The sequence below is a fragment of the Tachyglossus aculeatus genome, chromosome 4 (genome assembly GCF_015852505.1).
Source record: "Tachyglossus aculeatus isolate mTacAcu1 chromosome 4, mTacAcu1.pri, whole genome shotgun sequence".
Lineage (NCBI taxonomy): Eukaryota > Metazoa > Chordata > Mammalia > Monotremata > Tachyglossidae > Tachyglossus > Tachyglossus aculeatus.
Genome location: NC_052069.1, coordinates 36,622,044 through 36,910,401, shown reverse-complemented (window position 1 = coordinate 36,910,401; position 288,358 = coordinate 36,622,044). Strand labels below are relative to the sequence as shown.

Below are 288,358 nucleotides of genomic sequence, written 5' to 3'. Positions count from 1 at the left end.
CCTGTCCCACAGGGCGCTCACAGCCTACCTTGGAAGAATTTAATCCTCATTTTACAGATGAGGAGACAGACACAGAAAAGTTAAAAGACTTGCCCAATATCACAGAGCAGATACCCAGCCAGGTCCTCGGATTCTCAGGCCCAAGCTCTCTTCGTTGGGACAAATCTTTCCCAAAGGAACTTTTTGGAAGAATTGGGCTTCCTCAGAGAGCTTGAAAGTCCCATGTGGTGGGTAGCGCTGGAAGAAGTCTTCTAAAATACGGGATACGTGTCAAGGGCTCAGCCCAGTTATAACAGGGTTGTGGGATACGAGTTAGGGCTCAGCTACCTATATACCTTTGGAAACCAATGCCAACTCTGATTTGCAAGTACCTACAGCCCACATGAAGGAATCCTGACATCTAACATCTTAAGCAGCGTGGCTCAGTGGAACGAGCCCGGGCTTTGGAGTCAGAGGCCATGGGTTCAAATCCCGGCTCCGCCAATTATCAGCTGTGTGACTTTGGGCAAGTCAAAGACTTTGGGGAAGATCCTCCTTCCTCTCCCCCTCCTCCCCGTCCCCATTCCCCCCGCCTTACCTCCTTCCCCTTCCCACAGCACCTGTATATATGTATATATGTTTGTACAGATTTATTACTCTATTTATTTATTTTACTTGTAAATATTTATTCTATTTATTTTATTTTGTTAATATGTTTTGTTTTGTTGTCTGTCTCCCCCTTCTAGACTGTGAGCCCGCTGTTGGGTAAGGACCATCTCTATATGTTGCCAACTTGTACTGCCCAAGCGCTTAGTCCAGTGCTCTGCACACAGTAAGCGCTCAATAAATACGATTGATTGAATGAATGAATGACAGTCACTTCACTTCTCTGTGCCTCAGTTACCTCATCTGTGAAATGGGGATTAAGACTGTGAGCCCCCCATGGGACATCCTGATCACCTTGTAACCTCCCCAGCGCTTAGAACAGTGCTTTGCACACAGTAAGCACTTAATAAATGCCATTATTATTATTACTATCACCCAGATCTAACTAGAGAACAAAAGCGCAGTCTATTTCTTTCTATCCCTGCCTCCAGTCTTGGAGAAGGAGGTGCGAGGCTAGTACTAACAGACCGTTTTAAATGAGCGGTGTTGAGCGCTATTTATGAACCTTATTTTGATATAACTTCTCTCTGTAAAGTAAAATTGCCTTCTGTTTGGGAATATCCAGCACCTACGGTGTATTTTCGCTTGGAAGCATCAGCTCCCATTACCGTTTAACAGCTTTCCTCCAGAGCTTTAGTTTCAGGGCACTTTTAAACAGAAGTTACAAGAGAAAGAAATTAACTAGAAGCCACCCTCCCGTTACTTATTTCCCCCTTTCACCAGCCCGTCAAGATCCTAGGCTGTATCTTCAGGACGGCTTCTGCGGTGAAGAGCAATACCTGAATCTCACCATTATTAGGTAGCATCATTTTGGAAAAGGAAATTCAGCTCTCTCACTCTCTCTCCATCATTTCATGTTTGTTCGTGTACGAATCACTAGTCTGCATTTGGAGGATATTATGCTACGGTGCAGATCTGAAATCTGAGATACTTCTTGAAAAGAATTATGCAAACATATGATTACTTTTAAGACAAGGTCACCAGAGAAGTTTAAAAGTCCCTGAATAGAATTAGAAATAGACCACAATCCACAAAAAAGCCTAATATTGCATCAGGATTCAGAAATCTCACATTATCTCATATCTCATAAAATGAATACATACAATTAAGTTGTTAAACTAAACTACTCAGTTTCTTTCTGAATCTCGGATTTTGTTTGTTCCCCCAAGGCACAGCTGACGTTTCCCTGGAGAGTTAAAAAGGGGATTTTTCTCTCAAAGAAAAAAAACAACAACCCACAGGAACCCTCCCCCGCCCTCCTCCTCCGGCCTTATGAACTGGGCAATTGAGGCCAAGTCTGTGTTTGCTTTCTATGTTATGTTTTAGTATGCAAGATGCAAAACTGAAATCCCTAACCGTCTTTGTTCCCGAGGAACCGCACGCATGCACATTTTAAGCATTTTTGAGTCTGAGGCAGTCTCAGAACTGGGACTTCCAGGAAGGCAAAACCAAGAGTGGAACTAGTCTAGAGCCCCAGGCGACACACCCGCGTGGGGCCGAGTCTTCGGGTAGATATCCCGGAGGCCTTCCCACCAAAACCCCAAGCCCCTATATATCAACGACAGGTTTAACTCCGGACCCCGGGATGCACTTACTTTTTGACATCGACAGAGCCATTTTCCTTGTTTTCCATGTCAACAGATAGCATGGGGAGGCTGCAGGTTTCTTTTACTTCAGCAACTAATCGATAAGGGAAAAAGGCTTGAATTTAATGCTTAGCAAGTGAGAAAGAACATCATACATTCTGTAGCAGAAACATAATGTTCTGGCATTAAAACAGCTTCGCACTGGATTACACAAGTTTATTAAGTCTCCATTTCCCTCGGAAACTGAAGAGATATGATTAAACCTAAGCGAGTGAGGAAAACCAATTATCCGCCTTCCATCTGTACGGTGCTCCCCGCTTTGACGGCGAACAATTATAAATTCAATTTGACCCCGGTCAAACCAAGCGCTGAGCTTCCTCTGGTTCCCAAGCTCTCCGTTAAGACCCAGTAACTCAGAAAGGAAGGGAAGAAGGAAAAAAGCATCAGAGGTGCCTCTTCGCTTCCCTCCCCACACTCCAGCCCTGTGCGCTGACGATATTTTCACTTCTTGCAGTTGATTTATTTTTCCCCCAATTCATCCCACGTTTAGTGAAGGCACTTTTGCCAGTGAACATGCCTCACTTCATCGGTACCTGAGGTGCCTGGTTGTGAGACTGCCAGGCTGTGGCAGATCAGAAATGCCCAGAAAAATGACAGAGAGCCCTCGGCGGAGAGAAGGTAGCTAAAGCCATCCGGAAGGCTTATTCGTATAATGCGGTCTATTTTATTTAAAGAACTGGAGCTTGGGAAAACGCGAGAAAGTGGCTGACAAAAAAAAAAAATCCTCCACTGTTGATAGCGATGAACAGGGCGGATAAAAAAAAAAATACTAAATAAGAACTGAAAGAAACTACACCCAGGAAGTGCTCGTTCCTCTACGGTTTAAGAGACACATTTAATACATTTACTCCCCAAATCACTTGGCACTTCTTACTGTTTCTCCAAAGGGATTATTGTAACACGAGCAAGTGTCTCATTGACAGTGTTCACAAGATGTGATCACTAATGCTGTGGAACAAAGCTGAACAAATAATTCTGATGTGCTTGCCTTTTTTTCCCCAGTGCACACACTCACACGAACACACGCTAAAACTTCCAGTTGCTAAACGACTCCGATTACTGTGCTAGAAATATATTTAACAACCCGAATAAAAATCTGTACACAGACACACACACACACATCAATAAAAAGAAGACATTGAGCTAGTATCGCTGCTCTACCGAAGCCAGAAGGATGATTTCATTTGGAAACTGTTTCACATTCACCATTTTATAAGCATCTCGGAAAGAAGAAAAAAAAAAGAATCACTCACAATGCTACTCTGCAACATCCCACTACATTGTCATTTTTCTGAAAAAGTCCAAAGGAAACCTACCTATAAGCAACTAAACGTATCATTTTTTAAAAAGCTTATCAAGACCAGCGAAAGAAACCCCCAATGTTTTCTTTCATAAAGTAGGCTGGCAAAGGAATTCAATAAGGAGGTACAATTTGACACAGTGAAATAAGATCAGGCTGGCTCACAGCCAACATGACGTTAGGAATCACACACAAGCTGCACCAACTGCCTTCTGTTTCATGGCTGACTTTTTAAAGATACAGTGTGCTACCCGTTCACTTTCGCACACTACCTTCAGCACAGTTATGTGAAGCGGTGGATCGCAGGTCTCACAACTGCACAGTTATTTTGGCACCCGATCGCCAAACCGAAAAAACCAACAAAATACTGTAAACCAGAATGAAGCTCATCATCTTGTCTCCCATTCTTACATAACTCCTGCCTTACACGTGTGTTTGCTGTTATTTAGGGGACTGAATAAGGTGTTTCATATTATTTTTAGTACAGTGCTCTGCACATAGTAAGCGCTCAATAAATACGATTGATGATATTATTTTTACCTCTGAAGAGAAAGGGAAGAGTCTATATTTTGGGGTGACCATCACTCACACAAATACACTGACATTTCCCCCTTTCTGCTAAGACTGGTTACTCTTGGGGGCATCCCTGGCGATCTCCGTTGGAATAGGGAACCGCCAAGTAGCAAATCCATTTATCAATCAATCAATCGATCGTATTTATTGAGCGCTTACTGGGTGCAGAGCACTGTACTAAGCGCTTGGGAAGTACAAGCTGGCAACATATAGAGACAGCACCTACCCACCAGTGGGCTCACAGTCTAGAAGGGGGAGAATCATGTGAATTATGTGATCATCGGGCCCGAAAGTAGCATGTTTCCCAGTAGTTGGAAAATTCACGACTACCGCCTAAGAACGTCCCAACTCCTTAGCTTTTTTTCTTCTCCATGCAGCAGCTAGAAAACTAAAGCTTCTACAAAATGGAAACTTTTCATTCCCCTTCCTTCCTCTCCCCCTCGCCCCCCTCTCCATCCCCCCCATCTTACCTCCTTCCCTTCCCCACAGCACCTGTATATATGTATATATGTTTGTACATATTTATTACTCTATTTACTTATTTATTTTACTTGTACATATCTATTCTATTTATTTTATTTTGTTAGTATGTTTGATTTTGTTCTCTGTCTCCCCCTTTTAGACTGTGAGCCCACTGTTGGGTAGGGGCTGTCTCTATGTGTTGCCAACTTGTACTTCCCAAGCGCTTAGTACAGTGCTCTGCACACAGTAAGCGCTCAATAAATACGATTGATTGATTGATTCAGGGCGGTGTAATCCACCAGTCCACCTGCTTCATCACTTCACATGCCCATGCTCCCTGGTTATGCTCACAGTTGGGAATCCCAAGTAGCTGTTCCTCCACTGAAACCCCACTAACCTTCCTTGAACCTCTGGGATTCTTTTACTTCCCAAGCGCTTAGTACAGTGCTCTGCACACAGTAAGCGCTCAATAAATACGATTGATTGATTGATTGATTTTACTCAGGAGAATAACAAAGCTGTTGGAGATGCCCTACTCCTTGTGGTTGCTCCAGAAGAAATGTCCCCCAATCCCCAGGGGTTTGGGAGTAAAACAGTGACAACAGGAACTGACTTTCTTTCCCCAGGCGCGCTCTAGGGGCTAGATGACTTGGTATCTGAATTTCTGGTTGTTTAATAATAATAACGGCATTTATTAAGTGCTTACTATGTGCATTCATTCATTCAATCGTATTTATTGAGCGCTTACTGTGTGCAGAGCACTGTACTAAGCGCTTGGGAAGTACAAGTTGGCAACATATAGAGACGGTCCCTACCCAACATTGGGCTCACAGTCTAGTTCTATGCGCTGGGGAGGCTTCCCCAGGTGCTCTCTAAGGGCTAGATGACTTGGTATCTGAATTTCTGGTTGTATGATAATAATAATAATAATAATAATAATAATAATAATAATAATAATAATAAAGAAGCAGAATGGCACAGTGGAAAGAGCTCAGGCTTTGGAGTCTGAGGTCATGGGTTCAAATCCCGGCTCCGCCAATTGTCATCTGGGTGATTTGGGGCAAGTCACTTCACTTCTCTGGGCCTCGGTTACCGCATCTGTAAAATGGGGATTAAGACTGTGAGCCCCCCCGCCATGGGACAACCTGATCACCTTGTAACCTCCCCAGCGCTCAGTACAGTGCTTTGCAGAGAAGCAGCGTGGCTCAGTGGAAAGAGCCCGGGTTTGGGAGTCAGAGGTCATGGGTTCAATTCCCAGCTCCGCCAATTGTCAGCTGTGGGACTTTGGGCAAGTCACTTCACTTCTCTGGGCCTCAGTTCCCTTGTCTGTAAAATGGGGATTAAGACTGTAAGCCCCCCCATGGGACAAACTGATCACCTTGTAACCTCTCCAGCGCTTAGTACAGTGCTTTGCAGAGAAGCAGCATGGCTCAGTGGAAAGAGCCCGGGTTTGGGAGTCAAGAGGTCATGGGTTCAATTCCCGGCTCCGCTGTGGGACTTTGGGCAAGTCACTTCACTTCTCTGTGCCTCAGTTCCCTCGTCTGTAAAATGGGGATTAAGATTGTGAGCCCCACATGGGACAACCTGATCACGTTGTATCCTCCCCAGCGCTTAGAATCAATCAATCGTATTTATTGAGCGCTTACTGTGTTCAGAGCACTGTACTAAGCGCTTGGAAAGTACAAGTTGGCAACATATAGGGACAGTCCCTACCCAACAGTGGGCTCACAGTCTAGAACAGTGCCTTGAACATAGTAAGCGCTTAACAAATACCAAAATTGTTATTATTAGTAAGCGCTTAATAAATGCCATAATAATAATAATGATGGCATTTATTAAGCGCTTACTATGTGCAAAGCACTGTTCTAAGCGCTGGGGAGGTTGTTTCATTGTTTCTGTCCTTCAGATTTCCCGGATGAGTCACTGGAGAACCTGCTTCTGGGAGGAACTACCATCGAGTAGGTCCTCGGCTTCTTCTCCAGTCACAATTCCACATTTACGCTCCCGCTTCCTCTACTGGGCTGAGGTTCTTTCACCATTCTGGAGGGAAAAATTTGACTTTATTGTGGGGCAGCAGAACCTGACTGCGCCCGGCGTTGGGTAGGGACTGTCTCTGTTGCCCATTTGTATTTCCCTGCGGGTGCCGTGCTGCTTTTACTATTCTTCTCCACCATGGCCAAAGGTCACCAAACCGGCCCATAACTGGAGCTCAAATCATAACACCATAAAGTGGAGAAGCGGCGTGGTCTGGGGGGTTAGAGCCCGGACCCGGGAATCGGAAAGACCTGGGTTCTAATCCCAGCTCTGCCATTTAATAATAATAATAATATTATTAATAATAATAATAATAATAATAATAATAATAATTTTGGTATTTGTTCATTCATTCAGTCGTATTTATGAGCACTTACTGTGTGCAAGGCACCGTACTAAGCCCTTGGAAAGTACAAGTTCATTCATTCATTCAACGTGCAAAGCACCGTTCGAAGCGCTGGGGAGGATACAAGGTGATCAGGTTGTCCCATGGGGGGGCTCACAGTCTTCATCCCCATTTTCCAGATGAGGGACCTGAGGCCCAGAGAAGTGAAGTGACTTGCCCAAAGTCACACAGCTGACAGTTGGCGGAGCCGGGATTTGAACCCATGACCTCTGACTCCCAAGCCCGGGCTCTTTCCACTGAGCCACGCTGCTTCTCTGTCTGCCGGGCGACCTCGGGCAAGTCGCTTCACTTCTCTGGGCCTCGGTTGCCTCATCTGTAAAATGGGGATTAAGACTGTGAGCCCCATGCGGGAGAGGGACCGTGTCCAACCTGACTAAATTTGTATCTACCCCAGCGCTCAGTACAGTGCCCGGACACGTAGTCGATGCCTAACTCATACCAATAAGACAAAAATAAAAACACCACCAAACTACATTCCCTTAGGGAAGCAGCGTGGCTCAGTGGAAAGAGCCCGGGCTTTGGAGTCAGAGGTCATGGGTTCAAATCCCGGCTCCGCCAATTGTCAGCGGTGTGACTTTGGGGAAGTCGCTTCACTTCTCTGGGCCTCAGTTACTTCATCTGTAAAACGGGGATTAAGACGGTGAGCCCCCCGTGGGACAACCTGATCACCTTGTAACCTCTCCAGCGCTTAGAACAGTGCTTTGCCCATAGTAAGCGCTTAATAAATGCCATTATTATTATTATTCCCAGTTTGGTATGTACTACCCGCTGACCGCTGCTCATGTTTGGTATCCTGTCTGACTCCATTGAATCCACTTCAGCGCTTAGCACAGCGCTTGTTAAATCGAGTAAAAACACCACCTATGATTTTAAAGGAAAAATAAAAAAACTTCATCGCATCTTGCCTGTGGCGTGAAAAAGGTTGTCGGTTGGAAGAAGCGACGCACAGGGTAGTGGGTTTCAGACAGCCAGAGACCCCGCTCTGGGTTGGAGCAAGGAAGGAGGTGCCCGGGGAGGGAAATTGGGGGGTCCCGTTTCGTTGGGTTTCTAAGTTTGTTAACGAACTGACATTTGCAGATGGAAATCTCCGCCGACTGGTCCTGGCTGGACGCTCCGTCCTTCCTCTGAGCGGGCCGGCGCCGTCCATTCCCTCCTGGGCCTTCGTATCCAATCTGGGGTAACACAAAAGAGGTTGGAAGTGAGGCCCCCCCTCTTGATGGGGCTGCTGGGTGGGCTGAGCGCTCATTGTGTTGGCCCTCCAGTCTGCCCCCTCACCTGCCTGCCCACCTCCACCTTCCCAGGGCCCTCCAGGCCCCACTTGGGAGTCTGCCCCCGGGACCCCCACCGAGGGGCGGAGGGGGGGCGGGAGAAGCCTGGGGGGTGGGAAGGGGGGTGCCCTGATTGAGGTGGGGGGGAGTCTGGGGGGAAGGGGGGGGCCCTGACGGGAAGGGGAGATGGGGAGGGCCTGATGGGAGGGGAGAGGAAGGGGGAGGGGGTGACTCTGATGAGGGGGGGAGTTTGGGGGGAGGGGGTGGCCCTGATGGGAGGGGGTGACTCTGATGGGGGGGAAGTTTGGGGGGAGGGGGTGGCCCTGATGGGGGGGCAGGGAGGAGGGGGCGGCCCTGGTTGGGGGGGGAAAGACAGGGAGGAGGGGGTGGCCCTGATGGGGAGGAAGGGCACAGGTGGGGTGGACCTGATTTCGGGGGTGGGGGGGAAACAGGGAGGAGGGGGTGGCCCTGATGGGGAGGAGAGGCAGAGGGTGGCCTGATGGGGAGGGGAGCCTGGGGGGGGAGGGGGTGGCCCTGTTTGGGGGGGGGGAGACAGGGAGGAGGGGCAGAGGGGAGGGGGTGGACCTGATTGGGGGGGGGGGGAGGAGGGGGTGGCCCTGATGGGGAGGGGAGACAGTTGGTGGCCCTGATGGGGAGGGGAGTCTGGGGGGAGGGGGTGGCCCTAGATTGGGGGGGGAGACAGGGAGGAGGGGGTGGCCCTGATGGGGAGGGGAGTCTGGGGGGAGGGGGGGCTCTGATGGGGAGGAGGGGCGGGGGGGGGCCCTGATTGGGGGGGGGAGACAGGGAGGAGGGGGGCCCTGATGGGGAGGAAAGTCTGGGGGGAACGGGGGGGCCCTGATGGGAGAGGAGGGGCAGAGGGGAGGGGGTGGACCTGAATGGGGGGGGGGGGGAAGTCTGGGGGGAAGGGGGGGGCCCTGATGGGAGAGGAGAGCAGAGGAGAGGCAGCGGGGAGGGGGGGACTCTGATTGGGGGGGGTCTGGGGGGAGGGGGGCCTTGATGGGAGGAGGGGGTTGATGGGGGAGGAAGCCTGGGGGGAGGTGGGGGGGCGGGGGTCCCTAAGCCGGGGGGAAAAAAGTCCGGAGGAAACTTCCCGGAAAAGGGGAAAGATACAGACCGGCCGCCCCCGCCCAGCAGGACCCAAGGCGGCCAATCGGGGCGGGGCCGGGGAGCCGGGGGGCCAATGGGGACGGGCCCGGGGAGCCGGGGGGCCAATCGGGACCCGGGGGCCAGGGAGCCGGGGGGCGGGGCCCGAACGAGCCCCCCTGTCCCCCGGTGGTCGACAAGTAGGTGGTTGGGGGGCGCTGGGTGGGCGATGCTGATTGGCTGGAGCCGTTAGCCGGGGCGGATTGGGCGGTGCTGATTGGCCGGAGCCTTTGGGCGGGGCGGATTCGGCGGTGTGGTGCTGATTGGCTGGAGCCCTTGGGCGGGGCGGATTGGGCGGTACTGATTGGCTGGAGCCGCTGGGCGGGGCGGACTGGGCGGTGCTGATTGGCTGGAGCCGCTGGGCGGGCGGTGCCCGGAGGAGGAGCTTTGAACCGAGTGAAAAGTGAAAGTTCAAAAAAGTCAAGTTCAAACTCGAACTAAACCCTATATGGAGAGGGGCTTGAAAGTTATTATTGTAATAATAATATATTCATATTATATTATTATATATGATATATTGTATTGTGATATAATATTTATTATTATATATTATATAATGATATATGTTATTATTGTATTATGTTAATAATAATACTGATATTTGTTAAGCGCTTACTGTGTGCCAAGCTCTATTATTCCTCTCCCCCTCCTCCCCATAATAAAAATAATAATAATAATTTTGGTATTTGTTAAGCACTTACTATGTGCCAAGCTCTATTATTCCTCTCCCCCTCCTCCCCATAATAATAATAATAATAATTTTGGTATTTGTTAAGCGCTTACTATGTGCAAAGCACTGTTCTAAGCGCTGGGGAGGATACAAAGTGACCAGGTTGTCTCCCCATCCCTCCGCCTTACCTCCTTCCCCTCCCTACAGCACCTGTATCTATGTTTAGATGTTTGTAAGCGCTTAGTACAGTGCTCTGCACACAGTAAGCGCTCAATAAATACGACTGATTGATTGATTGTAATCTATTACTCTATTTCATTTACTTGTGCATATTTATTCTATTCACTTTATTTTGTTAATATGTTTTATTGTCTGTCTCCCCCTTCTAGACTGCGAGCCCGCTGTTGGGTAGGGACCGTCTCTAGATGTTGCCAACTTGGACTTCCCAAGCGCTTAGTACAGTGCTCTGCACACAGTAAGCGCTCAATAAATACGACTGAATGAATGTTCTAAGCGCTGGGGTAGATTCAAGAGAAGCAGCGTGGCTCAGTGGAAAGAGCCCGGGCTTGGGAGTCAGGGGTCATGGGTTCTAATCCCGACTGTGCCACTTGTCAGCTGGGTGACTTTGGGCAAGTCACTTCACTTCTCTGGGCCTCAGTTCCCTCAGCTGGAAAATGGGGATTAAGACTGTGAGCCCCCCGTGAGACAACCTGATCACCTTGTAAACCTTGTAGAAGTTTTAGGTTTCAAGTGGAGAAGTCATAAATCAACCTGCCCCTTGTGATCTGTATCAAAGGTGGCTCTAGAGCTAATATTTAGTAACCGATAAATCGCAAGAAGATTGAGTCTGCATGGGCAAGATATTTATTTCAGGTGAGTTTTCCCTTTTGAAAATTCCATTACGAACATTTCTACCTCTGGCCTGGAATGCCCTCCCTCCTCACATCTGCCAAATTAGCAGACTTCCTCCCTTCAAAGCCCTACTGAGAGCTCACCTCCTCCAGGAGGCCTTCCCACACTGAGCCCCCCTTTTCCTCTGCTCCTCCTCCCCTTCCCATCGCTCCGACTCCCCCTCTCCGCTCTATCCCTCTCCCTGCATCATGGCTCAAGGGAAGCAGCATGGCTCAGTGGAAAGAGCCCAGGCTTTGGAGTCAGAGGTCATGGGTTCAAATCCCGGCTCCGCCACGTGTCAGCTGTGTGACTTTGGGCAAGTCACTTCACTTCTCTGGGCCTTAGTTACCTCATCTGTAAAATGGGGCTGAAGACTGTGAGCCCCCCGTGGGACAACCTGATCACCTTGTAACCTCCCCAGCGCTTAGAACAGTGCTTTGCACATAGTGAGCGCTTAATAAATGCCATCATCATCATCATCATCATGTAACCTCCCCAGCTATTAGAACAGTGCTTTGCACATAGTAAGCGCTTAATAAATGCTATCATTATTATTATTATTATTATTATTATTAAAGAGTCCGGGCTTTGGAGTCAGAGGTCATGGGTTCAAATCCCAGCTCCGCCACTTGTCAGCTGTGTGACTTTGGGCAAGTCACTTCACTTCTCTGGGCCTTAGTTACCTCATCTGTAAAATGGGGATTAAGACAGTGAGCCCCCCGTGGGACAACCTGATCACCTTGTAACCTCCCCAGCTCTTAGAACAGTGCTTTGCACATGGTAAGCGCTTAATAAATGCCATCATCATCATCATGTAACCTCCCCAGCTATTAGAACAGTGCTTTGCACATAGTAAGCACATAATAAATGCTATTATTATTATTATTATTATTAAAGAGCCCGGGCTTTGGAGTCAGAGGTCATGGGTTCAATTTTATCTATTTATATTGATGCTATTGATGCCTGCCTACTTGTTCTGTTTTGTCATCCATCTCCCCACTTCTAGACTCTGAGCCCGTTGTTAGGTAGGGATTATCTCTGTTGTCGAATGGTACTTCCAAGCGTTTACTACAGTGCTCTGCACACAGTGCTCAATAAATAATAATGATAATGGCATTTGTTAAGCACTTACTGTGTGCAAATCACTGTTCTAAGCGCTGAAATATGATTAAATTAAATTAAATACTAAATTAAATAATTTAAATTAAAGTTCAATAAAAATTTAAATTAAATTTAAATTAATTAAATTAAATACGATGAATGAATGAAAATGTACGGGGCAACATTAAGCATATCTGTGCCCATTATGCATCTGTGCCCTCGCAACCCCTGTACAGATAGCCTTACATACTAAATCTTCAAGCACTAACTCAGATATGTATCCACTTCTGTAGCTCTGATCTGTGAACTGTCTTTCTCTCCCTCAAGAGTGTAATCTCCTTGAAGGCCGGGATCATATCCACCAATCTATTATATTCGACTAACACAGCACCTGTATATATGTATATATGTTTGTACGTATTTATTACTCTATTTCATTTGTACATATTTATTCTATTTATTTTATTTTGTTAATTTGTTTTGTTCTCTGTCTCCCCCTTCTAGACTGTGAGCCCACTGTTGGGTAGGGACCGTCTCTATATGTTGCCAACTTGTACTTCCCAAGCGCTTAGTACAGTGCTCTGCACACAGTAAGTGCTCAATAAATACGATTGATTGATTGACGAACTGCATAGTACCATGCTCTGCTTAAAGTAGGTGCTCAGTGACTAATAATAATAATGATGACTTATTAAGCGCTTACTATGTGCAAAGCACTTTTCTAAGCGCTGGGGAGGTTACAAGGTGATCAGGTTGTCCCAGGGGGGCTCACAGTCTTAATCCCCATTTTACAGATGAGAGAACTGAGGCCCAGAGAAGTGAAATGGCTTACCCAAAGTCACCCAGCTGACAATTGGTGGAGCCAGGATTTGAACCCATGACCTCTGACTCCAAAGCCCACTTTCCACTGAGCCACGATGATCGATTGGTTGATTCGGGATGCCAGCGTCTCCACCTTATTTTCAGAAAGCATTTCCGTTTTTGACAGCCCTCCTTTTTCAATCCTTCTATCTCTACTGGCCGCATCCACCCAAAAAGCTGAGGGCGTTGACTGAATGGAGAAAATTCCAACCACAACCATCTCCAACTGAAGAAGGTCTCTGGATAGAGATGGAATCATCAATTGGAAATGATCTCCAATGGGAGAAAATTTCCAATCAGGCTAATAGGGTTTCTTTTCACAGCGTCTCTATCAAATTGGGCTCATCTCGGCTGTGTGACTTTGGGCAAGTCACTTCACTTCTCTGGGCCTCAGTGACCTCATCTGTAAAATGGGGATTAAGCTGTGAGCCCCACATGGGACAACCTGATCACCTTGTAAGCTCCCCAGTGCTTAGAACAGTGCTTTGCACATAGTAAGCGCTTAACAAATGCCATCATTATTATTATTATTATTATTATCTCTGTTGGTGGTATTTGGAAGCTGACTGTGACCCAGTGGAATAATAATAATAATTTTGATATTTGTTAAGTGCTTACTATGTGCTAAGCACTGTTCTGAGCGCTGGGGGAGATACAAGGTAATCAATCAATCAATCAATCGTATTTATTGAGCGCTTACTGTGGGCAGAGCACTGTACTAAGCGCTTGGGAAGGACAAGTTGGCAACATATAGAGACAGTCCCTACCCAACAGTGGGCTCACAGTCTGTCCCACATGGGGCTCACGGTCTTAATCCCCATTTTCCAGATGAGGTAACTGAGGCCCAGAGAAGTGAAGTGACTTGCCCAAAGTCACACAGCAGATAAGTGGTGGAGCTGGGATTAGAACATACTTATTTTGTACATATTTATTCTATTTTATTTTATTCTGTTAATATGTTTTGTTTTGTTCTCTGTCTCCCCCTTCTAGACTGTGAGCCCGCTGTTGGGTAGGGACCGTCTCTATATGTTGCCAACTTGTACTTCCCCAGCGCTTAGTACAGTGCTCTGCACACAGTAAGCGCTCAATAAATACGAGTGTACGATTAGAACCCATGACCTCTGACTCCCAAGCCTGGGCTCTTTCCACTGAGCCACGAAATCCTGGGTTCAGAAAGAGAAGCTAGATGGAACCTACCTAGTAATCAGGGTGAGCCCCTTTTAGACTGTGAGCCCACTGTTGGGTAGGGACTGTCTCTATATGTTGCCAACTTGTACTTCCCAAGCGCTTAGTACAGTGCTCTGCACACAGTAAGCGCTCAATAAATACGATTGATTGATTGATTGATTGAGGCAGGTGGGGTGGTAGAATGAGGAAGGAGGATGAAGAGAAGCAGCATGGCTCAGTGAAAAGAGCCCAGGCTTGGGAGTCAGAGGTCATGGGTTTGAATCCCGGCTCTGCCGCTTGTCTGCTGTGTGACTTTGGGCAAGTCACTTCACTTCTCTGTGCCTCAGTTACCTTATCTGTAAAATGGGGATGAAGACTGTGAGCCCCACGTGGGACAACCTGATTACTTTGTATCTCCTCCAGCGCTTAGAACAGTGCTTGGCACATAGTAAGCGCTTAACAAATACCAACATAAAAAAAGAGGTTACAAGCTCCCATAGGCGACTGCTATCAACTGGGCAGATTCTCAATCAATCAATCAACAGTATTTACTGAGTCCTAACTGTGTGCAGAACACTATACTTATCTTACCTCATCTGTAAAATGTTGATTAAGATTGTGAGCCCGCTGTGGGACAACCTGATCACCTTGTAACCTCCCCAGCACTTAGAACAGTGCTTTGCACATACTAAGCGCTTAATAAATGCCATTATTATTATTATTATTATTATTATTTTGGTAGACCACAGTACAAGGTTGGAAGACAGGTTCCCTTTCCACAAGGAACTTACAGTCTAGAGGGGGAGACGGTCATTAAAATAAATTACAATTTGGGGATACGGCGGAGTTTAAGGCTAAGGACATAAGTGTTGTGAGGCTGGAATTGGAGTAAATATCAAAGTGTCCAGCAGATCATCATCAATCGTATTTATTGAGCGCTTACTATGTGCAGAGCACTGTACTAAGCGCTTGGGAAGTACAAATGTCAAATACGGTGGGGAAAAGACGGTTAGTGAGGGAAGGCCCCTTCGGGGACACGGGATTTTCAGAGAGCGTTGAAGCTGGGGTGAGTTGTGATCTGTCAGATATGAAGGGGAAGGGAGTTCACAGGCCAGAGGCAGATTGTGAGCGAGAAAGAGGAGATCAAAGCGCGTCGAGTTGGTTGGCTTTAGAAGGCAGAGTAAATAAGATCAGTTGGGACCCAGTGGGGACACCGTCTCTTGCTCTGTTTTGAGCCCTTCACTGCCGAATAGCACAGAAAGTACAAGGTGTCCACCCTCTGAAATAGTAAAGTTGACTGTCAAGTCGGCTGTGGTTTTCACTCACACCCGTGGGACCCCTGAACACTTTAAACCTGTCATTAGTTTCATTCCATGCAGAAAATAATAATAATAATAATAATAATGGCATTTATTAAGTGCTTACTATGTGCAAAGCACTGTTCTAAGCGCTGGGGGGATACAAGGTGATCAGGTTGGCCCACATGGGGTTCACAGTTTTAAGCCCCATTTTGCAGATGAGGTAACTGAGGCCCGGAGAAGTGAAGTGACTCGCCCAAAGTCACACAGCTGACAAGTGGTGGAGCCAGGATTAGAACCCATGACCTCTGGCTCCCAAGCCCGTGCTCTTTCCACTGAGGTTATAGTCTCTTGTCAGAGGCACAGTTCGAAGGCTGTGGCTCTCCGTTTGGGATATTCGTCGCGCTGAATATCGTACAATTCCAGAGAAGCAGTGTGGCCTAATGGATACAGCACGGGCCCACGGGTCAGAAGGATCTGGGTTCTAATGCCGGCTATGCCACTTTTATTTATTTTTTTTAATGGTATTTTTTAAGTGCTTACTATGTGTCAGGCTTTGTACTAAGCACTGGGTAGGTCCAAGGTAATCAGGTTGAACTGTGTCCACCCTGTCTGCTCTGTTGATCATCATTATTATTATTATTATTATTATTATTATTCTTTAGCCTCCTGAAGCCAACTCTAGCTCTGCTCTGTTTATTATTATTATTATTATTATTATTCTTTAGCCTCCTGAAGCCAACTCTAGCTGTGGGCAGTGTTTATTCATTCTGTATGTTGAGCAGGCACTGGCCCATTGTGTAGCATACATACACACACACACACACACAAGCCCTGCAGTGAAGCAGTGTGGCTCAGTGGAAAGAGCGCGGACTTTGGAGTTAGAGGTCATGGGTTCAAATCCCAGCTCCACCAGTTGTCAGCTGCGTGACTTTAGGCAAGTCACTTAATAATAATAATAATAATAATAATAATAATAATAGTATTTGTTAAGCGCTTACTATGTGCCAAGCACTGTTCTAAGCACTGGGATCAGGTGATCAGGTTGTCCCACGTGGGGCTCACAGTCTTAATCCCCCTTTTACAGATGAGGTAACTGAGGCCCAGAGAAGTGAAGTGATTTGCCCAAAGTCACCCAGCTGACAAGTGGCAGAGCCGGGATTTGAACCCATGACCTCTGGCTCCCAAGCCAGGTAATTTCTCTGGGCCTCAGTTCCCTCATCTGTAAAATGGGGATTAAGACTGTGAGCCCCACGTGGGACAACCGGATCACTTCGTAACCTCCCCAGTGTTTAGAACAGTGCTTTGCACATAGTAAGCACTTAATAAATGCCATCATTCATTCATTCATTCATTCAATCGTATTTATTGAGCGCTTACTGTGTGCAGAGCACTGTACTAAGCGCTTGGGAAGTACAAGTTGGCAACACATAAAGACGGTCCCTACCCAACAGTGGGTACACAGTCTAGTTCTATGCACTGGGAAGGCTTCCCCAGGCGCTAAGAGCTAGATGACTTGGTATCCGAATTTCTGGTTGTTTAATAATAATAATAATAATAATAATAATAATAATGATAAAGAAGCAGAATGGCTCAGTGGAAAGAGCTCGGGCTTTGGAGTCCGAGGTCATGGGTTCAAATTCCGACTCCGCCAATTGTCAGCTGGGTGATTTGGGGCAAGTCACTTCACTTCTCTGGGCCTCGGTTACCGCATCTGTAAAATGGGGATTAAGACTGTGAGCCCCCCCCGCCATGGGACAACCTGATCACCTTGTAACCTCCCCAGCGCTTAGTACAGTGCTTTGCAGAGAAGCAGCGTGGCTCAGTGGAAAGAGCCCGGGTTTGGGAGTCAGAGGTCATGGGTTCAATTCCCGGCTCCGCCAATTGTCAGCTTTGGGACCTTGGGCAAGTCACTTCACTTCTCTGGGCCTCAGTTCCCTCATTATTAGTGGATAAATCCTGGGCCCAGGAGTCTGAAGGATTCCAGTTCTAGTCCCACCTCTGACACTTGCCTGCTGTTGTAACCCTGGGCAAGTCATTTTACTTTTCTGTTCCTCAGTTACCTCCTCTGTAAAATGATTAAGACTGTGAGCCCCATGTGGGACAGGTCTTACCTGATTTATCTTCGTGGCTCAGTGGAAAGAGCCCAGGCTTTGGAGTCAGAGGTCATGGGTTCAAATCCCGGCTCCGCCACCTGTCAGCTGTGTGACTTTGGGCAAGACACTTAACTTCTCTGGGCCTCAGTTACCTCATCTGCAAAATGGGGATTAAGACTGTGAGCCCCCTGTGGCACAACCTGATCACCTTGTAACCTCCCCAGCGCTTAGAACAGTGCTTTGCACATAGTAAGCGCTTAATAAATGCCATCATTATTATTATTATTATTATTATTATCTACACCAGCACTTAGAACAATGCTTGCCACATAGTGAACGCTTAACAAATACCATAAAAAAGTGATCCTTCAGTGAAATACATTACAGTTTAGCATGATCCCAAAGCAAACCTTTCATATGGCAATGTAGCGGCAGTCCACTGGATAGAAACAGAAAAATATTACCTAGAAGGATGCAATTAAGCTGTTCTTTTAGTAGAGCCAAGTATTGAAGCCGCAAGCAGCTTAAGTCTAGTTGTTAATTTATATGAGCCAAAGGGCCTGGCTCAGATGAGCAGCAAGTCAATGTAAGGGCAGCTATGATTTTATACATATGTGTGTCTACATTTAATTATTACATTCATAAACCTTTAGTATTGGTACATATTTACATTACATTTACTCTATTTGATCATCGAGTTGAATGATACCAGCCATATTTACACTTCATTTAGCAGTCTTTCACATAAAACTCTATTTTCATGAATTTAAGAGCAAGGGCAGGGGTTTAGTTCTTAACCCTCTCCCTGGAAGGAGATTCCACAATCTCCCTCCGGACCCTATTGCAAGGTTTAAATTTTTTTTTTTATTTTTAGGTGGTATTTGTTAAGCACTTACTATGTGTCAGGCACTGTTCTAAGCACTGGGGTAGATACAAGGTAATCAGGTTGGACACAGTCCCGGTCCCATATGGGGCTCACAGTCTTAATCCCCATTTTACAGATGAGGGAACTGAGGACCAGAGAAGGGAAGTGACTTGCCCAAGGTCACACAGCAGACAAGTGGCAGAGCCGGGATTAGAACGCAGGTCCTTCTGACCCCCCCGGGCCCGTGCTGTATCCACTAGGAAACACCACCTTTTCAAATACATACATTCATTTTTTCGCCCGGCTTAAATCTTTCTTACTACAATTTCAGCAAATTTCCCATTCATTCATTCATTCAATTGTATTTATTGAGCGCTTACTGTGTGCAGAGCACTGTACTAAGTGCTTGGGAAGTCCAAGTTGGCAACATATAGAGACAGTACCTACCCAACAACGGGCTCCCAGTCTAGAAGGGGGAGACAGACAACAAAACATGTGGACAGGTGTCAAGGCATCAGAATAAATAGAAGTAAAGCTGTATGCACATCATAACAAAATAAATAGAATAATAAATATGTACAAGTAAAATAAACAGAGTAATAAGTAAAATAGGGTAATAAGTAAAATAAATAGAGTAATAGTAAAAAAGAGTAATAAGTAAAATAGGGTAATAAGTAAAATAAATGGAGTAATAGTAAAATAAATAGAGTAATAGTAAAATAACCTGTCCATAATGAAGGTGGAGAAGACCTGGTCTTACTGTCTCAGAAGATTGTGAGCACCTGTATATATGTATATATGTTTGTACATATTTATTACTCTATTTATTTATTTATTTATTTTACTTGTACATATCTATTCTATTTATTTTATTTTGTTAGTATGTTTGGTTTTGTTCTCTGTCTCCCCCTTTTAGACTGTGAGCCCACTGTTGGGTAGGGACTGTCTCTATATGTTGCCGATTTGTACTTCCCAAGCGCTTAGTACGGTGCTCTGCACATAGTAAGCGCTCAATAAATACGATTGATGATGATGATGATGATGATGAAAAGCTGTCAGGAAAACACAGGCCCTGGGTTCTAATCCTGGCTCTTCCACTTGTCTGTTCTGCGACCTTGGGAAAGTCACTTAACTTTACTGTGCCTCAGTTGCCTGATTTATAAGATGGGGATTAAGACTGTGAGCCCCAGGGGGGATATGGACGGTGTCCAATTTTATTAGCTTTTATGTACCCTAGCGCTTAGTACAGTGCCTCGCACATAGTAAGAGAAGCAGCGTGGCTCAGTGGAAAGAGCCCGGGCTTTGGAGTCAAAGGTCATGGGTTCAAATCCCGGCACTGCCGCTTGTCAGCTGTGTGACTTTGGGCAAGTCACTTCACTTCTCTGGGCCTCAGTTACCTCATCTGGAAAATGGGGATTAAGATTGTGAGCCCCACATGGGATGACCTAATCACACTGTATCCTCCCCAGCGCTTAGAACAGTGCTTTGCACATAGTAAGCGCTTAACAAATACCAAAATTATTATTATTATTATTATTAACTGCCTTACAAATATCCAGTGCTTAGAACAGTGCTTGGCACATAGTAAGCACTTAAATGCCATCATGATCTTTATTATTACCATTAAAAAAACCCCTCCTCACACTATAGTTAGCAGGGGATGATCTTTACAGGTGCAGAGTCACTATCACCCTCATTATCCCTGTCATTTTCATAAGTTGTAGCATAAAACTCTATTTTCATGAATTTAAGAGCAAGAGCAGGGGTTTAGTTCTCTATCCAAGCACTGTCCACGACCCTGAGAATTCCTGAAGAAGAAGCATCGTAAGGTCCGGCCCTTCAGAAGCTTACAACTTAACACAGAAGACAGGCAAACACAGAGCCGTGTCCATTCAATGGGTCAAAAGTGTAACAGCAGAAATACCCATTTTACAGATGAGGTAACAAGCACAGAGAGGTTGCCCAAAGTCACACAGCTGACAGATGGCGGAGCCGGAATTCGAACCCATGACCTCTGACTCCCAAGCCCGGGCTCTTTCCACTGAGTCACGCTGCTTCCCTGTGTTGATCTCTCTTGAGTCTCATGAATCAAATTGGAACAGTAATATAAATAGTGCTTTGTTTTTTCCAAATACGAATTGAAAGGCAAAAATCAGAACTAAACTGAACTGTGTCCGAAGAATTAGTTCACGCTAGGTGCTGTTAACATGTCGACTTAGTGTTGTATTACATTTTCAGAAAAATTGTTTTAAAGTATTTTTTTCATTAAACTCCGTTTTGTAGATAGTATGATGCTTCTGATGTTTTATGTTTTTAAAGATTTGTCCTAAATCTGCTTTAGAGGCATATCAAAAATTCAAGTACGTGGGGTGTCTGGGGGAATAATTTTGGGGTTAAAGAGGAGAAATTGGGAAGGCATGTTGTGTGGGGGTATTCATTCATTCAATCGTATTTACTGAGTGCTTACTGTGTGCAGAGCACTGGACTAAGCGCTTGGGAAGTACAAGTTGGCAACATATAGAGACGGTCCCTACCCAACAGCGGGCTTGCAGTCTAGAAGGGGGAGACAGACAATGAAACAAAACATGTAGACAGGTGTCAAAGTCATCAGAACAAATAGAATTAAAGCTAGATGCACATCATTAACAAAATGAATAGAATAGTAAATATGTACAAGTAAAATAGAGTAATAAATCTGTACAAACATAGATACAGGTGCTGTGAGGAGGTTAGCGACGGCAGAGGAGCGGAGGGTGCGGGCTGGGCTGGAGAAGGAGAGAAGGGAGGTGAGGGAGGAAGGGGGGTAGTTTGGTACTGGATCATTTGAGCATTGTTTGACCTCCCTTAATTAAGTCAGGCATCTCTTGCCACATTTTTAGGAGTTCAAAATACGATTAGCACTTGTCTACCGAGTCTGGAGGAAAAAAAAAGGAGATAATGATGAGAGTTCATAGTTCTTTGACTCCCAATAGATAAGTCACTGCACTAGAGCTTTTTGCTTGCTCTTTAGAGCCTTACCATGAAAACTAAGTGAAGAAATTAGACCTTTTAATATGTTCATTGGATCCAAGTTGTATGACATGATTATCAATTGTGTGGCACCACTTGCTGAGAAATTATCTTTATAAAAAGGAATAAGCTAATAAATTTTACTCATAATAATAATAATAATTTAATAATTTATTAAGCGCTTACTATGTGCAAAGCACTGTTCTAGACTGTGAGCCCGCTGTTGGGTAGGGACTGTCTCTATGTGTTGCCGACTTGTACTTCCCAAGTGCTTAGTACAGTGCTCTGCACACAGTAAGCGCTCAATAAATATAATTGATTGATTGATTGATTGTTCTAAGCGCTGGGGAGGTAACAAGGTGATCAGGTTGTCCCATTGGGGGCTCACAGTCTTCATCTTCATTTTACGGATGAGGTAACTGAGGCCCAGAGAAGTGAAGTGACTTGCCCAAAGTCACACAGCTGACAAGTGGCGGAGGCGGGATTTGAACCCACGACCTCTGTCTCCAAAGCCTGTGCTCTTTCCACTGAGCCATGCTGCTTCTCTAATAATGTCACGGTATTAAGCACTTTCTGTGTGACAAGCACTGTGCTAAGGACCGTGATAGGTACGATCAACTGAAGCTGACGTAACTGTTTCGGAGAAGTTATGGTGAACACAAGCCGCCATATTTCCCATTTTTGAATTCAGGTAGTGGGTGGCGAGACTGCATCAGTCACTCATTCAGTGGTAGTACAGTGCTCCACACACAGTTAAGCGCTCAATAAATAGCACTGATGAAACAGCCTGACCTAGTGGAAGGAGCCCGGTCCTGGGAATCAGAGGGCTGGGTTCGAATCCTGCCTCTTCCAGTTGCTTGCTGTGAGACTGAGCTCCTTATCTTCCCTCCCAAACCCTGTCCTCTCCCTGACTTTCCCATCACTGTGGACGGCACTACCATCCTTCCCGTCTCACAAGCCCGCAACCTTGGTGTTATCCTTCTAGACTGTGAGCCCGTTGTTGGGTAGGGACCGTCTCTATATGTTGCCGATTTGTACTTCCCAAGCGCCTAGTACAGTGTTCTGCACACAGTAAGCGCTCAATAAATACGATTGAATGAATGAATGAAAGAATACGAGAAAAAGCTTACAAAGAAATCCTAAAGGGGGAATGACTTATTTGCAGGGGGGGGCGACTCCATGCTGTAGTTGGGCCTTTGGAAGAGCTATGAGGGAGCAGAGGGATAAGGCTTGGCAAAAAGGAGAGGGAAGGGAATTCCAGAGAGGGGAATGGCTTGTGTGATGGCTTGGTGGAGGGAGAGTTCATTCATTCATTCAATCGTATTTATTGAGCGCTTACTGTGTGCAGAGCACTGTACTGAGCGCTTGGGAAGTACAAGTTGAGAGGGAAAGGACATTTCTTTGGACCAAGAAGGGGGTGTGAGTGGGAATGTACGTAGAGGAAGACAGCTAGGAATTGGGGAGATGATAGGTCATGGAAACCCCTGGCCGAGAGTTTTAATTTGACGCCCAGTGTAACAGTTTTGAGTTTCCGTTTTCAGGAAGGGATGATTGTGACGCAGTCCCTGTCCCAACATGGGGCTCACAGTCTTAATACAGATGAGGAAACTGAGGCATAGAGTTTATGCCTCATAGACTATCATAGAATTATGATATTCTAGAGATAAAGATAATATCTTTATTATCATCTTTAGAGATACAGATGATATTCTTGATAGAGATAATATCATAGAATATTATGATATTATGCTTTGAATTACTTTTAATAAAGATAAAACAGCAATTTAATTCATCCGTTCAATGGTATTTATTGAGCGCTTACTGTGTGCAGGCTCACTGTGTGAAGTGACTCGCCCTAGGTCACAAGCAGACAAGTGGCGGAGCGGGAATTAGATCCCAAGCTCTTCTGACTCCCAGGCATTGTTTATTCAATCAATCAATCAATCAATTGTAATTATTGAGCGCTTACTGTGTGCAGAGCACTGTACTAAGCGCTTGGGAAGTACAAGTTGGCAACATATATATTGTTATATTGCACTCTCCCAAGTGCTTAGTACAGTGGTCCACACACAATAAGCACTCAATAAATACCACTGACGGACTACTAACAATGAATGGATCCGGAAGGAAATCCTCCGCACAGTTTGCGATCCCCAAACGGATAACCAAAGAAGTTGTTCAACTGGGGAAGCAATTTCATTTAGAAATGGGTAACGCAGGTGTCCAATACTTCACGGCAACGCATTCAGAGGAACCGTACCAAGAGGACCTCGTCGCATTTTGACAATTGGCTACATCATCGCAGTCGTATTTCTTAAGTGCTTCCTGTGTGCACAGCACTGTACTAAGCGCTTGGGAGAGTATAATATAACGAGAGTTGGTTGACACGTTCCCTGCCCACGATTAGTTCCGTGTTTTCCACCAGCAGCTAAAATCTTGGGATTAAGTTTTGCGAAGTGTTCAAGAAACAAAATGAATTTATAAATATCAATGAAGAATACCGTAACGGGGCAAGGAATTAAAAGACTCGAAGAGGTGTTTTCCCAAAAGAGTTAGCCTGCTACAAGTTGCTTTAAGGAAAGAAGGCTGCCATAGAACTAAATTAGATCAATTCTTCACTAAAACTGAATCCATCAATTCATTCATTCAGTCAGTCATATTTATTGAGCGTTTACTGTGTGCACAGCACTGTACTAAACGCTTGGGAAGAACAAGTTGGCAACATATAGAGACGGTCCCTACCCAACAGCGGGCTCACAGTCTAGTCAGTCTAATGGTATAGTAGCTTTTATTCAGTGCAAATCCCTATACTAAATCACTAAATCTGTATTAAACCACCACCCCAATCAGAAGAAGTCTCAACTGCTGCCACTTCTTGCAGAGACTCACAATCATATTAGAACACCCCATTTATTTAATATTATGATATCATGCTTTGAACTACTTTTAATAAAGATAAAACAGTAATTTAATTCATTCATTCAATCGTATTTATTGAGCGCTTATTGTGTGCAGAGCACTGTATTAAGCGCTTGGAAAGTACAATTCAGCAACAAATAGAGACAATCCCTGCCCACAACGGGCTCACAGTCTAGTCAGTCTAATGGTATAATAGCTTTTATTCAGTGCAAATCCCTATACTAAATCAGCGCTTAGAACAGTGCTTTGCACATAGTAAGCGCTTAATAAATGCCATAAAAAAATCACTAAATCTGTATTAAACCACTACCCCAGTCAGCAGAACAAGTCTCAACTGCTGCCATTTCTTGCAGAGACTCACAATCATATTAGAACACCCCATTTATTTAATATTGTGATATTATGCTTTGAATTACTTTTAATAAAGATAAAACAGTAATTTAATTCTTTCATTCAATCGTATTTATTGAGCGCTTACTGTGTGCAGAGCACTGTATTAAGTGCTTGGAAAGTACAATTCAGCAACAAATAGAGACAATCCCTGCCCAAAACAGGCTCACAGTCTAGTCAATCTAATGGTATAATAGCTTTTATTCAGTCCAAATCCCTATACTAAATCACTAAATCTGTATTAAACCATTACCTCAGTCAGCAGAACAAGTCTCAACTGCTGCCACTTCTTGCAGACTCACAATCATATTAGAACACCCCATTTATTTAATATTATGATATTATACTTTGAATTACTTTTAATAAAGATAAAACAGTAATTTAATTCATTCATTCAATCGTATTTATTGAGCGCTTACTGTGTGCAGAGCACTGTATTAAGCGCTTGGAAAGTACAATTCAGCAACAAATAGAGACAATCCCTGCCCACAACGGGCTCACAGTCTAGTCAATCTAATGGTATAGTAGATTTTATTGAGTGCAAATCCCTATACTAGATCAGTGCTTACAACAATGCTTTGCACATAGTAAGCGCTTAATAAATGCCATCAAAAAAAATCACTAAATCTGTATTAAACCACTACCCCAGTCAGCAGAACAAGTCTCAACTGCTGCCATTTCTTGCAGAGACTCACAATCATATTACAACACCCCATTTATTTAATATTATGATATTATGCTTTGAATTACTTTTAATAAAGATAAAACAGTAATTTAATTCACTCATTTAATCATATTTATTGAGTGCTTACTGTGTGAAGAGCACTGTATTAAGCACTTGGAAAGTACAATTCAGCAACAAATAGAGACAATCCCTGCCCACAACGGGCTCACAGTCTAGTCAGTCTAATAGTATAGTAGCTTTTATTCAGTGCAAATCCCTATACTAAATCAGCGCTTAGAACAGTGCTTTGCACATAGAAAGCGCTTAATAAATGCCATCAAAAAAAATCACTAAATCTGTATTAAACCACTACCCCAGTCAGCAGAACAAGTCTCAACTGCTGCCACTTCTTGCAGAGACTCACAATCATATTAGAACACCCCATTTATTTAATATTGTGATATTATGCTTTGAATTACTTTTAATAAAGATAAAACAGTAATTTAATTCTTTCATTCAATCGTATTTATTGAGCGCTTACTGTGTGCAGAGCACTGTATTAAGCGCTTGGAAAGTACAATTCAGCAACAAATAGAGACAATCCCTGCCCACAGCGGGCTCACAGTCTAGAAGAGGGGAGACAGACATTAAGACAAGTAAACAGGAAAATTTAATGACATTTATCATCACAGTACATAGGAAGTAAAGGAATTTCGGGAATGGATCTTAAGTTATAATTTTAGGGGACAATATCTCATTATGAATTGAATATTATAAATTATGCATTTATATTAATGTCTGTCTCCCCTTCTAGATGATAAGCTTGTTGTGGCAGGGAACATGTCTTCCAATTCTGTTGTACTGTACTTCCCAAGTGCTTAGCGCAATGCTCTGCACACAGTAAGCGCTCAATAAATACCATTGATTGATGATTGATTCATTGATTCAGAGAAGCAGCGTGGCTCAGTGGAAGGAGCCCGGGCTTTGGAGTCAGAGGTTATGGATTCAAATCCCAGCTCCGCCACTTGTCAGCTGTGTGACTTTGGGCAAGTCACTTCACTTCTCTGGGCCTCAGTTCCCTCATCTGTAAAATGGGGATGAAGACTGTGAGCCCACCGTGGGACAAACTGATCACCTTGTAACCTCCCCAGCACTTAGAACAGTGCTTTGCACATAGTAAGCACTTAATAAATGCCATTATTATTATTATTATTATTATTATTCATTCATTCAATAGCATTTATTGAGCGCTTACTGCGTGCAGAGTACTGCCCTTGGAAAGTACAATTAAGCAACAAAGAGAGACAAGCCCTACCAAACAACGGGCTCAGAGGCTAGAATCATCATCATTATCAATTGTATTTATTGAGCGCTTACTGGGTGCAGAGCACTGTACTAAGCGCTTGGGAAGTACAAGTTGGCAACATATAGAGACAGTCCCTACCCAACAGTGGGCTCACAGTCTAAAATACAACCACATTTTCAAGAAACATAATCCAGTGTTTTGTGAGCACCTTCAGAGTGTTGAATATTGTAACGAGATGTTTTCTGGTGAGTTTACAACCTTGAATTTGATAGACAGCTCAGGGGGCGAAACCAGGGGTTCATTCATTCATTCAATCGTATTTATTGAGCGCAGAGCACTGTACTAAGCGCTTGGGAAGTCCAAGTTGGCAACATCTAGAGACGGTCCCAACCCAACAGTGGGCTCACAGTCTAGAAGGGGGAGACAGAGAACAAAACAAACCATATTAACAAAAGAAAATAATGCAGCGATCAATTCAGCAGTGGTACTTGCTGAGTGTTGACGTTCTGCAGAGCACTGTACTAAGTGCTTGAGTTGGTAGGCATGGTTCCCCTATCTATAAGTAGCTGACAACCTAGAAGGGGAGACAGGCATTAATATAAATAAATGACTTACAGACTGAGAGCTCAAGGCCCTACTGAGAGCTCACCTCCTCCAAGAGGCCTTCCCAGACTGAGCCCCTTCCTTCCTCTCCCCCTCATCCCCTTCTCCATCCCCCCATCTTACCTCCTTCCCTTCCCCACAGCACCTGTATATATGGATATATGTTTGTATATATTTATTACTCTATTTATTTTACTTGTACATATCTATTCTATTTATTTTATTTTGTTAGTATGTTTGGTTTTGTTCTCTGTCTCCCCCTTTTAGACTGTGAGCCCACTGTTGGGTAGGGACTGTCTCTATATGTTGCCAACTTGTACTTCCCAAGCGCTTAGTCCAGTGCTCTGCACACAGTAAGCGCTCAATAAATACGTTGATTGATTGATTGATTGTCAATTGATGGATTGATCTAGCACTAAAAGGGTACAGATTCAGTAACCAGGTAACACAGAAGGGAGAAAGAGAGCTTGAATTTAGGTATCCATGCGCAATTAGAGCAACCATCTTTTAATGAAACATCCCTGGATCATGATTCACCGGTGTCATTTGGGAAAGTCCCTGCTGGATTTGAAGCATTTCCTGTGAAGGCTCCGTTTGCTGGGCTTCTGCATTAAATAATAATAATAATAATAACAATGATGGTATTTGTTAAGCGCTTACTATGTGCAAAGCACTGTTCTAAGCGCTGGGGAAGATACAAGGTTATCAGGTTGTCCCACATGGGGCTCACAGTCTTAGTCCCCATTTTACAGATGAGGGAACTGAGGCCCAGAGAAGTGAAGTGACTTGCCCAGAGTCACACAGCTGACAAGTGGCAGAGCTGGGATTCGAACCCATGACCTCTGACTCCAAAGCCCGTGATCTTTCCACTAAGCCACAGCTGCTTCTCAAAGCAAGAAAAGCGTCGACCGTTCATTTTCCTTGTCAACAAGGATCTCCTTCCTCTCCGGATCCAGGTGGCTCGTTTGACGGAGCCGAGGGGGAAGTTTCACCGCAGCAACATTTCCAGCCGGGAGAGGATTAGGGGAGAGGAAGGGGTGGGATTTGTATAGGAATTGAAACTAGTCGCTTCTGCCAGTTTGAATCTTATTACGGTGCTATATTGTACTTTCCCAAACAGTATAGTGCTCTGCACAAAGTAAGCACTCAGTAAATACCTTTGATTGACTGATTGATTGATTGACGGATTTGAAAATGTATTTTCTGTCTGCCAGCTCCCCTGATCGGGTCGGAGCTAACAACACTGTGCCAATGAAGGTTTGTCACTGGAGAGTTGACATTCAGTCAACCATCATCATCATCATCAATCATATTTATTGAGCGCTTACTATGTGCAGAGCACTGTACTAAGCGCTTGGGAAGTACAAACTGGCAACATATAGGGACAGTCCCTACCCAATCGATTAACAGTATTTATCAAGTTCTTACTCTGTGCGGAGGACTACACTAAGCGCTTGGGAGAGTAGAGTTATGCACAATCCTTACCCTCAAAGAGCTTAAAAATCTAGACGAGGACCACGCTTAGTACAGTGCTCTGCACACAGTAAGCGCTCAATAAATACGATTGAATAAATGAAATTCAGTCACCAGTGCCCCTGCCTGCAGAATATTCTTCTAGGGTCTGTGGGGAGCCACAAAGGAACAACATTAGTAATGGCGTGTTTTTGTTAAGCATTTTCTATATGCCAAGCACTGTACTAAGTGATGGGAGAGACACGAGATAATCAGGTCAGACGCAGTCCTTGTCGTCCCGTGGGTCTCACGGTCTGAGGAGGGAGACCAAATAATTAATCCCCAATTCAGAGGAGGACACTGAAGCACAGGAAAGGTCAGTCACTTGCCTAAGGTCACACAGCAGACAGCAGGAGGAGTCAGGATTAGAACTCACGTCCTGTGTCTCTCAGGCCCGTGTTCTTTCCACTAGGTCACACTCCTTCTCTAAAACCTGGTTTTTAGAGTTTGGGGGCTCCCAGACTGAGCCCCCTCTTTCCTCTCCTCCTCCCCACCCCCCCCACCTTACCTCCTTCCCCTCCCCACAGCACCTGTATATATAATAATAATAATAATAATGGCATTTATTAAGCGCTTACTATGTGCAAAGCACTGTTCTAAGCGCTGGGGAGGTTACAAAGTGATCAGGTTGTCCCACGGGGGGGCTCACAGTCTCAAACCCCATTTTCCAGACGAGGTACCTGAGGCCCAGAGAAGTGAAGTGACTCGGCCAAAGTCACCCAGCTGATAACTCTATTTATTTTACTTGTACATATTTACTATTCGATTAATTTTGTTCATGATGTGCATCTAGCTTTACTTCTATTTATTCCGATGACTTGACACCCGTCCACATGCTTTCTTTTCTTATCTGTCTCCCCCTTCTAGACTGTGAGCCCGTTGTTGGGTAGGGACCATCTCTATATGTTGCCAACTTGTACTTTCCAAGCGCTTAGTACAGTGCTCTGCACACAGTAAGCGCTCAACAAATACGATTGATGATGATGATGATGATGATGAACAAATACCATTGAATGAATGAATGGCTCTGCCCTCTAGGAGTTTAAAGCCTAATGGTGGAAACAGGACCGCTTCACATATATGCTAGAGAAAGCCACACAGCACTTATGCATCTATCTTTAATTTTATTTACCTGTATTGACGTCTGTCTGCCCACCTCTAGACTGTGAGCTTGTTGTGGACAGGGATGGTCACTCTTTACGGTTGTATTGTACTTTTCCAAGTGCTTAGTACAGTGCCCTGCTCACAGTAAGTGCTTAATAAATACAATTGAATGAATGAACGAAAACACTTGTCTCTGCTGCTGGCTGCATATAGTGTTTTGTATATGTTTGTGTGTTCATTTCTCAGAATCCTAAGTGCTTAGTACAGTGCTCTGTACATAGTAAGTGTTCAGTAAATACCATTAACTGATTGATTGATCCCAAGTAAATCAAACAATGTCACATTGCAAAAAAAAAAAAAAAAAAAGAAACACAGCACAGAAGGAAACCGGGCTTCAGAATTCTAACCACAATACCTGATTTTCCTGTCCTAATAATTATGCCGTGGCTCTTTCCTGCCCCACTTTTGGGTCCTGCATCTATTCATTGCTAATATAAAAGAATTCTAAACAAAATGATCAAATGTCGTCAAAAGAATCCAGAAGCTGCACTAGTCTGCATGAACATCTAACCCCCTTCTACAGAAAAGTGTGTACCCATAGATGTGCATTTAGCTTTAATTCTGTTTGTTCTGACGACTTTGACACCTGTCTACGTGTTTTATTTTGTTGTCCGTCTCCCCCTTCTAGAGAGACTGTCTCTATACGTTGCCAACTTGTACTTCCCAAGCGCTTAATATAGTGCTCTGCACACAGTAAGTGCTCAATAAATACAATTGAATGAATGAATAGTAATAATCATAATAATGATCCGTCTCCCCCTTCTAGACTGTGAGCCCGTTGTTGGGTAGGAACCGTCTCTATACGTTGCCAACTTGAACTGCCCAAGCGCTTAGTACAGTGCTCTGCACACAGTAAGTGCTCAATGAATACGATTGAATGAATGAATAGTAATAATCATAATAATGGTTTTTGTTAAGCACTTACTATATGCCAGACACTGTAGTAAGCGCTGGGGTGGCTACAGAAAATCAAGTTGGACACTGTCCCTGTAGGGCTCACAGTCTCAAGCAGGGGCACATAGTAAGCGCTTAACAAATACTATCATCATCAACACAGTCTCAATCAGAAGCAGTAACCATGCAAATAACAAAGCAATATACTTTCCAACTTTCCACAGATGCCCTCAGGAATTAAAAAGAATGCTAATATGCACCAATTATCTACATCTTCTTGAAGTCCACAGTATTTCTTTCATTCATTCATTCATTCAATTGTATTTATTGAGCGCTTACTGTGTGCAGATCACTGTACTAAGCACTTGGGAAGTACAAGTTGGCAACATATAGAGATGGTCCCTACCCAACAACAGGCTCACAGTCTAGAAGGGGGATAATAATGTTGGCACTTGTTAAGTGCTTACTATGTGCAAAGCACTGTTCTAAGCACTGGGAGGGATACGAGGTGATCAGGTTGTCCCATGGGAGGCTCACAGTCTTCATCCCTATTTTACAGATGAGATACCTGGGGCCTGGAGAAGTTAATGATGGTATTTGTTAAGCGCTTACTATGTGCAAAGCACTGTTCTAAGCGCTGGGGAGGTTACAAGGTGATCAGGTTGTCCCTCGGGGAGCTCACAGTTTTAATCCCCATTTTACAGATGAGGGAACTGAGGCCCAGAGAAGTGAAGCGACTTGCCCAAGGTCACACAGCTGACAAGTGGCAGAGCCGGGATTAGAACCCACCACCTCTGACTCCCAAGCCCGGGCTCTTTCCACTGAGCCCCGCTTCCTTACAAATGAATTTGTAATTCATTATTATTATGACTACGATGACTATCTTTTTAAAGTGCTTACTATAAGCCCAGCCCTGTTCTAATAATAATGGCATTTATTAAGTGCTTACTATGTGCAAAGCACTGTTCTAAGCGCTGGGGAGGTTACAAGGTGATCAGGTTGTCCCTCGGGGGGCTCACGGTCTTACTCCCCATTTTCCAGATGAGGGAACTGAGGCCCAGAGAAGTGAAGCGATTTGCCCGAAGTCACACAGATGACAACTGGCGGAGCCGGGGCTTGAACCCACTCCCAAGCCTGGGCTCTTTCCACTGAGCCACGCCGCTTCTCTAAGCACTGGAGTCGAATCCAGTTGCCCTGGCGAAGGTCAGCGTGGTTTTCCCATTTCTTTCAGGATCCCGCAGGGGCGTGCCGGAGTGGAGGAAGTAGAGTGGGACAATGGCCAAGGTCCGGAGGTTGGGCAGGCCCAGAATTGGGGAGGGACAGGCCTGGGGGACGAGCGACTTCCTTATTCAGCGCTTAGAACAGTGCTTTGCACATAATAAGCGCTTAATAAATGCCATTATTATTATTATTATGTCCTTTCCGCCTTTCGGGAGCGTCCAATGCGGGCCAGAGCAGATGGCGGGAAGCCTGAAAGTCCATTTTCGCTGGGTGCTCAACGACAACGTAAAATCGAGAAGGAGAAAGGCAGCGTGGCCCAGGACTGGAAAACTGCTTAGATGAGAGGATAGTGACTCCATCCATCCATTCATTCATTCATCAATCATATTTAAATCATATTTATTGAGCGCTTACTGTGTGCAGAGTACGGTACTAAGCGCTTGGGAAGTACAAATCGGCAACATGTTATTGAGCGCTTACTGTGTGCAGAGTACGGTACTAAGTGCTTGGGAAGTACAAATCGGCAACATATAGAGACGGTCCCTACCCAACAACGGGCTCACAGTCTAGAAGGGGGAGAGAGACAACGTATTGTACATATTTACTATTCTATTTATTTTGTTAATGATGTGTAGCTTTATTTTTATTTATTCTGGTGACTTGACACCTGTCCACATGTTTTGTTTTGTTGTCCGTCTCCCCCTTCTAGACGGTGAGCCCGTTGTTGAGTAGGGACCATCTCTATATGTTGCCAACTTGTACTTCCCAAGCGCTTAGTACAGTGCTCTGCACACAGTAAGCGCTCAATAAATACGATTGAATGAATGAATGAAAAACAAAACTAGTAGAATATATCTACCGATTCTGCTATATCAGCGCTTAGAACAGTGCTTTGCACATAGTAAGTGCTTAACAAACACCATCATTATTATTGTGTTGTACTCTCCCAAGTGCTTAGCACAGTCTTCTGCAGGGCAGTGAGATTGACTGATCGATAGTTTAGGCGAGACAATGAGCGCTTGCATTCATTGATTAAGAACGGCTAACAACATTCGTTCATTCAATCGCATTTACTGAGCGCTTACTGTGTGCAGAGCACTGTACTAAGCGCTTGTTGGCAACATACAGAGACGGTCCCTACCCAACAGCGGGCTCACAGTCTAGAAGGGGGAGACAGACAACAAAACAAATCATATTAACAAAATAAAATAAAAACAACACAAGGGCAGAATCTGCAATCCAGCTTGATGGACTGATGGCCTCAGCGAGGCCATGCTGCTTCTCATGCACAGATCTGTTATTTATTTATATTATTCATTCATTCATTCAATCGTATTTATTGAGCGCTTACTGTGTGCAGAGCACTGTACTAAGCGCTTGGAAAGTCCAAGTTGGGAACATATAGAGATGGTCCCTACCCAAGAGTGGGCTCACAGTCAAGAAGGGGGAGACAGAAAACTAAAACAAAACATATTAACAAAATAAAATAAATAGAATAAATATGTACAAGGATATTATTATTATTACTACTAATGCATCTGCTAATTCTGTAGTATTGTACTCTCCCAAGTGCTTAGTACAGTGCTCTGCACATAGTAAGTGCTCAATAAATACAACTGATCGGACACAATCCCCGTTCAAGGAGCTCGCAGCCTGGCAAGGAGACAGATATTTAAATAAATTCCATGTAGGGGACGTGAGGAATATGAGGATATTAAAGATCTGTGGGAGTGGGTAGAGTCATTCATTCATTCATTCATTTATTCGTATTTATTGAGCGCTTACTGTGTGCAGAACACTGTACTAAGTGTTTGGGAAGTACCAGTTGGCAACATAGAGAGACGGTCCCTACCCAACAGAGGGCTCACAGTCTAGAAGGGGGAGACAGACAACAAAACAAAACATATGAACAAAATGAAATAAATAGAATAAGTATGTACAAGGATATTATTATTATTACTACTAATGCATCTGCTAATTCTGTAGTATTGTACTCTCCCAAGTGCTTAGTACAGTGCTCTGCACATAGTAAGTGCTCAATAAATACAACTGATCGGACACAATCCCCGTTCAAGGAGCTCGCAGCCTGGCAAGGAGACAGATATTTAAATAAATTACATGTAGGGGAAGTGAGGAATATGAGGATATTAAAGATCTGTGGGAGTGGGTAGAGTAATTCATTCATTCATTCATTCATATTTATTGAGCGCTTACTGTGTGCAGAGCACTGTACTTATAGTTCTAAGCGCTGGGGAGGTTACAAGGTGATCAGGTTGTCCCACATGGGGCTCACAGTCTTAATCCCCATTTTACAGATGAGGTAACTGAGGTACAGAGAAGTTAAGTGACTTGCCCAAAGTCACACAGCTGGTAATTGGCGGAGCCAGGATTTGAACCCATGACCTCTGACTCCAAAGCCCGTGCTCTTTCCACTGAGCCACGCTGCTTCCCGAGCTCAATATTTATTGAGCGCTTACTGTGTGCAGAGCACTGGACTAAGCGCTTGGGAAGTACCAGTTGGCAACATAGAGAGACGGTCCCTACCCAACAGCGGGCTCACAGTCTAGAAGAGGGAGACGGACAACAAAACAAAACATATTAACAAAATAAAATGAATAGAATAAATATGTACTAGGATATTATTATTATTACTACTAATGCATCTGCTAATTCTGTAGTATTGGACTCTCCCAAGTGCTTAGTACAGTGCTCTGTACTCAGTAAATCAGCAGTGCCAGACTGAGCCCCTTCCTTCCTCTCCCCCTCGTCCCCTCCTCCATTCCCCCCATTTTACCTCCTTCCCTTCCCCACAGCACCTGTTTATATGTATATATGTTTGTACATATTTGTTACTCTATTTATTTATTTATTTTACTTGTACATATCTATTCTATTTATTTTATTTTGTTAGTATGTTTGGTTTTGTTCTCTGTCTCCCCCTTTTAGACTGTGAGCCCGCTGTTGGGTAGGGACTGTCTCTATATGTTGCCAACTTGTACTTCCCAAGCGCTTAGTACAGTGCTCTGCACACAGTAAGCGCTCAATACGATCGATGATGATGAAGTGCCACTGAGGCAGCTAAAAGGCGGTCGCTTTGAATGGCGAGGGGAGAAGGAGGCTGCAGAGACAGGCCTCAGTGGTCTCCGCCGCCGCCTGAGGAATGAGCGTGGACCGGAGCCGCAGAAAACGTCAACTATTCCAACGTGGGATCGTCTGCACGGACCGGAGCCGCAGAAAACGTCAATTATTCCAACGTGGGATCGTCTGCACGGACTTGGTGAAACCGTCGGGTGGGTAGCGACGTTGGTTGTAGTGAGCGCCCGTGTGCGTTATGTGTCCCTCCCCTGCAGCTCGACTGGGAATCAAGTTGAGCTTTCCACAATATACGGTGTGGTGGTTGGGTTTTGCACTTGGAACTGGTCACAGAGTACCCGCTTTAGGAAATTCCCGGTTGGTACATTTGATTCGGGGCCTGGGGCTCGTGACAAGTAGGTTGGCGTTAGAGGAGCTGAGTGTGGTTGTGGTAGAAAATCAGAGGTGAGGTAGGAGCGGACGAGGGGATGGAGTGTTTTAAATAATAATAATAATAATAATAATGATGGCATTTATTAAGCGCTTACTAGGTGCAAAGCACCGTTCTAAGTGCTGGGGAGGTCTAGAAGGGGGGAGGTCCCCCTTCTAGACTGTGAGCCCACTGTTGGGTAGGGACCGTCTCTAGATGTTGCCAACTTGGACTTCCCAAGTGCTTAGTACAGTGCTCTGCACACAGTAAGCGCTCAATAAATACAATTGATTGATTACTCCATTTATTTTACTTGTACATATTTACTATTGTATTTATTTTATTTTATTAATATGTTTCGTTTTGTTGTCTGTCTCCCCATTTTAGACTGTGAGCCCACTGTTGGTTAGGGACCGTCTCTATATGTTGCCAACTTGGACTTCCCAAGCGCTTAGTACAGCGCTCTGCACACAGTAGGCGTTCAATAAATACGATTGATTGATTGATTACAAGATGATCAGGTTGTCCCACGGGGGGCTCACAGTCTTAATCCCCATTTTACAGATGAGGGGACTGAGGCACAGAGCAGTTAAGTGACTCGCCCAAAGTCACCCAGCTGACAACTGGCGGAGCCAGCATTTGAACCCTGTATATATGTATATATGTTTGTACATATTTATTACTCTTTTTATTTATTTATTTTACTTGTACATATCTATTCTATTTATTTTATTTTGTTAATATGTTTGGTTTTGTTTTCTGTCTCCCCCTTCTAGACTGTGAGCCCACTGTTGGGTAGGGACCGTCTCTATATGTTGCCAACTTGGACTTCCCAAGCTCTTAGTACAGTGCTCTGCACACAGTAAGCGCTCAATAAATACGATTGATTGATTGATTGATTGATTGATTGATTACAAGAGGATAAGGTTGTCTCATGGTGGGCTCAGTCTTAATCCCCATTTTACAGATGAGGGGACTGAGGCACAGAGCAGTTAAGTGACTCGCCCAAAGTCACCCAGCTGACAATTGGCGGAGCTGGCATTTGAACCCTGTATATATGTATGTACATATTTATTACTCTATTTATTTATTTTACTTGTACATATCTATTTATTTTATTTTGTTAATATGTTTTGTTTTGTTTTTTTCTCTGTCTCCCCCTTCTAGACTGTGAGCCCACTGTTGGGTAGGGACTGTCTCTATACGTTGCCAACTTGTACTTCCCAAGCGCTTAGTACAGTGCTCTGCACACAGTAAATGCTCTATATGTTTGTACATATTTATTACTCTATTTATTTATTTATTTATTTTACTTGTACATATCTATTCTATTTATTTTATTTTGTTAGTATGTTTGGTTTTGTTCTCTGTCTCCCTCTTTTAGACTGTGAGCCCACTGTTGGGTAGGGACTGTCTCTATATGTTGCCAACTTCCCAAGCGCTTAGTACAGTGCTCTGCACACAGTAAGCGCTCAATAAATACGATTGATTGATTGATTGATTGAACCCATGACCTCTGACTCCAAAGCCCGGGCTCTTTCTACTAAGCCGCGCTGCTTCCGCTGATTATTTAAAGATAATCAGGTTGGACAGAGTCCACGTCCAAATGGGGTTCGCAGTCTTAGATGCCATTTTACTAAGCGCTTAGTACAGTGCTCTGCACACAGTAAGCACTCAATAAATACGATTGATTGATGATTGATGAACTGTGGCCCAGGCCTGAGCCGTGCCGTCCACCAATCCTGACCCCGGGTCTACTGGCCGCAGCCGCTGAGCCACGAGGCTTTCAAATCCTGGGCTTCACGTACACGGTCTCAACTGAAAACCCAGTTAGAGCTTTTATAAGGTCGTTCCTGGGGCTCCCTTCGAGAGGACTCTAGGGAAGGGCGGGGTGGGGGAAGAAGCCAGGAGTTCCTTGAACGTGGATTTGTTACCAAGGATCAAACTTTTCCCTGGGTCCTTAGGGAAATTCTGTCTACCGACTTTCTATTCCATGATGCAACCTGGCCTGCCACAGCTCATCGTTCTGTGCTGAGGTTTCCCCCTTCTAGACTGTGAGCCCACTGTTGGATAGGGACTGTCTCTATATGTTGCCAACTTGGACTTCCCAAGCGCTTAGTACAGTGCTCTGCACACAGTAAGCGCTCAATAAATACGATTGATTGATTGATTTTACAGATGAGGTAACTGAGGCCCTGAGAAGTGACTTGCCTAAGGTCGCACGACAGACAAATGACAGAGCTGGGAATAGAACCTAACTCGCAGGCCCCTGCTGTTCCCACTAGATCACACTGCTTTCCCTAGGAGTGAGCCCATTGTTGGGGAGGGACTGTCTCTATATGTTGCCCACTTGGACTTCCTGAGCGCTTAGTACAGTGCTCTGCACACAGTAAGCGCTCAATAAATACGATTGATTGATTGATTTTACTTGAGTGCAGAAATTACTCAAGAAATAACTGTCAAGTCCTGTTACATTTTCTTTCCTAACTGGGCAGGGCGGAGGCAGAGGGGAGTGTTAATCAGGCAACCTTTCCGGCCTGAGGAAACACAGTCACTCAATCCGCGACCCGCAGGTCCCCCGTTAGCCCGATTCCCAGTGACTACTGAGTCCGTGACTTTGGGCAAGTCACTCAACTTCTCTGTGCCTCAGTTACCTCATCTGTAAAATGAGGATTAAGACTGTGAGCCCGCCGTGGGACAACCTGGTCACCTTGTAACCTCCTCAGCGCTCAGAACAGTGCTTTGCACATAGCAAGCGCTTAATAAATGCAGAAGCACCGTGGCTCAGTGGAAAGAGCCTGGGCTTTGGAGTCAGAGGTCATGGGTTCAAATCCCGGCTCTGCCACTTGTCAGCTGTGTGACTTTGGGTAAGTAACTTCACTTCTCTGTGCCTCAGTTCCCTCATCTGTAAAATGAGGATTAAGACTGTGTGCCCCCCATGGGATAACCTGATCACCTTGTAACCTCCCCAGCGCTTAGAACAGTGCTTTGCACATAGCAAGCGCTTAATAAATGCAGAAGCACCGTGGCTCAGTGGAAAGAGCCTGGGCTTTGGAGTCAGAGGTCATGGGTTCAAATCCCAGCTCTGCCATTTGTCAGCTGTGTGACCTTGGGCAAGCCACTTAACTTCTCTGGGCCTCAGTTACCTCATCTGCAAAATGGGGATTAAGACTGTGAGCTCCCTGTGGTACAACCTGATCACCTTGTGTTCCCCCCAGCACTTAGAACAGTGCTTTGCACATAGTAAGTGCTTAACAAATACCATCATTATTATTATTCTCTGTGCCTCAGTTACCTCATCTGTCAAATGAGGATTAAGACTGTGAGCCCCCTTTGGGACAACCTGGTCACCTTGTAACCTCCCCAGCGCTTAGAATAGTGCTTTCCACATAGCAAGCGCTTAATAAATGCTGTCATTATTATTATTATTATTCTCTGGGCCTCAGTTACCACATCTGTAAAATGAGGATTAAGACTGTGAGCCCCCTTTGGGACAACCTGGTCACCTTGAAACCTCCCCAGCGCTTAGAATAGTGCTTTGCACGTAGCAAGCGCTTAATAAATGCTGTCATTATTATTATTATTCTCTGGGCCTCAGTTACCTCATCTGTCAAATGAGGATTAAGACTGTGAGCCCCCTTTGGGACAACCTGGTCACCTTGAAACCTCCCCAGCGCTTAGAATAGTGCTTTGCACATAGCAAGCGCTTAATAAATGCTGTCATTATTATTATTATTATTATTTGGGTTGAGAAACAATCTTTCTTGAGCACCTACTGCATGCAAGAGCACTGTACGAAGCTCTTGGGAGAGTACAATGTAACAGATTTGGTAGACATGCTTCCAGCCCACAGGGAGCTTACAGTCTAGAGGGGGAGACACACGTTAAGATAAACTGGGGCCTAAGTCCCCTCTCAGGGTCACACCTGGAGAGTTTCCAGTCCTCTTCCAGTCTTTTCTACAGGAGGGAGAGTCAAGCAGAGGCATTCCCACTCCAATCCCAGCTTGGGAAATGGCTAGACAATGGAAGGCAACCTGCTACAAGTCAAAACTCACCTGTGGGCAGCAGCGACAGGGGAGAGTCGAGGGCGGAGACACAAGTTGACTGCGCAGAAGGAGGCGGTGGCCAACCATTTCGGGATTTTTACCAAGAAAACTCTATGGATAAACTACCGGAATGATTGCAGACGGAGCGCGGGGCATTCCGTGGCGTTGCTGTGGATTGGAAACGACTCGACGGCATACGACAAAAAGGACCTCAGTGCTGTGGGGCTAAGGGTGGGGGGAATAAAGGGTACAGATAATAATAATAGTCATAAGGATGGCATTTGTTAAGCGCTTACGGCGTGCGAAGCACTGTTCTAAGCGCTGGGGGGATACAAGGGGATCAGGTTGTCCCACGTGGGGCTCACAGTCTTAATCCCCATTTTACAGATGAGGTAACATTCATTCATTCATTCATTCAATCAATCGTATTTATTGAGCGCTTACTGTGTGCAGAGCACTGGACTAAGCGCTTGGGAAGTCCAAGTTGGCAACATCTAGAGACGGTCCCTACCCAACAGCGGGCTCGCAGTCTAGAAGGAGGAGACAGAGAACAAAACTTATGAACAAAATTAACTAAATAGAATGAATACGTACAAATAAAATAGAGTAATAAATACGTACGAACATATATACATATATACAGGTGCTGCGGGGAAAAAAAAATATTAACAAAATAAAATAAATAGAATAAATATGTACAAATAAAATAGAGTAATAAATACATATGAACATATATATATAAATATATATATAGATATGTACAAATAAAATAGAGTCATAAATACATATGAACATATATATATAAATATATAAATATGTACAAATAAAATATAGAGTAATAAATACATATGAACTCAGTTACCTCATCTGTAGAGTGGGGATTAAAGACTGTGAGCCCCCCGTGAGACAACCTGATCACCTTGTAACCTCCCCAGTGCTTAGAACAGTGCTTTGCATATAGTAAGCGCTTAATAAATGCCATTAGTATTATTATTATATGAACATATATATATATATATGTACAGGTGCTGTGGGGAGGGGAAGGAGGTAAGGCGGGGGGGATGGGGATGGGGAGGAGGGGATGGGGATGGGGCTAACAGGCTCAGAGAAGTTGTGACTTGCCCAATGTCACACAGCAGACATGTGGCGGAGCCAGGATTCGAACCCAAAGCCTGTGCTCTTTCCACTGAGCCACGCTGCTTCTCACATACAAATCTATGTGAAAGGGCGATACAGAAGGGAGAGGGAGTAGAGGAAGGAAGGGCTTAGGTGCGGAAGGCCTCTTGGAGATGTAGTTTCAATAAGGTAAGGAGCAGGATACGTCCCTGGCTTTAAAAAATCTCAGGGTCTTAAATTTCTTTGGGAAACTTTTGCCCTGTTCAGACAAGACAACCGGGTAATTAATCGCTCACATCCTACCTTTCTCCTGGGGTCCTCACCTTGTTTTCCAGAGGAAAACAGCTTCACCGAGCCAACTTACTGGTTGGAGGGTTCTTGTTGGGGGGCTAAACTGGGAAAATCGCACCAGGGGCTCTGACATCCCTTTTTCGTTAGTAGCATTTTAGAGAAGCAGCGTGGCTCAGTGGAAAGAGCCCGGGCTTGGGAGTCAGAGGTCATGGGTTCAAATCCCGGCTCCGCCGCTTGTCAGCTGTGTGACTTTGGGCAAGTCAATTCACTTCTCGGGGTCTCAGTTCCCTCATCTGGAAAACGGGGATTAAGACTGTGAGCCCCACGTGGGACAACCTGATCACCTTGTATTTTCCCCAACGCATAGAACAGTGCTTTGCACATAGGAAGTGCTTAACAAATAATAATAATAATAATTTTAGAGTTTGAACCCAAACTTTAAGGCTTTTGTTGTTCCCATGGCAAACCTGAGGCTCATCCAATCCATTACCAAACCTGCCGGTCTCACCTTCACAACATTGCCAGAGAAGCAGCGTGGCTACAGAGGCAGTGTGTCTTAGTGGAAAGAGCCCAGGTTTGGGAGTCAGAGGTCGTGGGTTCTAATCCCGACTCTGCCACTTAACAACTATATGACTTCGGGCAAGTCACTTAACTTCTCCGTGCCTCAGTTACCTCATCTGTGAAATGGGGACTAAAACTGTAAGCCCCACATGGGATAACCTGATTACCTTGTATCAACCCCGGCTTTGCACATAGTAAGCGCTTAACAAACACCATAATTATTATTATCACCACCAAGATCCACCCTTTCCTCTCCATCCAAACCGCTACCTTGTTAATACGATCACTCATCCTATCTCGACTGGATTACTGCCTCAGCCTTCTAGACTGTGAGCCCGCTGTTGGGTAGGGACTGTCTCTATATGTTGCCAACTTGTACTTCCCAAGCGCTTAGCACAGTGCTCTGCACATAGTAAGCGCTCAATAAATACGAATGATGATGATGATAGGGACCGTCTCTATATGTTGCCAACTTGGACTTCCCAAGCGCTTAGTACAGTGCTCTGCACACAGTAAGTGCTCAATAAATACGATTGAATGAATGAATGAATCAGCCTCCCTTCTGATCTCCCATCCTCCTGTCTCTCTCCACTTCAGTCTATACTTAACTCTGCTGCCGGGATTATCTTTCTACAGAAACACTCTGGGCATGTCACCCCTCTGCTCCAAAGTCTCCAGTGTTTGCCTACTATCAACCTTCGCATGAAACAAAACTCCTCTTGGCTTCAAAGCTCTCCATCCCCTCGCCCCCTCCTACCTCACCTCCCTTCTCTCCTTCTCCAGCCCAGCCCGCACCCTCCGCTCCTCTGCCACCGCTAACCCCCTCACTGGGCCTCGTTCTCGCCTGTCCTGGAATGCCCTCCTTCCTCAAATCCGCCAACCACACTTTCCCCCCTTCAAAGCCCTACTGAAGGCTCACCTCCTCCAAGAAGCCTTCCCAGACTAAGCCCCCCTTTCCCTCAGCTCTCCCCTCCCCATCAGACTGTAAGCCTGTCATCTAGACTGTAAGCCCATTGTTGGGTAGGGACCGTCTCTATAGGTTGCCGACTTGTTCTTCCTAAGTGCTTAGTACAGTGCTCTGCACACAGTAAGTGTTCAATAATACGATCCCTCTGCTGTACCCTACTCCCCGTCCCACAGCACTTGTGTGTATATGTACATATTTCTTATTCTATTAATTTTATTAATCAATCAATCGTATTGAGCGCTTACTGTGTGCAGAGCACTGTACTAAGCGCTTGGGAAGTACAAGTTGGCAACATTAATGATGTGCATATATCTATAATTCTATTTATTTTGATGCTATTCATGCCTTTCTACTTGCTTTGTTTTGATGTCTGTTTCCCCCCTTCTCGACTGTGAGCCCGCTGTTGGGAATGGATTGATGTGCATATATCTATAATTCTATTTATTTTTGATGCTATTCATGCCTTTCTACTTGTTTTGTTTTGATGTCTGTTCCCCCCTACTAGACTGTGAGCCCATTGTTTTTTTTTTTGATGGCATTTATTAAGTGCTAACTATGTGCAAAGCACTGTTCTAAGCGCTGAGGAGGTTACAAGGTGATCAGGTTGTCCCTCAGGGTGCTCACAGTCTTAATCCCCATTTTACAGATGAGGTAACTGAGGCACAGAGAAGTTAAGTGACTTGCCCAAAATCACACAGCTGACAGTTGGCGGGGCTGGGGTTTGAACCCATGACCTTTGACTCCAAAGCCCGGGCTCTTTCCACTGAGCCACGCTGCTTCTCTATGTCGGGTATGGATTGTCTCTATCTGTTGCTGAACTGTACTTTCCAAGGGCTTACTACAGCGCTTTGCACACAGTAAGCGCTCAAAAAATACGACTGAATGAATGAACTAACCATTTCTTTTTGCAATGGTGTTTACTATGGGCCAGGCACTGTACTAAGCGCTGGTGTCGATACAAGTTAATCAGGCTGGACACAGTCCATGTCCCACACAGGACTCACAGCGTAAATCCCCATTTTAAAGGTGAGGAAACTGAGGCACAGACATGTTAAGCGACTTGCCCAAGGTCAGACTAGCGGTGGCGCTGGAACTAGAATCCGGGTCCTCTGATTCTAAAAAGCCAGTGCGTTTTCCACTAAGCCACGTGGTTTGGGGGGTGACTGAGCCCCTATTTGAAAGTAGAAAGAAACCGTTGGTCCGTCGCATGGGTTTGGAGAGACGGGAAGCTGGGCATTTGACGTCACATTTGGCAGTTGCTTAAACACACGGAAATATCTCCAAAATGTCACCACGTCACCCAAGGACAGAAATGTCCAGTTTCCTAAGGGTAAATTCAACTCCAAAAGCAGTTGGTATAGCGGATTAAAGTCCAAAAAGGCCTCAAGGTCATCATCATCATCCAGAAACTAACAAACCTTAAAAAAAATCCACATTCAGCTCATCAAAGTTGGTACTACACTATGGTAAGCACCAGACTGCAACAGTGGAAAGAGAATTCTAGACTACTGCAAATCAGCGATGTGGGCATCGAAATAGGCAAAGCAGTGAAGTTTCATTAAAAAAAATTTTTTTTTGAACAAAGGGCAACCGTTCATGAATTGCATTTATGTGTGTGTAATTGGACAAGAATGCCACAATGCCTAGTTTAATGGGCACTGCAGTGCTCCGCCAGTTTCCAAGGGTGGGAATGGAATTTCCGATAGTTTTCCACATTTCCAGCTACATCTCCATCAGTAAGGGCCGGAGCATTGACCGGGAGTGGTCTTTCTCGTCTGAATCGTTTCCAAATGAAATCAACGCTGCCTTAGTTCTGGGTACCGGGGTGATACACAAGTACACAATTCCTACAGAACTCCAGAAAAGGGCTAATCTTTTTTAGCACATTCAGCTCGGCATCCTTGAGCATCTCAAAAGAAAAAAAAAAAGAAACGAACTAGGCATCCAACATCTACGAGTCCGTGTTTGTACAAAACCAAGTGTCCCTAAGTTGATTTGAGGATCCACTAAATCTCTTCACTCAAATATATTATAAATCGTACTGAACGATTACAAAGAAAAACTATTTCACACTTACCCTGTAGTTAAAAAGAAATCCCCTCTAGACTGTAAGCTCCCTGTGGGCAGCTAACATGTCTTAGCAACTGCATTATATTGTACTCTCCCAAGTGCTTAGTACAGTGCTCTGCACACAGTAAGCACTCAGTAAATACCATTGATTGGATTCACGAAATCAATTTTAGCCAAATGGAAATCAGGAGCGATGGCATTCTTCAGAGGAAATGTGAATACGTGGACTCGAGATGACATGGGGTGAATTCATTCATTCATTCATTCATTCATTCACTCAATCGTATTTATTGAGCGCTTACTGTGTGCAGAGCACTGTACTAAGCGCTTGGGAAGTACAAGTTGAATGAAGAATTGTGGTGGGTGAATTACTGAAGGCTCACCTCCTCCAAGAGGCCTTTCCCATTGCCAGCTGTGTGACTTTGGGCAAGTCACTTCACTTCTCCGGGCCTCCGTTCCCTCATCTGTAAAATGGGGATGAAGACTGTGAGCCCCCCGTGGGACAACCTGATCACCGTGTAACCTCCCCAGAGCTTAGAACAGTGCTTTGCACACAGTAAGCGCTTAATAAATGCTATTATTATTATTATTATTACTTAGTAGAACTGGGAAGCAGGGGCAGTTGGAAAGAAGAGGCCCCAGAAGAGCTTTTGGGGAAAGAAAACGGTGAGCTGGCAGGAGAAGCTAGATGAGTTCTGGCCTGGACCTTGCTCCATGACCACATCAAGGATACCCCTGGCCTTTCTGCTGATCCTTTTTGCTGATATTTCCGTCCTTTGGGGAGAAGAGACGGCCAGGGTAGTTGTTGACTGATCAAGAAGCTCTTGGCCTACAGGAAGGATTTCTGTCATACCATCCTTTGGTATACTAATGTGGTAACAGTAATAAAGTTCAAAGCAGATTGGGTATCAGCCTGCACCCGGAAATCTTACCGGTAACACAACTGCACAACAAAAGACTCCTTAAGTGTTCGTCGAGGGCAGGACGGGGTATTTTGCACAGACACAACCAAACACAAACACTCTCACCCGCCCCCACCCCCCCGACCCCTTTCACTGAAAGTAACTTTTTACGTCGAAAGGACAAATCTATCTCTATTGACTTGTACCCTAGTAATAGTAATAATGATCATCATCATCAATCGTATTTATTGAGTGCTTACTATGTGCAGAGCACTGTACTAAGCGCTTGGGAAGTACAAATTGGCAACATATAATGATGGCATTTGTTAAGCGCTTACTAGGAGCAAAGCACTGTTCTAAGCGCTGGGGAGGCTCCAAGGCGATCAGGTTGTCCCACGGGGGGTCACAGTCTTCATCCCCATTTTACAGATGAGGGAACTGAGGCTCAGAGAAGTGAAGTGACTTGACCAAGGTCACCCAGCAGACATGTGGGGGAGCAGGATTAGAATCCATGACCTCTGACTCCCAAGCCCGTGCTCTTTTCACTGAGCCTAGACTGAGTCTTTCCACTGAGTCTTCTAGACTGTGAGCCCGCTGTTGGGTAGGGACCGTCTCTATATGTTGCCAACTTGTACTTCCCAAGCACTTAGTACAGTGCTCAGCACACAGAAAGCGCTCAATAAATATGACAATGAATGAATGAATGAACTGAGCCACGCTGCTTCTCTAACTAGACTAACAGACAGCTGCAGAACAGGGATTCATGTCTCCGACAAAAGAAGAACGGTCATATTCTCTCCCCAAATTTGAGACCGCGACACGGGATTTGATCCTAGCCTGTCACTGACTCCTTAAGATTTCATTTGGAAAAAGTCTATCATCAATAAACCGCATATATCCCGGCTACCATCCAACAAGTGGACCAGGCTCCCCGTAAGCATGGAAAACCCCATGAAATTAAAATCATTTGCTATCCAGAGAACTGAAGAAAGGATCTTGTTTACCTGTCCCGCTGAAAGAAACTTCAGGGATGCACTAAATGCACAACTACTGGAAACAATGTCCAAACCAGTGAACAACGCTAGGAAATCAGATCAGGCTGTCTGGATTTGCAAGAAACACGAGACCGGGCGCCTGTGTTATCACCTCTGCTCTCCTCGCACGCCTGTGTTGTAGGGAGCAGGATCAAAAACAAAGGCAGGGACCGCAGTGGTTATATAAATTTACTTTATAGGCAAAGGATGAAAGTCTACCACATCGTTATACATGGGAGATTCAACTGCTAAGAGACCTTGAAATATCCCGATCAATAAATGAAAGCAAACATACTACTGTTTTGTTTTGTTTTAAAAAAAGAGATTAGGCAAATCAAAAACAACCAAACACAGCGTAATTCATCTATATTTAATTCCAGAAAACTCCATTCACAGTACCATAATACAATGCTTATACCATACTTAGGTAAGGAGCCTAAATAGTCTCTAGGAAATATATGATTACAGCGTATCTATAATACAACTTCAAAGGCAAACGTTTTTCTCCAAGAAAGTTAAAAAAAAATACAAAAAAAAAAAAAACCGAACCAAAAACAAATCCACTCCATGCCAGAATCCTATTGGATCAAGTTTAGTGATCGCTACGACATTTTCAAAAGGAAGCTATGCGATTCTAATTATTTTCTGCAAAGTGGTCACCAAGGCATCGATGCCTGTCTCCAGTAAGGAAGCATCAGCCTTGGATGGCACCGGCTCATCACAAAGGAGTGAGGACTGCTTAGGTTTGTTCTGGATGTGGAAAGAACCGGACCAGCTGATCCTTGAGGTTTTTTCCATCTCTATTAGTTGAAACCTTCTTGGCTATCTTGGCATACGCGGAGCGCTGAACATCACAATCTACAGTCCTCCAACCAGCAGTTGGGAAATGACTTAAACACGAATAAGGGAAATTAAGAGGTCACTGTACCAAAGTAACCCATCCACTCCCTTCCCCTAGTCCTCTGCTAACTTTCGCAAGTTACATCTCCGCCTCTGGTACTACTACAGTCTTGCGTGCCTTGTGAAACGGCATTATTGTGACAGGTTTCTGCGTCTGGAAATGAGATTTCTAGGATGTGGAATTTATTAAATGTAAGTAGACTGCATGCTCTTTGTGGGCAAGGATTATCTCTACCGATTCCCCTGCACTGTCGTCTCCCAAGTGCTCAGACCGTGCTGCGCACACGGCAAGCCATCGGCAACGACCATCGATAGACCAACTTCGTTTTCGATGGCCAAATCGCACGGATGGAACGTGTCCCAAAGGTATTTACTGAACGCAGTTTCTCTCGGTTATTAAAACCGCACTCGCTCGCAGTCTCCTCTTATTGCACTGTATTAGGGAACTTACATATCGTCACGAGTTACACTTTTATCTGACGCTAACATCTTTCCAAATAAAAGTTCCAAAACGGTTGATGTGACAGAAAAAGCCATCTGCTTTATGATATACAGTGCCTGATGCTGGGGAAGGAACATTTAGGTAAAATTTTAAGAGCAGACATTAATGCAAATGCTGTTTCAGAAACATCTTCTGTTTCTGCTGCTTCAAGCATCTTGTCCCTCAACGATGTCAAATCGAAAAAACCCTATTGGGCAGAGGGTGATGCAGTGAAAAACGTCACTTTGCGTTAAATTCTAATTCGGGGGCCCGCTTCTTATTTAATGTCATACCAATGTTCTCGGCTAAAACTGTGGGTGAAATCCTCAATGCTGTATTTCCTAAAAGTACCATTACTTCAAAAAGAAATTATACCTCTAGCCAAATTTTTTTTAAAAAATTCAACGCTGCTAGGACGTTGGAGCTGAATATTTCATATCTGAAAGTCCACTGCTTATCTTTTAAACAGTAACATAAAATGGGGTGGTTGAAAGGCCCTCGCAAACCTATTTCATTCTCATCTCGGACACCCAAATTTACCATCACCTTTCTGAAGCGGAGCCCCATGTGGGACAGGGACTGTGTCCATCCCGATTTGCTTGCATCCATCCCAGCGCTTAGTACAGTGCCTGGCACATAGTAAGCGCTTAACAAATACCATCATCATCATTACGATTCAGCGAGATGGGGTGAATTTCACTGAACAATCCTATCTGACCCACTTATCAAATGAAAGGGGCAACTGCTTTGAAGCTAAAATCATAACAGAATCAAACAGTGATCTCCAGCATTTATTAAAATATTTTAGGTTCATAAATGACGACAGAGTTACTATAGAATTTATCGCATACAGCTAGCCATACAACAGCATGTCCTTGGTCTAAATGAAATACAAAATATTTTAACGTTTTCATACAAATAATTTTTTAAAATTTATTAATGTGACAATATATCTTTGTTACATAAAATTTGCTACAGCAAAGTATCTTATGCTTTCTCTTGCACATATGTAAGTACGGACGGACAGCGACTGAAATCAGTGTCGGCCCCTAAATGACATTGTTGTGCAAAAACGCTTGACAACCGAAAGACATACAGAATGTTGGATAGTACATCTCAGACGGCTTGTAAAATGTCTACAAAGACAAAGGAGTGTCACACGGATTAAAAGGAAGTCATGTCAGCTGGCAACCTGCACGGGCCGGCAAACAAAGAAAATGGCTACAGAACGATACAGATCGGTTTAATAAAAACAACTCCTCCCTGTTTGAGTGTAGACTGATCGTAAAATATGAGCCGAGTTTCTTTAAAACGGTTTAGGTGAGCTGTTTAAGACAGATCACGGAGATTTCTGAAGTGTACAAATAAACTAATATGGATACGCTGAAAAGCCAAAAAAAAAAAAAGAAAAAAAAAAGGAAAACGTGCTGAGCCACGGATTTTCAACCAACACTGAAATAAATGTGTAAAAGTGCTGAAAGCTGACACATGGCAGCAATATCTTTTAAGTCAGTTGGTGAGAATATATAAAATCTAAGTAAGCCCAAATACTTAATGCTGTATCTGCGTGACCATACATCCTGTTTCGCTGAAAGAAAGTGGGTTAAAAAGGAAGATAACTAAGAAAAAATACACACACACTCACACTCACACACACGCACGCGCACACACACACAAGTGAGCCAGTTTAAAACTTTATCTCCTTTTCCCATAAACGGAGCACTGATTTTAGAAACAGTGATTGCCGCGGTTCTCCATCTCCGGCTTACTAATATAGTATACCAGAACTACAACTTGGCAAGAACTCTCCTATCCGTAACTGCTACAAAAAATGAAAAAAAAAAACAAAAAACAAAACAAACCCCCCCCAACAAAAAAAAAAACGAAAAAAAGAGGAAAAAACCAACAAAAATAATGCATTCAGCTAGCAATGCATCTGTATTACTTGTCTGCACTCGCTCAACCGTCTATTTTTGCTTGCAAGGGCACAGTACTTTCCTTCGGATGGATGCCCTTTTCTAAATAGATTATATATATATAGATATATTTTTTTAAAAAAAGGTTTAAAACGAGGAATATTTTCGGCGCTCCGACATTTGACTTTTTAATTACTCATGTTCTCTCGTGTCACTGACCAAAACCTCATCGAAGAGTTTGGGGGTTTTGACACCTTTATCTCTGTTTAATTCCAACCAACGGACTAGTACCTATGCAAGTGAATCCGGTCTACAGTCCAGACCACTCGGAACTGTTCCTGATGAATAAGACCACACGCTTCCCACTGCATAGGCTAGGCATAAACTACTTGGCTAACATCCGGATGGGAACGACGAAGGAAGGAGATCGGGAACAGAACGGCAAGAATGTAGGAGACCAAGGCACGGGGGGTGGGTCTGGGTACTCCAATCATCCAAATCGACACGGCCTAACTGGGGCCGGTTTCTAGGAAGAAGTTGTGGTTTTAAGTTAATTTTGCGTACGTTTTCCGGGTGAGCAGGATCCTACCTCAAAAATCGGGACCAAAACGTCGGCTGGGTTCTCGTCTGAGCACACCGAAATCAAAATAACGGTGAAACTGTAGCGTCGGACACAAAATCGGCTAAAGTGTTTGGCTGGCACAGACTAGAAGCAACACTATCCTTCACTTCAGTCTAAAATACACTAGCCACAACAACTCCCATTTCACTCACACAGATAATACATTATCAAAATAAAATGGAGCATTGTTGGGTAGAAAACTTCTTCATCTGCAAAGGGGGGCGCGGGGGGTGGGGGAGGAGGGAATGAATTTACAGAAACAGAGGAAAAAGACAAACCGGAGAGAATGAGGAAAGCGATCTAGTACTCCGTATTATGGCACAGAGAGTGCCGCTTGACTGTGCCTAGTTATAAGGATTGGTGCAAGTGGCACCCATGGAAGATGGCAATTTAGACCTCAGTCAGCCATGTGGAATGAAGGAACTAGGTACTGTAACTGTTTGGACATATGATGGTCTCAGCTCCACCTTAACTCTCAACAGAGTATAAAGATCCCAATGTAAGCCCTGATGTTGCCTTGTCCTCTCTGCGTCCTAAAAATCAGCAAACTCTTTGGCGCATTTCTCTGTTAGAGAGACACGGATGTCTTCTTCTTCATAATCGTCAAAGTTGCTGGTGTCTCCGGGGCCTCTGAACTTTGGTATGAACGGGGCTTCTACCTGAAGAAACAGAAGGGCAAGCTTTAACGGCTCACTTCGGAGGTACGAAAGTACTCACCCTTAACAGACCTCAGGATCTGCCACGTTGAGATGTCTTGATGGAGTGCTTCCTGAAAGGGCTTTAAGACGAATGGCAGGGCATCGCTGTTCACCAGAGTTGGGCACAGGCCAGCAGGGTCCCCGTGCAGAGTTCGAAGACGTCTTAGAAACTCGCTCACCCGGACCAAATTTAGAAGCCAGCTCCATTTTCTTTACCGGCCCTCCATCCCACACCACCCCGATCGATGGCTTGTTAGTAGGCCCCACCTTGGGGAGCGAAAACCACGAGTCTACTCCCAGCCTCCGCTTCCCAGGGGTCTTTCCCCGACTGCGCCTTTTATAATACTGCCTGTGAAACAGAAAAAGCACAACTGGTTCCTAGTTAGCAGTCCGATCCTACCCGTGGCAAAGGAAGAAAATACTTGTTTTGGGAGGTATATTAATTACTGAAATCATGAGGGTCCCATTTGGGAAAAAAAAATCACCTCTTTTAGAGCCCCCTACTAGTCTGAAATATTTCATACTTGCTCATACATATTTGTTTGTACATATTTATTACTGTATTTATTTATTTTACTTGTACATATCTATTCTATTTATTTTATTTTGTTAGTATGTTTGGTTCTGTCTCCCCCTTTTAGACTGTGAGCCCACTGTTGGGTAGGGACTGTCTCTATATGTTGCCAATTTGAACTTCCCAAGCGCTTAGTACAGTGCTCTGCACATAGTAAGCACTCAATAAATACGATTGATGATGATGATGATTTATTACTGTATTTATTTATTTATTTTACTTGTACATACCTATTCTATTTATTTTATTTTGTTAGTATGTTTGGTTTTGTCTCCCCCTTTTAGACTGTGAGCCCACTGTTGGGTAGGGACTGTCTCTATATGTTGCCAATTTGTACTTCCCAAGCGCTTAGTACAGTGCTCTGCACATAGTAAGCGCTCAATAAATACGATTGATGATGATGATGATTTATTACTGTATTTATTTATTTATTTTACTTGTACATACCTATTCTATTTATTTCATTTTGTTAGTATGTTTGGTTTTGTCTCCCCCTTTTAGACTGTGAGCCCACTGTTGGGTAGGGACTGTCTCTATATGTTGCCAATCTGTACTTCCCAAGCGCTTAGTACAGTGCTCTGCACACAGTAACCACTCAATAAATACGATTGAAGATGATGACGATGATGATTTCATACGGGTCCTAAAACTAAGCAGTCTGTTCTCTGCAAAAGACTTTCGAGCTCCCTGTGGGGGAAGGCACCGAATGCTACTGAATGATTAATCACATTGCTGTTTTTTACCAATCCGAAAAATCAGAGCCTGGAGTTACCATTGGTTATATGACTATGGCCGAAAAGAACTGAAAACGTGAGGCCATCGTGCATCGGTGGAGGATGTAGAGAAACATACAGAGTGTTTTTTTCCTATTTCTGACTCCTCAGAATTTCCTTACAATCACTTTAGCATCTCCAAGACACAGAGAGGTGAGAGACTTTATCACAGATTGAAATTTCAGTATCTTTCTGACCAGATGAGCTAATTAGGTTAAACCTCCCCCAAACCTTGAATAACACCGGCAAGGCAGACAAGCACGACTCCGTTTGCTCAGGGCCGAAGGGGGCACAAGCTCTGAGATTTACTAAAACCCATCGTATCATTTCAAAATAGCCTATTGGTGACAAAGAAGCAGCTCACAAACAGGCCACTGTGTTTGGGGGCTATTTCAAAACTGTTCCCACACTTCTTAAAAGACAATCCAAAGTTTGTTAAACCTAGAAAATGCTAGCAGGTCTTAGGAAGAACCACAAAAGATCTGCCAAATAAAATCAATCTTCCTGATGGGTATAATAAAAGAATTGGGGCACCTTCACTGCTAAGAAAATCATCTTCTCTCTACTTAGTAAAACCAGTTAGAATAATGACGTTATTGTCTGTGCACCACAGATCTAACAGTTCATTTCTACATTTGCAGAATGCTTAATAAGTGTAAATATCCTGTCCTGAATGTAAATTTAGTCTTGTTATCTTTTCCATTACGATTTCAAAGGCGCTCTTCCCGACTTTGTTTTCATATCCTTTAAAAAGAATATAAATAGAACAAGCTGTGCTACCAGTTCTTCTAATTAGACAATTTCTGATTAAAAAAAAAACCTTCCAGCATATGGCTAAATAGCTTCACTAAGTATATCTTAAAATATTAAAAGCGTTGTGCTTTGAGGAAAAAAAAAAATCAATGAAGGCATATTCACGGTGCATACAAACGGTCCTTAAATGGGCATTTAAAAAGCAAAAGAGCAGATAATTACAATTCAGTGAGTGAAATCTTTCCTCATCTGTCTCCATTTAATACAAAGAGTACCAAGATGTGTTAATAATATCCTGTCAGATAGTAATTAATACATTACTGATTACCACAACTACTGTACCGTCAACTTGGGTAGCAAAACAACCAGTTACTTTTTATAAGCTATTGTTAGATTTTGGGCTTGCGCCCTCCACCACTTTTTGTTATAGAAGCTCTCTCTATCCCTTTATACTTGGGTTGGTTTGGATTTCCTTTCGACCCCCATATTTTGTAAAAATTCACTAGGTATCACTGAGTGATGGAGGACTCCATCCAGGACAGACAGATGCCTACTTTTTTTTTTATATTCACTTCTGAGAAGGAGAATCCACTATCTCCATCGGTAGGCTATTTTAGTGTTTCATCGCTGATCCTCCCCTTCGTCCCCCTCTCCATCCCCCCCGTCTTACCTCCTTCCCTTCCCCACAGCACCTGTATATATGTATATATGTTTGTACATATTTATTACTCTATTTATTTATTTATTTATTTTACTTGTACATATCTATTCTATTTATTTTATTTTGTTAATATGTTTGGTTTTGTTCTCTGTCTCCCCCTTCTAGACTGTGAGCCCACTGTTGGGTAGGGACTGTCTCTATATGTGGCCAACTTGTACTTCCCAAGCGCTTAGTACAGTGCTCTGCACACAGTAAGCGCTCAATAAATACGATTGATTGATTGATTGATTAATAGCTCTGTGTATACCACTCGAATCTCTGCTGCTTCAATTTTAAGCCTAAGTTCCATTCTTTTGGCAGAAAGCCTCACTCAGGTTACAAGTCATTTCTTTCCACATTTCAGCCAAGCACGATATCACAAAAGGGCCTTTTACATTTTCAGGGGTATATTCCAAAAGCAAAATAAGATGCCTGCACTGGTTTTAGATTGCTTCTGCTTAGAAATAGGCTCAAACATAATGAATTTATTGAAGTGCTTAATACGTTCACTAAGCACTCTGAAACTTCCTTCAACCTCGTAGTACTTGAGAAAATAGTCTGATACTTTGCAATCTTCCCTTTCCCTCGTCTATTTTAAGGTCCGTCTCGCCCTGTAGGCTGTTCACTCCTTGAGGGCCAGGGATCGTGTCTACTACACCGCATTCTTCCCCAGAGCTAGTACAGTGCTCTACACACTTGAGCGCTCAAAAAGTATCACTGACTTGCCAGGTGGATTGGGATGGGTGCTTGCCATTTTAATGTCTCCCTTTTTAGGATGTAAGGTCTACAGGGGTCTGTCTGTGCGCTGTATGAAACGCTGCAGTGCGCTCAGTCCAGTCTACCTGATTCCACCCTGAGCAGACCTCCGGCCGGACAGGAGACGCGGTAGAGCAGGAGCAGTTAGGGAGGGACCCGATAAGACCACCGCGTGAGCCTAGGTGGGCCTGGCTGGGCTTGGCCAGAAAGGTGGCCAAGTCCAGCCAGTGTCAGAATAATAATAACAATATAATAATTATTATTATAATAGAATAATAGAATATAATAGAATAATAATAATGATGATAGCATTTATTAAGCGCTTACTATGTGCAAAGCACTGCTCTAAGCGCTGGAAAAGCAGCATGGCCTAGTGGATAGAGCACAGACTTGGGAGTCAGAAGGACCTGGGTTCTAATTCCGGTTCCGCCACTGGTCTGCTGTGTGACCTCGGACAAGTCACTTGATTGCCCTGTGCCTCAGTTCCCTCATCTGGAACGTGGGAATTTAGACGGTGAGCCCACTGTTGGGTAGGGACCGTCTCTATATGTTGCCAACTTGTACTTCCCAAGCGCTTAGTACGGTGCTCTGCACACAGTAAGCGCTCAATAAATACGATTGATGATGATGACGTGGGACAACCTGATTAGCTGTATCTACCCCAGCGCTTAGAACAGTGGTTGACACATAACAAGCGCTTAACAAATACCATCACTAATAATAATGATGATAATGGCATTTATTAAGCGTTTACAATGTGCAAAGCACTGTTCAAAGCGCTGGGGAGGTTACAAGGTGATCAGGTTGTCCCACAGGGGGCTCACGGTCTTAATCCCCATTTTACAGACGAGGGAACTGAGGCTTAGAGAAGTTAAGTGACTTGCCCAAAGTCACACAGCTGACAATTGGCAGAGCTGGCGTTTGAACCCATGACCTCTGCCTCCAAAGCCCGGGCTCTTTCCACTGAGCCACGCTGCTTCTCTAATCACTATCATCATTATTATTATTATTATTGGCCCAGAGCCACAAGCTTCAACCTGGGGACAGCTGGACTGGGCTTTGGGTCTGTTTGCGAAGCACCCACAGTGCTCGGGCTTGGTGGTGGCTACGGGCTGGTGGGACCAGTGGCCGGCTCGGCGGGGCCGCGGGGAGAGACCGCGGCCACTCTGCGACAATCGCCAGAAATCACGGGTCCTCCCCACCCGGCCCGGAGGAGTTCCCCTAACCGAGCAAAAGGGCCCCAGACCACCCTTTCCGAGTTGGGGTTCAGTGCACAACTAACACACTTCTTTGGGGGCTCAGCCCAAACGCTGACAAGTCTCTGATGGGCTCGAGGAGATTTCAAGTTCATGGCCGAGTTCCAGAACAGGAACTGGGGATAAATTTGTTATCGAAAAATCGGCGCCCTATCCCACCGGTATCCGCGTTTACTTCCTGTTCATGAATTAAGGTCCTTGGGGAGGAATTAACACTTTCACACTCCTAGGGGATCATTGTCCACTGCTGAGTGCACTGTGGCTATAGTCATTATATTTACTGTTTGTGCTTCTGTAGAGTTTATTTAAAAGGCAAGATTAAAAACCCAGGATTCCAATCCAGGCAATAATAACAAAAACTGCGGTCATTTTGGGTGGGGAAATAGAAGGAATCCTTGTCAGGATCTCTCTGTAATAACTATGGTATCTGTGAAGCAGCTACTCTGTGCCAAGCGCTGTACTAAGTGCTGGGGTAGATACAAGATCATCTGTCCCGCATGGGGCTCGCAATATAAGTAGAAGGGAGAACAGGGATTGAACCCCCATTTTGCAGAACGGGGAACTGAGGCATCGAGACCTTAAGTGAAGCAGCGTGGCTCAGTGGAAAGAGCCAGGGCTTTGGAATCAGAGGTCATGGGTTCAAATCCCGGCTCCGCCACTTGTCAGCTGTGTGACTTTGGGCAAGTCACTTCTCTGTGACTCAGTTCCCTCATCTGTAAAATGGGGATTAAGTCTGTGAGCCCCCATGTAGGACAACTTGATTACTTTGTATCTACCCCAGAGCTTAGAACAGTGCTTTGCACATAGTAAGCGCTTAATAAATGCCATCATTATTATTATTATTATTAAGTGACTTGCCCAAGGTCACACAGCAGGAGAGTGACGGAGTCGGAATTAGAGCCCGGCCTGAGCTCTTCCACTAAGGCCACGCTGCTTCCCCACTCAGAGGCAAGACCGCGCCTTCGACTTCCTTGGCTGGAACCATGAAAAGACACTCTTCATTACTTCAATTAGAAAGACGAAAACTACTTACTTTTCTCTGGTAAATAGCGATCCAATCTGTAGTAGCAAACCACTTGTGATTCTTTATGTCATTTACACCATTCTTGAGATTTCCATAACGCTTGGTCAAGTCTACCTGAAGCAAGTTCCTTAGCAGGTCCTTCAGATCTGAACTGAAGTGGGACGGGAACCGTACCTACACAGAAACCCACATGGTTACAAACACAGCACATGACTTCTCTTGCCCTTCCTTTTTGAAGGGGAAATGATAGTTCTGGTGGAGACCTCCCGTTTATCTCTAACAACTTACGCTGGTTCAAAAGGGCATTGGGTTTTGTGGGTTTAAGTCAACTTTAAATTCCAAACAAACAAAGCATAATATGAAAGAGTAGCAGCATGCAAATTCTGATCAAGTACTTTCATCCAAAGAAGGTCTGAAAGAAATGAAAGAAAAACACCTCCTCACTGGAAGCTGGTATTCATGTATTATTAACTCGAATCATATGGATTTTATTCGTGCTATTAGAGAAGAGCTTAGAAAAGGGCGGTAAATTCATTCAATCGTATTTATTGAGCGCTTACTGTGTGCAGATCACCCAGTGCTCAAGACCTGATGGCTCAAGACATCAATGTTTTTCACTCTTCAAACTACAAAAAGTTTATTAAATGGCATTTGCAAAAAAAGAAAAAAAAACAAACCAATATTCCTTTGATTTAGTTACAGTAGACGACGTCTTTTTTGCTGTAGCAGAACGGACATCAGTCTTTCCCATTTGAATCCCTTTCCCCTCCCACCCTCCTTTATCCGTTATTCCTGTTCTTTTTTTACAACTTTATCCGTTATTCCTGTTCTTTTTTTACGACTGCTGCTCCTGCAATGTGGAGAGTAATACACACAGGCAGAAGGGAAGGCTTAAGGGTGGGTCAGGCCAGGCAAGAAAATCCGTCACCAACGATTAGAAAAAACAAAACAACCTCATAGAGCACGCTTACATCCGATTTGTACTTCCCAAGTGCTTAGTATAGTGCTCTGCACACAGTAAGCGCTCAATAAATATGATTGAATGAATACTAATCTAGCTCACTGTGGTCAGGGAACGTATCTGTCAACTCTGTTGCACTGTACTCTCCCAAGTGCTCTGCACATAGTAAGCGCTCAATAAATACCACTGATTGATATATTCTTCTCGCACCACTACTGAGAGGCAAACGGGGAAAAGAATGACTCTTCCCATTTTGCAGATGAAAAAATCCCAGAGACATAGATATTCATTCATTCAATCGTATTTATTGAGCGCTTACTGTGTGCAGAGCACTGTACTAAGCACTGTGGAAGTATAAGTTGGCAACATATAGAGATGGTCCCTACCCAACAGCGGGCTCACAGTCTAGAAATGACAATGTCCCACCCTATCCAACCCAATTTGCTTGTATCTACCTCAATGCTTAGTACAGTGCCTCACATAATAATAATAATAATAATGACATTTATTAAGCACTTACTATGTGCAAAGCACTGTTCTAAGCGCTGAATAATAATAATAATGATGGCATTTATTAAGTGCTTACTATGTGCAAAGCACTGTTCTAAGCGCTGAATAATAATAATAATGATGGCATTTATTAAGCGCTTACTATGTGCAAAGCACTGTTCTAAGCGCTGGGGAGGTTACAAGGTGATCAGGTTGTCCCACGGGGGGCTCACAGTCCTAATCCCCATTTTACAGGTGAGGGAACTGAGGCCCGGAGAAGTGAAGTGACTTGCCCAAAGTCACCCAGCTGACAGTTGGCAGAGCCGGGATTTGAACCCATGACCTCTGACTCCAAAGCCCGGGCTCTTTCCACTGAGCCATGCTGCTTTGCGCTTAAGCAATACTGTCATTATTATTACTATTTTGGTTGAAGACTCCAAAGTCTTACAATAATAATAACAATAATAATGATGATGTTGGTATTTCTTAAGCGCTTACTATGCGTCAAGCACTGTTCTAAGCGCTGGGGGAGATACAAGGTGATCAGGTTGTCCCACGTGGGGCTCACAGTCTTCATCCCCATTTTACAGATGAGGGAACTGAGGCCCAGAGAAGTAACTTGGCGAAAGTCACACAGCTGACATGTGAGGGGGCATTCTGATTATTACGGGGCCAATGCCGCCATCGCGGACTACCAGGAGAAGCAGCGTGGCTCAGTGGAAGCAGATGTAGGACCAGAACCATCATCAATCGTACTTATTGAGCACTTACTGAGTGCAGAGCACTGTACTAAGCGCTTGGGAAGTACAAGTTGGCAACATATAGAGACGGTCCTCCAGCAGTAGCCCCGGGACCTCCCCAAGTTGCAGCCCCAGAGCCCTGCGGCAGGTGCCACACGGAGGGGCTTGGAACAGACGGGCCACAAATAACCCACAAACCTGGAGAGCCCGAGGACGATGAACGCTAGAGAGAAGGGTGGGAGAATAGAAGGAATCCTTGTCAGCATCTCTCTGTAAAGACTGCGGCATCTGTGAAGGGCTTCCTGTGTGTCAAGCACTATACTAAGCACCGGGGTAGATGCCAGATGATCAGGTCAAAGCCCAATCCCTGTTCCTCATGGGGCTCACTGTCTAAAGGGGAAAAAACCAAGGCACAGAGAGTTAAGTGACTAGCTCAAAGTCACGCAGCATACTGGTCGTACAGCCAGAATTGGAGTTTCCTGATTCCCAGACCTGTGCTCTTTCCTCTAGACTGTGTCCCATAGAATTGCTCTTACTAAGTCTCCATCTTTCGCTGCCTTTCCCACGTTACTTGTACCACCGCCAGAGTCCCGTGAAGGCATCTCGGCCTGGAAGGAGCAATGTACTGTCTTTAAGGGCTGTTTCCTGCAGCTAACCAAGGTTTTGTGGCTGTCTGGGAAGCTGTCTGCTGGGATGGCATTCCCTCCAACAGCTACTCCTATTTACCCCAGCCCCACAACATATATGTAAATAATAATAATGGTATTTGTTAAGCGCTTACTATGTGCCAAGCACTGGGGAGGTTACAAGATGATAACATTGTCCCACTGAGGGCTCACACAATTTTAATCCCCATTTTCCAGATGAGGTAATTGAGGCCCAGAGAAGTTAAGTGACTTGCCCAAAGTCACACAGCTGACAATTGGAGGAGCCGGGATTTGAAGCCACGACCTCTGACTCCAAAGCCCGGGCTCTTTCCACTGAGCCTTGCTGCGTCTCTAAATCTACTAGATAGTAAATCAACTATCTCCCTTATCTGAAATTTATTTTAATGTTTGCCTCCCCTATGTACCCTATAAGACCTTTGGGGGCAGGGAACGCGTCTACCAACTTTATTACATACTACTTTCCCCAATCAAACAATCAAATCAGTGGCAGTTATGGAGTACTTACCATGTACACAGCATTGTACAAAGTGTTTGGGAGAGTACACACAACAGAGTTGGCAGCCATATCCTTGCCCACATGTCAGGGCTTAACATGGTGTTCTGCTCACGATAAGCACGCCATCAATACCACTGATTTGACTGAATAATAATAATAATAACGATAATAATAAATGTGGCATTTAATCAATCAATCAATCGTATTTATTGAGCGTTTACTGTGTGCAGAGCACTGTACTAAGCGCTTGGGAAGTACAAGTTGGCAACATATAGAGACGGTCCCTACCCAACAGTGGGATCACAGTCTTTAAGCGCTTACTATGTGCAGCACTCCATCCATACCACTGATTTGACTGAATAATGATAATAATAAATGTGGCATTTAAGCGCTTACTATGTGCAGCACTCCATCCATACCACTGATTTGACTGAATAATAATGATAATAATAAATGTGGCATTTAAGTGCTTACTATGTGCTGCACTCCATCAATACCACTGATTTGACTGAATAATAATAATGATAATAATAAATGTGGCATTTAAGTGCTTACTATGTGCAGCACTCCATCCATACCACTGATTTGACTGAATAATAATGATAACAACAAATGTGGCATTTAAGTGCTTACTATGTGCTGCACTCCATCAATACCACTGATTTGACTGAATAATAATAAATGTGGCATTTAAGCGCTTACTATGTGCTGCACTCCATCCATACCACTGATTTGACTGAATAATAATAATCACGATAATAATAAATGTGGCATTTAAGTGCTTACTATGTGCTGCACTCCATCAATACCACTGATTTGACTGAATAATAATAATAACGATAATAATAAATGTCGCTTTTAAGTACTTACTATGTGCAGCACTCCATCCATACCACTGATTTGACTGAATAATAATGATAACAATAAATGTGGCATTTAACTGCTTACTATGTGCTGCACTCCATCAATACCACTGATTTGACTGAATAATAATAAATGTGGCATTTAAGTGCTTACTATGTGCAGCACTCCATCCATACCACTGATTTGACTGAATAATAATAACGATAATAATAAATGTGGCATTTAAGCGCTTACTATGTGCAGCATTCCATCCATACCACTGATTTGACTGAATAATAATAACAATAATAATAAATGTGGCATTTAAGCGCTTACTATGTGCAGCACTCCATCCATACCACTGATTTGACTGAATAATAACGATAATAATAAATGTGGCATTTAAGAGCTTACTATGTGCTGCACTCCATCCATACCACTGATTTGAGTGAATAATAATAATAACGATAATAATAAATGTGGCATTTAAGCGCTTACTATGGGCAGCACTCCATCCATACCACTGATTTGACTGAATAACGATAATAATAAATATGGCATTTAAGCGCTTACTATGTGCAGCACTCCATTCATACCACTGATTTGACTGAATAATAATAATGATGATAATAAATGTGGCATTTAAGCGCTTACTATGTGCAGCACTCCATCAATACCACTGATTTGACTGAATAATAATAATAATGATAATAATAAATGTGGCATTTAAGCGCTTACTATGTGCCGGCACTGTTCTAAGCCCTGGGGATTGGGTTGGACACAGCCCCTGTCCCACAGAGACCTCACAGTCTTAATCCCCATTTCCTAGGTGAGGGAACTGAGGCCCAGAGAAGTGAAGTGACTTGCCAAGGTCACTCAGCAGATAAACGGCGGAGCCGCAATTAGAACCCAGACCCTTCGGATTCCCAGGCCTGGGCTCTACAACCAGGATACGCTGCTTCTCAAGTATTAAAGGTTTTCCTTCTGGCTGGCATGTCCCCGGGTCTGGTGATAGCTTTACTTGTGCGGCGCCCAGCGCGGCCCAAACTCCACCTTCCAGCACCACCGGAATTCTCTGAATTGGAGTCACCTCAAGGCTAGAGAACCGAGGTCAGGGCCGCAAGGATCGTGCCCCTGCATTGCCCTGACCCCACTGGGAAGCAGCTTGGCTCGGTGGCTTTGGAGTCAGAGGTCATGGGTTCAAATCCCGGCTCTGCCAATTGTCAGCTGTGTGACTCTGGGCAAGCCACTTCACTTCTCTGGGCCTCAGTTATCCCTATCTGTAAAATGGGGATTAAGACTGTGAGCCCCCCGTGGGACAACCTGATCACCTTGTAACCTCCCCAGCACTTAGAACAGTGCTTTGCAATCAATCTATCAATCGTATTTATTGAGCGCTTACTGTGTGCAGAGCACTGGACTAAGCGCTTGGGAAGTACAAGTTGGCAACATATAGAGACGGTCCCTACCCAACAGTGGGCTCACAGTCTAAAAGGGGGAGACGGAGAACAAAACCAAACATACTAACAAAATAAAATAAATAGAATAGATTATGTACAAGTAAAATAAATAGAGTAATAAATATGTACAAACATATATACATATATACAGGTGCTGTGGGGAAGGGAAAGAGGTAAGATGGGGGGATGGAGAGGGGGACGAGGGGGGGGGATGTGCTTACTTTGCACATAGTAAGCGCCTAATAAATGCCATTATTATTATTGAGACTTTCTGCATCAGCAACAGGTGTGGCTTCATGAGTTCTCACCTTTCCTCCTGCCTTCAGGCCCTGGATCCTACACTCTCCTTCTAAAGCCTCCTGCTTCGCATTCCCACCTCGGCCGATGCCACCACCATCATCACCATCCGGCAATCCTCAACTGGGACGTCATCCTCGACCCTTTTTCTCAGTCTTTTTCCCAGACTGAGCCCCCCTTTTCCTCTCCCCCTCCCCATCCCCCCAGCCCTACCTCCTTCCCCTCCCCACATCACCTGCATATCTGCTTGTACAGATTTATTACTCTATTTATTTTACTTGTACATATTTACTATTCTATTTATTTTGTTAATGATGTGCAATTAGCTTTAATTCTATTTGTTCTGATGCCTTTGACACCCGTCTACATGTTTTGTTTTGTTGTCTGTCTCCCCCTTCTAGACTTTGAGCCCGTTGTTCGGTAGCGACCGTCTCTATATGTCGCCAACTTGTACTTCCCAAGCGCTTAGTACGGTGCTCTGCACACAGTAAGCGCTCAATAAATACGACTGAATAAATGAATGATCTTTCGGTGTCTTTCCAGCTCTCATGTTCAATTCAATCGTACTTACTGAGCGCTTACTGTGTGCACAGCACTATACTAAGTGCTTGGGAGAGTACAATACTACAGAGAAGCAGCGTGGCTCAGTGGAAAGAGCACAGGTTTTGGAGTCAGAGATCATGGGTTCAAATCCCGGCTCCGCCAATTGTCAGCTGTGTGTCTTTGGGCAAGTCACTTAACTTCTCTGTGCCTCAGTTCCCTCATTTGTAAAATGGGATTAAGACTGTGAGCCCTACGTGGGACAATCTGATCACCTTGTATCCCCCCCAGCGCTTAGAACAGTGCTTTGCACATAGTAAGCGCTTAACAAATACCATCATTATTAATATAACAATAAAAAGACATGTTCCCTGCATCCCGTTAGTTCTGACTCCACGACATTTTCTGGATTTGGTCCTGTCCCTCCACTTAGACACCAACCTAGCCCAAGTTCTTGTCATATCATATGTCATATTGATTGATACTGACTGAATGATTCTTGGGAAACAGTGCGGCTTAGTGGAAAGAGCTCGGGCTTGGGAGTCAGAGGTCATGGGTTCTAATCCCGGCTCCTCCACTTGTCAGCTGTGTGGCTTTGGGCAGGTCACAATTTCTCTGTGTCTCAGTTACCTCATGTGTAAAATGGGGATTAAGACGGTGAGCCCCACGTGGGACAACCTGATAACCTTGTATCTATCCCAGCGCTCAGAACAGTGCTCGGCACAAAGTAAGTGCTTAATAAATACCCTTATTATTATGGTATCACAATTCCAGCCCTCTGTCAGCCTCCTAACTGACCTTCCTGTGTCTGGCCTCACCCCTTTCCAATCTCGACTGCTCACTGCTCCGCAGAGGGCTTCCTCAGCCCACACCTCCATTCCTCAAACACCTTCGATAGCTGCCCCTCTCCCTCCACCTTAAACAAAAAACTCCTCACAATGGAATTGAAGAATCTCCATCAGCTCCCTCCAACCAGTTAGGCACACTCTACAATTCTTAGGGGCAGGGATCCTGTTAAGCTCTCAATAAATACGATTGACTGAATAACTCTATTCCATTATACGTTCCCAAGCGTTTAGCACAGTGCCCTGCACATAGCACTGATTACTGCATCAGCCTCCTTTCTGATCTCCCATCCTCCTGTCTCTCCTCACTTCAGACTATATTTCACTCTGTTGCCCGGATCATCTTTGTACAGAAATGCTCTGGGCATGTCACTTCCCTCCTCAAAAATCTCCAGTGGTTGCCTGTCAACCTTGGAATCAAGCAAAAACTCCTCACTTTTGGCTTCAAGACTCTCCATCACCTCGCCCCCCTACTTCTCTCCTTCTCCAGCCCAGCCCGCACCATCGGCTCGTCGGCCACTAACCTCCTCACTGGGCCTCATTCTCGCCTGTCCCACCGTCGACCCCCGGCCCACATCTTTCCTCTGGCCCGGAATGCCCTCCCTCCTCACATCCGCCAAACTAGCTCTCTTCCTCCCTTCAAAGCCCTACTGAGAGCTCACCTCCTCCATGAGGCCTTCCCAGATTGAGCCCCCCTATTTCCTCCCCTCCCCCCGCCCTACCCTCTTCCCCTACCCACAGCACTTGTATATATTTCTACATATTTGTTACTCTTATTTTATTTGTACTTACTATATTTATTTTATTAATGATGTGTATATAGCTATAATTCTATTTCTTCTAATAGTATTGACACCTGTCTTCTTGTTTTGTTTCGTTGTCTGTCTCCCCCTTCTAGACTGGGAGCCCGCTGTTGGGTAGGGACCGTCTCTAGATGTTGCCGACTTGTACTTCCCAAGCGCTTAATACAGTGCTCTGCACTTGGTAAGCGCTCAATAAATATGATTGAATGAATGAATATGTTGCCGACTTGTACTTCCCAAGTGCTTAGTACAGTGCTCTGCACACAGTGAGTGCTCAATATGACTGAATGAATGAATAGTAAGCCCTCAATACCACTAATTGAAAGATCCTACATATCAGCCCTCTAGACTCCCTACTCAAGGGTGACACTTTTCACTCCTCCTAAACTCATCTAACTGAACCTCGCTCAACCCTCCTGCCTCTGAGCCCTCACTCATCCTGTTTCTTGGACTTTGAGCTCTCCCTCCAAATTCTCATCAAAGCCTCTCTTAAATTCCCTCCTCCCTCCAGGAGTCCTGAGGGCAGGGAACTTTTGTCTTGCTTCTGCTGTACTCTCCCAAGTGCTCAGTGCAGTCTGGAGGCGCTCAATAAATATCCACAACTGCTTGATCACGAGTGTCTTCAGGAAAAAAAAATACAGGAAGAATGAATTTTTCAAAGTCCCTATTTGCCTTGATCCTTTCAAATCAAACCAGTTTTCAGTAGCCTAATTTCAAATACGAAAAATGACAAAAACTACAAAGGATTAGATGAGATACTTGAGGACTCCCTAATGATAGTGAAGCAGCACAGCAAAGTGGATAGAGCACAGGCCTAGGAGTCGTGGGTTCTAATCCTGTCTCCGCCACGTATCTGCTGTGTGACCTTGGGCAAGTCACTTCTCTAGGCCTCGGTTACTTCATCTGTAAAATGGGGATTCAGACTGTGAGCCCCATGTGAGAGAGGGACCGTGTTCAACCTGATTTGCGTGCATCCGTCCCAGAGCTTAGTACAGTGCTCGGCACATAGTAAGTGCTTAACAAATACCACAATTATTATTCATTCAATCGTATTTATTGAGCGCTTACTGTGTGCAGAGCACTGTACTATTAGTGCACCACCAGAAAAAGCCTGGGAACCACTGCATTAACTCCACCCCCCCGCCTTACCTCCTTCCCTTCCCCACAGCACCTGTATATATGTATATATCTTTGTATGTATTTATTACTCTATTCATTTATTTTACTTGTACATATCTATTCTATTTATTTTATTTTGTTAACATGTTTTGTTTTGTTCTCTGTCTCCCCCTCCTAGACTGTGAGCCCACTGTTGGGTAGGGACCGTCACTATATGTTGCCAACCTGTACTTCCCAAGTGCTTAGTACAGTGCTCTGCACACAGTAAGCGCTCAATAAATACGATTGATTGATTGATTGATTGAAAAATGCAGGTGGCACCATATGCCAAAATTCTCATTATGAAACGGGTAAGAAAAATTCAGGTATTTCAAGAGACAGATAAGAGCAGAATCCATTTGTTCGGTTTAAGAGTCTCCCTTAGGTACTCGGGATTTCCAAGTGAGAATTGCTGATTTTACATTTTTTGCCTGCTTCAAAATGTCTGTCAAGCTCTGAGTCCCTGTGATTGCTACCCACAGAAAGAAGCAGCCATCCTTTTACTGATTGAGTCGGAGACGGGATAGTGAAAGACAATCTGTAAGGATCCAGACCTCGAGGACAAGAAAACCTAAATCACAGTGGTTCTGAGTCAATCTGTCTAATGGACCATTCTGCTTTGGCTACGTATAAGGGCCCCTTCCACAGAGGGAAAGTTGTTGGATCAATCCTGCTCAATCCACACTCTCTGGATCGGCACTCCCTCAGCGCTGTTCCTATATTTGGTTCCCGTGTGGGCCCGAAGACTTAGTTCTTGCTCTTAGCAGTCCACGTACCTACTGAGTTCCTACTTCGGCTGGTATTTAAATGGTTCGTCTCTATTTTTTTGACTCCAACTTCCCCTTGTCAGTTTCTGACAGGATACAAACCGAGGACACCGAATTCGCTCTCCGTTCTTTCCCGCTTCCACCTTGACCTTTCCTCACTCGAATCCCCCGGGGCTGAACTGAATCCACTAAACTGGGTGAATGAGATCCCGATGTCTGGCTTGACCACGGTCCGAACTGGATCCGTGGGCCTTTAGGGTCTGCCTTGGGGTTCGGTCACCTTCCATTCTGGGATTTGTGAAATAAGACCGGGTGGCTGTGAATCTGGGCCTGGGAGAAGAAGGAAGAAGAAGAAGGAAGAAGGAGGAAGGAGGAGGAAGAAGAAGAAGGAAGATGGAAGGAGGAGGAAGGAGAAGGAAAAGGAAGGAAGAGGAAGAAGGAGGAAGAAGAAGAAGGAAGAAGGAAGGAGGAAGGAAGGAAGAGGAGGAGGAGGAGGAGGAGGGCGGGCTGAAGAAAAGTCCTTCTTCCCTATTTGTCCTCCTCCTCCTTCCTCCAATCTCTGACAATATGGTTTTTCTAAGGGGAAAATATGTGCCACCGAGAAGCAGCATGGCATACTGGACAGAACACGTGCCTGGGGGTCGGAAGGTCATGGGTTCTAATCCCGGCTCCGCCACCTGTCTGCTGTATGACCTTGGGTAAGTCACTTCAGTCATTCAATCGTATTTATTAAACGCTTACTTTGTGCAAAGCACTGTACTAAGTGCTTAGGAAAGTACAATACAACAATAAACAGTGACATTCCCTGCCCACAACAAGCTCACAGTTTAGAGGACTTCACTTCTCTGTGCCTCAGTTACCTCATCTGTAAAATGGGGATCCAGACTGTGAGCCCCAGGCGGGACAGGGGCTGTGTCCAACCTGACTTGCTTGTATCCACCTCAGCGCTTAGTACAGTGCTTGGCACATAGTAAGTGCTTAACAAATGCTGTAATTACTATTATTATTATTACTACAGTTCTATGAAGGAGTCATTCATTCATTCATTCAATCGTATTTATTGAGCACTTACTGTGTGCAGAGCACTGTACTAAGCACTTGGGAAGTACAAGTTGGCAGCATATAGAGACGGTCCCTACCCAACAGAGGGCTCACAGTCTAGAAGGGAAGGGAGTCACTGTGGATCGAGGGAAACTGGTGGCTATCATATATTTAGATTTTCCAAAACCTTCTGTCAAGGCTCTTAAGCCCAAATGCCTTTTATAAACTGCATAATTTTGTGGTTGAAAATGTTCAGACCTGGGTAGCAAACCGACTAAAGTACAAGAAATAACAGGTGGGGCCCTGGGCCAGGTGTAGGGTGATGGATCAGTGCTGATTTGACTTAACTATTTCACAAATGATCCGGACGAGGAAATGCATAATGAAGCCTTCAGTTTCACAAATGACCCCATACTCTTCGAGGTGGTGAAGTGTCATACGGACTGAAGTTGACCACGGTGGGCAGGGAACGACTCTGTTATGCTGTACTGTCCCAAGTACATGGTACAGTGCTCTGCACACATTGTGCGTGTAATAAATACCACTGATTACCTGACTGATTGAAGACGTCTGAATGATGAATGGGCAGTAAAGAGACAGAGAAGCTTCAATATGAGCAAGCGCTAGGTCATCTAGGACAAAAATAATCCTAATTACAACTAAAAGATGATGGGCTCCATACAACTAGTTAGGATTCATGAAAGAAATCTTATCGACTGTTTCCTTAAATTACTGGTTAAGATTGTTCTTATGATAATAATAATAATGACATTTATTAAGCACTTACTATGTGCAAAGAACTATTCTCAGCACTGGGGAGGTTACAATGTGATCAGGTTGTCCCACGGGGGGCTCACAGTCTTCATCCCCATTTGACAGATGAGGGAACTGAGGCCCAGAGAAGAGAAGTGACTTGCCCAAAGTCACACAGCTGACAACTGATGGAGCTGGGATTTGAACCCATGACCTCTGGCTCCAAAGGCCAGGCTCTTTCCATTGAAGACGGGCATCATCAGAAGGGTGGAAAAAGCAAAAAGGCATTATTTTACCACTAAGTTGGGGATGAAGACTGCGAGCCCCGCTTGGGACAATCTGATCACCTTGTATCCTCCCCAGCGCTTAGAACCGTGCTTTGCACCTAGTAAGCGCTTAACAAATAATAATAATAATTATAATAATGATGGTATTTGTTAAGTGCTTACTATGTGCAAAGCACTGTTCTAAGCGCTGAAACCCAAATCCCAATATTATTATTATTAAGTTATTATTTTTATGGCACTTACTATGTATCTATCAAACACTGTTCTAAGCACTGGAGTAGACACAAGTTAATCCCACATGGGGTTCAAGTCTAAGTAGGAGGGAGATCAGGCACGGAAATTCCATTTTACAGATGAGAAAACTAAGGCGTAGAGAAATTCAGTGACTGGCTCAAAGTCACACAGCAGAGCTGGGATTAAAATTTAGATCCTCTGACCCCCAGATGCGTGGCCGTCCCATTAGGCCGTGCCTCATTATAATACAACCACACCAACAACGAGGCAAGGAATTCTGGTGAGCACATCAGAGGGCTAAACAAGAGTCCGAAAGCAATCTGGGGAGGAATGGAGAGTAGACTGAAAACATTAGGACTTTTCAGCCAAGAGGACATAAATGAGGTCTATAAAACCACGACTGTTCCCAAAATCTACCACCAGAACTTTGGGATCTCCATTCAATCAATCGATGGCATTTATTGAGCATGTACTGTGTGTACAACACCATACTGAACACTTTGAGTTGGTAGACACTGTCCCTGTCCATATATAGGGGAAATGGCAGAGTATAGGGATACGCATATAAGTGCTGTGGGTGGCTTTTTTTAATGATATTTACAGTTGAGGTAACTGAGGCACAGAGCAGTGAACTGACTTATCCAAGGTCACACAGCAGACAAGTGGCAGAGCCAGAAACCACATCCTGACTCCCAGGAGTGCTCTTGCCACAAGGCCATGCTACTTCCCAACAGGTTGGACACAGTCCCTGTCTTACTTGATGCTCACAGTCTTAATCCCTATTTTACAGATGAGCTAACCTGTCTCTCCCTGCTTCAGTCTACACTTCACTCTGCTGCCCGATTATCTTTGTCCAGAAATGCTCTGGGCATGTTACTCCCCTCCTCAAAAATCTCCAGTGGCTACCGATCAATCTGCGCATCAGGCAGAAACTCCTCACCCTGGGCTTCCAGGCTGTCCATCCCCTGGCCCCCTCCTACCTCACCTCCCTTGTCTCCTTCTCCAGCCCAGCCCGCACCCTCCGCTCCTCCGCCGCTAATTTCCTCACCGTTAGCCCTTGTTCTCGCCTGTCCCGCGGTCGACCCCCGGCCCACGTCCTCCCCTTGGCCTGGAATGCCCTCCCTCTGCCCATCCGCCAAGCTAGCTCTCTTCCTCCCTTCAAGGCCCTACTGAGAGCTCACCTCCTCCAGGAGGCCTTCCCAGACTGAGCCCCCTCCTTCCTCTCCCCCTCCCCACCCCCCCAGCCCTACCTCCTTCCCCTCCCCACAGCACCTGTATATATGTTTGTACAGATTTATTACTCTATTTTACTTGTACATATTTACTATGATTTATTTTATTTTGTTAAGGATGTGCATCTACCTTTACTTCTATTTATTCTGATGACTTGACACCTGTTCACATGTTTTGTTTTGTTGTCTGTCTCCCCCTTCTAGACTGTGAGCCCGCTGGTGGGTAGGGACCGTCTCTAGATGTTGCCAACTTGTATTTCCCAAGCTCTGCACACAGTAAGCGCTCAATAAATAAGATTGAATGAATGAATGAATGAATTTGGATAAAGGGACAACGATGGGTTGAGTTAGGGATGGATGTCAAGGAGGGCAATTAAGTGTCCTTGGTTGCCACTGACCGCATATCAGACTGTAAGCTCCCTGTGGGCAGGCAACGTATCAGCTAACTCTGTTGTACTCTCCCAAGTGCCTAGTACAGTGCTCTGCACATAGAAAGCGCTCAGTAAATACCACTGATGATGATGATGATGGTGGACGAAGCCCTGGTCAGTAATAGTGTGACACTGCTTAACATCTTCTGCTGCTTCTTGAGAAGCAGCATGGCTCAGTGAAAAGAGCCCCGGCTTTGGAGTCAGAGGTCATGGGTTCAAATCCCAGCTCCACCACTTGTCAGCTGTGTGACTTTGGGCAAGTCACTTAGCTTCTCTGTGCCTCAGTTCCCTCATTTGTAAAATGGGAATGAAGACTGTGAGCCCCCCATGGGACAACCTGATCACCTTGTAACCTCCCCAGCACTTAGAACAGTGCTTTGCACATAGTAAGTGCTTAATAAATGCCATTATTATTATTATTATTATTATTATTATTATTATCTTCTAGACTGTGAGCCCATTGTTGGGTAGGGACCATCTCCATATGTTGCCGACTTGTACTTCCCAAGCGCTTAGTACAGTGCTCTGCACACAGTAAGCGCTCAATAAATACGACTGAATGAATCTCGTACCACCGGCAAGTACCGACTTGGTCTGAGAAACGTGCCCGAATCGCAGTCCAGTTTGACAGAAACAATTGATAATGATGATAACAGCAATAATAGCAACATCTGCTCACTATGTGCCAAGCACCACGGTCGATACTAGAAAATCAGTTCGGACACAGTGCCCATTCCAGATGGGGCTCACGGGGGAAATCGGGTACTTAATTCCATTTTACAGGTGAGGAAATCAAGGCACAGAGAAGTTAAGTGTCCTGTCCAAGGTCACACGGCAGCCAAATGGTGGAGTTGGTAGTAATAATAATAATGATGGCATTTATTAAGCGCTTACTATGTGCAAAGCACTGTTCTAAGGTAGCAGAACCCAGGTCCTCTGACTCCTAATCCTGGGCTCTTTTCACTAAGACCACACTGCTGGAAAATCATAGGTTATTCGTTGTGGTTGGGGAATGTGTGTACCAACTGTTGAACCACACTTTCTTAAGTTCTTAGTAACTAAGTTCATAGCAAGCACTCAATCATATTTATTGAGTGCTTGTGATGAACACAAATTTCCAAAGCTAGTAGATTTGAGGCACCTTACTATGCATATCTTTCCCCCCCAAATTCATCCGCTGCATTACAAAATCATAATTTTCTTTCCTTTTAATTCTCTGCAGGGTAGATCTAATAAATGAGTAATGCTGCTTTCATTCTCCTGCAGACTAATCAAAATGTATTCATTCGCCAGTATAATACAATCGCACTCAAATGGGCACCAAGAATTAAGGCGCTCTTCAAAGGACGTAAACGCTTTTCTGTGCTTACTTATATGGTCACACTGATCCCCCAAAGACCACTAACATTATTTCTCACATTCAAAAGGATAATTTTCTTTCGAGGAGTTGCTAGAATGGACTTTAATTAAGGAATGATATGGGCAAATTAATTTCTGGAGGAACAAAAATGGAGTTGGAATTGAAATTTAAAACTGCTCTGTTTGTACTAGCTTTGCTGAGCCATTTAAAATGCATTTACTGCACAATTTGCAATTTTATTTCATTAGACAAAACAAAATATATGGCTTTGAGAAGAAATGGTTCACTTGCCCCAAGTGCCATCGGACGAAAGCTAGTGTGAAGTGTCGCAAACAGCATGGCAGAGGAACTAAACAGAACATTTGCCAGTCTGCTTCAAAACTGGTACCCATCAGTCAGTCAGTGATATTTATTGAGTGCTTACTGTGTGCAGAGCAACGCACTAAGCGCTTGGGAGAGTACAATACAACAATAAACCGACACAATCCTTGCCCACGTATGCTGCCTCTATATACTTTATTTCCTGCTAAAATAATATGATTTTTCTGACATCCAATATAAAAGCACCATCCTTGAATACATCTCTAAATGGATCCCCTTCATAGGGTCTGAACGGAAATTTCATACAGACTTAGAAATGATAATAATAATAATAATGTTGGCATTTGTTAAGCACTTACTATGTGCAAAGCACTGTTCTAAGCGCTGGGGGGGATACAAAGTGATCAGGTTGTCCCATGTGGGGTTCACAGTCTTAATCCCCATTTTACAGATGAGGTAACTGAGGCTCAGAGAAGTTAAGTGACTTGCCCAAGGTCACACAGCAGACATGTGGGGGAGCTGGGATTCGAACCCATGACCTCTGACTCTAAAGCCCGTGCTCTTTCCACTGAGCCACGCTGCTCAGTGGAAATATACTGCTTCATCTGAAAACTTTCACTTAAAAAAAACCCCCAAAACCCCAACCACAAAAACAAAAAAACCCAACAACTGTGCTACGCCTATGGTCCTATTGGTGCGAAGAAGTTATTTCTGATAACATTTACTTCAGCTAAGGTAAACTTCCTAAATCGTAACAATGCCTTCTTATGCGTCCTGGCAGTTTTTCTTAGATGCTTTATTATTAAGCATCCATTTCAATTTTCTAATGAATTTGGGTGGGTCTTACTGTTCAACCTGAGGTAAACAGCAGGGTATATATTTGAGCTGAACTGTGGTGCTAAAATTGAACTGCAACTGAGTTCTCCAAGGGGGCACTTAAGAGGAAAATGCACTTTTTACACTCACGGGAGCAGAATTATTCCGGAGAGCTACGGGTAGTGTTTATGCCTGCGAGATGAAAAGAGCGGGGAAACGAGGGAGAAAGTACCTGGACAATGGTTGACTGGTTTCTTATTAGGCAACGGGAAATTACATCGAACAATAGTATCAGAGAGCAGATATGACAACGGAAGGAGTGGGGAGGGTGTGCGGGGAGCAGTTCCTTCCAGTTTTTTGAGTTGGCCTCCCTGCCCCTCTCAGTGCCGGCTTTTGACCATCTAGAAACAGTGTTGCCTAGCCTAGCGCTGGGGAAGATACAAGATAATTGGGTTGGCCACGGTCCTTGTCCCACACAGGGGTCACAGACTTAATCCCCGTTTTACAGATGGGGAAACTGAGGCACAGAGAAGTTAAGTGACTTGCCCCAGGTGATAACACAGACCAGTGGCAGAGCCGGGCTTAGAATCCGGGTCCTCTGACTCTTTCCACTAGGCCAGGCTGATATATTTTCTCCCCCCAAAAATTTGACTGGATTCATGTCTTTTTAGACTGTGAGCCCACTGTTGGGTAGGGACTGTCTCTCTATGTTGCCAACTTGTACTTCCCAAGCGCTTAGTACAGTGCTCTGCACACAGTAAGCGCTCAATAAATACGATTGATGATGATGGTACTGCATATGACCACAGACATGTAGACAAGAAACTCCTCTTGATTTCCACCTCAATTACTCATCACTCTACGTGGAAACAACAATAGCATGGCGTAGAAGGTAGAACATGGGCTTTGGAGTCAGAAGATCCTGGGTTCTAATGCCGCTCCGCCACTTGTCTGCTGTTTGACCTTGGGCAAGTCACTTCACTTCTCTGGGCCTCAGTTCCCTCATCTGTAAAATGGGAATTAAGACTGTGAGCCCCATGTGGGATAACTTACCTTGCATCTACCCCAGCGCTTAGAACAGTGCTTGGCACATAAGCGCTTAACAAATACTATTATTATTATTAATAACAATAATCCCGCCCATATAATGGATTAATCCTATAAGGGAGATTAAGGGAAAAATCCATTAGAAGATGCAAACCTTTTTCCAGTCACTAATACACCACCTAACGCATTGGATGAGATAGTTTCATAATAATAATAATAATAATAATAATAATAATGATGATGATGGCATTTGTTAAGCACTTACTATCAATCAATCAATCAATCATACTTATTGAGCGCTTACTGTGTGCAGAGCACTGTACTAAGCGCTTGGGAAGTACAAGTTGGCAACATATAGAGACAGTCCCTACCCAACCGTGGGCTCACAGTCTAAAAGGGGGAGACAGAGAACAAAACCAAACATACAACAAAATAAAATAAATAGAATAGATATGTACAGGTAAAATAAATAAATAAATGAATAAAGTAATAAATATGTACAAACATATAAAATATGTACATATATAAATATGTACAAACATATATACATATATACTATGTGCAAGGCACTGCTCTAAGTGCTGGGGGGATACAAGGTGATCAGGTTGTCCCACTTGGGGCTCACAGTCTTAATCCCCATTTTACAGATGAGGGAACTGAGGCACAGAGAAGTTAAGTGACTTGCCCAAGGTCACACGGCAGACATGTGGCAGAGCTCAAAATCACCAAATTATCACCTCCTTATCACTGGAACATCAAGTACCTTGAGATGTAAACAGCCCAAATAACTCACCTAAAGTTGGATTTAACAAGAAGAGCATTAGGGAACAGAGAACTGAATTAGAAGTTCACAAACCTGGGTGAGAATCCCGGTCTGAATGGGATTCATCATGAACCATCAGCCAAATCAAAAATGTTTCTACTCTATTTCCAAAAGACAAAAAGCCTAATCTTGTTTTATATTAATATTGGTCAAGTACTTTGAATTTTGCAGATTCTGTGTGAGTCATAAAGCATCCCTCATTAGATTCAAATGATACGTGGAGTTTAGCTTACATGAACTTGAACACAGAAGTGCAGTTTTTTTTCACACGTGTAGTGGTTACCACATGGGAAAAAAAATCCCTAACTTGCATTCCCTGCTTCAGCATAAGTAGTTTATGCAATGTCCGTATGCACGCGCACGTTCACAGACACACACAGCTCCACCACGATTTTCATATTACAGCAATAAAAAATCTTCATAATGCACAGGGACTGAGGACATTTTTTTATAAATAAGCACTTTTTTGGAGCCTAGTGGGAAGAGCACAGACTTAGGAGTCGGAGGACCTGGGTTTTAAACCCGGTTCTGCCACTTGCCTGCTGGGTGACCTTGGCCAAGTCACTCACCTCCTCTATGCCTCAGTTTCCTCTTCTGTAAAATGGGGATTCAATGCCTGGTCTCCCTGATACTTACACTTTGAGCCCCAGGTGAGATGGGGGCTGTATTCTGACCTGATTAGCTTGTATCTATTCTAACAGTCAGAACAGTCCTTGACACATAGTGAGTGCTTAACACATACAATAACAACTTTTTTTCTTTTATCAGTTTGTCCACCCTCATCTCGGAACACTGAGAACTAAAAGTAATGGAGCCAAGTTTAGTTTTTACTCACCCTATGCAGAGAAGAGTACCTATTTCGAAGGCTGGAATAAAATTCTACTATCGTCTCTATTTTCAAGAATTCCGCAAAACAAAAAAACGTCACAACAGAAGGCCAACGATTTAGATCTCCACTGATCAGGTATCCAGCTACTCTTGAAGCACATAATCATTTACTTTCTTATATGAGTTAGTGAACTAAATTCCTACCCGTTTTAACCATATCTATATATTCTTTCTCCTAACTAGTTGCCATCTTGTATGTAGGAAATCCTCTAGGATTCTCCTTTTTCAACCAGCCATGTATACAATTCCATTTTAAACGTCTGTTTTCTGGTGGGTGGCAAGCAAAGTACAGTGCTGGAGCACACGAACAAGTTAAATAATACTAATTTTATCAGCTCTGAAATAGATTTTTTAAAAAAGGTAGAAAAATCACGGTCCCCATGGCAACCGTAAACCGGCCACCTTATCTATATGCAACATTTCTGAATATGGCATTGACTTTGGTATTTTTATGTGTCATGCAGCCAGAGTGAGTTGCTGTGGTAACCATAACTGACTCTTGACATATATGGCAATAAGGCAGAAAACATAAGGACTATTTTGGGAAGCACAACATATGCATGGGGGGAAGGGAGAAAGGGAGTTAGAGCCATGAACATGTCTGACAGCTGGGTTTCTAAACCTGAACCATAACACTATATGAAGAGTATCTGACATTTTTAACTTCATCCTGCCATTAAGACCAAACAGATTCCCCGCCCCCCACACACAGAGGCTGCAGAAAATCCCAACTGACCTAATGTGCAATTTCTGCATCTGAAAAGGGGAATTATCTTACCAAGACTATCAGCTTTCGACATGGACTTTATTAAGTGCTCACTATGCAACAAAGCACTGTGCTAAGGCCTGGGGCAGATACAAGATAATCTGATCAAAGTCCTTGTTCTGCATGGGGCGCACAATCTAGGAGATAAGGAGAGCGAGGATCTTATCCTCATTTTACAGAGGAAGAAACTGAGGCATATAAAGGTTAAGCAACATGCTCATGGGCCCAAACCAAGCTCTAGTCCCAGAGACTAGAGCCTTGGGCTTCTTGCATTTATTACTCAACAAAAATACCAATGATTGATGGATGGATTGATTCTCATGCTCTTCCCACTAAACAACCTGCTTCTCTACCGTTAGGATTCAAGTCAACAATGTCACCACCCATCGCAGAGTCGTTTTTCCATTTCCCTGGCCTCCCTTTGTCTGGCTGCCTATGAGAACTCCTCTTCATCATCATCATCAATCGTATTTATTGAGTGCTTACTATGTGCAGAGCACTGTACTAAGCGCTTGGGAAGTACAAATTGGCAACATATAGAGACAGTCCCTACCCAACAGTGGGCTCACAGTCTAAAAGGGGGAGACAGAGAACAAAACCAAACATACTAACAAAATAAAATAAATAGAATAGATATGTACAAACAAAATAAATAAGTAAATAAACAGAGTAATAAATATGTACAAACATATATACATATATACAGGTGCTGTAGGGAAGGGAAGGAGGTAAGATGGGGGGGATGGAGAGGGGGACGAGGGGGAGAGGAAGGAAGGGGCTCAGTCTGGGAGCCTCTTCACTCTTCCCCTTCACTCTTGCCTCCCTGTCTCAAACTTATAGCTGTAGGATGCTGTTTTTTCTACCGATGAGGCAACTCCCCTCCTGTTTTTTTTAACTTCTGATACTTCAGAAGTTCGGGGTCAGAGAAGCATCCTACGTGAAGGGCTGAAGGGTTGACAACTTGTACTTCCCAAGCGCTTAGTACAGTGCTCTGCACACAGTAAGCGCTCAATAAATACGATTGATTGAATGAATGAATGGATGGTAACAACAGTCATGGACACCTGGGCTCTGTGACAGGCACAGAGGAGCCACAATTAAGGACTCTGAGGGAACCGAAGGCCACAACTGCCATACTTTCAGGATGGCTGTCCTTGAACGCTTCCAATCTTGCCCGCCTCTTAACTGACTGGTCAGGGACCGGAGACCCCAATCTGTTAGCTCTCTCTTTCCTTTCTTCTGTAAATTGCCGTGAACAGACGTCCTGAGGTGTATTGGTGGAGAAGACAACGCACTAAATTTAGCACGGCTACTGCTCCGATATGGGACTCTGATAAGGGGATGCTGAGTCTACTACGCTACGCTATAGACACCTGGAACCGATCAGCTCAGCAACCACAGGATGCCGGTTTTAATCTACTTCCTACAGCAGAACTAAATAATATTCGCAATGAAGCTTAGCTATAATTACACCTGCTTAGCAGGAGAACTTTCTCTTTCAAACATATGCGGGCCTGTTCCACAGACCAACTCATACACGTGAACCTTACTTTCCGAGCTGCTTATCCTCCGCATTGTAAATGGCCTGAAACTTATAAATGAAACTAGGAATAAAATGGAAAACTGTGACAATAGATTCAACGGTAATTTCTAAATTCATTAGAACTATTAAAACTGGAAACGATATTTTCTACTTTCTAGTCAGTTTAATTGCATTTTAATTCATTTTGTTTTTGACCCTTACTCATTCTGGTTTCCTCACATATCCTCTTTTGAAATTCTTATATACAACACTTTTATCTGTTAATTTTTCTTGACTTTCACTTTCGTTCTTTTCATAAGCTCTTCTATTTAGTCCGGCATTCACACAGTTTCTGCCGAGGAAAGAAAACACAACAAAACAATTGTGCACATGAGAAATAGAAAGGTTAGAGTTGTCCTTGTGAAAAAAGTAATAAGGACAAGAAATCTGCTTAAAATGAAATTAATTTCAAATACCCTCTGGAGCCAACTCGAACTCTTACAACTCCGGTAAGCCATTTAATAACGGTTTCAGTTTGCACCAGTGCAAAATGGGACCAAAAGCTTCGACCCGCCTCTAATAGATGGTAATATCAACTGATGAATGTCTGTCAAGTTCCTGTTTTTTTTTTTTTTTTTTCAAAAATATGAAGTCAACATAAACCTCGTTACAAAAGGTTGTGCCAGCTGGGAATTAAGGGAATTGTTAAAAGGATCTCCTAGATAGTGACTTCTTTAAGGGATAGTGTCTATGTCTATTACAACCTGTGTGTTCTTTCCCACAGTAAGAGTGCTTAATACGATTACTACTACTAAATGTTGGAATAAGGCAAGACAGACACAATTTGCACTTTCACTCAATCTAAACTCATTATGTATTGTTCTTTCCCAAGCACTTAGTAGAGCACTCTGCATATAGTAAGCACTCAATAAATACCATTGATTGATTGACTCATTAGAAACTGCAAAGATGAGCCCCCCCCCGCCAAAAAAAAAACGTTAGAGAGAGAAAAGGTTATAAATGCAAAAAGGAAAATATTATGAAAAAAGTATCTATGAAAATAAAATTGAAAAGTGTCAATGTGCACGATCTGCACACATTCAAGAGAAATTAACTTAGGAGCCTTTACTGAGAATCCCTGGCCTTTGCAACTGAAAATCTCCATCTAACATTTTAATAAAACCACTTCTGCAGATCATCAAACTACAGCAGAACATTGTTCCATATAAAAACAGTTACTTGCTCTCTGCTCTGTATGCTTCATTCTCTTTCAATCCCATTTTGGTCTTTTGCTAGAACTATTACCATAATGGTTCACATGTCTTGCTGAGCATTCATGATTACCTGGTATCCAAGAGATCCCAAGAATATCAGTAGGAGTGAAAGCAATGATTGACAGTTCAGTATCTTGGGATTTCAGCAAACAATCACATTACCACAATAGCGAAGAAGTGTGCAGATATTAGACAGCCAGAAGAGGAAGGCAGGAAAAAAAACTCTGGTTATAATTGAAGTCTCATATGTAAAGGTTTTTCTGAAGTAATGTGAGCTTCAGGGAATTCCTCAATCTCTGGAGGAGAATACATCACATCTATATGATAAGGTTATTTCCTTCAAAAGGGATATTAGGGCTGAAGTAATGGATGAAAATGACTCAAAAAACCCCAACAACCCCACACTGGATTGTCTTATTGCTTTATTTACACACTCTGCCTTTCTGCTTCTCCTTCCAGAAACATTCTCTTCCATTTGTAAAGCTATAACATTCACCCAGAGGAGTTTTACATTTCATAAACTGCAAGAAATACTTGTAAATTTCAATTCCAGAAACAAGTGCGGCACCGTTGCGGATAATACGGTTAGGGTAACGTGGAATGAGCTTTTCGATCTACTGCTAGCTTAGAAACCCGTAAAAAGGAAACGATTCTTAAAGAAATTTGGCATCCTACTCACCTTTCCAGAAACAATCTTTTCATAAATTTGAATTGGTTGGTCTGCAAAGAATGGGGGATAGCCAGCTGCCATTTCATAGATTAACACTCCTAATGCCCACCAGTCCACTGCTTTGTTGTAGCCCTGGGCGGAAGTAAATATCAAATATCAGTATTGATTAGGTCCTTGTCTTGAGAATAAAACAGACACTGAAGGCAGCAGTAATTATGCTTGTAATGAAGAGGTGGCTGGGCACCGTCTGGTCGGAACGATGAAGGGATGGCCTTAAACTAAAGCAAAAGAAATTTTGGTTAGCTTGTCCAGATGATGAATTTCCTGGCAAGAAGGGCTTTTAAGTATTCAACTATGTAAATTTAGGAAGCTCTGAATCTCCTTCACTGGGAAGCCATTTGTCTTTGATGACTAGTGCTCATTTTTTTTTTAAATGGTATTTGTTAAGCGCTTACCTTGTATCAAGCATTGTTCTAAGCCCAGGGATAGACACAATGCAAGGCCTAAATATCATTCTGAGGTCCGGCCTACAAACACGAGTCTATGAAAACGGGCTTCCCCTAATATTGCTAAAACCTCCCGAACCATGTAAAACCAAACGGATTCCCTGAGGTTTCAGCTTAAAACCTGCTTGGCCAAATTTGTAATATTCCGTACAGGTAAGTCCCTGATTCAAAACTACTGTTAAACGATCAGTGGTATTTATTGAGCGCTTCCTATGTGCAGAGCCCTGTTCTAAGCACTTGGAAGCGTACAACGCAAGAGAAATTAGCAGGCACGTTCCCTGCTCAGATTAAGCTCGCAGTGAGCGGGGAACAGGTCTACCAACTCTGTTACGATGTACTCTCCCAAGTGCTTAGTACAGTGCTCTGCACCCAGTAAGCACTCAGATAGCCACTGATGATTTAAAGCATCTCAAACTGCAACGAATGGCATTTTCAACAGTTCCAGATTTATACCGTTTCAGCTTCACAACTTTTAAACGCTCTCCTCCTCTGTGGCACTAGCTCTAACGGTGCGGGCCATTTTTAAAATCAGACGGTGGTGGGGGATCTAAAGAGGGCGGGGTGACCAGGGAGGGTGGGCATGCCCCATTTTACTTCAAAGATGTAAAAGTTGGCTACCTTATGGAACCTCTCTGACTCAAAATAAATGGACTAATGTAGCCGTATTACTCATCCGCACTGAACGGAAACTGGGTGATTTGGGTAAAAATAGGGTAGTCGGCCTCGGTTCAGGAAGCAATCGCCTATTTATAGCATTGTTTCTCAAAGAAAATTGGTTCTGACTTACAGTGTTTTCCTTTAAGATGCAGTTCCTCAGGAACCAAGTGGGCCACAAGTCTGAGGACTGACTGCCTGAAAACAGGACAGGTAGGACTCCGTACAACTTCCTGCTCCTGCCGGAGGGCAAACCAGCGGAACAAGAAACAGCTGCCGCGTGTTCTGTTTCGTTGTCTGTCTCCCCCTTCTAGACTGTGAGCCCGTTGTTGGGTAAGGACCGTCTCTATACGTTGCCGACTTGGACTTCCCAAGCGCTTAGTACAGTGCTCTGCACACAGTAAGCGCTCAACAAATACGATTGAACGAATGAGGTCAGCTGCCTTACCAGAACCTAGAGAGAGCCTTCCTTCTTCCCTCATCCACTCCTACACCCGCCAAGCTAGCTCTCTTCCTCCCTTCAAAACCCTACTGAGAGCTCACCTCCTCCAGGAGGCCTTCCCACACTGAGCCCCCTTTTTCCTCTCCTCCTCCCCATCCCCGCCACCCTACCTCCTTCCCCTCCCCACAGCACTTCTATATATTTGTAGATTTATTACTCTATTTATTTTACTTGTACATATTGACCATTCTATTTATTTTGTTAATGATGTGCATATGGCTATAATTCTATGTGTCCTGACAATTTTGACACTTGTCTGCATGTTTTGTTTTGTTGTCTGTCTCCCCATTCTAGACTGTGAGCCCGTTGCTGGGTAGGGACCGTCTCTATATGTTGCTGACTTGGACTTCCCAAGCGCTTAGTACACTGCTCTGCACACAGTAAGCGCTCAGTAAATATGACTGAATGAATGAATGAATGCCCTCTGCCCTAAGGTAATGTCCAAGGAAAAAAATAGGATTTTCTCTCTTGGCTTCCTTCTTTGGTTAATGACCGAGCCTCTCTAGTGGCCTTCCCTCATACATAATTTGATACTTTAAGGCCACAGGAATTAGTGGCAACCCTCCACTTATTCATTCATTCAAGAGAAGCAGCATGGCTCAGTGGAAAAGAGCACAGGCTTTGGCGTCAGAGGACATGGGTTCAAATCCCGGCTCCGCCAACTGTCAGCTGTGTGACTTTGGGCAAGTCACTTCATTTCTCTGGGCCTCAGTTCCCTCATCTGTAAAATGGGGATTAAGACTGTGAGCCCCTCGTGGGACAACCTGATCACCCTGTAACCTCCCCAGCACTTAGAACAGTGCTTTGCACATATTAAGCGTTTAACAAATGCCATTATTATTACTATTATTATTATTATTATTATTATTATTATTATTATTCTCTGGGCCTCAGTTCCTTCATCTGTAAAATGGGGATTAAGACTGTGAGCCCCCCGTGGGACAACCTGATCACCCTGTAACCTCCCCAGCGCTTAGAACAGTGCTTTGCACATATTAAGTGCTTAACAAATGCCATCATTATTGTTATTATTATTATTCTCTGGGCCTCAGTTCCTTCATTTGTAAAATGGGGATTAAGACTGTGAACCCCCCGTGGGACAACCTGATCACCTTGTAAACTCCCCAGGGCTTAGAACAGTGCTTTGCACATAGTAAGCGTTTAATAAACGCCATCATTATTATTCATTCATTCATTCATTTGTATTTATTTTGTGCTTATTGTGTACTAAGTACTTGGGAGAGAACACCAGAACAATAAACGGACACAATCTCTGCCCACACCGTGCTTCCAGTCTAGAGGGTGAGCTCCACTTCCTTCCAGACCAATCTACCAATACCCGAAAATGTTTAAATACCTCCACTCTCTTCTCCAGATCTGGTGAAATACGGAGGTCCATTTTTATACGGCCTTTTCTGGCTTGCGCTCACAGCAATAGTGTGTCAGTTCTTACAGAGCAGGAGCTGGGCCCTTTTCGAACGCCGAAGTTCTTTTCCCCAAGAGCCTAGCGCCGGGCCCTGAAGTTTAGTGGTTCACTCATTCATTCAACTGTATTTACTGAGTGCTTACTGTGTGCAGAGCACTGTACTAAGCGCTTGGGAAGGACAAGTCGGCAACATATAGAGACGGTCCCTGCCCAACAACGGGCTCACAGTCTAGAAGGGGGAGACAGAACAACGAAACAAAACACGTGGACAGGTGTCAAGTCATCAGAATAAATAGAAATATTTCTAATAGAGGCAGCGTGGCTCAGTGGAAAGAGCTCAGGTTTAGGAGTCAGAGGTCACGGGTTCAATTGTCAGCTGTGTGACCTTGGGCAAGTCACTTAACTTCTCAGAGCCTCAGTTCCCTCACCTATAAAATGGGGATTACTGAGAGCTCACCTCCTTCAGGAGGCCTTCCCAGACTGAGCCCCTTCCTTCCTCTCCCCCTCGTCCCCCTCTCCATCCCCCACATCTTACCTCCTTCCCTTCCCCACAGCACCTGTATATATGTACATATGTTTGTACATACTTATTATTTATTTATTTATTTAACTTGTACATACCTATTTATTTTATTTTGTTAGTATGTTTGGTTCTGTTCTCTGTCTCCCCCTTTTAGACTGTGAGCCCACTGTTGGGTAGGGACTGTCTCTATATGTTGCCAACTTGTACTTCCCAAGCGCTTAGTACAGTGCTCTGCACACAGTAAGCGCTCAATAAATACGACTGATGTGATGTGATGATGGGTCAGAGGTCGTGGGTTCAATTGTCAGCTGTGCGACCTTGGGCAAGTCACTTAACTTCTCGGAGGCTCAGTTCCCTCATCTGTAAAATGGGGATTAAGACTGTGAGCCCCCCGTGGGACAATCTGATCACCTTGGGAGTCGGAGGTCATGGGTTCAATTGTCAGCTGTGTGACCTTGGGCAAGTCACTTCACTTCTCTGAGCCTCAGATCCCTCATCTATAAAATGGGGATTAAGAGTGTGAGCCTTGCGTGGGACAATCTGATCACCTTGTATCCTCCCCAGCACTTAGAACAGGGCTTTGTACATAGTAAGCGCTTAACAAATGCCATCATCATCATCATCCAATAAAGCTACTACTGTTTGAATTGATGCGGTGATGTGGAGAAGGCACCTGCTGAGCCTTCTAGGTACCCCTGGCCGTTACCCTGTTAGAACAACCCTCTCTGCGACTGCCTCAGAGAGTGCCTGCTACTTAGGGTGGAATTACGTGACCAAGGGGTTCCAGCTTCCCCCTCCTTGACACGCAAGACTAGAGACGAGAGGGGAAGTGGTGGGGTTTCTACACTCATTACTCCTCAAATCTATAGCCCCTGAGGCAGTAAATGTACTGGGGGAAATCCCGACACCCGGCGTAACCTCATGAAAACTAGAAGAAGAAGAAGAAGTAAAAAGTCTGCAATGATTTAAATGAACGACGCTAAAAGTCAGGGTCACGGGCCACTTCTTTCCGCTTCCTCAAGAAATTTTAGGAAATAAGAATGGGCTATCAAGAGCGCACAGTATGTGTGTTTTGCCTGTATATATGTTTGTATATATTTATTACTCTATTTATTTTACTTGTACATATCTATTCTATTTATTTTACTTTGTTAGTATGTTTGGTTTTGTTCTCTGTCTCCCCCTTTTAGACTGTGAGCCCACTGTTGGGTAGGGACTGTCTCTATATGTTGCCAACTTGTACTTCCCAAGGGCTTAGTACAGTGCTCTGCACACAGTAAGTGCTCAATAAATATGATTGATTGATTGGTAATATAAAAGTCTGTGTAGACTATGTGAATCCTCGGCTAGGAATTTGAACCAAAAATCTGTCAAAGTTGGGCCAGGAGGAATAGTTTTATGTAACCTCCTCCGTTGAAACATGAGCTGCTGGTGGGCAGAGAATGTCCCGCTTTGTTATTCTGTACTTCCCCAGCACCTAGTAATATTACTACTACTACTATTACTACTACTACTACTACTACTACTACTACTAATAATAATGCTATTTATTAAGCTCTTACTATGTGCCAAGCAGTGTTCTAAGCGCTGGGGAGGTTACAATAATAATGATAATAATGGCATTTATTAAGCGCTTACTATGTGCAAAGCACTGTTCTAAGTGCTGGGGAGGTTACAAGGTGATCGGGTTGTCCCACGTGGGGCTTACAGTCTTAATCCCCATTTTACAGATAACTGAGGCCCAGAGCAGTTAAGTGACTGGCCCAAAGTCACACAGCTGACAATGGGCGGAGCCGGGATTTGAACCCATGACCTCTGACTCCAAAGCCCGGGCTCTTTCCACTGAGCCCCGCTGCTTCTCTCTTACTACCCCCCGCCAAAAAAAAGTACTGCAGTGGTTTCCCACCTCTCCCTCATGACAATTCGTCTACCTGATAGAGCTGTGGGCATCAGAGCCGAGTGGGACTGGAGAACAGAACAGAACAGAAGACCCTAACGTGTATGGCTCCGGTGTTTTTGGGCTTTTTTGATGGCATTTATTTAGCGCTTACTATGTGCAAAGCACTGTTCTAAGCGCTGGGGAGGTTACAAGGTAATCAGGTTGCCCCACGGGGGGCTCACAGTCTTCATCCCCATTTTATAGATGAGGTAACAGAGGCCCAGAGAAGTGAAGTGACTTATCCAAAGTCACCCCATTTGAACCCCTGACCTCTGACTCCAAAGTCCGGGCTCTTTCCACTGAGCCACGCTGCTTCTCTGGGATCTTGGATCTGTTTCCAGATCTGGGATCTGTTTCTGGGATCTTCATTCAATCGTATTTATTGAGCGCTTACTGTGTGCAGAGCACTGTACTAAGCGCTTGGGAAGTACAAGTTGGTGGACTGTAGACCTTGAAATGCTTGTGACTCTCGGCGTGGACAGACGCTCTGACTCTGATGACTCCAGAATCGGGGCCATTTATGGGGCCTAAGGCACGAATGGCCAATGTCAATGGGGATCTGGGTCAGAGCAGGGCCCTGTTTCCGTGCCCTTCGGCACCCAGGGCATTGCCTACTTCCTACTTCCGTAAGGCGGACGCTGCCAGAAATACTATCCCAGCTCGGCCACTTCATCATTAATCGTATTTATTGAGCGCTTACTGTGTGCAGAGCACTGTACTAAGCGCTTAGCACTGTACTAAGCGCTTGTCTGCGGTGTGACCTTGGGCCAGTCCACTTCTCTGGGCCTCAGCTGCCTCATCTGTAAAATGGGGATTTGAGACTGTGAGCCCCACTTGGGACAGGGTCCAACCCGATTTGCTTGTATCTACTCCAGCACTAAGTACAGTGCCTTGTGCATAATAAATGCTTAATAATGATGGCATTTGTTAAGGGCTTACTAAGTGCGAAGCACTATTCTAAGCACTGGGGAGGATACAAGGTGATCAGGTTGTCCCACAAGGGGCTCACAGTCTAAATCCCCATTTTACAGATGAGGGAACTGAGGCCCAGAGAAGTTAAGTGACTTGCCCAAGGTCACACAGCTAAGTGCTCTGCACATAGTTTTTTTTTTATTTTAAGTGCTTAGTACAGTGCTCTGCACACAGTAAGCGCTCAATAAATACGATTGAATGAAGTGGGGGAGCTGGGATTAGAACCCATGATTCATTCATTCATTCATTCAATCGTATTTATTGAGTGCTTACTGTGTGCAGAGCAGTGTACTAAGCGCTTAGGAAGTACAAGTTGGCAACATATAGAGACGGTCCCTACCCAACAGTGGGCTCACAGTCTAGAAGACAGTGGGCTCACAGTCCAGAACAAGTGGCGGAACTGGGATTAGAACCCGTGACCTCTGGCTCCCAAGCCCGTGCTCTTTCCGCTGAGCCATGCTGCTTCGCAAATGCAGTCATTATTTATTATTATTATTTTCCATCCAGGAAAATATTGAAACTGGAATAATGACTGGAAAATTGCAAGTTTCAATATCCACAATCTCTCCTGGATACAGCTATGTCCTTTTCCCCTTCTCCTTCTCATCCTCCCTTCTTCCCTCCTGCTGCGTGGCTCAGTGGAAAGAGGCCGGGCTTGGGGGTCAGAGGTCACGGGTTCAAATCCCAGCTCCGCCCCTTGTCAGCTGAAGTGACTTTGGGCAAGTCACTTCACTTCTCCGGGCCTCAGTTCCCTCATCTGGAAAATGGGGATTAAGACTGCGAGCTCCACGTGGGACAACCTTGATTACCCTGTATCCCCCCCAGCGCTTAGAACGGTGCTTGGCCCGGAGTAAGGGCTTAACAAATACCATCGTCATCATTATCATTACTTGATGGAGCTGATCCTGAACACGGGCTTGGGACGAGCGGAGTTTGGGCTGCATTAATGAAATCTAGAAACGATTTATTTGATAATATTTCTGGATGGTGTTAGAAGTGTGGGTACTTTATCGGCGTTTCTGTCGTGCTAAGAGTCTGGTAGGGAATGACTAAGAGAAGGTTCTGCTTGGTTTTCACCCTGGCATTGGGGGAATACTTCTGTACAATTTCTGGGAAAGGAAGCTACAATGCCTCTGTTCGGCCTCTTACTCCTCGTACTTGCCTTGTTGGGTAGGGACCGTCTCTATCTGTTGCCGATTTGTCCTTCCCAAGCGCTTCGAACAGTGCTCTGCACACAGTAAGCGCTCAATAAATATGATTGAATGAATGAATGAATGAATACGGAAGGGACTCAAAAAGCAGGCTTTCCTGGTGGTCCTGCTCCTAAATTTAGGGATGGGTCCCAGCTTTAGGTTTCTTAGCTGATTTAGTTCTAGACTTTCTATGAATTTCTACTACAGAATGCTAACAGTGCATATGCATTTCCCTGAGGGTTGAAATTTCTTGCTCTTAATAATAATAATGATGGTATTTGTTAAGCACTTACTAAGCGCTGGGGGGATACAAGATGATCAGGTTGTCCCACGTGGGGCTCACAGTCTAAATCCCCATTTTACAGATGAGGGAACTGAGGCCCAGAGAAGTGAAGTGACTTGCCCGAAGTCACACAGCTGACAATTGGCGGAGCCGGAATTTGAACTCATGACCTCTGATTCCAAAGCTCGGGCTCTTTCCACTGAGCCATGCTGCTTCTCTGCAGGTGACACCACTGCTCAGAAATAAGCCCTGGGTTCCCGCCTGACTCCAGCTGATTTAGAATTAAGGTTTGACGCTTAGCATGGATCAGTGTGGTTCACTATTTGTGCATTATCAAGGCCTCATAACCCTCCTGCTTTTAACTATTTTTGTAATAATTAGCAGTCACTCCAGAGGATAGATGGAGATGAAATTCCGATCTTTCACTTTCGTGAGTTCATTTAGAGTTTTTTTTCCAATTGTCTTGGGCAATTTGATTAATTTGGAACAAACAGTCCCTTCTATTTCGATGAGGTGTCGATTTTATACTAATGTGCTCTTTTTTAATGTAAATGGTTCTGGTGATGATTTAGCCAGATGCTGACATTATAACTGTGGCTTTATTTGTGGCTGAAAGCCAGATTTGAATAAATGTCACTGACTGGAACTTCACTTTGCAATCCTTTCCCAATTTACCTGTGCTTTCAGGTAACTAGTCAAGCCTGAATAATTGACAGCTGTCTGCTCATTTATTTCTATGCATAGGTCATTCATAGAACAGTGCTTTGCACATAGTAAGTGCTTAACAAATACCATCATTATTATTATTATTATTATTGTTCATTCAATCGTATTTATTGAGCGCTTACTGTGTGCAGAGCACTGTACTAAGCGCTTGGGAAGTACAAGTTGGCAACATAGAGAGACGGCCCCTACCCAACAACAGGCTCACAGTCTAGAAGGGTGATATGTCAGATTTATTTTTAACCTCTCCCTGACAACCAGAGTAAGAATCTTTTGGTAACCGGGGTAGGAAGTAGAAAGAATGAGTTTCAGGTTAAAACTGGTATCGAATGATCATTTTTGAATAAATGACGGATGTGCAAACGCAGGATAACATCCCTTTCATACTTTTAAAAATACGATGCTAATTCCACATATTTTAGGACTGTAAAGTACCAGTATAAAAATACCTTGCTAAGAATTATTTCCGGCGCTAGATATTCCGGAGTGCCGCATAACGTCCAAGTTCTACCTTTTACCCTTTTGGCAAACCCAAAGTCTGTGACCTGTAACGAAAACAAAACATTTTCTTGTGACTATTTACAACACTTAACCGGCATACTTAAAGAGAAACAACTCAGAGCTGAAAATTATTGCTGGGAAAGGGATTCGTTCAATCGTATTAACTGGGCGTTTTCTGGGTGCAGAGCACTGAACTAAGTCCTTGGGAGGGTACAATATAACAATAAACATTCATTCGTTCATTCATTCAATCGTATGTATTGAGCGCTTACTATGTGCAGAGCACTGTAGTAAGCGCTTGGGAAGTACAAGTTGGCAACATATAGAGACGGTCCCTACCCAACCGTGGGCTCACAGTCTAGAAGAGGCACATTCCCTGACCGCAAAGAACTTACAGTCTAGAGGGGATTAAAAACAGACTGTATCCTCCATTAGGAGGATGCTAACAATAATAATTATGGTATTTTTTAGGCACTTACTATGTGCCAAGCACTGTTCTAAGTGCTGGAATAGCTACAGAGTAATCAGGTTGTTCCACGTGGGGTTCACGGTCTTAATCCCCATTTTACAGATGAGGTAACTGAGACATAGAGAAGCAGCGTGGCTCAGTGGAAAGAGCCCGGGCTTTGGAGTCAGAGGTCATGGGTTCAAACCCCGGCTCCGCCAATTGTCAGCTGTGTGACTTTGGGCAAGTCACTTCACTTCTCTGGGCCTCAATACCTTATCTGTAAAATGGGAATTAAGACTGTGAGCCCCACGTGGGACAACCTGAACACCTTGTAACCTCCCCAGCGCTTAGAACAGTGCTTTGCACATAGTAAGCGCTTAATAAATGCCATTATTATTATTATTATTATTATTAAGCAGCTTGCCCACGGTCACACAGGAGACAAGTGGCAGAGCCGAGATTGGAACCCGCGTCCTCTGCCTCCCAAGGCCGGGCCCTTTTCATTCATTCATTCATTCATTCATTCATTCATTCAATCGTATTTATTGAGCGCTTACTGTGTGCAGAGCACTGTACTAATTCATTCATTCATTCAATCGTATTTATTGAGCGCTTACTGTGTGCAGAGCACTGGACTAAGCGCTTGGGAAGTACAAGTTGGCAACATATGGAGACGGTCCCTACCCAACAGCGGGCTCACAGTCTAGAAGGGGGCTTTCCACTAAGCCACGCTGATGATCTATTCTTGATGAAGCAGGATGAATGAAAGATAGAGCGGTACACGTGTTTATCAGGTAAATTAGGGAGGGGATCAAGCTTCCCTGGACTGAACGGACTCTGTTCAAAACGTCAGGTGTATCATCATTTGGGGTTCCGACTGGAAGTCCCTAACTCCAAAAGTGGTAGAAGGAAACGAGAGAAGGGCCGGCTTTTCTTGCCGGTAACTGTGCTTGCCTGGTAGACAGCTTGGGCTGTAGAGCGTGGGAGTATATTCCACTTCTTGGCGCTTTATAATAATAACAATAATAATAATGATAGCATTTATTAAGCGCTTACTGTGTGCAAAGCACTGTTCTAAGCCCTGGGGAGGTTACAAGGTGATCAGGCTGTCCCACGGGGGGCTCACAGTCTTAATCCCCTTTTTCCGGATGAGGGAACTGATGCACAGAGAAGTCAAGTGACGTGCCCAAAGTCACACAGCTGACAATCGACAGAGCTGGGATTTGAACCCATGACCTCTGACTCCAAAGCCCGGGCTCTTTCCTCTGAGCCACGCTGCTTCTCTAAGGAAGCTGCTTTTATAAGGAAACAAGGAACAGGGAGTAGGATTTAAGCAACATCCTCGTCAATCAATCGTATTTACTGAGCATTTACCGTGTGCAGAGCACTGTACTAAGCGCTTGGGAAGTACAAGTTGGCAACATATAGAGACAGTCCCTACCCAACAGTGGGCTCACAGTCTAAAAGGGGAGAGACAGACCAGAGCGAGGAACTCTGGCTATGGAAGAAAATGTTATTAATCAAAACCTCCCACCACCTAGGTGTCATTGCCAAATTCTCTCCCCTGTCGATCAATCAATGGCATTTAACAAGTGCTCGCTATGTGTCGAGCATTGTACGGCGAGCGCTGTACTGAGCGCTCTGGAGAAAACAAGGAAACAAGGAACAGGGAGTAGGGTTTAAGCAACATCCTCGTCGACCAGAGCGAGGAACTCTGGCTGTGGAAGAAAATGTTATTAATAAAACCTCCCACCACCTAGGTGTCATTGCCAAATTCTCTCCCTTGTCGATAAATCAATGGCATTTAACAAGCGCTCGCTATGTGTCGAGCATTGTACGGCGAGCACTGTACTGAGCGCTCGGGAGAAAACAAGAAAATAGAGCAGAGACGCACGATCCCCGTTCGCAAGGAGTTGACAGACTAGAGGGGGAGACAGACTGATCCGATACATCGCGTATTGATGTTTTCTGAAGCATACCTGGATATATCCTTGCTGGTCAATTAAAAGATTTTCAGGCTTTAGATCTCTGTAGATGAGGTCTAGTGAGTGGAGGTACTCAAATGTTAGCACTATCTGAGCTGCATAAAACCGTGCATGAGGTTCACTGCAAAGAAGGAGAACATGATTACGGCTCGGATAATAGTTGCGCGACATCGATGGCCATCCTTTAGAGTGTAAAGGTTGACTTACGCTTAGCTTAATTTCACAGAACAAGTATGTTTCCTAGGCGGCTTTTTTTAATTTTCGGCTTTACACGAACGCAAGCCTTATCCGTGGGTAACTATCTGTCAAAATTGAAAATGCTGCTATCGCCGTGGTGGTCACCCTTAGCTTGGCTGCTGCTGAATTAGCCAAGAGAACACCTTGGAGACTGAATGGTGGGAAGGCCCGGAGGGACAAGATATACCTCTGTAATAATAATAATGATGGCATTTATTAAGCGCTTACTATGTGCAAAAGCACTGTACTGGCCACCTGCGCTCGAGGGCTTCCATCACAGGGCTTCCCTCTATTCCCAGCCTACCTCATCATCATCATCATCATCAATCGTATTTATTGAGCGCTTACTGTGTGCAGAGCAGTGTACTAAGCGCTTGGGAAGTACAAGTTGGCAACATATAGAGACAGTCCCTACCCAACAGTGGGCTCACAGTCTAAAAGGGGGAGATAGAGAACAAAACCAAACATACTAACAAAATAAAATAAATAGAATAGATATGTACAAGTAAAATAGAGTAATAAATATGTACAAACATATATCCATATATACAGGTGCTGTGGGGAAGGGAAGGAAGATGGGGGGGATGGAGAGGGGGACGAGGGGGAGAGGAAGGAAGGGGCTCAGTGTGGGAAGGCCTCCTGGAGGAGGTGAGCTCTCAGTAGGGCCTTGCTCATCATCTCCCCCCTGTAGTGGTCAGAGCAGGGAGGTACCCTAATGTGGGTTTTCCTTATTTCATACATTTTTTTTATGGCATTCGTTAAGCTCTTACTATGTGCCAGGCACTGTTCTAAGTCCTGGGGTGGATACAAGTTAAGCAGCGTGGCTCAGTGGAAAGAGCCCGGGCTTTGGAGTCAGAGGTGAGGGGTTCAAATCCCGGCTCCGCCAGTTGTCGGCGTGTGACTTTGGGCAAGTCACTTCACTTCTCTGTGACTCAGTTACCTCATCTGGAAAATGGGGATTAAGTCTGTGGGCCCCCAGTGGGACAACCTGATCACCCTGTAACCTCCCTAGTGCTTTCCACATAGTAAGCGCTTAGTAAATGCCATTATTCTTACTATTACTATGTGCAAAGCGCTGTAAGTACTTAATAAATGCCATTATCATTCAAGTGCTTAGTACAGTGCTGTGCACACAGTAAGCGCTCAATAAATACGACTGAATGAAAGTTAATCAGGCAGGACACAGTCCCTGGCCCACATGGGGCTCACAGTCTTAATCCCCATTTTACAGATGAGGTAACTGAGGCCCAGAGAAGTGAAGTGACCGGTTCAAGGTCAAACAGATGACTGGCGGAGTCAGGATTAGAACCCGGGCCTTTCTGACGCCCAGGCCTGTGCTCTATCCACGAGACCACACTTCTTCATGTGCTTCAGACAGAATATGGGGCAGAATCTTCTGGGAACACATCCGTCAGATCGAAGCGCACTGCAGGGTCGCCGAAGGGGTGAGTCCTAAAAGGCGACTTTTTTCTTAATGGGGAGTTCTTCAAAAACTTCCCCACGTTACAGGATAATTAACTCTATTTACTCAAGCCCCGAACCCATCTGAGAGATTTCAGACAAGAAGGTAAAATATGCCCCAAGATGCGGCGTCATCCCCGTGCCACGTGGGCGCCGCAGGGTAAGAGGGTGGAAGATGGGAACATGGATTTTAACCCCATTTTACAGAGGAGAAAACTGAGGCACAGAGAAGGTCGATGTCTTGCCCAAGGTCACACGGTAGCGCTGGGATTAGCACGCAGCTCTCCCGACTTCTTCCTCTTATTTTGCAAGGTAACACCGACGACTGGGCTTGGCACATTTGCCATGTCGTGGTCACTTATTTCCACAGCAGAGTTTCTGCCTGGGCGCTGCCCTGTCCGACTCCGCCCATTGTCAGCTGTGTGACTTTGGGCAAGTCACTTCACTTCTCTGTGCCTCGGTTCCCTCATCTGTAAAATGGGGCTGAAGACTGTGAGTCCCATGTGGGACAAGCTGATCACCTTGGATCCTCCCCAGCGCTTAGAACGGTGCTTTGCACATAGTAAGCGCTTAACAAATGCCATAAAAAAAAAAGGTGATGACCAACCACCCAAGCTGTGCTGGCCACGAGGATCTCGGCTGGAGGAGCACTAGTGACGGGGATCCCCCGGAGGGTAGGAGCTCAGGTCGCCCCGGAGGGTACCGCTCCCTGCTCCCCCATCCCCAGCTCAGTCCTGCAGCGAATCCATCCCCGGCTCTGGCTCTCCGACGTCAGGCTCAAGCTATACGGAGCCAGTGGCAAACGGCTCTCGGGCCTCTGGTCTTAACCAAGCACCTTTCTCCCCTTCCATTTCTCAGTGCTCAGGCCCATGGGATCCCAGGGGCTTGGGCTACTCCCTGTCCTCAAAAATCTCCAGTGGCTACCAATCAACCGACGCATCAGGCAGAAACTCCTCACCCTGGGCTTCAAGGCTGTCCATCCAACCCCTCGCCCCCTCCTACCTCACCTCCCTTCTCTCCTTCTCCAGCCCAGCCCGCACCCTCCGCTCCTCCGCCGCTAATCTCCTCACCGTACCTCGTTCTCGCCTGTCCCACCGTCGACCCCCGGGCCCACGTCATCCCCCTGGCCTGGAATGCCCCCAATCCCTCTGCACATCCGCCAAGCTAGCTCTCTTCCTCCCTTCAAATGCCTACTGAGCGCTCACCTCCTCCAGGAGGTCTTCCCACACTGAGCCCCCTCCTTCCTCTCCCCCTCGTCCCCCTCTCCATCCCCCCCGCCTTACCTCCTTCCCCTCCCCACAGCACCTGTATATATGTTTGTATGTATTTATTACTCTATTTTATTTGTACATATTTATTCTATTTATTTTATTTTGTTAATATGTTTTGTTTTGTTCTCCGTCTCCCCCTTCTAGACTGTGAGCCCACTGTTGGGTAGGGACTGTCTCTATATGTTGCCAACTTGTACTTCCCAAGTGCTTAGTACAGTGCTCTGCACACAGTAAGCGCTCAATAAATATGATTGAATGAATGAATGAATGCCCCCTCCACTGCACGACCATGGCACTCAGATCCACAGCATTTGGGGGCCATGCTGCCCATGACTGAAGGTAGCAGTCCTTCGGTCATTCACTCATTCAGACCGTCTCTATATGTTGCCAACTTATACTTCCCAAGTGCTTAGTACAGTGTTCTGCACACAGTAAGCGCTCAATAAATACCATGCTGTAACCACTAGGCCATGCTGCTTCTCTTAGGTGCTTGTAGGGCATAATCTTTCATCCCTACAGTCCCTCAAATAGTCCCCGGGTGCATTTATGCCTCCCCCTCAACAAAATCCACTTGTGCAGGACGCCAGACCCTGCTGGCAAACTCTGTCAAGTCCTCATGGGCACGAGAGGATTTTTTTTTTGTGTGTGTGTGTGTGTCGGTGTGTGTTTTTAGGGAGGAGGCAGTTTGGAGGGGAATTTGTCCACAAGGCAGGGGAGTGACTTCAAGCTCGGGGCAGGATCAGAGGAAAGCTGGCTTTCAATGTCACATCTTGTGGGAAGTCTGCAAAACAGATCCGCCTCGAGGTCCGTGGAGGTCCTGCCCAGCAGAGTTTCTGGCTTCGTTTGGAATTTAATGCCACAATCTGACGGGCTCTGAAGGGCACTGCTGGCTTTTCGGTAGCAGCATGCCAATTCATTGAGCATAAGGCCAGGGAAATAGAAGCCGATGAAGCTATCGGCTCTGAATTTCTATATAAGATCTTCGGTTGCCTGCAATATTGTCTTGACATAGATGTGGCGTAGGTTTCTTTTTTCAGCTGATTGTCGGGCCATAGCATTTCTTGCTAACTGCCTCCTAATCTCATGCAGCCCCATTCCTTTGCACCCTATCAAAACTCTCACCCCCATTCTTCCTTCCCTCCCTAACAGCAATCTTCAACCGTTAGCTCTCCAACGGCTTCTTCCCCACTGCTTTCGAATATGCTCATGTCTCCCCATCCTGAAAAAACCCTCCCTTAATCCCACGGCTCCCTCCAGTGATCGTCCCATCTCCCTCTTACCATTCCTCTCCAAACTCCTTGACCACCGCTCCTCCAATTCTCTCCTTGACCCCCTCCAATCTGGTTTCCGTCCCGTTCGCTCCACAGAAACCACCCTCTCAAAGGTCACCAATGATCTCCTTCTTGCCAAACCCAACGGCTTCTACTCCATCCTAATCCTCCTTGACCTCTCAGTTACCTTCAACACCGTGGACCATCCCCTTCGGTTGGAAACGTTGGCTTCACCCACTCTGTCCTCACCTGGTTCTCCTCTTATCTCTCTGGCCGTTCACTCTCAGTCTCCTCTGCAGGCCCCTCCTCTGCCTCCCACCCTCTAACTGTGGGGGTCCCTCAAGGTTCACTTTTGGTCGTCTTCTCCAACAATGTTCTAGCCAAAACACGGACTAGAAGCACGCATTGTGGTAGAATACAGGCCAGGGATTTGGCCAACCATAAATCCTGAGTGCTTTAAAGATCCTCCCTGAGAAAACCAGACACACAGCTCAAAAATGTACTTTCGTTATCGTGTATGGCTCCCTTGAATAAAATGAATATGCACGGGATAAGAATTCCATACCTCTAAGAATCAATCAATCCATGGTATTTACTGATTGTGCCTGGGAAAGTACAACACAATAGATGACAGAAGGGATCCAGAAGAACTTATCTTCACTAAAATCATATCTCCTCCAGAAAGGCTTCTCTGCAGTGCTTTGCACATAGTAAGTGCTTAACAAATACCAACATTATTATTATTATTAACCTCTCATCTCCTGACACTCTTTTCCCTTTCTACTGCTTTCCAGGCACTTAGTCCTATCCTCTAAGAACTTAAGTACTCACCCTGCCACAGCACTTACATACATACGGACCTTTATACTTGGTTGCTCCCCTTACCTGCCATTTATTTTTAATGCCTGTCTCTCTCTCTGAACTGTAAGCTCCCTAAGGGCACGGATTGGGTCTACCAACTCTGTGTGCACACAGTAAGATCGATAAATACCACCGACTGATTGCCCGACTGATCAGACCTACCATCACTGACCACATTACAATACAACATTCCTATTTTATTACACTCTGTCACCTGAACTTTTAAAGTAGCTGTGAATTTCTGCACAGGGCAGAAATTCTCAGTAGAGAGCAGATAACTTTATCTTGAAAAAAAAAATATTCTTAAATTCCGTTAACTGCTTTAATTCTCTACACCTGAATCGATCAATTGGATTTATCTCGCACTTACCGTGTGCAGAGCATGGAATTAAGTGCTTGGGAAACTACAACAGAGTGGGTAAACATGATTTCTGCCCTTAAGGGAACTTAAAATCTAGTGCCTCTAGAAATTGTGGCTATACTCACACCTGCTATTGTCAGAAAATTAAAATGAATCTCATGAACTGCAAGCGCTTATTGCAGTGCTCTGCATTACCAATGGACTGATCACTATGAAATTAATGCAAGGTGGATTTTGTTCCCTGGCAGCTGACTGACTTGGAACCTTAACGAAGTAGGAGAAATGGCAGTGGACGGAAATGCTCACCACCACTGCCACATTATGATTTTTAAAGAAAAGAATAAAGAAAGAATGTCATCTCTAAATTAATGAATTACAGCACAACTTATTTAGGGGCTTCTATTACGTAACAGAAGACCTCATTTAACCAAAATGAGATTTGGGGCTTTTGAGGGAGACTTTTCAAGACCATAAAATTAGTAGCTTACAAAAAACCCCCCCCAAAACAACTCTATAAATAAGGTGATTACCTGAATCTTCCAATTCTTCTTAGATGTGAAAACATTTCTCCACCGGGTACGTATTCCATAACCATGTATAAATTAGAATTGTCCTAAGAGTAAAAACATTTTAAAAAACATCAAAAATTCTGTAGCTGAGTTACCTCTTGAAAGCTTTTGTTGTCTGTTTTCCACTAGAAAGAATACATTTGTATATATGTTTGTACGTATTTATTACTCTATTTATTTAGTTTACTTGTACATATTTATTCTATTTATTTTATTTTGTTAATATGTTTTGTTTTGTTCTCTGTCTCCCCCTTCTAGACTGTGAGTCCACTGTTGGGTAGGGACCGTCTTGATATGTTGCCAACTTATACTTCCTAAGCACTTAGTACAGTGCTCTGCACCCAGTAAGCGCTCAATAAATACGATTGAATGAATGAATGAATTTGTGCTGACAAAATAGGATAATGGGGAAACTACGGAGGGCTGCAACACATGTATCTATAATTCTATTTATATATTTATAATTCTATTTATTTATATTGAGGATATTGATGCCTGTTTACTTGTACCTGTTTTGTTTTGTTGTCTGTCTTCTAGACTGTGAGCCCAATGTTGGGTAGGGATTGTCTCTGTTGTTGAATTGTACTTTGCAAGCGCTTAGTACAGTGCTCTGCACATAGTAAGTGCTCAATAAATGCGGTTGAATGAATGAATGGATACTCCGCCCCTCAACCATTTTCTGCTGGGAGCTTCCAAAAATTCACACTCATTTCACCACTGAGAAGATTCTCCTCATGACTTACTTTCAAAAGAGAGAACCCCCACCACATGCTAGGGAATGCCAAATTAAACGGCTGAAATTCCACAATGCACATTCTTGACTAAAAAGGTTAAAACACCAGAATTGTGGATAATTCTTCATCACCTGAAAGCTGAGATACAGAAATACAGAAATAGAAATACAAAAAGGAAAACTACTATTTGGTAAGAAAAAAAATGATAAAGTTGACATATAGTCTATTTTCTTTAAAAATTGTACTTGTTAAGAGCTTACTGTGTGCCAGGAACTAAACTAAGCATTGAGATAGGTGCAAGATAGGTCAGTTATCAAGTTGGACACAGTATCCCATCCTATCTGTGGCTCTCATTTTAAATTAGAGGGATTCGGCCTGTTCCCGAGATGCCGGGGTTCATTCGGGAACACCCGAGGGAGGCGAGAGTTCGTTTTTTAAAGGAAATATACCTGCGGCTTCAAAGGAGATTTGAATAACAAACCAGAGGCGGAAATTTTTAATTAAAGGGCCAGAAACGAGATTAGGAAGAGAAGAGCGGAGAATAAGGAACAGAAGGGATTCGGTGGAAGCAGATGAGTGTGTGTGGGTGTGTGCACTTTTATGTGTGTGGAAGAGTCTTCGGATTTACGTTCCGTTGGAATATTACCATGGATATCACCATGGCTTTTGATACATCTAATGATTCCATTTCATAATGTTTCAGGAATAATTATTAGAGACAGGTTGAACAACAGCTCCAGAGAATGACTGGAAAATTTTCAATTCATCATAAGCTTTGAAAGACAAGATGTTCCAACTCTACACAAAATTCTAAAATCTTTGCGTCCTTGCCCACGTAATATACTCCAGTACAGTAATCTGACTGAATGAACAGTTGTCCTAAATTACTGAATTCACAAACAAATCCTAAAGCTTAAATGGAACACGTTTCTTCGAAACGTCCTCAGAAAATGCATTTTACTTAAATCGATAATGACTTTTACCTTAAAGGAATACTCCAGTCGTACAAGGAAAGGAAAGTTCACTGCTTGCAATATTCTTTTTTCATTCAGCGTATGCTCTATTTGCTTCAGCTTAACAACCTAGAATGGGGAAAAAAAACACATTATAATCGCAAATCCAAGCCATTAAAACAAAGGAACCACACAGGAAAAATATTTCCCCCAGAATGGTAAAAACGCACATTGAAAGGATTAACGGGGGATAATCAAGAGTGTTTTATAGGGAGTGAAAAGTTAATAAAGATTCTATTCTTCACACTGAAGTCTTTACCACAAAAAATCGACTACTCTGAAAGCCAAGGGACATGAAATGGTAGCAGTAATAGTATTTATTGAGCGTCCATTGGGTGCAATGGGCTGTACTAAGTGCTTGGAAAAGTACAATACAAACAGGAGACACGTACTTTATCCAGGAAGAGCTTAGGCACTAACGGAAGAGAGAAACATAAAATAATAATAATGATCATATTTGTTAAGCACTTACTATGTGTCAAGCACTGTTCTAAATGCTGGGGTAATAATAATAATAATGATAGCATTTATTAAGCGCTTACTATGTTCAAAGCACTGTTCTCAGCCCTAGGGAGGTTACAAGGTGATCAGGTTGTCCCACGGGGGAGCTCACAGACTTAGTCCCCATTTTACAGATGAGGGAACTGAGGCACAGTGAAGTGAAGTGACTTGCCCAAAGTCACACAGCTGATAAGTGGCAGAGGCGGAATTAGAACCCGTGACTTCTGACTCCCAAGTCCTTGCTCTTGCTATTAGCTGAGCAGGCCTTCCCAGACTGAGCTTAGAACAGTGTTTTGTACATAGTAAGCGCTTAATAAATACTATTATTATTATTATTATTATTTTGTTAGTATGTTTGGTTTTGTTCTCTGTCTCCCCCTTTTAGACTGTGAGCCCACTGTTGGGTAGGGACTGTCTCTATATGTTGCCAACTTGTACTTCCCAAGCGCTTAGTACAGTGCTCTGCACACAGTAAGTGCTCAATAAATACGATTGATGATGATGATGATGATTAGGCCATGCTGCTTTTCTAAAAATGTTAGAGTTAGGGTTGGGTAAAAAGACCTACTTCCCAAGCGCTCAGTACAGTGCTCTGCACACAGTAAGCGCTCAATAAATACGACTGAATGAATAAAGGGAATAATGACGTCTTCTATCAGGAACGATAGAGGAGCCTTGATTGTGGAGCTTTATGAACAAGAACTTCTACGAGGAACGGATTAGCCTGCGCGTGGCTCTTTCTTTTTTATGGGATTTCTTATATTCTATGTTCCAGGTACTGCTCTAAGTGCCGGGGTAGATACGAGGGAATCAGGTTGGACACAGTCCATGTCCCTCGCGGGGCTCACAGTCTTAATCCCCGTTCGTTCATTCATTCAATCGTTTTTATTGAGCACTTACTGTGTGCAGAGCACTATACTGAGCGCTTGGGAAGTACAAGTGGCAACATTCATTCATTCACTCAGTCGTATTTATTGAGGTATTTTTACGGTATTTGTTAAATTCTATGTTCCAGGTACTGCTCTAAGTGGTGGGGTAGATACGAGGGAATCAGGTTGGACACAGTCCATGTCCCTCGTGGGGCTCACAGTCTTAATCCCCGTTCATTCATTCATTCATTCAATCGTCTTTATTGAGCACTTACTGTGTGCAGAGCACTATACTAAGCGCTTGGGAAGTACCAGTGGCAACATTCATTCATTCACTCAGTCGTATTTATTGAGGTATTTTTACGGTATTTGTTAAATTCTATGTTCCAGGTACTGCTCTAAGTGCTGGGGTAGATACGAGGGAATCAGGTTGGACACAGTCGGGGCTCACAGTCTTAATCCCCGTTCGTACATTCATTCAATCATCTTTATTGAGCACTTACTGTGTGCAGAGCACTATACTAAGCGCTTGGGAAGCACCAGTGGCAACATTCATTCATTCACTCAGTCGTATTTATTGAGGTATTTTTATGGTATTTGTTAAATTCGATGTTCCAGTTACTGCTCTAAGTGCTGGGGTAGATACGAGGGAATCAGGTTGGACACAGTCCATGTCCCTCGCGGGGCTCACAGTCTTAATCCCCGTTCGTTCATTCACTCAATCGTTTTTATTGAGCACTTACTGTGTGCAGAGCACTATACTGAGCGCTTGGGAAGTACCAGTGGCAACATTCATTCATTCACTCAGTCGTATTTATTGAGGTATTTTTACGGTATTTGTTAAATTCTATGTTCCAGGTACTGCTCTAAGTGCTGGGGTAGATACGAGGGAATCAGGTTGGACACAGTCCATGTCCCTCGCGGGGCTCACAGTCTTAATCCCCGTTCGTACATTCATTCAATCGTCTTTATTGAGCACTTACTGTGTGCAGAGCACTATACTAAGCGCTTGGGAAGCACCAGTGGCAACATTCATTCATTCACTCAGTCGCATTTATTGAGGTATTTTTATGGTATTTGTTAAATTCTATGTTTCAGGTACTGCTCTAAGTGCTGCGGTAGATACGAGGGAATCAGGTTGGACACAGTCGGGGCTCACAGTCTTAATCCCCATTCGTTCATTCATTCAATCGTTTTTACTGAGCACTTACCGTGTGCAGAGCACTATACTAAGCGCTTGGGAAGTACCAGTGGCAACATTCATTCATTCACTCAGTCGTATTTATTGAGGTATTTTTACGGTATTTGTTAAATTCTATGTTCCAGGTACTGCTCTAAGTGCTGGGGTAGATACGAGGGAATCAGGTTGGACACAGTCCATGTCCCTCGCGGGGCTCACAGTCTTAATCCCCGTTCGTTCATTCATTCAATCGTTTTTATTGAGCACTTACTGTGTGCAGAACACTATACTAAGCGCTTGGGAAGTACAAGTGGTAACATTCATTCATTCCCTCAATCGTATTTATTGAGCACTTACTGTGTGCAGAGCACTGTAGTGATTAAGCACTTGGGAAGTACGAGTGGCAACATATAGAGACGGTCCCTCCCCAACAATGGGCTCACAGTCTAGAAGGGAATAATAATAATGGCATTTATTAAGCGCTTACTACGTGCCAAGCACTGTTCTAAGCCGTGGGGAGGTTACAAAGCGATCAGGTTGTCCCACGGCGGGCTCACAGCCTTAATCCCCATTTGACAGATGAGGTAACTGATGCCCAGAGAAGTGAAGTCTCTTGCCTGAGGTCACACAGCAGACAAGAGAAGCAGCGTGGCTCAATGCAAACAGTCCGAGTCAGAGGTCATGGGTTCAAATCTCGACTCTGCCAATTGTCAGCTGAGTGACATTGGGCAAGTCACTTCACTTCTCTGGACCTCAGTTCCCTCATCTGTAAAATGGGGATTAAGATTGTGAGCCCCACGTGGGACAAATTGATCACCTTGTATCCCCCCAGTGCTTAGAACAGTGCTTGGCACACAGTAAGCGCTTAATAAATGCTATTATTATTATTATTATTATTTTTATTAAGTGGCGGTGCCAGAATTAGAACCCAGGCCCTTCTGACTCTTAGGACTGTGCTCTATCCCTTAGGCCACACTGCTTGGGCCGTGCCAGTCACACTATCAACCCTATCAGTCATGAGGGGGTGTAGAAGACAACAACTGGATGGGTTGGGAAGCGTGACGCACTCTGCAAGGTGTAAATTCCAGCTTCACCCCCATTAGCAGCGTGGCTCAGTGGAAAGAGCCCGGGCTTTGGAGTCGGAGGTCGTGGGTTCGAATCCCGGCTCCGCCACATGTCCGCTGTGTGACCTTGGGCAAGTCACTTACCTTCTCAGAGCCTCAGTTACCGCATCTGGAAAATGGGGATGATGACTGTGAGCCCCACGCGGGACAACCTGATCACCTTGTATCCCCCCAGCGCATAGAACAGTGCTTTGCACATAGTAAGAGCTTAACAAATGCCATTATTATTATTATTATTATTATTATTATTAGTCAGCTACAGGCAGAACCAGTGGGGAGGGCATGCGGTTCTCCCAATTCCCGAAGCAGCGTTCTTTCCACGGGAACAACAGAAAGGCTGACCAGGTGACACTAGGGGATAGGCAGACTGTTTAAACAAAATGACTTCCTTCAAATTGGTGCAAATATTCACAGTCATGCAGAGCGCTTACTTGTGTGCAAAGCATTGTACTCCGCGTCTGGAAGAGTACGATATAATCAATCAATCAATCGCATTTATTGAGCGCTTACTGTATGCAGAGCACTGTACTAAGCGCTTGGGAAGTACAAGTTGGCAACATATAGAGACGGTCCCTACCCAACAGTGGGCTCACAGTCTAGAATGTCCGTTGGGAGAAGCAGCGTGGCTCAATGGAAAGAGCCCGGGCCTGGGACTCAGAGGTCACGGGTTCAAATCCCAGCTCCGCCACTTGTCAGCTGGGTGACTTTGGGCCAGTCACTTCACTTCTCTGGGCCTCAGTTCCCTCATCTGCAAAATGGGGATGAAGACTGTGAGCCCCACGTGGGACAATCTGATCACCCTGCACCCTCCCCAGCGCCTAGAACAGTGCTTTGCACATAGTAAGCGCTGAACAAATCCCATCATTATTAGAATGTCCGTTACGCTGGTGTGCCGTCCTCTCCCAAGCGCTCAGTACAGTGCTCTTCGACTGTAGTCCTTTTAGACTGTGAGCCCACTGAGGCAGAGAGAACTTAAGTGACCTGCCCAAGGTCACACAGCAGACAAGTGGCAGAGCTGGGATTAGAACCCAGTCCTCCGATTCCCAAGCCCGGGCTCTGTCCGCTAAGCCACACCGCTTCTCCTGCCAGCCCGTACATTCAGAGTGGGGGGAGACTGGCTTCTTGAAAAGATTTTTTACATGTTTTGTTTTGTTGTCTCTGTCTCCCCCTTCTACTGTGAGCCCGTTGTTGGGTAGGGACTGTCTCTAGATGTTGCCGACTTGTACTTCCCAAGCGCTTAGTACGGTGTTCTGCATACAATAAGCGCTCAATAAATACGATTGATTGATTGTACTTCCCAAGCCCTTCGTACAGTGCTCTGCACACAGTAAGCGCTCAATAAATACGATTGATGGTGGTGATGCTCTGCACACAGTAAGCCCTCAGGAAATACGATTGATTGACCGCAATATTCTTCCCCGCTTCCCGTCCCCTCAGCCAAGACCGGCTCCCACCTACCCGGAGGCTGGGAATTCCCAGGGGAAAGAGATCAACTCAACTGGGCCTCCCTCAAAGCTCACTGGAAGAGGACCAGAGAGACACTCCATTGTCACGCAGGCGATGGCCGCGGAGGTGTGACTAGTAGCCCACAGCAGCGGGTGGGCTCCGGAGCCCCTCAAAGCAGCAAACCGGAGGGGAAAAGGGAAGCCAGGGACGGGTGGCAGGGGACAGGGACCTCTGAAGGAAATGAAGCATCAGTTCCCCGCCACCAAGGAAGGTGTGGATCTCAACAGCAGGCAGGCGGCACCAAGTACAATTGTCGGCTGTGTGACTTTGGCCAACTCACTTCACTTCTCTGGGCCTCAGCCACCTCATCTGCAAAATGGGGATCGGTAATAATGATAAGAATGGCATTTATTAAGCGCTTACTAGGTGCAAAGCACTGTTCTAGATGTGAGCCCACTGTTGGGTAGGGACTGTCTCTATATGTTGCCAATCTGTACTTCCCAAGCGTTTAGTACAGTGCTCTGCACATAGTAAGCGCTCAATAAATATGATTGATTGATTGACTGATTCTAATTGACTGATTCTAAGCTCTGGGGAGGGTACAAGGTGATCGTCCCCCCTCCATACCCCCCATCTTACCTCCTTCCCTTCCCCACAGCACCTGGATATATGCATACATGATTGTACCGATTTATTACTCTATTTATTTTACTTGTACATATCTATTCTATTTATTTTATTTTGTTAATATGTTTGGTTTTGTTCTCCGTCTCCCCCTTCTAGACTGTGAGCCCACTGTTGGGTAGGGACTGTCTCTATATGTTGCCAACTTGCACCTCCCAAGCGCCCAGCACAGCACTCCGCACACAGTAAGCGCTCAATAAATACAATTGATTGATTGATCAGGCCACCCCACGTGGGGCTCACAGTCTTAATCCCCATTTTCCAGATGAGGGAACTGAGACACGTTCTAATGACGCACCACTGAACCATAAGGGTTTGGCCAAATCTGACGGAATACTTCTTTGGAAGGCAACAGACTTGACTGAGTAGGCATTATAATATAATAATAATAATAAATAATAATTTTGGTATTTGTAAGCGCTTACTATATGCCAAGCACTGTTCTAAGAGCTGGGGGAGATACAATACACGGTCATCAGGTTGTCCCACACGGGGCCCACAGTTTTAATCCCCATTTTCCAGATGAGGGAACTGAGGCACAGAGAAGTTAAGTGACTTGCCCAAAGCCGCACAGCTGATAAGCGGCGGAGGCGGAATTAGAACCCGTGACCTCTGACTCCCAAGCCCCCGTTCTTTCCGCTAAACCACGGTGCTTCTGAATATAACATATTTAACACTGACCACGTGGACTTTATGACTCCGAGTGGGAGTCAAAAGGATCTTTGTTCTAATCCTGGCTCTGCCACTGGTCTACTGTGTGACCTTGGAAACGTTACTTCACTTCTCTGTGCTTCAGGGATTGTGTCCAACCTAATCTGCTTATATCCGCCCCAGTGCTTAGTACAGCTCCTGGCAAATTCTACAAATGTTATTATGTGAGCTATGTGAATCAGCTGTGTGACTTTGGGCAAGTCACTTAACTTCTCTGGGCCTCAGTTCCCTCATCTGCAAAATGGGGATGAAGACTGTGAGCCCTCCGTGGGACAACCTGATCACCTTGTAACCTGAACAGTGCTTTGCACATAGTGTTTAATAAATGCCATTATTATGTGAATGTTAATGCAAACCGCTCCAAGAAAACTCATTACCAATGAAGGTTTTATTCATAAAAAAGAGTACCTTATATTGGTGGATAAAAGACAATATTTCTGCATCTACCATAAATCAACTAAGGACAAAATTTCCATTTTTACCAGTTGAACTTGAGAGCTTTGTTTTAAATTAAAGGAATAGAGAGGTAAGAGAGACTCAAAATTTGAGCCAAGGTTTTTTTATCTAAAGTAAACTTTGAAAATAGTTAATCAGGAGACCACAGATACATAGAATAAACTGGTCATCGTAAATCAAGCTAAAGTCTTCAAAGCTAGTTAAATAAATATTGTTGCATTATTTTTCACTCTGAAAATTTGGCATGCTGCGCATCATTATCTTTGCAATTGTTTACTGAATGTCTATTGTGTTCAGAGCACTATACTAGGTTCTTGGGCAAGATCCACAGAAAGTTATTTATATACATAAACATATATATATACATATACATACACACACACACACACACACACACACACACACACACACACACACACACACACACACACACACACCCCTATGTATATGTGTATATATATATATATACACACTCCCCTCAAGGATTTTACAATGCTCATCTAATGCTATTTTGGGACTTCATGTGATTAATAGAGAAAACAACTATAAAAATGAAGAGTTCAACACAATAAAGTCAAATACCAACTAGACTTTCAATCATGCCTAAAATACACACTGGCTTGCGAAAATTATTATTTATTCAAGAAAAAGCTAAATAACCTATTAAATATCCAAGGGAACTGCTTGTCTCAGTAATGCACAACCTGGAACAATGCAGTCAGCAAACAATGTTCTAAATAGCAGTTCTTTCAGGAAATTTTTCACAACACAACAAAACCCACAAATCACCACTAAAACCTCCTCTTTAAAGCCATTTAACAGGACCCTTGGCCATAATAGTTTAAAAAAATAATCCACTGAGACTGGTTTCAATAATACAACATCAATCTTTTTGTTAATCTTAGTCCTTTGTGAAAAACACAATAATAATAAAATAGGCAGGGCGGTATATCTTAAGAGCTTACTACATGTTAAACAGTGTATTTTACACTGGGCTTATATATATATATATATAAGCCCAGCGTAAAAGACAGAGTTATTTATATATATATATATATATATATATATATATAATGGTATTTGTTATGTGCTTACGATGTGCAAAGCACCGTTCTAAGCACTGGGGAGGTTACAAGGTGATCAGGTTGTCCCACGGGGGGCTCACAGTTTTCATCCCCATTTTCATCCCCAGATGAGGGAACTGAGGCCCAGAGAAGTGAAGCGACTTGCCCAAAGTCACACAGCTGACAGTTGTTGGAGCCAGGACTTGAACCCATGACCTCTGACTCCAAAGCCCGGGCTCTTTCCACTGAGCCACACTGCTTCTCCATAAAATAGAGTTGATAAAATAGAACAATCCCCATCCCACAAGGGCCTCAGAGTCTAAAGGGGGACATTTTACATTAGGAGAATGAGGCACAAAGAAATTAAGTGTCGTGCCCAAGGAAGCACAGGAGGCAAATGACTGAGCTAGGATAAATAAGAATAATAATAATGATAGTATTTGTTAAGCGTTTACTATGTGCCAGGCACTGTAATAATAATAATAATAATGATGGCATTTATTAAGCGCTTACTATTTGCAAACCACTGTTCTAAGCGCTGGGAAGGTCACAAGGTGATCAGGTTGTCCCACGGGGGGCTCACAGCCCTAATCCTCATTTTCCAGATGAGGGAACTGAGGCCCAGAGAAGTGAAGTGACTTGCCCAAAGTCACCCAGCTGACAATTGGCGGAGCCGGGATTTGAACCCATGACCTCTGACTCCAAAGCCTGGGCTCTTTTCCACTGAGCCACACTGCTTCTCTATTAAGCACTGGGTAGATGCAAGCAAATGGGGTTGGGCACAGTCCCTGTCCTTCGTAGGGCTTACAGTCTTCATCTCCATTACATTAGAGAAGCAGCGAGGCTCAGTGGAAAGAGCCCGGGCTTGGGAGGCAGAGGTCATGGGTTCGAATCCCAGCTCCGCCGCTTTCATTCATTCATTCAATCGTATTTATTGAGCGCTTACTGTGTGCAGAGCACTGGTACTAATCAATCAATCAATCAATCAATCAATCGTATTTATTGAGCGCTTACTATGTGCAGAGCACTGTACTAAGCGCTTGGGAAGTACAAATTGGCATCACATAGAGACAGTCCCTACCCGATAGTGGGCTCACAGTCTAAAAGGGGGAGACAGAGAACAGAACCAAACATACCAACAAAATAAAATAAGTAGGATAGAAATGTACAAGTAAAATAAATAAATAAATAAATAAACAGAGTAATAAATATGTACAACCATATATACATATATACAGGTGCTGTGGGGAGGGGAAGGCGGTAAGGCGGGGGGATGGAGAGGGGGACGAGGGGGGAGAGGAAAGAAGGGGCTCAATCTGGGAAGGCCTCCTGGAGGAGGTGAGCTCTCAGCAGGGCCTTGAAGGGAGGAAGAGAGCTAGCTTGGCGGATGGGCAGAGGGAGGGCATTCCAGGCCCGGGGGATGACGTGGGCCGGGGGGTCGATGGCGGGACAGGCGAGAGCGAGGTACAGTGAGGAGATTAGTGGTGGAGGAGCGGAGGGTGCGGGCTGGGCAGTAGAAGGAGAGAAGGGAGGTGAGGTAGGAGGGGGCGAGGTGATGGAGAGCCTTGAAGCCCAGGGTGAGGAGTTTCTGCCTGATGCGCAGATTGATCGGTAGCCATTGGAGGTTTTTGAGGAGGGGAGTGATATGTCCAGAGCGTTACTGGACAAAGATAATCCGGGCAGCAGCATGAAGTATGGATTGAAGTGGAGAGAGACACGAGGATGGGAGATCAGAGAGAAGGCTAGTGCAGTAGTCCAGACGGGATAGGATGAGAGCTTGAATTAGCAGGGTAGCGGTTTGGATGGAGAGGAAAGGGCGGATCTTGGCAATGTTGCGGAGCTGAGACCGGCAGGTTTTGGTGACGGCTTGGATGTGAGGGGTGAATGAGAGAGCGGAGTCGAGGATGACACCAAGGTTGCGGGCTTGTGAGACGGGAAGGATGGTAGTGCCGTCAACAGAGATGGGAAAGTCAGGGAGAGGACAAGGTTTGGGAGGGAAGACAAGGAGCTCAGTCTTCGACATGTTGAGCTTTAGGTGGCGGGCGGACATCCAGATGGATGGATACTAAGCGGTTGGGAAGTACAAGTCGGCAACATGTGGAGCCGGTCCCTACCCAACAACGGGCTCACTTGTCAGCTGCGAGTGACTTTGGGCAAGTCACTTCACTTCTCTGGGCCTCAGTTACCTCATCTGTAAAATGGGGATTAAGACTGTGAGCCCCATGTGGGACAACCTAATTACCTTGTATCCCCCCGCAGCGCTTAGAACAGTGGTTTGCACATAGTAAGCGCTTAATAAATGCCATCATTATTATTATTATTATTATTACAGTGCCTGGCACATAGTAAACGCTTAACAAATACTATCACAAATAGTGATCTAATACTGTAATACTACTGTAATACTGTAATACTATCACAAATACTAGCACAAATACTAATGTGTGCGCTTTGCACACATTAAGCGCTTAACAAATGCCATTATTATTATCATTATTTTAACTGAGGCACAGAAGTGAACTGACTTGCCCAAGGCCACACAGCAGACAAGTGGAGCCAGGATTAGAACCCATGACCTTCTGACTCTAGGCCCTGCTCTGACCACTATGCCGGGCTGCTACAAGTTTCCTGATTTCCAGGTTCGTGCGCTTTCCACAAAGCCACACCGCTTCTCGTCCCGTCCTCTTATAAACTGATTTTTATCGAGATTTCTTCTACTTCTAAATTTACGTCCACGTTCAAGGCGGTTCTCTGATATTCTCCGTCCGTTTCCGCAGTTAGAGTGTAAAATTCCGGGAGAAAGGAAACGTGGCTTCTGCTTCTGCCGTATCAATCAATTACGGAGCACTTTAATAATAATAATAATAACAGTAATAATAATAATAATAGCATTTATTAAGCGCCTACTATGTGCAAAGCACTGTTCTAAGCGCTGGGGAGGTTACAAGGTGATCAGGTTGGCCCACGGGGGGCTCACAGTCAATCGTCATTTTACAGATGAGGGAACTGAGGCACAGAGAAGTTAAGTGACTTGCCCAAAGTCACACAGCTGACAAGTGGCGGGGCTGGGATTTGAACCCATGACAACTGACTCCGAAACCCAGGCTCTTTCCACTGAGCCACGCTGCTTCTATGTGCGGAGCACCGTCCTAAACGCTCGCAAGGGTACAATATGACAATTTTCCTGCACGTGACAAGCTTACAGTCTAGAGGGGGAGTCTCTCAAATGTTTAATTTTGGTGCACTACCCTGGAGAAGCAGTGTGGCTCAGTGGAAAGAGTCCGGGCTTGGGAGTCAGAGGTCATGGGTTCAAATCCCGGCTCCACCACTTGTCAGCTGGGTGACTGGGCAAGTCACTTCACTTCTCTGGGCCTCAGTTACCTCATCTGTAAAATGGGGATGAAGGCTGTGAGCCCCCCGTGGGACAACCTGATCACCTTGTAACCTCCCCAGCGCTTAGAACAGGGCTTTGCACATAGTAAGCACTTAATAAATGCTATCATTATTATTATTATTATTACACTTAGTAGGTGGTCGATAATTAGCATTATGAATACCATGCCACCCCTCCAGCTCTTCGCTTCGCTTCTTCTTCTTCGCTTCACAGTAGACTGTGAGCCCACTGTTGGGTAGGGACTGTATATGTTGCCAACTTGGACTTCCCAAGCGCTCAGTACAGTGCTCTGCACACAGCAAGCGCTCAATAAAGACGATGGGTTGATTGATTGATTAAGGAAGACAATATCAAATTTGAGGGTTTCTCCAGACAAGTGGAACCTCATGACTGCTCAGCTACAAAATGGAACACAAATACACGGACGTTTCCTCGGACATAACCCTACTTGACGACAAAGATCATCATCAATCGTATTTACTGAGCGCTTACTGTGTGCAGAGCACTGTACTAAGCGCTTGGGAAGTACAAATTGGCAACATATAGGGACAGTCCCTACCCAACAGTGGGCTCACAGTCTAAAAGGGGGACAAAGACAATCGTTAAGGGGAAATATTGCAGTCAATACTGCTGGGCTGCAACGTGCCTTTTCAAACATAGGAATATAGTCTCCTGGCTGGCTGGGACACCCAATTTCCCGAGGGTATCAATAAACATTTCTCACGTGCTCCCCAACAAACCTGGGAAAGGCTATACAACAAATCCTCCGCCAGCTAGACATCTGCAAATATATGACTACGTGGAACGGCGTCTATGGCCTTAGAACAGCTTAATCTGTACATAATAACTGATAACTTCCCCCTCCCCACACCCCCCGCCTTACCTCCTTCCCCTCCCCACAGCACCTGTATATATCAATCAATCAATCAATCGCATTTATTGAGCGCTTACTGTGTGCAGAGCACTGTACTAAGCGCTTGGGAAGTACAAGTTGGCAACATATAGAGACAGTCCCTACTCAATAGTGGGCTCACAGACTAGAAGGGGGAGACAATCAATCAATCAATCAATCAACCAATCGTATTTATTGAGCACTTACTGTGTGCAGAGCACTGTACTAAGCACTTGGGAAGTACAAGTTGGTAACATATAGAGACGGTCCCTACCCAACAGTGGGCTCACAGTCTAGAAGGGGGAGACAGAGAACAAAACCAAACATACTAACAAAATAAAATAAATAGAACAGATATGTACAAGTAAAATAAATAAATCAATAGAGTAATAAATATGTAGAATGGGACAGCCCACACAGGATAAGGTTCCTCCTTTCCCCTCAGCTTCTCTGGGATGGGGGTTACCCTGCCATCAACCGCTGTGCCGCTCTGACTCGCTCCTTCATTCATCCTCCCTCCCATTCCCACAACACATATGTGTATATTTGTAATGTATATGCGTATATATGTATATGTGTTTGTACGCATTTATTACTCCATTTATTTGTACATATTTATTCTATTTATTTTATTTTGTTAATATGTTTTGTTTTGTTGTCCGTCTCCCCCTTCTAGACTGCGAGCCCGCTGTTGGGTGGGGACCGTCTCTATATGTTGCCAACTTGTACTTCCCAAGTGCTTAGGACAGTGCTCTGCATGCAGTAAGCGCTCAATAAATACGACTGAATGAATGAATGAATTTTGTTAATATGTTCTGTTTTGTTGTCCGTCTCTCCCTTCTAGACTGTGAGCCTGCTGTTGGGTGGGGACCGTCTCTATATGTTGCCAACTTGTACTTCCCAAGCGCTCAGGACAGTGCTCTGCATGCAGTAAGTGCTCAATAAATACCACTGAATGAATGAATGAATTTTGTTAATATGTTTTGTTTTGTTGTCCGTCTCCCCCTTCCAGACTGCGAGCCCGCTGTTGGGTGGGGACCATCTCTATATGTTGCCAACTTGTACTTCCCAAGCGCTTAGGACAGTGCTCTGCACGCAGTAAGCGCTCACTAAATACCACTGAATGAATGAATGAATAGCTAAAAACAGTTGCAAAATAAGCCATTATTCTTATCGTGCACCTCACAGAACACAGAGAGTGAATGCTCATCCACTGCTGTTTCGGGACTTCATGGGATTAATAGAGAAATCAAGTACTATTTTACAGAAACTACAAGTATTTGACTGCAGGTTATCCCGGGTAATAGTGGACAGTGGTGTTTAAAAATCTCCCGCTATCTTATCGCAGTTCAGGGCCAAACTGTTAGTTCATCCCCAATCCAAGAGCTTCTTGACCTTCACTGGGCTCAGCCTCAGGCTTCGCTTAAGGTGTCTGGTTGCCTTCAAGGGCAGGGAGAAAAATTCACCTCTCCCTTCCAGTCCCCATGGTGTCATTAAGATGATGAGGAGGATATCTTGTACATATTGTACGTATTTATTACTCTATTTATTTATTTTGCTTGTACATATCTATTCTATTCATTTTATTTTGTTAGTATGTTTGGTTTTGTTCTCCGTCTCCCCCTTTTAGACTGCGAGCCCACTGTTGGGTAGGGACCGTCTCTATATGTTGCCGACTTGGACTTCCCAAGTGCTTAGTACAGTGCTCTGCACACAGTAAGCGCTCAATAAATACGATTGATTGATTGATCTGTTAAGCGCTTGGTCTGTGTCAAGCTCTAGTCTACGCGCTGGGGTAGATACCGGGTAATCGGGTTGGACACAGTCCCTGTCCCAGATGGGGTGCATAGTCTTCATCGCCATTTGACAGATGAAGGAAGGATGAAGCCTTTTAGACTGTGAGCCCACTGTTGGGTACGGACTGTCTCTATGTGTTGCCAATTTGTACTTCCCAAGCGCTTAGCACAGTGCTCTGCACATAGTAAGCGCTCAATAAATACAATTGATTGATTGATTGATTGAAGGAACTGAGGTACAGAGAAGTCAAGTGACTTGGCCAGGGTCACACAGCTGAGAAGTAAAGGAGATGGCATTAGAACCCAGTCCCTTCTGCTCCCCCCGCCCATGCTCCATCCATATGACCACACTGTCTCTTTATACGGATTAAGCCGCTGGGCAAGCCCAGCTGACCTAATGGGAGCCACACGGTAGTCCGCCTGGGCCCTGAACCTTGACCATCTCTCCAAGGGGATCCCCGTTCTTCGCCCCACTTTGAGAAGCAGCGTGGACAAGGGCCCGGGCTTTGGCGCCAGAGGTCATGGGTTCAAATCCCAGCTCCGCCTACTATCAGCTGTGGTGACTTTGGGCAAGTCACTTCGCTTCTCTGGGCCTCAGTGACCTCATCTGTAAAATGGGGATTAAGACTGTGAGCCCCCCGTGGGACAACCTCATCACCTTGTAACCTCCCCAGCGCTTAGAACAGTGCTTTGCACATAGTAAGTGCTTAACAAATGCCATCATTATTATTATTAAATCTCCACCGACACTTTCTGACCTTACGGGGAAGCAGCGTGGCTCAGTGGAAAGAGCCCGGGCTTTGGAGTCAGAGGTCAGGGGTTCAAATCCCGGCTCCGCCGACTGTCAGCTGTGTGACTTTGGCAAGTCACTTAACTTCTCTGTGCCTCAGTTACCTCATCTGAAAAATGGGGATTAAGACTGTGAGCCCCCCATGGGACAACCTAATCACCTTGTATCCTCCCCGGCGCTTAGAACAGTGCTCCCACTGTTGGGTAGGGACCGTCTCTATATGTTGCCAACTTGTAGTTCCCGAGCGCTTAGTACAGTGCTCTGCACACAGTAAGCGCTCAATAAAAACGATTGAATGAATGAATGAATTTGCACATAGGAAGCGCTTAATAAATGCCATCATTATTCTTATACACTTTGCTCCAGTTGGGTAGGGACTGCCTCTATATGTTGCCGACTTGTACTTCCCAAGCACTTAGTACAGTGCTCTGCAAACAGTAAGCGCTCAATAAATATGATTGATTGATTGATTGACTTGGCTTCTAATTCCGCTGCCTGCTGTGTGACCTTGAGCAGGTCACTTCGCTTTTCTGTGCCTCAGTTCCCTCATCTGTACAAGGGGGATGAAGACCGTGAGTCCCACGGGGGACAGGGACTGTGCCCCGCCTGATTAGCTTGTATCTACCCCAGCGCTTAGACCGGTGCCTGGAATGTAGTAAGCGCTTAAACACCATAAAGCCCCTGCATCTCCCTCAGGATCCTGCCCACCTGAGTGCTACTTCTGAATTGGGAGGCGGAGGGAATCTGGTGCATCCGAAGGGTTCATCCCCACCCCGACAGTGCGCCCTAAGAGCTGGTTCTTCTCGCTCGCCGCCCGAAGCCGGCCTCTTCCCAGCCTCCTTTCGCTTTTCCGTGTCACCCAGCCTGCTTTAGATACCAGCCCAGCGGCTAACCACAGGTAAGCCGAGCTCAAAGGCTGTGCCTGCAGTTTCAGTCAGATAATTCAAGACAATCATTTATATTATTCATTCCTTCAATCGTATTTATTGAGCGCTTACTGTGCGCAGAGCACTGTACTAAGCGCTTGGGAAGTACCAGTTGGCAATACTAGATGCTTTAATAACTTTCACAGTTGCTATATGCAGTGCAATTGCTGTATTATACTCTCCAAGCTCTTAGTAAAGTGCTCTGCACAGAGTAAGCGCTCAATAAATCCGACAATGAATGAATACGAAAAAGCCAGTGGCTTAGCACTGAAATCCATCGCACCCCTTAAATGCCTTATAGGCTATGAAAACTAAGCGCTTGGAAAGTACAAGTTGGCAATACTAGATGCTTTAATAACTTTCACAGTTGCTATATGCAGTGCAATCGCTGTATTATACTCTCCAAGCTCCTAGTACAGTGCTCTGCACACAGTAAGCTCTCAATAAATCCGGTTGAATGAATAAATGCGAAAGAGCAAGTGGCTTAGCACTGAAATCCATCGCACCCCTTAAATGCCTTATAGGCTATGAAAACTAAGCGCTTGGGAAGTACAAGTTGGCAAGACTAGATGCTTTAATAACTTTCACAGTTGCTATATACAGTGCAATTGCTGTATTATACTCTCCAAGCTCTTACTGCAGTGCTCTGCACATAGTAAGCGCTCAATAAATCCAATTGAATGAATAAATACGAAAAAGCGAGTGGCTTAGCACTGAAATCCATCGCACCCCTTAAATGCCTTATAGGCTATGAAAACTAAGCGCTTGGAAAGTACAAGTTGGCAATACTAGATGCTTTAATAACTTTCACAGTTGCTATATGCAGTGCAATCGCTGTATTATACTCTCCAAGCTCCTAGTACAGTGCTCTGCACACAGTAAGCGCTCAATAAATCCGGTTGAATGAATAAATGCGAAAGAGCAAGTGGCTTAGCACTGAAATCCATCGCACCCCTTAAATGCCTTATAGGCTATGAAAACTAAACGCTTGGGAAGTACAAGTTGGCAATACTAGATGCTTTAATAACTTTCACAGTTGCTATATGCAGTGCAATCGCTGTATTATACTCTCCAAGCTCCTAGTACAGTGCTCTGCACACAGTAAGCTCTCAATAAATCCGGTTGAATGAATAAATGCGAAAGAGCAAGTGGCTTAGCACTGAAATCCATCGCACCCCTTAAATGCCTTATAGGCTATGAAAACTAAGCGCTTGGGAAGTACAAGTTGGCAAGACTAGATGCTTTAATAACTTTCACAGTTGCTATATACAGTGCAATTGCTGTATTATACTCTCCAAGCTCTTACTGCAGTGCTCTGCACATAGTAAGCGCTCAATAAATCCAATTGAATGAATAAATACGAAAAAGCGAGTGGCTTAGCACTGAAATCCATCGCACCCCTTAAATGCCTTATAGGCTATGAAAACTAAGCGCTTGGAAAGTACAAGTTGGCAATACTAGATGCTTTAATAACTTTCACAGTTGCTATATGCAGTGCAATCGCTGTATTATACTCTCCAAGCTCCTAGTACAGTGCTCTGCACACAGTAAGCTCTCAATAAATCCGGTTGAATGAATAAATGCGAAAGAGCAAGTGGCTTAGCACTGAAATCCATCGCACCCCTTAAATGCCTTATAGGCTATGAAAACTAAGCGCTTGGGAAGTACAAGTTGGCAATACTAGATGCTTTAATAACTTTCACAGTTGCTATATACAGTGCAATTGCTGTATTATACTCTCCAAGCTCTTAGTACAGTTCTCTGCACACAGTAAGTGCTCAATAAATCCGACAATGAATGAATGCGAAAGAGCGAGTGGCTTAGCACTGAAATCCATCGCACCCCTTAAATGCCTTATAGGCTATGAAAACTAAGCGCTTGGGAAGTACAAGTTGGCAAGACTAGATGCTTTAATATTTATTATTTTATTTATTTATTACTGTATTTATTTATTTATTTTACTTGTACATATCTATTCTATTTATTTTCTTTTGTTAATGTTTTGTTCTGTTCTCTGTCTCACCCTTCTAGACTGTGAGCCCACTATTGGATAGGCCGTCCCTATATGTTGCCAACTTGTACTTCCCAAGCACTTAGTACAGTGCTCTGGACACAGTAAGTGCTCAATAAATACGATTGATTGATTTAATAACTTTCACAGTTGTTATATACAGTGCAATTGCTGTATTATACTCTCCAAGCTCAGTACAGTGCTCTGCACACAGTAAGCGCTCAATAAATCCGACTGAATGAACGAATACGAAAAAGCGAGTGGCTTAGCACTGAAATCCATCGCACCCCTTAAATGCCTTATAGGCTATGAAAACAGTGCTTGGGAAGTACAAGTTGTCAATACTAGATGCTTTAATAACTTTCACAGTTGCTATATGCAGTGCAATTGCTATATTATACTCTCCAAGCTCTTAGTACATTGCTCTGCACACAGTAAGCGCTCAATAAATCCGACTGAATGAATGAATATAAAAAAGCGAGTGGCTTAGCACTGAAATCCATCACACCCCTTAAATGCCTTATAGGCTTATGAAAACTAAGCGCTTGGGACGTACAAGTTGGCAATACTAGATACTTTAATAACTTTCACAGCTGCTATATGCAGTGCAATTGCTGTATTATACTGTCCAAGCTCTTAGTACAGTGCTCTTCTCCTCAATACACTATCCAACCTTGGCTTCACAGACTCCGTCCTCTCCTGGTTCTCCTCTTATCTCTCCTGTCGTTCTTTCTCAGTCTCTTTTGCAGGCTCCTCCTCCCCCTCCCATCCTCTTACTGTGGGGGTTCCCCAAGGTTCAGTGCTTGGTCCCCTTCTGTTCTCAATCTACACGTGCTCCCTTGGTGACCTCGTTCGCTCCCACGGCTTCAACTATCACCTCTACGCTGATGACACCCAGATCTACATCTCTGCCCCTGCTCTCTCCCCCTCTCTCCAGGCTCGCATCTCCTCCTGCCTTCAGGACATCTCCATCTGGATGTCCGCCCGCCACCTAAAGCTCAACATGTCCAAGACTGAACTCCTTGTCTTCCCTCCCAAACCCTGCCCTCTCCCTGACTTTCCCATCTCTGTTGATGGCACTACCATCCTTCCCGTCTCACAAGCCCGCAACCTTGGTGTCATCCTCGACTCCGCTCTCTCGTTCACCCCTCACATCTAAGCCGTCACCAAAACCTGCCGGTCTCAGCTCCGCAACATTGCCAAGATCCGTCCTTTCCCCTCCATCCACACCGCTACCCTGCTCGTTCAAGCTCTCATTCTATCCCGTCTGGACTACTGCATCAGCCTCCTCTCTGACCTCCCATCCTCGTGTCTCTCCCCACTTCAATCCATACTTCACGCCGCTGCCCGGACTGTCTTTGTCCAGAAACGCTCTGGACATATTACTCCCCTCCTCAAAAACCTCCAATGGCTACCGATCAATCTGCGCATCAGGCAGAAACTCCTCACCCTGGGCTTCAAGGCTGTCCATCCCCTCGCCCCCTCCTTCCTCACCTCCCTTCTGTCCTTCTCCAGCCCAGCCTGCACCCTCCGCTCCTCCACCGCTAATCTCCTCCCCGTACCTCGCTCTCGCCTGTCCCGCCATCGATCCCCGGCCCACGTCATCCCCCGGGCCTGGAATGCCCTCCCTCTGCCCATCCGCCAAGCTAGCTCTCTTCCTCCCTTCAAGGCCCTACTGAGAGCTCACCTCCTCCAGGAGACCTTCCCAGCCTGAGCCCCTTCCTTCCTCTCCGCCTCGCCCCCCTCTCCATCCCCCCCATCTTACCTCCTTCCCTTCCCCACAGCACCTGTATATATGTACATGTTTGTACATATTTATTACTCTATTTATTTATTTTGCTTGTACATATCTATTCTATTTATTTTATTTTGTTAGTATGTTTGGTTTTGTTCTCTGTCTCCCCTTTTAGACTGTGAGCCCACTGTTGGGTAGGGACTGTCTCTATGTGTTGCCAATTTGTACTTCCCAAGCGCTTAGTACAGTGCTCTGCACACAGTAAGCGCTCAATAAATACGATTGATGATGATGATGATGGGATTCCCTCCCCCTTCCTTATCCAACAGACGGCTTCATCTCCATCTTCGGAGCCCTCCGAAAACCATACGACAGCCTGACTCACTCTCAGTCACCTAAGCGCTTAGGTCTACACCCCCACTGATACTCACCCTGACCCCACAACACCTTTAGGTCTAAATTTATATTCTGCCGGTTCCCTATCCCCCCTTTTAGGGTCACACCTGGAGAGTTTCCAGGACTCTACCGGTCTCGGCTACGGGAGGAAGAGTCAAGCAGAGGCCTGTCCGTTTCATTCCCAGCTTGGCCGGTGGCTAGCGAGTGGAAGGCACTCGGCTACAAGTCAAAACTCCCCCGTGCTGGGCAGCGGCGGCAGGGGACACAGTCGAGAGCGGAGACTTATGTTCACTGCGCTGAACGATGCAATGGTAAACCATTTCAGTATTTTTACCACGGAAACTCTACGGAATAGACTAGCAGAACGATTGCAGACGGAGGGCGGGGAGTTCTGGGAGAGCTGTGTCCATGGTGTCGCTCTGGGTTGGAAATCATCATCATCAATCGTATTTATTGAGCACTTACTGTGTGCAGAGCACTGTACTAAGCGCTTGGGAAGTACAAGTTGGCAACATATAGAGACAGTCCCTACCCAACAGCGGGCTCACAGTCTAAAAGGGGCTCGATGGCATAAAACAAGAGTTCCCTATCTGTAATTTAAAATCTCCCTCATGAGACTGTCAATTCCCTGAGGTCAAGGATCATGTCATTTTACTGTGCTCTCCTAAGTGCTCAGTACTTAGTGCTCAGTACTCAGTGCTCAGTCTCCCCCTTTTAGACTGTGAGCCCACTGTTGGGTAGGGACTGTCTCTATGTGTTGCCAATTTGTACTTCCCAAGCGCTTAGTACAGTGCTCTGCACATAGTAAGCGCTCAATAAATACGATTGATTGATTGATTACTGTGCTCTGCACACAGAAAGCGTTTAATAAATACCACTGACTGACTGATTGCCATGAAATGGAGATATTCTTGCCTCACAGTAACTGAATAGGTGGTGACCATCTAATCCAGAAAAGGAACATGTAACCTGATTTTTTTCAACTCAGTTCTGCAGCGGTGAATGCTTTAAAAACTTGCTCACTGTCTTATATTCCCGCTCCACTTTTCAGTTGCCTATAGCTTTTTGCATCAACTCCATTTTTTAAAGTTTTACTAGCTTGGTCTGGTTGGTTGAAGCAGCATGGCTCAGCGGACAGAGCACAGTTCTGGGAGTCGGGAGGTCGTGGGTTCTAATCCCGGCTCCGCCACGTGTCTGCTGTGTGACCTTGGTCAAGTCACTTCACTTCCCTGTGTCTCAGTTACCTCATCTGTAAAATGGGGATTGAGACCGTTAGACCCATGTGGGACAGGGACTGTGTCCAACCTGGTTGGCTTGTATCCACCCCAGTGCTGAGTACAGTGCCTGGCACATAGCAAGCGCCTAACAAATACCACAAGTATTATTATTTATTACTCTATCTATCTATCTATTTATTTTACCTGTATATATCTATTCTATTTATTTTATTTTGTTAGTATGTTTGGTTTTGTTCTCTGTCTCCCCCTTACAGACTGTGAGCCCACTGTTGGGTAGGGACTGTCTCTATATGTTGCCAACTTGGACTTCCCAAGCGCTTAGTACAGTGCTCTGCACACAGTAAGCGCTCAATAAATCATCATCATCAATCGTATTTATTGAGCGCTTACTATGTGCAGAGCACTGTACTAAGCGCTTGGGAAGTACAAATTGGCAACATATAGAGACAGTCCCTACCCAACAGTGGGCTCACAGTCTAAAAGGGGGAAATAAATACATAAATAAATAGATAAATAAATACGATTGATTGATTGATTGATTATTACTATTATCTTAGTAGAAGCAAGATTTTTCCAGAGGATACCTGTTCAGAAAGTTATTACAGAGGTGGAGATATCCAAGGGCGTCACCCCCATTTTACAGATAAGAAAACTGAGGCCCAGGGAAGTGAAGTAACTTGCCAAAGGTGACACCACAGACGTATGGCAGAGCCGGCATTAGAACCCAGACTCCTCAACTTCCAGACCTGTGCTCTTTCCACAAGGCCACGCTGGTTCTGGTTTTTAGACTGTGAGCCCACTGTTGGGTAGGGACTGTCTCTATGTGTTGCCAACTTGTACTTCCCAAGCGCTTAGTACAGTGCTCTGCACACAGTAAGCGCTCAATAAATACGATTGATGATGATGACTGATGATGGTGCTCTGCCAAGATTTTATAGCCAAGGAGAAGGCAGGAAAGATAGGAAAGGTGACTCTCCATTTGACTGAAAACTAAACGACGCTTATTTGGGGAGGAAGGGTGACTCTACATTTGACTGAAAACTAAAAGACACTTATTTGGGGAGGAACAGACCAACTCAAAAGCTTTCCCTGTTCTCTTGTGTCCTTGAAAAATTATACAGGCAGCTCAACACTAGATCTGCCACTTCAATTCCAAAGAACAGGAAAGAAATTAAGTAATTCTCTAACACAACTCTGAAGACTTGTCTTCCTTTACTTCTAATAAAGGCGGAGGAAGTCAGCAATGTAGCCAGACTGAGCCCCTTCCTTCCTCTCCCCCTCATCCCCCTCTCCATCCCCCCCATCTTACCTCCTTCCCTTCCCCACAGCACCTGTATATATGTATGTACATATTTATTACTCTATTTATTTATTTTACTTGTACATATCTATTCTATTTATTTTTTGTTAGTATGTTTGGTTTTGTTCTCTGTCTCCCCCTTTTAGACTGTGAGCCCACTGTTGGGTAGGGACTGTCTCTATATGTTGCCAATTTGTACTTCCCAAGCGCTTAGTACAGTGCTCTGCACACAGTAAGCGCTCAGTAAATACGATTGATGATGATGATGTAGTTAGTTGGTGCCTACAGGGATGGGCTTTACCAACACTTAGCGGCCACAAGTAACGGTGAATGTGGACAATCTGCATCGTAGTACAGTTTTTTTTCATCTTTCATTTTCTGCAGATGCTATTTCAGGGCCAGTAGCTTTTAAGGCAGGCGGGGCTCTTACCCTATGGTAGGGAAGCAGGAATGCTATTTAAAAACTCAGCTGGAAGGAATTGAAAGTAAGAAAATGAGAACTTGTGATAAAGATCACTGCTGATCTTGTCTAAATGAGATTTTCTCAACTCGCTGAGGACAAAGGAAGGAACTCTGAAGCTACGTGGTTGTTGTCTTAAAGCAGATACAGTCGAAGCGTATCCTATGTTACAATCAAACCAAAATAAAACTAACTCAGGGAAATTTACTGCTTACTCAGTGACTTACTCAAAACATATGTTCCGATCGAATACTACAGTAAACCCCACCCCATTTTTTTTTTCTTTCCTTTGATTGAAATTAGGCAATTTCAACCCACAGCAGCATGGCCTAGTGGATGGAGCCCTGGCCTGGGAATCAGACATGACCTGGGTTCTAATTCTGGCTCTGCCTCGTCTGCTGTGTGACCTAGGGCAAGTCGCTTCACTACTCTGTGCCTCAGTTACCTGATCTCTAAAATGGGGATTAAGACTGTGAGCCCCATGGGGAATGTGGGCTGTGTCCAACCTGATTACCTTGTATCTACCCCAGCCCTTAGTGCGGTGCCTGGCAAAGAGTAACCGCTTAACGAATACCATTAGAAAATCGAAACAAAAAACCCCAAACCAAAACAAACAAAATCTAGCATATAGGTCAGGCATAAACTCCTCACCCTCGGCTTCAAGGCTGTCCATCACCTCGCCCCTTCGTACCTCACCTCCCTTCTCCCCTTCTCCAGCCCAGCCCGCACCCTCCGCTCCTCTGCCGCTAATCTCCTCACCGGGCCTCGTTCTCGCCCGTCCCGCCGTCGACCCCCGGCCCACATCCTCCCCGGGGCCCGGAATGCCCTCCCTCCGAACATCATAATAATAATAATAATAATAATGATGGCATTTATTAAGCGCTTACTATGTGCAAAGCACTGTTCTAAGCGCTGGGAGGATACAAGGTGATGAGGTTGTCCCACGTGGGGCTCACAGTCTTCATCCCCATTTTACAGATGAGGGAACTGAGGCCCAGAGAAGTGAAGTGACTTGCCCAAAGTCACACAGCTGACAAGTGGTGGAGCTGGGATTTGAACCCATGACCTCTGACTCCAAAGCCCGGGCTCTTTCCCACTGAGCCACGCTGCTTCTCTTCTTCCGCCAAGTTAGCTCTCTTCCTCCCTTACTGAGAACTCACCTCCTCCAGGAGGCCTTCCCAGACTGAGCCCCCTCCTTCCTCTCCCCTTCCCCATCCCCCCCACCTTACCCCCTTCCCCTCCCCACGACACCTGTATATATGTATGTACAAAATTATTACTCTATTTATTTTACGTGTACATATTTATTCTATTCATTTTATTTTGTTAATATGTTTTGTTTTGTCGTCTGTCTCTCCCTTCTAGACTGTGAGCCCGCTGTTGGGCAGCGACCGTCTCTAGATGTTGCCAACTTGGACTTCCCAGGCAGTGCTCTGCACACAGTAAGCGCTCAATAAATACGACTGAATATAGATCTTGCCCGCCGTCTGTTTCAGAGACCCCTGTGCGGGTAACTTAATATGATGCTGAACTGTAGAAGCAACTTAATTTAGAAAAGGCTGTTGCTGATGGTCTTTCTTCTGTGTCGCCTATCTTTTTAAGTCTATAACCCCTAAGCACTTTGATACTCACCCTTCCTCCATCTGCACAACAATTACATAAATACCCTTATACTCAGCTGCTTCCCTTTCCTGTAATTTATTTTAAAGTCTGTTGACCCGCTAGGCTTTAAGCTCTTTGAAGCCAGGAATCAAGTTTACCAACTGTATGGGGCTCTCCAAAGTATGGGCTCAATGAATACCGCCGATTAACTGATCTGCTCTAGGCTAATGTAATTGTATGGAGTTGATAATTCAGAGCAAAATTTACCAACCTTCTGTTTATCCAGGATCTTCATTGCATAAAACTGTTCTGTGGATTTGTGTTTCACCAACATCACTCTTCCAAATGAGCCAGTTCCAAGAGTTTTCTGTCTTTCAAAGTCCTCTAGACCAGCGGTATTCTACGATGCACGGATGAAGAATTAGAATATGAAATAAAACTAGAGGATCAAAAGTATTAAAATCAACACACTGCCTTCTGAATTGTCCCGAGATTAAATGCATTTCCCAAATGAGAGATTCTCAACTTTAACTAATACGAGATCTAGACACTTTCAAGCTAACCCGAATTTTTGTTATGGCGACATCATTTTATTTTGTCAGCTATCAAAGAAGTGAGTTTTACTGCCACAAAGAATGAAGTTGCTATGAAAACAATTACCTCAAGTAAATTCATGACAGATCATACATCTCCATTTAAAACACATAAAATTAGGCTTCCTATCAAGTCATTTCTACAGTCTATTAATTTCATAACCCATTTATCCCGTGAAAAGAAAACGAAGGTACTGTGGTTCTGATTCCTGAAAGAATACTGGTTTTAGACTGTAATAAAAGACAAAAATAAACAGTAGGGTATCTAGTATGTGCTTACTCTGTGCAAGGGTGGATATAAGATGATCAGATCGATCACATTCAAGTGATTCACGGGCAAGTATCATATCTCCAATTTGCATATGAAGAAACTAAGGCAGAAAGAGGTTAAGTGACTTGCTCAACAGAGCTGGGATTGGATGCGAGGTCTCCTGATTATAAATCTCAGTCTACTTTCACCTCGCTTTGCTACAGCGTAGCCTTTAAAAAGTAGTGAAGCAAGAAGAAAAATACTGTTTTGACTTCAATTCTCTGGGCACACAAAAAAGTAAAATCTCAAAAATTTTATATCCTCTGTATTTAACTGGTTGAACATTTCACAAAAAAAAAAGAAGCACTGGTCAGTTTCGAAAAACCAAGAACAGATATGCCAGAAAATATGTTTTCATTATGCCTTTTTTCAGAGCACTGTTAAAGCATTAAGGGAACATTCTTCCAGCGATAACTGAAGCGGCCTGGATTCAGTGCAACATAGTACTGGAAGAAATAGTTTGTTTTCCTGCACATGTGACACGCTGTCAAGAGAGTGGGTACTACAATGCTATTCAACAGGGGGTATTGCAAGATCACAACCTTCATGCTTTAGAAGTGGGTGAAATTTGAAAGAGAAAGCCTTATCGTAGTATTACGTTGTCCAAGTGCCTGATAACGGCTTCTTTTTTACATTGGCATTTAGTGGAGAGATCTTTATCTAGGAAAAATATTCGCTCTCCAGCACAAAATGAACGATGCAGAAAGAATAATTTAGTCCGGGAAACAATGCCACGGTGGAAGGGCAATTGCTCAACATTAGGGTTTTGTTACTAACGAAACCATTTTATTCCTTGTGCTGGCTACTCAGAAATCCTCTCCATATTTATTTCAAATCCCTCCAAAATGATCCCAGCACACGAATGCCGGAATAGATGACGAAGGAGGCGAACAGGAGACGAGGCAAACAAAATACGTTTTAATCGACTTCTTGGGACTCCAGGAGTCCAATGGAACAGAGGTGGATGCCAGCCTGTAGGCTGTCTTTTGTCCCCCTCCCTTTAATAATAATAATAATAATAATAATGATGGTATTTGTTAAGCACTTATGTGCAAAGCACTGTTCTAAGTGCTGGGGAGGTTACAAGGTGATCAGGTTGTCCCACGGGGGGCTCACAGTCTTCATCTCCATTTTACAGATGAGGTAACTGAGGCACAGAAGTGAAGTGACTTGTCCAAAGTCACACAGCTGACAAGTGGCGCAGCCGGGATTTGAACCCATAATAATAATAATAATAATGATAACAATAATAATAATAATAATAACAATAATGGCATTTATTAAGCACTTACTATGTCACACAGCTGACAAGTGGCGCAGCCAGGATTTGAACCCATAATAATAATAATAATAATAATAATAATAATAATAATAATAATAATAATAATAATAATAACAATAATAATAATAATAATAGCATTTATTAAGCACTTACTATGTGCAAAGCACTGTTCTAAGCGCTGGGGAGGTTACAAGGTGATCAGGTTGTCCCACGGGGGGCTCACAGTCTTAATCTCCATTTTACAGATGAGGTAACTGAGGCACAGAGAAGTTAAGTGACTTGTCCAAAGTCACACAGCTGATAAGAGGCGGAGCTGGGATTTGAACCCATGACCTCTGACTCCAAAGCCTGGGCTCTTTCCACTGAGCCACGCTGCTTCTCTCTGCCAATTTCATCGGTTTTGTTTCTTAGAATCTTGTTTCTTTTGCTTCCTAGTTTGATTGTTTCACAACGCTACTAAAATCACCCCTTTCCTCTCCATCTAAACTGCTACCATGTTAATCCAAGCACTTCCCTATCTGCCTCGATTACTGTATCGGCCTCCTCGATGACCTCCCTGCCTCTTGTCTCTTCCCACTTCGGTCTACAGTTCGCTCTGCTGCTCAGAACATTTTTCTACCAAGCCATTCGGTGCACGCTTCCCCAGCCCTCAAGAACCTCTAGCAGTCCCTCACCCACCTCCGCATCAAACAGAAACTTTTTATCAGTGCCTTTAAAGCACTGGATCAGCTCGGCCCTTCCCACCTTACCTCATCTGTAAAACGAGGATTTATAGTGTGAGCCCCTCATGGGGGACAGACTGCGTCCAACCCAATCTGTGTGTATCTCCCCCAATGCTTAGTACATAGTAAGCACTTAACAAAAACCATAATTGTATATGACAGACCATCACTCTCCCCACCTCCTTTAAAATCTTCTTCAAATCCAATCTCCTCCTCCTCCCTCTCACTTTTACAGTGCCTATGTACTTTTATCTGTACCCTACCTCTGATATTCACCCCCTCCTCAGTCCCACTGAACGTATGTATACATCCATAATTTATTTATTAAGGCCCTACTGAGAGCTCACCTCTTCCAGGAAGCCTTCCCAGACTGAGCCCCCTCCTTCCTCTCCCCCTCGCCCCCCTCTCCATCTCCCCCGTCTTACCTCCTTCCTTTCCCCACAGCACCTGTATATATGTTTGTACAGATTTATTACTCTATTTATTTTACTTGTACATATCTATTCTATTTATTTTATTTTGTTAATATGTTTGGTTTTGTTCTCTGTCTCCCCCTTCTAGACTGTGAGCCCACTGTTGGGTAGGGACGGTCTCTATATGTTGCCAACTTGTACTTCCCATGCGCTTAGTACAGTGCTCTGCACGCAGCAAGCGCTCAATAAATACGATTGATTGATTGATTGATTGATTTAAACAACGACTGTCGCCACTTCCTATAGATAGACTTTAAGCTCCCTGTGGGCAGGGAACACGCCTACCAACTCTGGTATATTTCACTCTCCCCAAGCACTAAGAGCAGCAGCATGGCTCAGTGGAAAGAGCAGGGGCTTTGGAGTCAGAGGTCATGGGTTCAAATCCTGGCTTCGCCACTTGTCAGCTGTGTGACTTTGGGCAAGTCACAACTTCTCTAGGCCTGTAACCTCATCGGTAAAATGACGATTAAGATTTTAAGCCCCACGTGGGACAACATGATCACCTGGTATCCCCCCAGCGTTTAGAACAGTGCTTTGCACATAGTAAGCACTTAACAAATACTAATATATTATTATTACAGTTCTCTGCACGGAGTAAGCGCTCGATAAATAATAATAATAATAATGATGGCATTTATTAAGTGCTTACTGTGTGCAAAGCACTATACCCACTGACTGATGGTATTGAAAACGAAACCAGTGGAGGAGTCATTATGGAAGGGTCCTCTCGTGCCTAGAAAACATGGTCATTCCGTTGTCCATTAGTGGTGCCAAATCTAGACATTCCTGGGGAGTCTCTGCATGTTTAAAGGGGCAAGGAATCTTGCCGTCTAGACCGAGGAAGCGCCTCCTTTTCCCCCACATCAGATGCAGCCTGTTTCCTTTGGCCATGCTGCTTCCTTCATCATCATCATCATCAATCATATTTATTGAGCGCTTACTATGTGCAGAGCACTGTACTAAGCGCTTGGGAAGTACAAATTGGCAACATATAGAGACAGTCCCTACCCAACAGTGGGCTCACAGTCTAAAAGGGGGAGACAGAGAACAAAACCAAACATACTAACAAAATAAAATAAATAGGATAGATATGTACAAGTAAAATAAATAAATAAATAGATAGAGTAAATAAATAAATAGAGTAATAAATATGTACAACGATATATACATATATAAAGGTGCTGTGGGGAAGGGAAGGAGGTAAGATGAAACACCAGAAGACTCCTCTAGGATTCCTTCGTCACCGACAATCCGAGAGGAGTCTTCTGGTGTTTCATTTCTTTAAAGAGATGTCTTTTAAACAAGAAGAAATAGCATTTCCCTAACTCGACGAGCAAATGCTTGGGATTAAAGAGCAAACTGAGGCAAAGAGACCTTTCCTAGGACCGACACTATAAAGAGTGTTAGCCAGGCTCTATATTTTAGACCTACTCCCACCGCTTACTTTGTTTGTGATTTGAAAACTAAACACCAAGTCCCAATTTTGTAACTACCCACTCACTAGGCTTTCGCTTGACCCCGCAATCCGATCTCACGGTTGAGCACTGTGGATTGACGGCCACAACCGATTCTTCACTAAAGGCTCTGAAAAATGAACGGGCGTTCACTCGTTCATGCTTACTTTTCAACGTCTTTTTAAAATGTTTTATTTTTAAAATGCCCATTGAATGAAAAACTGGGGGGGATTTCTTTGCCTCGAAGGGTTTCCGCTCCTCGAATCTGCCGGAATGGACAGGCTGCCTGCGTCCCTACGTTACCGACAAAATCAGACTATCCCTCCCTCAGGATGGCCATGATCTCTCTGTATTTCAGTACCTTAATTGCTAGGAAACACATTTAGTTCCCCCCATTCACTTTTGCCAGCCCTTGCTTGACCTTGTTTACTAAAAGCTGTAGCTTCTTCTCTGCCTCCTATAATATTTCTTGTTATATAATGCTTTGAGTCGTTTTCCTAAAGATTAGTGGGACTACATTTTGAATTACGGATCTTGCCAAAAATCTTGGCGCGGACTGCTTTCTCCATGGTATGATCACGTTATTGAAAATTTAATACTCTGTTTTAGCAGCAAGATTTCTTAAATATATAAATACCAATGCTCATAGCCTTTGTCTCTAGCCAGGGCTCTACAATTTGAATTACAAAGAGAATGCTTGCTTTGTAGTTTTTTGGGGTTTTGTTTTTTTGCAGTAGGAAGGAAAGGAGGATATGTGGTACAGAATACAATATTTTAATCTACAGAAGAGAATTTTTTAAAAAAACACCTTTCATATATTAAGCTCTTTGTGGGCAGGGAATGTGTCACTTCATTTTTCTCTATTTCCCGGGCACCACACTAAGCAGATGCTCTAAATGCTACTACTGCTGCTCCTAAATTTTTTTATATAGGTAAAAATAGTTAAACAGAACAAAATTTATTAAATTGGAAGTTAAGCCCACCCTCAAAATGAAGATAGAAGAAAATTAATTTTTGTAAACACTGCTACATTTTCCTGCGAAGTTCGTTGTGGGCAGGGAATCTGCCTATTGTTGTATCGTACTCTCCCAAATGCTTAGTACAGTGCTTTGCATACAGAAAGTACTCAATAAATAAAGGAATTTTCACTCCAATACAGAAACCTTGAGCTCATACCAAGATGGTATGGTTTGGTTGGAGACTGCCCCAGAGTGAAAATAAGCAAGGCTGTCTTAACATTGCCACACATGTCGATAGGCAGACAGGATTTTATGCATTACATTAGCTGTTTGCACCATTTGCAAATTCCAGAAAGGGATATTACCCACCCCACGAAATTTACCTTATAATATGAAGCATTTAAAAGAGATGGGTAAAAAAAATCTGATTAAAAATAAATTAAACCCTACTTTACCCAAATGAATTTAAACATTTTAGACTGTCTTTTAGTCTTTTAGACTGTGAGCCCACTGTTGGGTAGGGACTGTCTCTTTATGTTGCCAACTTGTACTTCCCAAGCGCTTAGTACAGTGCTTTGCACACAGTAAGCGCTCAATAAATATGATTGATTAACATGATAATCCCCCAAATTACATTTGTAAATCTGAGCTCCCTCCTTCCTCTCCCCCTCGTCCCCCTCTCCATCCCCCCGTCTTACCTCCTTCCCTTCCCCACAGCACCTGTATATACGTATATATGTTTGTACATATTTAATACTCTATTCATTTTACTTGTACATATCTATTCTATTTATTTTACTTTGTTAATATGTTTGGTTTTGTTCTCTGTCTCCCCCTTCTAGACTGTGAGCCCACTGTTGGGTAGGGACTGTCTCTACATGTTGCCAACTTCTACTTCCCAAGAGCTTAGTACAGTGCTCTGCACACAGTAAGCGCTCAATAAATACGATTGATTGATTGATTGATTGATTGATAAATCCCAACAATGAGAACCCTATCTGTCAGGCCGCAATTCTGAGTGTCCACAGGATGGGCGAACTTTTCGGTTTAGTAGCCAATTACCGAGGCTTGGAGGTTTCTCTTCTTTTGGTCTCTCGTCTCTTGTGACATTGTCTAACTAGACAACGAGGCATCTGCGATAAAGGTCGGCAGGGACTCCGCGTAGGGACTTAAATTAGTCCCTTCCAGCACAGAAAGGGAGCTGCAGGGAACCCCAGCCCACCTCCATCCTCCGGCTTTGGGGGGGAGATAGAAACAAATAGCCCCAACTGAAAAGAAGGGAGGAGACGCACGGGTTTCATTTCTGACCTTGGGTTTGATCAAAACCAGACCTCTAGGTGACAGTGGGCCTGTCGTCTAGTTGTCAGGGGTTTAAAATGAACATTTTCACGTATTACTGCCAGCTGAACGACCCAGCGGACAGCGATGACATTGGCGGGAGTGAAGCCAGGGTGGCTTTCGCTGTAGGTGATGTGTTGAAGCTGTGGTGATTGGATAGAATGAGGTGACTGGATAGAGTTGGGTAGAATCAGGGGGAGGAGAAACAGGAGCGCCAGTCTTTGAGCAGTCCAGCTCACCTGGGCCTTTCGGCCATACTCCCGACGGACTAAGAGGGGAAGACCCGATCATCATCATCATCAATCGTATTTATTGAGCGCTTACTATGTGCAGAGCACTGTACTAAGCGCTTGGGAAGTACAAATTGGCAACATATAGAGACAGTCCCTACCCAACAGTGGGCTCACAGTCTAAAAGGGGGAGACAGAGAACAAAACCAAACATACTAACAAAATAAAATAAATAGAATAGATATGTACAAATAAATTGAATAGAGTAAAAAATATGTACAAACATATATACATTTATACAGGTGCTGTGGGGAAGGGAGGGAGGTAAGATGGAGGGATGGAGAGGGGGACGAGGGGGAGAGGAAGGAAGGGGCTCAGTCTGGGAAGGCCTCCTGGAGGAGGTGAGCTCTCAGCAGGGCCTTGAAGGGAGGAAGAGAGCTAGCTTGGCGGATGGGCAGAGGGAGGGCATTCCAGGCCCGGGGGATGACGTGGGCCGGGGGTCGATGGCGGGACAGGCGAGAGCAAGGTACGGTGAGGAGACCCGATCCCAACTGGGAGGTCCCGAAACTCCCCTGGGCCACTCCAAGATGGGTGTTGTTTGCCTAGAAATTCTGGATGCCAAAATAGGAGATGTTGAGTAATAAACTTCTTTGATGTGGTCGCTTGGTACCTAATTTAAAGGTACAGTCACCTCCAAGTTACACCATGGGTTTGGGGCGGGGGGCAAGAACACTTTTCTCTCTGCCCCCTCCCATCCCAAATTCTAAAACCTTGGGATGTCGCGCTGCCACTTCGGGCATTCCCCGGTAGCGTCCTTGATCAAGCAGGAGTCCCGGAAAATTGGAAGGAAGGGTATTGACAGAGTGTTCAAAGTGGTGGTACGGCTCCCTGGAGTCACTATCTTCTCCTGCTCCAGGAGCATTTCAGGGCTCCATGGAGCAAAGCCAACTCCAAACGGAAGCCAGAGGGGATGCTGAGGGAGCCGCAGTGAGGAGCAGCAAGCAACGTTTAGCACTCCCTTGCTCGAGACCACCTTTTAGGGTGGTCTCAGCATTGCAGGGGGCCATGAGAGAAACGGTATGGCTCCCCAAAGGCAAGCTTTGCTTCCGATCTGGCAGCGGGTTCGAGAGCCTGGATCCCAACGTGCTGGGAGACGGCGGGAAAGTCTGCTGTTCTCTCCCCCGGCCCCGGCTCCTTCAACCCAGGGAGATTCATTCATTCAATCTGTACTAAGATTGAGCAGAGCACTGTACTAAGCGCTTGGAAGTACAATACTGAAATGAAGAGAGACAATCCCTGCCCTCAAAGGGGTCACTGTCTATGGCGCTGGCAGGAAAGGATACTGGGGAGAGTCTACTGAGCCCCACTTTTTGAGGGGAAACGGAGATCCCTTCGAATTTTTGGTTTCACCTACAACTAGCAAGAGTACTCTCAACAGACTCTGCTCAAAAAAAAATTGCACATTACGATTTGAGTCCACCTTCGGAAAAACGATTTTTCCTCAACATCAAAACTGACAATTGGGATAGAATACTACCGGCATAACAAAGTAATCTGAGAAGTGCATCTTTAAATATTCAATATTAATTTGAGTATTAAATATTAACAATAGAATAGCAGGATCGTGTACACATGTGCATGTATGTCATATGGCTGAATTCATATTTTGAGAATACCCTGTACTTCACCTTACTTGAGGATATTTTAGCATCTCTAAACCAGTAATGTTTTCTGAACTGAGTCACCTCTGCAAAAATGCTACAGATTCAAAAAATATTTAAAAGGTTACTTACCTGAGGGGGGCTTTCCCATTTTCTTAAGAAATCTTCTTTGGCTTTGGCTAGGAATTCTTTCACTGGAAAGAAAAAAACACATAAAAACATATTTATCCTCTTTAGTTCATTTCTTTAAAAATGAAACGACTACTTAAGTGTTAAAAGTGCTTGCCATACTGCACTCACAACCACGGCGCACCAGACCGGCGATGTATTTTCTCCAAACCAGGAGAAAGAGCTGTCTTTTCAATTTCTTTAATACCTCTAGCCATTTTCCTAATCTTTTTTAGAGACCAGGATTTCATTCTACGCTTACCTCCTGAGCAACTCTCAGTCTACTGATTCCACAGTACACTGCTTGCAAGCCACCTTGGGGGTGAAATAAAAAAGTCAGTATGCTAAAATTGACTAATGGTTGATTTGTAAATGCATATGAAAATCTATGTCCTGGAACTAATTGGACAGTGTCATTTTTCCAAAAAGAATTGGGTTAAGATTATTTTTAACTGATGACTACTTGCAAGTCCGAGTACTGAGGTGAACGCAAACCCAAAAAAAACAGGACTAAAGAAACACTGCATAACAGAGATACCCATAGCCAGAGCCAGGATGTTTCTAGATGACTAATGCTAAATTTAAAATGTGCACCAAGCAATAATGATTCAAAACACTGCTTTGACGTTTCTACACTATTCGCTTCGACAGTACGGGCTAATGACAGCCAAATTCCTTAAAGAGAGGGTGGCAAGTATGGGTTTTTCTTTGGAGTTTCCATTTTTAGACAGTCAATCTCCAATGATAAATTTCTATTTTTGAAATTCTCCTTTCTTGGTTTTCAGTCATTTCATCTAAAGCAGCACTGCATTAGCAGCATTTGGGGTTTTTTTGTTATTCAGTTTCATTTTATACAAAGTTATCTGAATACAGCTGAAAATATAAAAATGTTATAAGATTTTTAAAAAGCTGCGCTAAGCAAATATGCATAGTAGCTATTGAACAATTCCAAGAGGTGGGGTTTTTGGTGATAAATGTCTCCTCTGAATCAATAAATAAATATGATTGCTCAATCGTATTTATTGAGCACTTACTGTGTGCAGAGCACTGTACTAAGTCTTTGGGAGAGCACAATATAAGAGTTGGTTGACTCCCTGCCCACAGTGAAACAGACATTAATATTTGGGAGAGAACGATATAAGAGTTGGTTGACTCCCTGCCCACAGCGAAACAGACCTTAATACAAATGAATAAATTACGGATATCTACATAAATGATGTGGGGCTGAAGGAGGGGATGAAAAAAGGGTACAAATTAAATGAAGGGGGGAAATCCCTGAAGGAATTACCTGCACTCTTTTTGGGGCCCAATTTATTACAGAAGGTCATTCTTTATGCGCATCACCTTTTTGAATCAAATCAGCGTGTTTGGGGAAATTGGGAATTGGAAATTGGGGAAATCCTTAAAAGCCGTTTAAGGATTGTATGACAAGGCTTTGCAACTTGATGAAGGATGTACAAATGAAATTAACAGATGCAAACTTTTTATAAAATTTCAAAAGCAAGGATACATTTTAAAGTGTGCCCAAATGACGGCTTAGTACTTCCAGGTAATGATGATAATTGTGGTGTTCACTGCTTATTTGGAACCAAGTGCTTTATTAAGCACTGGGGCAGATATGAGTTAATCAGGTCGGCTACAGATCCTGCCCCACATGGGGCTCACAGTCTAAGTAGGACAGAAAACACGTACTGAATCCCCATGATACAGATAAAGAAACTGAGGCACAGAAGTTAAGTGACTTGTCCAAACAGGAAATGGGAGAACCGGGATTAGAACCCACGTCCTCTGACTCCCAAGCATGTGTTTTTTCCACTGGGCCATGCTGCTTAGATGTGACAAAATTCTAAAAGTGACCTAAAATCAAATACATGCACTGAGTTTACCATGATATTATTTATGCTACTGTGGTTAAAAATCAATTATATTGAGGGCATGTTAACACAGGTAGAGAAGAAAAGCAAGGTCTTTTGACTCATCCTAAATTCCGATATCTCTATTTTGTATTCACGTCTGGAGAGGCAACTTCAAGATCTGCCTAGAGCAGCTGGAAGGGGAGAGTAGGAGGAGAGTAGGAAAGCAATTTAGCCATCCTCTTTTCCACTCACCTCTGTCTATCACCAATTCTGTGGAACTGGGAACTTATAAGTGATTTTAGATGAGAGGAGGCGGAAGCAGAGAGAGGCAATAGGATGGCACTGTGAGAACCCATGAGGTCAAAGAGCTGTTAGATATATTCATTCAATCGTATTTATTGAGCGCTTACTGCATGCAGAGCACTGTACTAAGCGCTTGGGAAGTCCAAGTTGGCAACATCTAGAGACGGTACCTACCCAACAGCGGGCTCACAGTAGAGAAGGGGGAGACAGACAACAAACCATATTAACAAAATAAAATAAATAGAATAAATATGTACAAGTAAAATAAATAGAGTAATAAATCTGTACAAACATATACTGATTTCATCTCATCTGGGAAGCAGCGTGGCTCAGTGGAAAAGAGCCCGGGCTTTGGAGTCAGAGGTCATGGTTTCATATCCCACTCTGCCAATTGTCAGCTGTGTGACTTTGGGCAAGTCACTTAGCTTCTCTGTGCCTCAGTGACCTCATCTGTAAAATGGGGATGAAGACGGTGAGCCCCATGTGGGACAACCTGATCACCTTGTAACCTCCCCGGCACTTAGAACAGTGCTTTGCACATAGTAAGTGCTTAATAATGCCATCATTATTATATATATATATAATATATATATATATATATATATATACACACACACAGGTGCTGTGGGGAGGGGAAGGAGGTAAGGCGTGGCCTAATAATAATAATGACGACATTTATTCATTCATTCATTCATTCAATCGTATTTATTGAGCGCTTACTGTGTGCACAGCACTGTACTAAGCGCTTGGGAAGTCCAAGTCGGCAACATTTAGAGACGGTCCCTACCCAACAGCGGGCTCACAGTCTAGAAGGGGGAGACAGACAACAAAACAAAACATATTAACAAAATAAAATAAATAGAATAAATATGTACAAATAAAATAGAGTAGTAAATATGTACAAACATATATACAAGTGCTGTGGGGAGGGGAAGCCTCCCTTCAAAGCCCTACCGAGAGCTCAACTCCTCCAGGAGGCCTTCCCAGACTGAGCCCCCTTTTTCCTCTTCTCCTCTCCATCCCCCCCACCCTTCCTCCTTCCCCTCCCCACAGCACCTGTATATGTTTGAACAGATTTATTGCTCGATTTATTTTACTTGTACATATTTACTATTCTATTTTGTTAATGATGTGCAGTTAGCTTTAATTCCATTTATTCTGATGACTTGACACCTGTCCTCATGTTTTGTTCTGTTGTCTGTCTCCCCCTTCTAGACTGCGAGCCCGTTGTTGGGGAGGGACCGTCTCTATATGTTGCTGACTTGTACTTCCCAAGCACTCAGTACACAGTAAGCGCTCAATAAATATGACAATGAATGAATGAATGAATGAAGTGACTTCCCCAAGGTCACAGAGCAGATAAGTGGCAGGCCCAGGATTGGGAACTCAAGATCCTCTGAGTCCCAGGCCTGTGATCTTTCCACTAGGCCATGCTTTTTCTCCGTGGATTTATTCTTTCTCTACGTTTTGCCTTCACCCATCTGGATGGTGAGTAACTCGTGGACAGGGGATGCGCTTTTTTCACGCGATTCGACCGAATCACCTGCGGTGTCTGTGTCACGGCAACGACAAGGGACAACGCGATGACAAGTAACAGCTAATGCTATGATTTTAAGGCAATCTGAAATCGTCAGTTGAGAAACAAAAGGGAGGAGATGAGGTAAAAGGGTGGAAAGCTGCGTGGGTTGTCTGTTCGAAAGCTGGGGAGGGAGGAGCAGCAAGGGAGGGAGAAGAATGTGGATTTAGAATGGAGAAGCTGAGGGAGCTTAACAACTGCTAAAAATAACTACGACAAAAACAAAAAAAGGCAGCAGTAAGGCATATGTTATAGGCAAGGAGCTAAAAACAGAACCAGTGGCCGACAATGCGCTGATGAATGGCCACTGTGAAAAGAGAGGAACACAGGAGTGTAAAATGGAAATCATTTAATGTATTTGAATGATTACACAGGGATACAAAAGGGTTTCCACAGTAAAAACATTTCCATTCCCACCACTGGCTATTAATCTTTAACAGTCGCTCTATTTGTTTCAGGCCCTACCTTTGTTACAATACTAGAAGTTTGGTGGGACACCAAGTATCTAGCAGATTCACACTCTGCTCAACAAAGGGCTGTTGAAATGCTACACAAAAAACTAAGCATCTGATTTGTTTCCAATCCGGATTTTTGGATCCCTAGAGTCACTTTTACTGCTTTGTGCAAACCTTTATCTGCATTCCTCTTTATAAAGTATTTATTTTCCCTACTCATCTTTCAGGTGATTTAATTTGGGGACACATGGTTTTCGTTCATCTACTGTTCTGGGAAACCTCTTACCCAAACATTGTTTAAGAACGACATTACGCTTTCCAGAACATTTTCTGATTCTTTAATCTCTTACAAGATTGATTAGGAATGCGGAATTACAGTTTGTTAATTGAATGGCAAAGGATTAGAATAGAGTTCACCCTAATTGAAAAGGAAACTAATATTCTAGTATGGGCTAATGACAATACATAGGCATAAGACTAGACTGTGAGCCCGTTGTTGGGTAGGGACCGTCTCTATATATTGCCGACTTGGACTTCCCAAGCGCTTAGTACAGTGCTCTGCACACCGTAAGTGCTCAATAAATACGACTGAATGAATAAGAAAAAACGACTCTCTAGACTGTAAGATTGGGGCCAGGGAGCATATCTACTAACTCTGTTCCACTGTACTTTCCCCAGCACTTAGCAGAGTGCTCTGCACAGAGTAAATACAATTAATACAAATATTAGATCAAGAGGGGTGTCCAAGAGAATGAATTAATTTGCTCTGTCTGGGTAAACATCTGAGGGAACTCAGTATTGTATAATGAACATCCTAAGAACATAGGAAATTTTAAAATGATTTCTACTATAATGTTCTAGCTACAATGTGAAAAAGTGATCAACCCCCAATAATAATAATAATAATGGCATTTATTAAGCGCTTACTATGTGCAATGCATTGTTCTAAGCGCTAGGGGAGGTTACAAGGTTACAATCCAACAGTGATTTTCTATTTTCAGGACTGCTAATGCTCTTTAATAATAATTATAATAATAATAATGGCATTTATTAAGCACTTACTATGTGCAAAGCACTGTTCTAAGCGCTAGGGGAGGTTACAAGGTTACAAGCCAACAGTGATTTTCTATTTTCAGGATTGCTAATGCTCTTTAATAATAATAATAATAATTATAATGGCATTTATTAAGCACTTACAATGTGCAAAGCACTGTTCTAAGCGCTAGGGGAGGTTGCAAGGTTACAATCCAACAGTGATTTTCTATTTGCAGGATTGCTAATGCTCTTTAATAATAATAATAATCATGGCATTTATTAAGCGCTTACTATGTGCAAAGCACTGTTCTAAGCGCTAGGGGAGGTTACAAGGTTACAATCCAACAGTGATTTTCTATTTGCAGGATTGCTAATGCTCTTTAATAATAATAATAATAATGGCATTTATTAAGTGCTTACTATGTGCAAAGCACTGTTCTAAGAGCTAGGGGAGGTTACAAGGTTACAATCCAACAGTGATTTTCTATTTTCAGGATTGCGAATACTCTTTAATAATAATAATAATAATAGCATTTGTTAAGCACTTACTATGTGCAAATCAATCAATCAATCGTATTTATTGAGCGCTTACTGTGTGCAGAGCCCTGTTCTAAGCCCTGGGGGGATACAAGGCGATCAGGTTGTCCCACGGGGGGCTCACAGTCTTCACCCCCATTTTACAGAGGAGGTAGCTGAGGCACAGAGAAGTTAAGTGGCTTGCCCAAGGTCACACAGCAGACACGTGGCAGAGTGGGGATTCGAACCTTTGACCTTTGACTCCCAAAGCCCGGGCTCTTTCCACTGAGCCACGCTGCTTCTTTAATCTTCACACTGCTTTCAGAGATGAATGCTGAAGTCCACACATTGGGTGTCTTCCCTGATTGTGGTTCACCACTGGAGAAAAACCATTCTGAATTCATTCCATCGTATTTATTGAGCGCTTACTGTGTGCAGAGCACTGTACTAAGCGCTTGGGAAGTACAAGTTGGCAACATATAGAGATGGTCCCTACCCAACAGTGAATGCTCTAGTGATAATTAGATAATGATGACGATAATCATTATTAATTATCATAATAATGATAATGATAATGAGAAGCAGCGTGGCTCAGTGGAAAGAGCACGGGTTTTGGAGTCAGAGGTCATGGGTTCGAATCCCGGCTGCGTGACCTTGGGCAAGTCACTTAACTTCTCTGAGCCTCAGTCACCTCATCTGTAAAATGGGGATTAAGACTGTGAACCCCACATGGGACAACCTGATCACTTTGTATCCCCCCCCAGCGCTTAGAACAGTGCTTTGCACACAGTAAGTGCTTAACAAATGCCAACATTGTTACTGTTATTGTTGTTATAAATATAATGTGTAGTCTCCCTCCCACTAGGAATGAAAGATGAGGCCCTGGGAGTACCAGACCGCGACCCTGTATGGAGGAACTGATTAAAGTGCTAGTGGTTTGAACGGCCCCACACACAAACGATCTTTTCTGCTTAACCGTATTTGGTCACAAATGAGTTCTGAACACACACACACACACACACACACAAAAAAAAAAAAGAAAAACTTTCTCCTGCACTTCATTATGAGTCGCACTTCTGTCTGCCTGGTCTCTAGAAGGGCAAGCCGAAAAGCAACTATGTGGTTCCTCCCAAAGTGCAAATTTCTGTCGTGCTCCATTTTCCGGATGAATAAATTTTGAATCTTTCATTTTTCCCAATTTAACTCGTCAGCAGCTTTGGGCTGCAACGATACAATGGGCACACCAAGGGTCTCTAATATTCACCGCCGTAGATGAGATGCAGAAGGGAGGGGGAAAAAATAGCAAAAAAGTCATATTTATTTCAGCAACGATCCCATGGAAGCACCTATTTGTGTCCAGTCCCCTAAAATGGCTTTTTGTGAACTTGGTTTTCCTTATGGTAATAATAAGGATGGTATTTTTAAGCACCTACTATGTGCCGAGCACTGTTCGAAGTGCTGATGGTCAAAATCCAACAAGCTGAACCTCAGAACATTCTGAGAAAAATGTAGCAAAGACATAGTAGGTCAATCAGTGGAACTGATTGGAATGGGGTGTTTACCATGAACAAAGCACTGTACTATCAATCAATCAATCAATCGTATTTATTGAGCGCTTACTATGTGCAGAGCACTGTACTAAGCGCTTGGGAAGTACAGATTGGCATCACATAGAGACAGTCCCTACCCAACAGTGGGCTCACAGTCTAAAAGGGGTAGACAGAGAACAGAACCAAACATACCAACAAAATAAAATAAGTAGGATAGAAATGTACAAGTAAAATAAATAAATAAATAAATAAATAAATAGAGTAATAAATATGTACAACCATATATCCATATATACAGGTGCTGTGGGGAAGGGAAGGAGGTAAGACGGGGGGATGGAGAGGGGGACGAGGGGGAGAGGAAAGAAGGGGCTCAGTCTGGGAAGGCCTCCTGGAGGAGGTGAGCTCTCAGCAGGGCCTTGACAAATGCCCTAATGATACTAATAAGCGGTTAACAAATGCCATCATTATTATTATTACTGAGCTTGGGAGAATAGAATAAAATAAAGTATTAATCAATCAGTGGTATTTGCAGCTTACCACGTGCAGAGCACTGTGTGCGGAGCACTGTACTAAGCACAAAACAACAGAGTGAGGTAGACGTGACTCCTGGCCACAAGAATAATAATAATAATAGTAATGGCATTTATTAAGCGCTTACTATGTGCAAAGCACTGTTCTAAGGCCACAAGGACCTTACACACCAGAGGGGAAGACAAGCATTAAAATAAATTACAAATACAGGTGGGAATGTTCCCATGTTTGTGGAAGGGGTGAATCTCAAATCGCTGAAGGGGTACAGAACCAATGAGCCCACTGTTGGGTAGGGACTGTCTCTATATGTTGCCAACTTGGACTTCCCAAGCGCTTAGTACAGTGCTCTGCACACAGTAAGCGCTCAATAAATACAATGATTGATTGATTAAAGAGATGGGCTACTCTAATTAAAACCTCAATGATCAAACTAAGCATGTTTCCTTTGCCTCATAAATATTCATCCAATCATCTTTAATAATAATGATAGTATTTGTGAAGCGCTTACTATGTGCAAAGCACTATTCTAAGCGCTGGGGGGGGGGTGATCAGGTTGTCCCACGTGGGGCTCACAGTCTTAATCCCCACTTTACAGTTGAGGGAACTGAGGCCCAGAGAAGTGAAGTGACTTGCCCAAAGTCACACAGCTGACAATTGGCAGAGCGGGATTTGAACCCATGACCTCTGACTCCAAAGTCCGGGCTCTTTTCCACTGAGCCACGCTGCTTCTCTAGTATTTGTTAAGCGCTTAGTATGTGCAAAGCACTGTTCTAAGCGCTGCGGGGGTGATCAGGTTGTCCCACGTGGGGCTCACAGTCTTAATCCCCATTTTACAGATGAGGGAACTGAGGCCCAGAGAAGTGAAGTGACTTGCCCAAAGTCACACAGCTGACAATTGGCGGAGCCGGGATTTGAACCCATGACCTCTGACTCCAAAGCCCGGACTCCTTCCACTGAGCCATGCTGCTTCTCTAATACTTATATTTTAATTTTTTATTTAAATAAAATAAAATAAAAATACATTTTATTTTTATTTTAATATTTATTGAGCACTTACTGTGTGCAGAGTACTGTACTAAGTGCTTGGACAGTACAGTTCGGTAGCCCACTGTTGGGTAGGGACCGTCTCTAGATGTTGCCAACTTGTACTTCCCAAGCGCTTAGTACAGTGCTCTGCACACAGTAAGCGCTCAATAAATACGATTGATTGATTGAAATAGAGACAATCCTTGCCCAACAACAGGCTCCCAGTCTGCAAATGCTATTTATTAAACAACCACAGGCATACGATACTGTTGGGCATTTTCTAAGTTTTAATCTTGCAAGAGCCCCTGCCCCGCAGGCAGAACACATCACCGGCCTTTAAAAAGCCACAGGATAAAGACTTTTAAATGGATTCATTCAATTGTATTTATTGATATTATTATTGTATATTTTATATATTATATTATTATATATTGTATATTTAATATTATATATTTATTGTATTTATCAATAAATACGACATTGATTATTGAGCGCTTACTGTGTGCAGAGCACTGTACTAAGCGCTTGGGAAGTCCAAGTTGGCAACGTCTAGAGACGGTCCCTACCCAACAGCTGGCTCACAGTCTAGAAGGGGGAGAAAGAGGACAAAACAAAACATATTAACAAAATAAAACACATGGAATAAATAAGTACAAGTAAAATTAATAAATAAATAGAGTAATAAATATGTACAAACATATTTACACGGATGGCACAGGGAGGCAAGCCTACGCAGGGGTGTCAGGAAGCAAAGGCCCAGCTCTGTGCCTAAGAAGCAGTGTGGCTCAGTGGAAAGAGCCCGGGCTTTGGAGTCGGAGGTCGTGGGTTCAAATCCAGGTTCCGCCACTTGTCAGCTGGGTGACCTTGGGCAAGTCACTCCACTTCTCTGGGCCTCACTTACCTCATCTGGAAAATGGGGGTCAATGATCAATGTCTTCCTGAGAACAGAATACCATCTTCCTGAGAAGCAGCCTGTCCTAGCGTGTACAGCACAAGCCTGCAAATCAGCAGGATCTGGGTTCTAATCCCAGCTCTGCCACTTGTCTGCTGTGTGACCTTGGGCAAGTCACTTCGCTTCTCTGTGCCTCAGTTAACTCATCTGCAAAATGGGGATCAAGACTGTGAGCCCCACGTGGGACAACTTAATCACCTTGTATCCCCGCCCAGCGCTTAGAACAGTGCTTTGCACATAGTAAGCGCTTAACAAATGCCATCATCATTATTATTATGAGAGGCAGCATGTCCTAGTGTGTACAGCACAAACCCGCAAATCAGCAGGATCAGGGTTCTAATCCCAGCTCTGCCACTTGTCTGCTGTGTGACCTTGGGCAAGTCACTTCGCTTCTCTATGCCTCAGTTACCTCATCTGCAAAATGGGAATTAAGACTGTGAGCCCCACGTGGGACAACTTAATCACCTTGTAACCCCCCCAGCACTTAGAACAGTGCTTTGCACATAGTAAGCGCTTAACAAATGCCATCATTATTATTATTATCTTCCTGAGAAGCAGCATGGCCTAGGGTGTACAGCACAAGCCCGCACATCAGCAGGATCTGGGCTCTAATCCCAGCTCTGCCACTTGTCTACTGTGTGACCTTGGGCAAGTCACTTCGCTTCTCTATGCCTCAGTTACCTCATCTGCAAAATGGGGATTAAGATTGTGAGCCCCACATGGGACAACTTAATCACCTTATATCCCCCCCCCAGCGCTTAGAACAGTGCTTTGCACATAGTAAGCGCTTAACAAATGCCATCATTATTATTATTGAGAAGCAGCATGGCCTAGAGTGTACAGCACAAGCCCACAAATCAGCAGGATCTGGGTTCTAATCCCAGCTCTGCCACTTGTCTGCTGTGTGACCTTGGGCAAGTCACTTCGCTTCTCTATGCCTCAGTTACCTCATCTGCAAAATGGGGATTAAAATAGTGACACCACCCCCGACCCCCATGTGGGACAAAGACTGTGTCCTGATTAGCTCCCAGTGCTTGGTACAGTGCGTCTGGCACTCGTAAAGCGCTAAACAAATACCCCCCCAAAAAACCCCAATTTAAAATCCGTTACTATAGAGACACAGACACTTTCTTTCAGGTAAAAATATGTGTCCTGATTAGCTCGTCGACCCCAGCGCTTGGTACAGTGTCTCTGGCTCTCATAAGCACTAAACAAATACCAAAAAAACCCACCCCAATTTAAAATCGGTTACTGTAGAGACACAGACACTTTCTTTTAGGTAAAAATATACGCTGAACAATCTATTCTGGTCCCGAGCTGCTGCTGTGAAGTGACTTTCCCACTCCTTTCTCTACCTTGATCACAGCTCAGTACAAGTTGAATGCTGTTTGGCGGATGACGGCCCAGAAATGGAAAAGAAAAATCTCCAAGGTAGATCCCCAATTTAAAGAGACACATCGTCCAGGAATAAAACGGAAGAATTTCTTTCAAAATCTCACACTCGCACATTTGGGTCTGGGCTGAGGTAGCAAAATGCATCCCCTCCTTCATCTGTTCATTTTTTAAGAACTCTATGAGCCCCCCCCTTCTCGACTGTGAGCCCACTGTTGGGTAGGGGACCGTCTCTATATGTTGCCAACTTGGACTTCCCAAGCGCTTAGTCCAGTGCTCTGCACACAGTAAGCGCTCAATAAATACGACTGAGTGAACGAATGAATGAATAAAAGTCTCCCTCGAATAGAAAGCACTTGAGAAGGACGTCAAGACTAACATCAAGCACTGCTTCCATCAGCTATGTTCAATTACGAATCTGACCTGGAATTTACCAAAATGCGATTTCATTTGGGGGCCAGTAACTTGTAAATTCACTCATTCATTCATTCAACCGTATTTATTGAGCGCTTACTGTGTGCAGAGCACTGTACTAAGCGCTTGTTGGCAACATAGAGAGACGGTCCCTACCCAACAACGGGCTCACAGTCTAGAAGGGGGAGGCGGACGACAAAACAAAACATGCGGAGAGGGGTCAAGTCATCAGAATAAGCAGAAATAAAGCTAGATGCACATCATGCATTAGGTGCACTAGAGAAGCAGCGTGGCACAGTGGAAAGAGCCCGGGCTTTGGAGTCAGAGGTCATGGGTTCGAATTCCGGCTCCACCACAAGTCTACTGTGTGACCTTGGGCAAGTCACTTAACTTCTCTGGGCCTCAGTTCCCTCATCTGTAAAAATGGGGATTAAGACTGTGAGCCCCACATGGGACAGCTTGATCACACTGTATCCCCCCCAGTGCTTAGAACAGTGCTTTGCACATAGTGAGTGCTTAACAAATGCCATTATTATTATTATTATTATTATTATTATCATTAACAAAATAAATCAAATAGTAAATATGTACAAGTACAATTAATAGAGTGATAAATCTGTACAAACATATATACAGGTGCTGTGGGGAGGGGAAGGAGGTAGGGCGGGAGGGAGGGGGAGGGGGAGAGGACAAAGGGGGCTCAGTTTGGGAAGGCCTCCTGGAGGAGGTGAGCTCTCAGTAGGGCTTTGAAGGGAGGAAGAAAGCTAACTTGGAGGATGTGCGGAGGGAGGGCATTCCGGGACAGGGGAAGGACATGGGCCGGGGGTCGACGGCGGGACGGGCGAGAACGAGGCCCGGTGAGGACGTCAGCGGCGGAGGAGCGGAGGGTGCAGGATTTAAATAACCCCACGTGGGCTTACAGACAGCATTTTTCTATGAAAAATCAGTTTTCTTCCAAAATACGTCTGAGCTGCTTGCAGTCTGCTTGTGGAAAACTAATTCCATCGAGATCCGATGGCATGGCAATCATAAGATCCTCTTCCTTGAAAAGAACATCTCCTATTTCAGGCTACCCCGGAGACTCCGTGTCAGGGAGGTTCTGGCCACGTATTCATTCATTCAATCGTGTTTATTGAGCGCTTACTGTGTGCAGAGCACTGTACTGAGCGCTTGGGAAGTACAAGTTGGCAACGTATAGAAACGGTCCCTACCCAACAGTGGGCTCACAGTCTAGAAGGGGGAGACAGACAACAAAACAAAACACACAGACGGGTGTCAAAATCGCCAGAACAAATAGAATTGTAGCTATATGCACATCTCTGCGGCTTCTGCCGGCTCCCAGATTAACACAGGACTCTGCAGCAAGGGAGAGCTTAATAAATAGCAGTACGATGACTCAGATCTAGTCACGAAATTAAAAATTAAGCAGTCATCTTCCTTACAAAAAAAAAAAACAACCTGCTCATTCATTCATTCAATAGTATTTACTGAGCGCTTACTGCGTGCAGAGCACTGTACTAAGCACTTGGGAAGTCCAAGTTGGCAACATCTAGAGACGGTCCCTACCCAACATTCATTCATTCATTCAATAGTATTTATTGAGCGCTTACTGCGTGCAGAGCACTGTACTAAGCGCTTGGGAAGTCCAGGTTGGCAACATCTAGAGACGGTCCCTACCCAACATTCATTCATTCAATCATATTTACTGAGCGCTTACTGTGTGCAGAGCACTGTACTAAGCGCTTGGGAAGTCCAAGTCGCAACATCTAGAGACGGTCCCCTACCCAACACTCATTTATTCATTCAATCGTATTTATTGAGCGCTTACTGCGTGCAGAGAACTGTACTAAGCGCTTGGGAAGTCCAAGCTAGCAACATCTAGAGATGGTCCCTACCCAACATTCATTCATTCAATCGTATTTATTGAGCGCTTACTGCGTGCAGAGAACTGCACTAAGCGCTTGGAAAGTCCAAGTTGGCAACATCTAGAGACGGTCCCCACCCAACAGCGGGCTCACAGTCGAGAAGGGGGAGACAGACAACAAAACCAAACATATTAACAAAATAAAATAAGTAGAACAGATATGTACAAGCAAAATAAATGAATGAATAGGGTAATAAATACGTACAAACATATATACATATACACAGGTGCTGTGGGGAAGGGCTCACTTGGCTTTGTGAACAGACAGCCACCAGAAGTACCGGCCAAGTAGAGATAAAACTAAGGGGTAACATAAATGAGAAAGCAGTCCCGATTTGGGGGTGGGCATATCAGAAGTTACGTTTAATCAAAAATGGGAACAAAAGGAAAAGGGTGCAAACAGTTGTCAATCATGTGCATCTATTCTATTTATTCTATTTATTTTATTTTGTTAGTATACTTGGCTTTGTTCTCTGCCTCCCCCTATTAGACTGTGAGCCCACTGTTGGCTAGGGACCGTCTCTATATGTTGCCAACTTGTACTTCCCAAGCGCTGAGTACAGTGCTCTGAACACAGTAAGTGCTCAATAAATACGATTGATTGATTGATTGATTGATCTAGCTTTATTTTTATTTATTCTGGTGACTTGACACCCGTCCACATGTTTTGTTTTGTTGCCTGTCTCCCCCTTCTAGACTGTGAGCCCGTTGTTGGGTCGGGACCGTCCCTATATCTTGCTAACTTGTACTTCCCAAGCGCTTAGTACAGTGCTCTGCACACAGTCAGTGCTCAATAAATAGGATTGAATGAATGAATGGAAGAGCTGGCATCATGCTCTACTGCTCGCTTTAGTCCCAGAGCATTACAGAATGGCACTGTGGCTCAGTGGCAAGAGCCCAGGCTTCAAAGTCGGAGGTCGTGGGTTCTAATTTCAGCTCGGCCACTTCTCAGCTGTGTGACCTTGGGCAAGTCACTTCACTGGGCCTCAGTCACCTCCTCTGTAAAATGGGGATTAAGACTGTGAGCCCCAGGTGGGACAACCTGATTAACTTGTATAATAATGATAATAATAATGAGAGCATTTATTAAGCGCTTACTATGTGCAAAGCACTGTTGTAAGCACTGGGGAGGTTACACGGTGATGAGGCTGTCCCCCGGGGGGCTCCCAGTCTTCATCCCCATTTTACAGATGAGGTAAACTGAGGCACAGAGAAGTTAAGAGACTTGCCCAAAGTCACACGGCTGACAAGTGGTGGAGGCGGGATTTGAACCCATGACCCCTGACTCCAAAGCCCGGGCTCTTTCCACTGAGCTACGCTGCTTCTCTAATAATGATAGCATTTAATAAGCACTTACTATGTGCAAAGCACTGTTCTAAGCACTGGGGAGGTTACATGGTGATCAGGTTGTCCCACGGGGGGGCTCACAGTGTTAATCCCCAATTTACAGATGAGGTAAACTGAGGCACAGAGAAGTTAAGAGACTTGCCCAAAGTCACGCAGCTGACAAGTGATGGAGCTGGAATTTGAACCCATGACCCCTGACTCCAAAGCCCAGGCTCTTTCCACTGAGCCACGCTGCTTCTCTAATAATGATAGCATTTATTAAGCACTTACTATGTGCAAAGGACTGTTCTAAGCACTGGGGAGGTTACACGGTGATCAGGTTGTCCCACGGAGGGCTCACAGTCTTAATCCCCATTTTACAGATGGGTAACTGAGGCTCTGAGAAGTTAAGTGACTTGCCCAAGGTCACGCAGCAGACATGTGGCAGGGACGGGATTCGAACCCATGACCTCTGACTCCAAAGCCCGGGGCTCTATCCACCGAGCCAAGCTACATTCATTCATTCAATCGTATTTATTGAGCGCTTACTGTGTGCAGAGCACTGTACTAAGCACTTGGGAAGTACAAGCTGGCAACAGATAGAGACAGTCCCTACCCAACAACGGGCTCACAGTCTAGGAGGGGGAGACAGACAACAAAACAAAACATATTAACAAAATAAAATAGAATAGTAAATATGTACAAGTAAAATCAATAGAGTAATAAATCTGTACAAACACATATACAGGTGCTGTGGGCAGGGGAAGGAAGGAGGTAGGGCGGGGGGGATGGAAAGGGGGAGAGGAAGGTCGTGGGTTCTAATCATTCATTCAATCGTATTTACTGAGCGCTTCCTGTGTGCAGAGCACTGGACTAAGCGTTTGGGAAGTCCAAGCTGGCAACATAATAGAGACAGTCCCTACCCAACAGCGGGCTCACAGTCTAGGAGGGGGGAGACAGACAACAAACAAAACATATTAACAAAATATAATAAATAGAATAGTAAATATGTACAAGAAAAATAAATAGAGTAATAAATCTGTACAAACACATATACAGGTGCCGTGGGGAGGGGAAGGAGGTAGGGCGGGGGGATGGGAAGGGAGAGAGGAAGGTCGTGGGTTCTAATCATTCATTCATTCAATCGTATTTATTGAGCGCTTACTGTGTGCAGAGCACTGTACCAAGCGCTTGGGAAGTCCAAGTTGGCAACATATAGAGATGGTCCCTACCCAATAGCTGGCTCACAGTGTAGTAGGGACTAATCCCTTCCCACAGACTAATCCCACAGTCTAATCCCGGCTCTGCCACTTGCCAGCTGTGTGACTTTGGGCAAGTCACTTCACTTCTCTGTGCCTCAGTTACCTCATCTGGAAAATGGGGATTAAGACTGTGAGCCCCACATGGGACAGCCTGATCACCTTGTATCCAGCCCAGCACTTAGAACAGTGCTTTGCACATAGTAAGTGCTTAACAAATGCCATCATTATTATGATTATTATTATTATTTCCTCAGTGCTTTGAATAACGAGGAAGAGCTAGTGCAAGCGCTAAAACTGGGTGTCCCCTCCATGCTCCATATCCCAGCTCCGCCACTTGTCAGCTGTGTGACTTTGGGCAAGTCACTTCACTTCTCTGTGCCTCAGTTACCTCATCTATAAAATGGGGATGAAGACTGTGAGTCCCACGTGGGACAACCTGATCACCTTGTAACCTCCCCAGCGCTTAGAACAGTGCTTTGCACATAGTAAGCGCTTAATAAATGCCATTATTATCATTATTATTATTATTATTATCTCAGCGGGTATGCCACCAGATTTAGATGCTCTTCCATTTTTCTTGGCTGACTGTGGCGGTGACTAACTCAACAGTTTCCGCAAGAGCCGTTTTTTTCTTAGAAGTGGTGCTCAACAAAGCCATCTGGCACACACTTGGCTAGCCACTAAACCAAAAGTCATTAGGAAGAGATCGACCTGCTCATCCTGAAACCTTTCCTCCTTACAATGCCCATTCACACATCTGAACGGAGCGACAGAAGTGAAGACTTCCTCTACAGGCAACTGGAAAAGACAGAGCTCACTGCCAAGTTTGAATTGTTCGACACCGGAATACCAAGTTTATTAACTAATTAGGCCTCAACATTTTTCCCCTCCCCTGCTTCCCCCACCCTCATTTGGAAATTTCCCTAAACCTTCACCTCCTGCTGGGCTGAGCAAAGGACAGAAAATTCCAATTGGTTCCTTTTTTTTATGGCATTTATCAGGCTATTAGAGAGAGGGACAGATTTCTACAGAAGCGATGTGGCCTAGCGGATACAGCGCGGACCTGGATTCTAATCCCGACTCGGCCACTTTGGGGCTTTGGGCAACTCACTTCGCTTCTCTGGGCCTCAATTACCTCCTCTGTAAAATGGGGTGAAGACTGTGAGCCCCATGTGGGACATGGCCTGTGTCCGACCTGATCAGCCTGTATCTACAAGCGCTTAGTACAGTGCTCTGCACACAGTAAGCGCTCAATAAATACGATTGATGACTGATGATCTACAACGGTTCTTTGTACAGTGCCTGGCAAATAGGAAGTGCTTAACAATACCGCCTAAAAATAACAATATCAGTTGCTCGTTTTGGGTAAGGCTTTGGCAGCAAGGGAGATTAAGAATGGTGAACTCCCTCTGGACTTTATTTATCGATGCCAAAGTATTTCTTAAGATCCTGTCCCCCAGAGTGCAGATCAAACCTTGAGATGACGGTGCAAGTGCTCAGAAGGAAGAAAAGAAGTCTTAAATAATAATAATGGTACTTGTTAAGTGCTTACTATGTGCAAAGCACTGTTCTAAGCGCTGGGGAAAAACAAGGTGATCAGGTTGTCCCACGGAGGGCTCACAATCTTAATCCCCACTTGACAGATGAGGGAACTGAGGCACAGAGAAGTTCAGTGACGTGCCCAAAGTCACACAGCTGACAACTGGCGGAGCCGGGATTTGAACCCATGACCTCTGGCGATGGCTCTGCCTATCCGCCCCTTCTTCACCCTCCATCCCCCTAAACCGAACGGCGACGTTAGCGATGAAGATTCTGAAAAACTCAGTTGTTCGTTCATTCATTCCATCGTGCTTACTGAGCGCTTACTGTGTGCAGAGCACTGGACTAATCAATCAATCAATCGTATTTAATGAGCGCTGACTGTTTGCATAGCACTGTACTGAGCGCTTGGGAAGTACAAGTTGGCAACATAGAGAGACAGTCCCAGTGGGCTCACAGTCTAAAAGGGGGAGACAGAGAACAAAACCAAACATGCTAACAAAATAAAATAAATAGAATAGATATGACAGAGAACAAAACAAAACATATTAATATAAATAGAATATGTACAAGTAAAATAAATAGAGTTATAAATACGTACAAACATATATACATATATACAGTTGCGGATGGAATGGAAGACGATCTCATCATCACAACCTCCAAGGCGCTATTCACTGGTTAATATGTTTTGTTAATATGTTTTGGTTTGTTGTCTGTCTCCCCCTTCTAGACTGTGAGCCCGCTGTTGGGTAGGAACCGTCTCTAGATGTTGCCGACTTGTTCTTCCCAAGCGCTTAGTACAGTGCTCTGCACACAGTAAGTGCTCAATAAATACGATTGATTAATTGATTGATCGGTCTAACTAGGAAAATGAACATCTGACTAACCCGCCTTCCTTAGAATGTGGGAGGACGGGAGGTGCTGAGAAGGGAAGAAATTTAACAACCAGAACATTAGGAAAATTCATAAATGTACCAAGGGCAAGAAAGTCTGGTGCTCAGGATTCTCTGGAATCTCATTCGACTGACTCATCTAACCTCACCGCAATTCTACCGCCAATTTGCAATAAATGATCAATCAATCAATCAATCATATTTATTGAGCGCTTACTGTGTGCACAGCACTGTACTAAGCGCTTGGGAAGTCCAAGTTGGCAACATCTAGAGACCGGCCCTACCCAACAGCGGGCTCACAGTCTAGAAGGGGGAGACAGAGAACGAAACAAAACATATTAACAAAAAACAGAATATGTACAAGTAAAATAAATAAATAGAGTAATAAATACGTACAAACATAGAAGAAATTTAAACACCAGAACATTAGGAAAATTCATAAACGTACCAAGGGCAATAAAGTCTGGTGCTCAGGATTCTCTGGAATCTCATTCGACCACCTCATCTAACCTCACCGCAATTGTACCCAATAAACGATGATAAAGAGAACCTTTTTAATTATCTTGTTTGTGGACTGAAATTGGATATTTAGCTTTATCAGCCTTTGGGGGTTGGTTTAAATTAACATGACTGATTTAAATAAGGTTCTTAAGATTAATTACTCGGAAATAATTTCCAGGAAAAGAACTCTTTCAGGTCGTAAAATGCGAAAAAGCCGATATTTATTAGAGGGAATGGGGGAGTTTGGGTTTTTTTTTCATTAAAACTCTATTTATTTATTTATTTATTTTACTTGTACATATCTATTCTATTTATTTTATTTTGTTAGTATGTTTGGTTTTGTTCTGTCTCCCCCTTTTAGACTGTGAACCCACTGTTGGGTACGGACTGTCTCTATACGTTGCCAATTTGTACTTCCCAAGCTCTTAGTACAGTGCTCTGCACATAGTAAGCGCTCAATAAATACGACTGATGATGATGATGATGATTAAAACCGCTACTGCACAGGAGCAGAAGAAAATTTCTAGTTAGTTTACACTTTTAAAAGTATTCTGCCAGGGGCCGGGGCGATCTTTCAAAACGCGAGCCCAAAAGGGGAAGAAAAACCCGTGTCTCCGGTAGTATGCAGAAACTGCCTGCCTGGGAAAAAAAAACAACAGCAACTATTCATCGTGTCCCAAAGTAAAGTCACAAAACCCCCACTCTGTCGGGTCCTGAATTCGAATTTCGGGGAGGCTGAGCTGAGCAAAATGCTTGGTTTATGAGAGGAAGTGGTAGAAGCCACGGGTCTCTAATGTGAGAATGAAGTCAATGGAGTCATTATACGCTTCCCTCCTCCAAATTTGCTATTGAATAAAAAAATCACCGCATATTAAGAAAACGCTCCTTTTAGTTAAGCAGTATCATGCTAACGAATAATACTGTAAGCAACAGCTTTCACTTTGTATACACAGTAGATCCTCTTTTGGGCTCACATGTTTGATTACGATTATAGTCAGTTAAGTACTCCATTCCATTACAACCTACACAGTACAACCTGAGATTAAAAATCGCATCGGACAAGTAACCAAAAAAAGAAATCTACCCCAAGGCTAGAGAACATCTTAATTGCTGCAGCTATATAGTGTAGAGAGGTTTTCCCCTAAAATCCATTCATTCAATCGCATTTATTGAGCGCTTACCATGTGCAGAGCACTGTACTAAGCGCTTGGGAAGTACAAGCTGGCAACATATAGAGACGGTCCCTACCCAACGGCATAAATCTTCATATCCTTCTAACAAATAATCCGAACAACACATGTATTATCAAATCTGCATCCCTTTTTTTTTTTTTACACTGTTGGGTAGGGACTGTCTCTATATGTTGCCAACTTGTACTTCCCAAGCGCTTAGTACAGTGCTCTGCACACAGTAAGCGCTCAATAAATACGATTGATTGATTGATTGATTGATTTTACCAGAGGCTAAAAAAATGGAAATATGCAAGCAAAGTTTTGGCAAGCAACCGGTCCTAAAGTGAGCATTATTAATAACATTACAAACAACAATAAACTACCGCATTCGATATTATTGGATTTTTCCAAGTTAACCAAAGGAGATGAAATGTCAGTTATCTTCTGGACAAGATGGCCAAAAAACTCCGCTGTACCTGTAAGTCATTTCATTTGCTGACTTAGAAAAAGGATAATTTACAGGAATATTTAGGAATTCATTCAATCGTATTTATTGAGCACTTACTGTGTGCAGAGCACTGTACTAAGCGCTTGGGAAGTACAAGCTGGCAACATATAGAGACGGTCCCTACCCAACGGCATAAATCTTCATATCCTTCTAACAAATAATCCGAACAACACATGTATTATCAAATCTGCATCTCTTTTTTTTTTTTTTACACTGTTGGGTAGGGACTGTCTCAATATGTTGCCAACTTGTACTTCCCAAGCGCTTAGTACAGTGCTCTGCACACAGTAAGCGCTCAATAAATACGATTGATTGATTGATTGATTTTACCAGAAGCTAAAAAAATGGAAATATGCAAGCAAAGTTTTGGCAAGCAACCGGTCCTGAAGTGAGCATTATTAATAACATTACAAACAACAATAAACTCTCGCATTCTATATTATTGGATTTTTCCAAGTTAACCAAAGGAGATGAAATGTCAGTTATCTTCGGGGCAAGATGGACAAAAAACTCCGCTGTACCTGTAAGCCATTTCATTTGCTGATTTACTAAAAGGATAATTTACAGGAATATTTAGGAATTCATTCAATCGTATTTATTGAGCGCTTACTGTGTGCAAAGCACTGTACTAAGCGCTTGGGAAGTACAAGTTGGCAACATCTAGAGACGGTCCCTACCCAATGGCATAAATCTTCATATCCTTCTAACAAATAATCCAAACAACACATGTATTATCAAATCTGCATCCCTTTTTTTTTTTTTTTTACCAGGGGCTAAAAAAATGGAAATATGCAAGCAAAGTTTTGGCAAGCAACCGGTCCTAAAGTAAGCATTATTAACAACATTACAAACAACAATAAACTCTCGCATTCGATATTATTGGATTTTTCCAAGTTAACCAAAGGAGATGAAATGTCAGTTATCTTCGGGACAAGACGGCCAAAAAAACTCCGCTGTACCTGTAAGCCATTTCATTTGTTCATTTCATTTGTCTCCCCCTTTTAGACCGTGAGCCCAATGTTGGGTAGGGACGTTTCTATATGTTGCCAATTTGTACTTCCCAAGCGCTTAGTACAGTGCTCTGCACATAGTAAGCGCTCAATAAATATGATTGATTGATTGATTTGTTGATTTACAAAAGGGATAATTTACAGGAATATTTAGGAACGGCACAATGACTCAAGAAAAAGGAATAAGTTGCATTTTAGCGTGGTATATTTATAACGCTGCTTTTGACCGCTGACAAAAGACTCGAAGTGTCACATATACCGGCTAAATACGGAAGCCTCGGAACACATTAAACGGAACGTGAAATCCTGACCCTCCAGGTATTTTCCGTGGATGGAAAATATTTCTTTTTTTTTTTCCCCTTTCGCCCAGGCACACACCTGAAGTACAGAACTCGGGAGTTCCACGGACAGCACACACTCACCATTCATGTTGAAAACCAACCTTTCCAAAACATATTGCTCGCCTGCTCTCCCGCTCGGGGTAACAATCCAACCACGGAGGCGGCCGGGTTAATCCGCAGAGGTGGACGCACCGATCCTGGAAGCGCGCGCTGTGACACGAACCCAGAGATGGAAAAAAGGCCTGTCCTGGTTAAGGATGCCTCGGGAAGCGGAGCGCGGCTCTCCGAAAAGAGCCGGCCTCACGGAGAGCCAGATCAATGAATAGTCTGGGGGTGGATGGCTAGTTTTCTCATTAACTACTTGGGATCCAGTGGTCTTTTGCTTCGATATACACCGCAAAATGGCGGGGGGGAGGTTCAAACACCAGGATGTTTAAGATGTTCTCAATTAACAACGAGCTTGGCACGCTGTTCCCATGGCAACGGGGATCCGCATTATCGGTTCACTGGGAACCGACACTGAAGTCGGCGATTTTAGGAGGATAAAGCGCCAGCTTTGTAAGGAGCCGCCACGTTTTCCGCTCGTTATCCGTGCTCGTTTCTCCAGCGCTCGCCCAAAGGTAGCCTCGGTTATTGCTTTCGAATGATTCTTCGTGAATTACTGTGCTAATGCAAGTATTTACAGATCGATGCCAAGTTGAATCAGGCAGAGGATGGAGAAGCCGCGTGGCTCTGGAAAGAGCCCGGTCCTAGGAGTCAGAGGACGTGCGTTTTAATCCCAGCCCCGCCACGTGACTGCCGTGTGACCCTGGGCAAGCCACTTCACCTCTCGGGCCCTCGGTTTCCTCATCTGCAAAATGGGGATTTCGCTCCCCCTGCTTTGTTTTCCCTCTAATTCTCTCTAATAAATATCCGCTTTTTAACCTTTTACAACTTGAAAGGCTTCTTTTCCTGGGAATTTTCCTGCTTCGACTGTGAGCCCCAAGTGGGATCTGATTAACTTAACTCTACCCCAGACTTTAATACGGTGCTTGGCACATAGGCAGCACTTCACAAATCCCACAATTACCATTAATATTATCCGTGACAAATGCATTTCTCACTATTTCATTTACCCAGTTTAGATCTTCCGTATCAGAGAAACCTTTGATAGGAGGAGGCCTTCCCAGACTGAGCCCCTTCCTTCCTCTCCCCCTCGCCCCCCTCTCCATCCCCCCCATCTTACCTCCTTCCCTTCCCCACAGCACCTGTATATATGTATATATGTTTGTACATATTTGTTACTCTATTTATTTATTTTACTTGTACATATCTATTCTATTTATTTTATTTTGTTAGTATGTTCGGTTTTGTTCTCTGTCTCCCCCTTCTAGACTGTGAGCCCACTGTTGGGTAGGGACCGTCTCTATATGTTGCCAACTTGTACTTCCCAAGCGCTTAGTACAGTGCTCTGCACACAGTAAGCGCTCAATAAATACGATTGATGATGAGGAGACTGTGCTTCGCCACTACCGCAGTGAATGAATCTTTTTGTATCAATCATTGCTAGCTTTCACCTTTTAGCGTTCAGTGATAGATGGCTCTGGGGCACCTCTCCTTGGGTGACCCATCTACCGGCGCCACAGATTTCCCCTTTTCCCTCCAAACCTTTCCCTGCTAACTTTCCCGCCTTGTCAATAACATCACAATCCCCCCCGTCCCAGAAACCCGCAACCTTGGAGTCGTCCAAGCAGTGTGGCTCAGTGGAAAGAGCGCAGGCTTTGGGGTTAGAGGTCATGGGTTCAAATCCTGGCTTCGCCAATTTGGGCAATAATAATAACAATAATGATGGTATTTGTTAAGCGCTTACTATATGCAAAGCACTGTTCTAAGCGCTGGGGGGATACAAGGTGATTAGGTTGTCCCACGCGGGGCTCACAGTCTCAATCCCCATTTTCCAGATGAGGGAACTGAGGCCCAGAGAATAATAATAATAATAATGGAATTTGTTAAGCGCTTACTATGTGCAGAGCACTGTTCTAAGCGCTGGGGGGATACAAGGTGATTAGGTTGTCCCACGCGGGGCTCACAGTCTCAATCCCCATTTTCCAGATGAGGGAACTGAGGCCCAGAGAATAATAATAATAATAATGGAATTTGTTAAGCGCTTACTATGTGCAGAGCACTGTTCTAAGCGCTGGGGGTAGATACAAGGTGATCAGGTTGTCCCATATGGGGCTCACAGTCTTAATCCCCATTTTCCAGATGCGGGAACTGAGGCCCAGAGAAGTGAAGTGACTGGCCCAAGGTCACACAGCTGACATGTGACGGGGCCGGGATTCGAACCCATGACCTCTAGTCACTTAACTTCTCTGTGCCTCGGTTACCTCATCTGCAAAATGGGGATTAAGACTGTGGGACAACCTGATCACCTTGGAACCTCCCCAGAGCTTAGAACAGTGCTTTGCAAATAGGAAGCACTTAATAAACGCCATCATCATCATCCTCCTCCTCAATTCTTCACTATCCTTCAGTTCTCACATTCAATCAGCTATGATTCTTCCTCCCAAACATGGCCTCCCGCCCCCAGATCCACCCCTTCCTCCTCCCCCAAAAAGCCACGCTCCCGTACCCCAGTTAGAGCAGGACACCGCTTGGAGGATCAGTGTGAGCCTGAGACCCAGGGTTCTTTTGTGGGCCTGCTGTGTGACCCTGGACAAGTCACTTAATTTCTCTGTGCCTCGGTTTTCTCATCTGTAAAATGGGGATTCAATACCCATTCTCCCTCCAACTCCGACTGTGAGCCCCTTGTGGAATGAGGACTCTGCCCTGACCATCCCATTATCTTAGGAAGCAGCGTGGCTCAGTGGAGCAAGCCTGGGCTTGGGAGTCGGAGGTCATGGGTTCAAATCCCGGCTACGCCAGTTGTCAGCTGTGTGACTTTAGGCACGTCACTTCGCTTCTCTGGGCCTCAGTTCCCTCATCTGTAAAATGGGGGTTAAGACGGTGAGCCCCACGTGGGACAACCTGATCACCGTGTACCCCCCCCAGTGCTTAGAACAGTGCTTTGCACATAGTAAGCACTTAACAAGTGCCGTTATTATTATTATTATTATCTTCCCTAGCGCTTAGACCGGTGGTTGACTTAGTAAGTGTTTACCGAACACCTCACTCAGACTACCACCTACCTGGCTTCCAGTCTCTCCCGTCACTCAACCGATACTCCAATGGCTGCCCAGACTGCGAGCCCACTGTTGGGTAGGGACCGTCTCTCTATGTTGCCAACTTGGACTTCCCAAGCGCTTAGTCCAGTGCTCTGCACACGATAAGCACTCAATAAATACGATTGATTGATTGATTGATCTTCCTGACACATCGCTGAGCACGTGTCTCTTCCACTCCTCAACCGCCCCAACCAGGGCTACTCATCCCTCTCCACGTCCAACGTAACTCCTTCCCACAGGCTTCAAGGCTCTCCAACAGCCTTCCCCATCTTACCCTTCCGTTGAGCTCCTATTTGAGCTCCTCTCAAGCTCCCCTCACTGTACTCGGCTCTCGGCTCTCCCACCTCCTTGCTTGCCCCGTTCCCTCATCCCGAAACCCCTACCCTCCAAATCAATCAATCAATCAATCAATCGTATTTACTGAGCGCTATGTGCAGAGCACTGTACTAAGCGCTTGGGAAGTACAAATTGGCAATATATAGAGACAGTCCCTACCCAACAGTGGGCTCACAGTCTGCCGGACTTCATAATAATAATAATAATAATAATAATGGCATTTATTAAGCGCTTACTATGTGCAGAGCACTGTTCTAAGCACTGGGGCATTTACAAGGTGATCAGGTTGTCCCCCGTGGGGCTCACGGTGTTAATCCCCATTTTCCAGATGAGGTAACTGAGGCCCAGAGAAGTTAAGTGACTTGCCCAAAGTCACCCAGCTGACGAGTGGTGGAGCCGGAATTTGAACCCATGACCTCTGACTCCAAAGCCCAGGCTCTTTCCACTGAGCCACGCTGCTTCAGCTCTCCGCTCCTTCAAACTCCTCCTAAACCATCCATCCCCCCCTTCTTGACTGTGAGCCCGTTGTTGGGTAGGGACCGTCTCTATCCGTTGCCGACTGGTACTTCCCAAGCGCTTAGTACAGTGCTCTGCACACAGGGAGTGCTCAATAAATACGACTGACTGAATGAATGAACCATCTCCTTCAGCACTTGCAATATTCTTAACACTTATTCACTTTCAATCAATCAATCGTATTTATTGAGCGCTTACTGTGCGCAGAGCACTGTACTAAGCGCTTGGGAAGTACAATCGCATTTATTGAGCGCTTACTGTGTGCAGAGCACTGTACTAAGCGCTTGGGAAGTACCAGTCGGCAACGGATAGAGACGGTCCCTAAGCACTTGGGAAGTACAATCGTATTTATTGAGCGCTTACTGTGTGCAGAGCACTGTACTAAGTGCTTGGGAAGTACAAGATGGCAATTTATGCATATATGCACTGTCACTTGGAGGTTCGATTCTTTTTTTTTTTTTCTGATATTCCATCCTGCATATTTGTGCTAACACTAAAGATCTTGGTTGTTCCTACCCCTCCCACTCTTTTGTCAATAATGTTTTCTAGCTATCTCCCCCTCTGGATTAGACGGCTCCTTGAGGAGAAGAAAAGGGTCTCTTATTCTTTCCCAGACCCTTAAAGTGCTATTCTGTGTATAGCACTGTATATAGGTATATACGTTTGTACATGTTTATTACTCTATTTATTTATTTTACTTGTACATACCTATTCTATTTATTTTATTTTATTTTGTTAGTATGTCTGGTTTTGTTCTCTGTCTCCCCCCTTTTAAACTGTGAGCCCACTGTTGGGTAGGGACCATCTCTATATGTTGCCAACCTGGACTTCCCAAGCGCTTAGTACAGTGCTCTGCACACAGTAAGCGCTCAATAAATACGATGGATTGATTGATTGATTATTCCCTCTGCATAATTGAGAAGCATCATGGCCTCGTGGAAAGAGCCCGGGCTTGGCAGTCAGAGAACATGGGTTCGAATCCGAGCTCTGCCACGTCTGCTAGGTGACCTTGGGCAAGTTACTTAACTTCTCTGTGCCTCGGTTATCTCTTCCTCAAAATGGGGATTAATAATATCATTATTATTTATTATTATAAATACTCAATTGTATTTATTGAGTGCCTACTGTGTGCCCTGTAAGGACTCCAAAGCCCGGGCTCTTTCCACTGAGCCACGCTGCTTCTCTACCCACCCGGTGACCCAACAGGAGCATGACTGACAGCAAATCGTGCTGCTCAAATCACCACTAAACTAATATCTCTGCCGTAAAATGGGGATTAATAATAAATATGATTGATTGATTGATTAAGACTGCGAGTCCCATTTGCTTGTATCCACCCAGCTCTTAGTACAGGCCCTGGCACATAGTAAGCACTTAACAAATACCGTAATAATAATAATTCATTATTATGATTTAATATTTAATGATTTAATATTGTTATTGTTATTATTATCTGGGGCTGCTGTGTCCAACCTGATTATCTTGTATCTACCCCAGCCCTTAGAACAGTGCTTGGCACATAGTGAGCACTTAAGAAATACCACAATTAATATTTACTCTGCCAAATACTTGCCATGTGACCTGCCTTCCCTCATATGTAGAAGCAGCGTGGCTTAGTGGAAAGAGCCTGGATTTGGGAGTCACAGGTAATAATGATAATAATTATTATTATTACTACTACTAATAATATATTATTATTATTATTATTATTATTTTGGTATTTGTTAAGTGCTTACTATGTGCCGAGCACTGTTCTAAGTGCTGGGGGAGATACAAGGTAATCAGGTTGTCCCACGTGGGACTGTCTTAATCCCCATTTTCCAGATGAGGTAGCTGAGGCACAGAGAAGTTAAGCGACTTGCCCGAAGTCACACAGCTGATAAGTGGCGGAGCTGGGATTCGAACCCACGACCTCTTACTCCCAAGCCTGCGCTCTTTCCACTGAGCCATGCTGCTAATCCCGGCTCCGCCACTTGTCTGCTGTATGACCTTGGGCAAGTCACTTAACTTCTCTGTGCCTCAGTTCCCTCATCTGGAAAATGGGGATTAAGACTGTGAGCTCCACGTGGGACAACCTGATTACCTTGTTTCTACCCCAGTGCTTAGAACAGTGCTTGGCACCTAGTAAGCACTGAACAAACACCATCATTATTATTATTATTAATACTATATACAGATTGTGAGTTCCAGTCTGTCTAACCTAATTAACTCATACCTAACTCAGCGCTTACAACAGTGCTTGACATATAGTAAGCGCTGAACAAATACCACTAAAAAATGAATAATTATCATTGATTAATTCAGTAAATCATCCCTGGGCCTGATTTCAGAAAACAAATTCACCACCAAGTCAATCAATGGTATAGACTGAATGCTTACTGCGTGCAGACCACTGTATTAAGCACTTGGGAGAGTACCAGCCAACAGAGGCCATAGATAGGGTCCTTACTCACAAGGGGCTTACAGTCTAGAGGGGAAGAAGACATATGCTAAAATAAATTACGGCTAGGGGAATTCATTCATTCATTCAATTCATTCAATCGTATTTATTGGGCGCTTACAGTGTGCACAGCCTGTACTAAGCACTTGGGAAGTACAAGCTGGGAATAGCAGAGCATAAAAATGTGCATAAAAGTGTTGTGCTACCAGGACTGGTCCAAGACACATTCATTCATTTCATTCGTTCAATCGTATTTATTGAGCGCTTACTGTGTGCAGGGCACTGTACTAAGTTCGTTCATTCATTCAATCGTATTTATTGAGCGCTTACTGTGTGCAGAGCACTGGACTAAGCGCTTGGAAAGTACAAGCTGGGAATAGCATAGCATAAAAATGTGCACAAAAGTGCTTTTCGACTGTGAGCCCACTGTTGGGTAGGGACTGTCTCTATACGTTGCCAACTTGTACTTCCCAAGCGCTTAGTACAGTGCTCTGCACACAGTAAGCGCTCAATAAATACGATTGATGATGATGATGATGTTGTGCTACCAGGACTGGTCCAACACACATTCATTCATTTCATTTGTTCAGTCGTATTTATTGAGCGCTTACTGTGTGCAGGGCACTGTACTAAGTTCATTCATTCATTCAATCGCATTTATTGGGCGCTTACTGTGTGCAGAGCACTGTAGTAAGCGCTTGGGAAGTCCAAGTTGGCAACATATAGAGATGGTCCCTACCCAACAGCAGGCTCACGGTCTAGAACGGGGAGACAGAGAACAAAACAAGTGCTCACTATGTGCAAAGCACTGTTCTAAGCGCTGGGGAGCTTACAAGGTGATCAGGTTGCCCCACGGGGCGGTCTTAATTCCCATTTGACAGATGAGGGAACTGAGGCCCAGAGAAGTGGAGTGGCTTGCCCAAATTTGGCGGGGGCCGGGATTTGAACCCGTGACCTCTGACTCCAAAGCCCGGGCGTGCTCTTTCCACTGAGTCACGCCGCTTTCCGGGTCAGGGCTCGGTCCTCGGGACTGAGGGCTTGCTCAGAGGAACCGGTTCGGAGTGCCGCTGGCTTGCGGAGAACGAGAACAATAATGACTGGTTCATTCACTCATATTTACTGAGCGCTTACCGGGTGCAGAGCACTGTGCTAAGCGCTTGGGAAGTCCAAGTCGGCAAGAGGTAGAGACAATCCCTACCCAACGACGGGCTCACAGTCTACAAGGGGGTGGTGACGGATGGGATTTGTTAGGCGCTCATTTTGTGTCAAGCACTGGGGTAGATGGTATTTGTTGGTATTTGTTAATCACTTACTATGTGCGAAGCACTGTTCTAAGCGCTGGGGGTATACAAGGTCATCAGGTTGTCCCACGGGGGGCTCAGAGTCTTAATCCCCATTTTGCAGATGAGGTAACTGAGGCCCAGAGAATAATAATAACAATGGGATTTGTTAAGCGCTTACTATGTGCAAAGCACTGTTCTAAGCGCTGGGGGGATACAAGGTGATCAGGTTGTCCCACATGGGGCTCACAGTCTTCAACCCCATTTTACAGATGAGGGAACTGAGGCTCAGGGAATAATAATAGTAATAATAATAATAATAATAATTATAATAATAATGGCATTATCCCGGCTCCACCAACTGTGCCTCAGTTCCCTCATCTGTAAAATGGGGATTAAAACTGGGAGCCCCCCTTGGGACAACCTGATCACCTTGTAACCTCCCCAACGCTCAGAACAGTGCTTTGCACATAGTAAGCGTTTAACAGATACCATTATTATTATTATTAAGCGCTTACTATGTACCAAGCACTGTTCTAAGTGCTGGAGAGGTTACAAGGTGATCAGGTTGTCCCACAGGGGGCTCACACTCTTCATCCCCATTTTCCAGATGAGGGAACTGAGGCTCAGAGAAGTGAAGTGACTTGCCCAAAGTCATCCAGCTGACAAGTGGCGGAGCCGGGTTTAACAAATACCATTATTATTAGTAAGTGTTTACCATGTGCAAAGCACTGTTCTAAGCGCTGGGGAGGTTACAAGGTGATCAGGTTGTCCCCCATGGGGCTCACAGTCTTCACCCCCATTTTCCAGGTGAGGGAACTGAGGCTCAGAGAAGTGAAGTGACTTGCCCAAAGTCACCCAGCTGACAAGCGGCGGAGCCGGGATTAGAACCCATGACCCGACTCGCAAACCCGGCTCTTTCCACTGAGCCGCGCTGCTTCTCTCAGGTTGGACACGGTCCCCCTCCCACGTGGGGCTCACCCGGGGCCCCGTTTTCCAGACGAGGTAACCGAGGCCCCGAGAAGTGAAGTGACTTTCCCAAGGTCACAGAGCAGACGGGTGGCGGAGCCGGGGATAAGAACTCGGAAGGAATTCCGGGCCCGGATTCCGTCCCGACCCCCTCTCCCTCCCGTCCCCGACGGTCAATCCCCTGTTGGGGCTTGGGGTGTAACGAGCGAGTACTCGGGAGGAGGTGGCTCATGTGAGCTCCCCGTGGCTCACCGGGAAAAGCCCGGGCTTGGGAGTCAGAGGTCATGGGTTCGAATTCTGGCTCCGCCACATCTGCTGTGTCACCTTGGGCAAGCCACTTCACTTCTCTGGGCCTCAGGTACCTCATCTGGAAAATGGGGATTAAGACTGTGAGCCCTGACTGAGCCCCCTCCTTCCTCTCCCCCTCATCCCCCTCTCCATTCCCCCGTCTTACCTCCTTCCCTTCCCCACAGCACCTGTATATATGTATATATGTTTGTACATATTTATTACTCTATTTATTTTACTTGCACATATCTATTCTATTTATTTTATTTTGTTAATATGTTTGGTTTTGTTCTCTGCGCCCCCCCCCCCCCACCCTTCTAGACTGTGAGCCCACTGTTGGGAAGGGACCGTCTCTATATGTTGCCGCCTTGTACTTCCCAAGCACTTAGTACAGTGCTCTGCACACAGTAAGCGCTCAATAAATATGATTGAATGAATGAATGAATGAGCAGCTTCTAGACTGTGAGCCTGCTGTTGGGTAGGGACCATCTCTATATGTTGCCAACTTGTACTTCCCAAGTGCTTAGCCCAGTGCTCTGCACCCAGTAAGTGCTCAATAAATATGATTGTATGAATGAATGAATGCTTATACAGGGAGAAGTACCGTCAATTTTTGACGGTGGGGAGAGTGACGATGTATGCAATGACTGCAATATTCATTCATTCACTCAATCGTATTTACCTTACCTCCTTCCCTTCCCCACAGCACCTGTATATATGTATATATGTTTGTACAGATTTATTACTCTATTTTATTTGTACATATTTGTTCTACTTATTTTATTTTGTTACTATGCTTTGTTTGGTCCTCTGTCTCCCCCTTCTAGACTGTGAGCCTGCTGTTGGGGAGGGACCATCTCTCGATGTCGCCAACTTGGACTTCCCAAGCGCTTAGTACAATGCTCTGCACGCAGTAAGTGCTCAATAAATACGACTGAATGAATGAAAGAATGAGTGCTTATACAGGGAGAAGTACCGTCAAAAAAGCTTTGATGGTGGGAGAGTGATGCTGTATCTGATATAAAGGGGGAGAGGGTGACGATGTATGCAATGATTGCAATATTCATTCATTCACTCAATCGTATTCACCTTACCTTCTTAGCTTCCCCACAGCGCCTGTATATATTCATTCATTCATTCAATCGTATTTATTGAGCGATTACTGTGAGCAGAGCACTGGACTAAGCGCTTGGGAAGTACAAGCTGGCAACATATAGAGACGGTCCCTACCCAACAGCGGGCTCACAGCCTAGAATGGGGAGACATTCATTCATTCAATCGTATTTATTGAGTGCTTACTGTGTGCAGAGCACTGGACTAAGCACTTGGGAAGAACAAGTTGGCAACATATAGAGACGGTCCCTACCCATCAGCGGGCTCACAGTCAAGAAGCTGCTCATTCATTCATTCATTCATTCAATCAAATTTATTGAGCGCTTACTGTGTGCAGAGCACTGTACTAAGCGCTTGGGAAGTACAAGTTGGCAACATATAGAGACGGTCCTTATGTATATATGTTTGTACGGATTTATTACTCTATTTTGTTTGTACATATTTGTTCTACTTCTTTTATTTTGTTAATATGCTTTGTTTGGTTCTCTGTCTCCCCCTTCTAGACCGTGAGCCCACTGTTGGGGAGGGACCGTCTCTCGATGTTGCCAACTTGGACTTCCCAAGCGCTTAGTACAGTGCTCTGCATGCAGTAAGCGCTCAATAAATACGATTGAATGAATGAATGCTTATACAGGGAGAAGTACTGTTAATTTTTGACGGTGGGGAGAGTGATGCTGTATCCGATATAAAGGGGGAGAGAGTGATGATGTATGCAATGATTGCAATATTCATTCATTCACTCAATCGTATTTACCTTACCTCCTTCCCTTCCCCACAGCACCTGTATATATGTTTGTACGGATTTATTACTCTATTTTACTTGTAAATATTTGTTCTACTTATTTTATTTTGTTACTACGCTTTGTTTGGTTCTCTGTCTCCCCCTTCTAGACCGTGAGCCCGCTGCTGGGGAGGGACCGTCTCTCGATGTCGCCAACTTGTCCTTCCCAAGCGCTTAGTCCAGTGCTCTGCACGCAGGAAGCGCTCAATAAATATGACTGAATGAACGGCTGAATGATCGCACTTGCCCCTCACCACTGTGTCGCTTAGGCATTGTTACAAAGAGAACCTCTTAATGAGGTTAACCTACATCCTGCGCCCAACACGAAAGACGTGAGAGGCGAGACATTTGGGGTTTCGTCCGCGGGAGCTGCACTTTAACTTTATATGCGGCCAACTCGGGCTTCCCGAGCGCTTAGTACAGTGCTCTGCACGCAGGAAGCGCTCAATAAATACGACTGATTGATTTAACGTGAACAACGCTTGACCAACTGTGTCCTCGGGGGCTCGCAGACCAGGGAGAGAGATTCCGTGAAGCCTTTGGGTAGAGCAGCGCCTTAAAATAGGACTTTCCGAATAAGCCCGCTGACTGTGTTTATCACCGGCAGACGTGACCTTCCATTTCCTTGTCAAACAAGTCATGCAAGTCCACTCGCCTGAAATAGCCGAGGAACCTGGTGCGCAGACAGTCCCTACTCCGAGCACCCTGAAATGTCCATCATCCAAGCCTCCGACTTGCACTTCCCAAGCGCTTAGTACAGTACTCTGCACACAGTAAGCGCTCAATAAATATGATTGATTGATTGATTTTTAGAAAACGGAATAAAGGTTAGCATTGTTCTTCGCATCAAGACCTCCTCCTTGCTACTTTATAAATTGAGTCCTCTTTACTTTCATTCATTCATTCATTCAATCAATAGCATTCATTGAGCGCTTACTGTGTGCAGAGCACTGTACTAAGTGCTTCATTCAATCGCATTTATTGAGCGCTTACTGTGTGCAGAGCACTGTACTAAGCGCTTCATTCAATCGTATTTATTGAGCACTTACTGTGTGCAGAGCACTGTACTGAGCGCTTGGGAAGTACAAGCTGGCAACATATAGAGACAGTCTCTACCCAACAACAGGCTCACAGTCTAGAAGGGGTACATTCATTCATTCATTCATTCGTATTTATTGAGCGCTTACTGTGTGCAGAGCACTGTACTAAGCACTTCATTCAATCACATTTATTGAGCGCTTACTGTGTGCAGAGCACTGTACTGAGCGCTTGGGAAGGACAAGCTGGCAACATATAGAAAACGGTCCCTACCCAACAACAGGCTCACAGTCTAGAAGGGGTATTTTCATTCATTCATTCATTCAATCATATTTATTGAGCACTTACTGTGTGCAGAGCACTGTACTAAGCGCTTCAATTCATTCATTCAATCGTATTTATTGAGCACTTATTGTGTGCAGAGCACGGTACTAAGCGCCTGGGAAGTACAAGCTGGCAACATACAGAGACGGTCCCTACCCAACAGCAGGCTCACAGTCTAGAAGGGGTACTTTCATTCATTCATTCATTCATTCAATCGTATTTATTGAGAACTTACTGTGTGCAGAGCACTGTACTAAGCGCCTGGGAAGTACAAGCTGGCAACATACAGAGACGGTCCCTACTCAACAGCGGGCTCACGGTCTAGAAGGGGTACTTTCATTCATTCATTCATTCAATCGTATTTATTGAGCGCTTACTGTGTGCAGAGCACTGTACTAAGCGCTTCATTCATTCATTCATTCAATCGTATATATTGAGCGTTTACTGTGTGCAGAGCACGGTACTAAGAGCTTGGGAAGTACAAACTGGCAACATATAGAGACGGTCCCTACCCAACAGCAGGCTCACAGTCTAGAAGGGGTACTTTCATTCATTCATTCAATTGTATTTATTGAGCGCTTACTGTGTGCAGAGCACTGTACTAGTTGGCAACATATAGAGACAGTCCCTACCCAACAGTGGGCTCACAGTCTAGAAGACTGTGCCCACAATGAGCTTACAGTCTAGAGGAGAGAAGATGGACATTAATACAGATGGACAAGATTAAAGCTATGTACATAAGTGCTGTGGAGCTTGGAAGTCACTTCACTTCTCTGTGCCTCAGTTACTTCATCTGTAAAATGGGGATTAATAATAATGATTGCATTTGGTAAGCGCTTACTATGTGCAAAGCACTGTTCTAAGCCCTGCAGGGGATACAAGGTGATCACATTGTCCCACGTGGGGCTCACTCACAGTCTTCATCCCCATTTTGCAGATGAGGCAACTGAGGCTCAGAGAAGTGAAGTGACTTGCCCAAGGTCACACAAGTGACAGAGCCAGGATTTGGACCCGTGACCTCTGACTCCAAAGCCCGGGCTCTTTCCATGCATTCATTCATTCATTCAATCGTATTTATTGAGCGCTTACTGTGTGCAGAGCACTGGACTAAGCGCTTGGGAAGTACAAGTTGGCAACATCTAGAGACGGTCCCCTACCCAACAGTGGGCTCACAGTGTAGTAGGGACTAATCCTAAAGTCGGCTGCTCTGCACCCTCCACAGCTACAATAATCATGGTCAATCAATCAATCAACCGTATTTATTGAGCGCTTACTGTGTGCAGAGCACTGGACTAAGCGCTTGGGAAGTCCAAGTTAGCAACATATAGAGACAGTCCCTACCCAACAGCGGGCTCACAGTCTAGAAGGGGGAGACAGACAACAAGACAAAACATATTCACAAACTAAAATAAATAGAATAAACATGCACAAATAAAATCCACTGAGCCACGCTGCTTCTCTAAGGCTGTGAGCCTCACGTGGGACAACCTGATCACCCTGTGTGTCCCCCAGCGCTTAAAATAGTGCTTTGCACATAGTAAGTGCTTAACAAATACCAGCAAATACCATCTACCCCAGTGCTTGACATAAAATGAGCACTTAAATCCCATCCGTCACCACCCCCTTCTAGACTGTGAGCCCGTCGTTGGGTAGGGATTGTCTCTATCTCTTGCCAACTTGTACTTTCCAAGCGCTTAGTACAGTGCTCTGCACACAGTAAGTCCTCAGTAAATATGAATGAATGAATGAATGAATGAATGAATGACTACTTCAAAGCCAAGGGCGAGCACTTTTCGGTCGATGAAGAGTACGACGGGCAACCACTGGAGCTTTTCGAGGAGCGGTGTGATGCATCACTGAACGTTTTTGTAGAAAAATGATCCGGGCGGCAGCGTGGCTCAGTGGAAAGAGCCCGGGCTTTGGAGTCAGAGGTTCGTGGGTTCAAATCCCGCCTCTGCCGACTGTCAGCTGCAGTGACTTTGGGCAAGTCGCTTCACTTCTCTGGGCCTCAGTTCCCTCATCTGGAAAATGGGGATGAAGACTGTGAGCCCCCCGTGGGACAACCTGATCGCCTTGTAACCACCCCAGCATTTAGAACAGTGCTTTGCACATAGTAAGCGCTTAATAAATGCCATTATTATTATTATTAAGTATGGCTTGGAGTGGGGAGAGACAGGTGACTGGGAGGTCAGCAAGAAGGCTGATGCAGTCATCTAGGTGGGGTCGGGTGAGTGACTGCATTGCACAGTAAGTGCTTAACAAACACCACAATTAACAGAAGCGGACAATCTCCATTTTTTACATATGAAGCAAATGGGATCCAGAAGAAGTGCCCTGACCTGTCCGAGGTCACGGGGCAGGGAAGTTGAAGAGCCAGAACTAGAACCCAGGGCCTCGGACTCCTAGGCCTGTGCTCCTCTGCTTCCCAAGGACGACAACATCTCCTGCTCGCCACCCATCTCTCCGTACTCCCAACAGTCCGTTTTGATGCCACATTTTTGAGATTGTGCCTCCCTTATTCAAAATATTGCTTCTGCTCCGCCGGCCTTTTCCTATTCCCACGTCAGTAGCCCCCACGGCGGCTCACCTGCGATGCCGAGGGAAGCTGCGCCCTTTAAGTTGCCAAGTACGGCGGCTTGTAAGTTATCGGAAGCCCCTAGCCATGAGCAGGACGATTCCGACAACCGATTACCGTTTCTGCATCATCATCATCAATCGTATTTATTGAGCGCTTACTGTGTGCACAGCACTGTACTAAGCGCTTGGGAAGTACAAGTTGGCAACATATAGAGACGGCCCCTACCCACCAGTGGGCTCACAGTCTAAAAGAGGGAGACAGAGAACAAAACCAAACATACTAACAAAATAAAATAAATAGAATAGATATGTACAAGTAAAATAAATAGAGTAACAAATATGTACAAACATATATACATATATACAGGTGCTGTGGGGAAGGGACGGAGGTTCTGCTGCCTAGGGGCTACAGAAAGCCCAGAAAAATTCACTGGACAGGCAACAAGCAGCGTGGCTTTTAGTGGAAAGAGGCTTGGGAGTTGGAGGACATGGCTTCTAATCCCGGCTCTGCCACTTGTTGGGTCTCTATATGTTCCCAAGCGCTTAGTACAGTACTCAGCACACAGTAAGCACTCAATAAATACGATGGACTGATTCATTGATTGATTGTCTGCTGTGTGACCTTAGGCAAGCCACTTCACTTCTCTGTGACCTCATATGAGGATGAAGACTGTGAGTCCCCGTGCTTAGAACAGGGCCTGCCACACAGTAAGCGCTTAACAAATACCATTATCATTATTATTATTATTATTATTTCTGAGAAAACGGTGTAAAAAGGCCAGCGCGAGGGTCACTCGCAGGGAGCTTGGAGGAGAAGACAAAGGAGGCTTTGTACCTGGCGGGCCCTTAATAATAAATAATAATAACGATGGTATTTGTTAAGCTTGGAGGAGAAGCCAAAGGAGGCTTCGTATCTGGCAGGCCCTTAATAATAAATAATAATAATAATTATTATTATTATTTATTTATTTTATGGCATTTATTAAGCGCTTACTATGTGCAAAGCACTGTTCTAAGCGCTGGGGAGGTTACAAGGTGATCAGGTTGTCCCACGGGGGGCTCACAGTCTTCATCCCCATTTTACAGATGAGGGAACTGAGGCCCAGAGAAGTGAAGTGACTTGCCCAAAGTCACACAGCTGACAAGTGGCGGAGCCGGCATTTGAACCCATGACCTCTGACTCCAAAGCCCGGGCTCTTTCCACTGAGCCACGCTGCTTCTCCAATAAAGAATAATTCTTCAATAATGATGGTATTTGTTAAGCTTGGAGGAGAAGCCAAAGGAGGCTTCGTATCTGGCGGGCCCTTAATAATAAATAATAATATTGATGGTATTTGTTAAGCGCTTACCATGTGCAAAGCACCGTTCTAAGCGCTGGGGGGGATAGAAGGTGATTAGATTGTCCCACGTGGGGCTCACAGTCTTCATCCCCATTTTCCAGATGAGGGAACTGAGGCCCAGAGAAGTGAAGTGACTTGCCCAAAGTCACACAGCTGACAAGTGGCGGAGCCGGGATTTGAACCCATGACCTCTGACTCCAGAGCCCGAGCTCTTTCCACTAAGCCACGCTGCAATGATGGTATTTGTTAAGCGCTTACTATGTGCAAAGCACCGTTCTAAGCGCTGGGGGGGATAGAAGGTGATTAGATTGTCCCACGTGGGGCTCACAGTCTTCATCCCCATTTTCCAGATGAGGTAACTGAGGCCCAGAGAAGTGAAGTGACTTGCCCAAAGTCACACAGCTGACAACTGGCAGAGACGGGATTAGAACCTCCCCAGCGCTTGGAACAGTGCTTAGCACATAGTAGGTGCTTAATAAATGCTCTCATTATTATTATTATATTGATAATTCTACTGATTTATTTTTTATGCTACTTGCTTTGTGTTGTTGTTGGGAAGGAGGCCTTCCCAGACTGAGCCCCTTCCTTCCTCTCCCCCTCGTCCCCCTTCCCACCCCCCCTTCATCTTACCTCCTTCCCTTCCCCACAGCACCTGTATATATGTATATATGGTTGTACATATTTATTACTCTATTTATTTATTTATTTATTTTACTTGTACATTTCTATCCTATTTATTTTATTTTGTTGGTATGTTTGGTTCTGTTCTCTGTCTCCCCCTTTTAGACTGTGAGCCCACTGTTGGGTAGGGACTGTCTCTATGTGTTGCCAATTTGTACTTCCCAAGCGCTTAGTACAGTGCTCTGCACATAGTAAGCGCTCAATAAATACGATTGATTGATTGATTGATTGATTGTTGTCTGTCTCCCCCCTTTCTAGACTGTGAGCCGACTGTTGGGTGGGGACTGTCTCTATCTGTTGTCGAATTGTACTTTCCAAGCGCTCAGTACAGTGCTTTGCACACAGTAAGCGCTCAATAAATACGATTGAATGAATGAGCCCCTGACCTGTGACTCCACAGCCAGAGAAGTGAAGTGACTTGCCCAAGATCACACAGCTGCCATGTGGAGGAGATGGGATTCGAACCCATGACCTGTGACTCCAAAGCCCGGGCTCTTTCCACTGAGCCACGCTGCTTCCCCTTCTAGAGCCTCAATTCCACGCCCGGCCGAGCTGGCCCGGGCTAGCCTTCTCTAGTGGCCATTCTGTCTGCCCTGGTGGCCACGGTAGCCCCACTCCCTCCGCCCATCGCCACTGTGAAGCAGCGTGGCTCAGTGGAAAGAGCCCGGGCTTTGGAGTCGGAGGTCCTGGGTTCAAATCCCGGCTCCGCCACTTGTCAGCTGGGTGACTTTGGCCAAGTCACTTCCCTTCTCTGGGCCTCAGTTCCCTCATCTGGAAAATGGGGATTAAGACTGTGAGCCCCCCCGTGGGACAACCTGATCACCATGTAACTTCCCCAGCACTTAGAACAGTGCTTTGCACATAGTAAGCACTCAATAAATGCCATTATTATTATTGTGAACTTTTGGCAAGTTGTCTGATTCAATGAAACATTCCATCCTTCTTCAACCGGTTTCATCTTCTTGCTTTGACTTTTAGACTGTGAGCCCGCTGTTGGGTAGGGACCGTCTCTATATGTTGCCAACTTGTACTTCCCAAGCGCTTAGTACAGTGCTCTGCACACAGTAAGCGCTCAATAAATACGATTGATTGATTGTTTGATAGAAGGGGGACACAGACAACAAAACGAAACATATTAACAAAATAAAATAAATGGAATAAATAAGTACAAGTAAAGGAAATAAATAGAGTAATAAATATGTACAAACATATACACAAGGATGGCACAGGGAGGCAAGCCTACGTGGGGGTGTCATTCATTCATTCATTCAATCGCATTTATTGAGCGCTTACTGTGTGCAGAGCACTGTACTAAGCGCTTGGGAAGTACAAGTCGGCAACATATAAAGACAGTCCCTACCCAACAGCAGGCTCACAGTCTAGAAGGGGGAGACAGAGAACAAAAGAAAACATATTAACAAAATAAAATAAATAGAATAAATGGCCCAGCTATGTGCCTAAGAAGCAGCATGGCATAGTGGACAGAGTACGGGCTTTGGGGTCAGAGGTCATGGGTTCAAATCCAGGTTCCGCCACTTGTCAGCTGTGTGACTTTGGGCAAGTCGCTTCACTTCTCTGGGCCTCAGTTCCCTCATCTGGAAAATGGGGATTAAGACTGTGAGCCCCACATGGGACAACCTGATCACTCTGTATCCCCCCCTAGAGCTTAGAACAGTGCTTTGTACATAGTAAGCGCTTAATAAATGCCATCATTATTATTAGTAGTAGTAGTAGTACCGGCTTGGGAGTCAGAAGGTAACTGATTCTAATCCCGCCTCCACCACATCTGCTGTGTGACCTTGGGCAAGTCACTTCAAGTCTCAGTTATCTCATCTGCAAAATGGGGATTGAGGCTGTGAACCCCACGGGGGACTGGGTCTGTGTCCAATCTGATTTGCTTGGTTCCACACCGGCGCTCAGTACAATGCCTGGCACGTACTAAGAGCTCAACAAACACCACAATTATTAGTATTATTATTATCTGTGCAAGCCCTGAGAGCACGCAAGCAGCTAGAGCCACCCAGCAGCCAAAGTGACCATGAAGAAAACTTTCCATAGGTGGGGTTCACACAGGCCACTCTTATGTCACCAACCACTCAAATAAACAAATTAAAGAGCCCACAGTGTTTGAGAGCAGCAAGGTGGGAAGCCCTGGCTTCCCTGGCCGGAGAAATCGTATTTATTAATAATAATTAATACTTATCATATTTGTTAAGCGCTTACTATGTGCAAAGCACTGTTCTAAGCGCTGGGGAGGATACAAGGTGATCAGGTTGTCCCACGGGGGGCTCACAGTCTTCATCCTCATTTTCCAGATGAGGGAACTGAGGCACAGAGAAGTGAAGTGACTTGCCCAAAGTCATCATCATCATCATCATCAATCATCAATCGTATTTATTGAGCGCTTACTGTGTGCAGAGCACTGTACTAACCATCTTACCTCCTTCCCTTCCCCACAGCAGCTGTATATATGTATATATGTTTGTACATATTTATTACTCTGTTTTACTTGTACATATCTATTCTATTAATTTTATTTTGTTAGTATGTTTGGTTTTGTTCTCTGTCTCCCCCTTTTAGACTGTGACCCCACTGTTGGGTAGGGACTGTCTCTATATGCTGCCAACTTGTACTTCCCAAGCGCTTAGTACAGTGCTCTGCACACAGTAAGCACTCAATAAATACGATTGACTGATTGATTGACTGATTGGGAAGTACAAGTTGGCAACATATAGAGACAGTCCCTACCCAACGGTGGGCTCACAGTCTAAAAGTCTAAAAGTCAAACAGCTGACAAGTGGCGGAGCCGGGATTTGAACCCATGACTTCTGACTCTCAAGCCCGTGCTCTTTCCATTGAGCCGCGCCGCTTTATTGAGCGCTAACTGTGTGCACAGAACTGTACTAAGCCCTTGGGAAGTACAGTCTAGGGGCAGGACCGGGTTCCTGGAATACCCTACACCTTCTCGAGTCGCGGGAGGATTGGAGACCAGATTCCGGAGAATTCTGGCACGAGACCGGTGCTTTATCTTGGAGAGTCTGCAATGGGGTTCCTGGTCACCAACTTCCCCAAAATAGGAAAATGGGCCTCCTCTGGGGGGGAGGGATCTGCCACTTGTGGGGTCTTAAATGGCTCACCTTGGCCACGGGGTACAATACCAACTCCAGTTATAAACAAAACCGATTCTGAACAAAAGTTATCTTCCAAATCAACCACGGCCCTGTGGCGAGGTCAATCTGCAGGATGCAAATGGGTTGCTGGGCAACTAGGTAAATATTCCTCCGTATTTGATTCACGAAACGCTTCCCTATCGATCCCACACACATTTCTGGTGTGCTCCTTCCCAGAAGGGTGTGACCGAAGTTGGAAAAAGTTCGAAGTTGGAAAAGGTTGCCAGAAAGGGTACAAGAAGTGTCATTTCTGTCTCCATTCTACACATAAAAGGTGATGTAGGGAACTGAAGTTCAGGTATGGAGAGCTAAGATAAGCATATTTATTTCAGGACCGAATCCAACCTGCTATCCACCCCAGCACTTAGAAGAGTGCTTGGCACAGAGTAAGCACCTAACAGATAATAATAATAATAATAATGGCATTTATTAAGTGCTTACTATGTGCAAAACACTGTTCTAAGTGCTGGGGAAATAATAATAATAATAATGGCATTTATTAAGTGCTTACTATGTGCAAAACACTGTTCTAAGCGCTGGGGAGGTTACAAGGTCATCAGGTTGTCCCATGGGGGGCTCACAGTCTTCATCCCCGTTTTCCAGATGAGGTAACTGAGGCACAGAGAAGTTAAGTGACTAGCCCAAAGTCACACACCTGACAATTGGCAGAGCCAGGATTTGAACCCGTGACCTCTGACTCCAAAGCCCGTGCGCTTTCCACTGAGCCACGCTGCTTCTCTAAGATACCAGATACCACATTCATCCTACGGTTTTCAAACTCACACTTAGTCTTTAAATGATATTGCAATCAATCAATCAATCAATCGTATTTATTGAGCGCTTACTATGTGCAGAGCACTGTACTAAGCGCTTGGGAAGTACAAATTGGCAACACATAGAGACAGTCCCTACCCAACAGTGGGCTCACGGTCTAAAAGGGGGAGACGGAGAACAGAACCAAACATACCAACAAAATAAAATAAATAGGATAGAAATGTACAAGTAAAATAAATAAATAAATAAATAAATAGAGTAATAAATATGTACAACCATATATACATATATACAGGTGCTGTGGGGAAGGGAAGGAGGTAAGATGGGGGGATGGAGAGGGGGACGAGGGGGAGAGGAAGGAAGGGGCTCAGTCTGGGAAGGCCTCCTGGAGGAGGTGAGCTCTCAGCAGGGCCTTGAAGGGAGGAAGAGAGCTAGCTTGGCGGAGGGGCAGAGGGAGGGCATTCCAGGCCCCGGGGAATTAGCATATTGCATATGCTAATAGAAAAAAGCAGCACAATAAATACTTTTTATTCACGATGAAAATACCCCAGGCACATACCGAAGGTAATGCGGGAAGTCCTGGTCAAACATATTGGGAGGCTAAAAATAACACTGAGGAAGGAACAGAAGGATGTGGTGTGATAGGGGAAGAACTGAGATGTTAAAAGAGGGCGAGTCTCCGCGTTTTCCGTGTAAAATCAGCAAACTGTATCAAATCGAAGTTCAGATTCAAAGCAGCAGGTTTTTGACGCTCTTTTACGTTAGCCACAGCAGCGGACTGACTAGTATTTGTGCCCACAATATTTATGATTGTTACTAGCAGGCCTCAGAAAAACCTGGTTTTCAAATTTCTAGACTGTGAGCCCGCTGTTGGGTAGGGACCCTATATCAATCAATCAATCAATCGTATTTATTGAGCGCTTACTGTGTGCAGAGCACTGTACTAAGCGCTTGGGAAGTCCAAGGTGACAACATATATTCTCTATATTCTCTATATGTTGCCAACTTGGACTTCCCAAGCGCTTAGTACAGTGCTCTGCACACAGCAAGCGCTCAATAAATATGATTGAATGAATACAATTAGAGATTATAAGAAGTTCCTAAATATTCTGATGGTCACAAATGAAAGAATTATTTTTGGAAAAAGAACATTAGAGCAGGACTCCAAGGTGAGACCTGACATCAGATGAGCTACGGGGCAAAGGCATTCAGATTACAAAAAGATTCCCAGTATTAGACGGAGCTCTACTTCGGTGTTGGAACTGAATGGCAGCATTCCCACCCTTCTCAAAGTCTGTGATGTAAAAAGTCAACTTTAAACCGGCCCAATTAAGGATTATTTTCTGATCTCAGTCATTTGCGCGTGAAAGACGGTCATAATTAACAAGCACCAGGGCAGAAGGGAGAAGTTAGGCGAATGCGTACCTGCGGGAAAAGCGGCGAAAAATCATCTGCGGTCAAACAGAAGGAGCTTTACGCTCTCTTAAAATCGAGTTATTGTGAAACACCGCAGCAGAGTAAGCCCTGAAACGCCTGCGACTAGACAGGTTTCTTTACAGGATATCACGTTCCAGAAACTCGACTAGTCTCGACTACTTACTCGATCTGTCCCACTGGGCTGCGTGTTCGGAGAAATGAAGGTTTTCATTTTCCACAGCTGTTTTCTGATCGTGAGCAGTACCTCCCTTAGGGTGTCTGTGGAAAAATCGGCTGGCAAAACCTTCCAGTTTCTGCAGCGCGGTGCTTGTCCCTGGGTATTGGTTGCCCAGCTCCCGGGGAGCGGCCATCCATAGGCATTTACTCTTTACTTTATAATAATAATAATAATTTAACGCAAAAGGAGATCTCCAGGAGGAGACCGGTCGCTTCTTACCCAGAAGCTGAGAAGTTATGTGTGTGTCAAACTTCCTGTTTGCAGAATAGTCAAACCACTATTGCTATTCTGCTTCCTGCTAATATCAAACAGGACACTACGGAGCTTTTCTCGGCAGAATTTTTTCTCTCTCAATTAAGGGTGGTGATTAAAAGAAAAAAACAAAAAAACCTGCAATATCTGCCTTAAAAGGTCCAGGTTTACAGCTTTGAAATGCAAAGAACACATGACAGTGAGATCATTAAATCTAAAGGCTCAAACATACGTAATAGCCTGGGAAAAAATTTTGAAGTTCGACCGGACAAGGGGAAAAAAAAACAAACCACTTCAACCGTACCCTACCACTTCAAGAATCATTATACAATCACCTAAAAATCAGTTTAATTCTTAGAGAAGCTGAGTAGGAAACTGAAGCACGGCTACGATTTTCACAGAAAACAATCTCCCAAAAAAGGAGAGTAGAATGTAAATATTGCAAAACCAAAATGTAATAGTTTATACTATTCCCATTTAAAGAAAAACAAAGTTCATCAAGATAAACAAAAAATTATTGTCTTCTCCTCCTAAAGATAACAAAAGTTTTCTGCATTTATAGCATCACTCCGGAAAATGAAGATGCACTGAGTCAAACTTGGAGAAAATGCTAAAAGAATGCTTTCTCACAGAACAGTCGTCTACCCCACCGCTTGGTACAGTACTTGGCTCATAGTAAGTGCCTAACAAATACCAAATTATTATTATTATTATTATTATTATTATTATTATTGTTATTGACTGTGAGCCCTTTATGGGCAGGGACTGTCTGTATTTGTTGCTCAATTGTACTTCCCAAGCGCTTAGTACATTGTTTTGCACACAGTAAACACTTCATAAATGTGACTGAATAATTGTTTTATCCTCTTAATTTATCGTGGCAAAATTACACTGACAAATTACAAAAGAACACCCAGGTATTATTTTAACCCTTATTTAAGTGCAAGAGGAAAGGAGGTGGTAAGTCTGAGGAATAAAACTAAACTGGGGAGTGAAATTCAAATGTCTTGAGTCTTACATGCTTTTAATTTTTGGAGAAGCAGCGTGGCTCAGTGGAAAGAGCCCGGGCTTGGGAGTCAGAGGTCGTGGGTTCTAATTCCAGCTCCGCAACATGTCGGCTGAGTGACTCTGGGCAAGTCACTTCACTTCTCTGTGCCTCAGTTCCCTCATCTGTAAAATGGGGATTAAGACTGTGAGCCCCAAGTGGGACAACCTGATCACCTTGTATTTCCCCCAGTGCTTAGAACAGTGCTCGGCACATAGTAAGCGCTTAATAAATCCCATTATTATTATTATTACTACAGAAATTGACAAGGCCAGTCTCCCTTTCTTATATTCAACACAATTTACGGACTGACTTGGTCACGCGGCTACTTCGTACTGCGTCTCAAGAAGAACGGATTTGAAATTTTCTGAGGTAAATGAATAGTCTGTCTGGGGCACCTTCGTCTCCGGGCTACCCTGGGCCCGTCCCACTTGGGGCTCACAGTCTTAATCCCCGTTTTCCAGATGAGGGAACTGAGGCCCAGAGAAGTGAAGTGACTCGCCCAAAGTCACACGGCCGACAAGTTGCGGAGCCGGGATTTGAACCCACGACCTCTGTCTCCCAAGCCCGGGCTCTTTCCACTGAGCCACGCTGCTTCTCTAAAAATTAAAAGCATGAAAGACTCAAGACATTTGACTAAGATTGTGAGTCCTTTGCCGACGCTCCTTCATTCATTCATTCAATCGTATTTACTGAGCGCTTACTGTGTGCAGAGCACTGTACTAAGCGCTTGGGAAGTCCAAGTTGGCAACATATAGAGACGATCCCTACCCAACAGCGGGCTCACAGTCTAGAAGGGGGTGGGTAGGGATCATGTCTACCAATTCTATTGCACCATTAATAACAACACTAATAATAACAATGATATTTGTTAAGCGCTAACTATCTGTGAAGCACTGTTCTAAGCACTGGGCACCATTCTCTTCCAAGCGCTTAGTCCAGTGCTCGGCACACGCTAAACACTCAATAAATAACACTGATTGATCTGAATGTTCCTGCTTTCACAAAAGTCTGCTGCTCTGCATCCTCCACAGCTACAATAATCATGGTCAATCAATCAATCAACTGTATTTATTGAGCACTTACTGTGGGCAGAGCACTGTACTAAGCGCTTGGGAAGTCCAAGTTGGCAAATATAGAGATGGTCCCTACCCAACAGTGGGCTCACAGTCTAGAAGGGGGAGACAGAGAACAAAACCAAACACACTAACAAAATAAAATAAATAGAATAGATATGTACAAGTAAAATAAATCAATAGAGTAATAAATATGCACAAACATATATATATCTATATCTATATATCTATATATCTATATATCTTTATATATCTATATATCTATATATCTATCTATCTATATATATCTTTATCTATCTATCTATCTATCTATCTATATATATATATATACACAGGTGCTGTGGGGAAGGGAAAGAGGTAAGACGGTGGGATGGAGAGGGGTACGAGGGGGAAAGGAAGGAAGGGGCTCAGTCTGGGAAGCCAGAGGTGGTCATTTTTTATTTTGATGGCATTTATTAAGCGCTTACTATGTACAAAGCACTAGTTCTAAGCACCGTGGAGGTTACAAGGTGATCAGGTTGTCCCACGGGGGGCTCACAGTCTTAATCCCCATTTTTACAGATGAGGGAACTGAGGCCCAGAGAAGTTAAGTGACTTGCCCAAAGTCACCCAGCTGACAATTGGTGGAGCCGGGATTTGAACCCATGACCTCTGACTCCAAAGCCCGGGCTCTTTCCACTGAGCCACGCCGCTTCTCTGATCATTGCTACGAGCTTACTATGTGCTAAGCACTGAGGCAGCTACAGATACTTGGGGGCCAGTTTTGCCACTCCTTCTAAAATGTCTGGATGCCCCCAGGCTCTGTAGCCCAACTGCTGTCTTCCAGTCATTCATTCATTCAATCGTATTTACTGAGCGCTTACTGTGGGCAGAGCACTGTACTAAGCGCTAAGTACAAGTGGGCAACATATAGAGACGGTCCCTACCCAACAGTGGGCTCACAGTCAGTCCCTCCTGGTGTTCCCCACTAGAACCAGGGTCGCTTAGTGGATAGAGCATGAGCGTGGGAGATGGAAGGATCTGGGTTCTAATCCTGACCCCACCACATGTCTGCTGTCTAACCTTGCATTATCTGTAAAATGGCGATTCAGACTGCGAGCCCCATGAGGGATAGGGACTGTGTCCAACCCAACTGCCCCAGTGCTTAGAACAGTGCCTGGCACAGAGTAAGCGCTTAACAAATACCACAGTTATTTGGTATAATAATATTTAATAATATTAGGGCTCATCATCATCATCATCATCAATCGTATTTATTGAGCGCTTACTGTGTGCAGAGCACTACACTAAGCGCTTGGGAAGTACAAGTTGGCAACATATAGAGACAGTCCCCACCCAACAGTGGGCTCACAGTCTAAAAGGGGGAGACAGAGAACAAAACCAAACATACTAACAAAATAAAATAAATAGAATAGATATGTACAAGTAAAATAGAGTAACAAATCTGTACAAACATATACATATATACAGGGGCTGTGGGGAAGGGAAGGAGGTAAGATGGGGGATGGAGAGGGGGATGGGGGGAGACAAGGGGGAGATAATAATTATTAATTATTATTAATTATTATTGATTGTTGATTATTATCAATTATTAATTAATTATTATTATTATTAATTACTATTATCCCTCCTCCTTTCCTGGCTTCTGCCCAAGCTCCCTCTGTAGCCCAACTCCTCCCTGGACCTTGGGCCCCCTGACAGCTGGTTCTTCTAGCCGGGGTTGAGCGGTGGTGACCCAGATGATGACAACGATGATGATGATAACCTCATATCAACCAATCAATCGTATTTATTAAGTGCTTACTGTGTGCAGAGCACTGGACTAAGCAATTGGGAAGTACAAGCTGGCAACATACAAAGACGGTCCCTATCCAACAGCGGGCTCAATGTGGATTAAGCCTGTGTGCCCCCCGTGGGACAACCTGATTACCTTGTAACCTCCCCAGCGCTTAGAACAGTGTTTCGCCCATAGTAAGCGCTTAACAAAATACCATCATTATTATTATATTATTATCTAGAAAAACCTGTTCTTTATGGGGGTTTTTTTTTAATGTTACTTAAGTATTTGCTATGTGCCAGGCGTTGTACTGAGCGCTGAGACAGATACAAGCTAATGAGGTCGGACTCAGTCCGTGGCCAACACGGGCATGCAGTCTTAATTCCCACTTGACACAGGAGGGAACCTAGGCCCAGAGAAGTTAAGTGACTTGGCTGAGGCCACACAGCAAACAAGTAGCGGAGCCAGGATTGGAACTCAGGTCCTCCGATTCCCTGCCCCCCACTCTTTCCATTAGGCCACCCTGCTTCATCTCTATTAGGGTGCCAGGTGAAATCCCAAATATGAATATATATGTATATGTATGTATATATGTTTGTACGTATTTATTAGTCTATTTTATTTGTACATATTTATTCTATTTATTTTATTTTGTTAATCTGTTTTGTTCTGTTGTCTGTCTCCCCCTTCTAGACTGTGAGCCCGCTGTTGAGTAGGGACCGTCTCTATATGTTGCCAACTTGTAATAATAATAATAATAATAATAGCATTTATTAAGCACTTACTTTGTGCAAAGCACTGTTCTAAGTGCTGGGGAGGTTACAAAGTGATCAGGTTGTCCCACGGGGGGCTCACAATCTTAATCCCCATTTTCCAGATGAGGTAACTGAAGCTCAGAGAAGTTAAGTGACTTGCCCAAAATCACACAGCTGACAATTGGCAGACCCAGGATTTGAACCCATGACCTCTGACTCCAAAGCCCACACTCTTTTCCACTGAGCCACACTGCTTCCCTTGTACTTGTACTTCCCAAGCGCTTACTACAGTGCTCTGCACATAGTAAGAGCTCAATAAATACAATTGAATGAATATGTCTTTGGAATTTTATCTTTCCAGAAGGTTTGGAACGTAGATGTACACATCTTCCACAATTCTAAAACCCAATTATAAAATCAAAAAAGAAGGTGGTAAAAACTGCCCCGATTTTTCTGCATACTTTTTGGAACATTAAAAAAGGGGTCGGCTACTATGACAGCTAATCGAGAATTAAGTCTAACACTCAGGAGAGGAAGTCATCTAAAAAATCAGAGCACCTAATGAAGAGCAGAACTGTCACTTTTCTGTACAACGCAGATCATATTCTGGAAACCAAACCCTGATCAATCAATCAATCAATCAATCGATCTTATTTATTGAGCGCTTACTGTGTGCAGAGCACTGTACTAAGCGCTTTAGAGCATTCACTCTGTCAATATTTTGGTTCAAAAACTTCAGGTTACGTTCAAACGTACTAAAAAGTGCGACATAAAAAAAATGAGAGAATTACTGCATCATTATGATCTATTCATTCATTCAATCGTATTTATTGAGCGCTTACTATGTGCAGAGCACTGTACTAAGCGCTTGGGAAGTACTGTACTAAGCGCTTGGGGGGATCCACTATCGTTTCATCATAAATTCGCTGGTTGTCAATGGTTGTGGGCATCGGTTTGGGTGGTGCATTTCCTAAGCACTTAGTACAGTGCTCTGCATACAGTAAGCACTCAACAAATAGCTTTGAATGATTGATTTGCGAAGAAAACTATGAGGAAAGGAGGGGAAAAGAAAGAGGAAGCTAAGAGAGTACTTAAGACTTCATTTCTCATTTCTACTGCACTCACCCCAACTGCTGCATACAATAGGCAGCCAATAATAATAATAATTTTGGTATTTGTTAAGTGCTTACTATGGGCCATGCACTGTTCTAAGCGCTGGGGGAGATACAAGGTGATCAGGTTGTCCCACTGGGGGCTCACAGTCTTAATCCCCATTTTCCAGATGAGGTAACTGAGGCCCAGAGAAGTTAAGTGACTTGCCCAAAGTCACACAGCTGATAAGTGGCGGAGCCAGGGTTAGAACCCATGACCTCTGACTCATAATAATAATAATAATAATAATAATAATAATAATAATAATAATAATAATAATAATAATAATGGTATTTGTTAAGCACTTACTATGTGCAAAGCCCTGTTCTAAGTGCTGGGGAGGTTACAAGGTGATCAGATTGTCCCACCGGGGGCTCACAGTCTTCATCCCCATTTTACAGATGAGGTAACTGAGGCCCAGAGAAGTGAAGTGACTTGCCCAAAGACGCACAGCTGATAAGTGGTGGAGCCGGGATTTTTTTAAAATGGCATTTATTAAGCACTAACTATGTGCAAAGCAGTGTTCTAAGCGCTGGGGAGGTTACAAGGTGATCAGGTTGTCCCACCGGGGGCTCACAGTCTTAATCCCCATTTTACAGATGAGGTAACTGAGGCCCAGAGAAGTTGACTTGCCCAAAGTCACACAGCGGATAAGTGGCGGAGCCAGGATTAGAACCCATGACCTCTGACTCCCAATAATAATAATAATAGTATTTGTTAAGTGCTTACTATGTGCAAAGCACTGTTCTAAGCGCTGGGGAGGTTACAAGGTGATCAGGTTGTCCCACTGGGGGCTCACAGTCTTAATCCCCATTTTACAGATGAGGGAACTGAGAACTGATGAGGCCCAGAGAAGTGAAGTGACTTGCCCAAAGTCACACAGCTGATAAGTGGGGGAGCCGGGATTTGAACCCATGACCTCTGACTCCAAAGCCCGTAGTCTTTCCACTGAGCCACGCTGCTTCTCCAAGTCAACCAATCAATGGTATTTATTGAGTGCTTTATTGTGTTCGAAGCCTTGGGAGAGTACAATAATAATAATAATAATAATAATGACGGCATTTGTTAAGCACTTACTATGTGCAAAGCACTGTTCTAAGCGCTGGGGAGGATACAGGGTGATCAGGTTGTCCCACGTGGGGTTCACAGTCTTAATCCCCATTTTGCAGATGAGGGAACTGAGGCCCAGAGAAGTTAAGTGACCTGCCCAAGATCACACAGCTGACATGTGGCGGAGTCGGGATTCGAACCCACGACCCCTGACTCCAAAGCCCGGGCTCTTTCCACTGAGCCACGCTGCTTCTCTATTACAATCAGATCGAGTTGGACACAGTCCCTGTGGGGCTCACAGTCTCAGTCCCCCATTTTACAGACGAGGTTAACTGAGGCTCAGAGAAGCGACTTGCCCAAGGTCAGACGTGATGACGTACTGGGGAGATAACAATAATAATAATAATTTTGGTATTTGTTAAGCACTTACTATATGCAAAGCACGGTTCTAAGTGCTGGGGAGGATACAAGGTGATCAGGTTGTCCCATGTGGGGCTCACAATCTTAATCCCCACTTTTACAGATGAGGGAACTGAGGCCCAGAGAAGTGAAGTGACTTGAGATTACACTGTACCAGATCCATTCCCTGCTTACAGTGAGCTTAGAGTCTACGGGATGAGCTAATGATCCAGGCAACAATATGAAGTACGGACTGGAGTGGGGAGAGACAGGAGGCAGGGAGGTGAGGGAGGAGACCGGTGCAGCCGTCAAGGTGGGATATCCTTCGTGGGCTCCCCTTCCCATTCAATCGATCGTATTTATTGAGCGCTCACTGTGTGCAGAGCAACCCATCCCCTTACTGTAGGGGTTCCCCAAGTTTCAGTGCTTGGTCCCCTTCGTTCTCCATCTACACGTACTCCCTTGGTGACCTCATTCGCTCCCACGGCTTCAACTATCATCTCTACGCTGATGACACCCAGATCTCCATCTCTGCCCCTGCTCTCTCCCCCTCTCTCCACGCTCGCGTCTCCTCCTGCCTTCAGGACATCCCCATCTGGATGTCTGCCCGCCACCTAAAACTCAGCATGTCCAAGACTGAACTCCTTATCTTCCCTCATTCATTCAATCGTATTTATTGAGCGCTTACTGTGTGCAGAGCACTGTACTAAGCACTTGGGAAGTACAAGTTGGCAACATATAGAGACGGTCCCTACCCAACAGTGGGCTCACAGTTCCCTCCCAAACCCTGCCCTCTCCCTGACTTTCCCGTCCCTGTGGGCGGCACTACCAACCTTCCCATCTCACAAGCCCGCAACCTTGGTGTCATCTCTATGTTGCCAACTTGTACTTCCCAAGCGCTTAGTACAGTGCTCTGCACACAGTAAGCGCTCAATAAATACGACTGATTGATTGATCTCCGACTCATCAATCGCATTTCATCATCAATCGTATTTATTGAGCACTTACTGTGTGCAGAGCACTGTACTAAGCGCTTGGGAAGTACAAGTTGGCAACTCCACACTCTCACTCTGAGAAGCAGCATGGCTCAGTGGAAAGAGCCCGGGCTTGGGATTCAGAGATTACGGGTTCGAATTCCAGTTCTGCCACTTGTCAGCTGTGTGACTCTGGGCAACTCACTTTAACTTCTCTGGGCCTCAGTTACCTCATCTATAAAATGGGGACTGAGACTGTGTGCCCCACATGGGACAGCCTGATTCCCATGTATCTACCCCAGCGCTTTAGAACAGTGCTTGGCACATAGTAAGCGCTTAAATACCATCATCATCATCATTATTATTATCCACTCCACACATCCAATCCGTCACCAAAACCTGCCGGTCTCACCTCCACAACATCACCAAGATCCGCCCTTTCCTCTCCATCCAAACGGCTACCCTGATGGTTCAATCTCTCCTCCTATACTGACTGGATGACTGCATCAGCCTCCTCTCTGATCTCCCATCCTCCTGTCTCTCCCCACTTCAGTCTATATTTCACTCTGCTGCCCGGATTATCTTTGTACAGAAGCACTCTGGGCGTGTCACTCCCCTCCTCAACAATCTCCAGTGGCTGCCTGTCAACCTCCGAATCAAGCAAAAACTCCTCACCCTCGGCTATAAGGCTGCCATCCCCTCACCCCGTCCTACCTCACCTCCCTTCTCTCCTTCTCCAGCCCAGCCCGCACCCTCCGCTCCTCTGCCGCCGCTAACCTCCTCACCGGGCTCGTTCTCGCCTGTCCCGCCATCGACCCCCGGCCCACATCATCCCCCGGGGCCTGGAATTCCCTCCCTCCGCACATCCGCCAAACTAGCTCTCTTCCTCCCTTCAAGGCCCTACTGAGAGCTCACCTCCTCCAGGAGGCCTTCCCAGACTAACCCCCCCGTTTTCCTCTCCTCCTCCCCATCCCCCTGCCCTACCTCCTTCCCCTCCCCACAGCACGTGTATATATTTGAACATATTTATTACTTTATTTTATTAATGATGTGCATATAGCTATAATTCTATTTATTCTGATAATAATAATAACGATGACATTTATTAAGCGCTTACTATGTGCAAAGCACTGTTCTAAGCGCTGGGGAGGTTACAAGGTGATCAGGTTGTCCCATAGGGGGCTTACAGTCTTAATCCCCATTTTAGAGATGAGGGAACTGAGGCCCAGAGAAGTGAAGTGACTTGACCAAAGTCACACAGCTGACAATTGGTGGAGCTGGGATTTGAACCCTTGACGTCTGACTCCAAAGCCTGGGCTCTTTCCACTGAGCCACGGTACTGACACCTGTCTACTTGTTTTGTTCTGTCATCCGTCTCCCCCTTCTAGACTGTGAGCCCACTGTTGGGTAGGGACTGTATATGTTGCCAACTTGTACTTCCCAAGTGCTTAGTGCAGTGCTCTGCATACAGTAAGCGCTCAATAAATACGACTGAATGAATGAATGAGCCTGTTGTAGGGTAGGGACCATCTCTAAATGTTGCTGGTTTGTACTTCTCAAGCGCTTAGTACAGTGTTCTGCACACAGTAAGCGCTCAATAAATACAACTGAATGAATGAGTGATATAAGTGCCTGCCTGGATCAGCGGAGTCGAAGAAAGGGAGGACTTCAGCAATGCCATGAAGGCGGAACTGGCAGGATTGGCTGATGGACTGAATATATGGGTTGAATGATAGGGGTGAGTCAATCAATCAATCAATCGTATTTATTGAGTGCTTACTGTGTGCAGAGCACTGTACTAAGCACTTGGGAAGTCCAAGTTGGCAATACATAGAGACGGTCCCTACCCAACAGTGGGTTCACAGTCTAGAAGGGGGAGACAGACGACAAGACAAAACACATTCACAAAATAAAATAGAATATGTACAAATAAAATAAATACATAAATAGAGTAATAAATCCGTACAAACATATATACAGGTGGTGTGGGGAGGGGAAGGAGGTAAGGTGAGGGGGCAAGGCCCTACTGAGAGCTCACCTCCTCCAGGAGGCCTCCCCAGACTGAGCCCCTTCCTTCCTCTCCCCCTCTTCATCTCCCCCATCTTACCTCCTTCCCTACAGCACCTGTATATATGTATATATGTTTGTACATATTTATTACTCTATTTATTTATTTTACTTGTACATATCTATTCTATTTTATTTTGTAAATATGTTTGGTTTTGTTCTCTGTCTCCCCCGTCTAGACTGTGAGCCTGCTGTTGGGTAGGGACTGTCTCTATATGTTGCCAACTTGTACTTCCCAAGCGCTTAGTACAGTGCTCTGCCCACAGTAAGCGCTCGATAAATGCGATTGATTGATTGACTGATTGACTGACTGACTGATTGAGAGACTTGGGAATCATCTGCACAGAGATGGCAGTTGAAGCTGTGGGAGTGAATGAGTTCTCCAAGGGAGTGGGTGTAGATGGAGAATAGAGAATTCCAGGCCAGAGGGGGAACATGCGGAAAAGATGTAATGGAGGTACAGAGTAAGCGCTTAATAAATGCCATCATTATTATTACAGGGAGTAGGTTGGTGTTAGAAGAGTGAGGCGTAGTGGCTGGATGTAGAGAAGCCAGGTAAAGTGGGAGGGAGAGAGCTGACGGTGCCATTCAAGGAATTAACTCCCTCCGGACCCTTACGCTCTCTCATTCCCACCCTACTGCTCCTCCTCCACTTCCCCGCTCTGCGATCACTGCTTCCAATTACGTGGTACGAAAAACAATCTTCTGCTTCCTCCTCAAAAATCGGGGGAGGGCAAATCATGCCGTGGAGATAACCATGCGAGTAAATATGGTAGAAAGAATTCCAAAACTGGGAAGAAATGCCGAGTGAGCCTGGAAGACTTTTTAAGTTTGACCAGAAAGAACATAACACCGTGGTAAGTGCAAGACTTACCATCCTCCTTTCATTCACACTGTCTTAAATTGTGCTCTCATCCCCATGAACGGGAAGGGATGTTTGGCATTTCACGGACAGCCCTCAGAGCCCTTAAATTTACCCATGTTCTGTTGCCTCGAATTTGATTCTAAAAATACGTTATGTCACAGTTCCCAATAATTTCTTGATACAGTAAATGTCCTCGGCTTTTACTGACACTGGCTATCGGCCAGAGCACAGACCTGGGGATCAAAAGGATTTGGGTGCTAGTCCCGGCTCTGCCACTTGTCTGCTGTGTGACCTTGGGAAAGTCACTTTGCTTCTCTGTGCCTCAGTTCCCTCATCTGTAAAGGGGGGATTAAGACCGTGAGCCCCATGGGGGGGCGTGGACTGTGTTCAATTGGATAATCATGCATCTACCGCAGCACTTAGTACAGTTCCTGGCACACAGTAAGGGGGAAGGAAGAAAGGATGGAAGGAAGGGAGGGGGGGAAGGAAGCAGCGTGGCTCAGTGGAAAAGAGCACGGACTTTGGAGTCAGAGGTCATGGGTTCAAATCCCGGCCCTGCCAATTGTCAGCTGTGTGACTTTGAGCAAGTCACTTCACTTCTCTGGGCCTCAGTTACCTCATGTGTAAAATGGGGATTAAGACTGTGAGCCCCCCGTGGGACAACCTGATCACCTTGTAACCTCCCCAGCGCTTAGAACAGTGCTTTGCACATAGTAAGCGCTTAATAAATGCCGTCATTATTATTATAAGAAGAAAGGAGAGAAGAAGGAGAGGCTGCCATCATCCTCCCTTCCTTTTCCACTTACAGCTCCCAGTGTTGCCACAGCCGGGATGGCAACGGCAAGCGGGAAGCCTACGTGGGAAATAACCAGACTCTCCCAATCACGGACACACCTGGAAGCCTATATTTTGTGTAACAAAAAGGGAAGGGGTGCTTAAAAAGTGTCTATCCTTCCCTTATCATTAGTAGATGGGAATAGTGGTCTGCAGTGTCAGCGTGGGCAAGTTACTTCACTTCTCTGTGCCTCAGTGACCTCATCTGTAAAATGGGGATTGAGACTGTGAGCCCCACATGGGAGACTGTGAGTCCACTGTTGGGTAGGGACTGTCTCTATATGTTGCCAACTTGTACTTCCCAAGCGTTTAGTACAGTGCTCTGCACACAGTAAGCGCTCAATAAATACGATTGATGATGATGATGATGCCCAACTTGATTTGCCTGTATAACAATAATAATAATAATAATAATAATAATGTTGGTATTTGTTAAGCACTTACTATGTGCCAAGCACTGTCCTAAGCACTGGGGCAGATACGAGGTAATCAGGTTGTCCCACGTGGGGCTCACAATCTTAATCCTCATTTTCCAGATGAGGTAACTGAGGTAACTGTATCCACCCTAGCGCTTACTACAGTGCCTGGCACAAAGTAAGCGCTCAACAAATACCATCAGCATTATTATAACACACACCGCACAGTACTGGACTTACTAATAATAATAATAATGATGGTATTTGTTAAGCGCTTACTATGTGCAAAGCACTGTTCTAAGCGCTGGGGAGGTTACAAGGTGATCAGGTTGTCCCACGGGGGGCTCCCAGTTTTCATCCCCATTTTCCAGATGAGGGAACTGAGGCCCGGGGAAGTGAAGTGACTTGCCCAAAGCCACACAGCTGACGAGTGGCGGAGCTGGGATTTGAACCCATGACCTCTGACTCCAAAGCCCGGGCTCTTTCCACTGAGCCACGTTGCTTCTCAGCTTGTATACTTGTTCCTTGACTCGCAAGTGGGCTAGTTGGCAGGAATGGCACTTGCCAAATCTCTGATTTTGCACCGTTTCAGTTTGGCGGCATCGAACGCCGTCCTTCCCGTCTCAGCCAGCCTTCCCGGGTCTCCGGCTGCCCGCTTCCTCTTCTCCCTCCCTCCATCCAGTGCCCCCCCCATCCTCTGGCCCACCTTCTCCCTGCCATCCGACACCTCCCACTCCGCCATCCCGCCCAGCCTGCTTCCCTAAGTACTGCCCTCAACTTTAACTTTTATGATTTTTTGAAATCAATGTAACCGCTGTTTACAATATAAATATATTGATGGCGCTCTACTACTCATCCATAATTAACTGAGTGCACAATTCGGGGTGATTTTTAGGAAAATGGGGGATCTGGCCTTGGCTCAAGAACCAATCCATCACTTCGAGAAAAGTCATCCCAAATTACGTTTCGCCTTAAGGTGCGGTTTTCGGGAACCGATTTTGTCAAATTCCGAGAACTGCCTGCAAGCCAGGCTTCTGGACTGTGAGCCCGTTGCTGGGTAGGGACCGTCTCTATATGTTGCCGATTTGGACTTCCAAAGCGCTTACTACAGTGCTCTGCACACAGTAAGCGCTCAATAAATACGACTGAATGAATTGAAAAGCCAAAATTGACGCGTGACTTCAACGGGACTGGTTAAACCAAAATTTCAGCCCTCTTATAATAATAATGATGGCATTTGTTAAGCACTTACTATGTGCAAAGCACTGTTCTAAGCGCTGGGGGGGATACAAGGTGATCAGGTTGTCCCACGTGAGGCTCGCAGTTTTAATCCCCATTTTACAGATGAGGTAACTGAGGCTCAGAGAAGTGAAGTGACTTGCCCAAAGTCACACAGCTGACAATTGGCAGAGCCGGGATTTGAACCCATGACCTCTGACTCCAAAGCCCGGGCTCTTTCCACTGAGCCATGCTGCTTCTCTAATAATAATGATGGCATTTATTAAGCACTTACTATGTGCAAAGCACTATTCTAAGCGCTGGGGAGGACACAAGGTGATCAGGTTGCCCCACTTGGAGCTCACAGTCTTCATCCCCATTTTCCAGATGAGGGAACTGAGGCCCGGAGAAGTTAAGTGACTTGCCCAAAGTCACACAGCTGACAACTGGCGGAGCCGGCATTTGAACCCATGACCTCTGACTCCAAAGCCCGTGCTCTTTCCAATGAGCCACGAGAAGATGGATTTTCAAACCTATTTCTACACAGAGAAGCAGCATACCTCAGTGGAAAAGAGCCCGGGCTTTAGAGTCAGAGGTCACGGGTTCAAATCCCGGCTCTGCCCATTGTCAGCTGTGTGACTCTGGGCAAGTCACTTCACTTCTCTGGGCCTCAGTTCCCTCATCTGGAAAATGGGGATGAAGACTGTGAGCCCCACGGGGGACAACCTGATCACCTTGTAACCTCCCCAGCGCTTAGAACAGTGCTTTGCACATAGTAAGCGCTTAACAAATACCAAATTATTATTATTATTTTAGAGCCAGTTTTTACAAACGGCTCTCCCATAACGGTTTTTAGGCGCCTGCAAAAAATCCCATGGCATGGAAAACTCACACTGTAGGGCCCATCGGGTCTGATTTGGCCTTCAGGAGCATAAACACGGCTTCTAGGTCAAACCTTATCCAAAACAGGATCCCTAATAACATTCTAACCAAAATGCAGATTGTAGATGTGCATTTTGGCAGGAGTGAACGACTGTATAAAGTCTTTTAAGCGCTCAGTACAGTGCTCTGCACACAGTAAGCGCTCAATAAATACGATTGATTGATTTTAACCCTGGAGATCACTGAAGAAATGGGAAGATTGGGCAACCCAACGGCCTTACCTAGGCTAATATTTAGGACTTGGGTTAGAGTAGCAGCATGGATCAATGGGGCTTTGGAGTCAGAGGTCATGGGTTCAAATCCTGGCTCCGCCAGCTGTGTGACGCTGGGCAAGTCACTTTACTTCTCTGGGCCTCAGTTGCCTCATCTGTAAAATGGGGATTAAGACTGTGAGCCCCCTGTGGGACAACCTGACCCCCTTGTAATAATAATAATAATAATAATAATAATAATAATAATAATAATAATAATAGCATTTATTAAGCACTTACTATGTGCAAAGCACTGTTCTAAGCACTGGGGAGGTTACAAGGTGATCAGGTTGTCCCACGGGGGTCCCTCACAGTCTTAATTCCCATTTTCCAGATGAGGGAACTGAGGCCCAGAGAAGTGAAGTGACTTGGCCAAAGTCACACAGCTGACAAGCGGCGGAGTCGGGATTTGAACCCATGACCTCCGACTCCAAAGCCCGGGCTCTTTCCACTGAGCCACCTCCCCAGCGCTTAGAACAGTGCTTTGCATATAGTAAGCACTTAATAAATGCCATTATTATTATTATTATTAATCCTAGCTTGTCAGCTGTGTGACTTTGGGCAAGTCACTTAACTTCTCTAGGCCTCAGCTACCGCCTCTGTAAAATGGGGATTAAGACAGTGAGCCCCACATAGGTCGTGGACTGTGTCCAGCCTAATTAGCACGTATCTATGCTGGCACTTTGTTAAGTGCTTCCTGTGTGCCAGGCACTGTACAAATACCACGCTTTAAAAAAAGAAACAAAACCAGTAGCAGGGTAGGGTAACAGGGTATGCGGGGCTCCCACTCTCCATCTGTTCTGATCCTCTCATCGAGAAAGAGGCCGGGAAATAGGCTGGGTTACAAAATGACTTATTTTGGGTTGCGGTAATCGGTCACTAGAGCCTAAAATGGATATTTACTCCAAATTAACTAACACTTGAAACCTGTTACTAAAACAAAGCAGTGTTTCCTTTTAAGGTCTCCTAAAGTGTTGGAATTCACAGCATGCACAGGGAGCATGAGGGGAAGCGCTTAATACAGTGCTCTGCACACAGTAAGCGCTTGATAAATATGATTACATGAATAATAATAATAATAATGGCATTTATTAAGCGCTTACTATGTGCAAAGCACTGTTCTAAGCGCTGGGGGAGGTTACAAGGCGATCAGGTTGTCCCAAGGGGCTCACAGTCTTAATCCCCATTTTCCAGATGAGGGAACTGAGGCCCAGAGAAGTGAAGTGACTTGCCCAAAGTCACACAGCTGACAAGTGGCGGAGCCGGGATTTGAACCCCTGACCTCTGACTCCAAAGCCCGGGCTCTTTCCATTGAGCCGAGCTGCTTCTCATGAATGATAAGGTCAAGTTCTCTCTGTCTCCACATCTGTTCCTGGCTAAATCACTTTCCCGCTTTCCACCTCAGCTTCTTCATGGGAGGAAAATATTTGTTCAAAGTCAAGTGGAGCCTCATAATTATCATATTCAAAAAAAAAAATCTGAAAAGCCTCGATGTCGAAGAACTACAGAAATGGAATTTTTCTAAATAAACTGCGCCTTCTGGGGTGAACTCTGCTCATTTGATTATTCTGTCACAGGACACGGCCCGGCTCCACCAGAACTGAAGGCTGATCCGCGTCATGGCTGGGCCTGAAAAAGTCAAGCTCTGGACATGTAACTTTCATAAAACGCTTAGCGAAGCAGCGTGGCTCAGTGGAAAGAACCGGGGCTTTGGAGTCAGAGGTCATGGGTTCGAATCCCGGCTCCACCAACTGTCAGCTGTGTGATTTTGGGCAAGTCACTTAACTTCTCTGTGCCTCAGTTCCCTCATCCGTAAAATGGGGATTAAGACTGTGAGCCCCACGGGGGACAACCTGATCACCCTGTAACCTCCCCAGCGCTTAGAACAGTGCTTTGCACATAGTAAGCGCTTAATAAATGCTGTTATTATTATTATTATAAAACTGGAACTCACTAAGGAGTAGCGTGGCTCAGTGGAAAGAGCCCGGGCTTTGGAGTCAGAGGTCGTGGGTTCAAAACCCAGCTTTGCTAATTGTCAGCTGTGTGACTCTGGGCAAGTCACTTCACTTCTCTGGGCCTCAGCTACCTCATCTGTCAAATGGGGATGAAGACTGTGAGCCCCATGTGGGACAACCTGATTACCTTGTATCCCCCCAGCGCTTAGAACAGCGCTTGGCACATAGCAAGGGCTTAATAAATGCTCTTTGCACATAGGAAGCGTTTAACAAATACCATCATCATTATTATTATTCTTATTATTATTATTATTACTCTGCTGTTCATTGGCATCGAATACCAAAACATTAGGAAGTGGGAGACAAGATGGTGAAAGTTTTGCCTCAGACTGCATTTTGTGAAGTGCGCTTAACAAATACCATCATTATTATTATTATTATGATTACTCTGCTGTTCATTGGCATCGAATACCAAAACATTAGGAAGTGGGAGACAAGATGGTGAAAGTTTTGCCTCAGACTGCATTTTGTGAAGTGCGCTTAACAAATACCATCATTATTATTATTATTATGATTACTCTGCTGTTCATTGGCATCGAATACCAAAATGTTAGGAAATGGAAGACAAGATGGTGAAAGTTTTGCCTCAGACTGCATTTTGTGAAGTGCGCTTAACAAATACCATCATTATTATTATTATTATTATTATTACTCTGCTGTTCTTTGGCATCGAATACCAAAATGTTAGGAAGTGGAAGACAAGATGGTGAAAGTTTTGCCTCAGACTGCATTTTGTGAAGTGCGCTTAACAAATACCATTATTATTATTATTATTATTATTTATTATTACTCTGCTGTTCATTGGCATCGAATACCAAAGCATTAGGAAGTGGGAGACAAGATGGTGAAAGTTTTGCCTCAGACTGCATTTTGTGAAGTGCGCTTAACAAACACCATCATTATTATTATTATTATTATTATTATTACTCTGCTGTTCATTGGCATCGAATACCAAAACGTTAGGAAGTGGAAGACAAGATGGTGAAAGTTTTGCCTCAGACTGCATTTTGTGAAGTGCGCTTAACAAATACCATCATTATTATTTATTATTACTCTGCTGTTCATTGGCATCGAATACCAAAACGTCAGGAAGTGGGAGACAAGATGGTGAAAGTTTTGCCTCAGACTGCATTTTGTGAAGTGCGCTTAACAAATACCATCATCATTATTATTATTATTATTATTATTATTATTATTATTACTCTGCTGTTCTTTGGCATCGAATACCAAAATGTTAGGAAGTGGAAGACAAGATGGTGAAAGTTTTGCCTCAGACTGCATTTTGTGAAGTGCGCTTAACAAATACCATCATTATTATTATTATTATTATTATTACTCTGCCGTTCATTGGCATCGAATACCAAAATGTTAGGAAGTGGGAGACAAGATGGTGAAAGTTTTGCCTCAGACTGCATTTTGTGAAGTGCGCTTAACAAATACCATCATCATTATTATTATTATTATTATTATTACTCTGCTGTTCATTGGCATCGAATACCAAAACATTAGGAAGTGGGAGACAAGATGGTGAAAGTTTTGCCTCAGACTGCATTTTGTGAAGTGCGCTTAACAAATATCATTATTATTATTATTATTACTCTGCTGTTCACTGGCATCCAATACCACAACGTTAGGAAGTGGGAGACAAGATGGTGAAAGTTTTGCCTCAGACTGCATTTTGTGAAGTGCGCTTAACAAATACCATTATTATTATTACTATTACTCTGCTGTTCATTGGCATCGAATACCAAAACGTTAGGAAGTGGAAGACAAGATGGTGAAAATTTTGTCTCAGACTGCATTTTGTGAAGTGCGCTTAACAAATACCATCATTATTATTATTATTATTACTCTGCTGTTCATTGGCATCGAATACCAAAACGTTAGGAAGTGGGAGACAAGATGGTGAAAGTTTTGCCTCAGACTGCATTTTGTGAAGTGCGCTTAACAAATACCATCATCATTATTATTATTATTATTATTATTATTATTATTACTCTGCTGTTCTTTGGCATCGAATACCAAAATGTTAGGAAGTGGAAGACAAGATGGTGAAAGTTTTGCCTCAGACTGCATTTTGTGAAGTGCGCTTAACAAATACCATCATTATTATTATTATTATTATTACTCTGCTGTTCATTGGCATCGAATACCAAAACATTAGGAAGTGGGAGACAAGATGGTGAAAGTTTTGCCTCAGACTGCATTTTGTGAAGTGCGCTTAACAAATATCATTATTATTATTATTATTACTCTTCTGTTCACTGGCATCCAATACCACAACGTTAGGAAGTGGGAGACAAGATGGTGAAAGTTTTGCCTCAGACTGCATTTTGTGAAGTGCGCTTAACAAATACCATTATTATTATTACTATTACTCTGCTGTTCATTGGCATCGAATACCAAAACGTTAGGAAGTGGAAGACAAGATGGTGAAAATTTTGTCTCAGACTGCATTTTGTGAAGTGCGCTTAACAAATACCATCATTATTATTATTATTATTACTCTGCTGTTCATTGGCATCGAATACCAAAACGTTAGGAAGTGGGAGACAAGATGGTGAAAGTTTTGCCTCAGACTGCATTTTGTGAAGTGCGCTTAACAAATACCATCATTATTATTATTATTATTATTACTCTGCTGTTCATTGGCATTGAATACCAAAACATTAGGAAGTGGGAGACAAGATGGTGAAAGTTTTGCCTCAGACTGCATTTTGTGAAGTGCGCTTAACAAATACCATCATTATTATTATTATTATTACTCTGCTGTTCATTGGCATCGAATACCAAAACGTTAGGAAGTGGGAGACAAGATGGTGAAAGTTTTGCCTCAGACTGCATTTTGTGAAGTGCGCTTAACAAATATCATTATTATTATTATTATTACTCTGCTGTTCATTGGCATAGAATACCAAAACATTAGGAAGTGGAAGACAAGATGGTGAAAGTTTTGCCTCAGACTGCATTTTGTGAAGTGCGCTTAACAAATACCATCATTATTATTATTACTATTACTCTGCTGTTCATTGGCATCGAATACCAAAACGTTAGGAAGTGGAAGACAAGATGGTGAAAGTTTTGCCTCAGACTGCATTTTGTGAAGTGCGCTTAACAAATACCATCATTATTATTATTACTATTACTCTGCTGTTCATTGGCATCGAATACCAAAACGTTAGGAAGTGGAAGACAAGATGGTGAAAGTTTTGCCTCAGACTGCATTTTGCGAAGTGCGCTTAACAAATACCATCATTATTATTATTATTATTATTACTCTGCTGTTCATTGGCATCGAATACCAAAACGTTAGGAAGTGGGAGACAAGATGGTGAAAGTTTTGCCTCAGACTGCATTTTGTGAAGTGCGCTTAACAAATACCATCATTATTATTATTATTATTGTTATTACTCTGCTGTTCATTGGCATCGAATACCAAAACATTAGGAAGTGGGAGACAAGATGGTGAAAGTTTTGCCTCAGACTGCATTTTGTGAGACCCCTTAACGAGACCTCTAACGCCTCAGCCGACAGCAATTTTTTCATTTGGCTGACTAAGGCTGGAAAAGAGAGCCAGGCTCTTTACAATGCAGCAAAAACATTTCACTGCAAGACCGATCATAAAACGTTACATTCAGAATCCGTATCTATTTTCACCAAAGCTGCTAATGTTCGTTGGAAGGTTCTTCCAGAAGGCAAGGTTACGATTTGTGAAAGCAATGTTTCCATAAATAGCTGAGCTAGGAGGAAGTCGTTGCTATGGAAGTGTTGGTCACGGTTCTATTTTAAATCCTAAGACCTCTGCTGGCATCTACTGCTGGAAGACAACATTACTTCTCCATTAAAAAAAGATTTCCTTCCTAAATCTATCGCGCCTTGAGAAGCAAAATGGAGCCCAAATCACCCTCCTCAGAACAAAAGGCTTTCTGCAGGGGTGGAGCAAGATCATCATCATCATCATCATCATCAATCGTACTTATTGAGCGCTTCCTGTGTGCAGAGCACTGTACTAAGCGCTTGGGAAGTACAAATTGGCAACATATAGAGACAGTCCCTACCCAACAGCGGGCTCACAGTCTAAAAGGGGGGGACAGAGAACAAAACCAAACATACTAACAAAATAAAATAAATAGAATGTGAGCCCACTGTTGGGTAGGGACTGTCTCTAAATGTTGCCAACTTGTACTTCCCAAGCACTTAGTACAGTGCTCTGCACATAGTAAGCGCTCAATAAATATGATTGATGATGATGATATGTACAAGTAAAATAAATAAATAGAGTAATAAATATGTACAAACATATACATATACATACGATATATGTATCGTATATCATATAAGATGAGAGGAATCACTGAACAGAGCAAGTTTCTTTGTTCTTCATTAATACCATGCCATCAAGTCCTCTGCCGTGTGTAGACGTCTACACTCACTCAAGTGTAACGGAGGTCTGAAAGCACCCACTGGGCGTCCAAGCCCCATCCTCGGGAAATCGCACTTGAACAGAACAGAATTTTGGCTGCCGGCAGGATCGCGGGATGGAAAATCCCAACTACCAAGGCCCCCGGACAACAGCGAGATGCACTCCGGGACCCTGGAAACCATAGTACGGTGCTCTGCACACAGTAAGCGCTCAATAAATACGATTGATTGATTCCCAGCAGGACCAGAAGATTCCTAAATAAGAGGCGACCGCTACCCCCAGTGTGAGAGCACGAAGAGACGTTCAGCCTTTGAACTTTGCTAAGGATACACAATCTCTCTCTCCTCTAAACCCCCTCGACCAATTCTCTGAATTGAGTGGCAAAAAAATCCCCTAGAAAGAAAAAACGCTGGAATGAGGAGACTGCACACTTTTGAAACTTAGGCAAGACTGGGTATTTCAAAATCCACATTAACATTTTTCCTGTTTATCCTAGGAATTTTTTTTAAAGCGCCTAGGAATGAATGTCTTCCAACTCTCAAAATGGGTCAGAAGCATTTTGTAGTTGTAGTAGCAGTTGTAGCAAGCGTAGTGCAGCATGAGAAGCAGTGTGGCTCAGTCAGAGGTCACGGGTTCAAATTCCGCTTCCACCAACTGAAAGCTGTGTGACTCTGGGCAAGTCACTTCACTTCTCTGGGCCTCAGTTACTTCATCTGTACAATGGGGATTAAGACTGTGAGCCTCCCGTGGGACAACCTGAGCACCTTGTAACCTCCCCAGCACTTAGAACAGTGCTTTGCACATAGTAAGCGCTTAATAAATGCCATTATTATTATTATTATTATTATTCTTAGTGAGCCCGTTGTTGGGTAGGGACCATCTCTATATGTCGCCGACCTGTACTTCCCAAGCGCTTAGTACAGTGCTCTGCACACAGTAAGCGCTCAATAAATATGACTGAATGAATGGATGAATTATGCACTTATTGCTTGCAGAGCTCTGTACTTAGCCGAGCGCACTGTTGGGTAGGGACCGTCTCTATATGTGGCCAACTTGTACTTCCCAAGTGCTTAGTACAGTGCTCTGCACGCAGTAAGCACTCAATAAATATGATTGATGATGATGATGATGATGAAAGGCTACACAGGTGAGAATTAGACAAGCCCCTGGACTTTCAGGGGCTTTATAACCTACGAATAAAGAATAACTGACACCTAGGGAAACATAAGCCAAGGAGAACCCAAAAATGACATAAAAGACAAGGACTGGCGATGAAATTTAAAAGCAAAACCAAACAAAACAAAACCAAAAATGTCCTCTAGCTAGAGGATCAGAGCTTTGGGCCCGTCAAAGCTCAGAATCCCAGAGCCACAACTTCAGCCACAGTTACCGCTCCAATTTCGGCCTTCCCAACGGTCTGTGTTTTGCGGTGGCTTGCCTTACTGCTCTCTGATTTCTTCCTGTCAGCTCGGTGCAAGGCAGGTTGGGGTGCCGAGGTGGCGGGGGGGGGGGTCTTTGTAAATATTGTCGGATGGTACGCAAGATTTTGCGTGGCCCACGCGCTTGCACCTGTATTCTTTAGGCACTTGCTTTTCATGCCACCCCAGGCCCACCGCACTTGTGTACGTGTTTGTAATTTATTTACATCAACGTTTGCCTTCCCCTCTAGACTGTAAGCCCCTTGCGGGCAGGGTGTATGTCTACCACGTCTGCTGTATCGTACTCACTTCCAAGCAGTAAGTACAGTCTTCTAGACCGTGAGCCCATTGTTGGGCAGGGACCGTCTCTATATGTTGCCAACTTGTACTTCCCAAGAGCTTAGTCCAGTGCTCTGCACACAGTAAGCGCTCGATACAATTGAATGAATGAATGGACACAGTAAGTGCTCAATAAATACCATGAACTGATTCGCTGATAAAAAAAAATAATAACGATGGCATTTATTAAGCGCTTACTATCTGCAAAGCTCTGTTCTAAGCGCTGGGGAGGTTACAAGGTGATCAGGTTGTCCCACGGGGAGGCTCACAATCTTAATCCCCATTTTACAATGCGGGAACTGAGGCCCAGAGAAGTGAAGTGACTTGCCCAAAGCCACCCAGCTGACAAGCGGCAGAGCCGGGATTTGAACCCATGACCTCTGACTCCAAAGCCCAGGCTCTTCCCACTGAGCCACGCTGCTTCTCTGATGGACAAGTGTGCTACAGGAGGTTGGGAATTCAAAAGTGCTCAGGTGGTGCAGGAGTGCTGAGATGTCTTTTAGACTGTGAGCCCACTGTTGGGTAGGGACTGTCTCTATGTGTTGCCAACTTGTACTTCCCAAGCGCTTAGTACAGTGCTCTGCACACAGTAAGTGCTCAATAAATACGATTGATGATGATGATGAGATGGCAGTTGAGGGCTATAATCTGGGGAAGAGTAAGAATTGATCGGGGATAGTCTCTGAATAGCTGTGATTTCCCACGGGCTCGGAAGATGGGGAGATCTGGGGTCTCGGGGATTTAATGAGGAAGGAGATCCAGGAAGGGGGAAGGGTGTGGACAAGGGATTGGCAGTGGGAGGCATGCGAGGAGAGCAGGCAGTGAATAGGTTAACTGGAAAGGAATAAAGACTGTCAGTTTGTGTCTAATAATAATAATAATGGCATTTGTTAAGCGCTTACTATGTGCAAAACACTGTTCTAAGCGCTGGGGAGGATAAAAGGTGATCAGATTGTCCCACGTGGGGCTCACATCCCCATTATTCAGATGAGGTAACTGAGGTCCAGAGAAGTTAAGTGGCTGGCCCAAAGTCACACAGCGGACACTTGGCGGAGCCGGGATTTGAACCCATGACCTGTGACCCCCAAGCCCGCACTCTTTCCATTGAGCCACGTTGCTTCTAATAGGAGAAGAGATGATAAGTTAGAGAAGCAGCGTGGCTCAGTGGAAAGAGTCCAGGCTTTGGAGTCAGAGGTCATGGGCTTGAATCCCGGCTCTGCCACAAGTCTGCTGTGTGACCTTGGGCAAGTCACTTAACTTCTCTGAGCCTCAGTTACCTCATCTGCAAAATGGGGATTAAGACTGTGAGCCCCACATGGCACGACCTGATCACCTTGTATCCCCCCAGCGCTTAGAACAGTGCTTTGCACATAGTAAGCGCTTAACAAATGCCATCATCATCACAAGTCTAAGGAGAGAGTTGACTGATTCTCTTAAAGCTCAAGGTTAGGAGTTCTGCTGGATGTGGAGAGTGCTCTGCACACAGTAAGTGCTCAATAAATACGAATGAATGAATGAATGAATGAATGAATGAATGAGAGCAATGGGCTACCACTGGAGGTTTCTGAAGAGAGATGGGCTGTGGGCTGAATGAAGTTTTATATCACACCCATCCAGGTAATAAGAATAACTGTGGTATTTGTTAAGTGCTTACTATGTGCCAGGCCCTGTACTAAGCGGTGGGGCAGATTCAAGCTAATCGGGATGGAAACGGTCCTCCTCACGTGGGGCGCACAATCTTATTCCCCATTTTACAGGCAAGGAAACTGAGGCCCAGAGAAGTGAAACAACTTGCCCAGGGTCACACGGCAGACAGCGGCGGTGCCGGGTTTAGAATCCAGGTCCTTCTGACCCCCAGGCCTGGGCTCTACCCACTAGACCACAGTATGGACTATAGGGGGAAGAGACTGGAGGTCAAAGATCAGCGAAGGGGCTTATGGAAAAGTCAAGCCCCGACTAGACTGAAAGGTCCTTAGGAGCAGGGATCGTACCTACCATCTCTAGCGTATTATACTCCCCCTTATTGTGCTTCTTACAGTGCTCTGAACATAGTAGGTGCTCAATAAATACCATTAATTAACTGAAACCAGATTTGCCAGATGCCTGGTGGATGTTGGAAGGGAGAGGAAGAGGTGGATCCTGGAGACAGAACACAATAAGGGGGCCGGAAATGACAGTTGTGGAAATGCTCGTTGCGGGCAGGGAATGTGTCTGATGTTGTAGGGTACTCTCCCAAGTGCTTAGTACAGTGCTTTGCACACTGTAAGCGCTCAATAAACACAACTGAATGAATGCGAGTCCAGGCACACATACTACTACTAATAATAATAATGACGGCATTTATTAAGCGCTCACTATGCGCAAAGCACTGTTCTAAGTGCTGGGGAGGTTCCAAGGTGATCAGGTTGTCCCAAGGGGGGCTCACAGTCTTCAGCCCCATTTTAAAGAGGTGGTAACTGAGGCCCAGAGAGGTGAAGTGACTTGCCCAAAGTCACACAGCTGACAACTGGAGGAGCCGGGATTTGAACCCATGAACTCTGACTCCAAAGCCCGGGCTCTTTCCACAGAGCCACGCTGCTACAGCTTCCCTTAATGATGGGCTCGTTAAGAACATAACCCCAGCGTTACAGGAGAAGTGAGTTTTACCATTTTCAAGTACACTTCACTCTCACTTAAACTCCTTTAAATCTCTAGTGGTCAGTGGAGGGTTCACTTAATTTCTAATGGAAATATCCATTCTTTGCCCAATTAGATGGAATTTTGATCCCTCTCTCTCCTTAGAATAACTCGTAAAGAATTAAACCATTTGATCAATGCCCAAATAACCCAGTAACAGACCACCTCCGACCTAATGCAGTCTTTGTCGTAGGAGGGGAAAATGTCTAATAATAATAATAATGTTGGTATTTGTTAAGTGCTTACTATGTGCCAAGCACTGTTCTAAGCACTGGGGCAGATACAAGGTAATCAGGTTGTCCCACGTGGGGCTCACAGTCTTCATCCCCATTTGACAGATGAGGTAACTGAGGCACAAAGAAGTTAAGTGACTTGCCCAAAGTCACACGGCTGATGAGTGACAGAGCCAGGATTAGAACCCATGACCTCTGTCTTCCAAGCCCAGGCTCTTTCTGCTAAGCCACGCTGCATCTCCTACCAACTCTACTACATTATACTCTCCCATATGCTTAGTATCAATCAATCAATCAATCAATCATATTTATTGAGCGCTTACTGTGTGCAGAGCACTGTACTAAGTGCTCGGGAAGTACAAGTTGGCAACATATAGAGACAGTCCCTACCCAACAGTGGGCTCACAGTCTAGAAGGGGGAGAAAGAGAACAAAACCAAACATATTGACAAAATAAAATAAATAGAATAGATATGTACAAGTAAAATAAATAAATAAATAGAATAATAAATACAGTAGTACAGTGCTCTTTGGGTTTTTTTAAGGTATTTGTTAAGCACTTACTATGTGTCAAAGACCAGTCTAAGCACTGGGGTAGGAACGTGATAATAAAGTCAAAGTCAGACGAAGTCCCTGTCCCACATGGGGCTCGCAGTTAAAGCAGGAGGGAGAACAGGTACAGAATCCCCATTTTGCATTTGAGGAAACTGAGGCAAGAAAAGTTAAGTGACTCGCCCAAGATCATTCATTCCTTCATTCAATCATACTTATTGAGTGCTTACTGTGTGCAGGGCACTGTACTAATCGCTTGGAAAGTACAATTCGGTAACAGATAGAGACAACCCCTACCTAACAACGGGCTCATGGTCTAGAAGGGGGAGACAGACAACAAAACAAAACAAGTAGACAGTACCATCAAAATAGATAAACAGAATGATAGATATATACATCATTAATAAAATTAATAGAATAAATATGTACAAATATACACAAGTGCTGTGGGGCGGGGAAGGGAAGTAGGGAAGTAGGGAGTAGGGGAGAGGGAGAGAATCAGGGCGATGGGGAGGGTAGGAGGAGAAGAGGATGGGGGCTCAGTCTGGGAAGGCTTCCTGGAGGAGGTGAGCTCTCAGTAGGGCTTTGAGTGGGGGGGAAGAGAGCTAATTTGGCGGATGTGAGGAGGGAGGGCATTCCAGGCCAGGGGGAGGATGTGGGCCGGGGGCTGACGGCGGGACAGGCGAGAACGAGGCCCGGTGAGGTGGTTAACGGCGGCAGATGAGCGGAGTGCACGGGCTGGGCTGGAGAAGGAGAAAAAGGAGGTGAAGTAGGAGGGGGCGAGGTCATGGAGAGCTTTGAAGTCGAGAGTGAGGAGTTTTTGCTTCTTGCAAAGGTTGATAGGCGACCACTGGAGATTTTTGAGGAGGGGGGTGTCATGCCCAGGGCGTTTCTCTAGAAAGATAATCCGGGCAGCAGCGTGAAGTATAGACTGAAGCGGGGAGAGACAGGAGGTTGGGAGATCAGAAAGGAGGCTGATGCAGTAATCTAGGCGGAATAGGATGAGACACTCTACCAACAAGGTTGCGGTTTGGATGGAGAGGAAAGGGCGGATCTTGGAGATGTTGTGAAGGTGAGACTGGCAGGTTTTGGTGATGGACTAGATGTGTGGGGTGAATGAGAGAGCGAAGTCAATCATTCATTCAATTGTATTTATTGAGCGCTTACTGTGTGCCGAGGACTGTACTCTATTTTATTTGTGCATATCTGTTCTATTTATTTTATTTTGTTAATATGTTTTGTTTTGTTCTCTGTCTCCCCTTTCTAGACTGTGCGCCCACTGTTGAGTACGGACCGTTTCTATATGTTGCCAACTTGGACTTCCCAAGCGCTTAGTACAGTGCTCTGCACACAGTAAGTGCTCAATAAATACAACTGAATGAATGAATGAGTGAATGAATGAATGAATAAGCACTTGGGAAGCTCAAATCGGCAACATATAGAGACTGTCCCTACCTGACAACGGGCTCACAGTCTAGAAGGATGACACCACGGTTGCGGGCTTGTGAGACGGGAAGGATGGTAGTGCCGTCCACAGTGACAGGAAAGTCAGGGAGAGGACAGGGTTTGGGAGGGAAGATAAGGAGCTCAGTCTCACAGCAAGCAACTGGAAGAGGCAGGATTCGAACCCAGCCCTCTGATTCCCAGGCCTGGGCTCTTTCCACTAGGTCAGGCTGTTTCATCAGTGCTATTTATTGAGTGCTTAACTGTGCGCGGAGCACTGTACTACCACTGACTGACTGATGCAGTCTCGCCACCCACTACCTGAATTCAAAAATGGAAAACATGGCGGCTTGTGTTCACTCTACCTTCTCCAAAACAGTTACATCAGCTTCAGTATATCGTACCTATCACAGTCCTTAGCACAGTGCTTGTCACACAGAAAGTGCTTAATATCATGACATTCTTATGAGCAAAATGTATTAGCTTATTCCTTTTTATAAAGATAATTTCTCAACAAGCTGTGCCACGCAATTGATAATCATGTCACACAACTTTGACTGCATGAACATATCACAAGGTCTAATTTCCTCACTTAGTTTTCATGATAAGGCGCTAAAGAGCAAGCAAAAAGCTTTAGTGCAGTGACTTATCTACTGGGAGTCAAAGAACTATGAACTCTCATCATTATCTCCTTTTTTTTTTCTCCCAACTCTGCAGACAAGTGCTGATCGTATTTTGAACTCCTAAAAATATGCCAAGAGATGCCTGACTTGGTTAAGGGAGGTCAAACAATGCTCAAATAATCCAGAACCAGACTAGCCCCCACTTCCATCACCTCCCTTCTCTCCTTCTCCGGCCCAGCCCGCACCCTCCGCTCCTCTGCCGTCGTTAACCTCCTCACAGCACCTGTATATATGTTTGTACAGATTTATTACTCTATTTATTTTACTTGCACATATTTACTAATCTATTTATTTTATTCATGATGTGCATATAGCTTTCATTCTATTTGTTCTGACGACTTTGACACCTGTCCACATGTTTGGTTTTGTTGTCCGTCTCCCCCTTCTAGTCTGTGAGGCCACTGGTGGGTAGGGACCGTCTCTATATGTTGTCGACTTGTACTTCCCAAGCGCTTAGTATATATATATATATATATATATATATATATATATATATATATGTGTGTATATAATACACATAACACATATAATACACATATGTGTATTATATATGTGTGTATATATAATACACATTATATATACACATATATAATGTGTATTATTATACACATAATAATAACTGTGTATTATTGCACACAGTAAGCGCTCAATAAATATGACTGAATGAATGAATACCCTCACACAACATGCCTTCCCAATTTCTCCTTTTCAACCCCCAAATTTCTCCCCCAGACGCTCCACGTACTTGAATTTTTGATATACCTCTAAATCAGACTTAGGACAAATCTTTAAAAACAAAAATGTCATACCATCTACAAAGTAGAGTTTAATGAAAAAAATACTTTAAAACAATTTTTCTGAAAATGTAATTCATTCATTCAATCGTATTTATTGAGCGCTTACTGTGTGCAGAGCACTGTACTAAGCGCTTGGGAAGTACAAGTTGGCAACATATAGAGACGGTCCCTACCCAACAGTGGGCTCACAGTCTAGAAGAGGGAAACACAGAACAAAACAAAACATATTAACAAAATAAAATAAATAGAATATGTACAAGTAAAATAAATAAATATTAGTAAATAATATAACACTACGCCGACTGTTAACAGCACCTAGCGTAAACTAATTAACAATAATGGCATTTATTAAGCACTTACTATGTGCAAAGCACTGTTCTAATTCTTCGGACACAGTTCAGTTCAGTTCTGATTTTTGCCTTTCAATTCATATTTGGAAAAAACAAAACACTATTTCAATCAATCAATCCACTATTTATATTACTGTTTCAATTTGATTCATGAGACTCAAGAAAGATCAACATAAGGAAGCAGCGTGACTCAGTGGAAAGAGCCTGGGCTTGGGAGTCAGAGGTCATGGGTTCGAATTCCGGCTCTGCCACTTGTCAGCTGTGTGACTTTGGGCAAGTCACTTCACTTCTCTGGGCCTGTTACCTCATCCGTAAAATGGGGATTAAGACTGTGAGCCCCACATGGGACAGCCTGATCACCTTGTAACCTCCCCGGCGCTTAGAACAGTGCTTAGCACATAGTAAGCGCTTAAGAAATGCCATCGTTATTATTATTAATAAGGGAAAGACATTTCTGAGGAAAAAAAAGGAAGAGAGCTGACGGGGGAAATTATCATAAGTGCTCACTTCTCTCCAGTGCTGGCCAGATTACTACGTTTGCCAGCTCCTGAAGAAGGCAATATGTCCTTTGAGAGACTGAAAGACAGTGAGACACCAACAGCACCGTTCTTAGCACTTAACAAATGCTATTATTATTATTATTATCATTATTATTATTATTATTATTATTATTATTATCAACATACGTTTTTCTCACCCAATCCAAAATAACTTCAAGTCCTGCGAAAAGAAAGCCCCAACAAAATCTTTATAAATTAAAGAAAAAGTTTTACAGCTGAGTCCAGTAAAAGCTAGGTATTACCCATACTTCCCTGAAGCTCTCATTAGCCACTCATTTACAATGATCAGAATGTGTTTCTGCCCAAAAGCTAGATATTACCGATACTTCCCTGAAGCTCTCATTAGCCACTCATCTACAATGATCAGAATTTGTTTCTGCCCTCCGACTGTTTCCACAACAGGGCAGCTGAGATTTCCCTCGCCAAAAGTGGAAGAGTCACGATGACCGTCCCTAGAGACCAACTAAACCCACCCTCTCCTCTTGCCCCCAACTTTTCCAAGTCCCCCACCTGCTTTAAACTTTCCCTCATCTCTTCTCCACATGAAAGCTTTTAAAATAGTTTCCCCATTTCCCTCTGCTCCTGTCCTCCCTACTGACCCCTCAGTGCATACCTCCCTCATCTCTGGCGTTCTTCCTCTCTCCTCCCACCTCCCACCCTAACTTCAGGGCACTCTTCTAATAATTAACATTAATAACTGTGGAATTTATTACACGCTTACTGTGTGCCAGGCACTGAACTAAGCCCTGGGGTTGAAACAAGGTAACTGAGTTGGACACAGTCCCTGTCGCACGATGGGCTCACAGTCTTAATTCCCATTTGCCAGATAATAATAATAATGATGGTATTTGTTAAGCACTTACTATGTGCAAAGCACTGTGCCGGGGGGATACACGGTGATTAGGTTGTCCCACGCGGGGCTCACAGTCTTCATCCCCATTTTCCAGATGAGGTAACTGAGGCCCAGAGAAGTGAAGTGACTTGCCCAAGGTCACACAGCTGACATGTGATGGAGCCAGAATTCGAACCCATGACCTCTGACTCCCAAGCCCGGGCTCTTTCCACTGAGCCACGCTGCTTCTCTAATGCTTCCAGATGAAGTAACTGAGGTCCATTCATTCATTCAATCGTATTTATTGAGGGCTTACTGTGTGCAGAGCACTTTACTAAGCGCTTGGGAAGTACAAGTAGAGAAGCAGAGTGCACGGGCTTTGAAGTCAGAGGCCCAGAGAAGAGAAGTGACTGGCCCAAGGTCACACACAGCAGACGAGTGGCAGAGGCAGGATTAGAACCCAGGTCCCTCTAGCACCCGGGCCCCCCCATGCAGACTCGAGAATTCAGGATGGGAATGGGAAAGAGGAGAAATGGAGGCAGGCCTCTCTATGCTTCCTCCTTCCCAACTTGTTGCCAACGTGTACTTCCCAAGCGCATAGTACAGTGCTCTGCACACAGTAAGCGCTCAATAAATATGATTGATTGATTCCCCACCGGCCTAGTCCCAGTTGTGATGATTCCAGAAAGCAGGGGGAACTCTCAGGATGGACACACAGCAACCAGGGATAACGGGAAAACGATTTGCAAAGTGTGACGGGGGATTTGCAAGAGGGGAGGTGGGGGAAAGGGCAGAGTTTCCCAGTCACCAGTGTCACCAGGGTGTTTACAGGGCTGCGTTCTGAGGAAGGAAAGACCCGCCTTGCTGTTGGAACAGAGAAGAGGCTGATCAATCCATCAATCAATCGTATTTATTGAGCGCTTACTGTGTGCAGAGCACTGTACTAAGCGCTTGGGAAGTACAAGTCGGCAACACATAGAGACAGTCCCTACCCACCAGCGGGCTCACAGTCTAGAAGATAATAATGTAACATAATAATAATATATTATAATATAATAATATACATTATAATATAATAATATTATAATATAATATTATATATAATAAAATAATATATAATGATGTAATGTTATGATTTATAATATAATATTATATATAATATAGTAATATAATATAATATAATAGTGCTCTGTGCATATTATATTAAGTTATTATATGTTATATGTTATTATAACAGATACAAGATAATCAGGTCAGACAGTCTGTGTTGCATATAATAATAATAATAAGAAGAAGAAGAATGATATATTATTGTTATATTATTAATTATATCTCTTTATAATTAAAGAGATATATTATATCTCTTTATATAATATTATAATTATATATTATATATAATGATATATTATATATCATTATATATATCAGTATTATATCTCTCCCCCTCGTCCCCCTCTCCATCCCCCCATCTTACCTCCTTCCCTTCCAGACAGCACCTGTATATATGTATATATGTTTGTACATATTTATTACTCTATTTATTTATTTTACTTGTACATATCCATTCTATTTATTTTATTTTGTTAGCATGATTGGTTTTGCTCTCTGTCTCCCCCTTTTAGACTGTGAGCCCACTGCTGGGTAGGGACTGTCTCTATATGTTGCCAACTTGTACTTCCCAAGCGCTTAGTCCAGTGCTCTGCACACAGTAAGTGCTCAATAAATACGATTGATTGATTGATTGATAGAAGGGGCTCACAGTCTAGATGCAGTCAGGCTCTTCTGGAACTCTCCTGGAGGCTTCCGCTGGAAATTTTCTTTGAGAAATCTAGCAAGGTTGTCTCTCCAGGCAAGCAAAAGTGGACTGATATGAGTAGAAAATCTTTCTTTTTTATATAGCATTTATTAAGCGCTTACTATGTGCAAAGCACTGTTCTAAGCGCTGATTCTTTTGATTTCTCTCTAGACTGTGAGCTCTTGCGGGGGGGGGGGGGTGTCTATTATCTCTGTTATACTGTCCCCTCCCAATGCCTCAGTAGAAATCTTTCTTTTTTACATAGCATTTATTAAGCGCTTACTATGTGCAAAGCACTGTTCTAAGCGCTGATTCTTTTGATTTCTCTCTAGACCGTGAGCGCTTGGGGGGTGGGGGGTGTCTATTATTTCTGTTATACTGTCCCCTCCCAACGTCTCAGTACAGTGTTCTACACACAGTAAGTGCTCAATAATTAGGGAAGCAGTGTGGCTCAGTGGAAAAGACCCCGGGCTTTGAAGTCAGAGGTCATGGGTTCCAATCCCAGCTCCACCAATTGTCAGCTGGGTGACTTTGGGCAAGTCACTTCACTTCTCTGGGCCTCAGTTCCCTCATCTGGAAAATGGGGATTAAGACTGTGAGCCCCCCGTGGGACAACCTGATCACCTTGTAACCTCCCCAGCGCTTAGAACAGTGCTTTGCACATAGTAAGCACTTAATAAATTCCATCATTATTATTATTATTATTAATAATAAATACCACTCACTGATTGATGATGCAATCCCACTAAATACCTATATTTAAATATGATAAAGACTGAGCTAATAGCCTGCTGAGGGCACCGTAGTATTTCTAATTACACGGTTCTCACTTGTCCTTTTTCTATATTCATTCACTCATTCCGTCGTATTTTTTGAGTGTTTACTGTGTGCAAAGCACTGTACTAAGCCCTTGGAAAGTACAATTCAGCAATAAAGAGAGCCAATCCCTGCCTACAATGGGCTCACAGTCTAGAAGGGGGGAAACAGACAGCAAAACAAGGAAACAGGCAACCATGACATCATTATAAATAGAATTACAGATATATACACATCAAAACGAGTAAACGGGCATTAATATAAGTAGAATTATAGATATGTACATATCATAATAATAATGATGATAGCATTTATTAAGCACTTACTACATGCAAAGCACTGTTCTAAGCGCTGGGGAGGGTACATAAATATTTATTTATTTTACTTGTACATATCTATTCTATTTATTTTATTTTGTTAGTATGTTTGGTTTTGTTCTCTGTCCTCCCCTTTTAGACTGTGAGCCCACTGTTGGGTAGGGACTGTCTCTATATGTTGCCAATTTGTACTTCCCAAGCGCTTAGTACAGTGCTCTGCACATAGTAAGCGCTCAATAAATACGATTGATGATGATGATGATGATGATACACGGTGATCGGGCTGTCCCACGGGGGGCTCACAGTCTTAATCCCCATTTTCCAGACGAGGGAACTGAGGCCCAGAGAAGTGAAGTGACTTCCCCAACGTCACACAGCTGATAAGTGGCGGAGCCGGGATTAGAACCCATCACTTCTGACTCCCAAGCGCATGCTCTTTCCACTGAGCCACGCTGATTGTGAATTCCACATGGGCTCCGGCTGTCTTCTAGTAAAACCCAGTGCCTGACACAGAGTAAGAGCTTAACAAATACCAACTATTATTTTATGGCCCATATAAAGCCTCCTTCAGGGAATGGTCCCTAGAGTACCAACTCTTTAGCCCTGACTCATCTTGAACTGGCATTTTTAATTAGCCACTACTTCCACTCCTTCAGCATGCCGGATACGCAGCCATTACTATAAATTTCGTACAAAATGCGTTTTACAGAAGAAAACAGAGATCCCATTTTAAATCTGCGCTAAAACATTCGGACAATTGCAGTTTAGGAAGACAGTGAATCTATAAGATTGGGCTGCTCGAACTACTTTGAACACCAACCACTAATAATGAATCTGAAGAAAACTTCGCATTCTAGTTCACCTATTTCAGGAGAAATTCACGTCAGGCTGAAAAAATAGACTATACCTAAAATAATTAAAGATTTATGTTTGAAGACTAATTATTTCAATTCATGCTGTGTGGCCCGATTACAAGCACCTCTGCACACTTTCTCATTGTATGTCATCTCGGAGCAATTACTGCGTAAATTCAGCCTGTCTTTTTTTCTTTCTGAGGAGACACATTATTAGGTTTACCTTGGTTGTAGTTCATGGTGGACTAGCTCCAGGACTTATCCTGGAGAAGCAGCGTGGCTCAGTGGAAAGAGTCCGGGCTTTGGAGTCAGAGGTCATGGGTTCGAATCCCAGCTCCACCACTTGTCAGACTGTGAGCCCACTGTTGGGTAGGGACCGTCTCTATATGCTGCCAACTTGGACTTCCCAAGCGCTTAGTACAGTGCTCTGCACACAGTAAGCGCTCAATAAATACGATTGATGATGATGACTTGTCAGCTGGGTGACTTTGGGCAAGCCACTTCACTTCTCTGTGCCTCAGTTACCTCAACTGTAAAATGGGGATGGAGGCTGTGAGCCCCCCGTGGGACAACCTGATCACCTTGTAATCTCCCCAGCGCTTAGAACAGTGCTTTGCACATAGTAAGCGCTTAATAAATGCCATTATTATTATTATTATTTGGAGTCAGAGGTCATGGGTTCGAATCCCGACTCCGCCACGTGTCTGCTGTGTGACCTTGGGCAAGTCATTTACCTTCTCTGAGCCTGTTACCTCATCTGCAAAATGGGGATTAAGACGGTGAGCCCCACGTGGGACAACGTGATCACCCTGTATCCCCCCCAGCGCTTAGAACAGTGCTCTGCATATAGTAAGCACTTAACAAATGCCATTATTATTATTATTATTATTATTATTATTATCATCATCATCATCGTGACAATTTCCATTTACTTCCCCCAACAAATGTGCCTTTTGGACCAGGAACTTGATACCCAGTCTCCGGCTTTTCTACCCTGTAATCAGCTAATCGGTGGTGTTTATTGAGTGCCAGGGCATTGTACAAAGTGCTTGGGACACTACAATAAACCGGACCGTGAGCGCATTATGGGCAGGGAACGGGTCTGATCATTCTGTAGTGCTGCACTACAGAGAAGCAGCGTGGCTTAGAGGAAAGAGCCTGGGCTTGGGAGTCAGAGGTCGCGAGTTCTAATCCCGCTTCTGCCACTTATCAGCTGTGTGACTTTGGGCAAGTCACTCAACTTCTCTGGGCCTCAGTGCCCTCATCTGGCACACGGGGATGAAGTCTGTGAGCCCTAAGTGGGATGTCCTGATTACCTTATATCTACCCCAGCACTGAGAACAGTGCTTTGCACATAGTAGGCGCTTAGCAAATGCCATCGTTATCATTATTCATTCATTCAATCGTATTTATTGAGCGCTTACTGTGTGCAGAGCACTGTACTAAGCGCTTGGGAAGTACAAGTTGGCAACATATAGAGACGGTCCCTACCCAACAATGGGCTCACAGTCTAGAAGGGGGAGACGGACAACAAAACAAAACATGTGGACAGGTGTCAAGTCGTCAGAACAAATAGAATTAAAGCTAAATGCACATCATTAACAAAATAAATAGAATAGTAAATATGTACAAGTAAAATAAATAGTGATAAATCTGTACAAACATATATTCAGAGAAGCAGCGTGGCTCAGTGGAAAGAGCCCGGGCTTTGGAGTCAGAGGTCGTGGGTTCAAATCCCAGCTCCGCCAACTGTCAGCTATGTGACTTTGGGCACGTCGCTTAACTTCTCTGTGCCTCAGTTCCCTCATCTGTCAAATGGGGATGAAGACTGTGAGCCCCACGTGGGACAACCTGATCACCCTGTATCCCTCCAGTGCTTAGAACAGTGCCCTGCACACAGTAAGCGCTCAACAAACACCATTCATTCATTCAATCGTATTTATTGAGCGCCTACCGTGTGCAGGGCACTGGTCTAAGGTTTGCCAACTTGTACTACCCAAGCGCTCAGAACAGTGCTCTGCACACAGTAAGCGCTCAACAAATACCATTCATTCATTCAATCGTATTTATTGAGTGCCTACCGTGTGCAGGGCACTGGACTAAGGTTTGCCAACTTGTACTACCCAAGCGCTCGGAACAGTGCTCTGCACACAGTAAGCGCTCAACAAATACCATTCATTCATTTAATCATATTTATTGAGTGCCTACCGTGTGCAGGTCACTGGACTAAGGTTTGCCAACTTGTACTACCCAAGCACTCAAAACAGTGCTCTGCACACAGTAAGCGCTCAAACACCATTCATTCATTCAATCGTATTTATTGAGCGCCTACCGTGTGCAGGGCACCGGACTAAGGTTTGCCAACTTGTACTACCCAAGCGCTCAGAACGGTGCTCTGCACACAGTAAGCGCTCAACAAACACCATTCATTCCTTCAATCGCATTTATTGAGCGCTTACCGTGTGCAGAGTTAAGCGCTTACTATGTGCAATCAGTAAACGGAGGCAGAGGGGGAAGAGTTGACCGAGTGCCTTGAAGTCTTCGGTGAGAAGTGTCGGCTTGATGCAGAGACAGTGGAGAGTTCAAATGCGGAACTCGTTTTTAGAAAAATGATCTGGAAAGCAGAATCATCAATCGTATTTATTGAGCGCTTAACTGTGTGCAGAGCACTGTACTAAGCATGAAGTACGTCCTAGAAGGAGACGTTATAGGTAGGAGGGAGGCCGACGTCGTAATCGAGCCAGTGCTCGGCCCAGCGGAATGGCAGTTTGGAGGGAGAGGAAGGGCTGGTGGATTCTAGAGAAGTTGTGAAGGCACAACTGACAGGATTTGTGACTGAATCTGTGGGTAGAAGAAGGAGCGAGATGAGTCAATACTACACTGTTTAAACCAAATATTCTCCGTCTGCGGAAAGTGTTTAAATGTTTTCAACCCTGGAGCCTACTCGGGGCTCTCCTCACTCTCTCCCCTAAAAGTCTCACGTCACCTTGCGACGCCACAGAATACGAAAAACAAAATCCCACTGTGGTGCTCCACTTGGCATCGTCTGATCTCTTAAAAACCGGAATGGTGGCATACGGGGAGGGGAGACGGGGGTGGGAGTGGGTTTTCCAGTACTGGTTCACTCCAATCAACAGACGTCAGAAGCCTGAAACTCTGGCCTCCGCCACCTCCCCAAAATGCTCCCCCCATCACCCATTCATTCATTCATTGTCGCATTTATTGAGCGCTTACTGTGTGCACAGCACTGTACTAAGCGCTTGGGAAGTACAAGTTGGCAACATATAGAGACGGTCCCTACCCAACAGTGGGCTCACAGTCTAGACAGGGGAGACAGAGAACAAAACAAAACATATTAACAAAATGAAAAAAATAGAATATATACAAAGAAAATGAATGAAGTAAATATTTTATTTTGTTAGTATGTTTGGTTTTGTCTCCCCCTTTTAGACTGTGAGCCCACTGTTGGGTAGGGACTGTCTCTATATGTTGCCAATTTGTACTTCCCAAGCGCTTAGTACAGTGCTCTGCACACAGTAAGTGCTCAATAAATATGATTGATTGATTGATTGACAGAGTAATAGAGGTAATCCCACTAATAGAGTAATCCCAGGACAGGGATGAAGAACACAAGCTCTATGGACTTTATCCAGCCCACAAAATGATTCTGTCCAGCCCAGCGCTATTTGAAGCTCAGAGAAAAATACAGATCCCATTCTACGTGGGAATACCGAACGAGTTCTTTAGCATATTTATGTGAGGTACGGCTCTGTGGAAGTGATTAGAATACCGCGCACGGTACGACAACTATTTTATGGACAGGTATTGTGAACAAATGCTTATTTAGATGTACACCTCCATAGCTTACTAAAACTCACAAGAGTCGATGGACTTCCAGATCAAACAACTGCGACCCTGACCCAGAATAAGAATAATTATAATAATGGCATTTATTAAGCGCTTCCTATGCGCAAAGCACTGTTCTAAGCGCTGGGGAGGTTACAAGGTGGGGCTCACAGTCTTCATCCCCATTTTACAGATGAGGTCACTGAGGCCCAGAGAAGTGAAGTGACTTGCTCAAAGTCCCACAGCTGACAATTGGCAGAGCCGGGATTTGAACCCATGACCTCTGACTCCAAAGCCCGGGCTCTTTCCACTGAGCCACGCTGCCTTGACCCCTGATCTGAGACACTGCTTCAGAACCAACTCCTCTCTTTCACTCCACGACTCTTCCCTGTCAGCATGACTTCTTCTTAAGGCTCTCTGTCACAAGTTCCGCTTACACTTACATTATTTTTCTTTTTGGCAGAACTTTCATTCATTCATTCATTCATTCAATCGTATTTATTGAGCGCTTACTGTGTGCAGAGCACTGTACTAAGCACTTGGGAAGTACAAGTTGGCAACATAGAGAGACGGTCCCTACCCAACAGTGGGCTCACAGTCTAGAAGACTTTCCCCTCTAGACTGGTTGTGGGCAGGGAATATGTCTACCAATTCTGTTGCACTGTACTCTCTCAAGTGCTTAGTACAGAGCTCTGCACACAATAAGGGCTCAATAAACACCACTGATTCATTCATTCAATCACATTTATTCATTCAATTGTATTTATTGAGCGCTTACTGTGTGCACAGCACTGTACTAAGCGCTTGGGAAGTACAAGTTGGCAACATATACAGACGGTCCCTACCCAACAACGGGCTCACAGTCTAGAAGGGATTGCTTATTCTTTTCAACCCCTGCCTCCTCCGTTCCTCAGTCCTAATTCCATTACTACAACCACCTTCCTTCACAATTACAGCCAAGATCCGATCCCACAGCACTAACAGTATTTAGTAAACACTGGGTGCAACAGGAAGCGCTCAATAAATATGAATGAATGAATGAAAGCACCATACTAATTAATCAACAGTTTTCACTGAGCGCACGTTGTAGGCCGAGCAATGTACTAAGTTTTTGGGAGAATATAATAGGAGTTGGCAGACACGATCCCTCTCCACCAGGCGCGTACAATCTAGAGGACTATGTGCTGGGAAACATTAATTATAGTATTTATTAAGTGCTCACTATGTGTCGTGCACTGTTCTAAGCGCTGGGGTAATAATAATAATAATAATAATAATAATAATGTTGGTATTTGTTAAGCGCTTACTACATACAAAGCACTGTTCTAAGCGCTGGAGTAGATACAAGGTGATCAGTTTGTCCCACTTGGGGCTCACAGTCTTCATCCCCATTTTACAGATGAGGTAATTGAGACCCAGAGAAGTGAAGTGGAGTTAGAAGTTGGAGAAGCAGCGTGGCTCAGTGGAAGGAGCCCGGGCTTTGGAGTCAGAGGTCGTGGGTTCAAATCCCGGCTCCGCCACAGGTCTGCTGTGTGACCTTGGGCAAGTCGCCTGACTTCTCTGAGCCTCGGTGACCTCATCTGCAAAATGGGGATGAAGACTGTGAGCCCCGCGTGGGACAACCTGATCACCTTGTATCCCCACCCCCAGCGCTTAGAAAAGTGCTTTGCACATAGTAAGCACTTAAATGCCATCATTATTATTACTATTATTATTAAGTGACTTGCTCAAGATCACACAGCAGATAAGTGGCGGAGCTGGGATTAGAACCCATGACCTTCTGAATCCCAGGCCCGGGCTCTATCCACTTACACCATGCTGGGAAAGAGTACAGGAGTAAGAATTAGACATGGTTTCAGGTCCAAACTAAGAATAAAGGGGAAATAATAATAATGATGATGGCATTTATTAAGCGCTTACTATGTGCAAAGCACTGTTCTAAGCGCTGGGGAGTTCACAAGGTGATCAGGTTGTCCCACGGGGGGCTCACAGTCTTCATCCCCATTTTACAGATGAGGGAACTGAGGCCCAGAGAAGTGAAGTGTCTTGCCCAAAATCACACAGCTGACAAGTGGCGGACCCGGGATTTGAACCGATGACTTCTGACTCCAAAGCCCGGGCTCTTTCCACTGAGCCACGCTGCTTCTCAGGGCACTGGCAATAGATATGTAAGGGAAGTTAAAACAAAAGAGAGAGGGGGGAAAAAAAAGGAAAACAACACAAAACTTGAGAATGGTGGAAAATATGAAAAGAGAATCAAAAAACGGGACGAGTCCTAGGTTGGAAGAGCAGAGTTTCAGGTGTCTCAAGGCTCAGAGTTCAAGTCCCGGGGCGGCCATACTAACTGCCACAGCTTATATTTCTCTTATTTCAAATAAAATGTACTCCTCTGTAGCATCCCTCTACTGCTTGATTGATTGAGTCAGTGTGTTTCCTTATTTTCTCCTGCTCCTGTAGTTATGAAGGGAAATCCCTGGAATCTCACTTAGCCTTCTTAACCCTTGGGGTGGCACCTACAGGAAGACAATGCCTGTTGGTCTTTTGGGATCATAAATTCAATACAAGGCATTTTTTTAAAAAGAACATACTGCTAATTTTAAAAGATTATGAAATGCTCTGCATCGGACAGCATGATTGGTCCCTTCTAAATGAATCACTGTTTGGTTACCCGACCTTCACTCTCACAGAATAGAGTAATTCTGACCCTTTAGTGATTCAGGCATGTTGCAATATCTGTCCCAATCTTAATTTATTCACCACTCATTAAATTATATGTCAAAATTCCTAGTGGATCAACTTCGCCTTTCTTTTTTAGACTGTGAGCCCACTGTTGGGTAGGGACTGTCTCTATATGTTGCCAATTTGTACTTCCCAAGTGCTTAGTACAGTGCTCTGCACATAGTAAGTGCTCAATAAATACGATTGATGATGATGAGGAATGTAAAACTAAGAGGTTGCTTTTAAAGTACAGTAAAATCCCTCCACTCCACCCAAATTGCACACGGATCTATCATTCCAATGGAACTGGAATTCTGGCCACAATTCCCGACGGACAGCTTAATTTTATCACGGTTTTTTGTTCCTCTCTTTTTTTTTTTTAACCTTACCTGCTTCTGCAAAATCCACGATTAAACACGGTGAGTGTAATGATACTCGGTGTGCAGAAATGAAAGGCTAATGGTAAGGGGGAGCCGCTTTGTGCCATAATATGGGACGCCTTTGGAGATATGGGTTTAGCTTTCACTGCTGCCAGTGCCTGCTGTTCCAAAATACAAAAATAGAAGATGGAGCTGATTGAGAAGTAAGGATTTAATCAGGTTACAGGACTCGTCATATGACTTGAGTTGAACTGCTTGCATTTGCAGTGCTTCCAAGCCAATAGAGGGACAAAACTAGGTCTGTGAAACAAGAGGCCTGCCATTCATTCGTGCACAAGTATGGAGAAAAAGCTGTATTTTTGGTTTCGGTAATAAACATCTTAAACTGAATGCATGCTGTGACTGAAAATCTGATTAGCTGTGTTCTTGGATGGTCACTACTCTTGTCTTGATGGTAACTTTGAAAATCTAACACACTCCTCAGCCTAGCACACATAAAAAAGCAGCGTGGCTCAGTGGAAAGAGCCCGGGCTTGGGAGTCTGAGGTCATGGGTTCAAATCCCAGCTCCGCCACAATAATAATAAGGATGATGGCACTTATTAAGCGCTTACTATGTGCAAAGCACTGTTTCTAAGCGCTGGGGAGGTTACAAGGTGATCAGGTTGTCCCTTAATAATAATAATAATAATAATAATGGCATTTATTAAGTGCTTACTATGTGCAAAGCACTGTTTCTAAGCGCTGGGGAGGCTACAAGGTGATCAGGTTGTCCCATGGGGGGCTCACAGTCTTAATCCCCATTTTACAGATGAGGTAAGTGAGGCACAGAGAAGTGAAGTGACTTGCACAAAGTCACACAGCTGACAACTGGCGGAGCCGGAATTTGAACCCCTGACCCCTGACTCCAAAGCCCGGGCTCTTTCCACTGAGCCACATTGCTTGCTGTGTGGCCTCTGGCAAGTCACTTCACTTCTCTGAGCCTTAGTTACCTCATCGGTAAAATGGGGATTAAGACTGTGAGCCCCACGTGGGACACCCTGATCACCTTGTATCCCCCCCATGCTTAGAACAGTGCTTTGCACATAGTAAGCGCTTAACAAATGCCATCATTATTCTTATTAATAAGGAAAAGACATTGTTGAGAAAAAAAGGGAAGAGAGCTGATGGGGGGGAAATTATCGTGAGTGCTCACTTCTCTCCAGTGCTGGCCAGATTACTACTTTTTCCAGCTTCTGAAGAAGGCAAGTATGTCCTTTGAGCGACTAAAAGACAGTGAGACGCCAATGGGGAATGGAGATTCATACCACACTGAAGATTAAAAAAAGCAACTGTCGTGCCTAACCATCTTTAGGGCCAGACCTACCAAAGACCCCACACTTCCCCTGGCACTAACTTGCAAATCTAATCAAGTGCCAAGGCAGGATCAAAAATAAAGAGGTCCTGGAACTTCCCAAGCGCCTAGTACAGTGCTCTGCACACACTAAGCGCTCAATAAATATGACTGAATGAGTGAATGAATATTGTTATTATTACTATTCCACCCGACCTCCCACAGCACCTGTATATATGTTTGTACATATTTATTACTCTATTTATTTTACGTGTACATATTTATTCTATTTATTTTATTTTGTTAATATGTTTTGTTTTGTTCTCTGTCTCCCCCTTCTAGACTGTGAGCCCACTGTTGGGTGGGGACCGTCTCTCTATGTTGCCAACTTGGACTTCCCAAGCGCTTAGTACAGTGCTCTGCACACAGTCAGCGCTCAATAAACACGATTGAATGAATGAATGACCGCCCACAGCACCTGTGTATATGTTTGTACATATTTATTACTCTATTTATTTGCTTGTACATATTTATTCTATTGATTTTATTTTGTTAATATGTTTTGTTGTCTGTCTCCCCCTTCTAGACTGTGAACCCGCTGCTGGGTAGGGACTGTCTCTGTATGTTGCCAAGTTGGATTTCCCAAGTGCTTAGTACAGTGCTCGGCACACAGTAAGCGCTCAAGAAATACGATTGAATGAATTAATGAAGCAATGCTGGTCTCCTCACACCTTGACTAGGCAGGACAGATGAGGTGAATGGCAGATAGTGGTATACACCCAAACAGCTGCCCTACGGTGAACTGAAGCAGGGCAATCATTAACAAGGTGACCCAAAAAAAACCTTAAAACCTCCGTGAAGCCAAATCTCCAGTGATGAGGCATAACGGTGGACAACGCTAATAATTTAGGGAAAAAAAGCAACAGAAAGGCCAGCCTAGACTACAGCAATTACACACGGGGAGAATGTTTTAGAACAGCGGATTCGGAAGACTGGGACGCGGTCAATCAAATTTCTTGAGTGCTCATTGTGTGCTGAGCACTGTACGAAGGGCTGGGGAGAGTACAAAATAACAGATTTGGTAGGCACGTTCCCTGCCCACAAGGAGCTTACAATAATGGGGAAAATGAAAACACTGTCAATCACTGTAGCTAATAAATGCCACAGTGCCACAAGGTCCAATGCTTACCATGTGGAAGCCATCGGTCAGTCGTAAACTGATTTGTCCCAGACACACCCACACTGATCAAAAATCTGTCGGCGTCACTTTCTAATTAGTCTATTTCAGGTGGCAAATGCTGATCCGTCAACAATCAAAATATGGCGTATTGTGAGTGACGGTAAATATCTTGTTCTAAACCAATTGTTCCAGGGATACAGTTGTTTCTCAAAAATAAAGGAGGACAGTGGGCAGTCACGAAGAATGCTACACCCAGCACCTTAAACCATTCCATCAGGATCGTTTATGGGCCGTAAAGAATTTAAGTGGCTTTGGAAGGCCAAAAGACTCAGTTTAGATGAGCATATTCTGGGCACGTCGTCAGGAGGACTAATTCTCTGAAGACACTACTGTTGAGAAAAGTCCAGGGAAAACGTGGAAGAGACAGACCAGCAGCTAGATGGACCGAAACCATAACAACGACACAGCAGAAGGACCGTAGCAAAGTTCCGGATTATGGCAGAAGTCAGGACGTTCTGGAGAAAATATAGCCACGGCGTCACCGTGAACCGGAAACGACTCCACGGCACTCGAGAAGAATAATAGGCTTTCAAATATCAGGTCGACCTGATCTTTTCATGATCTCCTTTTTCATGTTTTCTGGGGTGCCTTAGGAACTTCCAAAGGGGAGTAAAGTGTATACTAAATGATCATTTCTCTGCACATAGTAAGCACTCAATAAATACGATTGATGATTGATGATCATTTCTGGTACTGATGGTATATTATAAATTATGCATTATGAATTATTTATTTATATCGATTTCTGTCTTCACCTCTATACTGCAAGCTCTTTGGTGGGCATGGGACATGTCTAACAATTCTGTTGCACTGTACTCTTATTATTATCACTATATATAAATAATATATAATATAATTAATAATACAATTAATATTATATATTTATATCATATCCTATTATATATCATGAATTAAATAATATGCAATATGATGTTGTTATATAATATTGTATAATTAACGATATAATATATTGATATTATTATTACTCTCCCAAGTGCTTAGTACAGTGGTCTGCACACAGCAAGCGCTCAATACCACTGAAAACGACAATGAGCTCACAGGATACTCACTGAATCGCATTTACTGAGCACTTACTGTGTGCAGAGCACTGTACTAAGCGCTTGGGAAGTACAAGTCGGCAACATATAGAGTGACAGCCCCTACCCAACAACGGGCTCGCAGTGTAGAAGTGGAGACAGACAACAACACATATATGCTGAGAGAAAATAAAGCAGACACCAAAGTGATCACCTGGCATGCCTGCGCCCTTAGTTTAGTGATGGCATTTATTAAGCACTTACTATGTGCAAAGCACTGTTCTAAGTGCTGGGGAGTTTACAAGGTGATCAGGTTGTCCCAGGGGGGCTCACAGTCTTAATCCCCATTTTACAGATGAGGGAACTGAGGCCCAGAGAAGTGAAGTGACTTGCCCAAAGTCACACAGCTGACAAGTGGTGGTGCCGGGATTTGAACCCATGACCTCTGACTCCAAAGCCCAGGCTCTTTCCATTGAGCCACGCCCCTTCCCCATTATTATTAATTATTAGCATTTATTAAGCACTTCGTTCCAGTATCTCCAAGAGGCTTAAAACCCCTAAAACTCTGTCGGATCGGTATTATTTTTGTAATTGAGGGGACAATGCGTTAGAGTGAACTCAACAAAATGGTTCAAAGAGGCATTGCAGTTATTAATAATCGCTTTACGAGGATCTTTGTTAAGCACGCAGTTTGGCAGGGAAAGGTGTTGAGGCTAACTTACCACGTTATTTCCATCCGTTTCATTAAATCACAAAGCCAGAAAAAAGGAGCAGGTGCCTACGTGTATCGGGACGTGTGACAAGTAGAGTACATGTTAGTCCTTCCATTTTAGAATGGAATCACCTCAGGGATGGGGGAATATTTCCCCAATCAACCCCTTCCTCTCCTCCTCAACGGCCACTACACAGACCGGGCCGGACACTTCCCGACTTGACTACTGTATTTATTAGCCCCCTTGCTAATCATCATTAATCATCATCATCAATCGTATTTATTGAGCGCTTACTGTGTGCAGAGCACTGTACTAAGCGCTTGGGAAGTACAAACTGGCAACATATAGAGACAGTCCCTACCCAACCTTTCAGGCTATACTTCACTGTGCTGCCTGGATCATTGTATTAAAATGTCATTCTGCAGACATCCCCCTACTCTAAAAAACCCTCCAATGGTTGGTTGCCCATTCTTCTCTCTCCACATCAAGCGGTAATTTCTGATCATCAGCAGCAGAAGCAGCGTGGCTCGGTGGAAAAGGGCACGGGCTTTGGAGTCAGAGGTCGTGGGTTCAAATCCCGGCTCCGCCACTTGTCAGCTGTGTGACTTTGGGCAAGTCACTTCACTTCTCTGGGCCTCAGTTCCCTCATCTGTAAAATGGGGATGAAGACTGTAAGCCTCACGTGGGACAACCTGATTACCTTGTATCTACCCCAGCGCTTAGAACAGTGCTTTGCACATAGTAAGCGCTTAACAAATACCAGCATTATTATTATTATTATTATTATTATCAGCTCCAAGGCATTCCATAAGCTCTCGGCCTCCTACTGATCCACTCTTCTCCCACTACTCTCCAGACTACGCCACTCATTCCTATCAAGCTAACCTACTCCTGAGGCTCCTGCCCACTGTTGGGTAGGGACTGTCTCTATATGTTGCCAACTTGTACTTTGCAAGCGCTTAGCACAGTGCTCTGCACACAGTAAGTGCTCAATAAATACGATTGATTGATTCTCATCTTTCCTCTTATTCATTCTCTCAGTCCTGTCTGGAACTCCATCCTGCTCCACATAAAACAGATGACTCTCTTCCAAACTTTAAAGCCCTCCTGAAACCACATTGCCTCCATGAGGCCTTCTCTGCCTAATTCATTCATTCAATTGTTATTTATTGAGCGCTTACCGTGTGCAGAGCACTGTACTAAGTGCTTGGGAAGTCCAAGTCGGCAACGTCTAGAGACAGTCCCTACCCAACAACAGGCTCACAGTCTAGAAGGGAGAGACAGACAACAAAACGAAATTCATTCAATCGTATTTATTGAGCGCTTACTGTGTGCAGAGCACCGTACTAAGCGCTTGGGAAGTACAAGTCGGCAACATCTAGAGACGTAGAATAGTAAATACACATTTCCTCAACTGCCACTCTGGTACTTCCACACTAGCTAAGGACTTATTTACTCCCAGTTCTCAAAACTCTTATGTCAGTATCTGTATACTCTATTACTTCCAGCGCTTAGAACAGTGCTTTGCACATAGTAAGCATAAACAAATGCCATTATTATTATTATTATATTTATGTATTTATTTATTTTACTTGTACATATCTATTCTATTTATTTTACTTTGTTAATATGTTTTGTTTTGTTCTCTGTCTCCCCCTTCTAGACTGTGAGCCCACTGTTGGGTAGGGACTGTCTCTAGATGTTGCCAACTTGTTCTTCCCAAGCGCTTAGTACAGTGCTCTGCACACAGTAAGCGCTCAATAAATACAATTGATTGATTGATTATTATTATTCCTCCTATCTGTAGTATATTTGGGTGTCTGTCTCCCCAGCTAGATTGTAAGCTCCTTGAGGGCAGGTTCATAGAAGCAGCGTGGCTCAGTGGAAAGAGCCCGGGCTTTGGAGTCAGAGGTCATGGGTTCAAACCCTGGCTCCGCCACTTGTCAGCTGTGTGACTCTGGGCAAGTCATTTAACTTCTCTGGGCCTCAGTTACCTCATCTGTAAAATGGGGATTAAACTGTGAGCCCCCCGAGGGACAACCTGATCACCTTGTAACCTCCCCATCGCTTAGAACAGTGCTTTGCACATAGTAAGCACCTAAAAAATGTCATTATTATTATTATTATTATTACTAGCCCTAATGTACCCTCCCAAGCCCTGAGCACATTGCTCTACACAAAGCAGATGCTCCAAAAGATTAATGATGTGCTTCTGCGCTCAATAATCATTACGCATATCTGTAGTGAAAATAGCTAATCCTTCTTCAGGATTAAATTAAGGAAAATAGGCAAACTGAATTAAGAGCAAGGAGTGATGATGGTAAGGGGTGGGGAATAAAAATATAAAAATATAAAATATAAAACTGGGAAGGAAGTGGCGTGGCTCAGTGGGAAGAGCCCGGGCTTTGGAGTCAGAGGTCATGGGTTCGAATCCCAGCTCCGCCACATGTCAGCTGTGTGACCTTGGGCAAGTGACTTCACTTCTCTGAGCCTCAGTGACCTCATCTGTAAAATGGCGATGAAGACTGTGAGCCCCACGTGGGACAACCTGATTACCTTGTATCTCCCCCAGCGCTTAGAACAGTGCTTGGCACATAGTAAGTGCTTAACAAATACCACTATTATTATTATTATTATTAAGGACGTTATGTAGAGGAGCACGTTTGGCAGGGAAGTTGAAGAGTCCAGTTTAAGACCTATTCAGTGTACGTGCTGATGGGACATCCATGTGGACCTGTCCTGGAGGCAAGAAGAAATACAAAAAGGCAGAGAAGGTGAGCGGTTGGGGCTAGCAAGATAGCTTTGCGATTCCCCCACGTAAGCGCTCAGTACAGTGCTCTGCACACAGTAAGCGCTCAATAAATACCATTGAATGAATGAATGACGGGAGCCCCCACAGTGGGCTTAAAGACGACCCAGAACAGAACTTTAAATGGACATCCACGGTTAAGGGATGAAAGCTTACATAGAGATGGGATGAAACGCCCCATGAAAGAGAGCAGGGAGAGAGTCATGTAGGGAAAACCAGGGTTCAACAGTGTTCCCGGGATAAGCTGTTTATACAGAACAGTGCTTTGAACATAGTAAGCGCTTAATAAATGCCATCATTATTATTATTATTATTGTTATTATAACGAGTAGCTCGCACTGACAAGAAGAGGTACGAGAAGCAGAATGATTAAGCGGGATACGCTTCATTAGATGACTTTTGTTCCAGCTATTCTAACCACTTAAATGTTGATTGCACTCCCTCAGGGTATAAAGTGGAGCTTTATATAAAGCTTTGTATAAAGCTTTCGCTCCACAGGAGGAAAGACCGAAGCTGACCCCATTTTCAGGAACTAGTGAGTCAGAGATCAGCCATGCTTCTAATTGAATTCTGGGGTCCTCTACGGTGTAAGCTTGACGTGAGCAGGGAAGGTGTCTTCTCATTTTGCTGTACTGTAATAATAATAATAATAATAATAATAATAATAATAATAATGGTATTTGTTAAGCGCTTAATAATAATGATGGTATTTGTTAAGTGCTTACTATGCGCAAAGCACTGTTCTAAGTGCTGGGGAGTTCACAAGGTGATCAGGGTGTCCCACGGGGGGCTCACAGTCTTCATCCCCATTTTACAGATGAGGGACTTGAGGCCCAGAGAAGTTAAGTGACTTGCCCAAAGTCACACAGCTGACAGTTGGCAGAGCCGGGATACTGTACTCTCCCAAGTGCTTAATGCGGTGCTCAGCACACCGTAAAGCGCTCAATAAATACGATTGAATGAATGACTAGTAAGTGCTCAATAAATACCATTGACTGATGAAATAATAAGAAGAATAAGAATAAGAATGGCATTTATTAAGCACTTACTATGTGCAAAGCACTGTTCTAGGCGCTGAGGTAGATACAAGGTCATCAGGTTATCCCACGTGGGGCTCACAGCCTCAACCCCCATTTTACAGATGAGGGAACTGAGGCACAGAGAAGTAAAGTGACTTGCCCAAAATCACACAGCTGACAAGTGGCGGAGCCAGAATTTGAACACATAATAATGATAGTATTTATTAAGCGCTTACTATGTGCAAAGCACTGTTCTAAGCACTGTGGAGGTTACAAGGTGATCGGGTTGTCCCACAGGGGGCTCACAGTCTTCATCCCCATTTTACAGATGAGTGAACTGCGGCACAGAGAAGTTAAGTGACTTGCCCAAAGTCACACAGTTGACAGTTGGCAGAGCCGGGATACTGTACTCTCCCAAGTGCTTAATACGGTGCTCAGCACACCGTAAAGCGCTCAATAAATACGATTGAATGAATGACTAGTAAGTGCTCAATAAATACCACTGACTGATGAAATAATAATAAGAATAAGAATGGCATTTATTAAGCACTTAAAATGTGCAAAGCACTGTTCTAAGCGCTGAGGTAGATACAAGGTCATCAGGTTATCCCACGTGGGGCTCACAGCCTCAACCCCCATTTTACAGATGAGGGAACTGAGGCACAGAGAAGTAAAGTGACTTGCCCAAAATCACACAGCTGACAAGTGGCGGAGCCGGGATTTGAACACATAATAATGATAGCATTTATTAAGCGCTTACTATGTGCAAAGCACTGTTCTAAGCGCTGGGGAGGTTACAAGGTGATCAAGTTGTCCCACGGGGGGGCTCACAGTTTGAATCCCCATTTTACACATGAGGTAACTGAGGCACAGAGAAGTTAAGTGACTTGCCCAAAGTCACACAGCTGACGGTTGGCAGAGCTGGGATACCGTACTCTCCCAAGTGCTTAATACGGTGCTCAGCACACCATAAAGTGCTCAATAAATACGACTGAATGAATGACTAGTAAGTGCTCAATAAATACCATTGACTGATGAAATAATAATAAGAATAAGAATGGCATTTATTAAGCACTTACTATGTGCCAAGCACTGTTCTAAGCGCTGAGGTAGATACGAGGTCATCAGGTTATCCCACGTGGGGCTCACAGCCTCAACCCCCATTTTACAGATGAGGGAACTGAGGCACAGAGAAGTAAAGTGACTTGCCCAAAATCACACAGCTGACAAGTGGCGGAGCCGGGATTTGAACACATAATACTGATAGTATTTATTAAGCGCTTACTATGTGCAAAGCACTGTTCTAAGCACTGGGGAGGTTACAAGGTGATCAGGTTGTCCCACGGGGGGCTCACAGTCTTCATCCCCATTTTACAGATGAGGGAACTGAGGCACAGAGAAGTAAAGTGACTTGACCAAAATCACACAGCTGACCAGTGGCGGAGCCGGGATTTGAACACATAATAATGATAGTATTTACTAAGCGCTTACTATGTGCAAAGCACTGTTCTAAGCGCTGGGGGGATTACAAGGTGATCAGGTTGTCCCACGGGGGGCTCACAGTCTTCATCCCCATTTCACAGATGAGGGAACTGAGGCCCAGAGAAGTTGAGTGACTTGCCCAAAGTCACAGAGCTGACAGGTGGCAGAGCCGGGATTTGAACCCATGGCCTCTGACTCCAAAGCCCGGGCTCTTTCCACTGAGCCACGCTGCTTCCCTAAGAAAGCATTTTAGAATATTAGGATGCATTATATGAACTTCTGTACAAACCCTATAAAAGCCTGATCATGAAATACCATCAACTATTAGGAAACCGACTACCTACTGATGAAAAAAATCAAATCAAATCAATGTATTCTGGCTCAGAATCTTTTTCTTAGCCAATGGATTAAAATCAAAAAGAGTCTGCCAGAATCATAACAGGCTCGCCGATACCGGGAATCAGTATCTATTAAGACAATCCATTGAAATCCTCCAAATTTCCAACAACTATTGAAAAGATGAAACGAAGGCCAGAGAAAGTGGGTTCTTTATAATCACAAAAGGGTATAAAGATTTTTTTAATATTGTGAGAAAATCACATTTTAGAAATATCCAAAAAATCTCTTGTTTCAGACCTAGAAAAAATAGCCACATCAGAGTTTTAAAGGAAATACAGGACTTACTGGAAGTATCATTCCCAATAATTATTATTTCAGAATGGGAAAGCTGAGAGGGAAGGCTCCACCTTCAATATAATACAAAATTCCAAGGCCACTAAATACTCAATTTCAAGGTATTTTTCTAGCATAATTCTTTAAAATATCTGATTAGGGTGGACTCAAGAAGTGAGTTCAAATTCTCAGGAACTAAAATAAATACCGACAATTGTTTCACTGTAAAATTAGCTACAACGGCTATTTTAGCAAGATAGGAAGAATCAGATGAATGATAATTAAAACTTATGGTGATTATTAAGCCCTTTGATAAGCACTAAGGTAAACACAGATATCCAGGCCTGATGGTTTAAACTTTCAATCACTGATTGATTCAATGGCAATTTCTTCTAATTTCGACAATAAGGCTCAGGCAAATTATTATGCACCACTGATGATTTTTACACATCTAATTCAGCAATTTCCCAATTATACATTTTTCACTTTACTCACTGACTTGAGAAATAACTACGAGCGCTTAGTACAGTGCTCTGTACACAGTAAGCGCTCAATAAATACCACTGAATGAATGAGAAAGAGGGAAAAAGTTCAGTTCAGTTTTCAAAGCAATTATATAAAATGATATGAATTAGTTCTGGCTTTTATGTTCTGGAGGAAGAAGACGGTATTATTGATTCTAAATAACACAATAATAAAATGTAATATATAATGTAATAAAATGTATTATTTTTATAATGTAAAATGTAATAATACAATATTATGTATTAACAATAAACATATTATTAATATTATTAAATATTAAATGTCTCCAAACTGTAATAAATAATACAAGAATACAAGAAGCAGCATCGCTCAGTGGAAAGACTGTGAGCCCACTGTTGGGTAGGGACTGTCTCTATATGTTGCCAACTTGTACTTCCCAAGCGCTTAGTAAAGTGCTCTGCACACAGTAAGCGCTCAATAAATACGATTGATTGATTGATTGAAAGAGCCCGGGCTTTGGAGTCAGAGGTCATGGGTTCAAATCCCAGCTCCTCCAATTGTCAGCTGTGTGACTTCGGGCAAGTCACTTAATCAATCAATCAATCGTATTTATTGAGCGCTTACTGTGTGCAGAGCACTGTACTAAGCGCTTGGGAAGTACAAGTCGGCAACACAACTTCTCTGGGCCTCAGTTACCTCATCTGCAAAATGGGGATAATAATAATAATGGTATTTGTTATGCACCTACTATGTGCAAAGCACTGTTCTAAGAGCTGGGGAGGTTACAAGGTGATCAGGTTGTCCCTGGAGGGGGCCTCACAGTTTTAATTCCCATTTTACAGATGAGGTAACTGAGGCTCAGAGAAGTGAAGTGGCTTGCCCAAAGTCACACAGCTGACAGTTGGCGGAGCCGGGATTTGAACCCATGACCTCTGACTCCAAATCCCGGGCTTCTTCCACTGAGTCACGCTGCTTCTCTATGAAGACTGTGAGCCCTCCATGGGACAACCTGATCACCCTGTAACCTCCCCAGAGCTTAGAACGGTGCTTTGCACATAGTAAGCGCTTAATAAATGCCATTGTTATTATTATTATTATTATTATATGAATTTGCTGGTTAAATCCGTGAAGGCGGAAAATTTTCGGTTTCACTAATCCAAGCGTGAACGTGTTCCTTCTGTTTTCTCTGTTAGCTCTCCACTCAACAGCTGTGCATTGCCCACAATGTCAGTCTCCTAAATGGTCTCGCACTCCATTTCAAGTTCCCACAACTCGACCTTTCGGTCCAGGTGCAGCTGAACCTGTTAAGCTTTTAGACTGGGAGCCCACTGTTGAGCAGGGACCATCTCTATATGTTGCCAACTTGTACTTCCCAAGCGCTTAGTACAGTGCTCTGCACACAGTAAGCGCTCAATAAATACGATTGATTGATTAAGTACAGGCATCCTGTCAGACTACGTTCCTCCAAAATGGGCTGCTGGCACGATGTCCGTTTTCCCAAAGACGCGCACGTAAGAAGCAGCGTGGCTCACTGGACAGAGCCCGGGCTTTGGAGTCAGAGGTCACGGGTTCAAATCCCGGCTCCGCCAATTGTCATCTGGGTGACTTTGGTCACTTCTCTGTGCCTCAGTTACCTCATCTGTAAAATGGGGATTAAGACTGTGAGCCCCCCGTGGGACAACCTGATAACCTTGTATCCTCCCCAGCGCTTAGAACGGTGCTTTGCACACAGTAAGCGCTTAATAAATGCCATTATTATTATTATTATTGTTTGGCAGCAGCATCACTGCCGTAGTGGCAGGGATTGTTCAAAACGCTTGGGACGGCAATTCCCTTTGGACACATCCACTCGTGAGTTGTCCGTACCGCAGCACAGGCGCTACGCTCCCTTCAAAAAGTTTACAACAGTCTACAAACAAGAATATTCTTTGTTCAGAATCCATCACTGTACCATTTGTTCCACTTTTTTACTCTTTAAACTCGGACTGCACGTTCTTCTTCGGGACGGAGGTCTTCTTCAAGTTTCTCCTAGCTTGTGAACCGTAGAACTTCCGTGCGTGGTTGAGGCGGTTATTCCTTAAAGCAGGACCAATAAAGAGGAAATAACATATGGCTTCGGTGGTTATTTCTCAGATTAGAGATAGATTTATATTATATAGAGAGCTCAAACATTTATATTAGCTAAATGATTCTAATGTATTGGATTTATACGGACATAGTGTCTGATTACACCCATTTTACGGTCATTTGTTTCCAGCACTCAACTTTCCCACTTCTGCCCCACTGCTCAAGCTTTTTCCATGCTTTTATTCTTCCTTTTCCCTTTTCTCTTACACCTCTTGTAGAAGATATTTCCTTATTAAATACTCCAAACTGACCACTCACTCCATCTCTTCAGCCACCTCACTATGCGTATCCATTTAGTTGTTGTTTATGTTGGGGATGCACTTAGTACAAGTGCTTAGTACAGTGCTCTGCACACAGTAAGCACTCAATAAATATGACAATGAATGAATGAATTAGGATGCCAGTGTAAGGAAGCACTTAAAGAGTGCTGTATAAACAGCTAATCGAGACAGATTACATTTCAAAAAATATGGTTCAATAATGGAAACGATAGCTTTTACTCCCCAAGTAATATACCTATTAATATGCACTTTGGAGGCAAGAATGAGTGTGACCATAAAGGGCGTAATACAGTCCTGTCTTGAAAATATTAATTGGAAAGAGATCTGTAAAAATACTGCAGATTGACAGCATCAGAATCCCAAGATTTGGGTGCTCTAAGTTAACCGATGTAAAATCATTAACAAAGGATTCTTACTCTACCTGTGTTTTGATCAATCTGCGGTATTTATTGTGTGCAGAGCACTGTATTACGGGCTTGGGAAAGTGCACGTGTTTGCTCTTTAGGGCATCAGATCTAAGACCAAATATAAAATAAAATGACCTAATAGCCTGGATTGGTTTAATAATAGTAACAATAACGATGGTATTTGTTAAGGCTATGTGCAAAGCACTGTTCTAAGTGCTGGGGAGGTTGGCCCACGGGGGGCTCACAGTTTTAATCCCCATTTTACAGATGCGGTAACAGGCACAGAGAAGTTAAGTGACTGGCCCAAAGTCACACGGCTGACAGTTGGCGGAGCCGGGGTTTGAACCCACGACCTCTGGCTCCAAAGCCCGTGCTCTTTCCACTGAGCCACACAATATTAAGATTAATGATCAATCACTAGCATTTATTGAGCACTTATTCTGTGCAGAGTATTGTGCTGTTTAGGGGAGTACAACAGACTGCGTTTATACAATCCCTGGCCTAAAGAAGCTTTCAGTCTACAAGGGGAGACAGACATTAGCATTCATTCAATCGTATTTATTGAGCGCTTACTGTGTGCAGAGCACTGTACTAAGCACTTGAACATGAATTACTATGCAGGGGAAAGCAACAGAGTTTACAGGTCTGTCCCTAAGTGCAATGGGGGGGAATCCCCAAGACCCTAGGTGACAGGTTTTGACACCAGTCTACATGTTTTGTTTTGTTGGCTGTCTCCCCTTTCTAAGCTGTGAACCCATTGTTGGGTAGGGACCGTCTCTGTATGTTGCCAACTTGTACTTCCAAAGCACTTAGTACACTGCCCTGCACATAGTAAGCACTCAATAAATATGACTGAATGAATGAATGACTGGAAATGCTTCAGAGAGACAGTTCATTCTGCAGTTATAATTTAAGATCTATTCTCCAGAGGGATTTAAAGGGTATTATTTGCACTGGGGCATTTTCATCTCCTCTATTCCCACTCCCTTCTGAGTTCCCCTGACTTGCTCCCTTTATCAATCAATCAATCAATCGTATTTATTGAGCGCTTACTGTGTGCAGAGCACTGGACTAAGTGCTTGGGAAGTACAAGTTGGCAACATATGGAGACGGTCCCTACCCAACAGTTAAGTGACTGGCCCAAAGTCGCACAGCTGACAGTTGGCGGAGCCGGCATTTGAACCCACGACCTCTGACTCCAAAGCCCGTGCTCTTTCCACTGAGCCACACAATATTAAGATTAATGATCAATCACTAGCATTTATTGAGCACTTATTCTGTGCAGAGTATTGTGCTGTTTGGGGGAGTACAACAGACTGCGTTTATACAATCCCTGCCCTAAAGAAGCTTTCAGTCTACAAGGGGAGACAGACATTAACATTCATTCAATCGTATTTATTGAGCGCTTACTGTGTGCTCACAGTCTAGAAGGGGGAGACAGAGAACAAAACAAAACATATTAACAAAATAAAATATAATAACTATGTACAAGTAAAATAGAGTAATAAATACGTGCAAACATATATACAGGTTTATATTCGCCTTTATTTGCCACCCCAGACCCCAGTCCCACAAGCACTTATGTACCTATCCATAATTTATTTATTTATGATGGAGAGGAAAGGGGGGATTTAGGCAATGTTGTAAAGGTAGGATTTGGTGACAGGCTGAATATAATCTTCTAGACTGTGAGCCCGTTGTTGGGCAGGGACCGTCTCTATATGTTGTCAACTTGTACTTCCCAAGTGCTTAGTACAGTGCTTTGCACACAGTAAGCGCTCAATAAATATGACTGAATGAATGAATGAATATTAATGTCTGTCTCCCCCTCTAGACTGTAAGTTCAACGTGGGCTGGGAATGTGACTGTTAATGTTGTTGCGCTGTACTCTCCCAAGCCTTTAGTACAGTGCCCTACACACAGTAAGTGCTCAGTGAATCTGATTCACTGACTAATTTGCTAATTTAAAAATAATAATAATAATGATGGTGTTTGTTAAGCCCTTACTATATGTCAAGAACTGTTTTAAGCACTGGGATAGATACAAGCTAATCAGGTTGGACACAGTCCCTGTCCCATATGGGGCTCGCAGTCTTAATCTTATTTATTTATTTTACTTGTACGTATCTATTCTATTTATTTTATTTTTTTAATACATTTGGTTTTGTTCTCTGTCTCCCCCTTCTAGACTGTAAGCCCACTGCTGGGTAGGGACTGTCTCTATATGTTGCCAACTTGTACTTCCCAAGCACTTAGTACAGTGCTCTGCACACAGTAAGCGCTCAAGAAATACGACTGATTGATTGATTAATCCCCATTTTACCGACAAGGGAACCGAGGCACAGGGAAGTGAAGCAATTCGCCCAAGGTCCCAGGGCAGGCAAGAGGCAGAGCAAGCACATAGTAAGTGCTCAATAAATACGATTGATGAAGATGATGATGATGATGATTAGAACCCAGGTGCTTCTGCTTCCCAGATCTGTGCTCTATCCATTAGGCCTCGCTGCTTATTCCTTAGCTTCCACTTCTGCACCTTCTAAAAATTGTTGGGGTCTCACACCTCACTACACCACTTGCAGATCTATATAGTCTATAACTGCATCTTGATGTTGTCGTTGTCTTATGCTAGCGAGTCGTTTCCCCCATCCTACGTACGATATATTTTACTATCTATCTTCCCTGCTAGACTGTAAGGTTCTGAAACCTACAGTGCTCTGCACATAGTAAGCGCTCAATAAATACGATTGATGGTGATGAAAGTCAGAGACCGTATGTACTAAATCTACTTTACTCCCCAAGCATTTAGTAGCGTGCTCGTCATATAATAAGTGCTCAGTCGATACAACTGACTGACTGGAAGATGATTGGGCAACAGTAATCCGACATGGCCAACTGGGATCACTGGTACATCAATTAAAACAAAAAAAAAAAAAGCTCACCAATGACACATAGATAACAATAATCACACCTGTGACGAGAACCACTGGGACTGATTTTGTTCTCTCTGATCACCAGAGCCGGCTCCACATTATTTTGATGGGGATCAATGAAGTTAATATGAACCGCAAGGCACATTTGCACACGTCATAATGGGGTTTTCACATGTTTCAACAGAGAGAAAGTGGTTCAGGCATCAGTAGGCGGCTATCTCTCATTCCGTCACTGCTGGTAAAAAAAAGAAAATCATAACTTTCTTTCTTAGCACCAATACTTGACTGATTTTAAGGTGAGAAAATGAGAAGAAATGTGGCCTAGTGGAAAGATCACAGGTTTGGGAGTCGGAGGACCTGGTGGCTTCTAAGGGCCTGCTTTTTGACCATGGTCAAGTCACTAACTTCTCTGCGCCTCAGTTTCCTAACCTGAAAAGTGGGGATTCAATATTTGTTCTCCCTCCTACTCGGGCCGCGAGACCCATGTGGGATAAAGACTGTGTTCAACCTGATTATTCCCTATCTACCCCAATGCTTAATAGAGTGCTTGGCCCGAAGAAGGCACTTAAATATCACAATTATTATTGGTATTAAGAAAACTTTACGGTGGTTCAACCCCAAGGTGTTATGAAAAAATTCATTAATTCAGTCAATCGTATTTATTGAGCAACATCACGCTGATAGCACGTTTTCTTTATGCACAATCTGTGCATTAAAACATGTGCATAAAAACAGGGTGTACAAAGTGCCTAATTTCCTTTAAGAGGTCCAAAACCGCTCTGATCCTTGAAAAAAAAAGAAAAATAAATCCAAAACCATTCTGAACCTTTGAAGATGGCGCTACTTTTCGCGAGATCCTAACCATTCCTGCAGGTGTGGCCACGACAACAACCTTTTCCGATTTATAATAATAATAATGAGGATGGCATTTATTAAGCGCTTACTATGTGCAAAGCACTGTTCTAAGCACTGGGAAGGTTACAAGATTATCAGGTTGTCCCTCGTGGGGCGCAGTCTCAATCCCCATTTTACAGATGAGGTAACTGAGGCACAGAGAAGTTAAGTGACTTGCCCAAGGTCACACAGCAGACAAGTGGCGGAGCCAGGATTAGAACCCATGTCCCACTGAGCCACGCTGCTTCCCCCAGAGGGCTGAAATCTTCATATAATAATTACGATATTAGTTAAATGCTTACTATGTGCCAAGCACTGTTCTAAGCACTAAGGTAGATACAGGATAATCAGGTTGTCCCAGATGGGGCTCACACTTTTAATCCCCATTTTCCAGATGAGGTAACCGAGGCACAGAGAAGTTAAGTGACTTGCCCAAGGTCACACAGCAGACAAGTGGCGGAGGCAGGATTAGAACCCATGTCCTCTGACTCTCCAGCCCAGGCTCTTTCCTGTAAGCCATGCTGCTTCTCTATTCATATTATCCTTGACTCCTTGCTCTCTTTCAATCAGTCAATGGCATTTACTGAGCACTTACTGTGTGCAGAGCACTGTACTAAGTGCTTGGGAGAATACAATACAACAGAGTTACCAATCTACAGAGAAGCAGCGTGGCTCAGTGGGAAAGAGCCTGGGCTTTGGAGTCAGAGGTCATGGGTTCAAATCCCAGCTCTGCCAATTGTCAGCTGTGTGACTTTGGGCAAGTCACTTCACTTCTCTGGGCCTCAGTGACCTCATCTGTAAAATGGGGATTAAGACTGTGAGCCCCCCGTGGGACAACATGATCACCTTGTAACCTCCCCAGCGCTTAGAACAGTGCTTTGCACATAGTAAGCGCTTAATAAATGCCATCATCATTATTATTATTATTATTACTACTATTTTTTTCATCCCCAATATTTCCCAGATCTTACCCTTTTTCCCCATCCACTATCAGAGCCTAGGCATCCATTCCAGCCCGGCTAGACTTTTAAGTCCGCCGCCTCACTGATCGCCCCGACTCTCCCCCTCCAGTCCTGCAGTCTTCCTGATGCCGATGATTTTTCCAAATGTGCAATTCCGCTCACGTCACTCCACTACTCAAACATCTTTAGCTATTGCCCATTCCTCTTTGCATCAGATGGAAACTCCCAACCACTGGCGTTAAGGAACCTCATCAGCTCCTTCATACTGCTCTTTTCCAATAGTTCCTTTCACAACACCCCAGCTTAACTGAGCCCACTGTTGGGTAGGGACTGTCTCTATATGTTGCCAACTTGTACTTCCCAAGCGCTTAGTACAGTGCTCTGCACACAGAAAGCGCTCAATAAATACGACTGATTAACTGACCATGAAGAAGGCTTCCATTCATTCAATCATATTTATTAATAATAATAATAGCATTTATTAAGCGCTTACTAAGTGCAAAGCACTGTTCTAAGTAAGCACTGGGGACGTTACAAGGTGATCAGGTTGTCCCACGTGGGGCTCACAGTCTTAATCCCCATTTTACAGATGAAGTAACTGAGGCCCAGAGAAGTTAAGTGACTTGCCCAAAGTCACACAGCTGACAATTGGCGGAGCTGGCATTTGAACCCATGACCTCTGACTCCAAAGCCCTTGCTCTTTCCACTGAGCCATGATGCTTGAGCGCTTACTGTGTGCAGAGCACTGTACTAAGCGCTTGGGAAGTACAAGCCGACAACACAGAGAGACGGTCCCTACCCAACAACGGGCTCACGGTCCAGAAGGGGGGAGGCAGACAACAAAACTTGTATACAGGTGTCAAAATCAACAGAACAAATAGAATTATAGCTATATGCGTATCATTAAGAAAATAAATAGAATAGTAAATATGAACAAGTAAAATTAATAGAGTAATAAATCTGTACAAATATATACAAGTGCTTTGGAGAGGGGAAGGAGGTAGGGCGGGGGGGATGGGGAGGAGAGGGAAAAGGGAGCTCAGTCTGGGAAGGCCTCCTGGAGGAGGTGAGCTCTCAGTAGGGCTTTCAAGGGAATTTCCCAATTAATTTTTCTTTTCCCCAAGTCACATATTCCCAACTCCCACCTCAGCCCTTTGGCAGTAACCACCATCAATCAATGGGATTTATTTCAAGCGCTTAGTACAGTGCTCTGCACATAGTAAGCACTCAATAAATACGATTGATGATTGAGGATTTTCTGTGTGCAAAACCATGTACTACGTTGTTGGGAGAGTATAACAAAACACAGTAGAGTTGGCAGACATATTCCCTACCCACAGGTTTAAAGTCTAGTAGGGAGACGGACATGAAGATAAATTCTGGATATGTACGTAAGTGCTGTGGGGCTGAGGGTGGGGTGAGTATCCAGTGTTTAAAGGTTAAAGATTCAAAAGCAAAACCCAAATGTGGTGGCAGAAGGGAGAGGAGTTGATAAGAGGGCCTAGTTGGGAAAGCGCTCCTGTAGATGTCATTATTAATAATAATAATAATAATAGTTATGGCATTCGTTAAGTGCTTACTATGTGCCAGGCACTGTACAAAGCGCTGGGGCACATACAAGCAAATCCAGTTGGACACAGCGCCCTGTCCCACCTGGGGCTCACTGTCTCAATCCCCATTTTACAGATGCGGTCACTGAGGCCCAGAGAAGTGACGTGACTTGCCCATGGTCACACAGCAGACAAGTGGGGGGGGCCGGGATTAGAACCCATGGACCCTCCTGATTCCCAGGCCCGTGCTCTATCTGCTTCGCCACGCTCCTTCCGTTGTGAACATAATAGGGCTTTGTGCTTTGCACATAGTAAGCGCTTAACAAATGCTTTTATTATTAGTATTATTAAGGTAAAGGAGTGATAGTCTGTCATATTCATTCATTCATTCAATCGTATTGAGCGCTTACTGTGTGCACAGCACGGTACTAAACACTTGGGAAGTACAAGTCGGCAACGTATAGAGACGGTCCCTACCCGACAATGGGCTCACAGTCTAGAAGGGGGAGACGGACAACGAAACAAAACATGTGGACGGGTGCCAAGTCATCAGAATAAATAGAAATAAAGCTAGATGCACATCATTAACATAGATGAAGTGGGCGATAAAGTCAGGCCAGAGGAAGGATGTGGACAAGGGGTCGACAGCCAGATAGAGGATAATAATAATAATGGTATTTATTAAGTGCTTTCTATGTGCAAAGCACTGTTCTAAGCACTGGGGAAGCTACAAGGTGATCAGGTTGTCCCACGGGGGTCTCACAGTCTTAATCCCCATTGTACAGATGAGGTAACTGCCCCAAGTCACACAGCGACAGTTGGTGGGGCCGGGATTTGAACCCATGACCTCTGACTCCAAAGCCCGGGCTCTTTCCACTGAGCCACGCTGCTTCTCTATAAAGAAGATAGACGCGATCGGCGTACAGAGAGGAGGTTGGCATTACAGGGAACTGTTCCTGTTGCAATGCAGTTATTTAAGCGCTGGCTTTCCAGCATCTCTCTCTTTCCAGTCTCTTCTTTTTGTTCATTATTTTGCGCGCCTTCGCCATTGGACTGTAAGCTCCTTGGGATCTGCGGTCATGTCTCACCCCACTAAAGGCCACTAAAGTTACCGGTAACTTTAGTTTGGAATGGAAACTCACACATCCTGTCGGGGATCTGGGAAGAGAGAGAGGCTGGCAGTCAAACTCAGAAAAGCCAAAGGAGCAACTGCTTTCGTTTATTCCCAAGGGGCTGATGCCTCTGGAAGGATCTGAAAAGAGGGATGAGATATCAACAAACTTTCCCACCTTGTGCACATGGACAGTTCATTCATTCAATCGGATTTGAGCGTTTACTGTGTGCAGAGCACTAAACAATACAAGAATAAAGCAACACAATCCCTGCCTAGGAGTCCCTTCTTGCTCTGCTTGCCACCTGTAGCATCTGTGATTTTTTAATTTGACTCCAATCTTCCAGAAATCTTAATCCCTAATCCAGAAGTTTATTTGACCCCAATCTTCCAGAAACCTTAATCCAGAAATTTAAGGGCAGCGGCCTCCCTCCTGATTAATGACAGCATTTATTAAGCGCTTACTACGTGCAGAGCACTGCTCTAAGCGTTGGGGAGGTTACAAGGTGATCAGGTCATCCCACGTGGGGCTCACGGTCTTAATCCCCATTTTACAGATGAGGGAACTGAGGCACAGAGAAGTGACTTGCCCAAGACTCGGGTTCTAATCCCATCTTGACCTCTTATCCCCTGCGTGACCTTGGGCGGGTCTCGACTTTTCTATAACATCAGTTACCTCATCTGCAAAACAGGGATTCAATACCTGTTTCCCTTCCTTCTTACACTATGAGATCTGATTATCTTCCATCTGCCCCAGTGCTTGGCACATAGTAAGTGCTTAACAGACACCACATTATTATAAAAGATACCACAATTATTATTATTATCATCCCTGTTGCCTCCCACGAGTCTAGGCCCGAGGCACAGAGAAATTTCTATCACCCAAGTGCTATATTTCATCTGTCAGGTCATTAAAAGTTTTTGGAAGTAGTACAATTAATCCAATTATCTTGAGCAGTTAATGAGAAATGCATCTTTTATTTTTGACGTTAACAGCTTCATAAATAGCCCAAAATGATCACTGAACTGAATACTCAATCGTATTTATTGAGCGCTTACTGTGTGCAGAGCACTGGACTAAGCGCTTGGGAAGTACAAGTTGGCAACATATAGAGACGGTCCCTACCCAACAACTGGCTCACAGTCTAGAAGGGGGAGACAGAGAACAAAACAAAACATGTGGACAGGTGTCAAGTCATCAGAATAAATAGAAATAAAGCTAGATGCACATCATTAACAAAATATAGTAAATATGTACAAGAATATAGAATATACAGTAAATACGTACAAGAATGTACAAGAATATCCCTTTAGATTCATCGAAGGCAAACAAAGCCTCTAAATTATCATCATTCCTAGAAACTTTGATTTTTAACCTTGGGGAAAAAAAAACCCACATTTTTCCAGGGGCATAAGCTTTTTCACTCGATACGTCTAACCGGAATATAAATCGTATTTATTGAGCACTCACGATGTGCAGAGCACTGTAACGAGTTCTTGGGAGAGTACCACGCAACAATTAGCAGGGAGGTTCCCTGCCCAAAACGAGCGTGGCTCAGTGGAAAGAGCCCGGGCTTTGGAGTCAGGGGTCATGGGTTCGAATCCCGGCTCCACCACATGTCTGCTGTGTGACCTTGGGCAAGTCACTTCACTGGGCCTCAGTTACCTCATCTGTAAAATGGGGGTGAAGACTGTAAGCCCCACGTGGGACAATTTGATTACCTTGTATCTACCCCAGTGCTTAGAACAGTGCTTGGCACATAGTAAGCGCTTAACAAATACCAACATTATTATTATTAGAGATGAGGTTACAGTCTAGAGGATGGGATCGAAATAGTACAGTCTTTTTAGGAAAATCAGAAAATGAATACAAGATACGATCTTATCCTCTTGCTTGAGTGATTACTACACAAGCTGGAGATAAAGTTGAACAAGTTGAGAAGCAGCGTGGCTCTGTGGAAAGAGCCGGGCTTAGGAGTCAGAGGTCATGGGTTCAAATCCCGGCTCCACCAAATTGTCAGCTGTGTGACTTTGGGCCAGTCACTTCACTTCTCTGGGCCTCAGTTCAATCATCTGGAAAATGGGGATTAAGACTGTGAGCCCCACATGGGACAACCTGATCACCTTGTATCCTTCCCAGTGCTTAGAACAGTGCTTTGCACATAGTAAGTGTTTAACAAATACCAAAATTATTATTATTATTATTATTATTATTATTATTATTATTATTATGTTGAGAGCTTTCTCTTTCACGCCTCACCGGGCAGGGGCGTTCTGTCTCGGACCTCGTGAATCAGTCGGCATTTCGGGCCATAATTCCACCAGTTTTTCCTTGGGTCCGGTTCCACTGTGGGAGTTCAGTCCCAGCGTGCAGCATCCGTGGAGTTACCCAGCGCTTTTGGTTATCTGCTGCATACAAAACGCTCCTTCCCCCTCTGGATGCTCGAGATTCCAATGTCCTGGGCAATTTCAAAAGCTCCAATACTCTGGGTTACGTATTTCATCCCTGTTTTCAGTCCTTGGGTGGGGGGAGGTTTGCACGTATGACCTTTTATTTTCCATTTATTTCAGTCTGAGTTCCCTTTGAGTCCGAGGGATTTAAGAATTGGTTATCCACTTGGTGGTGGGCAACCATTTTCTTTAGGACAAACGGTTAAGGCAAATATTCTTGGGAGTTTTCGAATCCCCTATGGGGTCTTCTAGTTTCTGTTTTAACTTAGCCATTCTCTTCTACTGTTTTCTTTGCCAGCAGTGGATCCTGAATAGATGGGGAGGGTGGGAGCCTTAGTAGTAGTAATGGTTCTATTTATTAAGTGCTTAACTCTATGCAGAGCACTGTCCAAGACACTGGGAAAAAATACCCAGATTAAGCACACAGTAAGCGCTCAATAAATATGCTTGAATGAATGAATTAGACACAAGCTCCCATCCCTCAGGGGGCCAGCCGCTAAACTTTCTACAATGTTTTGTCTTCAGCTTCATCTGGTCTCTTCAATATAGCTTGCTCACCTTGCCTTGAATTCCTAGTTTTTCCTCCCTCTATTTAGGCACTGATCAATACATTCTATGGATTGATTCTGCCAGAAAATCCGTGATGTTAAGTCTGTTCCATATAAAGGGGTCATGCCATCACAAGTGGCATCCTGGACACAGAAGAGGAAATGGAATCATGACTTTACCCACCTAAAAAAAAAAACAAAACAGGCAGGCACGTGGCCTGAAATAGAAACAAAAGAACTTTCTAGTCAGTCTTCCACATCTTTACAATTTCTTGCAATACTCAGACAACTCGTTCTTCATTCATAAACTAACCTGAAAATATCTCAAAACTATCCTTTTAGGTTTTACTTAAACTACCCCTTCCCCATATCTCTCCCTCTCTCACCACCCCAACACACAGCAATAATTTACAGATGTGGTTGCTTGACCAAATTTCTTTTGAACAAAGGAAAGTTAAAAAAATCTGATATAAAATAGGACTCCTACCTAAATTAAGAATTATTAAAACATACTTTATAATTCTACTTTAGATTTTATTATACATTATTCTCCCAAGGCAGAGTATAGTGCCGTTGTAATAAGAATAGTTTATTAAGAGCCTTGAACTGAGCACTTGCTCAAAACTCCCAGGAGGGATGTGCTGTCCATGTAACTCCCGAGTTCTGTACTTAAGGTGTATGCCTATGCGAAAGGGAAAAAAAAATATATTTTGCATCCACGGAAAACATCTGGAGGGTCAGGATTTCACATTCCGTTTAATGTGTTCCGAGGCTTTTGTATTTTGCCAGTATATGTGACTTCGAGTTTTTTGTCAATGGGCAAAAGCAGCGTTATCTAAAACGCTAAAATGTAACTTCCTCATTTTTCTTGAGTCACGGTGTTTTGAATATGCCATTCCTAAATATTCCTGCAAAATATCTTTCTGTAAATCAACAAATGAAATGGCTTACAGGTACAGCAGAGTTTTTTGGCCATCTTGTCCTGAAGATAATTGACATTTCATCTCCTTTGGTTAACTTGGAAAAATCCAATAATATCTAATGAGATAGTTTATTGTTGTTCTTAATGTTATTAATAATTCTCACTTTAGGACCGGTTACTTGCCAAAACTTTGCTTGCATATTTCCCTTTTTTTAACCTCTGGTAAGAAAAGGGATGCAGATTTGATAATACATGTGTTTGTTGTTTGGATTATTTGTTAAAAGGATATGAAGATTTATGCTGTTGGGTAGGGACCACGCCTAGATGTTGCCAACTTGTACTTCCCAAGCGCTTAGTACAGTGCTCTGCACACAGTATGCACTCAATAAATACGATTGAATGAATGAATGAATGAATGAATTAGACACAATCCTTGGCCCTCGAGGGACTTACAAACTAATAACAGACTGCACACTCACTGCGGGCAGGAATCGCGTCTAATCAATCGTATTTATTGAGCACTTATAGTTTGCACAACACTGTACAAAGGACTTGGGAGGGTTCATTCATTCATTCATTCAATCGTATTTATTGAGCGCTTACTGTGTGCACAGCACTGTACTAAGCGCTTGGGAAGTCCAAGTTGGAAACATCGAGAGACGGTCCCTACCCAACAGCGGGCTCACGGTCTAGAAGGGGGAGACAGACAACAAAACAAAAGGACATGAAGATTTATGCTGTTGGGTAGAGACTGTCTCTAGATGTTGCCAACTTGTACTTCCCAAGCGCTTAGTACAGTGTTCTGCACACAGCAAGTGCTCAATGAATACGATTGAATGAATGAATGAATGAATTAGACACACTCCTTGGCCCTCGAGGGACTTACAAACTAATAACAGACTGCACACTCACTGCGGGCAGGAATCGTGTCTAATCAATCGTATTTATTGAGCGCTTATAGTTTGCACAGCACTGTACAAAGCACTTGGGAGGATTCATTCATTCATTCATTCAATCATATTTATTGAGTGCTTATTGTGTGCTGAGCACTGTACTAAGCGCTTGGGAAGTACAAGCTGGCAACATATAGAGACAGTCCCCACCCAACAGTGGGTTTATAGTTGAGGGAACTGAGGCCCAGAGAAGTGAAGTGACGTGCCCAAAGTCACACAGCTGACATTTGGCAGAGCCAGGATTTGAATCCAGGACCTCTGACTCCAAAGTCCGGGCTCTTTAATTTATCCATTCATTCATTCAATTGTATTTATTGAGTGCTTACTCTGTGCAGGGCACTGTACTAAGCGCTTGGGAAGTACAAGTCGGCAACATATAGCCGGGCTCTTTTAATTTATCCATTCATTCAATCGTATTTGAGTGCTTACTGTGTGCAGAACACTGTACTAAGCGCTTGGGAACTACAAGTCGGCAACATTCATTCATTCAATTCATTCAATCGTATTTATTGAGCGCTTACTATGCGCAGAGCACTGTACTAAGCGCTTGGGAAGTACAAGCGCTAAGCACTAAGCGCTTTGGGAAGTAGAGCCGGTCCCTACCCAACAACAGGCTCACAGGCTAGAAGGGGGAGACAGACAACAAAACATGTAGACAGGCATCAAAACCGTCAAAATAAATAGAGTTATAGCTCTACGCACATCATTAACAAAATAAATAGAACAGTAAAAATGTACAAGTAATGTCTATTAAATGCCTCCCCCTCTGGACTATGAGCTCATTGTGGGCGTCTATTAAATGCCTATGAGCTCGTTGTGGGCTGGGAATGTGCCTGCTGTTACAGTGTATGTACTCTCCCAAGCGCTTAGTACAGTGCTTTGCAGACAGTAAGCGCTCAATAAGAATGAATGAATACACAAAGTAAAAACAGAACTCAGTAGGTAATTGTGGCTAGAGGAGCAGAATTTCCGGCTCCTCAAAGCCAATGGTCCAAGAGTCACAACTATATGTTGCCAACTTGTACTTCCCAAGCGCTTAGTACAGTGCTCTGCACACCGTAAGCGCTCAATAAATACGACTGAATGAACGAATGATTGAACTATGGGCCCAGAGACTGTTAGAGCAGCAGCAGTCACTGCCGCCACGGTCTTCCCAAGGTTTTGTGGAAGTGGCACCAGCTGCTGAGGCTGTTTCTGCCCATTCATTCATTCAATCGTATTTATTGAGCGCTTACCGTGTGCAGAGCACTGTACTAAGCGCTTGGGAAGTACAAGTCGGCAACATATAGAGACGGTCCCTACCCAACAGCGGGCTCACAGTCTAGAAGTGGGAGACGGACAACAAATTACACAAGAAGAAATACATAGGTGTGTGAAGGTAGGGGACCAGAAGGGCGAAGGTGATCATTTCTGCCCGTCCCGTTGGGGTGGTGCGAGGCAGTTCGGGAGAGACACTGTAAGCTCACTGTGGGCAGGGAACCCATCTGCCGACTCTGTTGCAATGTAGAGAAGCAGCGTGGCTCAGTGGAAAGAGCCCAGGCTTTGGAGTCGGAGGTCAAGGGTTCAAATCCCAGCTCGGCCAATTGTCAGCTGTGTGACTATGGGCAAGTCACTTCACTTCTCTGGGCCTCAGTTCCCTCATCTGAAAAATGGGGATTAAGCCTGTGAGCCCCGCGTGGGACAACCTGATCACCCTGTATCTCCCCCGGTGCTTAGAACAGTGCTTGGCACATAGTAAACGCTTAACAAATACCAAAATTATTATTATTATTATTAAAGGGCGGGTTCTAATTTAGGGGCTATTTCGCATCTCAAAAGGGGAAATCATGCTTAAAATACCTAGTATTTAAAAAACAAAAATGCAGTAATCCAAAACTTTGTTTCTTCAATAAAATGGAAAAACTGAACAATCTATACATCGCTTATTTCTGGCCGCAATTTTAAATTCTCTAATTACAGAAAATTCTAATGGCTGAATAGGAAAGTACAGCCAAACAACTCATCAGAAAAGGCTACAGTTATTTCTGGGTATGGCTCTGAGTTATTGATCTTGGCCTAAAAAGGATGGATGGCACAAGTCCCAGCTAGAATTCAAACTTCCATACCCCCCTGACGACAGTGTTCTTTCAACGTATCCTACAATATGAGTTTCACTGAGCTGCAAATGGTTTTCTGTAATGTGCCTGGCAATTTTGGAATTTAACAAAACCCTCAACAGTTCATGTGGATGCTGTCCAGAGGAGTCATTCTAAATTTTTTGTTGCTTAATTTTTATTTTGAGGGAATTAAAAATTTTAAAATATGTGCGTGGTGGGGGGGGTAACATAAAATTTTTGAAACTGCACGTGTCTCTTTGTTATTTCTGCTACTGTGGGATCTGGTGAACAACAATTCCATGTTTTCCCAGATCCAACTTCTCCAGGAGACCTTCCCATACTGAGCCCCCTCCTTATCCCCCCCACATTACCTCCTTCCCCTCCCCACAGCACCTATATATATGTATATATGTTTGTACATATTTATTACTCTATTTATTTTACTTGTACATATTTACTCTATTTTATTTTGTTATGTTTTGTTTTGTTGTCTGTCTCCCCCTTCTAGACTGTGAACCCGCTGTTGGTTAGGGACCGTCTCCATATGTTGCCAACTTGGACTTCCCAAGCGCTTAGTACAGTGCTCTGCACCCAGTAAGCGCTCAATAAATACAACTGAATGACTTTGCAAACTTCAATCACAGTCGGATAAAATCAGGCTCACTTAGGCTGCACAAATGTACATGGTTTATACGACGGCCTAGTTTCCTCGGTGAAAGGTTTAGAAATGAGAGGAAAAAAATAGCCCTGCAATTTGAACGTAGATTCCCGTGTTTAGGACTAGAGCTGATAAAATGGCTATATTTTCCGTTCTGAGATGTCTAATGAGCTTCCAAACTAAAAAGGAGATTTGGGGGGAAGGGGCCCGGTTGGGGACCACAGTTCAGGGGGATGGGCACGACTGTCCAAACCAGAACAGACCCGTCCTCGGTGGGTTTCCGGGGGTCTCCAGCCGCCATCCCTTCAGATCCCACCTCCTCCAAGAGGCCTTCTCCGACCTCCCCTCCTCCCTCCCGCTCCGGCACCACCTATTAATTTGCATCTGAACCCTTTCATAAATAATAATAATGATCATTTTGGTATTTGTTAAGCGCTTACTATGCGCCAGGCACCGTTCTAAGCGCCGGGGGAGATACAAGGTGATCAGGTTGCCCCATGTGGGGCTCGCAGTCTTAATCCCCATTTTCCAGATGCGGTAACTGAGGCACAGAGAAGTTAAGTGACTTGCCCGAAGTCACACAGCTGATAAGTGGCGGAGCCGGGATTCGATCCCAAGACCTCTGACTCCCAAGGCCGCGCTCTTTCCACTGAGCCATGCTGCTTCTCTAATCTTCTTCATCTCTTCACAGTCACCCTACCCTCAGCCTCAAGGCACTTATTTATATATCCATAATTTATTTTCAGAGCAATGGTATTAACTGAGCACTTACTATGTGCAGAGCACTGCATCCCCCTCTAGACTGTTAACTCCTTTAGAGCAGGGAACGTGTCTACCAACTCCGTTACATTATACTCTCCCAGCGCTCAGTACAGTGCTCTGCATACAGTAAGACCTTAATATATGGCTATATTATGATGATGATGATGATGATGAATATATACTACCGGTTGATTGACTGTTCTGCCCACAAGCACTCGGTGATTGGTTGATAGCAAAGATATTAAAAAATTTACCCCCATACCATATTCCTCTCAAGCACTACAACTGTACCCTAATGGCTGACAATTCTGAAGGATACAAAGACAAATCATTTTACTTCTCAAACCCCCACAAAGGTAAAAGCGTTTAAAAACTGCAAAACCCATAAGGACCGTCATTATTTGCGAGACAGAAAGGATTTACCACTGGTACGCAAAATAGCAACTCTGTTCAAGATAAAAATATCTATTCAAGAATACAATTATACCAGAGTTTGAAGACTTAAATCCAGGAAATGGATTATATTTTTAAATCAGTTGTATTTATTGAATGCTTACTGTGTGCAGGGCAGTTTTGTTGCACTGGGAGAACACAACAGAGATAGAAGTCACGCTCCCTGTCCACAAGGAGCTCATAATGGCTTAGAACATATTTCAGGATTTTTGAACAATATTTATGAAAGCAACAGTCTCATCTCCTCTAAGTATTGGGCCACAATTCCCTTTGAGATGAGACTCTATTGCTACAGAAGAACAAACCCCAATTTAACCAAATAATGATCACGGTTACAAAATCCTAAAAGGAAGCAGTTTATCAAAAACATATTTAGTTAGAAGACTAAAAAACTGGCTTGGATTTACACTGTCACCTATCAGAGAAGCTTAGTTAACGGTTCCAAGAACTTACATTACGCCATTTGAAGATTAAGCCATTAAAATGCTGGCTACTTGTGGTCCCTTTCACGTTTACCAAGGACAGAAAAAAAACAACACTCAGATTTTTAAAATAAATATTAATAGCTCAAAGGAGATTGCTCGTTCAGCTTATGGTTCATAGAGGACAGAAGGTTCGCAAGTTTTCAAAAGCTAAGGCTCAACTGTTTTTCACCCCCAGACGCCCACATTTTCGACATCACATATTTGGTGATTTTTCTGCTAGCAGTCGTGCCCAATCAAATCATGATCATCACCACCACCATTACCGGAATTTATTGAGTTCTTTACCGTGTGTGAGAGCACTGTAATAATAATAATAATAATAATAATGATAATAATAATAATGGCATTTATTAAGCGCTTACTATCTGCAAAGCACTGTTCTAAGCGCTGGGGGATACAAGGTAATTAGGTTGTCCCACAGGGGGCTCAGAGGCTTCATCCCCATTTCACAGATGAGGGAACTGAGGCCCGGAGAAGTGAAGGGACTTGCCCAAAGTCACACAGCTGACAGTTGGTGGCGCCGGGATTTGAACCCATGACCTCTGACTCCAAAGCCCAGGCTCTTTCCACTGAGCCACGCTGCTGTACTAAGCACTATGGAGAGTATAATACAATCGAGTCGGCAGGCATGTTCTCTGCCCATAACGAATTTAAGGTCTAGAGGGGATGACGGACATTCATAAAATAATTTATAATCGACCACGTGTAGAAATGACCCAAAGTGTTACGGGTGAGAAGCCGGCTGGGGCAGTGGTGACCTGGTGGTGGTTCATTCATTCAATCGTATTCATTGAGCACTGTGTGCGGAGCACTGTACTAAGCGCTTGGGAAGTACAAGTTGGCAACATATAGAGACGGTCCCTACCCAACAACGGGCTAGAAGGGGGAGACAGACAACAAAACAAAACATATTAACAAAATCAAATAAATAGAATATGTACAAATAAAAATAAATAAAAAATAGAGTAATAAATACGTACAAACATATATACATATATACAGGTGCTGTGGGGAGGGGAAGGAGGTAAGGCAGGGGGATAGGGAGGGGGAAGGATCTTGGGAAAAGAGAAACCGAGGACTGTGAGGAGACGAACCGTGGAGATCACGGCCTTCGGCGGCTCTCTCTTCCCGAACTTCTTTTCCCGTGGTCCAGTTCTCTCTCTCGACTGTCTGTGTCACTCTCTTACGGAAGGGTAAGGGGAAACAGATGTCGGGCAGAAATTCCTGCTGCATCAATAGGACTTTTCGATAATCCGCGAAGCAGCGTGGCTCAGTGGCAAGAGCCCGGGCTTTGGGGTCAGAGGTCACGGGTTCAAATCCCCGCTCCGCCAATTGTCAGCGGTGTGACTTTGGGCAAGTCACTTCACTTCTCTGGGCCTCAGTTCCCTCATTCTGTAAAATGGGGATTAAGACTGTGAGCCCCCGTGGGATAACCTGATCACCTTGTAACCTCCCCAGCACTTAGAACAGTGCTTAGAACAGCACATAGTAAGCGCTTAATAAAATGCCATTATTATTATTATTATTATCCCAGTTCTGCCACATTACGTGCTGTGCGAGCTTGGGCAAAAAAAAAATCACATAACGTCTCAGTAGCACAGTTTCTTCAACTGTAAAATGGGGATTAAATATCTGCTCTCCTTCCTATTTACTCTGTGAGCTGCTCATGGGACACGAACTGTGTCTGACCCGATTACTGAGTTTCTACTCCAGTACTTAGTTCAGTGCTTGGCATACAGTAAGCACATAAGTGAGCCCACTGTTGGGTAGGGACTGTCTCTATATGTTGCCAACTTGTACTTCCCAAGCGCTTAGTACAGTGCTCTGCACACAGTAAGCGCTCAATAAATACGATTGATGATGATAAATACCATGACTGTCACTATTACCAATTTATCTTCACGTTCACCTATGCGTTTGCCTCCCCACATTGCTATCACAAATATAAGAACATTAATTCATTTAATCGTATTTATTGATTGATTTTATTGGCATTTATTAAGCGCTTACTATGTGCAAAGCACTGTTCCAAGCGCTGGGGAGGCTACAGAGTGATCAGGCTGTCCCGTGGAGAGCTCACAGTCAATCCCCATTTTACAGATGAGGTAACTGAGGCACAGAGAAGTTGCACGCTTACTGTGTGCAGAGCACTGTACTAAGCACTTGGGAAGTACAAGTTGGCAACATATAAAGATGGGCCCTACACAAAAACGGGCTCGCAGTCTAGAAGGGGGAGACAGACAACAAAACAAAACATGTAGACAGGTGTCAAAGTCGTCAGAACAAAGAATTAAGAATACTTAACACCATGGAAATATTTTCTCTAAGAAAGGTTTATACATTCAGTTTTCCTAGAATGTGTATCTTTATTCATCATGTTGGATAAAACACGGTTGGTAAATTATAACAATTATAATAACAACACTGGTATGTGTTAAGTGCTTATTATGTGCCAAGCATTGTTTTAAGCGCTGGGGTGGATAGAAGGTATTCAGGTTGTCCCACATGGGGCTCACAGCCTTAATCCCCATTTCACAGATGAGGTAACTGAGGCCCAGGGAAGTGAAGCAACTTGCCCAAGGTCACACAGCAGACAAGTGGAGAAGTCGGCATTAGAACCCACGTCTGGGGATCAGCCTTCAGTTAATGTGCATCTATCCGGATCAATCAGCAGCAATCAAGCACCAAATGGGTGCACTGCTCAGGAGACTCCATACAGTTAGTAGACAAGACCCTGCCCTCAAGGAGCTTACATTCAATTGAGGAAGACAGACACTGAAATACTTTACAGAAAAGAAGAAAAGGAAAATGGTGACATGCATATGAATTAGTGCATAAATAACTGGGTATGGAGTAGTAATAGCATGTATTAAGCACTGTTTGAAAATCCCTGTACTAAGCACTGGCAAATAATACTACTAATAATAATACTAATAATAGCATTTGTAAAGTGCTTACTGTGAGCCAAGCACTGTTCTAAGCACTGGGGGGGGGGGGGGGGGGGGGGGGGGATACAAGGTAATGGGGTTGTCCCACATGGGGCTCACAGTCTTAATCCCCATTTTACAGATGAAGGAACTGAGGCCCAGAGAAGTGAAGTGACTTGCCCAAAGTCACACAGCAGACAAGTGGCGGAGTTGGGATTAGAACCCATGATCTCTGAGTCGTAAGCCCATGCTCTTTCCACTGAGCCACGCTGCAAAATGTACAAGGGGATGAATTAGACAGAATAATAATAACGACAGTATTTGTTAAGCACCCTCCATGTGCCAAGCACTGTTCTAAACTGCGGGGTAGATGCAAGATAATCAGGATATCCCACACGGGGCTCACACGCTTAATCTCCATTTTACAGATGAGGTAACTGAGGCAGAGAGAGGTAAAGTGACTTGCCCATAGTCACACAGCTGATAAGTGGCAGAGCTGGGATTAGAACTCACGACCTCTGACTCCCAAGCCCATGGCCCTCAAGGATCTAAGAATAATAATAATATTTATGGAATTTGTTAAGCGCTTACTATGTGCCAGGTACTGTACTAAGCGCTGGGGAGGATACAAGCAAATCCGGTTGAAAACCGTCCCTGCCCCACTTTGATGATGATGATGGCATTTATTAAGCACTTACTATGTGCAAAGCACTGTTCTAAGCGCTGGGGAGGTTACAAGGTGATCAGGTTGTCCCACAGGGGGCTCACAGTCCCCATTTTACAGATTAGGGAATTGAGGCACAGAGAAGTGAAGTGACTTGCCCAAAGTCACACAGCTGACAATTGGAGGAAACGGGATTTGACCCCATGACCTCTGACTCCAAAGCCCATGCTCTTTCCACTGAGCCACGCTGCTTCTCCACTTTGGGGCCCGCACTCTCAATCCCCATTTGACAGATGAGGTAACTGAGGTCCCGAGGAGTGAAGTGACTTGCCCAAGGTCACACAGCAGACAAGTGGCGGAGCCGGGGTTAGAACCCGTGACCTATGACTACGCCAGGCTGCTGCTCTGCTGCACGCTACGCCGTGCTGCGTAAGGGGAGACAAGGTACTGGTGATTGACACCGAGACACAACAACCCAAACCAACATAAAATATCAAGGACCAAGATAAATCTGAAAATGAAATCAAAAAGGCAATGGCAGGGGAGCAGAGATGGGGGCTTCTCATGGCTCGGATTAAAGCAGTCCCAACCCCAGCCACTGTGGCTACGGCCTTCCCAGCATCCTACATCAATCGCGCAATGGGATTTATCGAGCGCTTACTATGAGCACCGCCCTGTACTAAGCACTTGGGAGAGCCCCAAGTATATATGTATATATGTTATTTATTTATTTATTTTACTTGTACATATCTATTCTATTTATTTTATTTTGTTAGTATGTTTGGTTTTGTTCTCTGTCTCCCCCTTTTAGACTGTGAGCCCACTGTTGGGTAGGGACTGTCTCTATACGTTGCCAATTTGTACTTCCCAAGCGCTTAGTACAGTGCTCTGCACATAGTAAGCGCTCAATAAATACGATTGATGATGATGATGATGATGAGAGCCCAATACAACAACCGGCAGACACGTTCCCTGCCCACGATGAGCTTCATTAAGCAATTTATGATATATAAAGCTGCGTACCTAAGTGCTGCGGGGTTGAGGGCGGGGCAAATATCCAAAGGTCACAGATCCAAGTGCGTAAATGATGCAGACGGGAGAGCGAGCTGGGGAAAAGAGGCAGCGCCCGGAGAAGGCCTCTTGGAGGAGGTGGGAGCTGAAAATTGTGTTGAGGATGAGGAGAGTGGGGGTCTGGAATTCCCGGCTAGGAGGAGGATGTAGGAGAGGGGTTGGTGGCGAGATAGAGGAGGATGGGGCACAGTCAGCTGGCTCCAACTCCTGTGAAAGCCACCCGCCGCCGCTTGGGACCTCCCTGCCAGATTGGTACATGGCAGGGAAATCGAGGCCCCAGAACGACACAGGGGCGAAGTATTTTTTTTTTATGATATTTGTTAAGCTCTTACCACAGACGCACCTATCCGGGAACGCCCCACCTCCATCTGCAATCGTTCTGGTGGTGCATCCAAAGAGTTTTGGTGGTCAAAATCCGGAAGTGGTTTACCATCGCCTCCTTCCGCGGAGTAAACTTGGGTCTCTGCCCTTGAGTCCTCGAATCTCTCCCAGGCTGCTGCTGCCCTGTGCAGGTGAGTTCTCTGACTGACTCAATCGCATAGGACAGGACAAGAGGGGCCAGGCACTGTACTAAGTGCTCGGGTCTCCTCCTGCCTTCAGGACATCTCCATCTGGATGTCTGCCCGCCACCTAAAACTCAACATGTCCAAGACTGAACTCCTTGTCTTCCCTCCCAAACCCCGCCCTCTCCCTGACTTTCCCATCTCTGTTGACGGCACTACCATCCTTCCCATCTCACAAGCCCGCAACCTTGGTGTCACCCTCGACTCTGCTCTCTCGTTCACCCCTCACATCCAATCCGTCACCAAAACCTGCCAGTCTCACCTCCGCAACATCGCCAAGATTCGCCCTTTCCTCTCCATCCAAACCGCTACCCTGCTGGTTCAATCTCTCATCCTATCCCGACTGGATTATTACTGCATCGGCCTCCTCTCTGACCTCCCATCCTCCCGTCTCTCCCCACTTCAGTCTATACTTCATGCTGCTACCCGGATCATCTTTGTGCAGAAACACTCTGAGCATGCTACTCCCCTCCTCAAAAATCTCGTGGCTGCCTGTCAACCTACGAATCAAGCAAAAACTCCTCACTCTCGGCTTCAAGGCTGTCCATCCCCTCGCCCCCTCCTACCTCATCTCCTTTCTCTCCTTCTCCAGCCCAGCCCGCACCCTCCGCTCCGCTGCCACTAATCTCCTCACTGTGCCTCAATCAATCAATCAATCAATCGTATTTATTGAGTGCTTACTTTGTGCCAAGCACTGTACTAAGTGCTTGGGAAGTACAAGTTGGCAACATATAGAGACAGTCCCTACCCAACAGTGGGCTCACAGTCTAAAAGAGTGGGCTCACAGTCTCGTTCTCGCCTGTCCCGCCGTCGACCCCCAGCCCACGTCCTCCCCCTGGCCCAGAATGCCCTCCCTCCGCACATCTGCCAAGCTGGCTCTCTTCCTCCCATCAAAGCCCTACTGAGAGCTCACCTCCTCCAGGAGTCCTTCCCAGACTGAGCCCCCTTTTTCCTCTCCTCCTCCCCATCCCCCCTGCCCTACCTCCTTCCCCTCCCCACAGCACCTGTTTATTTGTATGTACAGATTTAATACTATTTATTTTACTTGTACATATTTACTATTTAATTTGTTCACGATGTGCACTTAGCTTTAATTCTATTTGATCTGTCGATTTGGACACCTATCTACATGTTTTGTTTTGTTGTCTGTCTCCTCCTTCTAGACTGTGAGCCCGCTGTTGGGTTGGGACCATCTCTATATGTTGCCAACTTGTACTTCCCAAGCTCTTAATACAGTGCTCTGCACACAGTAAGCGCTCAATAAATACGACTGATTGAATGAATGAATGAATATGTCGCCAACTTGTACTTCCCAAGCATTTAGTACAGTGCTCTGCACACAGTAAGCGCTCAATAAATATGATTGAATGAATGAATGAATACATGTCGCCAACTTGTACTTCCCAAGCGCTTCGTACAGTGCTCTGCACACAGTAAGCTCTCAATAAATACCACTGAATGAATTAGTGAATGAATGGGGTAGATACGAGTTCATCAGGTTGCACATGGGGCTCAGGGCTTTAATCCCCATTTGACAGACAAGGTAACTAAGGCCCGGAGCAGTGAACTGACTTACCCAAGGTCTCACAGCAAACAAGAGGCGGAGCCAGGATTGGAACCCAGGTCCTCTGATTCCCAGGACCGCGGCCTATCCGCCTAGCCGGGGTTGACAAAAATCCTCTTGACTATAAGCCCATTGTGGGCAGGGAACATGTCTACCGACTCTGGTGGACTGTACTCTCCCAAGCACATAATACAGTGCCGTGCAGAGTCAGTGCTCAATAAATACCAGCATTGAAGGAGTGGTACGGGAGGGTATTTGCAGAACGTTCCTAAGTGCTGGCAGAGGTTGTGAATTCACAGTGTTCAGTGGTGCAAACATGCTGAGGTGGCAGCTGCCGGATTTAATCTGGAGAGACTAGAAATCAATTAGGGAAGGTCTCATTACAGGAAGGCTTTGAACACGGGGAAATCCGGGGTCTGATGGATTTGGGGGGGCAGAAAGAAGAGTGTGGGCAGTGGCACACATGAGAACAGGACACGGTGAGTACGTTATCTTTAGAAAAAGGGACAGATGTGTAGTGGGAAAAGTGAGCGGATAAGGAAGGAGAGAGCTGACTGAGGTTAAGAGTTTCTGCTTGATGTGGAGAGAAAAGTCTGCGAGTCAAAGGACTTAGGTTCGAATCCCGGCCCCACCACTTGTCCGCTGTGTGATCGTGGGCAAGTCACTTTAACGTCTCCGTGCTTCTGTTACCTCATCTGTAAAATGGGGATTAAGGCTGTGGGCCCCGTGTGTGGCAGACTGTGTCCAACCTGGAGCTTAGTAAAGTGCCTGGCACCAAATCCGGGCTTAAATACCTTTAAAAATAAAAACAAAACACGACTGGAGGTTTCTGAGGAGAAGGGAGACTTGGGCAGAATGTCATATTGGAAAAATGATCCAGGCATCAGAGTGAAATATAGACTAGAGAGGGACGAGACTCGGCCGATGGAGCAGTCGATAAGTAGACTGTAAGCTCCGGCTGGGCAGGGAACGTGTCTACCGATTCCGTTGTATTTTTTATTCTCCCAAGCACCTAGTACAGTGCTCAGCACATAGTAAGCGCTCTATAAATATCCTCGATGGTTAGGAAAGGTTAGAGCTCCAGGTTTGATACCTGTGCCATCAGGTTTTGGAAAAACACACACAGGGATCACAACCTATCTTACCACGCTTTTCAGATGAAGGAGCTCCAGAGAAATGTAGTTACTTGCCCATGATCAAACAGTACGTAGACCAGAGGTGGATCTGGGATTCAAAGCCGGGTCTGCTGACTCTTTGTCTCACCTGTTTCTCTCTCGCCCGCACTGCCTCCTTTCTCTGCTCATTCCCCCACTCCTTCCAGGTCTCCCTAATTTCTGTTCCTCTGTGAGCATCCAACCTTGGCTTCACAGACTCCGTCCTCTCCTGGTTCTCCTCTTCTCTCTCCGGCCGTTCATTCTCAGTCTCCTTCGCGGGCTTCTCCTCCCCGTCCCATCCCCTTACTGTAGGGGTTCCTCAAGGGTCAGGTCTTGGTCCCCTTCTGTTCTCCATCTGTACTCACTCCCATTCACTCCCACGGCTTCCACTATCATCTCTATGCGGATGACACCCAAATCTACATCTCCTCCCTGCTCTCTCCCCCTCCCTCCAGGCGCGTATCACCTCCTGCCTTCAGGACATCTCCATCTGGATGTCTGCCCGTCATCTAAAATTCAACACGCCCACGACTGAGCTCCTTATCTTCCCTCCCAAACCCTGTCCTCTCCCTGACTTCCCCGTCACTGTGGACGGCACTACCATCCCTCCCGTCCCACAAGCCTGCAACCTTGGTGTCATCCTTGACTCCGCTCTCTCATTCACCCCACACATCCAATCCATCACCAAAACCTGCCGGTCTCACCTCCGCAACATCTCCAAGATCCGCCCTTTCCTCTCCATCCAAACCGCTACCTTGCTGGTTCAATCTCTCATCTTATCTTATTATCTCAGCTTATCTTATTATGGAATGGCTCTGCGTGGCTCAGTGGAAAGAGCACAGGCTTTGGAGTCAGAGGTCATGGGTTCGAATCCCAGCTCTGCCACATGTCTGCTGTGTGACCTCGGGCAAGTCACTTAACTTCTCCGAGCCTCAGTTACCTCATCTGGAAAATGGGGATTAAGACTGTGAGCCCCATGTGGGACAACCTGATCACCTTGTATCCCCTCCAGCGCTTAGAACAGTGCTTTGCATATAGTAAGCGCTTAACAAATGCCATCATTATTATGAGAAGCAGCGTGGCTCAGTGGAAAGAGCATGGGCTTTGGAGTCAGAGGTCATGGGTTCAAATCCCAGCTCCGCCAATTGTCAGCTGTGTGACTTTGGGCAAGTCACTTCTCTGTGCCTCAGTTAATCTGCAAAATGGGGATTAAGTCTGTGAGCCCCCCGTTGGACAACCCGATCACCCTGTAACCTCCCCAGCGCTTAGAACAGTGCTTTGCACATAATAAGCGCTTAATACTACCATTATTATTATTATTATTATTATTATCCCAACTGGATTAATGCATCAGCCTCCTTTCTGATCTCCCATCCTCCTGTCCTCCCCACTTCAGTCTATACTTCACTCTGCTGCCTGGATCATCTTTGTGCAGCAACGCCCTGGGAATGTCACTTCCCTCCTCAAAAATCTCCAGTGGTTGCCTACTATCAACCTTCAAATCAAGCAAAAACTCCTGTCAGCTTCAGAGCTCTCCATCACCTCGCCCCCTCCTACCTCACACCTCCCTTCTCTGCTTCTACAGCCCAGCCCACATCCTCTGCTCCTCCGCCACTAACCTCCTCACTGTACCTCGTTCTCCCCTGTCCCGCCGTCGACCCCTGACCCACGTCCTACCACTGGCCCGGAATGCCCTCCTTCCACACATCTGCCAAACTAGCTCTCTTCCTCCCTTCAAACCCCTACTGAGAGCTCACCTCCTCCAGGAGGCCTTCCCAGACTGAGCCCCCCCTTTTTCCTCTCCTCCTCCTCCTCCCCATCGCCCCCTCTCTCCGCCCTACCTCCTTCCCCTCCCCACAGCACTTGCATATATCTGTACATATTTATTACTCTATTTTATTTGTATATATTTACTATATTAATGTGTATATACTATAATTCTATTTATTCTGATGGTATTGACGCCTGTCTACTTGCTTTGTTCCATTGTCTGTCTCCCCCTTCTAGATTGTGAGCCCGTTGTGGGGTAGGAACCGTTCTCTATATGTTGATGATTTGTACTCCCCAAGCACTCAGTACAGTGATCTGCACACAGTAAACGCTCAATAAATACGACTGAATGAATGAATGAATGAATCTCCTTCCCTCCATTTACCTAGCAACTCATTTGATTGTTTCTCTGCCTCATCTCTTCTGCTTCTTTCATCGTCCCTCTACTCCTGGCTATGGTTTCTTTCCCTTGTCTTCTGTTTCTTCTATTGCCTTTCACTGCCCCTCTCTGCTTGTTACTCCTTCATTCACTCGCTGGTATTTATTGAGTGGCAGCTGTGTGCAAAGCGCTGTACTAAGCACTAAGTACTCAGTGTACAAAGGGGTAAAGGATAAGTAAGACCTGGCCTCTGATCCTTGGAGGGCTGGCAACCTACAAGTAGGAGGGGGCCAGAGAGGTTGACATGAGTACATGAGGAAATACCGAATCAACAGAGAAAAAACAAAATGAGAATACAAGAACAACACACACAGACAGACTCCAGAGCACTGCAGCTGAAGGACCATTTTCAGGCTCCTCACCACATAGGCAGTCGTCTTCAAGGGGGCAGATTTCTACAATTTTTAAAAAAATTTATTTTAACTGGGATTTATTAAGCACATACAATTTGCCAAGCCCTAGGATAGATATCCGCTAATCAGGTTGGACACAGTCCCTGTCCCGCATGAGGCTCGCAATCTTGTATTTCATTTTACATATGAGGGCTCTGAGGCACAAAGAAGTGACTTGCCCAAGATCACACAGCAGACAAGTGCCCGGGCAGGTCTGAACCCAAGCAGGACCTCCAACTCCCAGGATCATTCTTTTTCCAATAGGCCACGCTACTCCTCTGTGCAATATTCAAACCATTTCCACATTTAGGTTTTTGGCCAAACCCTACTTATTCCGCAAGTATGTCTTAGCGACCAACACTGAGAGCACTACACGACAAAATTGCAAGCAGAGGTCGACAAACCGACCGCTAGTATCTTTTTAGTCACTTTGCTGTCCAACTCAAATGGTTGCCCAGGATGGTAACTTATTGCCACAGACGGGCCCAAAGCTATTTCTCATGCACCTTAGGAGTAGCCCCAAATCTCCCCGGGGGAGCCTCAGGAGTCCCACTTCTCAACCAAGCAGACTGTGGGACTTTCCCTGAGGGGCGCGACAGTTCTCGGTTCGGGACAAGAACACGCTCCCCACTCCCCTCATCAAGGAATTCTGATTATTTGGGGGAACCTCTGAGCCAACGGAGAAGGGGCTCAGTTCTGTCTGGACCCCTCCTCATCGGTTCCCCTGCTTCCATCAGAACTCCCGGGAAGAAGATCCAAGCAGCAGGCTATTGTACTTCTTTGCACGCGGTAAGCGCTCAATAAATACGACTGAATGAGTGAATGCAGGAGGACGTGGCCCGGCCCGTTAATACAGAAAAGTCACCGGCTCGGCCGGAGAACAAACTGGCCCCCACCTTGGGCCCCCAACTCCTTGAATCTTTTGGAAAATTCTGGGAGGAGGCAGGATCCTCCGCCAAGAATGGACAAGTTCCAACCTCCTGTGCATGGGACCAAGTTCTCCAAAGGGCAGAGCTCAGGGAAGTCGAGAAGTTGGAGCTTCCTGCCGGCTGGGAATTTTGATACTGCCTGCTCTCCTGAGACCAAATACCTTTAAAAAAAAAAAAAGGGCATGCGAAGGCAAGTTACTTTGGCTATCATCCTCCTAATTTGAGGGTTATTTTAGACTAAACCCTATTATCCTGACTCTTCCCCCCAGGTAAGGCTTTTGGGCAGCTTCATGTTGGAAACAGCTGGTGTCAAAGTCATTTTATTTATTTTTTAAATGGTATTTGTTAAGTGCTTACTAGGTGCCAGGCACTGAACTAAGCACTGGGGTAGGTACAAAGTAATCAGGATGGACACAATCCGTGTCCCACGTGGGGCTCAGAGTCTTAATCCCCATTTTGCAGATGAGTTCACTGGGGCCCAGAAGTCAAGTGACTTGTCCAAGATCATACAGCGGAAAAGTAGCAGAGTCGGTGTTAGAACCCAGGTCTTTTCGTTCGTTCAACCGTATTTATTGAGCGCTGTGTGCAGAGCACTGTACTAAGCGCTTGGAGAGTACAATTCGGCAACAGATAGAGACAATCCCTACCCAACAACTGGCTCACAGTCTAGAGATCTTCTGACTCCGAGGCCTGAGCTCTTTCTACTACGCTGCTTCTGTTCATCGAATACCTTCGTTTGACCCTGACAGTTTTGAACCTCAGTGGATTTAAGTATTATCTGGCAAACCTCAACTTTTGTATTTTCTGTTGTGATCTTTTGTCATGCGGGGCACAGATTAACTAGACCCTGATTTCGATTGTGCCGCTATGCGGGAATCTGGTTCGGCCACGACTGCAACCCCCACGGTCTCACAATTGGGTCCTGAGTGGAGTCCCTGATCCCCATACCTTCTTCCTTAAGTAGCCCTAAATACATGAGAGCTCATCTTGGTCCTAATTTGGGAGTATACGGCCGGGTGGCCCTGATTTCAATCTCCTGAAGCAAAAAGCCCTGTCTGAGTCTAACGCGGGCGAGAGCGAAGCTCCAGGATGGCCCTCTCCCCCCGGAGTGATCTCAGAGTCCCACTGAGGCGTAAATACGGCAATTTCGGGTGCAGAGCGGTGGCATCAACAACCTAGTCTTGTTACCGCATCGAAAGTCATTACAAGAGCCGGTGGAGGCCGGGAACTACGGAAGGATCGTAAATAGTTAAACAAAAAGGTCATCTCTCCACCTTTCGCTTCCCTCTGTTACCGGTAAGGATTAATGAAAGACCATCGCAAAAGCATAATTACTCTTTGAAAAAAGATACATTATTAATTTCCCGCATTTGGCCACAAATCTATTCTAGAAGAGTATCTGGATCATCTGACCTTGAATATAAGCTCTTGTAGGTCAAGAATCACATCTCTTTTTAACTTCTATGGGCGGCACCTTAAAGAGCCATATAGTCATGCACCCCGGTAAACGCCCAGTGCGAAACATATTTATTTATTTATTTTACTTGTACATATTCTATTTATTTTATTTTGTTAATATGTTTTGTTTTGTTCTCTGTCTCCCCCTTCTAGACTGTGAGTCTCTATGTGTTGCCAGTTTGTACTTCCCAAGCGCTTAGTACAGTGCTCTGCACACAGTAAGCGCTCAATAAATAGGACTGAATGAATGAATCTGATGCCTTGGGCGCTAGGTGCGGCTACTGTCACCTTCGGGCTTGGGAACAGACATGGGCCTTTGGACCCGAATGAAGCAAATCGAGGCCATAAACGTGACCTCAAAACCCGGCCCTCTTCGGAGCTCACTGAAGCTAAAAAAACGGCCACCGAGGCCAGGCTAAGCCCAAAGTCACCGAGCCTATAGTCACTCAAATAATTAATCATTACTATTTCTTGAGCTCACCGGTGGGCAGGGCAGCACGGTCTAGAGGAAAGAGCCCGGGACCGGGAGTCTGGAGACCCGGGTTCAAATCCCGGCCCCGCCACTTGCCCGCTGTGTGAATTTAAGCAATTTCTCTGTGCCTTAAGTTTCCTCGCCTCTACAATGGGGATTAAATACCGGTTTTTCCCCTCAGACTTTGAGTCCCTTGTGGCACAGGGACCGTGTCCACCCTGATGATTACGTAGCTACCCCCAGTACTTAGGCGAGCGCTCGGCACACAGCAGACGCTTAGACAGCACCGCAAAAACAAATACTTCAAGAGACGGCACGTGCTTAGAACAGCGCGTAACCCACAGTAAGAACTTAACCAACACCATCGTTGTTATTGTTAGACAAAATCCGGGTCCTCGAGGAGCCCGAGGGGGGCACAGAAGGGGTTAACTAACTCCTGGGCCCACGGTCCACTTTCCCCAGGTGGACCCGCCGGCAGAGTCACCATGTAGTCCTCCGTTGACCTCAACTTTAGTTAACCTCAACTTTAGATGGATGCATATTCTTCGGAATAATCATCACCAACAAGCAGTCAACGTTTTGCCTCCCCTGGCCTCGGGCATCTTCACCTATCATTTCCACTTTAAAGCGAACGAAAGCATAGCTTATCAAAGACAGAGACAGAAAATACCTAATAGAAACAGCAGCCACACCTAACTGAATCACATGTACTCCCTCCACGAACGTCCCAAGAAGTACTACTGCCGTTAAGGATTGCAACATTATAGCAGGAAAGTTCTTTGATTAATGCGGGCGACCTATTAATGCGGGGGGTCAATTATCTTGATCATTCTATAGCTGGCCAAAAAAACAATGCCCTTGATTTGTACTCTTCCAGCTGAAGTTGCTTACACAGATCAAGGACGTGACATTGCGCTTCGTTTTCCCTAGGAGATATCACAGGCTATTTTTTCTGTCGTATCAGTACTTCAGATCACGGGCCACTGGCTTTGCTTCTCGGGTCTATAATTCAGACCGTACGAAAGGGATTAGCTTAAAACAGAAAATGGCCAACTGGACCTTCAATGAAAGTGTTTCCAGGCATAAGACGATCGGTTTAGTTATCTAAAGAGAGCCTGGCCTGAGTTTTCCCGAGCCCATTTCGGGTCTGCGTTTCTAAATTCCCTCCCCCGACTCATTCCCTCCCGCCACTCCGTCCCCTAGCTTCCCTGGCCATTTTAGAATGCGATGATTGCCATTTCTGCCGCGCTCAGGGTTTTCCCCTCATTTTCAAAAACAGGCTGAATGACTACGACTTCAGCAAGCACTCGCCGGGAGAGAATCCCTTCGACAGTCTATAAATACATAAATTAGAGTCATGCTTGACATCACCCCTGAGAGACTGAAGTCCAAACACCGCATTAAATCCTTCGAAAAAATGAAAAAAGGGCAGAGAGCCGCAGCAAAACTAAGGTGTTGCTCAATTCCCGGTTACGTCGACGTTAGTAAGGGATTAACACAACAAGTTCTGTCACTTCAATTTACCAGAGGTTTAAAGTGTTCTGTGCAAACTCGCACTCATCGCATGGAGCGTTCACGGAAATTTCTTCCTACTTTTTCCGTAGCCGGCAAAAAGGAGCAGGTAACGTGGGCCTATACTCGAGCATCGATCCATCGGTGGCAACCGACTTGTACTTCCCAAGCGCTCAGTTCAACGCTCTGCACGCGGTAAGCGCTCAATAAATACGACTAAATGAATGCATCTACGGAGCCCTTACCGTGTCCAGAGCACTGTACTGAACATTCGGAAGTACAATCCAATATAGTCAGGTAGACAAAATCCCTGCCCACAAGGAGCTTTCGGACCATCTTCTTACATTTCCGCATCACATCTTTCTGGTGCTTTAAATGATATCTCTACAAAGTGTATAAAAATCGAATAACCTCCCTCGATTATTCGAACCAAACAAGGTGAAATGGGAGGAGGTATGTCGGTTTTTCAAATTACTCCGTTTAATAACAGAAGGAAACCCCGAGATCGGACCTTCCGACTCGACCGAAGATAAGGCCTAAACCCAACACGAAATTTCCAACAGAAAGTGACCAGAAGTAGACCCGATCCGTCGACGAAAGTATCATTTTAACCAATTCGCCGAGGCGCCGCGCTCCGTCGGTGGAGACCCGCACGTGACGGGCCTTAGGATCCACTAAGGGGGTCACACACCCGGGTCCATTCGCTCCCAACCGCTCGTCCGGCTTCGAGAATCCCGGCTTCAGTGATCGAGTTGGAATTTTAAAATGGCAGACCGATTTCGAGGGGGTTATCAGGTGCCTGTGTGGCGTTCAACCAAGTCAGAAGGTGAACTCCACACGCCCTCGAGGGGCTTACGATCTAGCTGGGATTCTGCCTCGAAAAGGGATGGTCTGTGGGCCGGGCACTGGGCTAAGCGTTAGGGTGGACGGACGACGGAAGCATGACAAGAATTTGGATGGCCAGAACTGGCGGGGGGCTATTTATAGTCCGCTGGGGTGGAAACTACTGGCATTCTTCAGTCTCTGGATAGTCGAGAGCCAACTTCCAATACTGGTGCTACTTTGTGTGTGTGTATGTGTGTGTCCGGGGCGGGGGGGCGGGGGGGGGGGGTCTGTCCTTCATTCAATCGTATTTATGGAGCGCTTACTGCGTGCAGAGCACTGTACTAAGCGCTTGGAAAGTACAAGTGGGCAGCATATAGAGACGATCCCTGCCCAACAGCGGGCTCACGGTCTAGAAGACAGTGGGCTCAGCAGTGGGAGGGAAGGAGGGGTGAGCCCGTCCTGAGCCCACCCCCTCCTCCTCCTCCAGGGAGGCCGCCTGAGTGTGGGGTCCTCGGGGAGGGCGGTGGAGGGGAGGATGGGGAGATTGGGGCTGTCGGAGGCGGGCTTCCTCGGCCTTAAATCGGATTCGCCCCCCGACTCCCAGGCGGCTCGGGGCGCCAGGATCTGAGGCCTCTCCCACCTCGGGGTGGCCTCCCTTTCCGCACCCCACAAACCGGAGGGACCGACCGACCGGCCGACCGACCGACCGACCGACAGATCGGGGGACGGGAGGGGAATGGGACGGGACACCGGGGAGGGGGCAGGTGGGTGGAGGACGAGGGGGCGGGGAAGGGGAGGGGAGAGGAGGGAAGGGAGGGAATGGGGAGGGAGGGGAGAGGAGGAAAGGGGAGAGGAGAAGGGGCAGAGGAGGAGGGGAAGGGGAGGAGGGAAAGGGAAAAGAGAGGAAAGGAAGGAGAGGAAGGAAGGGGAGAGGAGGAGGGGAAGGGGAGGGAAGGGGAGAGGAAGAGGGGGAGGAGAGGGAATGGGAAAAGAGAGGAGGGAGGGGGCGAGGAGGAGGGGAAGGGGAGGAGGGAAGGAGAGAGGAGGGGGAGGGGAGGGAGGGGGAGAGGAGGAGGGGAAGGGAGGGAGAGGAGGGAAGGGGAAAAGAGAGGAGCGGAGGAGAGAAAGGGGAGGGAGAGGAAGGAAGGGGAGGAGAGGGAGGGGAGGGGAGAGGAAGAGGGAATGGGGAAAGACGGGAGGGGAGAGGGAGCAGAGGGAGGAGAGGGAAGGGGAAAAGAGGGCTGAGGGTGGGAGAGCAGGAGGGGAAGGGGGGAAGGGGAGAGACAGCAGGGGGGAGAGGAGGACGTATTGAAGCCAGGGGGTTTGGGGGGGAGGGGGAGGGGGCCGGAGGGCGACAGAGGGAGGGGAGGGCGGGGGGGGACGGGGGGAGGGGAAGGGGGGGAGCGGCGGGCAGCGGCCGCTCCTCGGCCCGCAGCTAAGGGGGCCTAAGGGGGCCCGGACCCACCACGCCCTGCAGGGCCCCAGGCCCCCGTCCGTCCGCCCGCCCGCCCGGGCACACGGGCAGAGACGGACAGAGACCGGGGGGGGATCCCCGCCACTCACTCACCGCTCTCAATCTCGTTTCCTTTCTTGGCGGTGGCCGCGTTTCCCATGGCTCCGGAGGCTCCGGAGGCCGCGGAGGGCGGGCGGCGGAGGGCGGGCGGGCGGCGGAGGGACCGGGGGAGGGAACCGGGGGGACGAGCCGCCCGGGACGGGCAGCGGGAACGGCGGCGGCGGCAGGAGGAGGAGCGGGAGCGGGAGGGGCCGGAGCAGGAGGAGGAGGAGCGGAGGCGAGGGCCGGGCCGGGCCGGGCCGGGCCGGGGCGGGGCTCGGAGGGGCGGTGGCGGAGGAGGAGGAGGAGGCGGAGGCCTGGGCCGGCTCCGGGAGCCCCGGGGCGGGGCGGGGCGGTCGGTCCCGGGCCCGTCCCCGAGCGATCCGCACACGGTGGGCGCTCAGTCAAGACGGCGGAGGGCACGGGGACCTTGCCAAAGGGGGACACCCAACTCCGCCGCGGCCGGAGGGCGGACGGGCGGGCGGGCGGGCGGGACACCGGCGGGCGGGCGGTCCGGCCCGTCTCCCTGCCCTCCCCCTCTCTGTCAGGCGGTCTGGCGGGGGGTGCGGGGGTGTGTGTGTGTGTGTGTGTGTGTGGTGTGTCGTGTGCGGTGTGCGCGCGCGCGCGCGCCCTGGGGCCGGGCCTCCTCGGCGGCCCCCTCTCCCTCCCTCGCTGGGCGCCCACACCGGAAGTGGCGTGCACGCGCGCGCTTCCCCCCCGCGCCCGGGCGGGGAGCCTGAAACCGGTCCCCTCGAGCCGCACGTGCGCGCGTAGTCCCGAGCGTGAGGGGCCCGGGCGGGAGCGAGGTCGAGGGGGGGGGGGGCCTGAAAACGCACCCCACGGCCTCTCGGGCCGCTCGTGCGCGCGCACGCAGCCCCGATCGTGAGGCGCCCGGGCGGGACCGACGTCGAGGGGGGAGCCTGAAAACGCTGCCCCCGGCCCCTCGGGCCGCTCGTGCGCGCGCGCGGCGCCCGGGCGGGATTGAGGCCGGCGGGGGGGGGAGCCTGAAAACGCTGCCCCCGTCCCCTCAGGCCACTCGTGCGCGCACGCGCGCAACCCCGAGCGTGAGGCGCCCGGGCGGGAGCGAGGCCGAGGGGGGAGCCTGAAACCGTTCCCCCGTCCCCTCGGGTCACTCGTGCGCGCGCAGCCCCGAGCGTGGGTCGCCCGGGCGGGAACGAGGTCGAGGGGGGAGCCTGAAACCGCTCTCCACGTCCTTTCGTGCGCGCGTGCGTAGCCCAGAGCGTGCGGCGCCCGGGCCGGAGCGAGGCCGAGGGGGGAACCTGAAACCGCGCCCCCCCACCCCGTCCCTTGAGGCCACTCGTGCGCGCGCAGCCCTGAGCGTGGGGCGGCCGGGCGGGAGCGAGGCCGAGGGGGGAGCCTGAAACCGCGCCCCGCCCCCGTGCCCTCGGGCCACTCGTGCGCGCGCAGCCCCGAGCGTGGGGCGCCCGGGCGCGAGGCCGAAGGGGGAACCTGAAACCGCCCCCCCCGCGGGGAGGCGCGCCCCTCCCCCCGTCCCCTCAGGCCGCTCGTCAACCATTCGTTCATTCGATCGTACTTATTGAGCGCCTCCTGCGTGCGGAGCACTGTGCTAAGCGCTTGGGAAGTCCAAGTCGGCAACATAGAGAGGCGGTCCCTACCCGACAGCGGGCTCACGGTCTAGAAGGGGGAGAAGGAATAACAAAACAACATATTAAACCAAATAAAATAAATAGAATAAACATGTACAAGTAAAATAAATAAATACATCGAGTAACAACATATTAAACCAAATAAAATAAATAGAATAAACATGTACAAGTAAAATAAATAAATACATCGAGTAACAACATATTAAACCAAATAAAATGAATGGAATAAACGTGTACAAGTAAAATAAGTAAATACATCGAGTAATATGTACAAACATATTTATTGTGTACTGTGATATTTACCGTCCGCGCGCGAGACAGGGGGCCTCCCACCCCCAACAGTCATTCATTCACTCAGTCGTATTTATTGAGCGCTTACTCTGTGCAGAGCACTGTACTAAGCGCTTGAGAAGTCCAAGTTGGCAACACATAGAGACAGTCCCTACCCAACAGCGGGCTCACAGTCTAGAAGGGGGAGACAGAGAACAAAACCAAACATACTAACAAAATAAAATAAATAGAATAGATATGTACAAGTAAAATAAATAAACCGAGTAAATGTTATACGTTCATTCAGTTGTATTTATGGAGCGCTTACTGTGTGCAGAGCACTGTACTGAGCACTTGGGAAGTACAAGTTGGCACCATATAGAGACGGTCCCTACCCAACAGTGGGCTCACAGTCTAGAAGGGGGAGACAGAGAACAAAACCAAACGTACTAACAAAATAAAATGAATAGAATAAATAGGTACAAATAGAGTAATAAATACGTACAAACATATTTATCGTGTATTGTGATATTTGTTTATCGTCCTGGCGCGAGGCAGGGGGCCTCCCCACCCCCAACAGTCATTCATTTATTCAATCCTGTTTATTGAGCGCTTACTGTGTGCGGAGCACTGTACTAAGCGCTTGGGAAGTACAAGTTGGCAACACATAGAGACGGTCCCTACCCGAAAATGGGCTCACAGTCTAGCAGGGGGAGACAGAGAACAAAACAAAACATATTAACAAAATAAAATAAATACAATAAATATGTACAAACATATTTATCGTGTATTGTGATATTTATTTATCGTCCTGGCGCGAGGCAGGGGGCCTCCCCACCCCCAACAGTCATTCATTTATTCAATCGTGTTTATTGAGCGCCTACTGTGTGCGGAGCACTGTACTAAGCGCTTGGGAAGTCCAAGTTGGCAACATCTAGAGACGGTCCCTACCCAACAGCGGGCTCACGGTCTAGAAGGGGGAGACGGAATAACAAAACCAAACATATGAACCAAATAAAATAAATGGAATAAATATGTACAAGTAAAATAAAAAAATAGAGGGTAATAAATATGTACAAACATATTTATTGTGTATTCCCCCTTTTATTAGACTGTGAGCCCACTGTTGGGTAGGGACTGTCTCTATATGTTGCCAACTTGGACTTCCCAAGCGCTTAGTACAGTGCTCTGCACACAGCAAGCGCTCAATAAATACGATTGATTGATTGTATTGTATTGTGATATTTATTTATCGTCTTGGCGCGAGGCAGGGGGCCTTTCCCCCTCCCCCAACAGCCATTTATTCATTCAATCCTATTTATTGAGCGCTTCCTGCGGGCAGAGCACTGTACTAAGCGCTCGGGAAATACAAGTCGGCAACACAGACGGTCCCTACCCAACCCACCCCCCCCTTTGAGGAGGGGGGGCAAGACACTGGGTTTCTTGCTATTAGTACTAATAATGACAATAATGGTATCCTCCTTCCCTTCCCCACAGCACCTGTATATATGCATGTATGTTTGTACATATTTATGACTCTATTTATTTATTTATTTATTTATTTTACTTGTACATAACTATTCTATTTATTTTATTTTGTTAATGTGTTTGGTTTTGTTCTCTGTCTCCCCCTTCTAGACTGTGACACTGTTGGGTAGGGACTGTCTCTGTATGTTGCCAACTTGGACTTCCCAAGCGCTTAGTACAGTGCTCTGCGCACAGTCAGCGCTCAATAAATACGATTGATTGATTAAGCGGTTACTATGTGCCAAGCACTGTGCTAACCGCCTGGGAGGTTACAAGGTGATCAGGTTGTCCCCCGTGGGGCTCACAGACTTCATCCCCATTTCGCAGATGACATAACCATTCATTCATTCATTCATTCATTCATTCATTCATTCATTCATTCAATCGTATTTATTGAGCGCTGACTGTGTGCAGAGCACTGGACTAAGCGCTTGGGAAGTACAAGTCGGCAACATCTAGAGACGGTCCCTTCCGAACAGCGGGCTCACAGTCTGGAAGGGGGAGACGGACAACAAATCAAAACATATTAACAAAATAAAATAAATATGTACAAGTAAAAGAAATAAATAAAGTAATAAATCTGTACAAACGTATATACATATATCCAGGTGCTGTGGGGAGAGGAAGGAGGGGTCTCAGTCTGGGAAGGCCTCCTGGAGAAGGTGAGCTCTCAGTAGGGCTTTGAAGGGAGACAATTAATGCAGATTAATAATAATAATAATAATAGCAATAATGGTATTTGTTCATTCATTCATTCATTCATTCATTCGTATTTATTGAGCTCTTACTGTGTGCAGAGCACTGGACTAAGCGCTCGGGAAGTCCAAGTTGGCAACATATGGAGACGGTCCCTACCCAACAGCAGGCTCACAGTCTGGAAGGGGGAGACAGAGAACAAAACCAAACATATTAACAAAATAAAATAAATAGAAGAAATATGTGCAAGTAAAATAGACTAATAAATCTGTACAGACATCTATACATATATCCAGGTGCTGTGGGGAGGGGAAGGAGGGAAGGCGGGGGGGATGGAGGGGGGGGAGGAAGGAGGGGGCTCAGTCTGGGAAGGCCTCCTGGAGGAGGTGAGCTCTCAGTAGGGCTGTGAAGGGAGACAATTAATGCAGATTATTAATAATAATAATAATAACAATAACAATAATGGTATTTGTTCATTCATTCATTCAATCGTATTTATTGTGCGCTTACTGTGTGCAGAGCACTGGACTAAGCGCTCGGGAAGTCCAAGTTGGCAACATATAGAGACGGTCCCTACCCAACAATGGTCTCACAGTCTAGAAGGGGGAAACAGACAACAAAACCAAACATATTAACAAGATAAAATAAATAGAATAGTAAATATGTACAAGTAAAATCAATAGAGTAATAAATGTGTACAAACATCTATACAGGTGTTGTGGGGAGGGGAAGGAGGTAAGGCGGGGGATGGGAAGGGGGAGGAGGGAGAAAGGAAGGAGGGGGCTCAGTGTTAAGTTCTTACTCTGTGCCAAGCACTGTTCTAAGCGCTGGGGTAGATACAAGGTGATCAGGTTGTCCCCCGTGGGACTCACAGACTTCATCCCCATTTGACAGATGACATAATAAAAATAATAATAATAACAATAATAATAATAATAATAAAACAGTGGTATCTGTTACATTCTTACTATGTGACAAGCACTGTTCTAAGCACTGGGGAGGATACAAGGTGATCAGGTTGTCCCCCGTGGGACTCACAGACTTCATTCCCATTTGACAGATGACATAATAATAATAATAATAATAATAATAATAATAATAATAATGGTATTTGTTACGTTCTTACTATGTGCCAAGCGCTGTTCTAAGCGCTGGGGTAGATACAAGGTGATCAGGTTGTCCCCCGTGGGACTCACAGGCTTCACCCCCATTTGACAGATTAATAATAATAATAATAATAATAATAGTGATAATAATAATAATAATAATAATAATGGTATTTGTTATGTTCTTACTATGTGTCAAGCACTGTTCTAAGCGCTGGTGATCAGGTTGTCTCCCGTGGGACTCACAGACTCACAGACTTCACCCCCATTTGACAGATATAATAATAATAATGGTATTTGTTACATTCTTACTATGTGCCAAGCACTGTTCTAAGCACTGGGGTAGATACAAGGTGATCAGGTTGTCCCACGTGGGACTCACAGACTTCATCCCCATTTGACAGATGACATAATAATAATAATAATAATAATAATAATAATAATAATAATAATAATAATAACAGTGGTATTTGTTACATTCTTACTATGTGCCAAGCACTGTTCTAAGCACTGGGGTAGATACAAGGTGATCAGGTTGTCCCACGGGGGACTCACAGACTTCATCCCCATTTGACAGATGACATAAATAATCATCATCATAATAATAATAATAATAATGGTATTCGTTACATTCTTACTATGTGCCAAGCACTGTTCTAAGCGCTGGGGTAGATACAAGGTGATCAGGTTGTCCCCCGTGGGACTCACAGACTTCACCCCCATTTGACAGATATAATAATAATAATAATAATAATAATAATGGTATTTGTTACGTTCTTACTATGTGCCAAGCACTGTTCTAAGCACTGGGGTAGATACAAGGTGATCAGGTTGTCCCACGGGGGACTCACAGACTTCATCCCCATTTGACAGATGACATAATAATAATAAAAATAATAATGGTATTTGTTACATTCTTACTATGTGCCAAGCACTGTTCTAAGCACTGGGGTAGATACAAGGTGATCAGGTTGTCCCACGGGGGACTCACAGACTTCATACCCATTTGACAGATGACATAATAATAATAGTAATAATAATAATGGTATTTGTTACATTCTTACTATGTGCCAAGCACTGTTCTAAGCGCTGGGGAGGTTACAAGGTGATCAGGTTGTCCCACGGGGGACTCACAGTCTTCATCCCCATTTTACACATGAGGGAACTGAGGCCCAGAGAATAATGATGACGGTATTTGTTAAGCGCTTACTCTGTGCCAAGCACTGTTCTAAGCGCTGGGGGGGATACAAGGTGATCAGGTTGTCCCACAGGGGGCTTATAGTCTTAATCCGCATTTTACAGATGAGGTAACTGAGGCCCACAGAAGCGAAGTGACTTGCCCAAGGTCACACAACAGACAAGCAGCGGAGCTGGGATTTGGGCCCACGACCTCTGACACCCAAGGCCGGGCTCTTTCCACTGAGCCACGCCGCTTCTATGGTATTTGTTAAGCGCTTACTATGTGCCAAGCACTGTTCGAAGCACTGGGGGGGATACAAGGTGATCAGGTTGTCCCACGGGGGGCCCACTGTCTTAATCCCCATTTTACAGATGAAGTAACTGAGGCACAGAGAAGTGCCGGGATTCGAACCCATGACCTCTGACTCCCAAGCCCAGGCTCTTTCCACGGAGCCTCGCTGCTTCTAGGGTATTTGTTAAACGTTTACTATGTGCCAATCACTGTTCTAAGCACTGCGGGGGGATACAAGGTGATCAGGTTGTCCCACGGGGGGCTCACAGTCTTCATCCCCATTTTACAGATGAGGGAACTGAGGCCCAGAGAATAATAATGATGGTATTTGGTAAGCGCTTATTCTGTGCCAAGCACTGTTCTAAGCGCTGGGGAGGTTACAGAGGAGGGGAGGTTATAGAGAAGCAGCATGACTCAGAGGAAAGAGCCAGGGCTTGGGAGTCAGAGGTCATGGGTTCAAATTCCGGCTCCGCCACTTGTCAGCTGTGTGACTTTGGGCAAGTCACTTCACTTCTCTGGGCCTCAGTTACCTCAACTGGAAAATGGGGATGAAGACTGTGAGTCCCGCATCGGACAACCTCATCACTTCGTATCCTCCCTAGCCCTTAGAACAGTACTTTGCACATAGTAAGCACGTAACAAATACCAAAATTATTATGATTATTATTATTATTACAAGATGATCAGGTTGTCCCACAGATAATAATAATAATGGCATTTATTAAGAGCTGACTATGTGCAAAGCACTGTTCTAAGTGCTGGGGAGGTCACAAGGTGATCAGGTTGTCCCACGGGAGGCTCACAGTCTTCATCCCCATTTTACAGATGAAGTAACTGAGGCGCAGTGAAGTGAAGTGACTTGCTCAAAGTCACACAACAGACAAGCGGCGGAGCAGGGATTTGAACCCATGACCTCCGACTCCAAAGCCCGGGCTCTTCCCACTGAGTCAAGCTGCTCGTATCGAGCGCTTACCGTGTGCAAAGCACCGCACTAAGCGCTTGGGCAAGTACGGTATCCAGCGCTTAGTACAGTGCTGTGCACACAGTAAGTGCTCGCCCACTGTTGGGTAAGGACCCTCTCTCTATGTTGCCAACTTGGACTTCCCAAGCGCTTAGTACAGTGCTCTGCACACAGTAAGCGCTCAATAAATACGATTGAATGAATGAATGAAAGTGCTCTGTAAATCCGATTGAATGAACGTATGTGAGCCCGTTGTTGGGCAGCGACCGCCTCTATATGTTGCCGACTTGTACTTCCCAAGCGTTCAGTACAGTGCTCAGCACACAGTAAGCGCTCCATAAATACGACTGAATGAACGTATAATATTTACTCTACTGATTTATTTATTTTCCTCGTACATATCTATTCTATTTATTTTATTTTGTTAATATGTTTTGTTTTGTTGTCTGTCTCCCCCTTCTAGACTGTGAGCCCGCTGCTCTGCACACAGAAAGCGCTCAATAAATACGATTGATGGATTGATTGATTGATGAAGCACATGCCCTGCCCACGATGAAGTCACAATCTAGAGGGATTCAGACTTCTAGACTGTGAGCCCGCTGTTGGGTAGGGACTGTCTCTCTATGTTGCCAACTTGGACTTCCCAAGCGCTTAGTACAGTGCTCTGCACACAGAAACCGCTCAATAAATACGATTGATGGATTGATTGATTGATCAGGCCCATGCCCTGCCCACGATGAAGTCACAATCTAGAGGGATTCAGACTTCTAGACTGTGAGCCCGCTGTTGGGTAAGGACCGTCTCTCTATGTTGCCAACTTGGACTTCCCAAGCGCTTAGTACAGTGCTCTGCACACAGCAAGTGCTCAATAAATACGATTGAATGAATGAATGAAAGTGCTCTGTAAATCCGATTGAATGAACGTATGTGAGCCCGTTGTTGGGCAGCGACCGCCTCTATATGTTGCCGACTTGTACTTCCCAAGCGCTCAGTACAGTGCTCTGCACACAGTAAGCACTCCATAAATACGACTGAATGAACGTATAACATTTACTCTATTGATTTATTTATTTTACTTGTACATATTTACTATTCTATTTATTTTATTTTGTTAATATGTTTTGTTTTGTTGTCTGTCTCCCCCTCCTAGACTGTGAGCCTGCTGTTGGGTAGGGACCGTCTCTATGTGCTGCCAACTTGGACTTCCCAAGCGCTTAGTACAGTGCTCTGCACGCAGAAAGCGCTCAATAAATACGATTGATGGATTGATTGATTGATCAGGCACAGGCCCTGCCCACGATGAAGTCACAATCTAGAGGGATTCAGACTTCTATCATCATCATCATCATCATCAATCGTATTTATTGAGCGCTTACTATGTGCAGAGCACTGTACTAAGCGCTTGGGAAGTACAAATTGGAACATATAGAGACAGTCCCTACCCAACAGTGGGCTCACAGTCTAAAAGGGGGAGACAGAGAACAAAACCAAACATACTAACAAAATAAAATAAATAGGATAGATATGTACAAGTAAAATAAATAAATAAATAGAGTAATAAATATGTACAACCATATATACATATTACTGCACATATATACATATTACTGCACTATTACTGCACTTCACCACCGCCTTGGAACTCCTGTCAATTCCAAAATAAAACAGGAAAAGAAATAAGAGTTTCTGTATTTTGATAACTTTTTTTAGCTCCGCACCACTGTCTTTCCCCGTCCTTTGGTATTCCCGGTTTTCCTGTGTGGCGGGGTCCCCCCCCCCCCTCAATGTCCGGCACACAACCGTCTCCAGCTAGGCCGCGCTCCCGGCTCCACTGGGGTTCTGCGCGGGAAGGGATGCTTTCATGCTGTTGTTATTTATTGAGCGCTTACTGCGTGCAGAGCACTGCGCTAAGCGCCGGGGAAAGTACGGTGTGACTATAAACAGTGCACTTCCCTTCCCCAGCGAAGCAGCGTGGCTTCGAGACTGGGAGCCCGCTGTTGGGTAGGGACTGTCTCTATATGCTGCCAACTTGGACTTCCCAAGCGCTTAGTACAGTGCTCTGCACACAGTAAGCGCTCAATAAATACGATTGAATGAATAGTGGAAAGAGCCCGGGCTTGGGAGTCAGATGTCGTGGGTTCTAATCCGGAATCCGCCACTTTCGTTCAATCGGATTTATTTATTTATTTATTAATGGCATTTATTAAGTATGTGCAAAGCACTGTTCTAAGCCTCCATGGGGGGCTCACAGTTTTAATCCCCATTTTACAGATGAGGTAACTGAAGCACAGAGAAGTGACAATAATAATAATAATGGTATTTGTTAAGCGCTTACTATGTGCAAAGCACTGTCCTAAGCGCCGGAGAGGTTACAAGGTGATCAGGTTGTCCCACGGGGGGCTCACGGTTTTAATCCCCATTTTACAGATGAGGTAACTGAGGCACAGAGAAGTGAAGTGACTTAATAATAATAATAATGGTATTTGTTAAGCACTTACTATGTGCAAAGCACTGTTCTAAGCGCTAGGGAGGTTACAAGGTAATCAGATGGTCCCCCGGGGGGCTCACAGTCTTCATCCCCATATGACAGATGAGGGAACTGAGGCCCAGAGAAGTGAAGTGACTTGCCCAAAGTCACCCAGCTGACAATTGGCGGAGCCGGGATTTGAACCCCTGACCTCTGACTCCAAAGCCCATGTTCTTTCCAATGAGCCACGCTGCTTCTATTTATTGAGCACTTACTGTGTGCAGAGCACTGTACTAAGCGCTGGGAAAGTACAATTTGGCAACAAATAGAGACAGTCCCTACCCCACAACGGGCTCACAGTCTAGAAGTGGGGAGACAGACACAGTCTTAATCAGCTGTGTGACTTTGGGCAAGTCACTTCACTTCTCTGTGCTTCAGTTACCTCATCTGTAAAATGGGGATTAAAACTGTGAGCCCCCCGTGGGACAGCCTGATCACCGTGTAACTTCCCCAGCGCTTAGAACAGTGCTTTGCACATAGTAAGTGCTTAACAAATACCATTATCATTATTATTATTATTATTGTCACTTCACTTCTCTGTGCCTCAGTTACCTCATCTGTAAAATGGGGATTAAAACTGTGAGCCCCCCATGGGACAACCTGATCACCTTGTAACCTCCCCAGAGCTTAGAACAGTGCTTTGCACATAGTAAGCGCTTAACAAATGCCATCATCATTATTATTATTGTTATTATTCTCTGTGCCTCAGTTACCTCATCTGTGAAATGGGAATTAAGACTGCAAGCCCCTCACGGGACAACCTGATTACCGTGTATCTACCCCAGTGCTTAGAGCAGTGCTCGGCACATAGTAAACGCTTAACGAATGCCGTCATTATTATTATCATTGTTATTATTAAACTCGGGTTCTCCTTCTGGCTTCTCGGCCAAGAGCCCGCCAACAGGAGGAATAATAATAATAATAATAATAATGGCATTTATTAAGCGCTTACTATGTGCAAAGCACTGTTCTAAGCGCTGGGGAGGTTACAAGGTGATCAGCTTGTCCCTCGGGAGGCTCACAGTCTTAATCCCCATTTTGCAGATGAGGGAACTGAGGCCCAGAGAAGTGAAGTGACTTGCCCAAAGTCACACAGCTGACAATTGGCGGAGCCGGAATTTGAACCCATGACCTCTGACTCCAAAGCCCGGGCTCTTTCCACTGAGCCACGCTGCTTCTCTAAGTGCCGTCGGAGAGGATGTCGGCTGAATGTCGAAGTGCTTAAGGGGTGCATTAGTGCTGCAAAAAGGAGGGACACGAAGGGGTGAAGATGAAACATTAGAGAAGGATTTCTGGAAGAGAATATGATTTTAGTTAGACTTTGAAGGTGGGTACAGTGGTGAAGGTGGAGGGAGTTTCAGCGTGGCTCAGTGGAAAGAGCCTGGGCTTTGGAGTCAGAGGTCATGGGTTCAAATCCCGGCTCCACCAACTGTCAGCTGGGTGACTCTGGGCAAGTCACTTCACTTCTCTGGGCCTCAGTTCCCTCATCTGGAAAATGGGGATGAAGACTGCGAGCTCCCCGTGGGACAACCTGCTCACCTTGTAACCTCCCCAGCGCTCAGAAGAGTGCTTTGCACATAGTAAGCACTTAATAAATGCCATTATTATTATTATTATTGGCACATAGTAAGTGCTTAATAAATGCCATTATTATTATTAGTTTCAAGCAGGGAGTGGTCGAGCAAGGGCTCGACCGCCAGAAGCGGCATGGCTCAGTGGAAAGAGTCCGGGTTTAGGAGTCAGAGGCTGTGGGTTCTAATTCCGCCTCTGCCCCTTGTCAGCTGTGTGACTTTGGGCAAGTCACTTGACTTCTCTGGGCCTCAGTTCCCTCATCTGGAAAATGGGGATGAAGACCGTGAGCCCCACATGGGACAACCTTGATTACCTTGTATTCCCCCCGCCCAGTGCTTAGAACAGTGCTTGGCACATAGAAAGTGCTTAACAAATACCAACATTATTATTAGCCCAGCACTTAGAACAGTGCCCAGCGCTTAGAACAGTGCTTTGCACATAGTAAGCACTTAACAAATACCAACATTATTATTATTATTATTATTATTATTATTATTATTATTATGGTATTTGTTAAGTGCTTACTATGTGCAAAGCACCTGTTCTAAGCGCTGGGGAGGTTACAAGGTGATCAAAGTGTCCCACGGGGGGCTCACAGTTTTAATCCCCATTTTACAGATGAGGTAACTGAGGCCCAGGGAAGTGAAGTGACTTGCCCAAAGGCACACAGCTGACAGTTGGCGGAGCTGGGATTTGAACCCACGACCTCTGACTCCAAAGCTGGCTCTTTCCACTGAGCCACACTGCTTCGCTAATTATCAATCAATCAATCATATTTATTGAGCGCTTACTGTGTGCAGAGCACTGTACTAAGCACTTGGGAAGTACTTTTATTTTATTTTTATTATTATTAATTATTTCATTTAATTATTTCATTAATTATTAATTTTAATAAATTAGAATTAATTCAATTTGATAATTTAATTAGACTTTCTAATTATTATTAGAAAGCGCTTAGTACAGTACTCTGCACACAGTCAGCACTCAAAAAATAAGATGGACTGAGAAAGACCAGGGCAAGGTACCGTGAGTAGGTTAGAATTAGAGGAACAAAGTGTGTAGGCTGGGTTAGAGTGGGACAGAAGTGAGCACCCTCTGCTCGATTCATTCATTCAATCATATTTATTGAGCACTTACTGTGTGCAGAGCACTGTACTAAGCGCCTGGGAAGTACAATCAATCAATCATATTTATTGAGCGCTTACTGTGTGCAGAGCACTGTACTATGCGCTTGGGAAGTACAAGTCGGCAACATCTAGAGACGGTCCCTACGCAACAGCGGGCTCGCAGTCTAGAAGGGGGAGAGAGACAACAAAACAAAATATATTAACAGAATAAAATAAATAGAATAGTAAGACCTTGGCACGTTGCAAGTGCTTAATAAATATAATGCCGATGATCAATCAATCAATCGTATTTATTGAGCACTTACTGTGTGCAGAGCACTGTACTAAGCGCTTGGGAAGTACAAGTCGGCAACATCTAGAGACGGTCCCTACCCAACAACGGGCTCACAGTCTAGAGGAGGAGAGAGACAACAAAACAAAATATATTAACAGAATAAAATAAATAAATAGTAAGACCTTGGCATGTTGCAAGTGCTTAATAAATATAATGCCGATGATCAATCAATCAATCGTATTTATTGAGCGCTTACTGTGTGCGGAGCAGTGTACTAAGCGCTTGGGAAGTACAAGTTGGCAACATATAGAGACAGTCCCTACCCAACAGTGGGCTCACAGTCTAAATAGCATGATGATGCTATAAGACTTGATTTCAGAAAGCAGAGTTGAACGATGGATGATGGCAAAGGAAACTACGGGGATTGGGAGACATCTACCCTGAATTCACTTACCTGACTGAGCTTTTGGATCAATCAATCAATAAATCAGTCGTATTTATTGAGCACTTACTGTGTGCAGAGCACTGTACTAAGCGCTTGGGAAGTACAAGTTGGCAACATATAGAGACGGTCCCTACCTCGCCGGGCCTGGAATGCCCTCCCTCTGCCCATCCGCCAAGCTAGCTCTCTTCCTCCCTTCAAGGCCCTGCTGAGAGCTCACCTCCTCCAGGAGGGCTTCCCAGACTGAGCCCCTTCTTTCCTCTCCCCCTCGTCCCCCTCTCCATCCCCCCCATCTTACCTCCTTCCCTTCCCCACAGCACCTGTATATATGTATATATGTTTGTTCATATTTTTATACTCTATTTATTTTATTTGTACATATCTATTCTATTTATTTTATTTTGTTAGTATGTTTGGTTTTGTTCTCTGTCTCCCCCTTTTAGACTGTGAGCCCACTGCTGGGTAGGGACTGTCTCTATATGTTGCCAACTTGTACTTCCCAAGCGCTTAGTACAGTGCTCTGCACACAGTAAGCGCTCAATAAATACGATTGATGATGATTGATGATGATGAAAAGATCCCATCAAGCAGAGCCGGTTCCTAGCAGAAAGTCTGCATTTAATTGGCCAAAAAGTCATCAGGGAAAGAATTGGGATTCATCCAGATCCCAAGGTCATGGTGCAAGACAACGGGAGAGGTAGCTTAATAACTAATAACTTCTAGACTGTGAGCCCACTGTTGGGTAGGGACCATCTCTAGATGTTGCCAACTTGGACTTCCCAAGCGCTTAGTACAGTGCTCTGCACACAGTAAGCGCTCAATAGATACGATTGAATCAATGAATTAATGAATAATAACCAATTAAGTACTATCTAATGACTCCTGTCTTTTATTCGAATCCGTGTTTTCTTATAGGATACATTGTATCATAAGTTTAGAAGTCTAGCAAATATAGATATATGTCGGTATAGATGCATAGGCTTTATAGATTCACATTTTAATAAATTTTGAAGATTGATGACAAGGAGCAAATATATATCAATCGTGTTTATTGAGCGCTTACTGTGTGCAGAGCACTGTACTAAGCGCTTGGGAAGTACAAGTTGGCAACATATAGAGACAGTCATCGTCATCATCTTCATCAATCGTATTTATTGAGCGCTTACTGTATGCAGAGCACTGTACTAAGCGCTTGGGAAGTAGAAGTTGAGACAGTCCCTACCTAACAGTGGGCTTACAGTCTAAAAGGACAAATAATAATAATAATAATGGCATTTATTAAGCACTTACTATGTGCAAAGCACTGTTCTAAGCGCTGGGGAGGTCACAAGGTGATCAGGTTGTCCCACAGGGGGCTCACAGTCTTCATCCCCATTTTACAGATGAGGTAACTGAGGCCCAGAGAAGTGAAGTGACTTGCCCAAAGTCACACAGCTGACAATTGGCAGAGCCGGGATTTGAACCCACGACCTCGAACTCCAAAGCCCGGGCTCTTTTCCACTGAGCCACGCTGCTTCTCACAAATCTGCTTTGGCAATGAAAAAGTTCAGTAAATAGGTTTTGGCTACGATTTAATACCTGTTCGAATTCCGTTGTTGGGTAGGGACCGTCTCTACATGTTGCCAACTTGGACTTCCCAAGCTCTTAGTACAGTGCTCTGCACACAGTAAGTGCTCAATAAATACGATTGAATGAATGAAGGCAAAGCTTCTTAAATATATCAAAGTCTCATTTACAGAAATGGAGTGTTTTTGCATGATCCATGAAAATGAATATTTCTGTTTATTCTACATTAGGTTGGAGGCTTCACATTATCAGGTCGGCGGAATGGACAGCTTTGGTCGGCATTCATTCGTTCATTCAGTTGTATTTATTGAGCGCTCACTGTGGGCAGAGCACTGCACTGAGCGCTTGGGAAAGTACAATTCAACATTTACGGAGAAGCAGCGTGGCTCAGTGGAAAGAGCACGGGTTTTGGAGTCAGAGGTCATGGGTTCAAATCCCGGCTCCGCCAGTTGTTAGCTGTGTGACTTTGGGCAAGTCACTTCACTTCTCTGTGCCTCAGTTCCCTCGTCTGTAAAATGGGGATTAAGACTGTGAGCCCCCCGTGGGACAACCTGATCACCTTGTAACCTCCCCAGCGCTTAGAACAGTGCTTTGCACATAGTAAGCGCTTAATAAATGCCATCATTATTATTATTATTATTATTCTTAACTAATCCTCATCCCCTTCTGTCACTGGTCCTCACACTACGTGGCTCAATGGAAAGAGCACGGGCTTAGGAATCAGAGGTCATGGGTCCGAATCCCGGCACTGCCACTTATCAGCTGTGTGACCTTGGGCAAGCCACTTCACTTCTCTGTGCCTCAGTTCCCTCATCTGTAAAATGGGGATGAAGACTGGGAGCCCCCCGTGGGACAACCTGATCACCTTGTATCTCCCCCAGTGCTTAGAACAGTGCTTTGCACATACTAAGCGCTTAATAAATGCCATTATTATTATTATTATTATTATTATTATTAACTAGTACCCAGTGCTTTGCACATAGTAAGCGCTTAATAAATGCCATCATTATTATTATTATTATTATTAACTAGTCCTCATCCCCTTCTGTCACTGGTCCTCACACTACGTGGCTCAACGGAAAGAGCGCGGGCTTAGGAATCAGAGGTCATGGGTACGAATCCCGGCACTTCCACTTATCAGCTGCGTGACCTTGGGCAAGCCACTTCACTTCTCTGTGCCTCAGTTCCCTCATCTGTAAAATGGGGATGAAGACTGGGAGCCCCCCGTGGGACAGCCTGATCACCTTGTAACCTCCCCCAGCGCTTAGAACAGTGCTTGGCACGTAGTAAGCGCTTAACAAATACCAAGATTATTATTAATTATTATTTGAGAAAGAGCTGAGTGCTTCATGGCTGCTTTCATTCTTCTCCACAGACCCAGCGGGACGATATTTGGTATACAAGGGAAGCAGCATGGCCTAGTGGATAGAGCACGGGGCTTGGGGATCAGGAGGACCTGAGTTCTGATCCTGCCTCCACCACTTGTCTACTATGTGTCCTTGGGCAAGTCACTGGACTTCTCTGAGCCTCAGGTCCCTCATCTATCAAACGGTCTGTCTCCCCCTTTTAGACTGTGAGCCCACTGTTGGGTAGGGACTGTCTCTATATGTTGCCAATTTGTACTTCCCAAGCGCTTAGTACAGTGCTCTGCACATAGTAAGCGCTCAATAAATACGATTGATGACGATGATGATGATGATGGGGATTAAGACTGTTGATTCCAGGGTTTAACGGAAGGAGCCCGGGCTTGGGAGTCACAGGTCGTGGGTTCTAATCCCTGCTCCGCCACTATATGTCTCTCTATATATCTATATATCTCTATATGTTGCCAGCTTGTACTTCCCAAGCGCTTAGTACAGTGCTCTGCACACAGTAAGCGCTCAATAAATATGATAAAAACGAAATACGAAATACTTAGCAGCTGTGTGATTTTGGGCAAGTCACTTCACTTCTCTGGGCCTCAGTGACCTCATCTGTAAAATGGGGATTGAGACTGTGAGCCCCCCGTGGGACAACCTGATCTCCTTGTACCTACTCCAGCGCTTAGAACAGTGCTTACCACGTAGTAGTGCTTAACAAATACCATCATCATCATCAACAGGAACTCTGTCCACTGTTGAATAGGGACCGCCTCTATATGTTGCCAACTTGTACTTCCCAAGCGCTTAGTACAGTGCTCTGCACACAGTAAGCGCTCAATAAATACGATTGATTGATTGATTGATTGATTAGCTTATAACTACCCCTGCAATTAGAACAGTGCTTGACGCGTAGTAAGCACTTAACAAATACCCTCACCATCATCATCATTTGGTAGTTGGGTAGATGGAAGCCGGCCCTCTTGTGAAGCAGAGAAGCAGAGAAGCCGCACGGTGTAGTGGATGAGAAGCAGCTTGGCTCCGTGGAAAGAGCCCGGGCTTTGGAGTCAGAGGTCATGGGTTCAAATTCTGCTCTGCCATCTGTCAGCTGTGTGACTTTGGGCAAGTCACTTAACCTATGGTGTGGCTCAAGTGGAAAGAGCCCGGGCTTGGGAGCCAGAGGTCATGGGTTCTAATCCCGGCTCCGTCACTTGTCAGCTGGGTGACTTTGGGCAAGTCACTTCACTTCTCTGGGCCTCAGTGACCTCATCTGTCAAATGGGGATTAAAACTGGGAGCGCCCCGTGGGACAACCTGATCACCTTGTATCCTCCCCAGTGCTTAGAACAGTGCTTTGAACATAGTAAACACTTAACAAATGCCATTATTATTATTATTATTAACTTCTCTGGGCCTCAGTTACCTCATCTGTAAAATGGGGATTAAGACTGTGAGCCTCCCTGTGGAACAACCTGATCACCTCCGCCGCTTATCAGCTGTGTGACTTTGGGAAAGTCACTTCACTTCTCTGTGCCTCAGTTCCTTCATCTGTAAAATGGGGATTAAGTGTGTGAGCCCCATGTGGGACAACCTGATCGCCTTGTAACCTCCCCAGTGCTTAGAACAGTGCTTTGCACATAGTAAGCACCTAACAAATACCATTATTATTATCATTATTATTATTATTATACAGCATACGCCTGGGAGTCAGAAGGTCATGGGTTCTAATCTCAACTCCGCCACGAGTCTGCTATGTGACCTTGGGCAAGTCACACCATTTCTCTGTTCCTCAGTTACCTCATCTGTTAAATGGGGATTGAGACTGTGAGCCCCACATGGGACGGGTGCTGTATCCAACCCGATTTGCTTATATCCACCCCAGTGGTTAGTACAGTGCCTGGCACATAGTATTATGTTAGTATTATGTTAGTATTATGTTAGTATTATGCCTGGCACACAATCATTATTATTATTATTACTGTGGCACCCCTTTCTCCGTAGTGCTGAGTCTTCCCAGGGATGGGATGTTAGTAGTATGTTAGTATTATGCCTGGCACACAATTATTATTATTATTATTATTATTATTATTATTATTATTATTATTTTTATTTTTATTATTATTATGGCACCCCTTTCTCCATAGTGCTGAGTCTTCCCTGGGATGGGAATCCTGGAGGCTGTTTCCTCTGTGTTGTGGAAGCGGAGGAGAGTACAGAGAATGGACTCTCTCATATTGTACTACTACTACTAATGATAATGGTATTTGTTAAGTGCTTACTATGTGCCAAGCGCTGTTCTAAGCACTGGGGTAGATACAAGGTAATCCGGTTGTCCCACGTGGGGCTCACAGACTTAATCCCCATTTTACAGATGAAGGAACTGAGTCACAGAGAAGTGAAGTGACTTGCCCAAGGTCACACAGCTGATAAGCGGCGGAGCCGGGATCAATCAATCAATCAATCAATCAATTGTATTTATTGAGTGCTTACTGTGTGCAGAGCACTGTACTAAGCGCTTGGGAAGTACAAGTCGGCAACATATAGAGACAGTCCCTACCCAACAGTGGGCTCACAGTCTAAACGGGGGAGACAGAAAACAAAACCAAACATACTAACAAAATAAAATAAATAGAATAGATATGTACAAGTAAAATAAATGAATAAATAAATATTGTACCTTCCGCTGGAATATAGGTCTGTGTTTCCTCGCTGTTCCCGGGATGTAAGTCACATTATATCTCCTACCACATCCATCTGTTTCCATTTGAAATTCTCCAGGGGCTGAAAAAGTCATCGGTTTTTCAAATTTACCCTACGTGTTCTTTTCCTATTTTTATTTTCAGTTTAGTTTCAACTTTCTATCCAGAGCAGTGGACACAAGCCAAAGATGGAATTCACATGACAGTTGAAGAGAAACTTGAAGGGGAGTAATTAATTCAAGCTTAACAGCTTTCCTTAAATTCTTCATTATGCTGACTTCTCTTTATGACGGCTCATTAAGACTGCCGTTCTGGCTCGCTTTCTTTTTTCAGCGTAAGTTAGATTAATTGAAGTCTAAAAATATTTGAACAAACATCTCACTAGTTATATACCAATGAGAAAAGTATGTTATTTTCTGTTAGTATTCTTTCCCATCACTGCTGGCCTAAAGCAGGATTGTGAAGGAAGTCCTTGCCTTTCATCAATCAATCAATCAATAATATTAATTGAGCATTCACCATGCTAAGCAGAGCCCTGTACTACTACAACTAATAATACTAATACTAATAATGATATTTATTAAGCACTTACTATGTGCCAGGCACTGTACTAAGCTCTGGGGGGGGGGGGGGTTATACAAGGAAATCAGGTTGGACACAGTCCCTATCCCACGTGGGGCTCACAGCCCCAATCCCCATTTTACAGATGAGGGAACTGAGGCCACGAGAAGTCAAGTGGCTTGCCCAAGCTCACACAGCAGGCAAGTGGCAGAGCCAGGATTAGAACCCATGACTTGGGAGAGTACAATAGAATTGGTAGGCATGATCTCTGTCCTCAAAGAGTTTCCTATTCGATGCTACTGTATTTGAGGATGTTGAGAAGCAGCATGGCTCAGTGGAAAGAGCACGGGCTTTGGAGTCAGAGGTCATGGGTTCGAGTCCCGACTCCGCCACATGTCTGCTGTGTGACCTTGG

At 44.7% G+C, this 288,358-nt stretch overlaps 1 protein-coding gene and 1 non-coding gene across 6 annotated transcripts; one reads left to right on the top strand and one right to left on the bottom strand.

The window, feature by feature from the left end:
* Nucleotides 1–46,796: 46,796 nt before the first annotated feature.
* On the bottom strand, nt 46,797–268,227 carry PRKACB (protein kinase cAMP-activated catalytic subunit beta). 5 transcript variants are annotated; one of them, XM_038746029.1, is made up of 10 exons: nt 268,176–268,227; nt 133,766–133,827; nt 124,883–125,011; nt 100,007–100,105; nt 98,251–98,333; nt 92,253–92,379; nt 89,774–89,869; nt 80,613–80,735; nt 57,081–57,245; nt 46,797–51,196 (listed from the first exon to the last, which is right to left on the bottom strand). In XM_038746029.1, the coding sequence occupies exons 1-10, from the start codon at nt 268,219–268,221 to the stop codon at nt 51,071–51,073; spliced, it is 1,056 nt and encodes a 351-aa protein (XP_038601957.1). In that variant the 5' UTR covers nt 268,222–268,227; the 3' UTR covers nt 46,797–51,070. The 5 variants fall into 5 exon arrangements, with proteins under 5 accessions (XP_038601957.1, XP_038601956.1, XP_038601958.1 ...); XM_038746028.1 differs by lacking the exon at nt 268,176–268,227 and adding an exon at nt 178,317–178,503; XM_038746030.1 differs by lacking the exon at nt 268,176–268,227 and adding an exon at nt 155,988–156,414.
* LOC119927503 lies at nt 120,101–120,238 on the top strand. Its single transcript, XR_005450499.1, has one exon. It is a non-coding gene; the product is annotated as a small nucleolar RNA SNORA7 (small nucleolar RNA).
* Nucleotides 268,228–288,358: the final 20,131 nt, after the last annotated feature.

Bases quoted from the DNA above. Each gene is read 5' to 3' on its own strand.
- PRKACB (XM_038746028.1), bottom strand. From the start codon at position 178,503: ATGGCCGCTCCCCGGGAGCTGGGCAACCAATACCCAGGGACAAGCACC. The intron at 125,012-133,765 runs GTAAGTAACCTT...CGTGCATCGTAG, and splicing joins AATGGGAAAGCCCCCCTCAG to AATACCGCTGGTCTAGAGGA. The intron at 51,197-57,080 runs GTAAGTAGTTTT...CTGTTTCTTCAG, and splicing joins TCGCTATTTACCAGAGAAAA to GTAGAAGCCCCGTTCATACC.